This window comes from Pieris rapae, chromosome 5, assembly GCF_905147795.1.
Source record: "Pieris rapae chromosome 5, ilPieRapa1.1, whole genome shotgun sequence".
In the NCBI taxonomy this organism is placed as follows: Eukaryota; Metazoa; Arthropoda; class Insecta; order Lepidoptera; family Pieridae; genus Pieris; species Pieris rapae.
In genome coordinates, this window is record NC_059513.1 from 9,562,412 (window position 1) to 9,850,769 (window position 288,358).

At 32.6% G+C, this 288,358-nt stretch overlaps 14 protein-coding genes and 3 long non-coding RNA genes across 37 annotated transcripts in view; 9 read left to right on the forward strand and 8 right to left on the reverse strand.

The window, feature by feature from the left end:
- Positions 1-3,174: 3,174 nt before the first annotated feature.
- On the reverse strand, positions 3,175-26,915 carry LOC111003594 (adipokinetic hormone/corazonin-related peptide receptor variant I-like). Of its 2 annotated transcripts, none has more exons than XM_022274196.2 (8): positions 26,526-26,915; positions 22,178-22,299; positions 17,798-17,903; positions 14,143-14,347; positions 11,533-11,686; positions 10,254-10,435; positions 9,166-9,221; positions 3,175-3,633 (listed from the first exon to the last, which is right to left on the reverse strand). In XM_022274196.2, exons 1-8 carry the CDS (start codon positions 26,787-26,789, stop codon positions 3,475-3,477), a joined length of 1,248 nt encoding a protein of 415 aa, XP_022129888.2. In that variant the 5' UTR covers positions 26,790-26,915; the 3' UTR covers positions 3,175-3,474. The 2 variants fall into 2 exon arrangements, with proteins under 2 accessions (XP_022129888.2, XP_022129890.2); XM_022274198.2 differs by having other exon boundaries at positions 3,529-3,633; positions 9,162-9,221.
- Positions 26,916-28,304: 1,389 nt separating this feature from the next.
- On the forward strand, positions 28,305-39,416 carry LOC111003643 (probable maltase-glucoamylase 2). The gene is made up of 7 exons (XM_022274272.2): positions 28,305-28,410; positions 29,808-29,932; positions 32,373-33,291; positions 34,640-34,847; positions 35,286-35,576; positions 37,088-37,855; positions 39,036-39,416. Exons 2-7 carry the CDS (start codon positions 29,854-29,856, stop codon positions 39,387-39,389), a joined length of 2,619 nt encoding a protein of 872 aa, XP_022129964.2. The 5' UTR covers positions 28,305-28,410; positions 29,808-29,853; the 3' UTR covers positions 39,390-39,416.
- A 1,002-nt stretch (positions 39,417-40,418) lies between these two features.
- Positions 40,419-41,720, forward strand: LOC111003638 (ribose-phosphate pyrophosphokinase 1). Its single transcript, XM_022274266.2, has one exon. The coding sequence runs from the start codon at positions 40,479-40,481 to the stop codon at positions 41,505-41,507; it is 1,029 nt and encodes a 342-aa protein (XP_022129958.1). The 5' UTR covers positions 40,419-40,478; the 3' UTR covers positions 41,508-41,720.
- Positions 41,721-43,532: 1,812 nt separating this feature from the next.
- LOC111003531 (conserved oligomeric Golgi complex subunit 1) lies at positions 43,533-52,688 on the forward strand. Of its 2 annotated transcripts, none has more exons than XM_045628271.1 (14): positions 43,533-43,956; positions 44,057-44,224; positions 44,542-44,690; positions 44,940-45,091; positions 45,627-45,855; positions 46,327-46,459; positions 46,806-46,975; positions 47,561-47,733; positions 48,168-48,294; positions 48,593-48,824; positions 49,328-49,658; positions 50,218-50,658; positions 50,916-51,098; positions 51,513-51,695. In XM_045628271.1, the coding sequence occupies exons 1-14, from the start codon at positions 43,820-43,822 to the stop codon at positions 51,531-51,533; spliced, it is 2,646 nt and encodes an 881-aa protein (XP_045484227.1). In that variant the 5' UTR covers positions 43,533-43,819; the 3' UTR covers positions 51,534-51,695. The 2 variants fall into 2 exon arrangements, with proteins under 2 accessions (XP_045484227.1, XP_022129800.1); XM_022274108.2 differs by lacking the exon at positions 51,513-51,695 and adding an exon at positions 52,321-52,688 and having other exon boundaries at positions 43,534-43,956.
- A 107-nt stretch (positions 52,689-52,795) lies between these two features.
- LOC111003610 (prisilkin-39) lies at positions 52,796-57,113 on the reverse strand. The gene is made up of 4 exons (XM_022274216.2): positions 56,985-57,113; positions 56,579-56,798; positions 54,752-54,943; positions 52,796-53,058 (listed from the first exon to the last, which is right to left on the reverse strand). The coding sequence occupies exons 1-4, from the start codon at positions 56,991-56,993 to the stop codon at positions 52,835-52,837; spliced, it is 645 nt and encodes a 214-aa protein (XP_022129908.2). The 5' UTR covers positions 56,994-57,113; the 3' UTR covers positions 52,796-52,834.
- Positions 57,114-58,056: 943 nt separating this feature from the next.
- On the reverse strand, positions 58,057-65,610 carry LOC111003588. The gene is made up of 2 exons (XR_006750224.1): positions 65,256-65,610; positions 58,057-58,248 (listed from the first exon to the last, which is right to left on the reverse strand). It is a non-coding gene; the product is annotated as an uncharacterized LOC111003588 (long non-coding RNA).
- Positions 65,611-66,493: 883 nt separating this feature from the next.
- LOC111003579 (cell surface glycoprotein 1) lies at positions 66,494-77,965 on the reverse strand. Of its 5 annotated transcripts, none has more exons than XM_045628270.1 (3): positions 77,379-77,965; positions 68,141-69,812; positions 66,494-67,621 (listed from the first exon to the last, which is right to left on the reverse strand). In XM_045628270.1, exons 1-3 carry the CDS (start codon positions 77,823-77,825, stop codon positions 66,783-66,785), a joined length of 2,958 nt encoding a protein of 985 aa, XP_045484226.1. In that variant the 5' UTR covers positions 77,826-77,965; the 3' UTR covers positions 66,494-66,782. The 5 variants fall into 5 exon arrangements, with proteins under 5 accessions (XP_045484226.1, XP_045484225.1, XP_045484224.1 ...); XM_045628269.1 differs by having other exon boundaries at positions 66,494-68,888; positions 68,949-69,812; positions 77,379-77,964; XM_045628268.1 differs by having other exon boundaries at positions 66,494-68,387; positions 68,448-69,812; positions 77,379-77,964.
- Positions 77,966-80,133: 2,168 nt separating this feature from the next.
- LOC111003558 (protein groucho) lies at positions 80,134-94,846 on the reverse strand. 9 transcript variants are annotated; one of them, XM_022274143.2, is made up of 17 exons: positions 94,409-94,846; positions 94,095-94,192; positions 93,719-93,782; positions 93,595-93,639; positions 92,811-92,915; positions 92,532-92,564; positions 90,516-90,641; positions 89,836-89,961; positions 89,050-89,169; positions 87,422-87,595; positions 86,551-86,687; positions 85,450-85,711; positions 84,731-84,910; positions 83,921-83,999; positions 82,670-82,834; positions 81,951-82,150; positions 80,134-81,531 (listed from the first exon to the last, which is right to left on the reverse strand). In XM_022274143.2, exons 1-17 carry the CDS (start codon positions 94,448-94,450, stop codon positions 81,424-81,426), a joined length of 2,064 nt encoding a protein of 687 aa, XP_022129835.2. In that variant the 5' UTR covers positions 94,451-94,846; the 3' UTR covers positions 80,134-81,423. The 9 variants fall into 9 exon arrangements, with proteins under 9 accessions (XP_022129835.2, XP_022129833.2, XP_022129830.2 ...); XM_022274141.2 differs by having other exon boundaries at positions 90,516-90,647; XM_022274138.2 differs by having other exon boundaries at positions 92,778-92,915.
- Positions 94,847-95,627: 781 nt separating this feature from the next.
- Positions 95,628-166,131, forward strand: LOC111003539 (protein fem-1 homolog CG6966). Of its 3 annotated transcripts, XM_022274114.2 has the most exons (12): positions 144,708-144,752; positions 147,973-148,249; positions 154,108-154,270; positions 157,761-157,961; positions 158,323-158,541; positions 159,546-159,738; positions 159,871-160,037; positions 160,503-160,721; positions 161,060-161,212; positions 161,945-162,057; positions 164,051-164,245; positions 164,717-166,131. In XM_022274114.2, the coding sequence occupies exons 2-12, from the start codon at positions 148,124-148,126 to the stop codon at positions 164,963-164,965; spliced, it is 1,998 nt and encodes a 665-aa protein (XP_022129806.1). In that variant the 5' UTR covers positions 144,708-144,752; positions 147,973-148,123; the 3' UTR covers positions 164,966-166,131. The 3 variants fall into 3 exon arrangements, with proteins under 3 accessions (XP_022129810.1, XP_022129806.1, XP_022129809.1); XM_022274118.2 differs by lacking the exons at positions 144,708-144,752; positions 147,973-148,249 and adding an exon at positions 95,628-95,933; XM_022274117.2 differs by lacking the exon at positions 144,708-144,752 and having other exon boundaries at positions 147,953-148,249; positions 164,054-164,245.
- LOC123689190 lies at positions 122,665-124,351 on the reverse strand. Its single transcript, XR_006750225.1, has 4 exons — positions 124,173-124,351; positions 123,926-124,004; positions 123,521-123,673; positions 122,665-123,223 (listed from the first exon to the last, which is right to left on the reverse strand). It is a non-coding gene; the product is annotated as an uncharacterized LOC123689190 (long non-coding RNA).
- Positions 166,132-166,386: 255 nt separating the features above from the next.
- LOC111003571 lies at positions 166,387-168,903 on the reverse strand. The gene is made up of 3 exons (XM_022274159.2): positions 168,734-168,903; positions 167,687-167,895; positions 166,387-167,090 (listed from the first exon to the last, which is right to left on the reverse strand). The coding sequence occupies exons 2-3, from the start codon at positions 167,893-167,895 to the stop codon at positions 166,619-166,621; spliced, it is 681 nt and encodes a 226-aa protein (XP_022129851.2). The 5' UTR covers positions 168,734-168,903; the 3' UTR covers positions 166,387-166,618.
- A 26,216-nt stretch (positions 168,904-195,119) lies between these two features.
- On the reverse strand, positions 195,120-195,641 carry LOC111003561 (NADH dehydrogenase [ubiquinone] 1 beta subcomplex subunit 6-like). Its single transcript, XM_022274147.2, has one exon. It carries the CDS (start codon positions 195,609-195,611, stop codon positions 195,120-195,122), a length of 492 nt encoding a protein of 163 aa, XP_022129839.2. The 5' UTR covers positions 195,612-195,641.
- Positions 195,642-200,463: 4,822 nt separating this feature from the next.
- Positions 200,464-214,467, forward strand: LOC111003560 (SKI family transcriptional corepressor 2). Its single transcript, XM_045628273.1, has 9 exons — positions 200,464-200,556; positions 201,263-201,488; positions 201,702-201,843; positions 202,612-202,866; positions 203,387-203,550; positions 203,802-203,928; positions 204,184-204,355; positions 213,413-213,548; positions 213,845-214,467. The coding sequence occupies exons 1-9, from the start codon at positions 200,464-200,466 to the stop codon at positions 213,913-213,915; spliced, it is 1,386 nt and encodes a 461-aa protein (XP_045484229.1). The 3' UTR covers positions 213,916-214,467.
- Positions 214,468-221,421: 6,954 nt separating this feature from the next.
- Positions 221,422-223,384, forward strand: LOC111003600 (60S ribosomal protein L17). The gene is made up of 4 exons (XM_022274205.2): positions 221,422-221,554; positions 221,748-221,836; positions 221,922-222,194; positions 223,140-223,384. The coding sequence occupies exons 2-4, from the start codon at positions 221,756-221,758 to the stop codon at positions 223,347-223,349; spliced, it is 564 nt and encodes a 187-aa protein (XP_022129897.1). The 5' UTR covers positions 221,422-221,554; positions 221,748-221,755; the 3' UTR covers positions 223,350-223,384.
- A 1,636-nt stretch (positions 223,385-225,020) lies between these two features.
- On the forward strand, positions 225,021-231,255 carry LOC111003613. 2 transcript variants are annotated; one of them, XM_022274222.2, is made up of 6 exons: positions 225,021-225,108; positions 225,664-225,765; positions 226,005-226,262; positions 227,269-227,389; positions 227,644-227,715; positions 228,642-231,255. In XM_022274222.2, the coding sequence occupies exons 2-6, from the start codon at positions 225,751-225,753 to the stop codon at positions 228,824-228,826; spliced, it is 651 nt and encodes a 216-aa protein (XP_022129914.2). In that variant the 5' UTR covers positions 225,021-225,108; positions 225,664-225,750; the 3' UTR covers positions 228,827-231,255. The 2 variants fall into 2 exon arrangements, with proteins under 2 accessions (XP_022129914.2, XP_022129915.2); XM_022274223.2 differs by lacking the exon at positions 225,021-225,108 and adding an exon at positions 225,348-225,416.
- Positions 231,256-249,769: 18,514 nt separating this feature from the next.
- Positions 249,770-251,486, forward strand: LOC123689184. The gene is made up of 3 exons (XR_006750222.1): positions 249,770-249,877; positions 251,170-251,312; positions 251,422-251,486. It is a non-coding gene; the product is annotated as an uncharacterized LOC123689184 (long non-coding RNA).
- A 28,005-nt stretch (positions 251,487-279,491) lies between these two features.
- LOC111003557 (acetylcholine receptor subunit beta-like 2) overlaps positions 279,492-288,358 on the forward strand; it is a 41,871-nt gene continuing 33,004 nt past the window's right edge. For 2 of the 4 annotated variants that reach the window (XM_045628239.1, XM_045628240.1), the window contains exons 1-7: positions 279,492-279,605; positions 280,000-280,193; positions 280,842-280,970; positions 281,481-281,642; positions 282,069-282,225; positions 283,548-283,675; positions 286,744-286,919. In XM_045628239.1, the coding sequence (XP_045484195.1) occupies positions 279,554-279,605; positions 280,000-280,193; positions 280,842-280,970; positions 281,481-281,642; positions 282,069-282,225; positions 283,548-283,675; positions 286,744-286,919 (998 nt within the window). In that variant the 5' untranslated portion in view covers positions 279,492-279,553. Of the gene's footprint in view, positions 279,606-279,999; positions 280,194-280,841; positions 280,971-281,480; positions 281,643-282,068; positions 282,226-283,547; positions 283,676-286,547; positions 286,724-286,743; positions 286,920-288,358 lie in introns of all 4 variants that reach the window. The other 2 variants (XM_045628238.1, XM_022274136.2) reach the window with 1 other exon arrangement.

A 288,358-nucleotide genomic window follows, 5' to 3' on the forward strand; every position in this document is an offset into this window, starting at 1 on the left:
TTAGGTGGATTACATAATAAATATTTACCATTTCTACAAATACATTACAAAAAAAATATTCGTAAAAACTATACAAATACATTTATAAGACAAAGACTTGGGCAATATCCACAGGACAACTACAAATATTCAAATGGATAAACGATAAATAAAAGACAATTACATACAGACAAAACAACAGTATTGGGATGGGGCAATACATGTAAATTTAAATTATATACGTATATTTCAATATATAAAATTTTAAACAGACATTTAGCATTCCATCGTGTAGATTGGTTCGATTTTTACAGTTATTTACTCGTTATTTTTAAAAATTAATTTCATTATTAAACATCATGGACAATATCGTCACTATTCTTATACACCAGCCATGGGTGATTGTCGCCAGACAGCTGCATAACATAAACAAGAAATTGAAATTCACAAAAGGTAGAAATTCGTGTTTATATACCTAGTTAATACTGAAAATGTTTTGAAAATTATTGTTTTTCGAAGTAATCTCCGGACCCGTAGGGTTTTCTGGAAATTTCGTACGCTTTCAGTGCATCTTCAGGGCTCATAAAACGAATACCTCGAATTTTGTCTTTAGTTATTTGGAATAAATGTTAGTCGCATTATCTCAACACCTGCCATAGACAAATATTCAACAGACTGTTATGCGGAGTGTGTGTTTGTCCGGTGATCGGTCTTAAATATCACCTCTCATGCAGACTGACTGATTTCAATACATCTAGACTTGTTTATTTTAGTTACTTTCACCGCTTAATGACTTATGGCTTATAGCTTATGTTGCTGATGTCGAGTCTATTTTCATACTGCAGAAGAGGGCTATTCGTGCAATCTATAATTTAAAATGTAGGGAATCTCTGAGAGATAAATTCAAGGAAATTAATATACTTACCTTTGCCTCGCAATATATTCGTGAAAATAATATGTGTGTATACAAAAATAGAGATAAGTTTACTAGACTGGAACATACGCACAATGTTAATAATCGGAATAAACGCAGGCTGCAATTTCCCCGTACTAGACTATCTAAAGTAAGTAATTATTTTTTGTGAAAAGGGATACTCTTCCTTAATAAAATCCCAGAGGATCTTTTATCTCTGCTTTTTAATAAATTTGAGAAATGTATTAAAGAAAACCTGGGAAAAGAGGCTGTCTTCTTTGCGGATGAGTAAAGATGCCTAGAGGTTCAAATTTAATGACGTGGAATACCTATATTAATTATTTTTATATTTTCAGTATAGGGATCAATGAAATACCTATAAGGTAGCAAAAGTGCAGAAATGACAATGGTACATGATTTTATTAATTAAATATATTCTATATTTAAAAAATCTACTATTTGTTCCTCCTTTACACAGCACCAGTTGATAAACACCACCAGATATAGGTCCTAACATTGATTTCATATATTATATCTCTGTGGATAACCCGCAGTCAAATCGGTCTGGGGATTTTGTTTGTCTCTATGTGGGCAGTACATAAATATGTTTTCTTAACTCGTATTGCGAATAATGTTTATCTGAACACCTTTTTGTTTCACTGGTAATTAAATTCAGGAGAAGTCGATTATTTAATAACAAAATGTGTTTTGTAAAAGCAGCGTAGGTGGCTATTTTATTTACAATATGGAGTAAAAGGTCAAAATTATCCATTCAAGTAACTGTTATTGCAAGATATTATTCTAGTCGGTTTTCATTGTGGATTTGTCCGCCCTGGTCAGCGCTTACCGCCCCTAGCTGCCACCTCTAGAAACAATTGCAGCGTTTCATTATCCATATTGAAAAATGGGGATTGGTATAATCAATATTATTTAACGTCACAAGTCAAATAATAGTTGATAAACTTTTATCACATTTAACAATACTATGAAACGACGAAATGGAACATATTTGATAAAAACCAAGTATGAATATAATTTAATACTTTATATTGAGTTGTTACACAGCCATATATAGGTTTCATGGAATTTCAAAGGGCAATTCGGTGAGACAATTTTGCATTATTACATACTAGAGTAGCTAGTAGTATCTAAAATAAATGGAGTAAAATAAATGTTTCATATGCTTAAACATACAGCTTAGTTTAAAAGTTATTCCATTAGATGCAATCTGTGAATAAACTAAGGACCAGTTAAACCCGGAAACCCAACCCTTGATAAAATTCAAGAATTCATTGGCTTGAAGTTGTACTCTCTAACAAAGTGCCGATTCCATGACGTCATAATTCGAAAAAGGCGGTTCAAAATCGTTGTATCAGTAAATTATATTTATTTAATGTATGCACATCGAAATTATAATTAGAGTGAAGGGGTAAATCGGCTGGTAGGTAAAATTTAATTTTGTATTTTATGCATATCGAATTTGACATATCATTGATATTACAGTTTGGCATCCAAAGATGTTAAAAGACCTAATCAAACTAATTCAACGACAGTTCAAATAAACATAAATTTTAGAACGATAAGGTAGATTTTTTCTTTCTCTGCGGTAATTGCAAACAGCCCTAAGGCTATGAGCGAATTTGTTCTGTGGTGCTGTCATGTGGAGTGACTTCCCATTGGAAGCATCTACTCATCTTCTGCCTAGAGCTACTGCCGGTCTTCTAGCTCTAGAATATGGTGACGTTTTAGTCGACTCGAAGAAGGTAGAATTATAAATAAAATAACGTTTTATTACGTAAAAAAGTATAATTTATCTTACATTAGTTACATTTATGTCAAATTCAGCGTATCACACATTCACACATTCACAGTGGACATCCTTCTTGTATGAAAGTTTGATTAACTATGTACATCATAAATCTATTATAACATTGTTTATAACAACCATTCAATACATAAATTGTAACAATTACAACACTAACCAGTATTTAATTCGTATAAATCTTTAAACCATACTCAGAGTCGCCAATTAAATTATATTTAATTCAAAGCAGAGCTTTGAAAGTATTGTAATAATATAGTTATTACAATACTTGATCTGCATATATACGATATCATATTACAATCTCATAGATTTTTATTGTAACGACATAATATTGTGCTCTTGTATATACGATATTTATGTTAGTATCTAGACTTTAATATTTAATATTAAATCTAGATTAGACACAAAATAATTAACATTTATAAAAATTATCTTATTAATATAAAATTTACAAGGGAATATTTTAATTAAATCAATAAATTCCGCCCATAGAATAGATCACTTCGTAATGTAGCCAACAATATGAAATGTATTTAGAAAATGACGACGTCAGAACTAGGTCAAAATGATGTATTACCGATTAATAATATGAACAGCTAAACCCAGGGTAACATTGCTCTAATAGTTTCTATGACGGGGCATGAAATAGGAATCCGCATAAATAAGAAGCCTATGAAAAACAACAAAAGAAATAGAGCAGAATTCTGAGAGTGTCCCGTTCCGTAAATAAAGAAGACTGTACAAAAATAACTTAAACTCACTTATTAAGTTTACAGCACCTATTCGATTGTAATGTAAATATGTCGTATGTCTTGTCGTGTCGATCACTCCAACAAGTTTGGGGGTTGGGGTCAGTGCTCCCACTGGGGACGATCAGTGATGTTTCTTGGTACCCACGCGGCGATGTCACGTGTTTCTGTAAATGTGGAAAGTAATTTCAAAGCTGAAGGACGTTAAAGTTGTTGAACTTTGTTGCTGCAAATGGGTCAAATACAGATTATGCATGTGTATACAGAATCTCTATTTGACCCATTCACCTATATTTTGACCCATGAAATAATTGAATATATTTTTCTGCTATGCGCATTTTAATATTTAAACATTTTCTTTGTATTTAAACGCTTTGACTACTGAAATCTTTGGTCGTTTGATAAAAATGTGTTTATTTACCAAATGTTTGATTGTATATGTATAGGTTCCTTACAATTAATAGTAATTATAACCTCACCTAGTAATATTTGGGCACATATAACGATAAGTAATTCCTAAGTGTTTTATACATCTCAACTTAATCGAAATAAATAAAAATCGAAAATAAAATTCTCGATGTCAAATCAATGGGTCATCAGTTTAAAAAATTTAAAAAGCTTATTAAAACCTTCTATACCTTTTACGTCTCCTATACCTTTTCTTTAATTAAGCCAATTAATAATAATTAGCGCGCTCGTGGCTACTGACTCAGTAGACTGGAAATGTCGAAATTGTGCGGGTGGTGTCAAACCTAAACGTCTATCCTGCATCCTACCTGATGCCGATGAAGAGGATAATACGGATAACGAATCCGTATCTAATTTGGCGCAAAACAAAGTTACACAAAAGATTCTTCACGATATACGGCGAGAGGTCAGAGAAATAATTACGTCGGAGCTGCAATCTACCCTACAATTCTACTCGGATAAAATTGACGAGTATGAGGAAAAAATTGCATTGTACGAATCCAGCATCAAAATTGTTGAAGACCAATGCCAAGACCTGAAAAATTGTTTAAAAAATTCAATGCTCAAACATGAGACCTTGGAACAAAGAATCAATGCTATGGAGCAATTACAAATGTCAAACCAAATTGAAATATGCGGAATCAAAGAAGCGGCAGATGAGGATCCCGTGGACATATCCAGTAAAATCTGCTCCAAGCTGCAACAAAATCCTAAAGTAATAATTAAAGCTTATAGGAAGGCGGGAAGAAAAAACCGGGCCGCTACCACCGACAAAGAACCCTCCCCCCCTATAGTGGTTGTCATGCAAGATGGAAGCCGAGATAAGTGGCTGGAGGCTGCACGGACAATCCAGCTCAACTGTACAGACCTAAGAAGAGAGGATACATCCAAGATCTTCATACGGGAAGCCCTAACTCCCAACTCAGCATTTCTATTATGGAAAGCTAAAAAAGAGCTAAAGGAGACTAATATGTATAGATTTATCTGGTTTAAAAATGGCCAAATATTAGCAAAAAAGGAAGAAAAGGAAAAAACTAATGTAATTCGATCGCTCAACGACATTGAAAGGTTAAAAGAGAAATCGGTAAAGTAAGTAAGAGTACAATTCTACAACTACCGTATAAATAACATGCATTGATTTATGTACTAAAAATGGCTGAATATATCATCAAATCTATTCATGAATTAAATAACACGTCATGGAATGAGTTTATTCAAGATATAAAATTAACTCGAGACAAAGAACAATTAATTGCATTAAGTGTAAACATCAGATCCCTTATCAAAAACTTCGCACAACTAGAATTAATAGTGACGAGCAGTAGCAGCACCGTACACGTCGTCGTGATCACAGAGGCGAATATCACAGATACATCCAAAACATTATTTCAACTTCAAGACTATGAAATGTACTCCGAACTGCGCCATGCCAAAAAGGGAGGCGGCATCCTAGTGTATGTGCATAAAAGCGTGTCATTTACAAGATTCAAAATAAGCAACCTAAGCTACGAGTGTATTTTTGGTGAAATTAAGACGTGTTATAATTATAAGATTGGTTTGTGTGCTATTTATAGACCTCCAGACACGAACAAAAACATTTTTATTAAGGAAATTAAAAGAATGATATCAAAATACCCTGAAAAATATAACTTTGTAATATTAGGCGACATTAACATAGATATCAAGATGTCAAACCCACACGTACAACAATATTTAAACCTGATGTATGAATCAGGCCTAGAGTGCGGCATTAGTCAGTACACTCGGGTAGAAACCAAAGGTAACATAATTACAAGGTCGTGTATAGATCATATCTTCTTACGTAATGTAAATAGTAGTAACACAAAAACATCCGTTATCCACAATGCACTGGCTGATCATTACATTACCGGTTTATCTATTGTGAATAACAACCACCGCACACAACCACAAAACACTTATAAATTAATAACTCAACAAGACAATAAAAAAATACAACACGAACTATATAACATAGACTGGACCGCAGGCTTAGCCCACACAAACCCAATTGATATTATAAACTTCATTATAAAGAAATTTACAAACGTATACAATAATTGCAAAAAAGTAGTTAAATTTAAAATAGGCAAAAGACATCAATGTGTATGGATGACAAACAAAATAAATTGTATGTGCGCTCAAAGACGTAAATTATTCCTAATTTGGAAAGGGGATGAAAGTAACTTAAAAAATAGACTATTATATAATATTTACAGAAATAAAACAAATAAATATATTAACAACGTTAAAAACCATTACTATAAGAAAGAAATAACAGAAAATTTTAAAAACCCCAAAAAACAGTGGGAAATTATAAATGCAATATGCGGCAAAATAACTAAATCAATCGATGAAATAATAATGAATTCGTTTGATAACATAAACTTAACAAGTCTGGTAAACAACTTTGCTACAGAATTTCAAAATAATGTTAAAAAAATCTGTACATACTGTGATAAACCATTATTAGACGTCAATTCCTACGCAATGCAACCAAATATAACAATAAGATTGAAAAAAGCAAGCAATCACATTATCTACTCCATAATAAAGCACATGAATGAAAAAAAAAGTCCTGGAATCGACGGAATCAGAATGAAAGATTTAAAGTTCATAAACGGACAAATAACACCCTTAATAACTCATTTAATAAACTCCTGTATTGCATATTCTCTATTTCCAGACAAACTAAAAATCGGCTGTGTACGACCTGTATACAAAAAAGGGTCGAAAAACGAAATAAACAATTATAGACCAATAACAATATTACCCTGCATAGATAAAATAATAGAGAGGTACCTTGGTAACGAATTAAATAAATTTATCAAAGAAAATAAGATTATAAACGATAAACAATTTGGCTTCCAAAAACAAAAAAACACTTCTCAACTTCTGTTTCAATTTACCAACGAGATCAACAAGCACATGAATGATCGTCGTCATGTGCTCGCTGCCTTCATTGACTTTAGCAAAGCCTTTGAAACACTTAATCATACAACCCTATTTTTAAAATTACGCCAAAATGGCATACAGGGACCATTCCTAGAACTATTAAAAAACTATCACATGAACAGATTTACTGCGGTTAACATAGGCGGGGCCTTCAGCCAGCTGATCCCTACCGAAGAGGGCGTCGCCCAGGGGTCAATAACCGGGCCGACTGAATACCTCTTATATGTAAACGACATGCCTAACATATTTACCGAAGCGAGTGTCTATCAATTTGCAGACGATACTTGTCTACTTACTGCACACAAAGACATCTCCGTAGCTCAAAAACAACTCCAGCACAACTTCAACCAACTATGCAAATGGGCACACGATTCAGGCCTCATCATTAACGCACAAAAAACGAAATTACTACACATCCACTCACCATACTTGCGCACGGGATTAACGCCATCCATCACAGCTCACTCACACCAATGCTTTCATTCATCGAACTATACAAATTGTAATTGCATTAAACTAGAACTAGTTAAACAACATACCTACTTAGGTTTGATTATAGACAATAACTTCAATTGGAAACCTCACATCGAACATATTTGTAACAAACTTAGAGCAATAATGTCCCGTTTGCATATCATTAAATATAAATTACCATACAATACATTAAGGATGTTGTACCTCTCACTAGCAGACTCCATTATAAACTATTGTCTGAGTAGTTATGGCCGCACACACAAAACAAGCATAAATAAAATTTTTAATTTACAATATAGACTTTTAAAGACAATTGTACCACCAAAGGTAAAACAGAAATTGAATCTGAAGGAAAAAGCCTTGTTTCACTATTGTAAGATACTCAATATATATGATAAAATTGAATTATCTATTGTGTGTGAGGCTCACGGTCATATAGATTCGTTAGTAAAAAAAGAAAGACCTAACAATCTACGTGTTTTGCCCTACTCACCTAACTACATAGTACCCAACTTTAAAAATTTATACGGTCAACGGACCTTGGAGTACATGCTTCCTAGCATCTTAAATAATATACCGAACCAAACCTTGAATAGTTTACTAAATAATATAAACAAAAGTAAATTTTTACTCAAATCCCACTATTTGTCCCGTTATGCTTAAAAATATACAGATATAAATAGATCATAACTGTGTAAAAATACTCGATAAAAAATTGTAGCCTAAGTGTTATTCTGTTGTACAAGCTATATCATTGCAAGGATCCATTAAAAATCATTAAGACTGAATTGATATTGTGTAACAAAATGAACATAATAATATTATCATTAAAGTTGTATAGACATATTTCCGGCACTTTGTTTGTATCTAGAAATGTTGGCGTATGACTGTACTTTATGCTATAAAATAAGATACTATGTAAGTGTTAAATTAATTATGTAATCAATCAGTCGAGTAGCAGCGACCACACCATGCCGCACTTAAATCTGTTGGTTTCAGCGCATGGTTATTTGCATGTACCCTCATGTATTTATTTATCACATGTATTGAATAAATAAAAATAAAAAAAAAAAATAAAAACAAGTATAAATTATAAAATTTAAATTAGTAATAGACATATATATATAGTAGTTATTGGAGGTGTACGCGTACGTTCAAATTCCGGCATAAATTAATGTTTCTTTATAATTTCGCAATTACCCACGAAGTCAAACAGACATCGTAATGAAATAAGCATGTCTGTCCAAGATCGGGTAATCACCTACCTGTCAAAAAGTTCAAAGAAACTAATCCAATCTATCCTTGTACCACTTCATTTTTATTTAATATGCAAATTGATAGTAAAATAATTCAATATAAAGAATCACATATTTCCCAAATGATAAAAAATTAATATGATATGAAAGAAATTTTGAATCTATTCAGACGAATATTAAATTTTTAATATCATTAGATTATCGGGACAAACTGGTAAAAGCGATCTGACATGTCAACGAGTTAGTAAATTTAATTTTATGTGTATTTTTTGAATTTTTTTGATGAATTTATGAAAAAATCTTTGGCGTTTGATATCGTTAAGATACGACAGTAGAAAACTAACTAGAGAACCTCCATTTTTATTATTCATAATAAATGTATAGTTACCTGCGATTTCTTTCGTAAAAAACTAAAACGTATGCAGAAAAAAACTGCTGTAAAATGGTGACATGGAAAAAAGTTCAGTTTTGTTTGAATCCTCCACAGCATCGCGATCTGTATCAAAGAAAAAAACTATACTTACATACCTTTGTTACCAGAATAGCGCCCTGCGATTTTCTGCTGTACGCTGGAACAGTTTTACCTATAACGTATAAATTTATACATTTTGATAACGTAGTGTGCTAACTTTTTAATTTCCTGTTTTACAATAAGTCTTATATTACAGTAACTAAAAAAAATAATTTGATTTCGTTAGTAAGTTAGCTTAGTAGTAAGTTATATCTATATTTTTTTTAAATTAAATTTATCTCAATTTACATTTCCTGTCAGTTTTCAAATCAATGCCAAAATTAAAAAGATACTCTCTCGACAAATATTGTTTTACAAAGGAGTTGGACTGAACTTTGATTAAATGAAAAGCAACTAAATTAGCATCGAACAGCAGTTGGTACACCGCGGTGTTTTCTAAGAAAATGATTGGATGAAATATACATTTGAATTATTAAGCTACTTCATCCATACATAAACTTTTTTATTAACATCTTTGCTTTTTTTATCTTTAAAAAATTGTAGATTTCATTCGGCTATAATGTAAATAACAAACACATCATAATAACCTAGTAATAATATTCTTCAGGCCGTTTGGTTTGCGAAGGTTATCCTCTATTAAGACTAGTCACAAGAGATATTACCTAAGTGTATGTGTAGGTTACGGGCTTGAAATTTCGAGACTTGTTTTCTTGATTTTCTTGATTTTCCAAAGTGTTTTATACATCTCAACTTAATCGAAATAAAGAAAAATCGAAAATAAAATTCTCGATGTCATATCAATGGGTCATCAGTTTAAAAAATTTTAAAAGTTTATTAAAACCTTCTATACCTTTATGTCTCCTATACCTTTTTTTTAATTAAGCCAATTAATAATAAAAACAAGTATAAATTATAATAATATAAGTATAAATTATATATATAATTATTAGGACATTAATAAAATACTGTAATACTAACCACTTCCTACAACTAATTATGGAATGCTATACTGGATTATTCCTCATATAAATAAAAGTGCCTACATCTAGCAATTCTCTTGGGACTTAACGATTTAGGTAATTTCCGCGCTTGTAAAACTAAAACGACTTGTCTGATACAAACCAATACAAATAACAGAACTCACCATCAAGATTTTCTCCGTGAATACATAACGCCTTCTTCAAAATCATTTGAATTATATTCATATCCAAGGTAAATGATCCATACACGAGTGGGTCCACACAAGAGTTCGAAACTGCCATTATGAAGAAAAGATCTTGGATACGGGCGGAGACATGCATGGCTGATTGTCGATCGAACATGTACCTGATTTGGACAAATACGTTAAAATAGATTACACCTTCGATAACTTTACCTAAGATTTGTAATCGTTTTGAGTTTTACTTTATCGGTATCATATTGATATATTTATATTATTGAGTACGTCCTCTTAAAGAACACTTATACTTGACAAAAGTAGCATTTCTACTGTCTAATATTTATTTTTACTTGTTTTTGCCATTTCAAAATTTATACTATATGAAAATATAGTTTTTAAATTTTGTCATCACAATCACTATTATTTTCATCACTTTTTACTATTTTGTTTATAAATTAAAACCTTAAGCTAACCTACCCTTATATATTATATATGCTAGCATATATGATTTCTATAAGCTCACTTTCAAAAGAGTAATTCAATATGTATTTTATATAGTAATCCTAAAAATTATAAATATCAAATTAGAAAACAAATAACATGCTTATGAGAAGACAGCGTTTTTCTAGATTTAATAAATTTAAAATTATATAAAATATATAATTTTAAAATTATTAATATTAATTAATGCAACGATAAAATCTCGAAATCTATTTTATTACTTCCCGTTGCCATAAAAGAATTGTGGCACTTTATGGCAGTTCGTATTATTAAGTATTGCGATCTAATAGTACCTACTATAAACCTATAAAGTACGAATTAAGCCGCTGACCAAATAAGCTCTGGGCCTACTACTAAAAGCTACGAGAAGTGGGCTTTAATACGTTGTATAATTGCTTAAACGACTACGTGCTTTAATTTGCCAACTTCGCAAACTTCAAGTAAAGTTAATACAAGGGCTTAACTTGACAGTTGAATGACATTCAACGTTTACAATCAAATGGACAATAATAATTAAAGAATATGTTTCTTATTATTCTATTCAGGCGTTTATGAAACACTATAACACACGTTTAATTATTACAATAAATACTGTTCTTACATAACCTTAGCAAGTTTTGAGTTGTTTTTTTAAATAATAAAACGTGTATTATTTTTTATATAATAATATTATCTTGGCAATGTCATTAATGTTCTGACCTTTGTGAAGCAAAAATACTTTATTCGTAATTCACTATTTAAATTGTTGTTCTGAAAAACTTACCATAGTGTCATTGTTGCGTACGGCAACCAACAGCAAGCAAAGACACTAACAATAGTGACAGTCATTCTTAATGTTCGCCGACGCGCCCTTGCCAAAGGTCTCTGATCTGATCTTCGCAGTTGGATTCTACCCTGTTCTGACTGCACACATTTACCTATAAAATATATTATCCTTATTGACATCCCACAACATTTAAAAATCACGAAACAGACCCCAGAACTGAATCGCTTTCAACACCAAAATGTTTTTACATATAAAATCGTATCGCCTCTCCCAATTACCGTTGTAAACTGTCTACAATCTCCACCATAAATAAAATGTCTATACCAGCCAATCGAACAGACAACTAAAAATTTTAAAACTATTTATAAATATTTCAAGAAAATTTAACAAATAGATCCTCGCTTTTCTTTTGTCGTACAAGCGTTCTGGTAATAAAGCCAGTGGATAACACGCACGAGAAAATGAATAAAATAATTAACAAGAAATTTACTATTTTTATTGATGCTTTTTAATTTTAGACTGTGAGTGGGCGAATGTAATAGCGCGCCAATTGTTTAATCTAACATTTCCCATGAGAGCTCTGACTTTAACTTCAAGTTAGGGGTTTCATTCATGTTTATTTTTATTTAAATTGGACACAAATTTTGTCCGATAATATTATAACCAATGTTTGACGGCATCGCAAACTGGTACAGGTTAATGTTAAAAATGAGTAATATGTAATATATTTCATTGACAAATTAAATTAATTTGCTTATTACTAGTTTAGAACTACTAGAATTTCATATCTATTTAGTCTTGTTCACATTTAGTTTGAGGATAACGAAGAGACGTGCACACTTGCTAGAAGTGATTAATTAGATCGCGTTCCGGATAATGATTATCACTGATGCCGAAAACATAACCTTTTAGTGAATCGACAGATTTCTGAAGCGTGTAGATGTCGTATGCTGTGATCTAAAAACGTGCTTAGAGAATATTAATGTATGGTTTTTCTTGTACAAACATGTTTTTACTTTTATAATTACACTTTAAAAAATTGGAGAATATGTGTTGTTCAATTAAAAAAAATCATCAGTCTAATAATGCCACTATATTAACTCTTGAATAGATGCTCATCTATATCTTTAATGTAAGCATAGACACTCTGTGGGTTGTAACAATAATCATTTCAGGTTGGTAGCCACAGAACAGGCTGCTTCTCTAAAATAAATCAGTGTAGCATTGACTGCCTATTAATAAAAGCCTTAAAATAAATAAGAAATATATAAAAAATACTAGTATTCCTCACTAAATAATTTACAAGAATGTCTTACATAAAATCAAAGTCTTATATAAAGGAAAAGATTTCTCGTTTAGAAATATTATTGCACACCACGTGCAAGCTTTACAAATAAGAAATTTTAAAGCAAAAATTGTCGACGTCCAAGTTTCTTGGACACTACTTGAAAATTTATTTACGTTAACAAATAACCATAATAAGAAATGCAATTAATTCCCACGCTTATAATCAATAGTAAAAGTACGCTATTTAAAATAATTTTTAACATTCGCTATAGTCACAAATAACTACAGTCAATAAATTGTTCAAAAAGGTCCTTTTCAAAGTCATCAAAGATTTCAAAGGAAATCCATGGAAACAACTTTGACAAAGTATATATTTACAATGCAATCTCATCAGATATTATACAAAAGCTTTATAGAACGTGGATTAAAGGTTAAATCTTTGTAAGCTAATCGACAGTTATAACATAAAGTCTTTTACTTAATTTAATATAGGTATCTTTATGCATTATATACGATGTTTGATTGCCTTGTAAAAATCATTCCAGTTTGAACCAACTAATTCCACCAAATTCAACCAACCCGTGCTAATAAATTTAGGTCAGGTCAACGGGTATCAGCAAACATTATACCAGATATATTTTGGAGTGCTTAAACAAAACAGCTATCTATTAGTGAGAGAAAAGAAACGTTCTAGTGGGGCATATTGAAGTAACTTAATTGGCTTATGAAACCATGTATGGATTTGCACAAAATCAGTATTATGTAACATTAAAAAGATAAGTGAAAATATATTGGTTACATTGGCTTAAAATTGATACCTAATGAACATACAGATATAAAAAAAACGTAGATATGTATATTTATACGTAAAGGTATTAAATCATGAGTAGGTAATACAGCTTCGAAGCAATATTAACTTCTCGTTGCTATCGTTATTAAATTTAAAATGCCTGTCTTTAAATTGTCTTGAGTAAAGATGCTTCGTATTAAAGAGCAACGGGAATATTTAGTGAAAGAGAATATTACGATATTTTATAGACCATAGTTTAACGTACATTGCGTGGCGCGGAATGCGATGGTTCCCTTCTGTGAACAAATATCTTAGAAACGGAGAGATGGAAGGGCCGTGTCCTGCTACATAAAAAGTCCACACGCTACCGCCATAGAACTATTTATATTTTATTGAGAAACAAAACAAAAATCTTAGATATCTATTATTCAGTCTCTGCCAATTATAATCAAATGAATTAATTACACTGTTTAACAAAGACACCAATATAAATCTTACCTAGTTTAAAATATGAAACCGTGCATACATACCTGAAATGTCCTTTGCATTCTTCGAGATTTCGAAGAAAATACAAGCGTAGCATATTGTGATAATGGCGAGCGGAATAAAGTACATCGCAAGCAGACATGCCACATTATAGGCCAGCTCCTGGTGCTGATTCGAAAATGCGCCAAACGACACACACTGTTCGAAGTCGGGTACCGTCGGATGTCGCATCACTCGAAACACGAGACTCTGAAAAAGGCTTTAGTTTTTCATTGTTTTACGTAAAAATAATTTATATTTGTCTTAGAAATAATGTTACTATAATACAAATATAACAACTAAATGTTTTCACACTTCTAGAAACAAAAGTTCTTAAGACTTTTTAATCTGACTCTTAATAGCGATTCCAGCTATTTCTATTTATGTTATGCTTAATTAGCCGTTCAATAACAGCCAGCCGTTTAACTAACGGCCTAAAATATATTCAGCGAGTTGATTAAAGACCTAGACTTGGATCGATGACGTTTCATTACTTTACTAGCCTGTTAACTGTTAATTTAAATTTACTTCCACTTTCTGCCTCTGTCTAACTCGAACAAATACAATGGAAGAGTATAGTGACAATAATAATGAGAATTTAACTCAAGCAATTTAATATAAAATAAATATTATGTATGTCATATGTTAAATCTTTGCATCACAAGCCAATGTTGTAATACTTTTGTTCATCGAATTATAATAATATTATCTAGACAGTATATAAAAAAATCATTAACCTAATAAAAATTTAGATTATTAGATTATTATTAGATTTTTAGAGTAATAGACACAACAGTCAGCAGTATTTGCAAAGTTTCAACGTAATCATGCCTGGTTCGATCCCCGGCTGGGCACTAATAGACTTTCTGTATGTGTGCGGATATAACACTCGCTCCTACGGCGAAAGAAAACATGAGGAAACCGGCCTTGGACTCAAAAAAACAACGGCGTGTGAGACACAGTAGGTTGATCACATTTTTAGGTATTAGAAATGATCATGGAACCGATACAGAAATCTGAGGTCTGGACCTAAAAGGTTGTAGTTGTTAGCAATATATAAGAGATAAAACGCCTAATTTAGTAGTAGTTTGATTTTCATTGCGTATAACAAGGACGTGGTTTATATCACTATAATATTATATTTAGGTCATGATATATTTTATCAAATTGTGATAATGTAATTGGATAAAGCCTGTAAACTTGTGATAATGCTTATTATCTCTAATTAACCTTGTTTTCTAGTTCGACAAAACCATTAATTTGATATTCTAAGTTAGTAATACAGTAATATTGAAAGTGATTTTCAGTTACTCCAGCCCAAAAATAACTGCTTATACTATATGCCACTGACAAATATAGAATATCTTTTGTTACAGTACAGGGGGATCTTAACACATTAAGTGCTCTTTTCTGGGATCCAAGTAGAGCGGGGCCATAGTATAGTTGCCGTCATATATGGGGCCCTAGTACCTGTCGGATCCGGGTGAGCATCCCGTTCATTTTTTTAAACCTAGCTCTCGGATCCGAGTATTCGGCACGCAATGTGTTGTATGCAGACAACTCGGATACGAAAAATGTTTTTATTAAATAAAAATAATAATCTCTCGATAACCTTTCTATTGAACTCGATTCCAGAATCCCGTTCATTGAAAAAAGCTAGTAAGTGCTGGTGGGGAGCTCCTATCTGAAGGTTATAACAGTAATCTATGTGGGCCGAATTTTCGCTTTATAATAAGCGGTGGCCTGACGTCGCTTTGCTGAGTTCAGCAAGCTTCTTAAAGGCTAATTTAGTGTAACCCTTTAAACGGATCTAAAAGTCTGGCTCCCTGATGCTGGCTGTGGTTTTACGCAGTGTCTTCAAAGAGAAGATTAACGATAAAGGGTGGTGGCTTAGCGAAGTTTGCGAAAACTTAAGTCATCTTGGGGTTAAATTGGACTAGATTTAGTCAACCTTAGTCCGTCACTCCCACACAGCAGAGTTTCAATTTCAGACACAAGTTTGTTCGGCACTGATTGTCAACTGCCCGAGAAATCCCTGCATTGCCAGCTTCAAAAGTTTCACCAGCGCTGTCTTCCGCATATCAATGAATAGTAAGAACAATATGTCATTGATATTTGTAGTGATGGGCGTTAAAATCGCCAAGTAACTCGTATCAGGGCTTAGATTTAGCACTTTTTTGACGTAAACAACAACTCATGCCCACAGCACTAATGAATTTAGGAATTGGTACGCATTTTTCTTTAATAAATAAATATACTATTCATAAAAATATTCGCAAATAAATCAACAAAATTACGATAGCTTTCAGTTTACTTTATTCGTCCATTTCAGTCGAAACCAGTCGCTCTTCTACAGGAAATTGAAACAATATTTATTATTCGCACCTGCAGGTTTATCGAGAGCACTAGATTTGAATTAGATCAGAACAAATGATCTATCTATTGATGAATTTATAAAATAAATAGAATAGATATACTACAAGTTCTGATTAATATTCGTGGTTTGCCGGTTTTACTTACTTTATTTAAATATATTTTATGTATACATCAAAGCTAACGGTCTCTTCTCGGAATAACTCAGTCAGTCATTGATTGTTTATCCTCGCTTTGACCAGTGTTCGGGCAAACTCCAAAATAAATTCCAATTTTAGCTTTTGACTACGTTATTTACGTAGGCTTTACTAATGTTATTGCGACAAAATTATATATTTTTTTTTAATTATATAATACATTTTTTTATATTTTAATTACGAAAACTTCAAAACAATAAACAATTTAATACACCTTGTTTCATCAACAAAGTCTTTCTAATACTTAGTTAAAGTTTGACTGGTCAAAGCCCAATATCAGTAAATTGCGTTTCAACGTTTGCTTAAGAAAATAAGGCTCTCCGATAAGGTTCTAGTTATACGAAAATTCTTTAGTTATAGACCAAAAAGTTACTAAGACTTAAATTTAATTTTATAAAGCTAAAACTTAATTTGTTTGGACTTAACTAAGACTTCAAGTCAGACCTGAGGATTAAGTAGTCAAACGGCTTCGGTCAAGCTTCAGGGCTTGTGCATTTTACCTATAACATATATACATTTTATCCCAGTTACATTAAGATGAATTAAGATTTAATTGTGTATATTTAACTCTTAATAATACAGTTGAGTTAACATAAGAATGTAATATAGATCTAGTTAGAGCTTATAATAAGCTCTTGAAAAACTTTTATTTCTTATTACATAAACTTGCAACCGTGCATAAACTCATACATTCAATCCAAAATTATGCTGGCTTATGGCTTTACTACATTATATATTTATTACATACAAAATTAAGCCACAAGCCAGTATATTTTTTTAATAAAAAATATTCACATCTAGTTTTCAAGTTAAGGTTTTTATTCATATATGTCATTTAAATCAATCTATGGTTCCATAATAATGTGTCGAGTGCTTTTCAGCAATCCCAAACCGAGAAACTCTTCATACAAATATACGTGTAAAAGTTTAATTTAATATATACACTCCATATTGCAAATATGTCAGAAATAGTTATAAATAATAATAACTAATCTTTTTAATGAGAAAGCTATTAAGTAGAGCATAACGTGATATTTATAGTCGTCGTTCACTAAAATAAATGTGTTTTGTTTATTGGTATCTTACTTACTTGAGGTGCACTGCAAAGAAGCGCAACGATCCATGCAATAGAAAGCATTGTCTTACTCCTTTTTCTTGCTATCGCTAATCGTAGAGGATACAACACAGCGAAAAACCTGCAAAGGAGTTTAATTACATTACTTGTCTAGAACGTGTAGCTTACTTTTACGAGATTGTGTACTTAGATATAATATAATATAATATAATATAGGGTTGCCTGTAAGAGATCGCTTGTTAGCGATAAGGCCGCCCGTTGCATCCCTTATAATTTTTATGTATTGTGTTATTTGTGTTTCTTTGCAACGAAGTGTAAATAAATAAATAACAAATACTATGCCGTTAAATTCATTCACAAAAAGGTCAATACAAAATGAAACTAGGTTTTAACTAACAATAAGTAAGGCGATATCATATGTTTCAAAATATTATTATATTGTTATAATTTCATAAAATAAAAAATATAAATTTCGAACACAAATATTTAATTCTTGCAAAACTTATTTGGCTGATGTATACTGTATGTACAATCACATTTCCAAAAATAATAACATATTACAAAGGTTTCAAATCTGACATTAAGTATTAATTAATTAAGACAATACTTCAGAGACCTGAGAGGGAGAGAGAATATTATTATCATTATCTATATTTAGAAGCCTATGAAACATCAAAGTTGCCAAAAAAGTACTGTATGTCAACCAAATTAAAACTAAGACCAAAGTGGGCTTAAGATGCTTGGAAGCCAGCCAGAATATTTTGGACAGTATACTTATAATATTAAATAGACAAAATAAACTTGACACTGTAACTAGAATTAATAAATAAAAAAAGATTTATCGTAGTAACCTAGTTGCACAACAAGGATGTGGATGTATCAAGTTTCAAGAAAAAAAAAGCCTAACAATATGTTTTTAACACGAGTTACATATGTAATACAACAATTTATGACAACAATGTTTAAACACCCGTAACTGAATTTTCAACAGCTTGAAATTAAACGAGGTATTTAGGAATTGGTACAATGGTCAATTCAATGCCCAATGCAATTTGAGAACTAAATATATCATTTAATAATTTTCAACATTCATTATTATTAAGTTAGGTTAATTAACCAAACTTAAAAAAGAACTTGTTTCTCGACCCATATGTATAAATGAATCGTGATACAAATTAGAAGCCTGAAAAAGGTTCAAACGTAGAAATCCGCGTCCCAATTTCTAATGAATAAGCAAAAAACCTTGAGCAATCGGATCCAAACTTTTTTTAATAACCAAATTTCGTCTGTTCATATTAAGAGAAAGGAATTAAAAATTCCTCACAAAATGAAAAAGTTGTTCTCAGCTGTCAATTTTAGTTATCATCTGATAACATTTTTTTTGTATTTGGTTATTTTCTATATAATATTAATTTTAAAAAAAATTATTCGTCTTCACCATTATATTTGTACCAATTTAAATGCTCACGCGTTTTTTTTAGTTTAATTAGAAAAATCTTATATGAAAATGTTGTGTGGTTTTATGGAACCACGGTAAAAGTGAAACTTTTATTCACATTATAGATATTTAACTAAAAAATTTTGGAACAAAATTCCATGAAATTGCTTTATCAATCTTAATTTTTATACTTGGAAAATTGGAATGATTATGGGACTAATAAAACGCTAACTCGAAAGCGAAATTACTTCACAATTAAAAACTATCTACCTATTGGGAATAATTGAATAATAAATTCATGGAAATTTACAGATATGTGATGAACATAGAAAAGCCAATTATTGAACTTCTACGAAAACGGAGCATCGAATTTTATAATTTATTTATTTATAGCCCATACATGGCCACATTTCATATTATTAAGCTTTTTTATAACTAAGCCACTATAAGTAAACCGTATCACAGTATAATAGAGGTATTATATGCTTCAATGAGTCACTCTCCGGCGAATAGTCGAGAAAACTTTTAAATTTTTAAGGAGCTTATTGACGCTCAGCAAAAAGTTTATGTAAGCGGTGGAAATTGTCCGCAGAATGTACAATCTCATCGTCTAAATCAATCGTCAAGACTAAATTAAATTCCTACGAAGGTCTAGTCAATACCGAAAACCTCCATCAAGAACTTAGTCGTAAGACAAGAATTTCTACCTTCTTTTATGTGCTTTCTTAGGAACTTCGTTTTCACACTTTCTATCATTACCCTGTAAGCAATTACATGAGGGGACTTAATAACTCAGCTGGTTTCAAGAATTGACCTTACTAATGATGACTAGTGGCAGTGTCCAAGAGACCAACTAAATGCCGTAGGACAAACAATAGTCTTCTATTTAAAAGCAGCGTCTGAACAAACAACTATTGAAAAAAATATTATCGTTTTTCAAAAACATTGGCACTACAACCTCTTTAGATCTGGGCATCAGATTTCTGAATCTATTTCATGATATAGATAATCAGCCTCCTATGCCTGACACACGTCGTCCACTTTTTGGGGCTATAAATATAAATATGTCGATTTCCTCACGATGTTTTCCTTCACCATACGAGCAAGAGATAAATACGCACATAGATAGAAAGTTCGAAAGTCATTGAACACCCCGGGATTGGACCTACGACCTCAGGGCTGAGAGTCACACGCTGAAGCCACTAAGGCTAACACAGTCAAGTATCGTTTAATGCGATATGCGCATCATTTAAAAATTGAAGAAAATAACACTCTTATTTCTCTTTAGATCTTAGATTACAACAATAACAGTGTACGTCCACACACAAATATCGCTTTAAAATATACACCTTTTTTAAGGTGTCATAATTTATTCCTTACTTATGATTTTTCGTTGCTCTCCTAAATAATCCTATCCCGAAACATCAAATTATCTTGTACAAGTGACAGTCTTATTTGCTTGTCTGCTGTTATTTTTATAAATTGCCAGAGTTTATTGAGCCGTAATAATGCAAACTGACAATCTTGCGCTTCATTATTCGTTTCCTATAAATTATCTTTACATTAATAAACAGGTTAATCGATAACTTTTTTAATTAAGTATATTTAAAATTCTTACATAACATTTATATTCCGTTTTTGTATGAATGTATTGGTAAAGATTTATAAACCACAAGGCTCAGTATAATAAGATATTATATTGTATTAATTAAAATGTATCTTCCTATATTATTATATCTTCCACTGACCAGATAAATTGTCTGTTTAAGTGAGAGATTTATATGTCAGAAAATGTTAAGAATATCAGGAAATGTTTATCAAATCAATTGACTGTTGATTTTTACTTATGCTTAGGTTAATCATTGAGATTTATTCTATTAGTTGTTAATTTCAATCTGAAGGGAAAAGCACGAATATTGATACGATCAGGGCAGAACAAATGCCTAGAGTTGTACGTACAGGGAACGCAAGACAGTACTGATTTGAGTATGAGATGTTGGACCGAGTTGGGGCTAGTAGATTGTGATTAAAATTAAGAAATCGTTGATAAGAACTCTCGTTATAATTTCAGCGAAGTGTTATTTATAGGGTCAAAAGGAATCAATCTAAATTGAATATTATATGGTAATTATTCGTGTTTGTGCTCGCACTTTACCCACACGACGCCCACTTAGCCCGGTAATGAAGATATCAATATCGATGTTATGACGATATTTCTCCAACATAAACATATTTCTCTTTTAATTCAAGCAGTGTTGAATGAAACAAGTTCAAATCACGGATATAAGCGATTAAATTTATATTAGCATTTGAATGTGTTGTTGTTTTCTATTATGTAATGTGGCTAATTTAAAAGGTGAGATAAATTACTGTTATGATTGGATTTCTGTATTCTTTTCCGCTACTCGTGTTATTTGTCAACAAGAATAAATAAAAATAAAATCTAGTTGAAATCTGCACAATTTTATATTTGCAATTATTATTTTGTATCGTAAAGGCTCTTGAATCAAATTCGTACGCACCGTTGGTGCAGTTAAACAATTTTAGATAGGAATTTAGACATACATTTTTTAAACAATACTTTTTGTATTTTAACGTGGCCCGAGTCCAAGAATTAGCAAATTGTCGAACAGATCTCATTGTGAGCCATGTGTCATAAAAAGAAAACTAATTTTTCATGTCAATACATCCACTTCAATTTAATTCATCCAAACTGGCCTTACTTTTTTACTTCATTTCTAGTGTCCTTTCCTGGAAACGCGCGCCATCCTAGTCTAGAATATCTTGATAATTACACAAATTCTAGATTTTAATTCATTTTTAATTTGTACAAGACAAAAAATAAATATTCTGTAAACAGCTTATATACCAAATATTATTTACAGCAGCATTTATATATTGTTAAAATTTAATATAAGTTAGGAATTCTTTAACAAAGTAATATTAAAAATATTTACCTGTCTAAAGATATGCAGATTAAAACATTTGACGAAAGGTAAAGGCCGAAAGCTCGAAGGACCAAAAAGAATTTGCAGGCTCCGTTACCTGCCAACCAAGCATTTGTGGTGCGCCAACCGATCTAAAAAAGAGATTAAGTAAAAATAACACTCTATATAGAATAATATAACACGAATACTTGCGGGCTTATTGAATTTGCATACCACGTAATTTCAAGTTTCCGAAATCAACGGATGTTGCAATAAATACATCTCATTCAGGTTTACGTTTACATGACGATATATTTATAGAAATCTACACGTCCATTCATAGGGCTGATTTCAGTCAAATATTGTGTCAACCATTATAAATCGGTACCAATCTGCGGTATACTTAATACAACTTAATTATTGTACTAATAAAAATAATAACATTGAAAGTACAAATCAATAAACATTTAATTAACAGTCACGCCTTATACTTCCGCATTGTCCTTCCGTCACAGCAGAGTGACGGAGAGTTTATTGACAGTTCTTATCGTCCGTTATACGTCCTTGATTTGAGAACTGGCAGTAAAATTAGAAGTTATATTTTTACTGATAACATAAGTGTACATTTTCATTTACATGTGTTGATATTTTCCCCAAGTAGGCTAACATTTCATAAAAGCCTTCTTATGGTGTGTGGTGTGTTTATTCAGATGGAACGGATTCTGAATTAACCGAACTATGTTGTTAAATAGACGGCTATAAAATGAATAATGGCCAAACTTTGCATAGTACTTTGTGTTTTTCAGCGTATAGTGTTTGTTGAAGTGTTCAGTTATGAAACCAAAATTAATGCCAAGGATAATAAACCATTGTTTGATGCGAACCAAAACTGCACTCGTATTCAAACCAAGCATGGCATTAACACGCTTGAATGCATAATTCATATTTATTATGAAGGATAACAAGTCACGTATTTATCATTAAATTTATTCATAGATTACTAAAAATTATATTCCTATGAAATTCTACATATACAAAGGATAAATATAAAACGTGATCTAATTTTTTTAGAAAAATATTTTTTATCTTCCGATTCGGTAAATATTAGATATTATCGATCAAGTTATTATGAGTCCTATTTTTTTTAACATTTGCAGTATGTAAGTTCTAAGTTATAAACTTATATTATAAAATTAACTCGCCAGAATAATTTATGAACACGTTAAACTAAAAAAACAACCAAACAATTTTCAAAGGCTGATTTCTAAAAATGTTTTCGGTGTATTTATAATACTGATCCATCTTCTATCTAACATAATGTTAAAACAAATCATCGCATCATTTCATAATCGGTTAAAATAAATTGTCAATAGAGCGACTAAGGCGATATTCGGGTCATTAGCGCAAAATGCGGAAAGCAGTTCCAAGTATCACGGTTCATAAGTAAACATCCCCTGGTGCGGGCCATAAGGTTATACAAACTTTGTTAATGGACAGATGCTATGTAATTTTTAATGTTTTTCAAATGTGGAATATCCCTCCCGTTTTTCATTTTCATTTTAATTTAAACATTTTAAAACACAATTTTTTTATGATAATGATAATATATAGTGATAATGATATTTATTTATAACAAGTTGATCGAAAATATCAAAAATGGGTCTATAGTGGCGTAAAATTTCGCGAGTCAGTTTACTATTGTTTACATATTTCTTAGCGAAATCGCATTAATTTTTAAGATATATAAAATCAATACCTCTACTTCACAATATTTATATGAGTCGGCAATGGCTTAATATCAGTTTATGCTCCTAGAGTAGGTACGCTCCATCAAGAAAATGTAGTTTATTCATACGTAGATTACGTAACACTCTCTTCACCACTCAACAGAATATACAAATTATTTCGCTAGTTAAAAGATACTCCTTAATACAGATAATGGACATAATGATAAAAATTTGTTATGTTGTACATAAAAGTAGTGTCACAGATACGGAAAACTCAAATACACAGCATGAAGTGTACTAGGACCGCACGATCAAAGTACTTATTCAAAGCGAACCTCAGTTCAATGGAATTTCATTGCACCAAACGAGCGCTGGGGTTACAAAAAATAGGAGCAATTTTTATTTTTATTACGGCACGATCAGGCCTGTACCACTTTATTTTTTTAATTTTTATCGAGTTCAAATTGAATAATGGAGTTGAGAGGAAAAGTTTAAAAATTTCATGATTAAATTACAAAAGTTTAATAGTCGAGAGCTTTAAAGTTCGATACTTTATGGACAACAATTATTAAACCTAAATTATTATCCCGAGGCCTTGATTTCATTTTCTCGTAAGGGATCACGATAAGATTTCAGACTGAAAAAAAGGGAATGTTAGAGAGATAAGAAAATCAGGTGATTTTTTTTCTTTATATATCTACTATACTTTGTGAGATTGATATTTTACCACCAAAAAATTTACTGGACGTTTCGTAGAAAATCTCTACTGGTAAACGATCTCGCAATATATTTTTAACAAAATTCTTTGTACCTCATTTTATGAAACCTGACATTTTTGATGATCAAAGAGCAATCAAAAATTACAAACTCTTTTAAAGGTATTTGACCCTCAAAGTAAACGATAAAACGTGGACGTGTTTTTTTTCCTAAACAAAAGCTATTCAAGAGGCCTATCAATAAATTGTCAAATTAAATCATATTTGCAGTATTCGTACGTTATGACATTATAAGTGAACTATATTTTTTAATTTTTTTTTGATATATTTAATGTCTAAGACCCAAAAATCGTCGAGATGTAATAAAATTATTTAAGACGCGTATATATCACTGTATTAGAAAATAAGCAAAAATAAGCAAACTAGTTTATTATTAAGCCTAGATTATTAAGCCGTTTTGAAAAAAATTGTATAAGACTTATTTTGAAATAAACACTTTCAATACTTTCATAAGAATAAATAATTGTTTTTTTTTAATTTTATATTTATCTTATATGATAAAATATAACAATATGGGGAAAATTTAGTAGTAGCGAGAAGAACTTTTCGTAGTTCTATAATTTCGTATAATTCACTTGGCTTTAGCAGTAAAGTGACTGAGAAAAAATTCACGCTTTGCATTCTTTTTGATTACGAAAAATTTGTTGTGTCGTTAAAAGTTGACGTCAAAAATGCACGCCTTATTGACAAAGGCTTTTGAAAGCATTCCAGATACATATATTATCTTTTACAGTGTTACTCAGAGCCATCAAAATTAACATACTAGAGTTACGAATTCTCGTCAGAAGTTGTTTGTCAACAAGGAGTTCCTCTTGGGTCGGCAGTTTTTTGTCAAGCTATAAACTCTCGCTCAGCACTCTCAATTTTAAAATTCTGTCTTTTTTACCCAACTTAGCTTATATGCTTCGCTTTTCCCTTAATATAGTAAATCAGTTATATTATAATTTGGTTAACATTTTTACTACTTTGGATTATATTATATTTATTTTAAACTTGATTATATTTTAAACGTTCGTTTTGAAACATCTTCTTGAAATCAAGCATCGGTCCTTATTCGCTTTGGCGGATTAGGACAACGCATAACAAGTAGTACTAGTAACTAGGATTATAGTATATACTTATCCTTAGAACTAATTTTACTGACAATTTTGTGGATTTAACCGATGCGATAAATGCTTGATTAGCATCCGACCCAGGCTTGAGAGTTTCCTTCAAGCGAAAACTTTGAAAGGACCAGCCAAACACATTGTGGTTTATTGCATTGTTATTAGCCTTAACTTATAACAATAAATAGAGCATAGTATAGGGACACGCAAGTGTCTCTGTGGCTAAGTAAGTAGCATGGAACACCACGGTTCCTGTGAAAATAGTGCAGGTAGTTTATCTCGACACGTCTGAATCAATGACATCATACGCCACTCGCTTACCACCTATATCTTTAATTTTCTATTTATCAATTTTAAAATATTATTACTATGTTAAAAATATTGCAAATACTGTATATTTGTATATTTATGCGTTGAAAATAAATAGTAAATTTATAATAAAATTCATGTAATAATGTGTCAAACAAGACCTGCATCCCAAAACTGACCTATTTTAGGAATCAGTTATCTTAAATCATCCATTAACAATGTTCTTTCCTCTCGGCAAGCGAAGCATGTAGTAATTTTAATTATTGAACATCTAAGACAATGTTTAAATCTGAGCTTTTTATGTCAAGATTGTTAAACTAAACAATTATAGAACCAAAAAGCGGATTCAAATAATATAATTTTTTTAATATTATTTTATTTTATAATTTTTTTTAATATAAGATTTTAATTCATATGAGAAATAAAGCTATTCTAACCGTATAAATATTTTAGTACATACCTCTAATGGAATAACAATAAACGTGACAATCAAGTCAGCCACGACTAAATGAGTCATTAACAAGTTAACTCTAGACTTCCTACGCCTTGACCGAATCAAAGCGATAAACACCGCAACGTTGCCCATAGACCCAATTATAAACAAAACACTATACATTCCAACAACAAACTCCTGTTCCGCAGTTGGCACTGAATCCACAACTTCAGTTGAATTAATCGAGAAATCCATATTAAAGTAATCCCAAAAGTCTACTGTTTTATTCATTTTAAAATCACATTTCACACATAAAATTCAGTTGGATATATACACGTATTCAAAATTGTATTAACGACAGCCCTCGTAAAATCGTCATAATGACTCAAACCGCGTAGACAGTCTACGACGCGTCCGCGTCTCGTAGCAGCGTAGCGAACTATGAACTGCTGCTGCGTAATGTGAGATGCAAGACAAAAATGAAATTTTATGAATGGTTATTTCATTTTATAACAATGAATACAAGAGGAAACCTGTACAAGTTTGATAGCAATAACGTTTTTAACATATTAATATATTTTTAAATCTAATGTAGAAAAAAATTTAACGTCTATTAAAGAAGCTTTAACGAACGAAGAATAAGAACGTAAGAAGTTTCACTATTTTAATCGCAACTTATTTCTTTCTTATTAATTATTATAATGAATAATATTGCATTGTGTTAAAGGTATCCCTTCTCTAACTACTTTCTTATTGGCTTCTCATTGATTGCGTTAATTTTCCATGAACTTTTTAAAATGCCATTTACACCTTTACATTTGAAAGGTTTTCCATGATCACCCCTCGTGATCATGGAAAACTTTTCAAAAAATGAAAGCATAAAAGTCAGTAAAGATGACACTTATAACTTGATTAAAATTTCGCTGAAACATTTAAATAAAATTTTATCAGCCAAAATACATTTCCATCTGCCATGAAACCACAGTGGCTAGTATCTCATATGGTTTAATTAAGTAATTGAGCTCAAATCACGTAGAAAGCGATAACATCGCATCAATAGCCTTGGGAATTCAATATTGGTTCTAAACCGTATTGCTTGGTTTATTTTTTAGGCGTTTCATTTTAAGAGTGATAATATTTTGTTACTACTTTTATTATGACCCAAAACAGCAGGCGTGAAAATAAGAGAAAAATATGATATTTCAAGCTTAGTTAAATGCCTTAGGAAACATTCTGCTGCTCTTTCTGGCTGAAATTGATTCGGAACGATCAGTTGTGAAGTCTTACTCCGAAAATTAGCTAATATGGGAGCTCAGTAGGATAAGTAAAGTCAAAATCATCACTTTCATTTGATATATTAATTAATTGGTAGTTGGTAATAATTTCTTTATTACACGTACAATTTTATAAATAAACTACTTTTTCACATGAAGATTATTGTCCGTTTCATTATAGGGCAGGTTTATAAAATGTGGTTTATTAGTGTAAGTTAATGTATAAGGTTTTGAATCGGTTTTGAGGTTTAGAATTATTTTATATATTTGACTTTTTAAGTGATTTTTCTAAATTATATTATATATAATATTTATTGAGAAAAGTCACTATATTTTAGTGACTTTATTCTTGTTATTTAATATACATATTTAAGAAATCGATTAAGCAATTTACAGTTACAGTTTTTTCTTTAGATAAATGAAATTTCAGTCAGTCGTCAGGAAAAACATTGTTCGGCGAAACAAAGACATAGATAAGTATATCAACAAAGCAATAATTTGAAATGCATATCAGCTTTATCAGTGATTTTACTATCAATAATTACCAGTATTCAATCGTACGTCATCTCTGCTGTGATTGTTTGTGATAGTTTAAATTAAGAATTGTGTTAAAAGTTTTCGTAATTATTATAAAAACGGTGAGTAGATATTTAAAAATGCCTATATGTAAAATTGATATTAATTTCATAAATCACATACGTCATTGCATTAATCTTAAATTGACATCATGAATTATTCATAGTCTTTCTACAGACTACGAATATATAATATTTATATATTATAGTCACCCAATTTGTGTAAGTCAAAAGATCGTCACTCAAACTAAACTGGTAATTCTATCTAAAAGTAATATATATTTTTATAATATACCAGAGAACATTACGAATACATATAAATGGCAACGATAAATATTAATTTAAAAAATATTTATCTTTCAATTTTTCATTTCTAGAAGTCTATTCCTATGATTTCTCAATCCAATACTAATTTCGAAACGAATCTGCGGGCTTTCAATCATACATTTACTCACCTTTTTTACAAACTTTAACAATTATAGACATAAAAATACAAATGAGTGATACAAAAAGTGTTGAAATAATTCAAGGAAAGGTCTTAGTATCACAGCGCTCAGTAATTAACGATATTTTTCCTTAACTAACATCATAACTTTCGTCACTTTTTTTGATGCAACTGCTATCATAGGGAAGAGACACTCTATTTAGAATTTAAAAACAAAATTTTCAATTTGTTTTTCTAAACTACGCTACTATCAAGTCGATAATGTATTTGGCGCAGGTTTGATAAACAGAATCTATAAATAAAAGAAAGTCGTGTCAGTTACACTATTTATAACTCAAAAACGGCTGAAAATTGGTAGCTTAGAACCAGCTGACGAACAAAGGACAGATATGGATAGATTTATCCGGTTTCCGTGGGACGTGACATAAAACGTGGTAAAACAAAACGCAACAAAATGAAAAACGAAAAAATGTATCAGCCCAAACATCAGTCTAGCCGTTCATTTGTTAAAATGGTAATACAATACGCAACTGACAGCTAGACATAATTAATGTTATGTAATCTTAAATATCATAGTAAATTTGACAATTAGAAGTTTTGTTAATGGTTATATGTGTTGATTCGTGTTTCTATTAGCTTATCGTGCCGATATTATCATTAATAATACCATGACTAAGACGTTAGAATCTTCCCGGCGAAGCCAATTTCCAATAAATAGTTTGACATGTTTCATGAGTGTTCAAATGGAAAGATGTTTTTTTGTTTTTTATGTTTAAAATTTTGTTTTCAAAATGTGTGTACAGGATAACGTCTGTCGGGTTCGCTAGTATAAAACAAAAACACAAATATTAAAAGTATTGTTATATGCTATTAGTATGTAACGTTAATTAAACATAAATATTATGTGTAATAATATTGAGGATTACTGTAAATCATCACATTCATGGCAGCACTTTCTCTACATTTATCATTTGTGGACATCTCGAATTCTGTAGTTAATGTAATATCTTTACAGAATTATCTATACATAGACACGGTAATATGACTTACTAACATACACAATGAATCCAAAGGTCGATGATACAAAATCAAACTATGAAGATACTGAAAATCTCAATTATTCGTATGACGGTATAAAACGTAAGTATTTAAAGGCTCTAAAATTATTATCAAATATGACAGAGGTAAGTTCACTTTAATATCTTTTTTTATCATATAGATCAAATTCAGAAATAGCACGAATAAATTCTTCAATGTTTACCAACCCTTGTTCGTAAATATTGGCTTGTAAGGCATCTTTCATCTTCATAAATTGGCATAGCAAAAATACTTCTCTGTGTATGCTTCATTGTATGCAAGTAAAATAAATATTTACATAGGGCTGGTTTGACTATTTATTGTTATCGTGACGTTAGTTGCAGAGTTTGTGTGACCTAGATAGATTTATTCTTATATGTTTATGAACTACCTAAATACCTATAAAGGATTCTCTCAAAGTGAATCCTTAAGACTTAACTTAATTGACTGAATGTCCTATAACCCCTAGATGGGGATGAGGTCACCACAGTGAGCGTCGTATTTCACCTCGCACCAAGTCTATCCGGCTCTCTGTAAATGTAGCGCGACAGGTTTACCTGGGTCGGCACCCTTCCTTCCTGACTCCAATCAAGTGTCTGCTTAGGAATATGATGGAGATCCATTTGAAACATATTTCCTATCATTAAGAGAGTATTATTCGTAACCTAAGTAATTTAATATTTTTGTATTCAAGACGTTCATTTTACTCTTTCGTCAAAGTATCCATTTGATAAGGACCAAATATGAAAGTTTATTGTCTCTTCAGCTGAATTTTCCACCCACATATTGTAACAGAGAAAAAGTTTTTCTTTACAAAGACGGAATTAGTTAGATACTTGTTGCCGTGTAGTATATTTAAAATACCAAAAATCTTAGATACTAACTGTAACTGTAGTTGTTAGCAAGAGCTTATAGCAACTATTTTTTTAATAAAGTTAATACTCTCTTGAAACTAGTTGATATATAATATTTAACCAAAGCAAAAGCCTTGTAGAGATCGATTCACAGCTATGAGGCGGCTCGATACGTAGTAGAGGCAAAAGAAAAGTGAACCAGACGATATTGATATTTTAAATATAATTTATGGTTTAACATAATTATGTTAATTTAAGTTAATTAGAAGTGTGGACAAACAAAACCTAAAAATTACATGACATTTGGATATATGATGGAGTTAAATATTATTTTTTATTACGTCATTACCTTTACAATAATTCCTGAAAGTTATTTCATCAAAACATATGAGGCGAGCTTAGAAATCACTGATCGTTATACAAATTGTATCTCGAAGACTCAAAATGCCTTTGAAGAGGCTTTTGACAGCTAAAAATAACTGTCATTATATGGAAATCCCATAACAGCCTCATTTAAATAATTTCTGTGAGCAAACATAAATTTTGACCCTGTTTTAGCGTGATTGACTAAATATGCAATTGCATTGTTACATTGGAAACGTTAATTTAATGATTAATTAATTTTCGGTGTTTATTTGGCACATTAAAAATCAGAGTTTTTTTCCCTTAGTTTATTAATGTAATGATTATATACAAATAAATCAAAAAGCTTTTACTGCTGAATTAACGTTATTAAAATGTACTCAAATCAAAACCAGGTTATACACGAAAGTAAAACGAATAACACGATAAGAATAACACAGGGACCAAACTTTTAAAATTTGTTTTGCTTTTATTTTTATTATTAATTGTTTTTATAATTACTATGTAGGTTAAGAAAATTGCAAAAATTTCTTACTAATATGTTAATGTTTTAATAAACTTTAATGAGAATAAACTAATTCAATATTAGAAAAAATTCAACACGATTTCTCTTCTTTCTCCATCAAATAAAAGTTCAAGGTTCACGGCTGAATATAGAGATTGATTTGTAAGTTACATAATAATAAAGAATCATTGATCCTTAGATCTGAATACTATAAAAATACTCATTAAGTAGTACTCTCAAACGTTTAAGCAACATCTAAGGTATAAGGAAGATTGTCATTATTTTAAATCCGACTTAACCATTACATGTATGGCTTATAAAATAAAAAAAAGAACAACACGATATATTTATATGAAACCAAAATGTGTTTGTCAGTATAATATGTGCGAAGTTAACCGTGAAATCGATTCCTGCTGGGGTTTTCCCCGATAGATAGCCTCCACCTATTAATTGTACTCCTCCCTCAAAGACCGGCAACGCAAATTTTTGGGCATCGTGTCTGCTCGTTTTCCCCCCTATTATATGTATAAAAAAATTACTATGCATTCAAACACATTTAGTGCTGCTTGTTGTATTTTAGTAGTACTTATCTTAAACCATCAAAAAAAAATTTTTTTTTTTTCAAATTAAACTTAATAACCTTGATTGCTGCGTCATTGTAGCTTAATTGATGCGAACATTTACAATTAGTTCTGTGTTCCGAACCAATAAATTAATTTTTAATCTTAACTTTCAATTTTTATTAAATGTGTAAATATTTATCATGAATTCAATTTTTCAGAGCTGAAATGGTACGAGCATGTAATACTTAACCGGCCATTGCAGATCTTTGTTGCTCTTTTGATAGCAGCTGTATTAGTGCCAGTAATACTGTACCAATTTCATTTTATACCCAGCGGAGGCTTCCAGCTTTCTGTTGGGTCATGTCTTGTACCACAAACATCAAGATTACCTTGTGGCCCCGGTAACGTATCAGAAGGAGATTGCCATGCGCAGTGTTGCTATGACGTCAAAACTGGTTTTTGCTTCCACCGACTACCGTCCAGATTCTCATACATCATGGATGTACCCTGGTCCCAATACCTCGTTCTATACCCACGGGTTTCTACTATACCCTACAACTCGAAAGCCAGCCTTCGGAACCTTCGGCTATCAATAAATGAACGTACAGCCACTCATCTAACTATAGATTTTTATAACGGTAAGCAGCCCCTAAGAGCTGGACAAAGGTTATTCAACAAGACATATTCATACGTCATCTCATCTCCCGAACTTAATATAGAGGTTAAAGGACCTCAGGGAACAATTTTTAACACCATCAGGGGACCCCTGATCGCGTCTGATGGTATTTGGGAAGTGACGTTTCAACTAACAAACGAAACAATGTATGGTTTAGGTGAATTGCCCCTAACCTCGGGCACTGCAAAGGTAATTTATAACCACAATAAAGACTTTAGTTCGATCCCACTGATATTCGCAAAGCACAATAGGTCGTATCACGGGCTATTATTGGACACGCCCGCCCCGACTGAGATAATGGTGCGAGCCGACAGTGAAATAATAGTTAGAAGTTTGACGAATACTGGACTTAAATTTCATTTGTTTGTGGGTCCGACGCCGAAGGATATTATGAACGATGCCATGAATTTAATCGGGTCTAATTGGAAACTTGAATATTGGATGTTGGGAGCCCATATTTGGTACGTAATACTAATTTGCAACTAACCATTATTGATGATTGAAATATTTCTTCGACTATTAGCGTTTAATAGTTGATCATTAAAGTGTTAAGTTGTTTTACCCAACCAAGAAAAAGTCAAACACTGATCTAATATAATACTAATCGTATTACATAAATACAGTATTGCATAATTAGTTAGACTGTACGAGGTCATTTGTTTCATTGTAAACTTAAATATTGCTGATTATGATATAATTTAAAGCGAACATTTTCCAATCAATTAATAAGTCTAAACCGAAGTGAGTCCTTACGGTTGGTCCTTTGCGAAGTCACGTTGAGAATGATGTGAGTTGCGATTATGAATGAAATCGATCCTTCTTTAAATAGAACGGGTTACGAGTAAGGTTACGGTCATGAGGCTCACCTAATTTTTAGTGTTACCGCCGCCCATGGACACTCAATGCCAGAAGCTTTGAGAATGCTTGCTTTTAAGAGCTTTAGTACGCTCTATAACTTCCAATATGCGATACTATTTTCCATGCGAAAATTTGTAAACGGACAGACGTCTAGATGGATTTTATAGACTGGTCAATAAACAGCATATAAAATATTACTTTCATATTATAATTCAATTTCAAATAATTCTATACAAGCCGGCATACATGTACATGTACAAAGTAAACAAATATATCGCTACGATCGCAGGACCGGATTTAGTGAGGGCAACCGGGATTACAGACCCGGGGCCTCCACAAAAGAGCGGCCTCCAAATAGAAACGGGAAAATTTTTTAAATTCCGACTAGTAAATACTTGTAAACGACTTATCATTTAATATGTATTTCGCTGTTTCAACTTTACCTTTGTACACCATTATATTGTTCTGAAATATACGTAAATCATTAATTTGTATTTATAGTTTAATATATTTGTTAAATACTAAAAGAATATTAGTTTCTAAATTAATTATTGAATAGAAAAACTCGACTTTAATTCATTTTATTTGGAAAATAATTTCATACCAGGGCCTCCACTTCTTTGAGCTCTCTTGTTGCCTCCAAAACTCTAAATCCGACCCTGTGCATTCAGAACCAGTTTGCTTGATATTTCATTTCATAGGCAAGTTGGCTGACTCTTTGAATCCAACTCATGCGAAACATATGACGATAACGGTATGGTTTAACAATCGATACCTCTTTAACTTGCTCTATCGTAAGAGGAAGTTCAGTGATACTGTGAGGCTAAATTTTTTTTTTTAATATTGAGTTAGTTCCATATAGTATCAACGCTATAAATTCGTAGTTAGACGTCATTTAAACATATTATTAAATTGGTTTTACAACGTATCTTTTAAAATTTACTATTCCAGTGGTACATCAGACAAAGATCTTAACAATTATATCAATACAGTGACAGCAGCAAATATCCCATTTGAAAGTCACTGTGGGCACAGACCAATTGTACTGGGAAGTAATCGTTGTGAAGCTACGGAGATGAAAAACTTACAGGATGTTGATAGCGGTGCTAATTTGATACGTCAGGCTCGGAAGAGATTTGTGCCACATATTTCCCCGTATGTATGTACCTTAGAGTTTTAGTCAGTATGTTGTCTAATGCTTCCAAGAATCAGACCCGGTGCAAGCAAATATGTAATACCCAAATGAATTAATAGGTAAAATTCATACTCTATTATTATAAAATTAAATTTATTAAAAACAATTTTAATATACAACTTTGATTGTTTTTTTTAAATAAATTTGATATTGGTGATAAGCATTTTTTTCTTTTTCTAAATCAACCTTCTGTGTTAGTTGGGCATGGATCCAGAGATTGTGCGTTCGATTTTCGTGAAAACAATCATTGTAATGTGTTTGTATAGAAGCACCACCTTGAAAAATATCTATGAAACTTGATTGCAATTATTAGTTAGAGAGTGCGACATTTCAAAGGACAACGGTCAACGACCCCTATAATTGAAGGCTCAATTCTCAAACTTACTATTAAATTATTTCCAGATTCGATTCAACGAAGATACAGCCACGTTAAAGACATCGGCTTGTACAATTTTACCCGAATTCGACTTATTCATGTACCACGATCCCCACACATTTGAAATATACAAAGGCGAAGTTGGTGAAACAAAAGTGATGTATCCGGCTTACGATGTAGCTTCCAGCCATTTCCTTAAGAGATTATGGCCATTCACGAAACAATTCGACGGATTGATAATAGAAAATAATTGGCCCCTGGATCAATCTAATAAATCGGCTCAAGACCCGTCGCCGTATTTAGATTATTACAATGAGGTAATAAATTTTCTCTCTCCGCTTATTCATAAAACTTTTTGACTTTTGACCTGACTTTAACGTATTTAAGTAAATACTGTCCAGTGCAAAGCGGCATCACACGGCTGGATTTAATTATAATTGTATAAATAAATTAGGCTGTAACTCAGTAATAATGTGCCATTTAAATGGTTAACTAATGTTCATTCAAATGAACGAAGTAAGTTCTAAAATAGTGCAATAAGACAAATGGTATAAATTCAGTTTAATTATGAACCATATAAATTTTGTTTAAAATATATACGAAGTATAAGTTATAGATATCATTAGATTAGATATCATATCTCGTTTTTGTAAGCTGCGACTACTAGACCATATTGTTAAAATATATACTTGATTAACATAGAATATAAGTCCTTAGGGACCGTTGAACTCTCAGTAAGGAGATTTGATGAATTAAACTCAATTGAGCCCACCCCCTCCCCTTTTTGTCAGCAAAAGTAACTAAACCTCTCAAAAATACACGTGCATAAACGTATTATTTTTTTGTAGGAATCCTCGAAAATGCATTTAGTTTTCAAGCATAGACAATGTGTGTATGTAAAAAAAGTAAATAATTACTGTTGACGTAATCACCTAATAAACAATCAAAGACCGTCCCAATAGTGCTTACGAAATATTTGAACGGCCCTGAATTTCCAGCCTTCAACCATAATTTCCTTTTAGGAAACCTTGAAAATACTACATAAGCGCATTATATGTCCTGTACATGGAATGAAAAGATGGCTATTGTTATAAAGCTTGTAAAAGCCTGTAAGGCTTGTCCTTTTGTTAGAACTAGCCTAGTACGTAGCAACAATAGAATTAATATTCGAATATGAAACAATTTTTCCGGAATTTAATTTAACGAAGAGTACACTAAATTTTTTACACGTGAGAGGTAATTTACTGGAATTCACTAGCATTTCCCGAGTCTGCGTAATTCCACTACATGTATGCTCCCTTTGTCATGGCCGGATTTAGAGTTCTGGAGGCCACATGACCCCAAATTATTTTACAAATACAATTAAAAAAAAAATCAGTCGAGTTTTGTAACCAATTATTTATTGTAAAACCAAGTAGATTCCTTTAGTATTTTACAAACATATAACAATATAAATACAGATCAGTGATTTCTTTTCATTTTGAAGAACTATATCGTGTTTGTATAAAGGTTAAGGTGAAACAGCTAATTAAACAACAAATTAAAAATAGTGTTGATTTTTTTAAGACTAATATAAATGCTATGTATTTATTAAAGTACTTAGTCTAAAATAAGTCTAAATGCCCCGTTTTAACTAAACACACCTATATCTTTTAAAAACTTCGGAAACACAATTTGAACGAAAGAGACAATAGAGTACTTTCGTCAAAACGCATTAGGAAATTTATAGAGTGTTAATATTAAAAAGGGGTGAAAGAGGTTGCTAATGTTGGTTAATGTTGGTTTAATATTAGAGCTTTACAAATTAAATCAATTTATTTTTTTTCAGAATTTTAAAGCCGCTCTCACTAATACACCTACATGGAATATGACTTTATTAGACAAAACGAAATATTTTTTCAAGCATAATACATATGGAGAAGAGTCTGTCAAAGCAATTATGAATATGACTGGAGGTGGGATTGTTCCCGCTGTTACTAACCATTGGATGAACGGAAATGTGATGATTAATAGACAGAACATTGACGCGTTGTGGTCAAATCTCCATAGAGAACTAATTCAAGCAGCCCTAGGAGGCATATCAGGTCATTGGCTGTGGTCATCCCCAATTTGTGGAGATAGCAAATTTTCCCCCGAAAACCAAACTGATCTTTGTGCCAAATGGTACATGGCTTTTACATACTTTCCATTAGTTAGAATAGATGCAAACACGCCAGCCCGCGATCCTACAGCCTTCAATGGAAACTATAGAAATTATATGGTAACAGCCTTGAATAGGCGTCTCGCGTTTATACCATACTTCTATACTGTCCTACAACAAGGACCGCTACTACGGCCAATGTTTTACCAATATCCACAAGCTGATTATTTTGAGAAAACCAATTCACAATTCTCTGTCGGAGATGACTTATTAATTGTTCCGAATCTTCATTCAATGCAAAGTTACGTACATGTAACCATGCCTCCTGGAACTTGGTACGAGATATGGGGAGGAGAGAGAGTAAATGTAACAGAAGGAAAAATTGCGACAATGCCTACCTTGGAGTCTGATTTCTTGACTCTCATACGCGGAGGATCGATTATAGTACTCCAAAATGTGAGTAATCAAAAATCATTATTAATTTTTACTATTATCATTATTTATACAGTATCATTACATTATTTTTTTTTGCGACTGAGGCGCAAACTAGCTGCTGTAGTTTCTGGTAGAATGACCAGCGCCATTGAACACTCTGCTGCTCAGCAGCAGCCAGGGCCAATTACAACCACAGCACACACGCATTACATACTTAAAACATACCTTATTCGTTAAAAAAAATTGTTATCCCTCATTCTTTTTTATTATTATTATTATGTTTTTTTTATTATTGTTATTTTGTGTTTCTGTGTGTGTGTGTTTTGTTAGTATTAAATTTTATGTCAATGTCTATTAAAGAATTGGCAATTTCCTTACTGTCAATAAGCATTAATTCTTTCGTTGCGTGATTATATTTGCGTCCAGTTATACCGCGCTTTATGAATTTGAATAAAGATTGATATTGTAGTAATAAAAACAGCTTCGCAAATAACGAATTATTTTTTAATACATTTAATTATCATCAAACTATTTATATTGGGGCAACTTTAAAAGATAGACATACTGCCTTATTTTTTCTAAAATTTAAACATGATTCTGTTGTTCACGTTTACCGCAGCGTACAACTATACAATTTACTTAGCATTAGTTTAAATTAAACCTAGCCTACCTTAGCCTAGACAACTAGAAACCTATATAATAATATATGATAAACTTATATTTCTTTTTCAAAAGACTATAAATAAATCTTTAGAAAGTACCGAGATGATTTTTTCAATTGAGTAAATCTTCTGTAACATCTTAAGAAATCCAGAGTTTTGATCAGATTTTCATACATAAGTGATTTACCTGACCATACAACTAGGGCCTATACAAAAATAAATCAAATATAAAGTTATTGTATTTTGTAAGGGCAACACTTCATTTTATTCTCATATTTATTTATTACCGAAAATGTTTTAACTGCGCGAGTTATTTTATTTATAGTCATTATAACAAAAATAAATCACGAAACAGATAATATAAAACTGAGGCCAAGACCTAAAAAGGCTTAATTTAAAAATTACCTGACATTTCTATTACTCGGCGTACCTACTTATAATCATAGCTGTTTTAGTTTTATTTTATAGAATTTAGGCCGTAATAATGCAATAATTAAAAATAATCTAGTCAATTGCAAAATGTATCTAAAAATTTTCAGGAAATACACGGAACGGCTGAAAACACTAGAAAAAATTCCTTATTTTCGATTGTCATTGCATTACAATGTCTCAATACGACCAGTTGCTCAGCCTCAGGTGAAGTATACTTCCTGCCGGAGCTCACTCTTAAATTTCGTGCTACTCATGAGAAGTTGTACGTTACGGCTAAAGGGAATGATTTTTCAACCATGTGTAATTTTCCAAACAACGATATTATGGAAGACGCCGGGGATATAACAATTTTCGGCTTGGATCCACAGTTTAATAATTATGACACATATAGGCACTTCGAAGAATACGTTATGTTCTGTGACTTGGAAGCACAGGATGTCATAGAAGTGAATTTGATTTAATTCTGTTAATATAAAGGCATAATGATAGGTACTGCGTTTTATTAATTCCTGTTCTAAGTTAGTAGATAAGTTAGCAGATCGATGGAGTCACCTATTTTGACTTACCTGTTTACACCTGTTTGCCAGGTAGTTATACACTGAAATGAGTAGGCAAGCATACCTAGGCATATTCTGTGTATCAAAAACTATCAGTCAAATAAATTTTATTAGGTTATCGATATGATGAAGCTGATGAAAAAAAAATCGATAAAAGTTAATTTAATTAAAAATAGCCAGTACCACTTTTCATGGCATATTAATTGTTTATAAAAAATTTTTAATAAAAAATACGTCTCATCTGGTTATCAGATCGGTGAAGGATGACCTCCCACGGGCTCTTAGACCAGATTAATTTAATTTGTTTTTCTTGACGTTCATAAGTGTACAAGTTTACCTATATGAATAAAGATATTTTGATTTGATTTGAATTTCGATTTTCGTGTAAATGACACAACTGCTGTTATAAAGTCGATACCAAGGAACTAATATTTTGCTTTTATATTTATTTGAATGTATATCAAACCAATGTTACCAACTTATGATTAAGGGTTGTATGTATATTGTATGTTGTCTCATAAAAAAATAAAATCGAAAAAAATTACCAAAAAAAAATATTTAGGAATAACATATAGGGGGATTAAATAAATGTTCCGAGATTCAAAAACCTAACCGATATGCGCACAAAATTTCATCAAAAATCTGTCGAGCCAATTCGAAGGAGTTTAATTACAAACACCGTGACAAGAGAATTTTATATATAAGATTAATCTGTCATCCAACTTTAAGTTCAATATCATAATATTTTAATTAAGTAATATTATCATTAGCCATATCACTAAAATATTGACTTATGATGAAATCCCACTGTTTGTTTAGTTACTTGAGCGTGATTTGGTTACAAACAATGTACTTGTATTATGATTGAGATACTAACCGACCTAACCTCTGCTTGAACTTTGATAAATCAGTACAAATATGAAAACAAATCATTTTGCTATCGCTCTTAAGAAGAACAGTGTAGTATAGTATTCACTTGCATCAGTCACGCTCATGAAATCGACTGGAGATAACCACTCCATCGCAGAAAACACAAACGATAAAGAAATCAGTAAGAAACCAAGAATGCCAAATATCAAAGTATTCACGGGAACTTCTCATCCAGACATCGCAAAGAAAATAGTCTCAAGGCTCGGGTTAGACCTGGGCCGAGCCACGACTAAACAGTTCTCCAATCGAGAAACAAGCGTTGAAATCCATGAATCCGTCCGTGGTGAAGACGTCTACATTGTCCAAAGTGGATGTGGTGATATCAACGACAACCTAATGGAGCTGCTGATTATGATAAACGCTTGCAAAATTGCGGCTGCCTCACGCGTCACTGCTGTGATTCCAAGCTTCCCCTACTCGCGACAAGATAAAAAAGAAAAAAGCCGAGCCCCAATTACTGCTAAGCTGCTAGCTAATCTCATATCCGTATCTGGGGCTGATCACGTCATAACAATTGACCTTCACTCGTCTCAAATTCAAGGCTTCTTTAATATTCCCGTGGATAATCTTTACGCTGAACCAGCGATAACGAAATGGATACAAGACAATATTTCTGAATGGAGAACCAGTGTTATGGTTTCACCTGACGCAGGAGGTGTGAAAAGAATGACCGCCATCGCCGACAGGTTGGATATCGATTTCGCGATCATCCACAAGGAGAGGCAACGATCCAACAACGAAGATTCGACTGTTTTAGTTGGTGACGTGAGAAATAGAACCGCTATCATGGTTGATGATTTAGCAGACACATGTGATACTATCGTTAAAGGTGCTCAAAAACTACGCGAAGCTGGAGCTGACAAAATATACGCGATTCTAACTCACGGAGTCCTCGCTGGAGACGCTATTGATAAGATAAATAACTCCTGCTTGGAGGCATTGGTTGTTACCAATACCATTCCTCAAGACAAACACATGAAACTGTGCCCGAAATTGCAAACTATAGACATCTCTGTGATGCTGGCTGAAGCAATACGGCGAACGCACTATGCTGAATCCGTTTCCTATCTATTCACTAACGTTCCATACTAATAAGACAGTCCTTATATAAAACATGTTATCACAAAGATGTATTTTAATGCATTTTACCGAGATAAATATCACAAACTACAGCTTAACTCAATAAACTGTCTACACTTTTATATCTTAATCCATGATCAACAAAAAGAGATAAACTGTTCAAACGTCAAATATAAATAATATAACATGTTGTTGCTACATAAATAAAAACGTTGTATTTTTAAATTTGTTATACTTAATATATTTAGTGCCATATTTTTCATGAACTAGATACCTACGTTTATTTTACTTTGTAATTCTTGATAAGAACTTATAATCTATAACTAAAAGTAAAAAGAAATAGTTACCTGTATGATAACATGTCGTATAAATAATTAAAAAGTCTTGATAGGGCATATTACTTTATATGTAAATTTATAATTAAAATGTAATAGACTTGTTTTATACAAATTTAAATTATATGTGTGTAGTTGGCATGTATGCATGAGTAGGACTGTTTATCAATTTACAACAGAGATTTGTGAATATCCCAGAGGATAGTAATTTCCAAAATTCTCTTCAGTACTTCAAATATAAGGGTAATCTGTTTTTAATATGACAATTATTAGTTGGTTCTACATAATTTAAATTGTCTATCAAATCCTTTTTGGTAATACATATCAATCCGAAGCTACGATACGGCATACCCATAATAAATGTATATATAAAAGTCTTATCTCTATTTTGTATAGTGTACATTTCACAGATTATAGAAAAAAACTCATCCTACATACAGTATTAAAACTCCGTAAATGTAAATAAATAGCTATAAAAGAAGTGTACATTCATACGCAATTTTTCAGTTTTTGGTTATGAAATTATGTTTGAAATTTAAAAAAAAAAAACAAAAAATGTATCCCAAGGCAATAAATAATTAAACGAGGTAATATGTATGTATAATAATACGTTAGTGTCTCTATTTGATCTGTGGGTTTGATACACATTTGAAAGCTAAACGTGACAATTGACATGAGTCAAATGTCACTGACCATTAAAATGTCACTGTCCGTATGATGATGATGTTTATAAGTACGTGCAATGATGCCAACTTCCCCTCAAATTTAGGGGGAAACAAGATGTCCAGGGGTACTCAAGAAATTGGCGAAAAAGATAAGAATAACTGAATTCGAAGAAATAAAAGTTAAGAAATAAAAAATAAGACTCGTTTCATCTCATTGTTATTGTCATTAATGTTATTCTGTCGTTGATTATTTATCATATACCTACTATAAATATGTAAAATGTATTCAAATAATTGCAACAGCTTTTTTTACTATTTGTTAAAGTAATATGCAGAAATTAACAGATTGTGATTGGAACTAAATGTCATAATGATAAAATAAAATATTATGATTTTTTTCCAGATAACGATGATTATTCATTGAATAAACATTTATTTTAATTAAATTAAAAAAACATCGAATTTATTTCAAATCGTGACTACTAAATTCGTTTAATCAGTGACTTCTGTAATAGTTATATTCGATATTGCCTCTAAGGTCGGTATTACTGTGATAATGATCGATGGTAACTGAAATATGTTAAAAAAGTATTGGACATAACATTATCAAGATATCTTTTTGTTTTGTTATCTTGGAAGTGTTGTGAATATGTATGTAATGGTGAATGTGGTAAATCACAGAACAGATATTATTTTTTTTTACTTTTGTAACTTTAATGACGTTTTGGTTTATAAAATTTTCCTTTGAATAATTGTAATGTAGAGGGAGGGTAAAACTTGCTGAGTTTCTTGCCCGTTCTTCCCAGAACAGCTAGCCTCCTGGTAGTTTTGCGAACGGATGGCGTAGTGTTGCTCTTTCGCGAATTTTGTGAAAAATTGTTGAAATGTTTTTGACATTCATAAGCATGCCCTAAGACGCATCTAACTTGAATAAATGAATTTTGATTTGAATTGATTGATCTAATAAACATTGCGTATGGCGCATTCGACATGCATATAGAGTATAGACCATCATATAGTGGTGACGCGTCGCCACGCCAGAAATCGGTTTTACGTGCAGCTACAGATTTTTCACATCAAAACTTTGGCGTTTTTCGATCGACATTTAGGGGTATTTGAAGTTTGTTCTAGGGGGAACATCTTGTAGGAGTTGGCATCACTAAGTAAAGTGTAAACTTAAGTCTAAAAGAGTATGTTATATTATATAAAAAAGTAAACCTATTAAAACTTATGTAAACACTACGTGTTAACTCTGAATGGTTTAGTCAGGGAAATATAAATTAGACTAGACTGCAAACAATTATACAATTTGTGGTGGTTAGAAATGGCTCATAGTAATTTGCTAGAAGTGGTTCCAGATCAATTGTTTCAAACACATTCTATTGCTGAAATAGATCAAGTGCAAAAGAAACTCCAATATGAGGTTGAACGAAAGAGGGAAGAACTTAGAGCTATGGTGGGGTATGTATAAGAAATGTAAACTTTTTAAGTTTCTGATATTATATTTTGTAAATGTACTGTAGGAGACCGGTTTCCTTACCTAATTTTTATTAACTTACAGTGAGAGGTACAGAGATTTAATACATGCCGCAGACACTATAGAAGACATGAGATCAACCACAGCTAGCACAATAACTCATTTAAGTGATATGATGGGTATTTGCAAGAACCTACATGATACCAATTTGATTGGTTTTAAAATTCAACCATGTCCACCTCCAAGCTATTCGTAAGTTTTTTAATAACCTTGTTTTACAACTGCCTAGGGATCCCATGGCTATACATGTTTTCTATACAGATTAACTGTTAGCTATGACTAAATTAAATTTTACATAATAAATTATTAGTGATAAATCTTTTGAGTTAGTAATTAATGTATGTGTCAAAAAATTTCTGTTGAACTCACTCAAAATTATATATTTTTAAAACAATATAATATACCAATGTAGGTAACTTCTGTACATTTAAGTATGTCAAAAGTTATCACCTAATTTACATTTATAACTTTAAAATCAGAATGCACTTTTTTAATATTACTTTTAATAGTCTTCAGGAAAATGTTGATCCAGTTCACCAGATATCTGTACAAATAAAATTATTAATGGAAATACCAGAAAAAATATGGAAATGCATTAACAATAATAATTTTGTACAAGCTGCCCAACTATTTATTATGGCTAGACACATTAATACTGGTAAGAAAAATAAATCACTTATTTAACATAAATATTTTATGGTTTGTAAACCAGAACTTTATAATAAGTTGTATAATTACTAAGTTAATTTATAATAAAAATTACTTATATATTTATTATGCTAATAAAATAATTATAAGCAATAAATAGAAAGAGAGAGAGAGTTGTTTCAATTGTAGTAAAACATGTCTTCTCCAAATACTTGTTTTTACATTTAAACTTATACATAAAATTTGAAATGTGTTTTAGGCTTACCACTTCAAATTGGCAGCAGCAATGGTACCACAATGCAGTCATTACAGCGACTTGCACACCAACAGTGGAATTCAATTGGTAACCTAAGTCAAACCATCATAGATATGTGTGGGCAAAGATTGCAAGATGTTGATATTAGTGTTGAGGTGTGTATCTTGTTAATAACTAGTAGACAGTGTTGTCTTGCTTTTTTTAACCGACTTCAAAAAAGGAGATTCGGCCTGTTATAGTATTGTAATTGGTTAATATGGAAGCATTTTAAGCTGTTTAGGCCTTCAAGGATGTGTATGTAAATTTTGTAACTATGTTTGTCTTCTGTATTGAAATAGTTGAAGCTTATCAAAATTGGTTCAGTAGTTTTTGAATGTCTATGCTTTTATTAAGCCAAGGCTGGTAATTGCCAAGGTTAGATATGTAGACAGGTTTTGAAATCTGTTAACTTTTTTAAATTACTTTTAATTTTGTTTATCTCTGGTGCTTTCCAAAATATTTCTGACAGCAAATCAGGTTAATAAAAAAAATCTCACTACGGACAACCTTATAAACTACGGAATATACAATGACTTGTTCTACTAATTATACCATATCTTATTAGATAAAAATAGATTGCTGTTTGTGCAGCAATGTGTTGTAGTATTTGTTGATATGCTCAAAAGTAACTCTTAATAATCACAATTACAGATTGCCTGCTCATGTCTTCTCGGGCTCTACCTGTTAGATTCAAAACCAATGGTGGATTTATTAAATACATTAATTAACTTGCATAGTAATAACAGTCTCAAATCAACATTACAATTTGATCTTCATAAAATATTAGAGGGTGATGTCAAAGCTCAAATTAAAAGGAAAATTGTTGACGGAGTGAAGATTGTTATGAAGACTGTGGAACTGATTTATGCCTGTTTTGTTGGTAAGTATAAAAATACTCTTCTTGTTTAGGTTTTAGATCTGTGTATATATTGTTTTTCTTAATAAGGATCTAAGGCGTCTGACCCATAATTTTTTCCTTCATCATATTAAAGTCCATTTCTGCACAGCCAAGATTTGAAAATGCAATCTCAAGATTCTTCAAGCTGTTTCTAAACCTTTGTTGAACATCATATTTTTATACTACATGGCCCTCAAGGCAAACAGCGAGATTCCAGTCACAAAAAAAAAAAAGTATCCGCACGCATTGTCTTTGGATGCGTCGAGGTGCATAGACCACAGTCTTAACTTCTGATGTTTGGGCCAATTCCGACAAACATACAAGTTTAATTTATGAATATATTTTTTCCATATGCTATTATTAGTTTTAGTTTCATTTTGTATATTTTTTTATTATTATTAGCACAAAGCATACATTTTCTTGTATGTTTATGTTTTTTTTTTAATATTACAGAGGACAATGGAGGCCTTGTTTTAGAAAGGTTAAAAGAATTGTATAGAGCAGACTCAGTGCCTTTATTAAGTTTAGTCCAATTCAGTGATATCAATGCATTGAAAATGTTGCCATCTGCAATATCTAATTATAGGTAAGTCAAATATGTCAACTACCTGCACGCAGATAATTTCAAACTAATGAATTGAAAATATTAAATTGATTACTGCTTCGATTAAAATAAATGCTGAGGTGTTCATCAGTAAACTTACATTTTTAAAAATCGGTTTATTTAACAGCAGAGAAATGTTGCTTTTTTTTCTTATATAAACTGAACAATATTTTAACAAAATACCTGTCTCTTTTCATCTCAGTATAGACAGTTTTAAAGAAAGTGACGAAACTGTAACTATAAGTGCATGAATGTATAAAGTAAGTTCCACTAACAAAATAACTTAATACTGACTATATATAAGAATACTAATTTTAAATTTTTATAGGTTAACAGTAAAATCGGTAGAGGCACTTACGAGCGAAGAAATAACCCACAGCGTACAAAAATGGAGTACCTCCTTACAAAGCTATATTAATGAACACGTGACAACACTTTTACAACATATCAGTCGTGTCAAAGTATTGCATGAGATTCGAGAGGAAGCTTTTAAAATTGGTAAGAGGTTCTGGAGGGTCCCATAATTACAACTGGCTTTGCACATATATTTTTATATTGGGAGTAAAGAGATAAATTTACTCACAATATAAAAATATATTATATTTTGTTGGAATGGTTACACCACGCAATATCATAGATATCTTACAGGTTGTAAAATGGCAATGTGTCAATTGTCAAAGTCAATTTGTCAGTAGTGCTAGTGCGTAGAATCGGTCGTGGAGTACTTGAGTTGCTTTCCGATCGGCGCATGCCCCGGACGTGCGCCCTAACTTTGTTTAAATATTAAGTAATAATATCGGACGACGGTAGTGACACCAATTTCATATATATCGCAGATTTTTTTTTATGTTTTAGTTATTTTTTTTATATTTATTTTGTAGTCGTTTATTTTTTTTCCCTTGATAGATTGGGCATGTCCTAATATAATTGATAAGTTTGAAAGTTAAATTATGTGCTTAAATCAATTTTTTTTTAAAGCACATTATTCAACAGAAAAAATCTAATTCTGCAATTATATGCATTACTATGTAACACTATACAATCCTATTACATAAATAATATTAACAATTGTCATATTTCTAGAAACACCTCAAAATTGGAATATGATTTGTGAAAAGTTAAAAATACCAGCGGCTCATATTTGGGTGAGCCATTTCCAGCCTCTTCTTACTGCGAGAGTCAAGTTAATTGTCGACGCACGTTGGCAGAAAATATATGACGCATTTAAGACGCAATTACTTATTGATTTAACTAAGGTATTTAGGTTTTATTTATTTACTAGATAAAAACAATTATTAGAAATAGTTTTTTTTATATAATTTATAAGAGCGTACCAATTCTTAAAAGGCCGGCAACGCTCTTGCAAGCCGTCTGGCATTAAGAGTGTCCATGGGCGGCGGTATCACTTAAAATCAGGTGAGCCTCCTGCCATATTTATACACACAGATACGAATTCATAAATTTTTCTCTATTTAATTTTTTCTTACACTTGAGGGTGGTTTCCCAATATTTTCTTCACCTGCATTATACACCTCTTTAAAATTTTTACAAAGCATTTCTTTATATATGTTAGTATATTCATTTTAAATTTTATTGAAACAAACTTATGTGAGAAAAACGCCAAGTAATAGGTGAAATTCCTGGTAGAATAATTATTTTTTTTTACTTAAAGTATAACATTTATTTTTAGGTATCATCAGAGAGCGAAATAGAAAAGGAGTCAAATATAAACTGGTTTATATGGAAGGACCTCATTGGAGACACTATCATTGAATCTAGAAGCGAAGTGGTTTCCGTTATGAATTCACTTATGAAAGGTAGACGCAAATTTTAGGTTTTATGAGGGTACTCATTAACAGAAGCTAAACTTAATATGGCCGTACTTCGGCCAAGTTTGAACTGTCAAATTTAGGAAGTTTGACGTATATATTGGTGTTCGCGTTAAATTTCTCGACATTGCAGATACGGCGTCTTGCGGTGCTGTCAAAAATGTCAACCTTTACATAGTTTGACAGTTCTAACTACGTGTGTGACGTTCTAGAAAACAGTAATTTTTTTTTTATTTTTACTTATAAAATACTTTTTAGTTGATGGTATTATTTTGGTTATTTCCAGGAATGTCACGCCAAGACCGTGGATTTACACCAAATATGGAGAAGTTGTGCAAAGGCCTTGAAGATGAATTGCAGAAACTGTTAGACGACTTAAAAGATTACTTGTACTTGGAGAAGAAAAGAGATATACCGATATCATTATATGACGAGGAAGAGAGATTGGAACAGATGTATACGGATACCAGTGATATTGAATTGTATTTGTGTGATGTGGCTGATAAGTATGTTGAAAGGTGAGGTTTTTTTTTTATTTAAATATTATCTTTGCAACGAATTAACTTTATTTAAAAAAAGGAAAGGGCCGACAGTAAAGACCGAGTTAAAATTATAGTTTTAGACATTTCAAAAATGACAACTGAATGACTGACAATTAGTCTGTCGTTTGTTACTTGACAATTTACTAAAGTAATTATAGTTGTTCACAATCAAAATGCAGTTAAAGAAATAGACATATCTGTCCTTCGGGCTTCGTCATACACTTTGCATGTAATGTAATAGGGGGGCAAACGAGACTACGGGACGCCTAAATTTTGTTTAGTGGGATCTGGCCTTTGGAGGAGAAGTATACTCTAACTTTGGAGTGTCGCATCTCTCAGGGAAGACGCCCACTCTGGGATACTGGGATTCGATTCCAGACCAAATCAAGGACTAAAGAGACAAGTCAAAATTTACCGACCTCATGAACGTGGATAAAGTTTAGGAACGTAGCAAAAAAAAATATTTATATGTTTTTTAGTATTTTAGCGTACATCAAAGCATGTTTCGAAGAGTCAACACTTCAGTCCACTGAATTACAAAGGAAAACAACTGCCATATACACGGCACGATTTATTCAAGCGATTCCCATACTTATTCCCAACGTGCGAAGGTGCTATATCCCCGAGAGCAGTTTGATAGTGGACGAGGCACTGAGCAAACGTTGGGCCAGATTGGGTGAAGTTTTGAAAGAAAATTGTTTGCACTGTTGGGGGAAATGGCTGGATATAGTGGTGGAAAAAGTGAAGGATTTAACCAATGGTCTCCCTCAAGGTTTTACTATGGAGGAGAATATCGATTATCTGATGATGGTAAGGCCTTTTTGTCTCGTCCCAAAACTGGGGATTTATGATTGTAACCTCAGAATTGGATTGGGTAAGAGAAACTGTTACCCTGCGTTCGTAGCAGATGGAGCCGTTGGGTTTTAGTGGGGGGGGGGTTTGTAACAAAAAAGGGTTGACAATTAACACTGCAAACATCTCTTTATTTATAGAACAGGGTTTACCCCCTGTGGGAAGCTAACCTTATGTTAAGTCGTACCGCCGCACATGGACAATCAAATCCCAGAGTTGAGCTCGCGAGTACGTTGCCGGCCTTTTTAATAATAAAAGCCTTATAGACACAGCGATACGTCTGCCAGGCACAGAATGTCACCTACCTAATATTCAAGTATGTTTTGGTTATAAAAACACAAATAGCAAATACAAAATTAAATCCGTTAAAATAAAATACAACTATTTACTTAATATGAATTACGCAATAACAATTAAGCGTAAATTTTTTCCATTAAAAATAACTAGATATTAAACCTTTAAAATCGAGTTAATATTTTTTTTTTGTATGGCAACCCTAATTTTTAAATAATTTCAGCAATGGGACGTAATTAAAATAGAAGAAAAAGATGATGAGGGTACATCCATAGAATCTACAATAAAAGTACCAGCCGGGCCTTCTCTAAAACTACAAGAATATTTATACTCCATAAGCAGACTCCTCGATGACGTCATACCTCATACGCTTCCCGTAGAAGTCCACACGTCCTTTATAGACAGTATTACGTCCATCTCTTTCGCGCACTACAATGCGGTTATAAGAGAGAAAGAGACTGATATAAATCAGAGGTGTGCGCTTCAACTGTTGATGGATGTTCGGCATTTGACCTTACTATTGGTTCCTCGGGAGAATAAGAAATATATGGAGCTTTCGCAGGAGATTTGTGAATTTCTGAGGCAGAAAATTGATCCATTTGATTATGATGTTTTCTATCCATACATACAAATGAACTTGAAGCGGTCCGTGCAAAGGGTGCAGGTAGGTTAATTATATAATAATCTAAAAATTATTAATATATTTAATCTGATTCATATGTGTTCTTTTGCTGAAAAGATATCATTTTCAAAAGTCACTTTAAACGCGTTTAAAATTACTTTTGAAGTGACCACTTGTTTAGATTAGATTGTGTTAAAAATTGTCATTAAATGCGCCTCACGCAAATAAAAGATAAGTAAAATCTTTTTATTTATTTTTAATAATTAGTATTTAAATAAATTTGTTCTGAACTTTTGCAGACCCTACTCGGCAGTCTGATCCTTCACCATGGTCAGCTAACAGGAATCATTGGTACGAAACCTGTATCATCTGGTGGTACGGGTGATAAGGCCCCAAACATACTTGCCTCTGTTGATACACATTGGTTCTCAATACTGCCTGTGGCCACGCCCGCCACGCCTCACAAGAAACAGGACAAACCGGTAAGTTAATACATATTATAGTTAAATATACACAAAAATAAGAAAAATTGAAGGCCAGATCTTAAAAATAATTAGATAATTATTTTTAATCATATGTGATATTTATCACATGTGATACATAGATATGTATCACAGATTTCGTAATACAGTTCAAACTGATAAAATTCTTTGTTTTGTAATCTGTGTTACTATGGTAACTGATAAACTCCATTTAAATTCCATTTTTAAAATCTTTGTTACAATGGTAACTGATAACACTCCTTTTTTAAATCTTTGTTGCCATGGTAACTGATAAACTCCATTTTCAAAATCTTTGTTACCATGATAACGATTTTTCGGTATAGAAAATTAATTCTCTTCATGCTATGTAAACATTTCTTAAGTGCGAGTTAATATTTTTCTTTCTATAAACAGGATTACGTCACTCCTGATTAATTTTGGTATGATGAGTGTGTGATTAACTTGTGATATTGTATCATTAATAATTAGGGTATTTTTTAAATGTCTCTAGACCGCAATAGTCTTTTTTGGGGCTTTAGGGCGGCAAAAATGATCGCAGTGGATTCATATCAAGTAAAAACTACTGAAACGATTTGAATGGCAATTATATGTATATACATAGTTATAATAATAATTAAAAATTATAAATAGAACATTTAAAAAGTTTTGTCCCTGTGGCAGTGAACCGTTGATGCTGGTAGCATTTGCGATACTTATAGAAACACATTTGCTTTTTATAAACATATTTGTAAATATGGTTGGCGTCGTAAGGAAGCCTTTTTTGAGCTTTTCGTTTGAAAACTGTAATTTAATTATTTATTTATTTATTTATTTATTGGGAAACCAGACAGATACATCCTTATAATAAAAACAAAGTCAAAAATAAAACACAATACAAACACATTGGATGCATCCACAACAGGTTACACTTATACAATTAATGGTAATGATGTATCTTTTGTATTGTTACGAGATTGTCTTTATCTAGAGAAAAGGAAAATAGGCTATTGGAAGTACTCTCGCGCAGATGACTTCGTCACCGATTTCTAAAGCAGAAATATCTTTTTCTTCCATCGATTTTACATTCTTTTCGTACCTCTAAAAATACGCTAGTTTTATAACAGCTTGTGTGTTTGTTATTAATTTTGCATGGTGTGTCCGAATAAATGAAATTGTTATTCAACAAAATGTTAGTGTATGAAGAAATATTTTCTTTTCACAGGCGAAAAAGAAACTACAGTCGTCTAGCCCGAATAAATCTCGCTCGGAGCTGTCCGACTTGATGACCAGCTCGTTGCCAATTAATTTTGCGAACGCGCGATCTGGTGCTGCGTCCTTCTTTAATTCCATGACTTCTGATTGGTTCAGCGGCTAAGGCGAAAATGATTTTCCACATTTGTTTTACAATGTACCAGGATCGCAGAAATGTATTAGATGCCAGTGATTGTGTATTTAAAGCAAAGGTGTAATAATGAATGTATCCTAATCACTTGTCAGGATTTAAAGTTTAATATTTTTTATATGTGTTATTTTAAATAATAATTATTATTTATCAATAAATAGTTAAATCTATGAATTTTATATTAAATATGTTTTCAGTGTTTTATTTACCTTCAATTATTTTTATACAGTACTGTGCCCTAAGTTATATTTGAGAATGAATTTTTAAATGTAGAATCTAGAATTCAAAATACAAGTACCAATAAAATATATATTTACAAAAAGTTTACTTAAAACTAAGCTGCAATTTCTTTCTTTTCTTCGGCTTTCCTACTCAACCTTACATTGTCATAACCATCGGCATATCCGCCAAAGTAATTGCCACTATTTCTTGCATAGAGTCTGTCGTACCCAGTTTTATATCCGGCTTGGTACCCAGCCTGATTGAAGTTCTGGTATCCTACGCCGCTTTGATAACCGGGTCTGCTGTATTCATATCCGGGTCGGTTGGGCCGGTATCCTGTAAAAATTATATATTATAAAACGGCGTACCTAGGCACCTACTTGACGAAAAATTGAAATGTTTCAAACAGGCGATGTTTGTCTATAAAAAATGATCAAAGAAAGAGCGCAGCCACACGATGTGGTAAAGGAATGGTGCGGCGCCGCACCGCAATTATTTCGAGCTATAGGATGGCCACACGGGCGTGGCGGCGTAGCATCGCAAGCGCGCTCGACTTGTGACCTGCGAGATGACGCGAGAAGGCGTAAGATATATTGCCACACGGTTACCGCATCTTGTGTGGCTTTAGCCAAATTGCTGTAATTTGCGGCATTTCATATAGAGGTTATTACTATTATATTTATTATATCCAGCGCCACTGAATTATTATAACTGAATAAAACCTAAGCTTACGTTGCGTTCAGTCATGTTCATGGAACGGGTGAAAAGAAAACACTAATGAAAAGTTAACTTCTTTTACAAATAATTATTCATCCATTTTTGTGTCGCTTTTTGAAAGCTATTTGAATTTATTTACAAAAATCAAAATTTTACCGTCGCCTTATATGTTGAATAACATGCAACATAGTCAAAATGTATGCTGAATGAACAACTTAATACCTATTTATTTTTGAATTCTTGAGTCACAATATATTTTAATCTGAATATGTGTTTTCCCACGAATTGGCACGTTCGAACTCGTGAGAAAAAAACTATAAATATAAAAATTGTTTATAGAAGATACCTTATAACATTGTTATTCCCAATGATAAAATGAACCAAGGTCTTGTTTCGTCCCATAATTGGTACAATAACGTCATAATCGTTTTTATAAACTTTTATTGTAGCGATATCTTATCTTAAGATGACCATTATCCGCGTTCCTTTGTCATTTTGATTTTTCGTAATTATCATAAGAATATTTGCTTACACATCTCGTAAATTACGTTTGTCCCCATAATAATCACTATTATGTTGTTATACTATTGTTATTATGTATGATTGAAACTTCCTGTTATTATGAGGTTTCCCGAACATTTATACGAATTTTCCATCTATAACAGGCACGTGCGCTGTTGTGAAGGATTATGGATTGGTTAGTATCGCGTAACAACACTGGATATCATATCTACGATATATACTTATTACTTCGTATATCCTTGATTCTGTGATTAATGCACTTGACATTAAACTTAGTGTCTTTTAGAGCGATATAATATTTTAAGGTTGGTCTAGGAAAGATCCCTATTGAGAGCTTTAAATATATCTTAGAACTTTTCACTCTACTGTAGAAGGAATCCGTGCAAGCATTGTACCCTTAAGCCCTTGCTGTGCCAAGGTCCATTCCACATCATTCGTGTCCGGAATCGCTGTTACCGTGTCCAACCTCGGGCGATTGCTGGTGGCGCCGTGGGGTTTTAGTGGGCATGCACAGTAGCGAGTCCCACATAACCCTTCGCAATGAGGCAACCGTGACGCGGAATGTATGCATAACGCAAAAAAAAGGTTCTCAACTGCACTGTACCTTGGATATGAATCTCTTATTCTTTCCATTCCTAAATTATCATCTCCTATTTATTATTATTAACGTTCTTTTTTTGTAATTTTTAAATGCATGGAAAGATATTAAAATTCGTTGTTTGGGGACGAGCATTTGCATTGAAATTAAAAATTTTCAGTGAGTATATTTAATAATGTCTAATCAACCTACCTCCGGTAATTCCAGTGTTGTAACCTGGGTTACCATTATAACCGGTGTTGTATCCATTGGTATATCCGTTATAGCCGGTGTTGTAGCCGTTGTAACCAGTGTTGTATCCATTATAGCCGGTGTTGTAGCCGTTGTAACCAGTGTTGTATCCATTATAGCCCGTGTTGTAACCTCCATTTCCAGGGTTGTAACCTGTAATGTAACATGTAAAATGTATTAGCATTTTGCGAAAAACAGAATGTTTAGTTGTTATATAATCTAAGAATGAATGATTTTTTAAAACTAAATGGTATTTTTATGTTGTTCCAAGAATTATGAACCAAATCGGATCCTTTAAATTTGCCTAACAAAACTAAATAAAATTAAGAAAACATTTAACTGAACACAAAACTAGTATTATTATATTCATACCCGTGTTTGCAAAAAAAAAACACTTTAAAACTGTATCTTTACTCTCCTAGGACAAGAAGTTCAAGTCTTCTTAAAGCAAGTAGGTCTCTCATCAAAATATTCGTGCCAATAATTTTATCTGTCAAGTAGTAACAGTCAACGAACAAAAACACTTAAAGCATGAATAAATTGCATATTTTAAGGCGCCTCGTAAATAAATTTCAAGGACACAAATTGAAAACAATAGGTCTATTGGACTCAGTGCATTTTTAAGCGTTTGGACGCGATGGGAATAATTTATCAATGTATAAACAAAGGAATCAATAAGGAAACGTAGTTCATGTGAGAAAAATAGAGGAATCTATGAACACTTAAATATGTAATACATTTTTTTGAATATAGAATACAAAAAGGCAGAAGGCTCATCTGATGTTAAGCGAGGAACCCATGGACACATGCAAGAGGGCTCGCGAACGCGCTGCGGGCCCTTTAAAAATTGGTACGCTCTTTTCTTGAATGGTCCAAAATCGAATTAATAAATTTAATGTTAAATATTTCGCAATAGTGTTCAAAACGAAGTTCAAAGTTAAAGTTCATTTGTTACCATATTATTTTTACTGTTAATTAATGATTTAACTAGTTGATAAAATTATCAAATTTAATTGTGTTACTGTTATTACGATGAGTTAATAAGGCAATTTTTCAGAATATAATTATCAAAACCTAGACAGTGACTTTTAACAACATTTAGGGTCGACATACAGATCTTGGTCCAAAAAAGGTTCTTTGTTTATAGGTATATAAATTTTGGTGGACAATTAAAAATCTGCCCAGATTTATCAACTCTACAATTTTTAGCCTTTATTTTAAATGATAATGACAATTGTTCCATTAAACTTTTTACATCTATTAAGTTTATGGTTCAAATAATTAGTAATTCATTATTACTCACATACAGAAAATAAAGGACTCGACTAAATATTATTTTACTAATTCAAGAAGCATTTTAAGCGTTATACTCGTTCGTTTACATTAAAGTTAAACCAAGGTTTTATGGTGTTAACATCATTATAAAGACATAATACGTTCAGTTCACGAAAGGAAGTGATTTTGGACATTTTCGAGTTCCTTGTATGAATGGAGTTCTATTATCAGTTTTTGGGAAGTAAATTACTCGCTATTATGTATTATAAACTAAAGTATTCATAGTATACAGTCAATATGATATGTTCTCGATATAAGTAAGAAATAAGATAGGTTAAAAAATGTCTAAGTATTGCTAACAGTAATTTCTGAAGTACTTATGTTTATTATACATTTAACTATACTCGTTAGACTAAATAAATTTTCGATAAATAGAAAGAAATGTAGTATTAATAAAGTAATTTAAACTAATATTGTCATCAAATACAGTTCATAATTATCTAAGTATCTTACCTCCTACTCCCGCATAGCCGCCTTGATATCCGGATCCCGAGTACCCTGAACCCGTGTAACCCGGGTATGAAGAGCCCGAATAACCATTATAACCTCCATAGCTCCCATAACCGGGTTTCAACAAGCCATAGCCGCCTGTGTTCCGTGTGCCAAAACTACCGGCCTCGCTCAACCGCTGACCCCACGTCACGGTCAATAAGCATAACAATAAGATGAACCTCTGGGAACAAAAAACTTAATAATGCATTATCTATGTTAATTTGCTCATTTCCTTAAAATATTTAATTGCAATTTAATTATATTGCGTAAAAAACAATGCGTCATTCAGATCCGCATAAAGAACTTTGCGTGATTTAAAAAAAAAAACGTGAAAAGTATTTTTGAATTAAGAATTGAATGTACTTACCGCGTACATTTTTGTTCCAATATTAAATAAACACTTTGCAACGTCCAGGCGAGAAGCTGAACACAAATTGTTGCGTTGTCTTAAGATGTAAGCCTTTATATTGAGTCGACTGGATGTGGTTTTTACGCTGCCTGATAGTAGTTCGTTATAATTGATCATTGTTCAGGATTTATGACATCACTGAGTGAAAAGCTACGTTATAATTGCTGGCAGTTGAATGATGACGAAAATCCATTTACGAAGAAAGGTTGATATTTTTTCTAGGTATTTTTATATAAATTTTAAATAATTATTAAAAATTTAACATGTTAGTAAAAATTAATGAGTGTTCTTACGTTTAAAGTGATATAAAGAATCAATAGAAATCGAATTGTGTTAACCTTATTTTGTTATTTATCAAGTTATTTATAATTGTTTTCTAACTTGTGATTTACATCCTCGCCCACGTTAAAAGGCACTGCAATAACCTTATTATTATTTTCAAGTATGGCTCGATGTAATATATATTATGATATTGTTAGTATGTTTATGATTAATAATAGTCCAAATCCAACAAAACAATTACGCGTCATAATTTTTAAAAAATCGTTGCCTATAAACATGGGTAAGTGCTAGAATACACACCAAGAACATTTATTTCTAACATTTATTCATATCGTCTTAGATATACCTATATTAAAGGTAGTGATAACTATAAAATATATTTCACACGCTTTACTCTCTATGTTGTTTTGTTTCTCCATTAACCGGGTGGCCTGGAACAGCTAAAAACGATGAGAGTGTTTCGCTACCTACATTTCTTTAAATTATTAATTTTTTTAACAGATGAAAACTTATACATGAGTCAATATTATAAATAGTAAATGAAGACTAAATGCGGCAAGGATAATAGTCGACGCAAGGATGGAATACATAAACAAATAATACATTAAATAATTTTATTTAGTTATTGTTTTTAATTTGCATAGCACTTTGAAATAAGTACATCATAATGGAGGCAAACTAAGATATAAATGTAAAGATTTGTACATAATGTAATATAATTGGAACTTTTTCATTTTCATATCATAAATATTACACTGTTTGTTTTGAATATGTAACCTTAAATGCATTAATACACAGCTGCAACATTACGAAATAATATATCAATTAAAATTTCATCAGCATCGCCTTGAAGGCTGGAAGTATTCCACAGTCGGTTTCACACGGCACTTTCTTTCACGAACTAGCGAAGTATGGAATCGCCTTCCGGTGGTACTCATCCCTGAGAAATATGACCTCCAACTATAGAATCTTTTTTTTTATATTGTTTACTCTCCCCTACCAGTGTGTCTAGGAACTTATTCTCGTACATTTTTACTAAAATGAATTTTTATTATAAATATTTTATGTGTTATTAAAATTAATTAATATAGAATATTAATTATTACAAAAAATTAGTTCACGAACGACGTTTTACGCGTCTCGCGAAATACGCCCCGGCTACATCGGTAATATTTTTATTGACAATACACAATGACCTGTATAATTCTTGTATCTCCTCTTCTTTTGTATTACATCGCTATTAGCTATTCTTGAATTAAGTCCTTAAGATTAGCTTTTTAGTTTTAGTTAGTTATAAATTATTTTTTTTTTTTTCATTTATTTTCTCTAGATTAAGGTTCTATAGATTAATATAAATATATTTGTTTATATAATTTATGGTTATGCCCTTCTTGCACTCATCATTTTTATTTATCGTTTTCTTTTCTTACTAGGGTTGCCTGGAAGAGATCGCTTGTTAGGGATAAGGCCGCCCGTTGCATCCCTTGTAATTTTGATGTATTGTGTTATTTGTGTTTCTTTGCAACGAAGTGTGAATAAATAAATATTAGAAGACTTGCAGTCCATAACAGACTTTTTAAACAATGCTGTGCTCTTTCTTAAGGACCCTGGAGGAAGGAAGGTTGATTAGCTTTCACAGAAATAATTCCATGGATAGCTGGGATAAATTAGGTAGTGTTCCATGATGTCGTTTACAGAAAAGGCGTTTAAAAAGGTCTTTTGGGTGTAATTACTTACATAATATAATTCTCGCGACCTTACTTATGCAACGTGATACATTTGTTCCAAAAGGTGAAAGTTGCTTTTGACTTCTTCAACATTATTAATGCCGCCATTTTAATCACAAGGGCCGAATTTTGTATTGTCCCCAATCCTGCTATTCAATTACATATTTGCGTGTAATCTTTTTTTAATTGGATAAATTGATTGCTTTATAAAGATATTTTTATAAACTTGTGGAAGAAAGTAAGATAGAAATTACATTTGAGCTCTTATTGAATTTAGGTTCTTACTTTGTATTCAATTTAGGTTAGTCAGGTTGTATGTAATAGTAGGAGAGATCAAAGGGAGAGGTCATAACTAAGAACGTATTTCACAAATTTTCCTTTCTATGTCCGCATTTAATACTCACTCATTGAAGTAAAACGTATCACGAGGAAGCAGGTTTACATTTGTACCAGAACTTGCCTGTTAAAAACGAAAAAAATATAAAAAGGACCAATACAGAAATCTAAAGCCCAGTCCAATGGTTGTAGTGATTTTATTCTTCGTAGATAAAAATAAATGTTTAATTTCTCTCTTTTTATAAGTAATGTCATTAAAAAGTTGTGAGTATCAAAGAATTATTAATGCAACACTTATATTAATAGAACTAATTGACGATAAGATGTTTTTATACGAAGATATTTTAATATTGGTTTGATTTTTATTGGAGGCATAATTGTGACACACAATAGATGAATCAATAAAACAATTAAAACAATTATGTATCCGGACACAAACCATGCCTATTAATTAGTTCCTAGATTTTTCTATACACCGATTGTTTTTCTCTTATATATTGTGTTCTTTTATAAACACGACTTCCTTTATAATCATATTACCATTAAACTATATATATGACAAATACACATACAGTATCCAATGTCATGTCATGTGTAATGGTGTAATGGTTGCAGCTCCATACAAACATTGTGTAACAATAAAGAGTGGCGAGGAGTTTATTGCCACTTCTTCTCTTCCATTCTACGCCCTTGATTTGAGAACTAGCAGTAAATGTAAAATTAGAAGCATTTAATATTTATTTATTTTAAGAAGTTCATAAGTGTACATAATTTTACCTATATGAATAAATGCTTTTGATATATAAAAGCGTAAAAAGTGATATTTCATAAATTAAGATATTTATTATAATACAGTGCGTTGCGTTCTCATCCTCAAATCTAAGCCATTTTGGTTTATCACGCTATATTTTAACTCGATTTATATATAAACCATAAAATTAAATCAAACATAACATGACACACTTGTAAAAGCGGTTACCCAAGACCTTAATTTAAATCCTTGGGGTAAACCCCACATTTACATTTGGGCAATTAAGAGTAAATCCTAATATGCAACACGAAGGTTGAGGTTGTATTTTATTACAAACAAGTGTGACCCTCAGTAAATTGTCTTTGGGTGATCCATCCATAGACAAATGTTTTTTTAATACAGTTGCTCAAAAAGTGGCATATTGCAGGGAGGTATAGCGTTCGGAAAGTGAGCTATTACACACTCGTGCTTTTTCTTTGCCATTCCCGCACTCGTGCGTTTTCTTTGCCAACTGTCAAAACAATGTGTATTAAAAAGAAAAAACCAACCACGAAGGTTTTATTAAAAAACATTCATAGAAGTTTTTATGATATATGATTTCTAAATATTATAATAATTGGATTCAATAAGTTCGGTTAGGTTTCTTTTCATTTCATATCAATGAAAAAAATATTAAAAAGAATTTTATAATATATGCAAATACGTATTTTTTAAAAGTTTACTAATAATTGGATTCAATAAGTTAGGTTAGGTTTATTATATTTCATATCAATAAAAAAAATATTAAAAAGAAAAAACTAACCATGAAGTTTTTACTAAAAAAAATCACAGAAGATTTTATGATTCATGCAAATATTTTAAAAAGAAGCTACTTTTTGTTTCAATATCAGATTTAATGATTGGACTCAATGAGTTAGATTTGGTTTTCTTTCAATAAAAATAGTCTACTGAAGAATTGGCTGTATGGGCCAAGTTCCCTTTGCCTACCCAGAATGGCGCCATTTTCCAAAAATGTTCTTTCGAGTTGAGTTATTTGTTGCACAAAATGAGTAATTTTGACGATATTTTATTTGAATGAATACCACCCAAACGCAGTATAATTGCATAAAATGCTTCGGAGAACAATTTACCGGAAACATATCTACGTGCAATGAATTTATTCCGTAGATAGAAGAGAAAAAAAGTAAATAGTTTAATTAAATTGCTTAATTTTTTCGCAACTGTATTAAAAATAGTCGTTCAGTACACGTGCGGAACCGTCATTGCAACTTGTTCCGACTGTCAACCCTCACCTTCGGCTGCGCCTCGGCTCGGGTAGACATTTATCGGAACTCGTTGCAATGACAGGCTTTCCGCACTTGTAATGAAATATACTATTTAAAAAGCATTCTTATTGCTACCGATTCGAGCTTTTATATAGTTTTACGGTAATGTCAATTACCCATTCACGACTTTTATTTATATATTTTTTGCTATTCTATGCTATATTGACTGCCGTTTAAATATTATTAATATTCATATTTATTTATTTACAAAAATATTATTCTGTCATAACAGGTGAACCTAAATCAACAAGGTGATAAAAAAACACAGTCGAAATAAAAAACAAACTGAAGAATTACATAATTAAAAATATAACTAGCTACTGTAGGCAAAAACAAATTGAAGAACCTTTGTCAGTTCACTCAACTGACAATAAAAAACCGCTTACCAAGTAATTCGATAACACATGTAACACAGCATATCAGGCCCGGATTTAGAGGTGTGCAGGCTCGGTATAACAAAGGAGTGGAGGCCCAAAATAATTTTCCTAATTTATTTATTTCATTTTAATGAACAAATTTTAGTCGAGTTTTTCATTCAATAACTTATTGAGAAACCAAGTAGGTATATTCTTATAGTACTAAACAAACATAAAAATATTAATACAGATCAATGATTTCTTTTAATTTAGAGGTAGGTAAGGAAAATATAATCGTGTTTTTGTTGATAACTGTAAAGGTAAAAAACATCTAAAAGAAAAATTGTTTACTAGTGTTAATTAGTAAATTAAAGCTTTTATTGAAGTCCCTATTATGGGGGTCCCCAATTTTGTGGATGCTCTGGGGTTGAAGCCCCGGTTGTTCTGCCCTAAATCCGGCCCTGCAGCGGCTTTTCAGATTAAGTTAGGTTAGTAAGTTATATAAACCAGTCTCTATATATTTTTTGAAGTGAAACTTCTTTAGAATCGTTGTGATTTCAAACCGGATGCAACGGAAAAAGCGACAGTAAAAAGAGACAGAAACATATATTCATAAGATTTATCGTGGGAGTAAATGAGATAGATAGAAAAACTTCTTTAGAGTCGTAATTTCAAACCGGATCTAATGGAAAAAGCGACAGTAAAAAGAGACAGAAACATATATTTATAAGATTTAACGTGGGAGTAAATGAGATAGATAGAGAAACTTCTTTAGAGTCGTAATTTCAAATCGGATGCAACGGAAAAAGTGACAGTAAAAAGAGACAGAAACATATATTCATAAGATTTAACTTGGGAGTAAATGAGATAGATAGAGAAACTTCTTTAGAGTCGTAATTTCAAACCGGATCTAATGGAAAAAGCGACAGTAAAAAGAGACAGAAACATATATTCATAAGATTTAACGTGGGAGTAAATGAGATAGATAGAGAAACTTCTTTAGAGTCGTAATTTCAAACCGGATCTAATGGAAAAAGCGACAGTAAAAAGAGACAGAAACATATATTCATAAGATTTAACGTGGGAGTAAATGAGATAGATAGAAAAACTTCTTTAGAATCGTAATTTCAAACCAGATGCAACGGAAAAACCGCCAGTAAAAAGAGACAGAATCATAAATGCATAAGATTTAACGTGGGAGTAAATGAGATAGGAGGCATTGTACAGCCTCTTTTTGCTGCCGCTTTTTAATTTAATCGAATTTCAAACTTTCCTTGTAGTTTTTGCCAAATTAAACATTTATATTAAACTTATAAATTAAAATTTATCATTAAAATATACTGTTTTAAAAGAAAAGTTTAATACATTTAGATAGTGAAAAATGTTTAATTTATATATGATTAATTATAAAAACTTTGTTTTTGAAGGTTTCACTTCTACCACGTGTGAATTGCACATATGTTTTTTTTAAGACTTTATTTTGCCATACTATAAAACTGATACTAGATTACAGTCGCTATTAAATGAAGGTTGTTGGTAAAAGGAGTCTTCTACATTGTATTACTTACAAAGAGCAAACATAACTCTGAAGATCATCTGTCACCCTTTCTTTTGGCAATTTACATTACCCGATACAGGGATATACTACAGGGTAAACTGTATCGATTCTAGTATTTAAATGATGCAAAAGTAAGAGGTAAAATGAAATAATTGTATTATTTGTATACATGTCTGTCATAAGAAAAGCCTTTTGTTAAACATTATCTTATTTAACTCTATTTAACCAATTTCTGTAAAGTTGGATATAGTAGATCATATTTTGAAAATAGGGTTATTAAATTTTTTCACTTCCTACGTGTGTACACGCACTCATTTGTTTTAAGTTAGTATTAGTATATTAAGTTATCGACCATAGCTATTTAAGATTATCATCGAATTAGTCTATGTGAAGCCAATGAGTACTACAGCAGCGAGAAAAGAAGAAGAATATTTATTGATTTAACTCTTCGTTGCAATTACAAAACCAGCGAAACGAAGGCGGGCAGAGGGCGGCCTTATTCCAGAAAAAAACTTAATAAATATGAAGTATAAAACTACATACAGATGTGACTTACTTTGTTGCCGTAATATTAAGGTAAAAGAAACATTGTTGAGTTGACAGAAATAGGCCTATGATATTGCGCCACCAACAATCAACATATAAAAACAATTTTGCGATCACTTATTTGGATCTGATTGCATTAGTGAAGGTGAATAACATATGACGGGCAGACAAAAGAATTGCATTTTGTATAGCTACTGGAACAAGGTGATATCAGTATGGTTATCAAATTAATTAGACCTTGTGGTAAAGGTCATGATATTCTACAATTTGTAGATAAATAAGATTTGGTTAGTCATATCCGCAACCATATACAATGTATAACGGAAATATTTCCGTCTGATTTTTATTATATCATAGGCAAATAAATAAATTGATCGGCCAATAGTGGCATCCAATATTAATTATTATCCATAGGTTTTAATTAAATAAATTCATTAAAATACAGTAACGGGAATATGTAAATACTATTTGTATGTATGACGTAGGGAATATTTTTTCGATAACAATGATATTTTTAATCAAATTAAGTATAAAGGATATAATGAAAATTTTGATTTGTTTGATGCTAGATAAGATTATAATATATTATTTTTATAAGTGCAATAAATTATAAAAAGATAATGTTAATTTAAGTCCAAAAGAATCCAAAAATAAAACAAATACCACCGATGATTGTGTCGAATGTTATTCTTTTTAAATTGTATGGATGTAATCTTTATAATTAAGAGTGGTATTGGCCTAGCGGCGTCAGCGTGCGAATCTTCTATGAGACAGTAGGTTCACCAATGGTTTTTCTGTCTATGTGCGCGTTAAACATTGGCTCGAATGGCTTGTCTTAGATATAAAAATTCGACAGTGAGTACTGACACTCACCATGCCTGAACACAGGAGGCTGATCACCTATTTGCCTATTAAATTGACAGACCTGAAAAGGTTGTCGCGCCTTTTTTATCTTTATACAGAGAAAATATATGGAGTGCGGTAAAGGTTTTTTGGAAATTGCCTCCATCTTGCGTCGTTATTTATTGCCTTTATATGTAAAATATAACGCCGTGCAATTTACAAATTATTTTTATCATATTTATTTACCCACTGAAGTATTTCCGAACCAATTCGACTTAGGATCCTTCAAGCAAAGAGCGTACCAATTGATTGTCCATGGGCGGCGGTGTCACTTAACATCAGATGGGCCTTCTGCCCCTTTGTCTCCTATTACATAAAAAAATCGCTAAATACATATATATATAGTTATATTTTTTAACGTATCTATAGTCAAATATGATGATAGTTTTTCGTGAATAGAGTATGATGTATATGAAACTGTCCCCGAGTATGATATCACAATCACCTTATGGGTCTTTCACCATCACAAATGCACCCAACTTCGAAAACTTAATGTTTCGAGGTCCTTGACCACTGCAGCTTACCAACGCACGAGTTCTCTCAACGAGGTTAAGAGTTCAGTCAGGGCCTTGGTTCTGTCTTCCGCCATTTTGTGTACATATCCCACTGAACCAAACAATATGTTTGGTTCAAATGGGTTTGACGAATGAAGTAAGTTATAGTCTAAAACATTTTTTAAGTTAATTTACCGATCCGTACAGTTAGCAGAATTTTTAAAACGGCGAGGTTGTCTAAATAGCTACAACGGAAGCTGATTTTAAATGTTCTTTGTTGGGTTATCGAAATAGTTTCTGCCACTGTATTCCACGTTTCGTATCTTTTAGATAAGAACTGATATTATTTGATAACAGCTCATATCATAGAAATATTTTTCAGTTTTCTAGAATTATCGTATGTATTAATTTTATTAAACATCTCGACAGGAAGCTTTACGAAAACGTCATATAATAATTTTTTAATGTCTGAGTTCTGGTGTGTGACATTTCAGTCAATATCCTAGAAGCTAAGCTATTTGTTTGTTAACAAAATTACACTTTCTGCACCGCACTAAATTATTGTGGAACTGCTTCCAGTAGAAGTATTTATTATCCGATAAGAATTAGAGGCCTTCAAGAAAAGAGCTTACCATTCCCTGAACTGGCGAAAATAACCTCTTTGTTTTTTTATCTTAAATGATCTTATTTCTGTTCTGTGCACTTACCATACACACCTTCATATTCTTTGTAAAGAATATCAGAAAGAGTATTTTACCGAAGTGAAGCAATGTTAACCTAGAAGCTACAGCGTGCGAATCTCATCCCTAAGGTCGGAGGTTCACTCCCCTGCTGTGCACCGATGGACTTTCTTTCTAGCTGTCGCTCGGATGATGAAGGAAAACATCGTGACTCGACTACTCCCGAAATGTCGTGTCAGATACAGGCTGATCACCTTGCCTATTGGCATGAAATATATTCATGATCATTTCTATCAACGTGCGCCAATGATTTTTTTCGATGTTATAATAAAACGATTCAAATAGGATAGATAAATATAGATAATACAGGAATCTTCAGCGTGTTACATATTCTAAAACGCGATCTTTCATAGATTTAAATAGCGGTCAAGCGTCATTCTAATTGAACTATATTTGCGAATAAAAGAATTTTGATTTTAGAAAATATGTGTATTTGACACTACTGTTAATATAAATAAATAAATAGTTTTATTAAGTAACATAACGGAACTTAAAATCTAACTATATAATACATGTACATCCAAACTATATTTTTTTCTTTACCACCTTCATATGTATTTCAAAACAGGCTTATTATTAGTATATGTATGAAATAATTTACACGTAAATCTAAAATATATATACAGGTACTTGGTAGTAATTGGCATAATAATTGCGTAAACTAAACCTATTATATAGGCAAATCACATAAAAATATAATTAAAACTAAATAAAGATCTTGTAACCTTATGTTTATAACTACGCTAAATAGGGCAACATTGAAGGGTTACCAATTCTATCAACTCGTGGTATAACAATTGATCTTGGTAAATCATCTAATTCTGGCAATACTACGATGTTCTTACTTCGACCTCTTTTCATACCTAAATAAAAGCAAATACCTGAAACAAGTAGTAAAAATATTAACGCTATTAATACCACCATTGTTATTGTGAATGGGTTCCAAAAGCTGTAGGGATCTAACAATATCGGACTTGTCGTTGGGTCTGTTGGCTCCAATGTGATAGTATCATCAATTGTGGACAGTGCGTCTTCTGGAGTAAAGGAGGTATTATCTTCGGGTGTGGATGTTGTGTATTCTGGTGTTGAAGGGGTATTTTCAGGTGTAGATGGTGTGTCTTCTGGTGTTGACGGGGTATCTCCTGGTGTATACGGTGTATCCTTTGGTGTGGTCGGTGTGTCTTCTGGTGTAGATGGTGTGTCTTGTGGTGTTGACAGGGTATCTTTAGGCGTAGATGGTGTGTCTTCTGGTGTTGAAGGGGTATCTTCAGGTGTAGATGGCGTATCTTCAGGTGTGGACGGTGTGTATTCTGGTGTTGACGGGGTATATTCAGGTGTAGATGGCGTATCTTCTGGTGTTGAAGGCGTAGATGGTGTTGAGGGAATACCTTCAGGTGTAGATGGTGTATCTTCTGGTGTGGACGGAGTATCTTCTGGTGTAGATGGCGTATCTTCTGGTGTTGAAGGGGTATCTTCAGGTGTAGATGGCGTATCTAAAGGTGTTGACGGGGTATCTTCAGGTGTAGATGGTGTGTTTTCTGGTGTTGAGGGGGTATCTTCAGGTGTAGATGGCGTATCTTCTGGTGTTGAGGGGGTATGTTCAGGTGTAGATGGCGTACCTAAAGGTGTTGATGGGGTATCTTCAGGTGTAGATGGTGTGTCTTCTGGTATTGAGGGGGTATCTTCAGGTGTAGCTGGCGTATCTTCTGGTGTTGAAGGGGTGGATGGTGTTGAGGGGGTATCTTCAGGTGTAGATGGCGTATCTTCTGGTGTTGAAGGGGTGGATGGTGTTGAGGGGGTATCTTCAGGTGTAGATGGTGTATGTTCTGGTGTGGACGGTGTGTCTTCTGGTGTTGACGGGGTATCTGCAGGTGTAGATGGTGTGTCTTCTGGTGTGGACGGGGTATCTTCAGGTGTAGATGGAGTATCTTCCGGTGTAGATGGTGTGCCTTCACGTGTTGAGGGGGTACCTTCAGGTGTAGATGGAGTTTCTAAAGGTGTTGACGGGGTATCTTCAGGTGTAGACGGAGTATCTTCAGGTGTGGACGGTGTGTATTCTGGTGTTGACGGGGTATATTCAGGTGTAGATGGCGTATCTTCTGGTGTTGAAGGGGTGGATGGTGTTGAGGGGGCATCTTCAGGTGTGGATGGTGTATCTTCTGGTGTAGACGGTGTGTCTTCTGGTGTTGACGGGGTATCTTCAGGTGTAAACGGAGTATCTTCAGGTGTGGACGGTGTGTATTCTGGTGTTGACGGGGTATCTTCAGGTGTAGATGGAGTATCTTCAGGTGTGGACGGTGTGTCTTCCGGTGTAGATGGAGTATCTTCAGGTGTAGATGGTGTGCCTTCAGGTGTTGAGGGGGTGGATGGTGTTAAGGGGGCATCTTCAGGTGTGGATGGTGTATCTTCTGGTGTAGACGGTGTGTCTTCTGGTGTTGACGGGGTATTTTCAGGTGTAGATGGCGTATCTTCAGGTGTGGACGGTGTATCTTTTGGTGTTGACGGGGTATCTTCTGGTGTAGATGGAGTATCTTCAGGTGTGGACGGTGTGTCTTCCGGTGTAGATGGAGTATCTTCAGGTGTAGATGGAGTATCTTCAGGTGTGGACGGTGTGTCTTCCGGTGTAGATGGAGTATCTTCAGGTGTAGATGGTGTGCCTTCAGGTGTTGAGGGGGTACCTTCAGGTGTAGATGGAGTTTCTAAAGGTGTTGACGGGGTATCTTCAGGTGTAGATGGCGTATCTTCTGGTGTTGACGGGGTATCTTCAGGTGTAGATGGAGTATCTTCAGGTGTGGACGGTGTGTCTTCCGGTGTAGATGGAGTATCTTCAGGTGTAGATGGTGTGCCTTCAGGTGTTGAGGGGGTGGATGGTGTTAAGGGGGCATCTTCAGGTGTGGATGGTGTATCTTCTGGTGTAGACGGTGTGTCTTCTGGTGTTGACGGGGTATTTTCAGGTGTAGATGGCGTATCTTCAGGTGTGGACGGTGTATCTTTTGGTGTTGACGGGGTATCTTCAGGTGTAGATGGAGTATCTTCAGGTGTGGACGGTGTGTCTTCCGGTGTAGATGGAGTATCTTCAGGTGTAGATGGAGTGCCTTCAGGTGTTGAGGGGGTACCTTCAGGTGTAGATGGAGTTTCTAAAGGTGTTGACGGGGTATCTTCTGGTGTAGATGGCGTATCTTCTGGTGTTGAAGGGGTAGTTGGTGTTGAGGGGGTATCTTCAGGTGTAGATGGTGTATCTTCAGGTGTAGATGGTGTATCTTCTGGTGTTGACGGGGTATCTTCAGGTGTAGATGGAGTATCTTCAGGTGTGGACGGCATGTCTTCCGGTGTAGATGGAGTATCTTCAGGTGTAGATGGTGTGCCTTCAGGTGTTGAGGGGGTACCTTCAGGTGTAGATGGAGTTTCTAAAGGTGTTGACGGGGTATCTTCAGGTGTAGATGGCGTATCTTCTGGTGTTGACGGGGTATCTTCTGGTGTAGATGGCGTAACTTCTGGAGTTGACGGGGTATCTTCTGGTGTAGATGGAGTATCTTCGGGTGTGGACGGTGTGTCTTCTGGTGTTGAGGGGGTATCTTCAGGTGTAGATGGAGTATCTTCAGGTGTGGATGGTGTGTCTTCTGGTGTTAAGGGGGTATCTTCAGGTGTAGAAGGAGTACTTGACACATCGTCATAAATATTACATTCCCCTTCGAAATCTGGTGGAATGTATCGAAATGAGTCGATTAATACAATAGAATTAGAAGCAGCTATCCCAAGCATTGTTATCTGAAACAAAAAACAAGTGATGAGTTCTTACTTACTTCAAGAATGAGTAATTATAGATATAAAATAGCGTGGACATGTCAGTTTTATTAAAGTATGGCGTTGACGGGGCGTACTGAGTTCAAAATTTGAACTAATATAATCATATTTAATGTAATAAATAAATCTAATATTTAATATTTATAATCGAGATTTCAGTGGCATAAATTGTAGGTTAATTATTTATGAATAAAGGTAACTACAAGTTCATAATGCAATGTCAAATTGGAAAAATGATAAAGTTGGATATTCTACGATTAATTAGAATTATCGAATTAAAGTTCTAATCATTAAGAATGAAAATATTCGATAATTGCTGTTTATGATTGTTTATCTATTAGAAAAACCTGAATATACTATTATTATTATTAATATTCCTGAAAGGAAAAAAGTCAATTTTATGTATTTACAGTTGCTTAAAAAAAATGTTACTTAATTATTACTTTTTTATTTCTATTGCTAGTTTGAGTGTGATTTTTGGAAGTTCATGTTCAGACAACACATGCCTAAAGGATTTTTAATCCAGATTAAAATAAAAGTTAATATTATTTGTTAAAAAATTTCGTTTAAAAGCGCAAACGAAAACTTCAGTTTATCAAAATATTTCACAATTAAATTAAACACCTTCAAGATGATGAGAGATCAGTTCTCTCTTCACGAAAGCAAGTACTTGAAACTATATATATATATGGTTAATGTGATATTCTTTTTTTCTCGTTTATAAAGATTTTTTGTTATCTGTTTTTTGACTTACAGTGCCTTGAAATTTGCTAGGACCATTTAGAGTGACACTCGTCGTTTGCCAACCTGGGTCAAGGAACCACAAATTCCCCACAATAATACTACTATCCGGCGTTATTTCAAACACTGACACCCAAATTTGATCACCAAGTTTTGCTTCCACATATGCAGTCACCTCCAATATCCCTCCTTCAGACATCGGAAAACTTATAGATGACATACAACTCTGAATTTCACGTGGATGAACGAACTTTAAACTTTTTTCATGAGGTCTATCAAGATTAATATCGGTATAATTCTGAATCTCCCACATTGGTAAGCCAGAACACATATTACTATTTTGATTGAATATAACATCAAAATCCTTTTCAAAGTCATAAGTAATACAGTCACTACACACCCGGGCCACTAATAAACCGAAAATTAATATAAGTTTTAACATGACTGGAGTAGACTGTTAAATTAAATATATCAGTAGCGTGTGACATTCGTAATGACTAGAGCGACGATAAAAGTTTGGAAATCACATTTTTATACAAATTATTGTTGCCGTATCTTACGCAGAAAAGTAATATTGCTTGTGAAGTAGGATTTTTATTTTTATTGTATATAATTGCTGGTTTTCGCAAATTATTATTTTAATATTAAATTTTCGTTAAGCATTGCTCTTTTTTAATTTTACAGGTATTTTATTCATATTTGTATTGGAACATTATTCCACTTTACGAAATCAACGTTCTAGAAAAAGGTTCTAGTGGGTACTTGACATGAAAAACTGGCTTATTTTAAAGAAATGAATATCAATAAGATTCTTATCCCTTTTTTGAATATACTAGGTAAAAACTATTAGGTAAAAATTCCTTAGTAATTCTTACTGAAATATTTAAATAAAATAAATTTTGTTAATCTACATGCACACGGCCAAATCTAAGCTTGTAACGTGAAGCTTAAGTTAATGTGTTCTTAAATTTAATTCAAATTGTATTCATTTGTCGCTTCACAAACCTACGTAAAAGAAGATACAGCTGTTAAATATACTAGCTGAGTGAGAACGTGTCGTGAGTCGATGAGTACGTGTCGGACTTGAGAGCTTCAGCACAGGGATAGAAAATATACCTTGATTTCTTTTTTAGAAATAAGAGAGAGTCAACAATCGATTAAGATTAAGTTTTCTGAAGTTATTTTTTTTAGATTTCCGAGTTAAGTTTAATATTTTGTATTATATTCCATTCCACATCAATACACCAATGTAGGAGCCATATTTATTCGTCTTTCTTGTCTTGTGTCTTTATAGATAATAATAATCAGATGTTTTATCCTGTCATAAAGAAAAGCAGCCTGGCTATAATATTTGCAGAATTTGCCGGTAAAGTGTTCTGGCTTATGTAAAGAAACTAAGGCGTTTTTATACAAACTATAGGTAATAAATGTATTTTGCCTTATATCGATCGATAAAATATATTAGGAGCTCGATAGCCACATCAAAGAGCAATTACCTGCGTGATAACGATCAAAGATAAGATTATAAAGATAATATCAAGATCTCTTTTATAGACATAGATAATTTTCACTTAATGTCAGGGGATAATGACTACTAGTATTTGGAAATAAAGTTTATTTTGCGTCTATCACAGTTGTCGACGTGATTTGTAAAAAATAAAAATATTATTTTCGTTAACCTAGCATAGCTATTTCGGTCTGCTGTTACAATGAACCTGCTTAACAGAGACTTGTAATGCGAAACCTGCAAAAAATTTGTACTACAAATTGGCAATAGGCAATGAGGGTGGGAAAAAAGCCTCCACATAGTCACTTGATGAAGCGAGGTCACAAATTTAATTATTTATTACTCATCAGTATTTTTCAGCTACTGAACTGAAGCACTGAACAAATACATTATACACAAAAGCGGAATACCCATTCAATCATTAACATAAAGCACAGTAAACCAAAATAAAACAAAACTCAAATATATATTAATAAAAAATTCTTAACTTTTAGTTCTATGATGCATTGATCACTACAATACATATTTATTATAAAGGAAGAATAACGAAGCCATCATTTATAAAATATACCAGTTATTTTAAATTATTAAAAAAAAATTAGTTATATTATATAAGATATTTTCTGGTAATTTGTGTTATAATCTGAAGTTATACGTTACATAGTTGAGTTTGCCTTGTATTGTATCAAGAAGGCGTGTGTGTAAATGTTTCTTCAAAAAACTTTACTGACGTTATTAAATGCGTTTTTGCTAGTCATGCTAAGGGTATGGGCATGCTAATCACTGGAACTACGGAGACAGAAATCGTTAATCTACTTTCCACGAAATGCTTTGAATGTAAAAGAGACTGTACTCCAGTGTTGCTTACCCTTATGCATGCCTTTCTGTCTGAGTAGAGCTCACAAACTGTCGTCCGCCAGCAATCACTAGTTCAGCCAATAGTGTCACTTCTTTACCATTTCTCTGCACTACTGTTCTTCTACTCACTGAGGACTGAGTTTCATATAAGATATCTACATTTCAAATAGTCATATAATGTGCTTGTAATTTTAGGTAACATGTACCTTATTGACAGGAAATAAGCATTTAATAGCTAGCTAATTTTATTAATATGACAACTTTCGTATTGAGAAGCGCATGCCCATGGCCCATGCGATATCAGATTTCGGAAAGAATAAGTAGGCGCCACACTAAATTAATAGGTAGTGATTTTAAAACGCCTAAATTATTATATTTTATTTAAAAAATTATAAAACCTTATAAAATGATATGCTCTTAAAAGGTCTTAAAAAATAAAGTCATTCATTAGTATAGGGGTTGTAGGTTGCAGTATATTAAATGGAACAGGCAACAGCAGCAAACCGTGATAAGTCGGAATTCTGTGATCAGTCGGAATTCGACTTACAGTCATCAAGGCTTGAGTTGGACCCAAAGAGAGAGCCTAAGGTTTTGGCTTTCGAGTTATTCGCTCCACGAAGTCTTGCAGAAATTCCCTGGTCTTCGCAAAGGACTAAAAGGCATATGTTCCGAAAGGGGAGGCAAACTAGTTTCTCGGCCATTCCACGAACTTGCCCGAACCTTGCTTTAGCAATAAATCTTAGGACCTAGGAAGGACCTACAGATTGAGTTTTTAAATCACGCGTTCGTGCCGCCGTTTTGCAGAAGCGTTTTAAGCCAGGGTTGAGACATGATGCAATCTGAAGATAAGTAGGGTTGTAGCGCCTCTGTATTATGTTTTAATCATTTAATATTAAAATTTCTAACATCCAAATACGTTTTACTACATAAGTAGTATAAACTGTATCTGTACTGTATATACTTATGAATATAGAATAAATATTAAACAGTTTATAGATAGAGATAAAAAGAACAATGTCTGAGAATGAAAAGCGAGGTATGGCCAGTGAGACCATAGAATTTATATTAGTCAGTGGGAGAGTTGAAACTTCACAATGTCTTAGTAATCTTGACTTTAAATAAAGCCTGTATAGTGTGTTCGTACGGTGTATTTGTTAATATTGCCATTTACAAATGTATTATATAACATATGCCTTTTGCTGTCTTTAGAATATGTAATAGTTAAATATAGAATTTTAGCAATAAAATAATTTATGTTAGATTATTTCACTATACAACGCCTAGAGTTATTATTATAGCATTGTTTCCAAAAATGAATTATGCTCGAAAAAATAATATTCACATTTAAAATCTTATAAGGGCTAATTCAGTGTTTTCTGGGTTATCGGGGTGCTTTAAAAGATAGAGGGTTTTAGTTTTACTCTATGTTAACCACTCGCGTTCAACAATAGAGTATTAGCGAAATAATGAAATGATAATTGCTATGTAACGAATGAATGGAAATGGAATGGAATGTAACAGATGAAGGGAGTGCCTACGTCTGGCTTTACCCTCGGGGAGTAACAAAAAGTATTGCCAGAAGGCTCGCAAGTGACTTGTCGGCCTTTTAATAATAGGAACCTTCTTTTCTTAAGGGGCCCTAAGTCGAATTGGTTCGAAAATACTTCAGTGGTTCCATATAGTGGTGGCGCGCAGCAAAAACTGCCTTAAGAAATCGTCAGTTGTGGAACGACGGACGTCGCGGTGATACGTATAATTATTATTAAATATATATATATATATATTTAAATATTTTTTTAGTTAAATATATGATTATACTATTATTAGATTTACTATTATATTATTTTATTACTATTATATTATTATAAGATTTATTAGTATATTAAGATTATACTTTTGTTACATAGTAGTATCTAACAAATAGTAGTACAAATTGTTACTATTATTTGAAGTCATTTGACATACGTAATAATTCAATGCCAATTGCTGAGTATTTTCTGTCTAAAAATAATATACAAAATATATAAAGAATTCGCTATCATATCAGAAAATAAGTAGTAAACGTAGTGTTTTTTGGTGCCTGTGATAGATGTTGGCTATCAAACTCGACAAGCTTGTCTTGTTCTGTGCCACATGCAGCAACTCTTCCGCAGTCGTAATACCCGCCAACTTCCTAACGTTACGAAGCAATTATTAATTAATTCAACCGAAACGCCGTTTACTTTTAATTAATTGAAGGAGGCGAAAACGTCGCCTAGACTTTAGCTAGGTACAATATAATGCAGTTAAATTTGTTTAACTAATAATTCTGTCTATTAATTAAAATCAATTCTCTACAACATTCATTTTATAAATATTTTATCAATCTTATCTTATCTTTGTTGTCTATTAAGATATACAAATTAATAAGGAATTTGTAGTAAGCTGAGTTTATTCTATGGTTTTAGACTATATTTATATATTAGATCCTTACATATGAAATTGGCGTTTTGTATGGGAGGAACAAAAAGTCGAATATTTTTAAATATAATGTATGAAACATTGTTTTCTATGCACTTTTGCCATCTCATAGGTAGTTCATTGATCCCTTTACTAAAAAAACCAGTCGGACGGGAATCAATAAAATCTGTGAAGGCGATTTGGACAGCCCCATCAGAGTTAAATTTTTTAAAGTAGGTAAAAAGCGAATAAATAAAACGAAAAACAAAAGTTATAGATTATACTCCAAAACAGAAGTGAAGAAGCGTTAGCAGGAAGCGAATGGAGAATGAAAGCCATGAAAAGAGAGAGAGATTGTCTCTCTCCCTAAAATATGTCGAGGGGGCCGATGGCTGGCCATGCGTCATACTCATGAACGGGTGCTGGTACTTGAATTTGTGTAAGCAGTGGTGTTAGTTATTTCGACTATATTTTTGCGTGTTGTTCCCATGTGACTTTTAAGCCTCAACTGAATTTATCTGAAAATGAAGACATATCCTTGTCCTTGGCTCGACAGACCCATGTGCAGAGGCTGTTTCAGCGCAGTTATCAGTCAGACCCACGTAGTTCTGGAATACGTGGCAGGAATCTTCGAAGCAGGACTTTAACCACCACATTTAACTTAGTGCGAAAGTGAGTCCACAATACCGTATTACACTACACTTATAATATATCTTCCAGGAAACGATGATCTAAGCTACACAACACGATATCCGATAAGACTAATCTATATTAAGTCATATAATATAATGTGTAAAAAGAATTTAAAATACGTTAAATTTTTATTACGTTACTGTCATTACTTTCGTAACGCGAATTCCTTTACGCACCGTCAAGTGTCAAAGGTCAAAGGTCAAGTGTAGTCCGTGTTACGATCAATGTGAACACTTTAGACATTTTTCACAGTAGGACAAATAAATTATTTATAAATTTAATAAATAAGTGTAGGAGATTCATTTATGGATGTCAAATTATAATTGATAGCAATTTAAATTTTTTCACGCGATTGTTTTGACTTTGGTTTTATGCTTCACCTTCTGAATGTTCTTTATAGAGGTTCGCTAATAGTTTTACATAACGCAGTCTAGTATCAATGTTGTTTGTCGGGTGAAAACCACATACATACATACATTTTCACGTAAATTAATCGTGAGCAATAGCTATTAACTCAGGACTCTATAAATAATTTCCTTAATAAATTTTCATTGCATTTATGTTTTGATTATAGTGGATAACGGTAAGTGAAGTAAAATTATTTAAATAACGACATTAGGATTCAGGTACTTGATATTAAGTAGCTACTTCATAAACGTTATGAATTTTCTTACCGCTTTCAGGATTTACAATTTAACTTATACTAACTAGGCGTTGTTTTGCCCTTTTAATTAATGCTAATAAATAAGTAAGTGAAATAAGAAGTAACTCAGTAATTGAAAGTGTGTCGGAATTTTTTGCAGTACTAATATCGGGTTTAACGTATATTTTAATTTCAAATTATTAAAAATATCTCAAATACATGCTAGTGAAAAACACTTGGATATAAGGGTCAATTAGTTACAGTACACTATTAACCTTAATTTTTAGGATTTTATAGCAATTTTGCCCCCTCTTCTATAAAAAAAAATACTTCTTCCCATGACATTTGCAATGGCTATTTATAAACATCAATTGGAGTGAAACCTTGACGTTACAGTTATATTTAAACTGTACACTTAATTTGTTTAGTAACAATTTAATTTAAACCGATCTTTAATGCTATAAATTACAAATACATAGTACAAAAAATATTCATTTAGCAAACCTATCTTTTAGGGTCATATTTGCTAAATGACAATAAAACTTTGCTAAAAACGTAAATTATATTTGAATTTAGTATCATATTTCTCTCTATTTATATCAAAATTTATTGGCTCTATCTTAACAATTCAACCATTATAAGTACTTACATATCCAGTAAAATTCCCCGAACCTTCCATAATGTCGATTCGTAACTTATGCCAGCCCGAATAAAAGTTTGGCGTGACCATAGGCCCCAACATGACGCTTCCAACAGTAGCGTCACCAATCTCCCTCACCGCATTAGCCATAATTGTGATTTGATCCTGGTCACTTGACTTCATATATGCATTGATATCTATATGTCCTATTTCACTTCCTTCAAAAGTAAAAGAAGCGACGCAACTCAAATATCTATTTGGCGAAATAAACTGCTCACTCAGCCAATGCGGCGGGTCTAATCCTATATCTGAGTATGTCTGAAGGTTCCACATTGGCAGGCCATTACACATACCAATTGTGTTTGTAAAATTGTCACTATAACCATGCTCAAAACTGTAAGGCAAACACGCGTCGCACACCACAAAATATGCAAAAATCACAATTAATTTATGCATCTTTGAAATACTCAAGCATATTAAAGAATATGTTTCACCTATTAAAATTATTATCACGGATAAGATACGGCATTATTGATAAAATCAATTACAATGCTAATTCTGTAATTATACACGACTAATTACTGTTCCATTACCGATATCTTTACACTGGTAAGTCGACAGTTCAATAAATATATTGAAATCGCACGTTGATTTTGTTCCGTCAAGCATTTATTGGCTATAAAAGTATAATCGAGCCTGGAAGTAGCTGTTATAAAGATAAAAACAAAATTGTAAAGACAATCAGAAAATAATAACAAACACATATAATGCACTTAAAAACTTAGAAGCTGTGTTTTGGCTGTAATGTATTAAAGACGAAGTATTACTTTTTGCCTAATACTTTTATGATGTTTTGTTGTTTCAAAGGATTAATGGAAATGAATTTTTCAAAATAATGAATGAAATGAAATGGACAAAAATCTGAGCTAATCTCATATTTTAAAAATATTGTGAACTATCTTATAAATTGAAGAAGCTAAAACTTATTAATTAATCCATGAGAAATTGTAAAAAGTATTTTCTAAAACAGGTTTGAATGACGTCAACAGAAGTCTTCGTGGATATTTTAAATATTGTATAAAGTTTTATTTACTTTTATTCTTTTATGCGGAAAGTATTAACATTTTTATAACATACAGATAAAACATACGCATAGAAAAAAACACAACATTAAACAGGAAAATATTATTTTATTTATTAACATCTCGTTGCACACAGAAATATAATACAAATGACATAATGAAGTTAAAAGAAGAGCAACTGGCGGCCTTATCGCTTTCGAGTGATCCCTTCCAGGCAACCACTGTGAGAAAAAATTAAATTAGATAAGACAACACAAGTGCAAAAATACATACTTATTTAGACAAAACCGATGAAGGAAAACAAATCAATTAAAAACTATGTAAACAGTGATCAGTACATATATGTATATACATAGATACAAAAAGAAAAACTATTTCTTACAGTATAGGAACAAATATAAACACACGTTTTATTAGTTCATTCAACAGACAATTAAAAACGTCTGTCATCTATTCAGTTCATTAATTATTTCCTTACATTGTGGCGTTTTCGACAGGTTATCTTTCTAGCTATAAGAAAAGGTTGTACCAAGGCAACTTGTTCAAAATAAACTCTAGTCAAAAAATGTTATAACCCTATTGTACAACTAAATATTTAAATTTTTTTTACTTTATTGTTTTGTATATTGTAACGTTTATCGTAATAAATTTTCGTTAATTGAATAGAAAGATAAGACTTGACGATAACTAGACGTCTGATAATGACCGTGATTTACAGTATTGATTAAAATAGCCAAAGAATTTGTAATAGCTTTGGATCTGGGGTAAAAATATTTGTAATAATTTTTTTATATTAAAATTATTATCAAACCAAACCTCGCCACAGATTACAAATCTGCCTAAAAATTATTGACGTTAATTTATGAACAGATGCGAAATGAAGCACCAAGTGACTAATTAATCCCTAAGCGTCAAATTAAAGATTATATATGGGTATTTATACGTATGTTATAATCTGATAACAAACATCATGAAGTAATTGAATAAAATCCTGGAAATGATAATGTTTATCGATAACAGATATTTTTAAGAAAAGTATATTTTTTTATTGAATTTAAGTCCTTGCTTGATTGATTTTAATGGTCTAAGATCCGGCTGCAGGATTAGTGCGCTTATCGGTTATTTGCTAAAAACAAAATTTTTATATTTATATATTTAAGAGAACGTATATATAATATATATCTACCAAGTTGCCTATCAAAATTTGGACCTAGCGTCCAAATTTTTATAGGCATCTTGGTAGATATACATTCTCCTAATTATAAACCAAATATTTATGTATATACACATATATATTCATAAAAAATAGGTTTTAGCAAATAACCGATGAGCACACTAATCCTGCACCCAGATCTCGTCCTAAGTATAATATATTAAGGATGAGGCAACGAATGTGCGCCCGCGCAGGTTGGTAAAACCGAACTGCTTAAGTATTTTGATTAGTGCCAACCAGATAGAGAACAAGGCTCTCATATATCAGTACGTACACCTATGCAAATATAGAATCTAAATATTGTATAAATATAGAAATTTTCGTTATACTTCCTCTAGAAGTTTTTCGTAAGGTAGTAGCAACTTTTTGCAGGTCTGCAGGGCCTGACACTTTTTTTATATTGCGGAATCTTTTACATTACTCAGGGAAATTTTATAATTTTTTTAGTATAATGATAAATTAAAAAAGCTTTATGTAAAATAACATTTTAATGAAAAATTACATTCATAATTTTATGAAAACATTTTAGATCTTTCGAGCATGTAAGTCAAATTAGACATAAACATAATTCAGTCTCTGTAATTACACGATCCTAAAGTAGTACTTGATTTTAATCACTGGCAACACCATACTTAAATTATTTATAAAGTAACAAATCAAATAAATCCAATCTAACTACAATTAATTGAAAAATGCACCGAATGTCGAAAATATTTTTATTTACAAATTCAGTCTGTAAAAATACATAAAAATAAGTTCAAGAATTTTGATTACACAAAATATATGCAATCTCGTACATTAAAGGTGCAACTTAACTTAAAAATAAATTTATAAAAATATACACAGATAACAGACATTTATTAATCATTCTACATTGATACGGTGTCAATACCCGTTGACATCATGTCAATACGCGTTGACATCATGTCAAAATGCGTTGACAAACTGTCAATGTAAATTGTTAATACATATCAACCCATTTAACATGATACATTTATTTAAGGGCAAAAATGCCAAAAATATGTCATTCTTTTAAATGATACACTTTGGATTAAAATGAATCTACTTTGTACAAATATCTCAATGTTACATGGTTTATGGTCACAGGTTTTAATAGACGCTAGATCATTGTACATTGATCATCTATGATTCAATTTAAGGAATTGTTTGAAAAATAAAAGTGCATTCTGCTAATTTATGGTTAGGATTATCCCTTGTCAAAATTAAAGCTATTTAAAATAGCTTGGTACAAAATAAACTTACACTACAATCATATTGACGCACAAAAATCATGTCAAAATATTGAAATCATTTATTTATATGAAAACACAATAATGATTGTGATCGCCACTACCGTTTTAACGCGATCCCATGTGTACGGATTGCATACAATAACGTACAATCCCTTTTTTAATTTACAGAGAGGCAGTTTTCTAAATAATATATTTAAAAACATTGACTGATATTGTACCATTTACTAAAAACTAATGGACGCTTTAAAGAAATCTAGACATTTCTACTAAAACCGAAAACTAAATGCTAAAACCCTGCTATACTAAGGTTTTTCATTGGTCATTAAAACATTTTCTTGTCATTTGGCAGTAAACTAAAATATCCTTCTCCTTTTTTGTGTAGGGTAAGCTTGATAGGCTATCAGCCGGAAACAGCCGAGAACGAACCCTATCAATTCACACAGGTAACCATAGTCATATAATATATAATTTCGTGAAAAACTTGCTTTTTTTAACTAAACTGTACATCAGTACATAACTTCGTAAACTGTCGCTTTTTTATCTCCAGAGCCCGTCACAATGAACTTATCGTCTGATGACACGTCACAACTGAGCACCGAAGAGGATTCCTTTGACTGAAAATTTCAATTAATAAAATTAAAACAAAAACTTAATTTATTTTCTGTAACATATAAAAAACAAATATGTTAGAAAAGTCCCTGGATGTGAATTGGATGCAGGATCCCTTGACTGTCGCAATCCAATTAGCAATGAAAGCATTTATCCCAATTGACGTCAGTAAAAAAGTTGACGTGTGTGATATGAAATTTGATATTTTATAATAAAAGATCCAAGTATGTGCTGAATCCGGTGTATGTTTGGCCACAAATTTCTTCGAAAGTACAAGTCATACCAAGATTAATTGATTCTATTGTTACATGAAACTTTTGCTGTAAATCTGCATACTTGAACTTGTAATTTTTTTTATTATTATTACACATTTTATTAACTGTTTGACATCTGTGTGTTTGTGATCTATGTTTGTGTTAAATACCTGGAATATACTAGCGCCATACGGCGTTCTCCAGGCGTTGAGTAGATTATCTTTTCCCGTGGACACGAACCACTTGCCACTCGCCGCGAACCTTAGTGAGAGGACACAAGACTCGTGTAACACTAGTTGATATCTATCGGGTTTGCCCGCGTGTAACACTTCCACGTGGGAGTTCTCCATGCCCACGGCCAACCAGGAACCTGGAATTATTTCATATAGTTAACAAAATATTTATTGTAATAATAAGTAATAAAATAAAAAAATATTATAAATAAAGTGGTGACAATTGTATCTATTTAGCAGTCAAGTAGTTAAAATTAGTGAGTTAATGGAATCTCTAGACAGTTAATTAAAGATCGATATTTAATAAAATAAAATAAATGACACTCTGATGATGTTTCTTTAACGTTGTTTCTCATTAGGGTTGCCTGGAAGAAATCGCTTGTAAGCGATAAGGCCGCCCTTTGCCTTATATCTTTTGTAACTGTTTATTTTTTCATTTTTGTTACGAGTGTTTTTGTATAAGGCAATAAAGGATAAATAAATAAATAAATACTTTTTTTGCTGGCTGATGTCTGACGTAAATAGATTGTAAACGGTTTCCTGAAGATGTTTTCCATCACCGTTTGAGCAAATGCTAAATGCGCACAAAGAAGAGAAAAGAGAAGAACCTATACCCTCAGGGATGAGAGTCAGTAATACATATTAAATATTTTTACCTGTAGGACAGTATCCCAACGAGAAGATTTGACTTGAGAAGTCGTGCTGGTGCAGTTGCCTTCCCTCTCTCAAGTCCCAGGAACGCACAGTATTATCTAACCCACCCGTCCATAGTCGGGTTCCGTCCGGACTTATGTCTATACAAGATGCACCATCCGTGTGACCTGTAGATATACGTTAGATAGTAGTCGGTATATGAAAAAATTATGACAATTAAACAACTGTATGTATATAGCACCTGTATCTTAATAAAAAAAATTTTTAATAACTCTATCCATAGTTGCTTGTCGTTTAAAAAAATCAAATACACAACGACACGCAATACTCGTCGAGCGAGTTTGCTTATCTTGCCGAAGCCGCGTACAAATTATTTGAAGAAATCTATTAGGTATGAGGGTGTGCAATTATTTAATCAATTACCATCTCAAATTCGCAATATTGGAGTGTTTGACAAATTGAAAAAGGCATTAAAGATGCATGTTCGAATGAACATATATAATATATACATATTAATATTAAGTTTCTCATGTAAATAAAATATCAAATGGAAATTAACCGGGCCCATTACACAGATGAAAGGTAGTCAAAGAGTAACCGAAGTCTTGTCCGCTCTACGCCCATGACTTGCGAACTGGTAGTAAATGTAAATTTTAAATCAATTTAACATCTTTTCTGTTGACTATGTTATATGAATTAATTAATTTGAGTTTGAGTTCAAATTGACTGGCCCAAAACGAAACGGCAGACCAAAAAATCATTAGAGGCCGCCACCCCGCCGGGGGTTAATAGATGTGTTATTATGACCTAAGTCATAAATATGTACTACCAAACAAAAAGTACGTGCGTACAAAGTTCACATGTCAGAAGTGAAACTTCTTTGTAAATTAATTATCACTGAAGTAAAAGCCCCAATATATGATCACTCTATCTATTTGTATATCTATATTCTATAATATATTATACTATATAAGATAATTTTGCGTTTACTGCACAAGATGTTATGCGACAGAATTTCATCTAAATTTATTTCGAATATGTAACGAATATATCAACCAATAGCGTGTACTTTTGCTCGATCTCCCTTTCTCACTCTTTCTCAATCGGTCTCTCCCTTTTCTTCAACAAAAACGCTGCAAATCTTCGTGACGTTCCTAAATAATTTTACCCTAATGCGCCTAATAAGTTTCACTTCAATAAAAAAAATCCCTAGTAAAATTACATATTTTATAAATAAAAATAATGTTCAGTACCTTGGAATTGCCTAACTAAAGTTTGATTATGAAGATCCCAGACTGCGATATTGCCATCGGAGCAACAGCTGAAGCACACCTGAAATGGTTGATAAACATTAATATAATTTATATCTTATATTATTATATTGGTGGTCCAGTGGCGGTAAATACTTTTAGCTATGGCCTTAAATTTCTGTATAATAGATACAGATGCTTGATGTTCTTTTTTTCTTAACAGGCAGTCTAATATCCATAATCGAATAAGCTTAATAATTTCATATATCGGAATATTAAACCCCAAACTAATGAAACGATTTTAATTCATTAAAAGATGTAAATTATAAAAAAACACCTCTCCCAGTTTCGAATATAAAATGGCTAAATATAAAAATAGTTAAAATACCTTTTAGTCTAATTTCTTAAGACTTATTAAAAAGACTATATTACAAAGAGAAAGGCTTTAACTGCCCATAGACAAAATAATATTAAAAGGATCTACTTTTTTTCTTTAATTAACAATAAGAGCTTGTATGGATTTGTTTTGTAACCTGGATAAAAAAACAAGTAGGTTACAGGAGTTTAAGATCTGTTATGTGCGTTCCGTGTGTGGACTATATGAAAATATGTTATATAAACGTAATTAAGAAACAAAAATACAAATTAATAATTTATATTGTATATAATTTCACATACTTTTAAAAGAATTTCTTTTATGAAGAAAATTACTAGACATTTTTCAAGTGATTGACTCTTCTATATTGAAAGTTGGTGCAAATGTTATACAGCATAAAGAGTTCAGATAACTAAAAATTTTCTTTTATTAATTACCTTAGAATCAGGACTTATTGCCAAGGCATAGCAGGCCGGGGCTGAAGAAGTGAGTTCTGCTCTCATTCGAGGTGTTGGAGAAGACAAATCCCATATGGAGAGATTGGAGGCCTCCCCTCCAACCAACAATGTCCTCCCGTCTGGTAGGAGTTTTACTGATCTGATATAATTATCTCTTTGCTGGAATGAGATTAATAAAAGGTTAAAGAACCACAAACGTAGAAATTTTTTCGAACATTACCAATTTTAATTATTAATAAAAAAAATCATAATTATTTAAAATGCCCCATTTTAACGCACAAAGGTTTTATACTCTTATTTAAAAAATACTCATTATCACAGCATCAACCCAGTTTGACAGAATGAACAAGGACTTACTTTTAATATCTTAGTATTTATTTACATTTTATTATTTACAAGATGCATATTCAGCCTCAAATCTACTTTTAAGTCGTTTGTATGAAACTGATTAAGATACCAAGGGCAAGAACCAGTCGGTTGCACAGATCCCCGTTATCAAAGGCTACTGACTGTCTCCGACACGATCGACATATTTATATATTCTAAGAGTGATTTCACAGAAGCCATATTGTGTTTATGTATATAACATATATTTAGTTTATTATATTTTTTGTTGACATTATCGTAATGGCATAGTATATAAGGATATATTTACTATGCCTATAATAAATAAATATTAAAAATCAAATGAGGCTCACCAAACAGTCTAACTGCGATAAGGGTTCCAAGGTGTTAGGCGAACCGGGGCTGGTGATATCCCATAGTTTGACACAACCTTTACCGCCAGTGTACGCATGCCTTGCGCCACTGCTTAGGGATAGGGCCACCGCACACACGACTTCGCCGTGGGGTAACGCTGCCACCTGTCTAGCACCACGAGGAATCCCCGGACCTACGAGGGCGTCCGCGGGAAAAGGCACTGGTTGGAGTGGCCCACCGCATGTGTGGTAAGAGTATGCACTGAAATTTTATAGAAAACAATTAAATATCTTTAAATTTGAGTAACTTATGAGAGGACGATATATACTACAATTACTAAATATATACAATATACGGTTTTATTTTTTGTTTGTCTGAACGCCTCTAAAAATACTGGCTCGAATGGAGAAATTATTTTTGTATAGTTGTATTTGATAAAGGGAATCCGACTCAGACGAATACTTAAATTTCGCAGGTGTTTTACTTAAGTATCATTCAGTAAAACGAACACCAAAATTAGGTTTTGGTGATTTTTGTTAAATAGGAAATATCTCGGGGGGAGAAAACCTTAATGACATGCCAAAGCGAGGGGAATCCTCGAAAATCTTTGTAGTATCTAGTGTGTTTACTTTTTTGTGTATTAGATGTATTAGAAGTATTAGTTCTCGTTTCTGAATCTTATCCTAACACTTATACAACGCATTAAATAAAACTTCTGGACAGTCAAAACTCGATATTATTATTTAAATCAGACTTAAGTAAACTTAATTAACTTGAGGAAGACCTTCGAGATTTTTGTTATTGGGACTTTAGAATTTTATCTGGTTAGTTCAAAGTGTAGGATATTTAAAACTATGTCACAATCTTAAACAACTCAACAAAAAGTCTAAAATCCATGTTCGTAATGCAAAGTCATAAATATATATAAATCTTTTGTGCACGTGTTTCTGATTAAATTCCTCCTAAACAGCTGACTGATTAAATTTGTTTGTTGCTATAGATTGAAGAATGGTTTAGGTATTTTTTTATTTCAGACAATCGTATCGGGTACGCTATATAAATAAAAATGTAAATAAATATATTATGTGATGTAATCTTACGGTTTGGCAGGTGGCATGCCATTGGTCCTGTGGCCATCGTAGGGTAAGGGCGTTCTGTATGCGGCATATGGTGGAAACGCGTACCGTCCCGTTGGGGTTGGAGCGCGTCCTTTAGCACCGGGCGTTCCTGGTTTCTCCTGTATTTTTTTTGTATTCCATTTATAAAGTTAATGGTATATATCCCAAATTATATTATAAAACTAAACACCAAGACAATACAGAAAGCCAAAACAGATGACAGATAAACAATATATACAAATTATATGGATATGTATTAAGTATGATATAAATACATAATTATGTATTTAAATTTTGTAATTATATACTTCATTTCAATTATCAATTAGATTATTTTATACGCAAATTTTAAAGAATACGCAAACGAGCAGGAGCTTCCCTGATCTAAAATGATATGGCTGCGGATACTCAATACCTTACTTAGGGCAATAAATAAGGCTTGCGAATAGGTTGTCGGTCTTTTAAGAATTGGTGTTTGGTACGCTGTTTTTTTGAAGTACCCTAAATTAAATTGATTCACCGAAGACATTTATTCATCTAAAAAAAATGCTGTTTCAAAAGAGAAAATGTTAGCTATATACAATAATAATTAAAATTGTAATACCAAATTGTTTTAAGTAGTTTATGTTACTTTATTTCGGAGACAGTTAACAAGATGTCATTTATTATATTGGAATGGCAACACTACGAAATATCATAGACATTTTACAGTTTATAAATTGTCAATGTCAATCTGTCAGTAGTGCCTTGTGATCGTCGAGTTTCAATAGCTTTCTTCCCGGCGTTTGCGCATTTATTTTAAAATTAACATGACGAACGACAGTTACCACATAACAATCTCTCTCTTACTTACATCTTTAGAACTCTTAGGTGTAGACCTGCTAGAAGAAGACCCCGATCTCGAAGGTGGTCGAGGACCATTTTCCGTTCTCTCCCCATCCTGAGGTCTCACACTTGGAGACCCCCTTTCCTCCTCATTAGCTACATCTACAACTAAGTCCTGATCGCTTTTCTCGGCATCACTATCCTGAAATGTTAAGTAAAATACTATTGTCTCTATCCATTACAGCTCAAACATAATTTGACAGAAAGAGACAAATGACAAATGCTACTAACATTGAAAGTATTTATTTAACAAAAACAAGGATCAACTTCGCACAAGATAACGCTGATGTAGTCTGTGCGGAAAGAGAATCGTATAGGGACTTATGGTAGTCGCAGTGCTAAGTTACTTTTTTGTTCACAACCCTATTACGTCGTTATAATTCGACAAAAATAAAAACGAATATAATTTGGTTGGTCGTACGATTAGATTGGTTTTCGTAAATACTTTTTGTAGATACAAGAAGGCTTCAAGAATATATCGTCTAAATAAACTCATAATCATTAATTCCTTAAACTTATTCCGACTAAATGAAATGACGCGTTGCAAATAAGAATAATATAAGTTTGCGTAACCGTCTCGCCGATTTTCTTTCCGCACAAAATCTATTATTATAATAATGTTTCCTTGTTGTGTACAATATAAGAAATAAATCAGAAAAATATTATTTTTTTAAGTTTACAGTCGAAGTCCAATTTGTCGCTTCACTTAAACATAAAACATAACGCCTAAAAACATAAAGCCGGAACAAATGAAGCATTGGTCAGTGAGCTTTTAAGGTTCTTATTGGATAAGATGGACGTATTAAAATCTTTAATAAGGGCTTTTAAAGTTATACTTCTTTTGGCGCGTTAGGAAAGAAGTATGAAAGTAAATTTTTACGATGTGCGCGCACACCGTCATAAAAAACCGACACCCTGAAGTTAGCTAAAGACATTAGACAACATTTTAGTTTTTCCATCGGTACTGATATTTTTTCTACAAACGTAGAATAATGCTAACAATTTTCTACAAAAGAAGTATAACTTCTAACGCGTGTACATAAATAAGTACACACACGGTATTTTTAAGTGTGTTTAATTACCACAACTAATTAAGCTTCACCATACTAATTCTGGCTAAACCATCGTTTCTCAACCATTTTAATGTCGCGACCATAAAATTACTGTAAAATTATAATTAAGTTTTATAACACTTTACTATAATTATTCATTCCTTTAATAACGAATCTTTTGTACCTATATGTAGTTTGTATATTTTATTTTTTTAACATACTTCGACCACCTTTTAATGTACATGCACTTCTTGCACTTGGGTTACCTCTAAGAAATCGCTTGTTAGCGATAAGGCCGCCCGTTACTTATAACTTATGTAAACTATTTTTTACATAAGGTAATAAGTATAAATAAATAAATTTTTTTTTTAAAGCTTTGCTTACTTTTACTGACAAGGGGAGGATAAATTGTAGTAAACGTGCCTGCCGCTTGAGAAACGATGGCCATTTTTTATCGCTTTCTAGTTCTTAATATTATGTATGTGAGTAAAATTTGTTTCGTATGTAAAATTTATAACCCTAGATAAAAGAAATACAAACATACACTAGACACAGAGACAGGTACCTTGTCTTCTTTGCGTCGTTTGGCGTCGAGTGGTTCCGGCTCAGTTGGTGACCGCGGCCGATATTTATGCTCGCGTTCGTGAGGCGATACGGAATGACGCTGGGAATTAGCAATTAAATCGAGTAAGCAATCGATCAAATCATTTATTCATATAGGAAACGCAGCTTATAAACAATACATTAATAATGTAAAATAATTCAATGCTTCTAAATTGTTCAGTTCTCAAATCATGGGATGAAATCACTCTTAATCTGCAATTTATAAATGTTTGTAAAAAGTAAGTGTAACATTTAATAAAATGTATTATTTTTGTCGGCGGTTTGAGCAGTGTTGGCCTAGTGGCTTTCGTGTGCGACTCTTATCCTTAAGGTCGTAGGTTCGATTCCCGACTGTTCAACAATGCACTTTCTTTCCATATGTGCATTAAATATTTGCTTGAAGGACAAAAACATTATAAACATATCTTAGACCCAATAAGACGACGAGAAGACGAAGAATACGCAAGTAGGTTATCAATCTACTACTTGCGTATTATTTATTAGATTCAAAACTATCGTGAAACAGACTCAAAAATCTGAGGCCCAGACCTAAAAGGTTGTAGTGCCGTTTTTATATTTTTTGTCGGCGGGCACAAAAAGTTAATCGCAATAGAAATAACGTTGAGTGATTTTTGTATAAATAATGAAATATAAAAAAGGAAAAATCTTATGTTTAATTCTATTTATTAGGGTGTATATTCATACGATATAATTTAAATATTTATACCTGTTGAGCCATAGCTCTTGAGGCAAGACGGTCATCATCCCTAGGTGGAGGCTGTCCCGGTAATAAAGGGGGAGGAGCTGGACCTGATAACGGCGGCTTTACGTCCGAAGGCGGTGGTAGCTCCACCTATAAATTATTCCTATATTGGCTTTCTCGCTACAACGATGTTATTAATCATATCTAGGATATGTAATTGAGTTCTCACTATTTTAATTCTTAATTTCTGTAAAGAGTAGTTGTTCAGAATTTCTTCAAAGGCATTTTTGACTTTTAAATTTCAATTCACGCTGGAATTACTTGCTAAATGTCAAATCAGTAATTTTATTTATTTATTGTTATTTAACTGTTAACACACATATCTTTTTTAATTCAAATATAGCCAATCCCTATTTTAATTTTACTTAATTATTCGTTGAGTTACGTGATTTTATGTGATCTTAAAAATCCATTCGATTTGCGTTTCCAAAAGACGCGTTTGGAGATAATATAGAATAAGTCCAGGGGCGCGTACTCCTGATTATATAGATTTAAAATACATGTAAGTATATTATTTTTTGCAATGTTTGAACCAAGATTGGGGATATGAAACACCTCAGTATGACGAGTTCTCTATATCGGTGTATACAACTAAGTATGATTTAACAGGTGTTATACAGGCGTCTAAGTTTTTTTAGGATTACCTTATGCGCGGGCGGCGGCAAATGTGGCGCTGTTGGTGGGCCAGCACCGGGGAATAGAAGACCCCCAGCGCCTAACAACGCACCGGCACCTCCAACACCATGTGGAAGTGACGCTGAGGCGTGGATCTGTTGCTGCAACCAACGCTACTATCAAACACTGATACCGTAAAACTTCAAGTAATCAAAGAGATTCAGAAACGACACTCCCGCATAACGCAATTCAATACATTTTTCAGGTACAGGAGTTAAGACTTACGCCCATTCGTTTCTGAATCTTGACGAGTCATTTATTCACGTTACAAATGATGTTCCTGATATTTCTTCACCTACAGTGTATGACGAAGCCAACTACAATTACCTTGAAAGTGATTATAGGAAAATGAGAACAGCCTGGAGATAGAATAATAGTAAGGGTATTATAGCATTGTATGACCGTAGTATATGCGTATAATGCACGGATAATACCCGTGTTATAAGTCATGGCGTGGAGATTTGTGCGCAACAAATGGTAGGAACGGGCATAGTTGTTAACTCATAATTTTGTCTAATATAGCATGGACTGACTTCTCTTTGAATGTTTAACTAGCTAACATGAACTATTTAAGAACATTTGAATGCATGTTCATGATAGATATCTCAGCAAGATCTTCCTACACCACGCAAAATTTACATACCAGGTACTAAACTAATTAGTGTAGTTCTGTATGACAAATTAAAAAAAATCATTTGTCTGTTTAACACACAAGGGACAGAAAGAGACAAAAGATTAATTTAATACAAAAGACTGGGCTTCATAAGGCGGTCATACGCTAGCCAGTTTGGCATACTGGAAATTGAGAACATAGTAAACATAGATTATTTCTACAACTACTTGTTGATAGCAACAAAACATGTAAATCTATATAAAGCCATTCAAGTGCTCTGTGCTAAACTGCGTGAAGTGAATGGTGCTTATGTTAAATGGAATGTGAAGTAAGAAAACAGTTTTATGAGTGTGTCGATATCAAATAGAAATGGTTATATTAATGACCGAGATATTGATTTAATATCGCCATTAAAACACAATCGCAATGAATAAGTTAGTGTGCACGGAGTTGCCTGTTAATTAATCTAGTTTTACTTAGCTTACGATAACATCAAATATCCAACTGATATGTTACTGACAAGATTTTAATCATCAATTAAATATTACATAGTGACACGTAGTTGATAACATTGGTAGCAAAAAAAAATCCAACCCGCCAATAATAAACATCAATTGAAAGATTAATATGTACTGATTTACGGAAGAATAAGTGCCGTTTAATGCTGATAAACATGATAATTAAAAATTAAAATCAAGATAGTGAACGCATATATGTGATTTACTTACACCACTAGATAATACAGACAAAGTGTGAAATAATTCTGAACTAACTGAAGCCTGTAAAACTAACATTTAATAGTGACTAAATTAATTATTTTTACACTAGATAAGACTTCTCAATTGCACATTACTGCAAAATCTATTATGTTTTAACATTTGTTCTTGCCAGCGGTATCAACATTGCAATACATTTTACGACTTAAAAATATCTACTATTGCTATAAACCTGGGTTTGAGCCTAATGGCATAGAACACAAACTGTATACAAACAAGTAAGGACTAGTAGTAATGTTCTTTCTAAAATCCATAACAAATTGATCCGGTAAGGCGAAAGCTAATTTTACTTAGGTTTTATAAATATTTTTTTAATTTTTTACTATAATATAAATAATATAATTGTATTCTGGCATTTAAAGAAAAGTATGTTTCAATGCGCTATCTTCTATGGCCAATTAATATAAAAAGCTAGTCTACAGGTAAGATTCTGACTTGACACTGAATTCCTGCAAAATACAATACAACTCCTTACCACTTCTACAATTGTTCCATAATAAATAAATAATGAGTTTTGTATGAAATAGCAGTTGCATAAATCTAAATAACACAAAGGGTTAATCACAAACGAAAACCAAGCATTTTAACTAACTTACAAGCAGTTGCTGCAATCCCTGCTGTTGTTGTTGCTGCGGACAACATTTAAGAAAAATCTTTATTAATTTTTACAATTTCTCCCTTAACATATTGTACGATCTCTACGAAAACTCATCATCAGAATATTGGTATTACTTTCCATTCATATAAGATGTCTTCGAAAGTCTCATACCAATTACCTAATAAAGAGTCTTTAGGTTTAGTAATTTTGTTTGTATTCTCAAGGATACGAACAAAAAACTTACCCCTATTATAGCATTAAGTTCAGACATAGTGACCTGCTTAGCTCTCTCAACGGCGGAGGCAACTTGCTGTTGGTGTTCTTGTGCGAGAAACGGCAGAACCTGTCCTATTATTGCGCTCAACCTCTTCGCTATCTCTGTCTGTAAATACAAATTTACTTAAAACACTATCTTGACAACTTTGTGCAGGATGGGAATATGAATACAAGTTTGTAACCATCAAAAGCTTGCATGAGCTGTTTTCTAAACAAGACAAAGATTTAAACAAAATAACATGATACTTTTAATATTTATATACATATTAGGTATCAAGATGATTAATTACACACAGCTGCAACCTCAAAATTAATGAAATCACACCCTCTAATCAAGAGTTCTAAGATTTAGATCTTCATGTACTAAATGTACAATGGGTACAAATCATTATTTTCTTTGTATGAAAAGGAACCATGTCCATTCTAATTACCTACAAATCATACTTTTTATTATGTGAACAAAGTAACAATAGCATGCAATCAAGTACAAATATTTAAGTAGTTAGTATTATAATCGTCTAGAGCCATTAAACAAGTTCCTTGCTAATTATCAAGAAACTATTTGAATATAATTCTTTTTAGTATTATACAAACATAAATTCTATATGTATTTATCTATTCTATATTTTAAATGTATCAGAAATATACATATTGTTTAAATGACTTAGATATGGCATTACCAGTTTAAAACACATTCAATTCATATGCTATTTAGCCTGGAATGTCACCATTTGATTATACACATTTCTTATTTAGATAACGGGAATAACACATAATATACATACTTGTTTGTGCATTTCAACATTAAGGCCATAGGACATCTCATAATACTGAAAAGGAAAAGAAACATTTAATTATAATAAATTTAAAAAGTATAAAACTATTTATATTAATAATTAATATACACACCATGACGTAATGCCTTTGCATCTCAGTTTTTTCACTAGCTAGTTTTTCACATTCTAATTTTAACCTGTAAATATAAAAAGGAAATAAATTTTATCTGATTAACATACCACAGTTAATGTTAAGTTTTAATCACTGAACATGATTACAACAGTAGTAAACACAACACCAGTAATTGCAAGTAAATACTAGCATTGTTTGTGCATGACCCTATGCTTAAAGTTTAAAAAAAACAAATGTTTGCTCTCTTAGAAATTACCAGTTTTTATTTTTCTTCAAAGATTTTTTTTGTTACATCAGCTAAAAAAATTTAACAATTCAAAAACATTTTTTATAGTATATAGATAAGTTTAATAGGTAAATGGATAGCATTGCTTACGTGTGATATTGTGCTTGTAAAAAATTAAATTCCTCTTTTATTCTTTCTAAAGTATCTGCTATAGTAAATTTTAATTGTCCAGCCGATGGCTGTGGGCCCTGCAATTAAACAATAAGATAAAGGGAAACAGCAAAACATGTATATAGGCATTTATAAAATATGTATATAATATGGAATTTCAAATATAATAATGCTTCATTTGCACTAATGCATTAATCAAAGTTTACACTGGTTGAGTACCAAGTCCTAATGATTTTCGAAACGAATTTTGAAAAGTACTAAATCAGAACTTTTACACAATTAAAAATACAAACCCGAACAGCAGCGGCCTGATGCCGCGCAGGTGTAGGATACATGTTATTATCAAAAACACGCAATTAATATACACATATAATTTAATGTCTCAACTCGTAACACACTGTGCAAACTGTGGGATCAGCGGCATTTCCCCTAACCTATGCTATAACACATTAAACAGTTTTCCGTAAGAACACACTAAGCACAATGATATGCACAAACTTTTAATAAAAACTTTCACAATAAAAATCATTATCTTAACATTTGTGACTACCCAAATAACGGCTAAACACTTGCTTTATTATAATATTATAATATTACACACAATTTAAACGATACAATTGTGTGCATTCATAATACCATGTCTAATTTTCAACATGAATATTTGGAAAATAGCTGATAAATTACTGCTCCATAAATCCACGCCGCAATTTTTTAACTGTCACTCATGCATCATTCACAAACGTTTACAAATCATATTTGAAGGTGATGTGTCAAATGTCAATGTGTTTCGCTCACTTGTATATGTCAATATCCTGGAATATCAAACAATAACCGATTACTCTGAATCTCTTGAATTTTTCAAAAAGTAGATTCTTGAATTTTGTTTTAATTTGTTTTTTTGTAAAGCAATAATAACAATAAGAATCCTGAAAAAAGTAAAGTAAATTTATAATTATTACAAATTTAGATAAATGAGATAAACATAGTGTCGTGTGCTTCGTAAGATTAACTTTTAAATGTCCAATTCAACAAAAATTATTTAATACTGACTAAATAATGTCTTTTAATATTTATAGACTAGTTTACTTAAAATAAAATAATGTATATTTTATATAAGACTACAGTTAGTATTTAATTTTCAAATTTTACAGACATTTTATTACTAAAGGAAAAACGAAATATTAAAGAGAAATGATAAAGTACCTAACACGTTAGTGTTGATTTGTAGTTTTTTTACATTGTTAAAATAATAAAATATGTTTGATGAGTTTGTTTCATTAAAAATAAAATTTTTAATGAAACAAACTCATCTTTTATTATATTCAAATGACCTTTTAAATCGAAATTAATCTTTATTTTAATAATTTGGTAGAAATAAGTTTATTAAGAAGATGCTTACTTGTCTAATCTATTCCTATACTATTTAGCAGTTCTTACAAATTTACTTGTACTTGGGTTATGGTACAATGCTGGCAACACTTGATATAACGTTTAGCATTTGTTATTTAGTTTAGCAATAAGCAAATCATTTTGAATTTTGAAGGCAGATTGTGGACGTCGCGTAGCTGCCACTACTCGTTAGTGAAATTAGTGTAGTTGTTCGTATTGACGGAGTGTTTGAGATCTTTATTCTGGTTCGTTTGTTTATCACGTTATACGGAGTATGTTCCAATGATTATATTTAGAAGAAAGTGCTGTTCCTAAAGTGATATTACGTTGGATGAGTTTTACGTTGCAAAGAGAACCATCATGGATTTCAAATCAGCCGTTTTGAACACATATAATGCTGCGCGAGACGGAAATCTAACACGGTTAAAAGTAAGTATTTATAATTATATCTTATAATCATTATAATCTATTTTCGTACATGTAAATTATATAAACTTGTAGATATATATGAGGCGAACATTCCAATAATAACTCTAGTAAAATTTACCAATCTACCTATGTAAACAAGAATATGTCAGATGTTTAAATATAAAGGCAGTGATAAATTAATTAGAAGCACGGCATAGAAATAAATTAAATCTGAAAGATGTAACCTGCATGCATTTTTATATATTCATACATATATGTTTTTAGCTGTAACCTGAATGCAGCTCACCACATGTTAGAATCAAGACATTATTTTTGTTCCTTGAAACTTATATAATAGAAACAAATACAATGTAGTAGGTATTTTGAGAGCAGATAAATGCTTAATATATTTAATTAAAATATGATTAAAAGAATTTTCAGTAAATTTATGATTATGAAAATGTTTAAGTACTTACATCATGATTAAAAGGGAAATGTTTAAGCTATAAGTTGAATCTGGAAATCTGTGCCAAGTGTAAACTGTAAGCTTTCTTTAAACTATATTAAGTGCATTGGCACACAAAATCAACTACAAGTACTTCCTTTTGAACTCTACCCTTATATGAAAATTAGGTCATCTATTGGACAAAAAATGTCTTCTATGTTAAAACAATCTTACAACTTTAACCAGTACATAACATTAGCATTGAAAATAAAATCATATAAATTGAGAAAAGTATGTATTCTACTCTAAATTCATAAACTTAAAGATTCAATTGTTTTACAAGAGTGACAATGGTAAAAATAATTAGTGTAGATTAGTAATTTAAAGAATGTTTTTACAATTTCAACAAGAGAACCATAGAAGAATATAAAATAAAAAGTATATGCAATCCATGTACTTTATTATGAAACTCAATCTTTTTAATATATTATTTTGCATCAGTCTTTTGGTGAACATAATTGCAGTAAAAAGTATTTATATTTTGAATTACATAAATAATGATGTAAATTTGTGTGTATATCTTATTACTTAAAGAAGTTTTTTTTAATAATTTTTACTTAATAAAAAAATATATAGACCAATTTCATATTACTAAAGAAAAATTTATTGTGCATGCCATATTCATACAATCATAATACTTTTTTAGACTGATCAATTTTATACAAATTCTTATTACATACAAGAAAGAACACTCTGTTCTTGAAATGCAATATGGCAGTCAACACTTTGAACTTAAAATAGTATGTACACTCATTGCAGATGTGCTACCATTTTATTATCATAAGTGTACAATAATAAAATTCACATTATACAATGTCTAATTTGTGCAGTAAAGAAATACATTTGAATGATTTTGTCCCTATTATAATATATGTTGAGATGTTATCAAATAATAAGTTATACCATTCTTAAGAATATTTACAAAGGTGAAATAAATTGTAATTATTATAGCTAATAAAGTAATACCATAGAATTAATTTAACATAAAACTAAAAGATAAAACTTGTTTACACATTCAGACTACCTAACTAATATTGAATCTAGTTAATGTTAGATTAACTAATAATAAATCTTGTCTCTCTTGTGAACTTCAATAGAGTATAATTAAGGAGATCCACCTGCAAAGAGACCTAAGTATATTATTTACTATGACATAAATGTATAAAAATTAGGCAGCTTTATATTTTGTCTTGATAATTTTTTCATATAAATGTAAATAGAAAATACACATTTACATCTTTTGATAGAACTTATATTTTATATTATGAATGATATTTCAAATAAGACACACATTGATGGGCATAACATAAAAGATTTGCTCCATACCTTTCTTAAAACAATATTTATTTTTAGATAGCAGGCACCAGAATTATCTATTTGCCTTTATAACAATATTGAAACTTGAAACCCATTATATTACTTATGTATATATGGGTTAAGGCAGCTCAATAATGTTTATGAATATATGTAGTTTGCATGTTGCTTAGCTACTTTAAATATAATTATGCAATACCCAATGTTGTAACAGTATAAGAACATTTCGGCAAAGCGATTACGATATCTGGGACGAAGGCGAATTTAGCAACCTAATTTTTATTGTTTCGATTTAACTTTGTAATAGCTGGAAATTTAAAACATATCTTGTCTTGTACTTGTCTAATCTTTTATAAAATCTTCTGCTCTTGGTATTTATTAAACTTTTTAGATCTTTGTTATTAATTATCGTATAAAGAGACCCGATTGAAATGTACAGTATTTTAAGTATTATGTTGGCTTAGTTTTCATTAGTCAATGAGTACTTAACGAAATAGTTAAAATACCCTATGTCTACTAAAAACAAGTAATCTCAATAAGAACCGATCTAACAGGTTCCTATAGCAACTATGATAATTTAATGTCTTTAATTTCCAGTACATTTACAGACACCCATTTTAGGGTTTACTTTGTACAATCGACTCACGTGCAACAATGCTAGTGCTTTTTTCGATCCCTATGGAGGAGTGATACTAAATCTTCTTTATATTGTTTTAGTTGTATCCACAATATTGAATACATATATTTGTAAATTATGCGGCAATTGTAATGGTAGAGTATCGCTTTGATTACTCAATTGGTTTTTTTATTTTTATTAATATCGCTATAAATAATATAACATAAAATTTCGTTTTGAGGAACGTGATTAAAGTTTTTAATTATTCTAAGGATGGGTATTTCTTATTCTTACACCCCACATCTTCGACATTGGAATTTAATGAATATCTAACATCAAAGTCATGTGTTTGATTTTTATATATATATTACTTATTTGTAACCTAACAAAAATTTCCTAAAACTGTCCGAAGTAAATATTTAAAACTATACTTCTTATACATTTTGCCAACGAAATGCGTTTTCTATAAATTTATACGACTCGTAGTAGTAACGATTGGTATTTAGAAGCAGTAAGCCGATTGCGACTTATTTCCTGTAAAACCTAAAACGTCACACAAATTGTTCCTTAGTGTAGCTAATAAATGACTACTTATTAATGTTGATATTTTACGCATGCGGAAGTCACGCTTAAATTATTATGCCATTTATATTCCTATGTAATAGACGAATAGAATAGACGCCATAAATATTTTTTGTTAGTTATTTTTGTTTGTAGAAGTCGTAAGGAAAAGGCGTTTCTGAATATGATTTAATAAATTGCAGAACTGTAATAACATACTTCTAAGTTCAGACTATTTAACCATACTCAGTGATAAACCAAAGGTATAGAGGTAAATTAGCAAATATTGTCCTAGTTTAAGTATTTGTTAGTTTTACCGGCGGTCTTTTTTACTTGCTTCTAGATGTAGGTTCGGATAAGTAAGGACCTTAGTGAAAACCTTACGGTCTATTAGGCGACTGCTAACTTATTTAAACTTGTTCTCTTTCTTGGATTTGGTTGGACTGTGGCGTTCATGGAGGCAACGATTTCGAATTTCTTAGCCACCATAGAAAGGCGACTGTGTGGCTGAAAGATGTATGAAAGGGGTGTGGTAATTATCATCCATTTTTCCTCGGTAAAAGCTACCCCGGCAGTCTACTGCGGTAGGGGGATGCACCCGATATATTTTAGTGGGTATTGCTCACTCGGATCTCTGAGTAGTAGAGAGGATGACTAGTTTGAGTTGAGTCATACATATTCCCGAAGCCTTTGTACTTCGGATGCGCAAATATAGCATTTCCTTCTCGGTTATAAAAAAAACGTTCGGATGAAGGCAAGTGCTACTTGTTAAAAAAATTGTGCTCGTGAAAAGGCTACTCGCTCAATAAAACGGTTGTTTTCTATGGGGCCATTCAAGTATTACGTAAGCACTATAGGGGGAATAAGGGGGGGGGGGGGTCTTTGATATTCTTATTTGGTGATTACGTCAACAGTAATTATTTACGTTTTTACACATATTACCCACACATTGCCTATGCTTGAAAACGTAATGCAACAAAAAAATAATACGTTTATGTAGGTAAGTACTTTTATTTTTGAGAACTTTGCTTACTTTTGCTGACTAGAGGAACGGGGGGTATTAATTGCAGTAAATCTGCTTACGTAAAACTTGAACGCTCCCAAAGGTGTGTTAAAAAACTGTATGTTATATATACAACAAGAAGCCAATTGAGTTTGTGAAAAATCGCTTTGTTTTGCTCTTGACTTTTTGCCAATTTGCGGAGAATAGTGTATGTTGAATAGACTTTTTTAGTGCTTCCTTGTTATTATGACGCAATATTATGGGATTTCCTGTAATTACAATGAATATTTAGGCACAATAATGATAAAATGAATCATTACGGGTCGTTATCATAAAAAGTAATAGTTCATGAAATATTTTGCGAAATTAATAAACATTACAGATACGGACTAAATGTACATGCGAAAATTATTTTCAATACCTGTACATTATATTTATAAATATTGAAAATTATGGTAAGTACTTTTTAATATTTTTAATATCTTATCAAAGAATGGCGTCAACTTTCGTTTATTTACACGCAATGTAACATTTTTAAACGACTTTCATCCATCATTGATTTATACGACATACGACAACTTGCCCGACTGCGGACCGGAGCTATGTGTATCCTGTCCAGAATTCGTTTCTAATGTGTCGAATGCATTGGACTGCTTCCAGCATTGCTAAGACCTACAGTATGAGCCTGAAAATAATTAGATATCGGAGGCATGTCCTCCTTACAAACTGTCCACTACTCACTAATTCCCCATATGATTTCCTCAGTTCTGCACCAGAAATGGATACTTTCGTTAAGTTTGGGAAGATTGAGAGACGAATGTAAGATGTTTTCAATTTTAAGTAGTAATCAAATTTCTGAGATAGTATGTTACTTAGTATATTATAATTATTGTTTGACATCATAATATAATTATCGTGGACATTTAGACAGTTGACAAATTGATTTATCTCAGAAAGAAATTAACTGATGTCTTATATCTGTTAATACACGCTATTTTGCATGGAGGAAAGTAGAGGCTACTAATTGTTGTGGCATGTCATAGCACTACGTATGGCGTTCCTGAATTTGATTCTGGGCAAAACAATTTTTCTAGAGTGTCTTGGGGTAGTCATGGATAGGTCTTAAAAATTTTGCATGTACGCTTAACATATTTTTGTCCAATATGAACTAATAACAGATTTGGCGGTGTTCGGTGTAATACGTATTACATCGAAGTTTACCTAATAGTTTCGTGATAATTACCGTTTCAACAGAAAATTTATATTATTCGACAATTTGGCTGAATGCGAATTTTTTGGATCATTTCAAAGGAGCGTATAATATACGTTAAAATAAAACGATTCAATGTCATTTGCGCGATTCAAAATAGAATACTCATAGACCTTAGGGTAAAATTTTGATCACGATTCTCAATAGCGATTATAAGTATGGCAAAAAATGAATTGGATTTTGAAATATGGGTCAAGTCCCGTTTCTCAAACTTAGATACAGGTCGGTCGGATTAGATACTGGCTTAGAGTCGTCGATTAATAAAATCTGGTATTTTATAGGCCGGGGTCAACCAGGGCGAAAGACCCGTCCCTCCGGCTCCATACTATAGGTTTCGACTTTTTTTTTATTTCGCCTAGTACCTACCTTTACCTCTATCTGTACAAACAATTGTTCTTAAATATTAACAGAAATCATTGATCTGTATTTACTTATATATATTATTTTTGTTAAATACTAAAAGAATATATGTAAGTATTTGGTTTTACAATATATTATTGATTTGAAAGTTATTTAGTGCGTTCACTACTTACTTTATTGCTCCACACCTCCAAATCCAGCCCTAGTAACAGGCTACTATATTGACAAAAACGTCAGGTCCTATTCTATAAATAACAGATATATGTAATTCTGTGAAAATATGTGGGTACCCTCACACACTTTCAAAATTCAAATTCAAAATTTTAAATAAATTTTATATTATTCGCGTCATAAGGCAGCTTACTAATATCGCTAGTTATTAATCTCTTGAGATCATAACTGCATAGCGACAGCAACGTATTTAAGTCATTAGGGTCATATGTATTGAGCGTAACACACGGCAAGTTAAATGACCGCAAACACACATGTGAGCTGTTGCAGAAATAAAGTGGTTTTTATTATAAATGCAAAGAGGAAAGGATTGTTTGTGTACAAATTATCGAATTACTTTCACATTTCCTCTTTAGAAAAGTCTACAAAAATTGTTTTAATATTTTCTATCTGTCGTAATACTATTGATGTAGTAAGATTTAATTTGTCGTGTTCCAAACCTGTGTTAAGAAATAACGATAGCTTTTTTACGAGTATAGTAACTGCTGACTAGTAAATTGGAATTGGGGGGAAATGGCGGGGCATGTGAGGCGTCATGCCAGAGAAATTCTTTTTAAAAGATGGTTTGACGATCTTGCAACGCCCCGCGCTGGTGCATCGACGGTAGGGGCAATCCGCCTAGTTCTAAAAGACTGGGTGAATAGACGTTGGGGTGCTGTGACGTTTCGGCTTTCGCAGGTATTGCCTGGGCATGGATACTTTGGGCGGTATCTGCATAAGGTGAAGAAGTGTAGAAGTGACATGCATCCGTTGCTCCAAATGACACGGCGGAGCATACTGTGGCTGAGTGTGTCACCTGGACAAGGGATCGTCATGACCTGGTATCGGTTATAGGGGCGGACTATGTATATTTTTTATGCCATGAAAAAAATGTTATAGTGGCATATCATTTTTGCATTAATTTGTTTTGTTATATTGTTTTTATCTTGTGTATTTTTGACCTTCTACCATACCTTATTTTTTTTATTCTCACAGTGGATGTGTGGAAGAGATCTCGCGAAAGCTATAAGGCCAATTGGCCTCCTTTTCCTTTATGTCAATTATATTTCTGCAACGAAGTGTTAATAAAAAGATAAATAAACTACATTATACACAATTCAGAAAAATCGAGCAAGGCATTTCAGAAGTTACCAAACAGTGAGAAACGAGAAGTATATTTATGTTCTGTAGAAATTTGTCGTTTATAAGTTAACAATATAGTTGATACAACCCTGTATAGATGTAATATCTTTAAGTTTGTAATTTACTCCTTGTGAATGATTTCCGGATGCAGGAAATAACGAACATATATTGTAGAATATAATAACAAATATATTCATCTATTGTACACTGGCGATATCACAATCGTTAGGTCAATGTATCGTGTTTTGCATTCTCATTTATCTTGGTGCAGTCACCTTTTTATATTGTGGTTGCTCGTTTCAGTGGTAAGACAAATTTTTGTTTATCAAATATGCATAAAAATAATAACTGTATGAATACATTATTGCTGTCAAAGGTGTGCGCTACTTATTTAAGCAACTTAAGCTATCGCGGCGCAACAATATTCATAGCGCTAAATCACCTGCATCATATACATACACACTCCCACTTTCACACCATCACAGCACAGACGAAGTAAGTGTAACGTATTTAATCATTTTTATTGATTTTTTTCTTTCGCAAATGTTTGAACCTTTTTTGGTTATATTATGTAGGTATTCCATCTTTCGCTCTATATTTAGTATAATTTGATTTTGTTGTATATAATTTATGTTAGCTATAGGATTCGAAAATGAATACGAAATGTAGTGATACCTATGCCGCCTATCAACCCAATGCCTTTTAAGAATTAATACACTATTGAGGAACTTTAGTCAAATTGGTTGGGAAATATCTCTTCGCTAGCCCTATGTATTTTTTTTGTTCTCGAGATCGAGACCAACTATCGTTAGGTATTAGTCTTTGACCATATGACTTCGTGAATGAATGAAATTTTTAATTTTAAATGTGTGCCATTTTTATTAGCCAAATGTTATCGAAATATTCTATAACTAGCTTCCGCCCGTAGCTCACAATTCTTGCCTTGTTTGACACTCCCAGAAATCACACCTTTTGTGATAACTGTGAGAGATTAGCTCGATAATTCATCGCCTTCATTTTAAATTACGTAGGAAGTTTTTATTAAAACCAGTTTGAAATATAAATTTGTTTATCATTTAAGCTTATGAAGTTACCGGTGCCACCTGCAATCCGGCTGCGGTTGGGGCAGGTGCACTGAGCTGTCGAAAATTTACCCCATCCGGACTTTGCATGGAAATAATCAGGAGTTTTACAAGAATGATATGATGCTTAGTCATTTCAGTCTTATGTTGAGGGACGATTATTAATACGACTCTAGGTATCGCGAACTTTGTCTTCTCTATGCCAAAATCCATCATTTTCTCGTTTCTGAATCGTAGGTTTCAATAAACTGTCATAATGAAAACTTAACTTAATTTAGATACCACGTCACTCTTTGTGTCAAATTGTGTTTGCGCTTACTGATATATAGGATTTGACTTGACTTTGACTCCATTCCTAACCTATCATAAAGGTTTCATCCACCTATGTTCTTTTTAATAAAAATACTATGATTTGTACTATAAATAGGTTAAATGCTTCTTTAATTGCGAATTTACACTAGCCTTTATGCATTCTGTAAGCTATCAGATACACAGTTATTGAATTAACAAATTATATAATCATTTAGTAAGAATATTTAATTTTCGTATTTGTTTTAAAATTTATATTTACAAAAAAATTAAAATCGTCATGTGAATAATTTATAATTGGCTGTGATTATAATTTGCATATATATTCTAAACCCATGTGATTATAAATGTTTTATGGGAATAATTCTAGTGATTTTCAGTTACTGTTGTCAGCAGGAGACAGAATTTTCTTGTTGATATATGTAAAATAAGTATTAAGTATAAAAATGGGTAATGCTCATTTGAACCATAGATATTATATATAATGTATCATAATGATATTTTGATGATTAAGATTAAGACGTAAAAAAGTTAGTATTTTACTAGGTTGAAGAATTTAAAAGTTTAAATTAGATACGGAGAAAACTAGGTCAGGCTATTACAGTTGCTGCTTTAATAGCGTAGGTACGAAAAGCTGAAATTTGCCTTCAATCCAATTCAAATATTAATATTGGCCTATTTTTTTTAATATCGCACATTTTAGTCAGAAGTTTTTTGCCGGGTGTCGAATGGAGCCACTGGATCTGTATCAAAATGTACCTTTTTTGGTTTTGCAGGGTTTAAAATATGTTTGAAATGTCTTGTTGACATGGTTACCATTTATTTGCTTTTATTATTTCGATAGTTAGATATCTGTGGCCATAGGTCAGGATATAGTAAATGCAATTTCATTACTTTACAGGACAAGCAATTAAATTACTAAGAAATCTTGAAGGCACTATATATGAAACATTTGATATATTTATAAGTCAATGCAAAAATGTACCTATCATTGTCTGATCTATGACCACACTCCACAGATATATTACATTTATAATAATAATAATAATAATAGCCTTTATTCAGATAATCTACATTACATATTTTATACATTTAAACAATTTTTCATTTTAATCTAATTCAGGTGCATCTGTGTGCCCTTTTTTGGCAAAGGCCTCCTCCAAATCCCGCCATTCCTCTCTACACTGTGCCACTCTCTGCCATGTACCACCTGCCGTTTCTTTAATGTGGTCAATCCACCTTCTCAGTTGTCTCCCTCTTTTGCGCTTGCTGTACCTTGGGCACCAGTTAAGCAGTTTTTTGCTCCACTTTTCTGTACCTCTTGCGATGTGTCCCACCCATTTCCACTTTAGCTTCTTGATCGTTGTTGTAACATCTGTTACCTTAGTTATTTTCCTTAATACTGTATTCTTTATTTTGTCTCTTCTTGTTTTCCCTATCATACATCGTTCCATCGCTCTTTGACACACCTGTAGCTTTGTATACTGCGCTTTAGTAGGCGCCCAAGTTTGTGATCCATATGTTAGTACAGGTAGTACACAAGTATTGAAGACCTTTCTTTTAATTACCATGCTTGTTTTCTTATTTTTCATGACTTCTTTAAGCGCCCAAAAGCTCTTCCATGCTTTTGCTATTCTTGTGTCGATTTCTTTTGTTGTTGAATCGGTCATAGATATTGTCTGCCCGAGGTACAAGTACTCATCTACGTATTCTATAATATTGTTATTTAACAGTACTTTTTCCTTTCTGGAATTCGTCATTACTTTGGTTTTCTCGGTATTCATTTTCAGACCGACAAACCTACTTTCTGTGTCAAGGTCTGAGACCATCTTCTCCAGTTCATCGCGTGTTGAGGCAAATAGAATTAGGTCGTCTGCAAACCTTAAGTGGTTCAATCTTTCGCCGTTTATCATTAGTCCGTACTTATCCCAACTTAGTTTTTTGAAAATTTCCTCCAGAACAGCCGAAAACAGTTTAGGTGATAGAGGGTCTCCCTGTCGCACTCCCCTTTCAATATTTATAATACCTCCTAATTTATCCATTTTTATTCTAGTTTTTCCATTTTTATATATATTCCTGATTATTTTTATATATTTATTGTTTATCCCCTGACTTTGCAAGGCTTGCCATATTTTTTCATGTTCCAGAGAGTCAAACGCCTTAGAATAATCAACAAAGCATAGGTAGATTGGGAGATTATATTCTTTGCTTTTTTCTAAGATTTGCCTTACTACGAAGATATGGTCTATTGTCGAATATCCACTCCGGAAACCTGCCTGCTCTATAGGTTGGTTGTCATCTAAGATTTTACCAAGTCTATGTAGAATTATTTTAGCGAAGACTTTGTATATATTCGTTATAGAGCTTATGGGCCTGTAGTTGTTGATGTCACTCTTGTCTCCTTTTTTGTGTATAAGTGTTATCGTCGAGTTTGCCCAATATTACATTTAAATACATGCAAATCACTTAACAGTTATTATTAAGAAAGGTAATAATTTAAACGGAAACATAACAGAAAAATATAGGTTTTCCAAAATTCACTCACTCACGTCGCTGGCTCTTCGATCCAAAATGTCTGCGTTCCTGCCTGTCTGGCTCTCCTAAACGAGAAATTTCCAGCGTTTGGGGGCCTTACCTACCGTAACAGTAGTGTATGTAGAAAGTCGAAACTAAATTTGTATGATAATTTGTAGACACAAACTGTGCCTGGACCGGCCTACTGCTCTTCAACCAGCTATACTTCATTCACTGCCAATACTTGAACCACGCGATCAAGGTCAAAATTACGCTTTTCTATTATCAATGACGAATAAAACACGTTATTATGAATTAGGTATTAAAAAATCATGCACTATTCGTAATGAGAGTGAAATTTTGTATCGTTTTATTCGAAATTCGTAGAGTTTGTTACTTGACCCAACAGTTTAGCCTTCATGAGTATTAATTTGGTAGTTAATAAACGGGTGCATTGACCTCTCAATAATTTTATGTTGCAAGAAGTAGTGGGCTTACAGTAGCTTTATTGTAGTGTGGTGAAATACCTTAATGAATGTATGAATATTATTTTTCGAATTTGTTTTAACCAGTAGTACAGAGGTCGGTTAAAATGTAATCGTAGATGGTACAATTGTCTTATGTACATTCCGATAGTTAAAAAATTACAAATACAGAAAAGGACAAATGTAGTACGGTGTTTTTGGAGTTAAATTATTTGAATAAACGATTACTTATTCTTGATTATGTATGTCTTATCTCTCATACAAAAATGTTTTGCTAATAAATTATCCGAAATCAAAATTCATTATGTTTTTACATACGGAAGTGTTTACAACTTAGTGCGGTTTATCTATTGGTAAATGTTATGTTAATTATATTTTAATACAATGAATAATTCATAACCAATAATAGTATAATAATAAGTATAATATTTTCTCGTAGTTTTGAATAAATAAATACATAGTTTAATTGCAAATAAGTGATACATTTAAATCGATTTATTATAACCATCCGCACAATTAGACATATTAAAATAGGCATGCAAATGTAATGTTACTATTCATAATGCCATATTATAAGAACATTAACATGATGTCATACTATAGTCAAAATCTATTATAACGACATCGAAGGGGACTACTCATACTTGGTCGTAAAAACCGATCGTAACGAAGTCGTAACAGCCGTTGACGTTGTTATTAAGTACCTAATACAGTAGAATTCAGCCGGGACCGTTGTAAACGGTTTTGACTGTAAAAGTTATGTTATTTATAATTGTCAAAAGTTATGGTCTAAATACTCGTGCGCGTTATAAAGCCTTTAAAAATTGAATCACCTTCCCCTTGAAAGCATTACACGGCAGTGATCTGCAAGGTAGTCAGTTCGTGATGTATGACTTTATCTATACTTATAGAGAGGTAAAGTTTGTTACGTAGTAGTAGGTAACCTTCTATTGAAACGATGTTGATATGATATATTGTCAATACCTATTGACTAAATAGTCAATGACTATGATATTTATACTTTTTCGGGCTTTACAGATTTGCAAAAAATGAAATAGACATAATTGAGATCTAGAAAAAAGTTATAGAGCTTGACGCCTGCAAAATTCAGCCAAAGCTTATATTATATAAACACAGTTTTCACCAATATCTAGAATGATTCGTGAGGAAGGTTTAAGTATATAGTTTTTCAAAGTCAAGTCCATTGCGGGATATTGTTTCCATAAAATGTTACTATAGTGAAAATTTTATATGTAAATTGACTTAATTTTATGAACTAATAAAAATGTTTTATTATTTACGGTCGGTTTTTATATAGTATTTTATGTATTTTATGTATTTAATGTTTTTTATTTTTTCACAATACGAGGTGGAGGTTTATTCACCTGTGGCTAAGATAGCGTGACGAGAAGGCAACATCTAAATTAAGTATTTATGTACATTTGACTCTTGCTTGAACTAAAAACATTTTAATGGCTAGAGTCTAAAAACAGAATATATTTAAAATCGATGAAAGTTTTCCTACAATACAAAGTAATTATTATTTCGCTTGGCGTCAAAGCATATATATGGCAGGAATCGAAGTCAAAAATCATTTATTAACGGCAAAAAAAGAAATATACATTGCTACTAATTTTACATTTACTGCCAGTTCTCAAATCAAGGGCGTAGAAGGGAAGAGAAGAACTGGCAATAAACATGTAATGTAATAAAAGTTTTGAAGATAGTTGGGAGATCGTGGCTTCTATTCCCGCCAAACTAATAATTATCAATAAAATAGCTGCAGACATGTCTGTCTGTAAGGGAACGGGGCGGAGTTGATGTTCTTATATTTTTAATGACATACTTAAGTAAATGGTTTATGTTATTTACACTCCTATTATCAGCATATTGTGTTATTTTATGTATGTTTATAATGCATAACTTTCTTATTAGAATATATTATAAGTCTCTATTTATATATTGATTTTATTACAGTAAGTATTCCTACAGCTAATCACTAAACAATATTCAAACAATTACATTACACACAAAAGCCAAAACGGAATACACATTGAAACAGAAACTTAAAGCACAGTTCTAAGATTGATAAATTGATAGATTATAATATATATTTAATATGAAGGAACAAACAAAGCCATTATTAGTAAAAGATACCTGAGTTTTTAAAATATTTTTTTAAGAATTTTATAGTCACACTAAATATATCTGGTAATTTATGTTGTAATCTGTAGGTAGGTATACGATACATACTTTATTAAATTAATGTTCATTAATGTGCCTTTATATTTTTTTTAAATAATTCTTCTAGCAAGTGTTTTCGTACCATTCTCGTCTTTAAACATAGTAATTAGCAAGCGATAATTAGCCGCAATTAGTCATGGCAGCGAAAGTGGATGGAAATCTAGAAAAGAGGTTCGTTAAACTCGGTCACAATTTTGGTAGGCATTTGTCGTGTTATACTCAGTTATTAGAATTTCATAGTTGTTTAATTCATTTAAACAAAAACAATTTTAATAAAGGTGGACTGAAACTGGCATATGGCGGAAACAAGTCTGCGAAATAAAATGTGTCTGGGCCTTCGAAACGTACATCACGTACATTAAATTACAACCTTGTCACCTCTGTCTGGCGTTTGAAAGCCAAACGGTTTTAAGGCTCTCTGTGGAACCAGTTAGTATATTCCTAAACCGATTCGACTTGTTCTTCAAGCGAACGATTTCGTGATTGGCTGTTAATATAAAATAAGCCACTTGAAGATGCAGGTGTCCATGAGCGGTAAGCACTTCTAATGGGAGTCATCTGCTTCTTTTCCCCATAAAAAATGGTTTAATAATTAGGAAGTACCCAAAAAACTTAAATCTCGTGAGGCTGCATGCAGGCTGCTCGTAAACTGGTATCACATAGTAGTAACGCGTCGGAAGTGGGTATAACGACAAACATAGATTGGTTTATAACATCATAGGTTACGTCGACGTCAATTGATCTGGTTTAGTCAGTTAGTATTATTTATTTAAATTTATAAGTAAAAAATTACACGTCATCCGCTAGTACGTATTGCACAACATTCACGCAAAATGTGCAAAAATTTAGATGTGCTTAAAATCTAAGGAATGGACATCATTAAATTAAATAAGTAAGGTACGCTGGTGGGCCGATAGTGCATGATCGCTGGACGTGTCCACATGTTTTAGGGACGACACCGATTTTTATATTTTCGTACGTAAGTTAATGTTGACATGTGTTTGTCCTAATTTTGTGGTCCAAATTTAAAAAAAAATGCATGTCTTCTAAGCCAAGTTTCGAATGTATGTGCACTTACAAAAACAATAACTCAGTAACGAAGTCTTGACCTGGGTGAAGTGTAAATTGCATATTAAAAAATACAACCTTACATATAACCTTAATCTTGACCCACGAAAACTAGCGTGTAATTGCTCATGCGCCATTTATTTTATGGCTGTGTTTACATGACTTGCCGGAAAACGCTTGATAAACCAGTTTAATAGTATTGCCATATAAAAGGATGGAATTATTCACCTTGAATATTGCAAAAGGCGAACTATTATCGATTTTTTAATGTCAGTAAATTATGGCGTGGATTCGAGTTTTCAAGGCCCGATTGTTGTGCGAATTTTTTAATGATAATTAAAATTGATGCTATTTAGTGCTTAAGTATTTATATTAAAATTTTAATATATGAATATCGAATATTTTATTTATATTTGGCAATCCTGGGTTATATTTTTCGTTGAGGAACCAGTTAAGAATTCATAATTATTGATCCATGTACCTCGTACGAATACGAATGCCTCGTAATTCGCAAATGCATCGGGTTTAAGCTAAATACAGTATAAATTATGAAGATGCATTCTCCAACTTACGAAAGAGGGCGTAAGGAACAATATTTAAAGAAGCGGAAAGCATTGAATTAATTAAGCATTAGTAAATAATATTTTATCTTTAAAAAATTAATTCTACTTTGTTTCAGTTTTATTTATTAATGAACTTAAATGGCTTATGATTTCTGTTTTGTATATAATGTTTGACAATCTATTCTGTTTGGTATTTGTATATTGTTTAAGTGTTTTCTTTTATAATAATAGAATAAAATAAATTTTGGGAAATAGTAGTCGAAATTAAACTTGCAGCATCCCATATCCCGCCAATAAAATAAAAAGAGTTTTAAGACGTTATTAATAGCAATATTTTTTTTCACATCAATTCGTATTGTAAATAAAATTAATATGTAACGATTTATGCAAAGAAGTATGTTAATGAATATGAATAATTCGTCATGTGGTAATATAATTGTTTGTATGTAAATGTTTTGTTTCTTAATTGAACTTGAGTTGTGAATCGTTTTCGGGTCATGGTAATTAGACGTAATTAGTGAACAATACTATTCAGATCTTTTATCTGAATTCTAACTTACATGTGCAGAAATGACGGCGGGTAAAATCTAGTTGGAGACTTATTTTAAAGGCAGTTTTTGCCCCGCACCATGCACGCATATGTTGAGCCAGGTGCTCATTGAAGTATCAAGACCGTACCAATTAAAAAGTGTATGTGTGTATAGGCGGCGGGTATCACTTAACATCAGATGAGCCTCCTGACTAAATAGTCCAAATAGAGAAAAGAAAGAGAAAACCTACCTATTGTCATTTGTTTGACCTACTTTTATGTGTTAATGAACCAGCGACGCCATAACATCCTACGCTAAGAATGTGTTTGTGTTGTTTAAGCTTTTCTTTAGCCGCTGGCCTAAAAAAACTAATATACACTTATGATACATAGGTTTCTCATGTCTTTCGCTATATCGACTCATACATGTCCCGATTGGGACGTTTATATCAATTAAATTTAAAGATGACGTTCAGGGAGTGAACAGGAACAATCACTGTTCGATTGTTCTTATACGTAATATAGCTATTAGCTCGAATTATTTCATATCTCCAAACGCGTCTTTTCGAAGGAGTTAAGCGAATTCATTTTTAAGATAACATTAAAACACACACTCATAAATTACACATTCCCACACATACCTCAACCACCTAAATGTTTAGTAAATAACATAGTGTTCATTGTATATTATATATATGATGTAAGACGTTTTGGATATTTATTGATACATTTTAAAATTTTAAAATGTATCAATAAACCATTAAATAAATAATCGCAATGCAAAATATATATATATATACAAACAATAGAATATAGGAAATATACCTATGACGGCAATATTTTTTTATTCATATGCTAATGTTTTATTTTTTTTACAGGTAAGTGGATACTGTGATCTTACGAACAGGAAAATCTAAATCAGGTAGTAGTTGGTGTTTCCTTATTTTTGGAACGGTGACGTTTGACATTATATGTGATTCAACATATACATACAGTATGTTTTTTGCTCGACGTTACGCTCAATAAGACCATTTACGTCATACTGATTACAGCAGTATAAACGCGTATATAACGTGCATCCGTTTATCTGTTATATTGTTTGCATTAATGTTGTTAAAATTTAAGAAGATTTATTTTTCAGAAGACACACTAACAAAACACAATTTATTTCATGTACATCCATCACAAGTCTGCACAACATTACAATGATGAGAAAACTAAATAGTACAATAAAAATAAACGACAATAATTTAAATTAAGAAACACATATATTCAATTTAAAAATCTTATTTTTCATTGCAATTGATATAATTATAAATAGATTATATGCAGCCTATAATGATAACATTAGCTTTAGAGATCATACAAATTAATCGATGTTTCCTTTCCCTTGCTCGCTTTATTAAGTATAGACATTTGGTTGTCAGTGTTCTGGAGCAAGGTAATTTAAATTTAAAATTCAAAATTGATTGTTTATTTACGTAACGCCTCGGAGTTCTTGACAGGTATCGGTCGGTAAACATCGAGTTTAATAAAGTAAAATTGATAAATAATAAGGCGGCCGTCGATGCCGATTCCGCATTTTTGCAGGCTTTTAAATTCTTTTTAAGTTATGACAATATTTTGTTCCAACGATGGTGCATTCAATTAAAATATTTTTAAGATTGATTTTCTGAAAGAACAAAAGGGAATCATAGGGGCATATTTACCTTATTTATAACGATCAAAGAGCAATGTAGCGCATTTATTAACTGTGCTGTATAGTGGACATATATTGGTCAACTCGAACGAACCTGTCAGGTAACGAACGTGTCCATACTCGGATTGAATGATTTGTCCGTATTGCACATAAGGTCATGGCATGTGGCGCTGGTCGCTTCCGTGGTTTGTCATAATATCCTCGTTATATTTACCACGTGTGTACATACATTTCTATATTTATTTGTTTGTTTGTTTTTGGGTAGATTATTTGATATGTTATCAATAAATGTCCTATCGCCTTGAAGCATTGAGCTGAGCGGACAAGTGACTACGTACTTGCCTTAAAGTAGTATATTAGTATACTATAACAATAGTAACTAATAACTAACTAAGCCTCATTTTTTCCTGGAAAGAGTCACAAAATACTAAATAAAATTTACAAAATATACACATATACCTCTACATATACGTGTGTACATAAACTCCTATATGTTTGTTTGTTTTTTTTTGGGTAGAATATTTGATATGTTATCAATAAATGTCCTATCGCCTTGAAGCATTGAGCTGAGCGGACAAGTGACTACGTACTTGCCTTAAAGTAGTATATTAGTATACTATAACAATAGTAACTAATAACTAACTAAGCCTCATTTTTTCCTGGAAAGAGTCACAAAATACTAAATAAAATTTACAAAATATACACATATACCTCTACATATACGTGTGTAAATAAACTCCTATATGTTTGTTTTTTTTTGGGTAGATTATTTGATATGTTATCAATAAATGTCCTATCGCCTTGAAGCATTGAGCTGAGCGGACAAGTGACTACGTACTTGCCTTAAAGTAGTATATTAGTATACTATAACAATAGTAACTAATAACTAACTAAGCCTCATTTATTCCTGGAAAGAGTCACAAAATACTAAATAAAATTTACAAAATATACACATATACCTATACGCCTCCTCCAATTGGCTCCATCTCGCTCTGTTTTGAGCATTTTTCTCCAAATCCTCTCCACCAACTTCCTTTAGCTCGACAGCCCACCGTGCAGTGGGCGACCTCGCTTTCTTTTTCCTGGTGGCCCTTTCCACTTTGTTACCCTCTTTGTCCTTCTGCGTTAATTATAACAATTATTGAGTGTGGTTAGCCGTTCAACTAAACGGCGCCGTTTACCTAGCGGCCTGAAAGATATTCAGCCGTAGCGTTTGTTGCCCATCATCAGCGTCATTCAGTACGAAAGAGTCATTATTTGGCAGAAATAAAAAAATCTTTAACTCAAGATGTCACATGGAACATGGTGTAATGGATGCAGCTCCTTACAAACGTTGTGTAAAAGAAAAAAACTTGTCAATTAAAAAGAGTGGCAGAGAGTTTATTGCTAGTATAAAAATATTATTTGGTCTTATGGGTGACTATTCGTTTGATATATCTTATCTGAACGTGATTGGCTATCGCTCCGGAAGACGTTGGTGTGGCCTTGATTATGATAAATTGCGAAGATATTTCACTGGGCACGGTTATGGTTTGCATTGTATGACCAGATACAATTACCACTTTCAAGACTTTATTATTTTAAACCTCGCGAATTTATATCCTTTTGCTATATTGGTATTTTATATAACGAGCAGTATTAGGTTGTGGGGGCTCAAGCGTGAGATTCTAGGCGCCAACCCCAGCTGTGCACCAACCAATAAAGTTTCTGTATATGTGTGCATTATATGCGCGGTCCGGTAAATGAAAAAGATAGGAAGCCGATATGTTTCGACCCAAAAAGCCGGCGTCTGTCAAGCAGAAAGATGAAACAAATAATCTAGAAACATATACATACATAAATCTGATTTGATCGACTTAAAGTTAATGCACCTCGCGACGCGAGTCATGGTAATTGCCCGTAGGCAGCGTTAATATTTAACTTCGTCAAAACATTAGCTGGTACGCTGTAAATAATTAAATAAACAACACCAGATATGGCTGGGTATTTCCTGTTCTATTAAAAATGTTATTTTCTAAAAATTGATCTCCGTTTCCATGATATGGTTAAAAACTAAATGGTATTATCAAAAAAATAAAAATTCAATTTATGAACGATACAAAAGCTTTTCTGACAAAAAGTTGTTATTGCACCACAAAATTTCCGTTTTAAACTATGTTTAAACTTTTTAAGTAAGTAGTATTTATTTATTCTTAGGAACATGTTACATAAAAATGTATAGAATTTAAGTAATTAAATATTAAAAGCGTACACGATGTGCATAGAAATAAAACTCCACTGGAAATGAAACGAACATTACACATTTATATTCATATAAATCTACCTAAGGCTCAAAGTCGCAAACAACTTTGTCTATATCTCAGGCTAAGCTAGCAATATCTATATCGAGTCTATAGAGTCATTGTCAAGGAACAAAGTTACGTTTTTTTATAATTTGAAAGGCGTGACAAATAGCTTCTATTACAACGTAACTAAAATAGCGGTATTTTGAATGAAGTTTTTATACGATGCTGAAATAAGGGTTACTGTTATAATTAGCTTTTTCATTATATATAATTTATATTCTATATTCAAGTCGTGTTTTGTTAATCGTAGATTAAAATCCAGTCGCACAGTAAAACAAAAGATAAAGAATAGATTTTTGTTTATAGTTGATACTTTACGTTGATATGTTTTCATTTCTCTGATTCTATAAAGTTCATAACGTATATTATATATAATTATATCTTATTAACTATCAAATAGTATAGTATAGTGTTATGTATTTTCATATTTAACTTGTATTTTTTAAGATCCTTTACTTACTTGAATTTAAACTGAAGAGTAAAACGAACTTTTCTCGTGATATACTTAGTCTAAATTGAAAAAAAATTGTTTATTTTATATATGTACTTTATCTAGGAGAGATATCGTGATGAATTAGATAGAAAAACTTCGTATAATAAATATTCAATAAATTGACTTTGTCGAAAGAAAATGGAGTTTCTCGAAGCGATTAATTTATCATATTATGTTGGGGATTGAAGGTCGGCGATTTAAAGTACATTCAACACATCCTTATCTATACAAAAACTGAATTTATCACTGTTAATTCTCTGTGGAAAAACTGAAATTAATATCAAAAAATAGTGTATCGCAAATTATCCGTTTAATTTTATCACCATTATTCAAATATGATGACGTAATTTTATAAAAAAATTATGAAATAAAAATAAATCGCAAAATATTTTGCTAAGCGCAAAACTTGTAGACTGATTTTTTTATTTATTCCTTGAAAAAATTGAACAATAATTGAATAATTTAGTGTCTATCCCTATCATATCAAAATTGACGTATCATGATCACTTGCCTATTATAGAAATATTATATTTATTATATATATATATATATTATATATATATATATATATATATATTAAATAAATAGCAGATGTATAAATTTGTTCTAGTCCTTGGTGGCATGTCGTGACGAACTGTTCATAGAGGAATGTAATACAGATTGAAGCCTCAGCTAACCTCAAAAAGGACATTGACTTGCAATACGGATGTGAGTTCTTCCGTAAGCCTTAGTATTCAAAGCTTGCTGCTTCCTCCTTTTGCCACTAGATTAATTATTTATCGATTAACTATAAAAAATCTGGCCTTATTTTTTATAAGACAATTAAGGATGGATTTTTGACGTCTCCCAATATATAGACGTCATTTCTGAGTTCCACATAATGTTGATGCGAGGCAATAGTTTAAGTGTAAATAAAATGTTAATATGTTAATTGTACTGTACGTGTGTATGTCACTGAACTCCTCTTAAACGGCTGGACCGACTAGAATGATTTTTTTGTGGAGTTGGTACTTTCATACTTTGTGTAATATCCAAAAACAGCGGTTGTCGGGTCCGCTGGTTGTTCGTAATATTAACTTGCGTAATAAAAATGACAATTGAAACGAGGTCGTTTCAACTTTGACGAATTGGTTAAAAATTGTGTCATTATTCATCCTTAACCGGAAGTTTAAATTCGGTCATTGGCACTGTGTCGAGTTTCTTTTGACCTTATTGCCATTACTAATATTCATTTCCTACAACCTCCAATTAATAAAACCGTTATTTTCCATAGTTATATTTGGTTGTCGTTGAATAAGTTATTATTGAAACCATCGTACTGAGTTACTTCATATAGCGGTTTTTGAAGTGATACTTCTTTAGGCGCATAATTTTTTTACGGAACGTCACGAAGATATGCAGCGTTTTTGTCGAAGAAAAGGGAGAGAGAGATTGAGACGGATTGGGAGAGAGTGAGAAAGGGAGATCGAGAAAAAAATACGCTATTGGTTGATGTATTCGTTTAATAACATATTAGACCTTTAGATGGCAATTCTGTCGGATAACGTCTTGCGCATTAAACACAGTTTTTTATTTATTTATATTATCATTATCACATATCTGTATGCGTGCTAGTGATAATGTGTAAACAGTGCGAATATAAATATACAAATATATGGTGTGATTATATACTCATACATGATCATCTATTAGGACTTTTACCTTAGTAATAATTTATTTACAAAGAAGCATCACTTCTGACATAATATGTACATTGTACGTACGCACTTTATTTAAAGAAATGAGTCAAATGGGATTACTTGATACGTATTTGGAGATACCGCTGGAACTCTTAAGAATCGGTACTCGATTTATTGTTCGGTTAGAGTATCGTTCTGAACGTTTGCGGCATCAACGCCCCGGTTTTTGAGAGAACTATGTATATCGAAGCTGCATACAAAAAAGTTAGTCTCTCTATCGTCTATTGGAAGTCACAGAGTACGGCTCCGAGTACGTTGCGACAAACGTGACACACTAACGCCAAACAAATTTGTATGGGAATGATATTAGGTCACGCTCTGTCACGTGACTATTTCCTTTTGAGTAAAGTATTTAAGATATAAATTATTTGTAATGTTATATCTAGAATAGTGAATTAGGTTATCTAATATAATGTATGATTTACCTAATTTGTAGTATTTACATATATTTATCGGATAGGTCAAGAACGCGATTTATCTGTGCCAGTTTTTTAAATATTCGCAAGAGTTGATAATCGCATTGGGCAATGTGATAATTGAATAAAATTTACATTTAATTATTTGTTTAAAGAAGAAAATGTGAGACGTAGGAATGGTATAGGATGTGTGATTAAAAAGAATTCGAAATCGCATCTTTTAGATTTTGAGGTTATATCAAACAGAGTAGCAAAACTTTAAATGTTTTTTGATAATTATACGATTAATAATCAAGCCATCGATATTTTTTGCTGGCTTTAATACCTCTTCTTCTACTTTTTTAACATCAGAAACTGTGTAATAATAATATACACGTTCTATTTTATATTATCATATCTGTTTTATTAATGATGGTTACGAAAAAGTATTTTATCTATCGAATATAATTTGATAAAAGCTGTTTTGTTAAACTAAATTTACTAATTCCAATTTATGCAACACATTGACTTTTGACAACGACCTTCAAAAGGCGAATCACAAACGAGAAAAATGTTACATCATAAAAACTGCATGTTGGAGTTAGTCAAGAAAGAAAGGAAAAATAAATAAATCCAGAACTTAAAGTTGGCTCCACTGGGTTTGACAAACGTAAAGCGGTTATTTAGTTAAGTGATACATTACATCTTATTAAATAAATATGTATTACATTTTGTATTCTCGTGATAAACACCAGAGTGGTATGATGCAATAAAGGAAAATAATTGTATAACACTTGTCCAGTTATGTATATGGGTAATTTTAATGTTTTGTTTATAACTGACCAACTCGTTTAAGATATGGTAGCAAAATGGCATTATACGGGAAGCATATATATATATTTCGTCAGAGATTGACGTAAATATCGTATGTTATTGTAATTGTTGTCTTTACTGGTACTAAAATTAAGTATAACGAATATCTTGTTTAATATGTATTTTATATTCTGGGTTTTGTTGGAGATTGAGTTATATTTCTTTTTCTTATACATTTACTAAATTTTTAATATTGAACATTGTCTCTATGTTAAAAGGTAGATATATAAAATTGTTAAAATAAGAATTATTTCTATACATTTCTACTAATATTTTAGAAGGAAAATTCATGGTTGAAACAATTATTATTAAGTTTCTACAAACTACTTTAAGCATTGATGAGTCTAAACATAGTATTAAGTTTTTTTTAAAGTTTAGAACTGACACAAATGGTACTTGTTGTAACTATGTAACAGCAATTATTTATTCTGTAACTCCACCGATTCGTATCGAAAATATAAAACATTCTAATAGCCTATATCCATGCCATATAAAGATAATTATTGTATATGTTCGCATTCCGAATTTTGAATTGAAAATTAAAATAGGAATATATGGAACTTAAAAGGGTTAAATGTTTTTCAATATGATGAAGAAATATTACTTTTAATACTAAGAAATCAGTATTCATTATTTCATATCAAAGAAAGTATTAATTATTAAAACATCACTTAAGTTCGATGACTTTCTTTGGATCCTTTATTTATAATATTTTATCGTTAATATAATTATTCTAGTCAACCAAGTTGTTGAAGACAAGGATTATTTTAATAATTTTTGTATCATGTTATCTTTGTCCACTACTAAATCTAACTTACCCAAAATATGACACCACGCCAGCATATACATGAATAAATAATAATTATTATCGCTATATAGAACATGATGTTTATAATTGAAGAAAGAAAACGATGTAGTCCACACTGAGTATCAAACAGCCGATAGGCAATGCAAAACTTATGGGAATGGCACGTAAAACTCGATAAGCGATTGGTCTCTCCTTCATGAATACCAAGAAATTTCTCAAATCTGCGATGCGATTTTCATCTGGAACAAAACATTTGGACAAATTATCTTAAGTAACAAAATTCTATCATAGATACTCATACAGAAATGATTATTTAGAAGTGTATATGTCGCTGCCAACTAGCTTAATTAGCCGTTCTATTAACAGCCTAGTCGTTTAACTAAACGGCACCGTTTAACTAGCGGCCTTTTAAGAAATTCAGTCAGTAGATCAAACAGCGAGGCAAATGACTTGGATCGATGACGTTTCTTTACTTCCCTAGCCTGTTGACTGTTAATTTAAATTTAATTCCACCTTCTGCCACTCGAAACGAAACTGTCAATATCCTTCATCTATTTTATTTCTGCCAAATAATAACTTTATCGTACGAATGGCACAAGCATTAAATGTTGTAACACACGCTACGGCTGAATATATTTCAGGCTGTTAGTTAAACGGCGCCGTTTAGTTAAAAGGCTAGGCCGTCAATTGAACGACTAATTAAGCTAGTTGGTTGCGACAAATACATACACAAAACGAGTCTTCTAAATAAAATGATTGCACTGAGACATACTTAATTTTTATTAAGAGGTTAATCAAACCTGTTGCTATAATTTCTTGATCGACGAGGCGAATTTTTATTCGCTCTTGGAGATCAGCGATATGTTCCATGAGGATTACAGGAAACAATAACGAAGCATGGTTGAACAATGCTCTCCATACTAGAAAGCTGCTTTGAAATATTGTCATATTTCTACCTGAAAGCTATTAAGAAGCGTAATGTATAATTGAATTTTTAATGAACTGATGATGCATGGGCATACATTTTACATTGGGACCGTTCCAGTAGTACATAAGCAGATTTACTGCAAGTTTTTGTTGAATTCCTCGAAATCGCATTTCGTTTTCAATCATAGACAATGTGAGTAATATGTGTATTAAAGTAAATAATACTGTTGACGTAATTACCAAATAAGCAATTCAAAGGATATATACCAACCATACGTATAAATAGTTAAACTTTTATAAGGAATTAGTAATAACAAACATTTGTAATGAAAGTATATTTACCACAAAATTTAATACGAAATACTCAATAAGAAGCGTATCCAGGAACACAAAAGTTATTAGTACACTGGTCTGAAAATAGATAACTGAAATTGAATTATATAAAGTAAAACAGTAGGTAAGTATATTTAAAAAGCTCTGAACATACCAAAAGTGTTAAAGCCGGCGAAGCTTTCTTAAACTGATCTATAATTTTTGAATAGACTTGTCGATGATGATGTAATTGAAACTCACTTTCACCTAAGTTTGTACAAACACTTTTCTGAAAGATCTTCACTCGGCAATATAATAAGGAAAATATTAAATATATGGGAAGCCTTTGAAATTCAATCATAAATCTTATAATGACTGTTAAAACAAAAAGGACCACACCCATGTACTCAAAAGAAATGAATACGTAAAGACAGACGAAGTATAGGATATAGAAGATAATTATAAACGCAAATACAGCGTTGAACATGATCTGATGTCTTTTGAAGAACCTCTTGGCGTAAAAACTCGAGTCGGTCAACTCATTCCATTCGCAATACGAAAAAAGATAACGATCGCCGGTAATGATGGACAAGATGAAGCCGGGTACAACACTGATGAATGTGGCCAGAAATCTAAAACTAAACGAATAAATCAACTTGTTTTCGCTAGTGACTTGACTGATTATAAAAAAGTAGGTTTGCACAGTAACAGATAAGCAGCAATAAATCTTAAGCAGCCACCTATTACCGAACCACTCATTGTATAGGCCGAACATCATTCTTGTTATCATTATCGATTTTAGGTTGTAAACCCTTTTGGAACCCATTGTTCACGACGTCTAACGAGGAATGACAAGGGCTTCACGGTTTTGTAATTAAAAATTCTATAACACCACTGATAAATATCTGTGTATCAGGAAAATAACGTATATTTTAATGGCCAATATCTATGGTATATCAACTTAATTAGTTTAGAATTACGGTTGTCTAACACCTCTATAATTATTATTCCAATGTACGATGTAATCAATAGCATTTGAATTTAAATTCTATGGAATGGATTGTGTTTTCAAGCTATACAAATGATGGACGACATATATATATATACATATTTTTTCAAAACTATTCAATTTTTATTACCTATAGAGTAACTTTAACTGTCTAACAATGAAATATTCGATTTTAATTATCCATAACTATGCTACCTTATTTATTTGTTTTCGTCTTTCTTATTAGGCATGTACATAGGTGATGTGCCTTTTGTGCCTCACACATATTTGGGTCTTAGACATTCCGGTATCCTTAATGTCTTAATAGAGTGATAAAGTATTTTGATCGTTATTAAATACGTGAATGGAATTACGTTGAAAAAAATAACACCATACATATCATGAACACTTATTTATTCTCAATACAATTATATTTAAACGCGTTTTTAATATTAAAATTAGTGGTAAAATCTTATGTGCATCAAGCATATAAATTGTTTTATATAGGTTGACAACCTCTTCAACAGAAAATTCCACAGTAACTTATGTACGTAAATATTAATGTAATAGGCAAATTTAGATTCAGAGTCAAATCTAAGCGCACGACTCCGGTATATCAAAATCGTTAATGATTAACGTTTTTGACATTCGGGAGTTATCCGAAAATGCTCAGTCGTATGGCATCACCGTGCCCCCGATTACGTAGTGGCAGATAATAAAAGGACTAGTGATTATTCCCTATATTTTTCACTTTTCCGGTAACGTTTATCAAACAAATTGTATTCATTTAGTAGAGAATGTCAATTGTAACATGAAAATGAAGTAATTTAGGCTAAGAGATAGAAATTGCAAGGGGAACCGCATATTAAATGGTATGATACTAAATGCGCTGAATTTCATTGGATTCATGGTTAAATATTCCAAAAGCTGTCTCAGGTCCGCCTTTTGTCTTTCATCTGTAACAAAAACGTAAATTTAAAAAAGGCAGTTTTTTAACGGATTGAAGCTATGTATTATTGTAAACTTATGATTATTTTACATAATTTTAAGATTTTCCGACGTTTCGAGGGGTGGTTCAATGTCAAACAGCTGTAGAAAAAGTTATATTATTTGTATTTATTTCCCCGGAGTTGATACCGACTAAAAGAAGAAGGGTTTTTTGCAGAACTTGACTAGTTTAACTTAAAACATAAAGCATATATTTATGCTAGCGAAATTGCTTAAAATTTAATTCTGGAATCTCAAGAAATTACCTGAAAGTGTAATAATTTTGCTGACGATGCGCAGTTTTATTTGATCCAATTCGTATGAGCAAACTTCAAATAAGGCTGCACCGCTAAATGATAGCATTAGATTATGTAATACACGAACGAATGACCATATTATTAAAGAAGAGCGACCTGAAACTATATATTTTATAATGCATTTAAGTTACATTAGATATCTGTAATTTTGATTGCCTACCATACCGATACTAAAATAATAAAACCGAAGATGCAATTTCCAAATCGGAATTTTTTGAGTCAGACATAGAATTGCTATGAAAATATAAATTAAACACCACAGACTGTTCCTTTATTGTGTGTTCATAAAACGAAACTTCGATATGTATGAAGACTACGATACTAGATTTTTATTATTAGTATAAAAATTATTACTTTCTTCATTTGCAATCATGATCATCCGGTATTCATGTATGACCATTGTCATAATTCCAAAAATAGCAAAGATTAGTACCTGAAATGAAGCATTATATATTTGGATGTTTTCTAAGCAAATCCTCTAATAAATGTTGACTTTAAGGATACTAAATAATAATAATACCATTACTTAACTAAGAGCACGATAGTAAACCAACATTTTGACTGTACCAAAATGATAAAGAAGTTATTAAGAAGACGTTACCATAAGTTTTACAGGAAATCCGACTTCATTGAACCGTTCGTGAATTGCATCGTACTTGTCCAATATCTGTCTAATATCGAGTTTAACAGAATTGCTTAATTGCCGACTTAAATTCTCGCAAAATATTTTAAATCGCATCCAATGGAGTAGAACTATCATCAATATCGGCAGACGGCCTACGTCTGATATGAAACGGGTTATATTTGGTGTATAACGATTCGAACCGGAAACAGTAAATACTATCACAGAAACGAAAGATAAGATGACGTACGCAATGGATATCTTGGGTATTTTGGAATATCTATTTGCATATTTTTGATAATCGATTTGTGGATCGAACTCAAAGTACTTAAAGAAATATCTCTCCTCAGTATAAAACGATATTAGGAAGAGAAAAACGACTTCCATCGTACGGCTGTAATGCATTATCACAATTGTATCACCATCGTAAATATACTCGAGATAAATATATATAGCGAGGGAAAACGGAAGGTATTTAAATAACGAAAGTCCCGTCATTAGAGATAGGCCGCTGTAACCGAAGAAACAACGAATGTAGGAAACTGATTTTATGTTGCAAACGAATTTCATTTTAATATAGTCGAGTTTCACTGAATAATCGTAATACGTGTGTCACACAGAATAATGCCTACAAAAGACGTTTAATATTGTTTTGTCTTCACTTAAGCAAATTGGTTTAATTTGATTGGTTTTTTATCGTATAGATTTTGGTTTGTAATAACAGATATTATTTTTTGTACGTCAGTTATAATTATGTGGTTTCATTGTGATGAAATCGCCTCATGAAATTAAATATTATTAAGGGAATTAACGCGATTTTGGCATTCAAATATCAAATGTGTCTCGTTGTATTTTGAATACTAGATTGTATATAATTTTGTGGATATATTTTTTACGTGTTTTAGCAAGTATCGGTCATGGAGGTGAAATATTGTATGCGGCAGTCATAAGGTTTGTTTAAACTTTAAAGGATAGTCTGTCAAATATCACCTTTTAAACTATCATTTAAATGTCATTGCTTGTGGCGGCGTCCATGCGTCGGGTTGTCTCTATCCCTAAAATATGGCGAGGGGATATTTCTTTTTTTTACCGTTCATAAGTGTACATTATGTTACCTATATGAATAAATGATTTTTGTTTTGTTTTGTTTTTTGTTTTAAAGAACTTTATTTCTTATTAAAAAAAGGATAATTTTTCTACCAGAAAAACTTAATATTATAATACGAACGATATGGACGTCGCTTTCAGACAGCATGACAGCAGCTAGACTCTGATGTATATCTTTAATTCCCTTTTAAATTCATTAATTAAAGACAGTAATTTCGGGTTACCGAGATGCTTTAAATAATAGAGGATTTTAGTTTTACACTGTAATAACCACTCGCGTACCACAATACAAGATAAGCGAAATAATTAAATGTTAATTATATTATATATGTACTATGTAACGAATCAAAGCATTGTAACAGTTGAAGAGGAGTGCCTACGTCTGGCTATACTCTCGGAGCGTTTCTCCCATGATTTAGTTAAGCGCAACGCTTATAATACTAAGAAAGCCTGAGTGAGAAAAATGAAACGAACACTCATACTTAATAGTCCTCTTCAAATAATTTGTACGCGGCTTAGGCAAGATAAGCATAAAAATTAATTATAATTCAAGAAAAATAGTCGTAGCAGCGCCGGCGTCAATAATATAAATACGGCCGGGTTGCCTGGAAGAAATCGCTTGTAAGCGATAAGGCCGCCCGTTGCCTTAAATCTTTTGTAAACTGTTTTTTTTTTATATTTTTGTTATGTGTATGTTTTTGTATAATGTAATAAAGGATAAATAAATATATAAAATAAAAAATTTTAAGTTACAGAAGTGCATTTAGATTATTTCTTTTGATGAGCGGATATAAACTCACCCATTGTGGGGTTTCTCGGAAACTAAGACTGATCGTAATAATTACCTTAGTTGTAGCTATACTAGTATTGTAAAATTAAGGCAACGTAATATTTCTTATTAGTCATAATTATTGTTGATACTTGATTGTAATTCATGTAAATTTATGTTTTGTTAACCTTTTGGTTAAAGTAATAATAATTAGGAGCTAAAAATACAATACTTATTTGCCTCCAATCAATATAATACGTAAGAAGATTATGCTTTTATAGGCTTTTTGTTATTAATAAATTATTTCAAAAACCTGTTACAGCCTACAAGCTTACATGTCTTAACTTGAACTTTTGCAAGTCATTCTTACGACTACTATCGATTTCCTTGTTTATATTAATTACAATAATATATTAGTGTTATTTATGTTCTATTATAGCACAAACGATACGCTTTTGAAACGAAAACGTTTTTTCGATATTATTAGTTATTTATTTATTTGGAAACAAAACAGATACATCTATACAATAAAAATAAAGTTAAAAATAAAACATAAAACAACACATTAGATGTATCCACGATAGGTTTCACTTATATAAGTTATAGTTTTAACGTATTCGTCCTTATTCACATGTTAAAGGTTGGTGTTTCCGCAGTAGAGTCGCACTAGGCCGTTGTGTCCTAAGCTCCTTCCAGAAGAACAGAAGTCTACGGCGTGAAGCCTAGATCTCCCCCATCTAGGATTTCTATACGTTGTTTAGCCACAGCCTCGCATTCCCTGACTACGTGGGTGACTGATTCCAGCCTCTGCACATGGGGCTGTAGGTCTCTTTTTCATATGTTATATAGCAGACTCGGCCAAGCGTTGCTGTGGCTAAGGTTTTTGTTATATTACATAGTAGTAAATTAATCAAGGGAAACCGTAGGAGAACTTATGTGAAACGTTGGTACCACGACACGGACCTAAACTAAACTACCTTTAACTCAGCGCCATCTGTTAGAATTGTATCAAATAATAAACAAATGTTAATGTCATCGTAATTTTAGTAAGGATGCCTATTTTTTTTGAAAATGAAATATATTTCATTTTCAAAAAAAATAGGCTATAGCCTATGTCACTCAGGAATGATGTAGCTTTCCAACAGTGAAAGAATTTTTCAAATCTGCCAAGTAGTTTCGGAGCCTATTCAATTCATACAAACACACAAACAAACAAAAAATCAAACCTTTCCTCTTTATAATATTAGTATAGATAGTATAGATTATTACATGTTATATACGAAGGACACATAGGTCAAACTCTTTTATTGTATAAAGATGTGATGTAATTAGGTGTATCTTATTTTTAAGGCCAGCGCTTATATAAGTTGAATAAATGAGATAATATCGCTTAAAATTGCAAGTCATATTTAAACAGTTAAGTTTACAGATACAAGGAAATGTTACCCAAAAAATATAATATTAACACGTATTTGCGATCGGCATAGTCATATTTATTTGTATTAAATGATACAAATCGCTAATTTAAATTTTAATTTAATTAATACTACACGTTTTGTATTACAACATATTATTATGACTAGTATCAAATAGTATAGTTTTTTATTTACATATATACAATCTGTCAATCGCCTAGTAGTTATAAGTTTACTCGGCCTTAATATTTAAGTCTGCTTATAAAAACTTGTTTTGTAATGCAATGTTTAATGAATTTAAATACCTACCACCTGGAAAATTGGACGAATTCCGATTTTTTTTTATAGAACGGGGCAAACGGACAGGAGGCTCACCTGATGTTAAGTGATACCGCCACCCATGGACACTCGCAATGCTTGAGGGCTCGCGAGTGCGTTGCCGGCCTTTTAAGAATTTGTACGCTCTTTTCTTGAAGGACCCTTAGTCGATTTGGTTCGAATTTCGATTTTTTTTCATTAATAAAACTTACACCATTCCGAAGTCGCGACTCGCGGTGACATGATAAATCTCCATTTTATGATTGTCATAGGAAACCATGAATAATTTATATGCAAACCAGAAATGATATCTGACGCATTGAAACTAGAATCTAACATTATTTATTGCATAGCGAGATATTACAATAAACGTTATTCACGATTTGAATTGATTTTAATAAGTTGCACGTGATTGTGAAATTGAAGAAAAATTAAGTATTTTATTCACTATGTTTATAAATACAGTTGTTTGCTGGAGATTTTTGGTATAACTTTTCGAGCTTCCCAATTCATATTTTAGGTGTTATAAGTTTCTGTATCTCAGCGTGTATACAATTGCGATTAAGGCAAAAACTACTTATTTTTCTACGGCCGTCACTAACAGATGGGTCGTTGCCTGAGAAAGGATTTCATTCATAATGGTTTTATGTAAATGGAAATAACGATTCTTGTTGAAAAAATCTTGCCACAATACAGTCAAGGCGAGCATAGGTTAGTGGAATCTTAAATGATTTCTGCGTAATATTCTGAACCGCTTCCTTTGAGATTATTAAACTTTTATATAGAGCAACAATTATTTCGAGGGTAATCACGAAATAACGCCTTCGTTTAAGCATACCTTTGGTAAGGTAAGGGTCAAGTTGTGGTATGAAAAATTACGTCTTCTGCAATGAAATTATTATGTTAGCATTTATTTCATTGCTTAATTTGAGACTACTTTGTGGTCTCCTAAAGCGGATCCCGATTGGGGGTCACCGGCGTATTTTAATTAATAATTGTGTGCGCTGTATGTATTATAATAAAATATTGCGTAAGTATTTAGTTTGCGTAAGTAGTTAGTTTATTTCTAATGTTAAAATGTATTTCATTGTCATGTTTCAACTGTTTTGTGATCTACAATTGTTTAGTCACGGACATTCTTCGAAAGCATTATGGTTTGCTTGTTATATAAGGATTGCATTTGTCGTTATTTGCTTTCGCTTGAAGTACGTGATTTGAAAGATTTATAGCTAAATCGCTGCGGCTTACTTAAGCATTATATACTATTGTTTATATATGCAAACGTTTCGATAGAGCGTGCGACTCTTAATCCTAAGGTCGTGTGTTCATATCATGTATAAACGAGAGTACAATTTTTCCTTACCTCTACACTACTAAGTTCTTGAGGGTTTTGGGGTACAATTCAATAGAGCTCAACAGAGCAATATACTCTATCTTCTCTTCTTTGTTATTTTCTATATTATTCTCTCGTCTTCTATGTGTTCACTCAACACTCGCTTGTTAATGGCACACGTTTATCGGACATTTCTTCGTCAGCCGCGAAGTATTGCCTCAATCCCCCAAAGATTCGCGGCGTTTTTGCCCTTGGCGCAATTTGTACGTGCCTATACTGTCATATGTAATATCAGGTGATCAGTCTTACATGCGTGACCGACACCATCAATTTTGGGTCCAAGGTTTCCTCACGATGTTTTCTTTTACGAGTTAGGGTTGCACATGTAAAAAGAAATATCCATCAAGCCAGTTAGGCCAATGTTCTATTTTGCATTATAAACCTATAATTAGTAGTTAATTGTATTAACGTGATATACATTGTATTGTTTTGATCACGTTTGGTTTATTCACGTGTTCTCTTACGATGTGAAAATCGATTCCGGCCTACGCGCTTCTCAAGGTCTTTGTTTGTTGGTTTTGATTAATGATATATAAGGACCTAAAATAACATGTTTGTTTTGTTATCGGCGATCGCAAACACCTTTATATATCTAGTCAAAGTCGTAATGGGTTTTGACAGTTCTCGTTAAGCCGACTCTGAATGTTTATCTTAATGTCCATGGGCATCGGTATCATAAAATTAGTACATAAAATTAGCCTCCTATCTAGCCCCTGGTCTATATAAAATATAGAGCAGACATAACAGACTTTAGGTAATTAATGAATAGAATTTGATTTTGCCTTTGTGGGAAACTTTTTTTAAAAAATTCATGCCATTTCATCCACCCTATAGCTTTATAATGTAAACAAATTTCCTGTTACGTTACGTTGCGTTACGTTACGTAATAAAAGTTCATTAATATATAGTCTAATCAATTAAGTGTATTAACTATAATTAGTCGCGTCCTTGACTATTTATGTTTTAACTGAGCTGCTATTGTATGCTAATTAGTTCTATTCGCTTTTTTGACGTAAAATGTTCTTGTTGTCAAGTATGCGCAGCTTATGACTGCATGGTACTTCGCTTTTAATAGTTAGTGTGTGAACATTATTTTAATAATAATTTAGTAATAGGGAATTGCTTTATCCCAGGCTCCTAACTAGTAATGGTTAGGTCTGAGACAGTTACAAAAATGGTCTTAAAAAAGATTTATACCTGCTCATCATCCGACGTCGAGGCAGTATACGGAATTCCAACCGTATCACCTTGAGGTCCGTTGTTCCACAACTAAGCGTTTTTAAGGCAGTTTTATCCGCGCACCATTACTATGATATATATGAACCAACTGATACTGAACCATAAATATAAATATAATATATAGGACCTGGATGACCGAGCTTAGCTCGGTATTTTTTTTATAAATCGTGTTTTTTAAAAATTTTATTTAAGTACGAATTACATACTTACTAATAAAATTATGAAATATGAATATAATTAGCGAAATAAGATAATTATATTCATATTTAAGTTTTCATTTGACTGACATCTTTAAAGGAGCAATTCTATGTTTAAGTTGATAAAACACAAATAAAATGACATTTTCTAGAAATTATTCCTAGCTAAATCGATTTATCTCCCCCGAGACCCTCTGTATACTAAATTTCATGAAAATCGTTGGAGCCGATTCCGAGATTCCAATTATATATATATATATATTCAAGAATTGCTCGTTTAAAGATATAATATACTAGCTGACCTGGCAAACGTCGTCTTGCCAAACTACTACCTTTAACTCAGCGCCATCTGTTAGAATTGTATCAAATAATAAACAAATGTTAATGTTATCGTAATTTTAGTAAGGATGCCTATTTTTTTGAAAATGAAATATAGCCTATGTCACTCAGGAATGATGTAGCTTTCCAACAGTGAAAGAATTTTTCAAATCTGCCAAGTAGTTTCGGAGCCTATTCAATTCATACAAACAAACAAACAAAAAATCAAACCTTTCCTCTTTATAATATTAGTATAGATTAATATCAAATAATTAGCCTTCATCGCAACAAGTTTACATACAATATGGAAGGTATACAATTTTTCTATCCTAAGATGCGGCCCCCTTTTTTCCTACTTATTCAGGCTATTTTAATTTACGCTGTCGAATTTTTGTCAGCTAACCTTGCGATGTCGACGTTCTTATGCCTATCTATAATATCTATGAGTTGACGATATAATAGATGTGTAATTAAAATGACATTAAACATTAAACAGCGGAAAGTTGCGTACCTGGGCCACGTGTTGCGCCATGACCGCTACCACCTCCTTCAACTAATTAAAATCCAGGGTAAACGGCGTGTTGGTCGAAGGAAGAAATCATGACTTCGCAACGTTAGAGAGTGGACGGGTATTGAAAATGCGGAAGAGTTGCTACATCTGGCGCAGGACGAGATTCGTTTCAGAAAACTGACGGCCAACCTCCAGTAATGGAGAGGCACTTAAAGAAGAAGAATTAAAATCAGGAGTTAATCTTGGGCTTTAAATTCAGGGAATGGACTAAAAAGAACTAAACGTTCATTTTATGTGAATACATGCACACAATTCGATAATAATAATTCAATGGATATGTATCACTATTTTGTGACAATGTAAATTTACATATTATTTGTTAAGGCGACGTTTCATGTGAGAGAAAGGGAAGTTGTTCAAGGCCAAAGATGAATCGGTGACAGAAATAACTTTACAATATCCTTTATAAGCGAATAAAGGGTGACATTTCAGGTCAGATTACCTTTGTTAATGGAAACAATGATTTGGTATATTTGCGTTGACTATTTATTTAATTGGGTTGACAAATATAATATGTATATACTTGTCTAAATACCATTTTTATATTTTGGGTTTTATTTTTTGCTTTTAAGTGAAATATATATGTCGGAACTCGGAGCAGTGGCGCTGGTATCGGCTGCCATTGTCATTTACTAACATTAAAGGCGAATTTCTTTATAATTAAATAAACCATTCGTAATTTCTATCCATTTGTTGTATGAAATTATTATTATATGAATTTAAGCATTAAGTTTAAAATATTTAAAAAATAGGTTTTTTTAAAAATACATAATTATAAAAATATTGAGAAAAAATTACTTTTGAGTGATTCGTGAAAATTTCACCATCTGAGTAACGGTATTGGGTATAACCCACCCAGCTCTGCTGCTGAAGAAGTTCGAGCCGCAGTTGACAACAATATATATAACAAGACAACATTCGTGTCCAATATAAAAAGTGTGATTTATCAAATCTCTCAAACAACGTATACCTACATACACAACCTTAAAAATATTGTGAAATATGCAGTTACAAATCTCTCAAATTAATAAAAAAATTGCATAAATAATTAGATAACCTTTACTTTTATTCGATAAGGCACAGTTAATAAAGTGTGGTAATGATAAGACAAAAGATAATCAAATGCCGGTCAAAGTCGGTTCTCACGTTAAACGTAGCCTAATTCACATAAAACGTCAACTACATCGAAACGTACTCGTATATCTATTAATCGTCGAAATATGCGAAGTATAAAATAATTTTATTACGACAGCTAAACATTGCTAATTTATTACGGTAACCTTTATTTTTATCTAAGTCGAATTGAGTCGGAGATACTTTAGTTGGCAGCTGGTTCCACCTAGTGGTGGTGCGCGTAACACTTAGTTGTGGCACGGCGGGTGTCGAGGATATACTATCGTAATATAACAAAACAAATATATTATACTTACAATATTATGCGTACAATTGGCGACTGGATTTCTAGATCTATGCACACTAGAAGGAAACTGGCATCCGTTTAACTTCAAAATCGATTTGTCAGACTCGAAAGATCATCTGTGTATAGATTTTTATGTAAAACTTGACATAGTATGCTGTAAATGTAAGTTAATTAAAACAACCTGAAAAATCAAGTCACGGGATATCATACAATTATAGCGAATTAATGTTTAAAGTAAAAAGCTGTTAAGTTTATCAGGTTTTTATTTCGTACAAAGCTAAATTAAATAATATACAACAAAGAATAATTGAACTGTAGATTTGAAAAGAATCTATAGTTTAGTATAAATCAGCTTTATAGCTAAATAAAGAAAATAATAGATATAAAAAGGCTCAATCATTTAAGAAACTTAGAAAGGAAAAACTTAATAAAAAAATATGAATTTTATTTAACTAAATAATTCCTGATTCGAATGTGTTTTGTGTGCTGTTTGTGATATGTGGTGTGAGCTCATGCTGCTCATTCGTACTTTTAACCATATTCCGCAATATTATATAGTGGTCATTGTACGACCGGGTGCGATACATAACTGAGGTTTTGGGTAGTAACTAGTAAGTGTTGATGTGAGAAACGTGAAACAAAGCACGATTACGAGTCTGGTTGCAGTATATCGTATTGTTTTCGTCGAGAGTCTAAAGATTAAAGTAATCGTCCGCTCGTCGACGGGAATAATCCCAATGTTTCTACAGAATTCTAACTTTGAATCGGTACACTGGCGTGATCTCGTGCGATTGAGATTCATTAATGCATTTAGAATCGTCGGGATCTCAATACATTAATTTACGTATTATTTACTTAGTTTTACTTCTGTTATAACTTAGATTATAGTCGTCATATCGCTTATACATTGCGGTTGGAACTTTTACTTAATTATCTGAGTATATTTTCAAGTATGCGGATAAATATAATATATAATCATCCATTATTATATTTAATAGAAATTATTGCCATATTTGAAGTGTAGTTATTAAATGTAATCCCACGACGTCGCACGTTTCCTTGTTCCGTGTTAAGCTATTTTGAATTGCATTCGGATGCCATTAGCAGCGATGTCTGTAGGTAGAAGAATTTCTAAGTAAAATTGAACGATACGGGAATAATGTTATTTTTCTTTTCAATAGTTTAGAAGATAATGTATTCGTTTAATGTAAAAACTAGGGGATCTTTGGAAGCCGGTTGGTAGTACCGGTCATAGATTCATACTGCATTAAGTAATTTTTTGCAGTATTTCAGGAATCAAATTATTGCTTTAGCGCTGATAAGGTAGTTGTTACCTTGCTTAGCGGCTTCTTTCATTGTTTTATCAATTCTTAATTAGCAGCGAAGCCTTTTATTAATTATTTAATTAAAATATTTCTAAAATCTAGTGCAAGGAATCCAGTTTTGTTTCTTTTCGTGCTGTTTCCAATAGCTTTTTTTTATTATGTTTACAGTTTTTAATTACTGGCAGATGTACTGCCGGTTTGCTCTGAAAAAAAATTGTTTTATATTAGTCCTGTGTTGTTGAATAATTGGCTTGGTAAATGATTCGTCTCACAGCAATTAAATTTATTTTATTGCCTAGGTATCCTAGCATGTCTCAATGTCATTGTTTTTTCGAGTTTTGTCACTATTTGGATTGACGTAGTTTATGAGTGACGAAAAACAATGAGTAATTAAAGTGAACAATATAAACTTAATTTCGCCGGAAATGTTATTTTTATCAATTTAATAAAAATACATAAGAGTTACATTAAGATAAATAATTCCTGTATTTGCTATTGTTGTTTATATAAGTATTAATTTATAGATAGCGGCGTCAGTATGTGCTTCGTAACATTTAAAATAAAACATTATATACACATATTTTATTATTACTATGTAGTTTAAGAAAATTGTAAACAATTTATATTTGGTGCTATGTTATGTACATTTATAACAGAATTATTTATTTTCAATTTTACATTAATAAATGTCAATGTTAATAGACAAAAAAGGCATGACATTTTGCATAAAAAGTCTTTCCTGTTAGATAAATAAATTAAACGTTTATTAGCCTTTATCCAGTGCGAGTGAAACTGCAGGCACAAGCTAGTACTGTTAATTACATAGTCTATTACTTTTATGAGGCTTCATCAGCGTCATGTACTATGCTATACCCGTAACATTTATGTAATAAGATCGGCTTAAGAATATCATATAACCTCTTAAGGTCAAACTCCTTTCTGTATATGATACATATCGAAGTATATCCTATACATAAATTGCATATAAGGAAAATGCTATCAGAATGTTTAATATTTTATACTGTTCTTGTAAGGAATTTGAAGAAATCCGTTGAAGTTTGTTTTAGTCATGAGTTTTTTTATTAATAGTCAATACTGATATTATAAATCCAAAGAGGTGCAGTGGCCTAGTCGTTTACGCGTGTACCTCTCAACATTAAGGTCGTGCGTTTAAATAACGCCTTGACTATTGAGATCACGAAACAGATAAAGAAATCTGAGGCCAAGATTAAGAGGTTTTAGCGTCACACATTTTAAAGGGTTTTAAGGTATCCTATGACCAAATGAACTCCGGAGCACAGCTAGGAATGACATACAAATGTTTTATTCGTATATTCTATCTCCAAGTCAAGCGAAAAACGGCACGGCCGAAACTTTGCAGACGGAGAACTTGTGAACAAAACTAGTATCCATTAATTTTTAAACCCACTGAAAGAAACAGTGGCGCTTACAACCTTTCCAGGTCTGGGTGAGGTTTCTGTAATTGTTTGATGACCATTTGTCAATTTAATAGGCAAGTAGGTAATCAGGCTCCTGTGCCAGACAAGCCGTCGACTTTTTTGGGTCTAAGGCAAGTCAGTTTCACTGTTTGAGCGAATTGTAAATTGTATTTAACACACAAAAGTCCATTGGGGCACAGCCAAATCTATTACCTCGGGGATGAAGCCGTATGCTGATGCCACTAGGCCAACACTGCTTAAAGTGACTAAACAAACTAATTAAATATAATATGTATTACTTGCAGATACATTGTCTCATGCGATGGCCATATCAATCTAATATTTAAAACATAAGAGATTTTTCATATATAAGGGGTTGTTGTAAGGTTAGTAAATAAAGGTATAAAAACTGATTGCGAGATTTTTTTTATTTAAATTGCCATAAGCTATTTAGATGTTGAGACTTTTGGCACTGTATACAACGCAAGTGAAACTCTTTAAACAGCTCTCGTATTGTTCGAAACACAATTTGTTCGAAGCACTTTCACGATGATTCATTGCAAATGAAATGTATTGCAACGAAAGCTTTATTTAATCATACGTAAAGTACTTTGACGCATTCATCATTTGTTAGTCATATTGTACCTTCGTTCCACGTATTTGGTAAATTCTTAAGACAATAATTATATGTAATTGTACCATTGTAGAGATTGAGATTAATAATTTAGTTTATAAAAAATATTAATTACTAATTTAAATTAAATTATTTTGATAATTGATTTTGTCCATTAACACTTGTTTAGTTTAAGTACACTACAGATAACAACTAAATTAGGTAAAGGTATATACTAACCTAATTTAGTTGTTATCTGTAATCAGTAGTAGTCTTCAGCTCATTAATAAGTACATTTTTTTTAATTACTATTTTATAATGGCAACATTAGGGGTACAAAATTTGTTTTCTATTTATCCATTTTACATTACGTAACTTCAGAATATTTTACATAATCTTTATTTTATTGTTATTGTCATCAATAGAATATGTTGTTTAGACATAACAGTAGATTACTTTACATTTGGAATCAATTTTTATTTAAGTAAAAAAAAATTATAATTTGACATTTTACGTCAAAAATTCTACTAGAATTTTAATATTTCTTGAATCAATTTTCCCATTCGGATTACAAAAAACACCGTCGCCTCATAAATAGAGCTCTGCTCAGCATTCAAACAAGCATAAAACAATGCAACACGTTTAAAAATCTTGTATTTAATACATTTTAAAGTTAAAGCATCATTTTGTTATTAATCCTACGAAGCTCTATTTTTCAACCTATTATAGACAATCTGTTCTATTTTAAATACATATATTATGTCACAATGAACTTTTAAGCGTACGTTATAATAACAAATATGACGCGGAGAGATGACTATGTAATCTAATAAAACTGATGTATTATAGACTATCAAATAGTCATTAATTTATAGATCTGGCAATATGGAACCATGTGTGGAAAAACCTGCTGCCCGATTAAGTATTTCCGAACCAATACGACTTTCGCCCAAACCCCTTAACCTATCTCAATAAATTTTTATTTTTATTGTTCGGGCGTTAGAGTTCTTCAAGAAAAGACCGTGCCAATTCTTAAAAGGCTGGCAACAAACTTACGAGTCCTATGGCATTGCCAGTGTCCATGGGCGGCGGTATCACTCAACATCAAGTAAGTTTCCCCCACCGTTTGCCCCCGTCCTATTTTAAAAAATATTGGCATTAAATAACATATGAATGGATTGTTGTGTGATGTAAATTTGGCTGTAACGTTTAATAACATAGCAGCTGTCAGTAAAGCCATGGCTCTGACATATATTACAACGTATACATCCACCGTATAGCACCTTTAATATTACCACGTTTTCATTGAATGCTTTATTAAAAAATATCTGTGTCGAGCGGTTAGGCGACTAAAAACGCGTAGAGAACCAGCGTCTCTCGACTTCTCAACCTTTTTATTTTGAATTGGTGATTTGCAACAAATAAACTCAGGATCGAGCCGATTTCACTAATAAAATCCTAAAGTCGTTGATATGTTATTGAATATGCCATATTTCCAAAATACGTGTGAAACTAAACGTTCAACCGCAATTGGATAGAAAAGAAAATAAAATACGTTTAATTTGGAACATAAGATCATCATGGTATCACTTATTCCACGTCATTCAATTCGAGCCTGTTGGCATCCCTACTCATCGGCAAAGAAGACAGAGGGTGTTGGCCGAGAGAAAAAGCCGGCTTAAAAAACTCTCATATATAATATGTATAAACATCCATAAGTTAATTTAAGTCTATGCTGATATAACTGTGTATTTACGTGTCCATAGTCGGTGTAATATTATGTACGAGACGTTTCGTAAAACAAGATTCTGAACATAATCAAGTCTAAAGGTTAAGACAAGGGTAGACGAAGTTCGCAACTACGCAGACACCGAAATTAATATTAAAACGATCAATAACTCTTGGGCGTATTTTTGTGAAAGGCTTTTTGTAAAGTGACATCTTTTACCCAAATAAAATAAAAGGTTTTTGCTCTAATAAGGTCACAATAGTACTATATTAGTATTATACTCATAACATTTGTGCCTTATTTGGTACATACGACATAGCATACTTCTTTCATTAAACACAAAAATCGAATTGATAAAAAGCTAAGTTTAAACGTGATTGGTCAATTGAATACATGTTTCACAGTACATGTACTATAGTTAATTATACAAGAATGCTTAAGCATGACACAGGGCGCCACAATTTCTAACAATAACTGTAATGAATACCGGACAATAGCATTAAGTATTGATATCGATCACGCTTAGAAAGTCACTTTCGATTGTATTCTAGGTCATTAGGTTGTAAAGCACTTTCCATTTGAATTATATTTTACAATTAAAACATAGCGAGTATTTTGTATTTGCAGAACATTAAGACATTTTCTATTGGAATAAAAACGAATAATAGCGCCTGACTTTTTATGCTTAGTTAAACAACACTGCGAACAATTTGCTAAATTTTAAGAAGTTTAAACCAATCCTTCAAGTTCTAGACTTTTTAAGTTATCATGATAGTGTAGGCTTGACTTGTGTGGACTCGTTAGCGCAGTCGCACCTGTCTCGGACAAGCAAAGAACCTGGGGCGGCCACAGAGCAGGAAAATAATAATAGGCTCATTCTTCCTCCCTTCGATTTTGTTCCGTTTGGAGTTGAGACTGACTCTTCAGCCGTTGGGTTCAAGTACACAGGCAGAAGTTTATTTGAAATTAATAGTTTTATATTGATATTATTTAACTGAATTATTTATTTTTCTAATAATTGAAAGTTTGTTACAGAGCCGGTTTTGGTTTAAAATAGGCTTAGATAACCGAGGTTCGTTATGAAACCGGAAAGCTTCTACCAGTTTCACAGATATTGCCTGTGAAAGGGTCCGATTTAGATATTTCGAAAGCTGGTACTTTCGTATTGAAGTGGGTTGCAACTTTCAATGCAATTTATTAAATTGTGTAATGCTAGGTTCCTTGTTCTGAGGGCTGAGCCAATTTGCACCTCAAAATTATTGATTGGTCTGTAGGCAACACCTGGTTTTATTAAACCAAATAATATTTCCTTTATTAACTATGAAGTTTAGTAACTTAGTATAAGTTTTTTTTATATGAAACAAAGGGCTAATAGACATAAGGCTCACCATGTTAAGTGATACAGCTCATGCCAGAAGCCTCAGAAGTGCATTACCGGAATTTTCAGGATTAGTGCGCTCTGCGTTGAATTATTTTTCAAATCGCGCAGTCTGTCATGTCTTCAAATCTTGATCTTAAATTTCTAAAATACAACAAAAATCTGTTACATTATAGTAAACCTTTTTAATACAGTTGCTCAAAAAGTAACGTATTGCAGGGACGCATAGCGTTCGGGATGTGGTCTATTACACGCTCGTGCTTTTTCTTTACATTTCGTGCACTCGTGCGTTTTCTTCGCCAACTGCCAAAACAATGTCTATTAAAAAGAAAAAAAAAACAACCACGAAGTTTTTACAAAAAAAATATTATGGTTCATGTTTCATGGCTCATGTATCAGGTTCATGCAAATATTTCTAAAAAGAAGCTACTAATTTTTTTCAATATCAGTTTTGAGTTGTTCCGACTGTCAAATTTGTCGGAACTCTTTGCAATGACAGGATTTCCGCACTTGTAATGAAATATTATAATATATCGTAACTTGTGATTTGTTTAACAGGCGGCTAAATTTCGATGGAGATTGTTTAATCGCTGCTGTCAGACTACAATGTACGTAATGTATGTTACACATACATTCATCCACTGTTTATGAAAATTGAGAAATAAATATTTAAAGGTCAGCCCACAAATTTGCACCTTAACTTATATTTAAACAGACTACAAGGAATGGGTATGCCGTATATATATAATCTTTTCTTATCGTTTTTGTACTCATTTATAAAACACGTTATTTATTTATGTGCGAAACACATTCCGGTTGAGATTATTAAAATTATATAATGATTTCATTATATTTAAATATAAAGGTGAGTGAAGGTAATCGCATATCACGATTACATTAAATATTTCGTTACATAAGATTAGGAAGAGGAAACTTTGTACTTATGACGTTATGAATCATAAAATTTAATTGTTTTACCAACGGTATATATTTTAGGCGAAGAGATTGTCAAAAGAATGAAAGTTGAAATAGGGTGGTATTTGTTGGTGTTGTATTCTGCCCGTTTGCCCCTTGTTCTAATAAAATAACCTAACCTGTTATTTACTCTTATATTATATATCAATATTACTAATCTTTTTTGTGTTAAATATTCAAATTCAATATTTATTTATTCATAAAGGTAACATAATTTACAGTTATGAACGTAAAAAAAATACATTAAGTTCTCAAATCAAGGGCGTAGAAAGGAAGAAAAAAACTAGCAATAAACTCTCCGCCACTCTTATATATAGATTATTTTGGCAATCGCAAAAACAATATTACTTAATATAACGTATATTACTGGTGAGGTAAATTGAATTCAATCCACGTTGAAGTTATATGTTGTCGATATGTGCTTGAACTGCTTCGAGATGAGGATGACACGCCCGTCGCTTTTTTGCTCGAATACGCGGGCGCCTTGCCTTGACCTCTGATTGTATATATCCTTCTTTTTGTGTATTGTATGTAAACTAGACTTATTAATTGTGTGGATAAATTAAGGCTTATTAATTGTATAAATTATCGTATAAACTCTTATAGTTATAATTAGAAGCTTAGAAAAACAGTAGGAATGTTACGGTAAGATTCAGAGTCGAGACTTAAACGAAATCTCGTAATATATCTATAAATTTCGACATGCCGATGTCAAACTTAGCGTACCGTCAAATTAAAATAATTGTAATACCTTAACTTAAGTGGTATTTACAAAGAATTGTTATTATTCCAATTAATTTCGCCTCAAAAAATCCACGAACAAGGAAAGTGGGCAAATTGTAATGTCGGTATTTTTTCAATTAAAATGTAATTTCCATATTAGTTACACCTTTTTTGCAAAAGAAAGCAGTGGCATTAAGACAAATTGCATTTCCCCTGCAAATTATTGTTGTTGGTATTCAACAAAAATCTTAATGACCAACGAAATGTTTTCACTCAATTTCAATAACTGATGATTTTTAACTGAATTCAAGCGGAGAAGTTGTTAATTGATGTGTTATATTTTTTTCCTCCTGTCATGTTTGTTGAAGACAAAAGACGTAACATTTATTTATTACTAGCAGACTCGGCCAAGCGTTGCTGTGGCTAAGGTTTTTGTTCTATTACATAGTAGTAAATTAATCAAGGGAAACCGTAGGAGAACTTATGTGAAACGTTGGTACCACGACACGGACCTAAACTAAACTACCTTTAACTCAGCGCCATCTGTTAGAATTGTATCAAATAATAAACAAATGTTAATGTTATCGTAATTTTAGTAAGGATGCCTATTTTTTTGAAAATGAAATATAGCCTATGTCACTCAGGAATGATGTAGCTTTCCAACAGTGAAAGAATTTTTCAAATCTGCCAAGTAGTTTCGGAGCCTATTCAATTCATACAAACAAACAAACAAAAAATCAAACCTTTCCTCTTTATAATATTAGTATAGATATAGTATAGACTAACCAAACACAAATACTAAAACACACAAAATATCAATAATCAAAGAAAAAAAAAGTAAAAAAAATCTTAAAAAAAACAGGGTTAGTTTTAAATATGTAATGCGTGTGTTTTATAGTTATAATTGACCCTGGCTCAGAATTGTACTGAGGAGCAGAAATATATGATGAGAAATGAAAACTATACGGACTAGGTACGGTTTATGAGAAATATCCATCATAGACTTTTATAGAAGTAATTAAGGCTTTATAAATCTCTCACTATTATAAATTAATACGAATAAATAATATTTTATACTTTTGGATCATTTTAGAGTCGTTTTATTTGATAAACTGGAATTTATTTTGGCTTTTAAGACGAAGATTACACTGGATGAAACTAATAGATAAACTGAACACTAACTGATAACTGTTTTGAGCAAAGTCTAATGTTAACCTTATACAGGGGTCTTTCGGTGTCGAGACCCTTGGTCCGTGGGGTCCTATAAGACTTTTTAAGGAAATCATAAACTGTTAGTTGACATCACAAGAGACCGAAGAGGTGGTAGCTTGGTACCTTTGACAAAGAATAAGTCTAGCTATTTTTAGGGGACTTACCTCAAAGATATATAATAATCTTGTTATATGAATTTATGTTAGCAATATAATTTATAGATTTATAACACCTTATATTACATGGACTACATGTTCATATATTACTTACTATGATTACCATATTACAGGTGGAATTAAACCGAAAAAAATTAGTTTCGAGTTCGTTGCTATGGTAACCAATTAATATGAAAAATACAGTCCTAATAAGACCGATACGACACGTGTTCGCCACGCTAATCAAACCTAGGATATATTGGTAGGGGAGCCCACGATGCTAAATGGGGATTTACTCGAGCGTCGTGGAGACCTATTGGGTTGCAAAGCTTAGATGATAGGAAGAAAAAAATGTTATATGATATATACCTTTTCATCGGTGGGGAAAGCGGCTATAGATGTTTAAATATGTAAAAAAAAACTGTTGCATGGACATACTCGAGCGCGTCAGATATTGATAGCATCAATGTCCTACGTATTTTTAATAATATACGTATGTTAATCTGATCATTTGCATGATGGGGGTGGTTGTACGTAAGGGTTAAAAATGAAAAAAAAAAAAATTAATCGAGCGCGTCAGGTTTTCTAAGGGGGTGTTAAGTGCACCAAAAAAAAAGCTCTCATTCAATAATCTGACGATTTCGATATGACGCAAACTCGCAGCCATTATTATAATGTGCAAAAAAAATTCGCCATTTTGAAATACTCGAGCGCGTCAGATTAAGATATATATGGTTCAGATTTATATTCTAAACATACTGTCTCATAATCTGACGATTATCTAGAGGGATTTGCCTGATCTGACAAAAAAATATTAGAAAAACGGTTCACCCTAAAGGCCATCCCTGCAATTCCATTCCTGGGCGCTTAAAATTGTACTTATGAGCTCGCTGAGTTCAAAGAAATAATATTTGTATGTGTTTGAGTTCTCCCAGCTCGAAAGTCTGATAGAAGTTTCATAGAACACTATTTTTGAAATTTTCAAACCCCAATAACTTTTGAATGGATCAAGCAATTTTCCCGCGGTTGACGGCGATCGACGCATTTTTTAAGCTCTAATTATTTAATTTCATCAAAAACGATAATCCGATATGAAATGTCGAAGTTATGTGATAGAAACACTTTTTTCGGTTTTCTTTCGTTCACGATATCTCTCGAACGAATCAACCGATTTTGACCAATTTGGTGGCGATCGACGTCGTTTTTCAAGCTTAAAGGTGGATTAGTTTTTTGAAGTTGATGGATAAAGCCGTTTAAAAGTTATTGCAAAAAAACACTTTCAAAAAAACAAATTGTTATTTTTTTGGATTTTTCAAAATTTCTCAAAATCTATCGGTCCGAATCGGTTCAAATTCACATGAAATCTAATTTTGAGGGAAACGCGGAGAAGGAAATGTATGCATCACGCAGCTGCACGCGTTTATCGTACGAACTTTATCGACGAAATTTTGTTATTTCGGCTTGCGGAAATCGTCAGATTATATATTTTTCAATATTCTTGAATTATTTCATTCAAAATAAAAAAAAAATTAGCTACGCTCGAGAATGTCAAGATGACGTTTTTTTTTTACAACTTAATATACACTTTTTAGGATGTGATTAACTCACACTACCTTAATCTGACGCGCTCGAGAATGTCTGATGATCAATTTTTTTTTACTAATCTGATCCTGTATCCTTCACGGGCGGCCTTATATATGGGCCTCATATTTGGTGGAGGTACTTAACCGGGTACAAGGTATCCCCCTGTATATTAATCTGCCGCGCTTCAGTAAATCCCGAAATCCCCTCTTGGGCTCCCCTACTATATGGATACGATACAGCAAGCTTCAACTTTTACGATTAATTAAAACGATAATTGCTTGTTAAAAATGTATCAGAACTACGTTAATACTCAATCAACTTGATCGGTTTCTAATACTTTGCCTTTTTTCACATAGAAGTCACTTTCGCTAGGAGTTTTTGAAAACCAGTTGAGTAGAATACGTATAAATACCTAGTAAAATGTTTACGACTGAGTGAATTTTTACAGGAAAATGGGAATTCCCTTATATCGATTCGCAATCGTTACCAGTACTGCAGGGTTTTCACAGCTTAAAGCCCTACAAGTAACCGGTGTTATGTGCGCATCGTGTGTCGTACGGCGATGGAAAGGCAATAGAAAATTACGCAATTATCTTGTGTAACCGGAGTGAAAGAGGATTCTTGCAGTGTTGCACTCGACGCCGACGCGGTCGGTTGCCTGCGGTTCGACCCACTTTCGGTACATGATCGTGTTTTCATAATCAAAATTGTAAACGAATTGTGACAGTGGTCCCGAATACACGCGTTTTACTACGACGCCTTCATTTGTTTCAATACGCACAGTTTTATATATTATTTTTATATGTATGTAACTGATTCAAAAATTGACGGTGTCATTAAAATTCGGATATTGGTTTATACGTTTTAGTTACGGCCTCAAATCGGACTTAACAACCAATATCATTATAACGTAAAGGAAAAATTTTCTACGTTAAAATCTGTTACTAATAAAATTGTTTATATTTAAATAGACAAACTGGAAGTGTCTAATGTATATAATAAGCATTTTGTTGCTAATGTTGCAAAATATGTCGTCACCACGACTGGCTAGAAAGTGCAACCTTACTCGACCGTAAACAATGCATTCTAGTGCATTTTGTGTGTCTATTTGAATATAGATTGTGTTGTCTATGGTTTAGAGGAATATGAAAATGTGGACGGACTAGTATTTATTTACGATATGAAGCCTCCTCGACCTGGCAGCGTAATTTGTCGGGGAGGAAAAAATACTTAAAATTTCAGTAAATTAGTAGCTATCAATTTAATTATAGTTACAAATCTTGTGCTATATATTTATAAACAATGTTTTCATTTATTATCTAATTTAATTTGAGTTTGATTTATTTTTAATTATTAGAAAACATATAAATGCTTTTACACTATCAATTAGTAAAAGATTAAGACACCTATGATAATTCATTGTAATTATTTAGCAATTGTAATGGCTCTTAATGTTGTCTCTAATGAGTTGATTGCTTCAACAAAATAAATAAAATACATATATCACCTAAATAGTTAAGTTTTTCAAACAATAAATCGCTAAAAGCTTTATCGGTCTTTTTTAAAGTTGCTTTTTTAGTTAATGACGTTGTTAAATGCAATTTTGTTTTTCAATATCCAGGTACAAATTTAATATTAAAGTCGGATCGTAGTCGCTATTTGAAGTTATATAGTATACGCTATGTAATATATTGCTATACCTCACTATCTTATAACATATACCTATATATCTATCTTATATCATATACATAATATGGTGTTTTATTATTCTTTATTATTTTTCTCATTTCATTTAAAAGTTATGAAAATGTGTTTGCCGTTGTGATTATAAATTTTTGAAATTGAATTAAATAGTAAAATAGTGGTGGTAAGGACAGTTGATTAGTCCCACATATACATATATACACATGCATATAAGACTTATCTTTATTGCAAAGTATTGTTTGGACAATCACTAGTTTGCAAGAAGTTGTTTACTTGCAAATCAGAATCATTTCAATCATAAAATTTAACATGACGAATTGTCATGTTTATTGATACGTCTGGTGTTAATGGCGATAGTGATTTACGTAGTATGTAGGAAAAATACTAGTGAAAACAGATACAGTACCACATATTTAAATAGAACTTCCTTTATCAATTTTTTATTGGTGAAACGGCATTACACATTCAAATACAAACATTCGGATTCAAATTCGCGTAAATATATGTATAATTTTTTTAATACAATTTTATATTTTGTTGAAATTATAATTGCTTACAATCCGGATTTGACTTAATTAAAATGTTTGAGTGATTAAGTGACGCATAAAGGATTAGAGGTAATTTTAACCAATCAGAATGGATATACCGCATAAAAGTTTCGACTTTAGTTAACAGACTTATTATAAAATCTGGCAAACGCGTATCCCTTAAAATTATCTGTTTATCGCCGCCCATGGTCAGCCGGAACACCAAGAGCAAGAGCTTAAATCTTAAAGGCCCCTTAGTCGTAACAGTTGGAAAATACCTGGAAAGATATATTACAAGTGGGGGTTTTTATATACAATTTCATAATATTTCCGATGAATTAAAACTTGGTCGCGGAGTTCAGACGCGTGATACGGAACGGAACGTGATTATATTCAATTCGAGTCACGTTTTTCTAAAACAACTTTTTGTACAAAAGTTTTTGCTCTGAATATATTTATCGTAATGATTTTTTTGTAATTGATATTAGACAAAATATTGCTTTTATAGAAATTTAAAAAGAACTCGCATTTTTGTATTAAATTCTGCATTCATTATTTTCTAATATAAATAAACACGTCTAAGGTCTTCTTGCAATATTTTCTTTCACTATACAAGCGAGTGTTAAATCCGAATTGAGTGAGTCCATTTGTGCACAGAAATCAGTGTTGAGGTGACAGGATTGCACGTCAAAACCGGCGCAAACGGTTTTTAATACAATTTTATATTTGAATTTATTTTGTATATAACGTTTACGTAACATTTGAGATTCTTGTTTGGTAGCTACCTTGACTAATAAAGCGTATTTATAAGGAACAAACATTTGAATAAAAATTATATGTACTTCCTAATCGTATAAATAGACAAAAATAGTAAACAGTTGCGAGGACGTCAATTAAGATTTAAGGTCATACAATGTTATATTTCTAACCTTACACAATCATACATCATACGGAATGTTACTACTATAGTCCTGTTATTTATCATTTCATACAGGTCTATGTTACTGTATGAAATGATAAATAACAGGACTACACAACAGGTACGGAGTAAATGTCTTTGAATGTAGAAAAAGTTGATAGTGTTTTATATGCACTTAAAAGATTTATTTGGTTCTCTTAACAATTTGTCAATATAATAATTGAGCTGGTTATTTAACTGATTCAGTTAATATGACTGCGAAATATTCTCTTAGCTTATTTTATTTATTTAATTATAAGTAATCTAACAGCAAAACACTAATACAATACAGAAAGCCAAAACAGATTACATAGATAAACAATTTATGTATATAAAACAGAAAACAACAAAGTGCATTAATAGATAAAGATACATTTAAAACAACAAATAAAATACTTAGAATTTAAAACTGCTAAACTTAAACTTAAACAAAATCAGAGTCTTCCCGCTTCTTCAAGTATTTCTTGACATCTTTGCTCTATATATCTCTTTTTGAGGTGATTAGCTTCGATATTGTATTCGGGACAGACTTCATACGGGTTTAAAAACCAAAACATATCTTTTAAGCGCTATCTGTGTCTATGCCATTCTGTTGCACGTATGTTGATTGTTGACTCGTGCGCAGTTTGTTCACAACACCGAAAACCTTCGGACGTCAAAATTTTGGTAAATTTTAAAATTTACGCTCTGTGACGTTATTTTCTTTTTAGATATTCAAATTTAATTGAACCAAAAGCGTGGCGGATAAACTGAAAGTCTAAGTGTTCGAAATTGAAGAATATTTCAATGAAAGCGGTTTAATTATAGTGTGTACTATAAGTGAGAGTTGGTATTATGAATTGTGAGATTGACGTGTGAATAATGTCCGGTGGTGTTTGGGATCTGATGGACTTGATGCCGACGAGGTGCAAGTGGATTGAGAGGCTGCGACGGTGTGGGAAGACGCTGCTGAGACGGCAAAGACGCCTCCTAAGGAGGATAAGAAAGGTATTTCTAGTCTGGAATTTTTTTATCATGGTGGGTTTTGGTCGAGTGTTTATGTTTAGTGCGTGCACAAGGAGACCTTTTATTGAGGTAGATATAACATGAAATATATGTTAGTTTTAAGTCTTTTATTTGCATAAACACTCCTGCCCTAACAGGTGAGCCTAAATTGACATGAGTGAACAATAAGTGAAAATTTACAGACGAAAAAAAAACAAACATATGAAATTAATTATTAATTATTAAAACAAAATTACCTAAGAAAAATACAAGAAATTATCTACTTTAGGCTCTAACAAATAATAGAAGTTTTTCAATTTCACTCAACGAACAATGAAAAAGGTCCGTTAACCTATGTATTTCGCTAACAAAGTTAATACACCGAATCATATGTGCTTTAGTACATAAGTATTAACTTAAACTTTCAAAATTATGCGGCATCGTGGACTCAGTTTCCGTAGTTACACTATTGTTAGCATTTTTGAACGTTAATCGAAGGGTATACTTGCAGATGTCATATTATATTAAATTAGACGAATTTTATCTTTTTTAATATTATTTCCGTTATGACGTCTTTAACCATAAATTTTTTTTATTAAAACATACAAAATTAGCATAATATGAAGCATATATTTAATATAGTCTTAAATAACCTTGGTTTCAAAATGCTTGAATAACGTGTTACATTATTGATTTATTATTCAATAACTTAAGATGGACATTGAAGAAACCCTTAACAACTGGTCATGTCAACTTATATTTATTACGTTATTATAGTATATTTATTATTATTAACACCAACGCTACAAACATTTATGGTGCTAAAAGTTTCGTTCCTTTTTATTTATATGTATGTATATGTCTACAAATAGTAAGAACATGGAACTTGTATACAAAAACGTTAGGATCTATTGGATGTTACAGAGTGGGTACGGGTGCCTGACACACATTCTCAAGTGTACTGTGTTTTCATCATATAATATAAAGTAGGTACACACGCATGCATGGTGTTTATATGTTGACATTGCGTGCGCCTGGGTATCTGGTAGCTGTATCCAGGATGCTCCCTACCCTTGGTTAAAAAAAGGATTCGAAAAATCGATTAGATTAAGTTCGCTAACTCAACAGGACGCCATGGCATCTCGGTGAGTTACAGGCCTAAGACTAGGACCATCAACAGTGGTGTGTCGTACTCAACGTACTGCATCCTTAAATATTGTAATTAGTAAATGCGGTATGATATACGGTTGCACGTATTGCTGCATGGCGGCATTATGGCGGTTGGATTGAAACTATCACCTAGATTGGTACTAATGCCAACAAGTTGCATGGAGAGTCATTAGAACACAGCCAAAGGTCGATGGAAGGAGTCGCACATATGTTCCTTGTAATAAAATACTTAAATGTGAATATTACTGTTCTCTATATAAAAGTACTATATACTGTTTTTGTATTATATAAAACGAAACAAAACCGCGTTCCGCCTTTATAATTCTTAAAATACTTAACTGACCTAAAATGTTTGTATCAAAACTAAGATACCAATAAAATAGCGGTTGTCTTATTAAGATAACTGTATGTATTCGTCTATTTGAGAGCCTTTTGACATTAATGTTTAATGAGGATGATAGTTCAATCACCTTTGTTTTTACGTTTACACGAACTTTATTTAAAAACATTTAATATAGAACCATAATTCCAATTTGCTTAGCGAAGCGCCACTCACGCGAGCAATTCAAATAATTAACCAAATTTCTATAGCGTTAGACCTATTTGTTTGTACGCTGGCTGAGTTCACAAGAGTTGCTTGCTATATTGTTAGTTACAAGATTTAGATGTATTAGAATATTTTTCTTTATGTTATTTATGTAGGTTAATCACTGTGGGTAATAATTTTTCGTTCTATCGTATAAGTAATAATTGTAAAGATAGAATGATGTGGAATAAATAAATAATAAACGTACGCCTATACCATACAAAAATCTGTTCGGTAGATAGTTACAGCAGAACACTTAATTGATAAATACATTGTGTAATCTGTTGGAGGTTTTATGTGTGTCAACGACCCGAAACGAGACCCAGTGACGTAATACATACGTAACAGTTGTCTACAAAAATCGTATTTAACATTAATTTGACCTTTAAAATCTTACAGCGAACTACTTTTAAAGCCAACATTAAAAAAAGTATACACATAATATTTCCGTCCTTATTATTAGGTACGTGAGAGAGCTTTGATATTGAGGAAGTCGTTACAAATATGATATTACAGTCAAAATCTGTTATAACGACATCGTACTCATATTTGTCGTAAAAACCGATAGACGTAGCAGAAGATGACGTTGTTATTAAGTATGCAATAGAATTCAGCCGGGACCTTTGATTTTGGTCAATAAAACCGGTATGTTGTTCTAAACGATGTCGTCGTAAACGGTTCTGTTTTTACAATATGCTTCAGAAATAGGTTGGTATAACCAAAACTTTAGAATAGTTTTGGTCTAGTGGCTTCAGCGTGCGACTCCTGAGGTCGTGGGTTCGATCCCTGGCTATTCACCAATGTACATTATATGTGCGCATTTAACCGTCGCTCGAACGGTGAAGGAAAACATCGTGAGGACACCGGCTTGTCTTAAACTTACCGAAACGATGACGTGTATCAAGCACAGGCTGAGCATCTGATTGGGTATATTGACAAATGTTTATGAAACGGATACAGAAATCTGAGGCCCAGGCCCAATCAGTCAAGACCAACAAGTGACAATACATACAATACATAAATGGTTGTTAGGGTGAGATTCAGAAACAAGAGTTATGTTAACATGACTTCGGGATGCCAGAAGTATTTTTTTGAGATTTATAGTTAAGTTATTTTGTGTAAAATTATGGGTAAACGGTGAAGAATGTATGTTGCATTCATTGTGTGAGACTTCCGGCTTAGGGCTACCAATATTCAATGTTGTTTCATATCAATAAGAAAATTCCATAGGAAGCAGGTAGTACTTTTTGTTTACGGAAATGTATAATAATAAATATACAAAGAATTACCAAAAACTTAACCTTTTTGAAATAGCTGTAAACTAAAAGGAAAATAGAGACTGACCTTGTTAAGTAATATAATAAATAGTAATAATAATGTTTAAACCAGATAGATAAATTTACGTTAAAAATTAAACGATATTTAGCACGCGTAAACCTACAACATACATATACAGGTCAATATGATACTCCTTACGGTCCATATGATCTGAGAAACTAGTTTTTTTATTAAGAATATTCAGATTGATATAACATAAAATAACGTTTATGAATAACACAATATTAACGATTTTTTTTAAATCAGGCTGTGTATTTACTATAACATTAATCAAATCAAATACTTAATAGTCGTATATACATTTAGGTAACACAATGTACACTTATGAACGCCAAAAAGAAATATCAAATGCTAATTTCTTCTAATTGTAGATTTACTCCCAGTACTCAAATCAAGGGCTTAAAACGGAAGATGAAGAACTGGCAATAAACTCTCCGTCACTCTAATTTTATACTGTTTGTAAGGAGCTGCAACCGTTACACCATTAACATCTTAAATAATGAATAGTTAATTTTTTTATAAAAAATATAACAAGGACTGTTGCGGTAAAGACTGACATAATATAAGTTTAAAAAAAGGCTTGAAGATATTGACCCTAAGTCGAATTGGTTCCAAAATACTTCCGTGGGCAGCTGGTTCCATAGTGGTGGTTCGTGTCGGTGCCTTTAAAACGGTTATCTGGTTAAAAACTCCTTCGTTTAATATTTGTTGATGAATGGGTTAGAATAGTTTTACATAGAGATTTGTACCCAATTCATATATTTGTATCAATTAGTTGACCTGAATTTTCTGTGTACATTAGTTTACGTATATGCTAATACGCGGTATTGAACCCGGGACAATGATAATTGTCTCGAGACAATGCGTTTCGAAACCGAGGGCGTCTTTATTAATTCGATCTTTCTTCTAAATCGTTTAGTTTCTCTTCGTAAGTGTTGGAGATTTGGTCCTATACGATTCGTTTTATTACGTACGTACATTATTTTTTGTTTAGCTTTTTTAATCAGTGTTATGTGTTAATTTTTAATAATTCCAGTAATAGTAACCTTATCCGCCGCCCATGGACACTCATTGCCAGGGCTCGTGATTGTGTTGCTTTTGAAGAATTGTTTCGCTTTTTTCTTGAACCGCGTCGTTGTTAATCGTATCGTTACTTAGAATGTAAGATTTTTTATTAAATCATAACTTTTATAATTACTTTAAATAAATATAATAAACGCGATTTATTAGAGATCCTGATAGACTCAGTGTTTCTCGTACTTTGTGGCTGTGTATGTAATGGCTTTATAGTGGCTTAATTAAGACTTAGAGTGTATTTCTAGAATATTGTAGGTACATTAAAGAAATAATTTTTAATATATGTTTTCTTCTGATATTTTAATATTTAGAAAGATAAAGTGTGTATTGATGCCTATATCTATTATACGTGAATACAATCTAGTCAAATCACGGACTAATAAAATTCTTATGACAAACCCCTCAAATTCAATCCACATTAATGTTATTTAAAAAATATCGTTAAATTAAATTAACATAAATGATACCTATCATGTTGTTAATATTACGAAATTGTTATCGATACTCAATAGGTAAAACATATAATGAAATTTTTTAATTCCAAATACATAATTTTAAAAGCAAACATTAATAATCAAATGGCCCCGTGGGGCGTGAGACCCACGCGTTGGGGAACACTAAACCTTATTTATGATTGATATAAAATGTTCCATTATTAAAAGAAGGAAACATTTAATATAATTATAAAGGCCTTAATAAACCAACTGTTGCTTTGTATGAATCATCTGTGTGGGCATTTGAAATGAATATTGTTAGAAGGCCCGATCGCGGTGAAGCAATACGTTGCGACATGCGTTCGCCGAGCAAACGGCGCCTGCGTTTAGCTCGATTTCACTTTTGATACATCTAATATAATAAATAGTACTTTAGTTAACTGTGATTTAGTTTAGTGTTAAGTCTCAGAGGTGATAGAAAATGTTTGTCTAAAGGTCCAAAAGATAACGTTATTTATAGAGTACAGTAAAAGTTTACCTATAATCCATTTTTAACATATGCAATCTTCTCCTCCGAATAGAAGCTGACGCATTTCATCATCTGTGTTTGGGTTGTCTCTTACTAGGCGATCTCTGTGCTGAGGAATACGTCAGCGTTATTCTGTCATGGTCTGAGATATGCCGGCTTACTCACTTTTTCTTCGATGACAAAAAACACATTTCTAACGTATTTCTGAGAACTTTCGAGAAGTTTTATTGCAACTTAAAGTTTTCCGATTGCTGTTATCCGTGTTCCGGCTTTGTCAACTAAATGACTTTAAAGTAACCCGTGGCAAAAGAGCGTGAAACATTCTTGGCATACATATCCTTAGTTATATTCTCTCCACTAATACAATTGAAATTTGTTCTGCACAAACGTTTTAAGCGTGAAAGGGGAATTTCCTACTTTCAGAAATAGTATAAGTTATTTATTTTACTAATTATTTGTAAGTATTAAGTTTGTTATGGAAGACCTGTGTACTTTGTCACAGGTATTATTTTGTTAAAAAGGTTTATTTGAAGTTTATTATAGTTTTATGCAGAGACGAGAAAGGCGTCTCATCTCAATCACATATTTCTATTTTCTGTATAATATGTATTATCAAAAATAAAAATAACAACATACAATGCAAATTAAGGGATACACTTAATGTTATGGATATGGTAACAATAATACATAATAATAAATTACTTAATGAATTCTCTTCTTATTCCAGGTGTACCTGCAGAGTTGGCGCTCTGACGAGCTGATGAATATGCTGCTTGGTGCCAAAGTGAGTGGGGCCACGCCGCTCGTGATAGCTTGTCGCAATGGCCATTATGATGTAGCCGAATATCTAATAGAAAGGTGCAAAGCCGATATTGAACAACCCGGTTCAGGTAACACGCTATTATATACTAAATAGTAATATGTTTAATTGTTAAATGTTAGTAGGTTAATCTTAGGGAGCATATTTCTTAAAATATATTTACAAAACTTGTATAAGTTCCTTCAGGCGGTTTTTGCCGCGCACCACCACTTTGTAAATCCAGCTGCCCGCTGAAATATTTCTGAACCAATTTGTATTTGTCAAGTCTCTATGATTGTCCTATGGAGCATGAATTCTTAAAAGGCCGGCAACGCACTTTCGAGCCTTTTGGCAATGTCAGTGTCCAAAGGCGGCGGTAACACTTCAGATGAGCTCCTCCCCGTTTGCCTTCTATTTCATAAAAAAGTATATAAACAAGTAGATTTTTCTCGTATTTAGAAGCAGGCAAATAATTATACATTTTTTCAAATCCCATTTCTGCAATTAAACACTAACTTTATAGATAATAAAAGAAGAATCAATATACCAGCATTTCAAAACAAAAGACATTTTTATAAACTCGCAAACTTTATTGGCCTTTCACGCACTGACTGACTTTCGTCACTTCTGTCTGCTGTCATGATTACGATGGTTTTTCCATATAAATAACATTTTAATCATGTTCTGCAGTGATTCTCTTTCACTTTGATTGTAATGTTTATAAAAGTACGCCAATGAAAATTAAACATTATTACAATTAACATAAAGTTTATAATCTCTATCAGAAAGGTCCAACAACTTTTAATGGTAAGGTTATACGGAAGTGTAAGCCTTATCACGTATCAAAGATTAAATTCCTTTTATTGCACGTCTTAAACAAGAATTAGTACATACATAACCAAGAGTAATTTTTATATAAAATACTTGTAATACAGTGCACATCAAATTTGGCAATCTATCAGCCAAACCCCGGAAATGTTTTCATCGTTATCAGATACTACGTACAGACAAATCTCGATAATTTGAAATTCAACCAGTGGGTTCAAAATAACGAATTAAATATTATAATTTATTCTTGAAGCCTTGTTGTGTGTACAAAAAATATAAACGATTTAAAAACAAATGGTGACTTGCACTAGTATAATACTCGAAACAGAATTAATTTAAGCGTACGACCAACCAGGCTCCAGAAGATACAAACTCCCAAGCGAAATAAGAGAATTATCACTGAACAAATTCAAAGCTATCGTTAAACGTAAAGTAATGAATAAAACTATTAATAATTTTGACGAATATCAAATCAATCCTAATCCTTGGGATTGATTTGCTCAAACAATGTGTGTGACTCAAAACACATTTAGCGATTTAAAAGAGTGGCGGAGTTTATTGCCAGTTCCTCTTGCCCTATACGCTCTTGATTTGCGAACTGATATAAATAACTTTTCTATTGACGTTCATAAGTGTACTTGTTTACCTATATGAATAGAGTTATTTTGAGTTTGAGTTTAAATAATCACGAAGGGGAAGGGACTTAAGTAAATAAGAGTTTGATCGACATTTGTTCTTCATTATTTCTATATTATTATTATTATTTATTATGCACCAATTATTATTTCGAAAATAAATCCGTGATATATCTTAGAGTAAACGAATGCAGTCTACGAGTGTCCAAAGAATTTAATAAAACAATTGACAGGCGGTACATGTATGTAGACGAACGACAGGTATATGAGAAAGTCTTTTAGAGAGTAAAAAACTATATTTTAGTCAATTAAATCAAAGTGATTAGAATTAACAAGTGTCAAATTAAGAGTCATTGTATATGTAATGACTATTTTGAACGCAGTGTTGTAACCGAATTAGCAAAGGCCTAATCACATAACAGTTTAAAGACACTTCGAGCTTAGGATGACCTGTAGTTGCATTTACGTAATAATTTTAACTTGATACTTACTGCAATCCAATTATCTGTGCAGTCTGCACACACCTGTCAGGAAATGTAAAATAGGCCGACCTATGGGCTATATTAAATTTTCCGGCTATTCTATGTCGATTTATATCTTAAATATATAAAACAAAGTCGTCTTAGTTATACCACTTATAACTCAAGATCATCTGGACCGATGTTAGTCATCTCTTTTTTAGTGAATTTCTTCTCTTCTCCAAATAACAGAATATCGGATAAGTTATTTAAATAAATAAATTTTATGAATGCAAATAGCATGTCGTGCCATCTGTTGGCAAAACTGTGCATTATTTTACATGTCAGTGCCAAAAAGTTCGATCTTTAAGTGAATGAGGAGATGTTTTCAAGCTTTGATCTTGATAGAAGATATGTGTTACCTCATCAAAAAATGTTGTATATCAGAAATTGCTTTAACATGCAGTATCGCATTATTGGCGCTAGAGAGAAGAGGCCTAATGTGTAAAACTGATACTCTTCTTTCGCAATGTTAAGCAATAAAATATTTCTGTATTTGCAAAAAAACGTTTTATTAATGTAATTAACTTAACGAAATCCTAAATTAAGTTTAATTAAAGTTAACACGATATTATCAGACTGTTAGGCGGAACGAAATTACCTGGGTCAATTAGTATAACATAATTACTGAAACTATTCGACAGCGAAGTAAGAGGTTGATGTTTGAATGTGCAAGTTATTTTGCAGACAACACTTGTCACGTGTGTGTGTGTGTTTTAAATATTGGAATGCCTATTTAAATGTTTGAACTAATTATTTTTTTTCTGTTATGAAAACATACTTCCTATCTGGACACGGCCTGTGAAACATCCTAGTGTTATATAAACATGGAGTATGGTAAATGTGTAATAGTGTGAAGTGTTTAATATATATATGTAGCCCCTCACCACCATAGCCGAGTCCCCTCAAATAGCACCGTCCAACATTTTAATCAAAATATCTTCTGGCCGAAATTTTATTTATTTTATTTATTCACACTTCGTTACATTTATAAAAAAATATATGGGTTGCAACGGGCGACCTTATCGGTAACACGCGATCTATTTCAGGCAACGGCCTAGTAAGGGAAAAATCGAAGAAAGAAATATGATGGATAAAGTACAAGGAGTGCATAAAGAAATCTTATTACAATATAAAACATCAATTTAAAATAATACAAGAAAAAAACAAACTAAAACTTAAAAGCTAATCTCACGAATTTAGAATAGCGATGCAATACAAAATTTATTACATTAATCACGATGTTAGGGATCTAATCATATGGAGTCGGGCAGCGTATACAACAACTTAATGGCAGAAATCCAATAATCAACGATGGAGGAGCATAACATATTTATAAGGACCTGAGAATTTGAATTCATTTTTAAATAAGGTAGTTTTGGGATAGGAAAGAATTGAGTATTGAAGTTGAAGGAGATGAGCGTCACGTCTGAGTAGAATCGTTTTTATTAAGGTTCATTTTAAATTGATTGATACAGGGTGTATTAGAAACCAGTCAGTGCTCTATAGTCATAGTAGTTTTAATTAATAGTTCAGACCATACAATACCAGAATTTTTTTCTCGTTAATTTTATTAAATTGTATACATTATTATTTTCAGTAACATTCGATGGTGAGACAATCGAAGGTGCGCCGCCGTTGTGGTGTGCAGCGGCCGCCGGTCACCTGCCCCTGGTCAGGTTGCTGGTTCGCGCCGGCGCGAACGTCAATTCTACCACGAGGACTCACAGCACGCCGCTGCGGGCGGCCTGCTTCGATGGACATTTTGATATTGTTAAATTTCTAGTCGAGAATGGTGCAGGTATGTAAAAGTGTATTCGAGGTAATTTGAGGCATCAGAAGCTTGTAGCTGTAAGTCTCAGAAAAGGCTATCATTCAAATAATATGTGATAAGGGGTGCTACCCCAATTTTTTTTTTGTTTTATGATACAACATACAAAAATACATACAACTCCGAATTTTAATTCCTCTACAATCAAACTCTATTTTTTATGATTATAGATTATAGTTATTGAACTAAAAAAATGTTTACTAGAAATAAGATACATGGCAAAAAACGTTAGGCAATCAGCTAGTAATTGTATAATAATATAAATTAAATTTTCGTTTGATTATTTTTTAGGAGTATTCTCTTCCTTAACATAAATTATTTTAAATTTCAGATATAGAAATAGCTAATCGACACGGTCATACGTGTCTCATGATAGCGTGTTACAAAGGTCACATTCGGATCGCAAAGTACTTACTGTCATTAAACGCAGATGTTAATAGAAAGAGCGTCAAAGGTAATACGGCGTTACACGACTGCGCTGAAAGCGGTTCCCTTCATATATTAAAGATGCTTTTGGGTCACGGTGCTACAATGGATGTGGACTCTTACGGTTGGTTTATATATCCCATTTATATATTTACTCTTACTATACATAAGTCACTTTTTTGCTAGCAGACTCGGCCAAGCGTTGCTGTGGCTAAGGTTTTTGTTATATTACATAGTAGTAAACTATTCAAGGGAAACTGTAGGAGAACTGATGTGAAATGCAGATAGCTCATGTGAAACGTTGGTAATTTGCTAACAAACAACTAATTTGCAATAAAATAAAATTGCGACTATAATTAAAGATCTCAGCTATCCCATCTCTTAAGTTGGATCAGACTGCACACGGTGTGCAAATTTGATTAATATTGGTTCGGTAGTTTTGGTGTCCACCGCGGACAAACATCGTGACAGGATATTTATATATATTAAGATAAGAAGTCATTTCTGAAAGAGCGCGAACGGATATCATCTTACAATCGCTTAACATAGCGATTGCGAGAACATTGTTTGTGCTCCGTTATATATCAAAAGTGTGAAAAATTGTGTTTGTAAATTGTGTATGTCAATATTTATAAAACAAATTAAGGTCAGTTACACAACTTTTAAGTGGAGAACGGCCGGTCTGATTTTTAAGATTTGTATTTTGTTGGATATTGGAAAGCAATAACAATATACTTGCCCTAACGTCATAGACGTTACTACTATTTTTATTTAATCCAAAGGTTAAACGTAACGTAAGTTCTCGACTGTTAAGTAAAGTCCGCTGGGTCAGGTAGAACATATATATATATATATATATATATATATATATATATATATATATATACACACTTATCTTTTTTTTTTATAAAACAGGGGGCAGGAGGCTCACCTAATGTTAAGTGATACCGCCGCCCATCGACACTCTCGATGCTAAAGGGCTCGCGAGTGCGTTGCCGGCCTTTTAAGAATTTGTACACATTGTAAATTTTTTTGAATTTGTTTATCTTAGTTACAATTCAACAGTAGATATATGTAACATTTAAAAATAATCAAATGCTCTGACTACAAAATAGTGTTTACTTTCAGGTATGACACCCCTCCTGGCTGCCTCAGTAACCGGCCACACACATATAGTAGAACATTTGATTAACAATGAGAACGGTCTCGTGACGAGACAACAACGCATTGACGCATTGGAGCTTCTAGGAGCCACTTATGTTGACAAAAGACGAGATATGGTTGGAGCTTTGGCCTTGTGGAAACGAGCGATGGATGACAGGTAAAATTAAGTGTTTCGTGTGACTCAATGATAAGGTCCTTGTAAATGCGAAGTAAAACATCAACATCACAAAAGTTGAGGATATATTTAAAAATATTAATAACAAACTAAAACATTATTATATAATTGCAGATTTCCCACAGACGGAAGTGATCCCTTACCCAAACCAAAGGACATTCCCCGTATCGAGGCTTATGACTACGCCGTGGAGCCAAGTAACGTGCAACAGCTGGAAGAATTATTGGCAGACCCTGACGCTATGAGGATGCAGGCTCTTGTTATTAGAGAGAGGATATTAGGTTAGTACCAAATATTTTTACCTAATGGGTCGTCGGCTTAGTTTCTTGGGTGATCAAGATTTGATTCAATCAACATTATGGGTCATATATTTCGGATAAAACTTTTTATAAAGGTTATGTACACATTTGAAATGTTAGATTTTTATGATAGTACAATCTGTCAACCGAAAAGGAATATACAGATGTAATTTATTATTTTTCTTCATTATGTTCACGCCAGAAACGCGTGGATACTCCTAAAAATACTGCACAGATTTATTAATTAAATTCTCGATATGACTTTTAGTTTCCGAGAGATTTCTGGAATATCATAATGGATACAGGTGTTCCGTAATTTTTAGAAGTGAAAAGAATAAAAAATACAACTTTGTACAATAAACAAACTCTGTTTAAATAAAAATAAATACTAACAGAAACAGGTCCACCTGATAACCTCTTTTATAAGTGAAAGGAAATTAATTTCAGGTCCAGTCCACCCCGACACATCGTATTACGTACGCTACCGCGGCGCGGTGTACGCGGACGCGGGCCGGTTCGCACGTTGCAGGCAACTTTGGCACCACGCGCTGGATATGCAGAGAGCGGTCTTGCCCCCACTATCGCCCCTTACGCAATCCAGTCTGTATAGCTTTTCGGAATTGTTCTCTTATATGCTGGCTGAAAGAGCACGTCCACCATTGCGAGGTAAGATATAGGAATAAATAGGATAACTTTTTTTGATTGCTTACAACAAAACACTTATATTGATTTTTTTCTAAATAAGCTAGTTATAAAATACACTTTTTATTTTATGTTTTTTAATAACTTACTTTTATAGCAACTTAATACTAATACATAGAAATCTATTAATATAACATTATTCTATAATGTGGTGTAATTTGAAGTGTAGCATTAAATTGCTATTATAATTTTAAAATAGCCTTTTTTACTATATAAAAAAAGTATATTACTATAATATATAATATTATTTTTTTATATCCAAAGACAGTTTAATTTATATATCATTTATTCAATAATTCCAGGTCGAATAGTACCACCAGTTACCTTTGAAGATATAGAACCAGTATACACGAAGGCATTATTTGAGGTGGAGCGAGGCGTACAACTTCTTGAGGGAAAACTAAATGTTGATAGAGAAGCTACTCTCTGCACACTGCAGAGAGTTGTTATTATAGGTAAAATTATTCATTCTTCTATTCATTCATTACTTTATTCGTTACATTCTACTCTCGATAATTTGAACTCCAGGGATTGAGATAAATAGAAAATTTCTCATAATAATATAACCTTAACTAAAGACTCCATTAAATATTAAATATATTCACAAATTTTTTTTCGAAAAACATTCCGTAATTTCAAACATAAACATGACTTAACGTTTGGAAGAAAACTGGAATGCGAACCTACCCGTATCTCATGGTGGTGAAAGGCAGATGCATGAAAAACACTTCAAATAAGCGGGTAGAGAAGCCCGGACAAATTAAAATTTATTTCTTTTTCGAGTATTTTTAAAGGGTTGGTAGTAGGAAGAAGATAGGAGGTTCAAATTTTTTTTGCTCACTCAGGCTTAGTTTTTTAAGCGTAGTAATTAACTAAATCATGGGAGTTACGCCCCGAGTGTATAGCCACATGCAGGCACTCTCTTCATCTGTTACATTGCATTCATTCGTTACATAGAAATTAATATTTAATTATTTTGCCTAACGTCTATGATGTATGCGAGTGGTTAATATAAAATAATACATATTAAAATCCTCTATTATTTAAAGCACCCGATGACTCAGGAACCGTATTTTTGCATGTTCTAAAATTAAATCTCACCTCATTTTATATCATTTGTAAAATTAAATTCTGTTTCTCAATTTGAGAATAAAGATTTTCATGAGAACTCTTATTTTTTGCTTCAGCATTGCACCTGGCGGCTTTGATGGCCCGATTGTTGGAGGAACCGGATATCACTCCGGATGTGGTCAGTCAGATACATCGTGCCGTTTACACACTCGTCAAGCTTAATATTAAGGTGTGTATATTATTATCAGTTTTCAAAAGATCCAATCTATACTAATATTATGGTACGTGAATGGTAAGAGGTCCTCTGGGTCGGCAGTTGATATGGGGGTACCACAGGGCTCAATTCTTGGCCCTTTCCTCTTTCTTGTTTATATAAATGATCTACCTTTCATGGTAGAGAAAAAACATCAGATAGTTTTGTTTGCAGATGATACGTCCTTGATTTTTAAAATCAAAAGACAAATAACCAATTTTGACGATGTGAACAACGCTCTCTCTTCGATTGTCCATTGGTTTAGTATGAATAACCTTCTGCTTAATGCTAAAAAAACGAAATGCATTAAATTTTGTGCAAGAAATGCGAGGGTTATGGGTACTAGACCAATTATAAATAATGAGGAATTGAATCTGGATGATACAACTGTATTTCTTGGGATCACCTTGGATTCAAAACTTCAGTGGTCCCCTCATATCAACGGATTGGCGAAGAAACTTAGTTCTGCAGCTTACGCGGTTAAAAAAATTCGCTCACTGACTGATGTCGATACAGCTAAACTTGTTTATTTTAGTTACTTTCATAGCTTAATGACTTATGGCTTATTGTTATGGGGTCACGCTGCTGATGTCGAATCTGTTTTCATTCTGCAGAAGAGGGCTATTCGTGCAATCTATAATTTAAAATGTAGGGAATCTCTCAGAGATAAATTTAAGGAAATTAATATACTTACCTTTCCCTCGCAATATATTTATGAAAATATTATGTTTGTATACAAAAATAGTGATAAATATACTAGATTAGAACATACGCACAATGTCAATACTCGGAACAAACGCAGGCTGCAATTTCCCCGTACTAGACTATGTAAAGTTAGTAATTCTTTTTTGGGGAAAGGGATACTCTTCTTTAATAAAATCCCAGAGGCTCTTTTATCTCTGCCTTTTAATAAATTTAAGAAATGTATTAAAGAAAAGCTGTGTAAAAAGGCTTACTATAAAGTTATTGATTATCTAGTTGATAAAAGGGCCTGGGACTAGTGCTGGGCAGGCTGCCTCTAATTAATTTGATATATTTGTTTTAAATATTGTTTGATGATTTGCTTTTTTAAAAGAGTACCGAGAGTTTTTTACGCCGGCTTTTTCTCTCGGCCTACACCCTCTGTCTTTGCCGATGAGTAGGGATGCCTACAAGTTCGAATTGATTGACGTGGAATAAGTGATACCTAGAAGATCTTATGTTCCAAAATAAACGTATTTTATTTTATTTTATTTTTTATAAAGAGGAATGATTTGTATGTAAGAACGGTTCGGTGGCCGTCGATATATCTTATACTAGAATAAGGCCTGAGTACATACCTTGTTGAACTGCTCCTTACTAGGAAGAAAGGCACACAATGACGTCAGCCGTTGGGATATGGAGAAATTGTTAGTTTGGGAACAAAGATAGGTTAGACTGATGTACCTTGTCTTACAATAATAGTTTACGAACGAACGCACAAAAACACTCACTATAAAAGTCTTAATTGAGGACGTAACTATTGGCAAGAAATTAACAAACAGTATATATATAAAATGCATTTAACGTTACCCAAGTAAATCTAAACAAACATAAAAATGTGCGGATCGGCCGAGTAAAAATATTTTGGTGATCACCCAAATGAGCGAGGATGATGATGATTATCATGATCCTCATAAAATATTATAAAATAAAAATTATATATTTTTAACAGTAAGTATGTTTGTAATGAATTAGCTCGAATCTAAGACCAAGGACTCGCACGCTGATGCCACTAAAGTGACGTCATAGCTGTTAATTTAGGTTAAGCAATAACACTTTTATTTAATTAATGTTTAGTTAAACGAAGTAAATTATTTTATTTATTTATTTACCACTACATTATTCTACCTTAACAGTTACTACTAATTCGACGCCAAAATTAAACCGCTAAGTGTCCGGTAAAAGAACCATCTTGAGATCAGGGTGTGAAGTAATGATAATATTTCAGCAGGTGCGGCAGGGTCGTTCCGCCCTCCACGTGGTGTGTTCCGCAGAGGTGACCCGAGCGAGGGGCGGAGCGCCCTGGTTCGAGCACGGGCAGCCGGCGCCTTCGCCTTCGCTCGTGTCGCTTATGCTGCGTCTGGGGGCGGCACCCGACGCGCGGGACGCGGACGGGAATACGCCCTTGCATCTGGCTTGCAAGGTATGTTCTGTTTAGTCTACCTGAGGACGGAGAACGACGTAAAAGTAATTGATACATTTATTATCTCTGTTTATTAAGATTTTGATATTTTTTTAATTTAGATTTTGATTAAAATTACTAATGACTGAAAGAGGCCGTTCAAGGATTACGTAAGGGGGGAAGTCTGTAATTTTCTTATTTGCTGATGACGTCAACACTATAATTTCCTTTTTTACACATATTACCCATGCATCTTTGCTTGAATGTTATGTATTATTGAGGGTTCCTAATAATACGTTTATATGTATACTATTATTTTTGAGAGATTTGCTTACTTTTGCCGACAAGAGGAGGGGGGGGGATAAATTGCAGTAAATCTGCTTGCGGCCCCAAACGTTCACATAGATATCTTCTTTTTTATGTCGACTAAAAGTTTTTAAATGTCGTTGTCGTTGTTTAAATGTCGACTAAACGAATTTTTGTACATTCCAGTTGGACCCTTGCCCAGCTGAAGTAGTACGACAACTCCTCTCATACGGCGCCCACATCGACACGGTGAACTATGAAGGCGAGACGCCGGCGGAACTCCTCAAAGCCACTAACCAAAACCTGTCCGCAATTGTCAATCCGCTCAAATACACCACACTGAAATGCCTCGCCGCTAGAACGGTAAAAAATTACAAATTACCATACAGACATGTTGTACCGCAGTGCCTGCATTCAACTATTATCACTCATTAATTCAAATTGAAGGGACTTGCGTCTCTTTCACACTTTGACTTATGAAACGCATGTTGTCTCCTTCTTACACACAATGCATTCAACCATTAGTGCTCATTGATTTTTAAATAAATAAGTGCGAAAGACTGTCGTCTCTTTCACACTTTGACTTGACGTATGACTTTCAATGTAGTCTTTATTCCTATAAGACAGTTCCATGTGTCTTGAATTTTTTTCTTGTCTATGGAAGCACAGAAGCATGCCTTTTTAATATGGAAAAAGATTAGATTTGTTTCTTATTTGCTTATTATTTTGTTCTTAATTATAAAAACTATTAAGAATTATCATCAACTTGAATCATGTTTGATAAATTCGATCTGTATGGAGAAATGCTGAAACAAAGAAATAGCTTCCATGTTGATGAGAAGGACTTGATTTTTATTTAATTTCTTTATTTTATACGCACTTGTGCATGATAATTGTAGTCTGACAAATTCCTAATTAATTTCGACATCTCTGGTACCTATGACTTGAATTGCATGTTGTCTCTTTCTATTGACTTGGACAGAGAAGGATAATCATGAATGCCATTAATACGTTTCTACTGCTTATGTATAAAGATATTATTAAGAGTTTTTGTAACATGGTTTATTTCGCATTTTTACATGTGCCAGCTTCGCCAACGTCACGTTTAGATAGATCTTTTTTATCTTTTACGTATTCTATGTTTTTCAAAAGCTTTTTGAGTGTAGTAAAATCTAATTAATCATATATTTTATTTTTATTTTTTAACCCTGGCGTTTCGTTTATATGGCATACTAGTCTTTTTGATATCGTAGGATATTTTTGATTTAGACATGTTCTCAATTTAATCGCATATTTTGTTAGAGAACCACTTTTACACCGTTAATGAGAAATCATATTATGATGTAAATTAAATTGTTTTGATACGGTGTAACAGCGGTAACAATGTATAGATAGATTAAGTAGGTAGATTATTAGGAATTTAATTGATAAAATTATATGGTTAAATATACAAAGTAAAACTTATTGAACTGAATTGATATTAGATTTATTTTGGCAAATGATATAAAAATGTGTGTATTTTCTCGTAGCATATGATATTAGTGTCTGCGTGATTATGTACTAGATTATTTTGAAATTAATAAAAGTGCTTTAAAATATAATTGTTGTATTAAAATCATACCCTCAGTTATCCTTACACAATTTTGTAACTACCGTATTCCAAGCTGATATTTCTATTTTTTAATGGCTTAAGGCTATTTGACTGTCTTAATTATTAAAGGTTATGAAACACAAAATAGGATTGAAATCCATTCTTTTTTTTACATTTAAAAGCTAACTGTTACAGTATACCATTGAATCAAGAAGTATTGGAATAAAATGAAAAGAAACACTATCATATTATTATCATTTAATGAGAATTAGAATTTCAAATGACATATCACATAAGAAAGAAATTTGTGAAATAACTCGCTAAAATATGTTTGTTTATTGTCCAATATGACTTATATGCTATGTATATCAATATGCTCCATAAAAAAATGAAAAGCCTTAATAGGTCTACATAATTAAACATATTAATTGATACATAATATCTTATGTAATCAAAGCATGTTCACAATATAAATCAAATACTAAATAAACAAGTGTTCAAGGAAACAATTGTTTCAGCTCTTGTGGGAATGTTTTGAAAGTCATTTTGAGGTCTGTCTTTTCCTCGGAGAATAGTGACCAAAGTGTGCAAGTGGTCTCCCAATGTGCCATCATATCCTGGCTTAAACGAATGCCATCTCTATTTTTGATCTTTGCCATTTTGACCACAGGGTCTAGTGTTATTTTCTTAAGCTGAAACTTTTTCAACGCACATACTAAAGGCCAGAAAGAAAACTGTTCATAGAAATGTTCAGTACCACTTACAGCTGCCAAGTTCAGTTTAGGCATAACCGGGCCCTTATTATCCCATTTTAAACCAAGTGCCTGAGCCTCAGTTATCTGTAAATTGGGGAATTGTGAGCATTTGGCAACAGCATATGCGGCTGTTAAACCAGTCAAACGGTTTGCTGTAAACTCATAGTGTTTTACAGTTACATTTGGCCCACTCTTTATTACTAACAGAGGTATGCTGAAATCATAAATAGTTGCATTATTTAATATAAAGAAAATAACAAATCAGTTATTTTTCTGGACTGAAAGTGCACTGAATTCAACATTAATACTAGACAACTACAACAATACCGCGCTTTGGCAGGACCGGTATGTAAATATGAGCTATATTCAGTTCATATTTAATTCAATTTTGCAAGTTGTTTAAAATCATTGATATTTTCTAATTTATCAAAAGAGATACTGATACAAAATAACCTGCTCTACAGATTGTATACTAACATCTATTTGTGATATAATCTGTTTGCATAATGGTTTTAATTCATTGAATAATTCTAATATCAGGAAAGTGAGAAATGTTTCAAACAACAGCTTATAGTGCCCAATTAGCTTACATTCAAGAATGGTAAAATATTTATTGACTGTACAAACAATTATATGTATACCTAAATATATTTAAAAATAGTTGAAGCCTGCCCAATGAGAATTCTAACAGTGAACAAATTTTCAAAATCTACCTTGATTATAATATTAGTTTAGAAAAGAAGAAAGTAAAAATTGTCAATCTGGATAAAATAACAATATACTGAGTATATAACTTCTAATGCAACTTACTCTTTTACTGAAGTTATCCACATGTTTTGCATTGTAACTTTTTCACCCGGAGAGATATCTTTCAATGCTCGTCTTAGCTGATAGCCCTTGGATAATATGGTTTCTACATTATTATTGTGACGTAGGAAGTCAGCATTTTTATAGATTTCAAAAAACATACATCCAGAGAATCGTGAATCACTTGAATCTTGAAATGCAAACTTTTTCATCTGTAAAAATTATTTACAAATAAATCTTCACATACAGTACACTGCTGAATGTGGCAGGCCTTTATGAGTGGATCAATTCCTAGAATTTAATTATCGGACAATGTATTCTGCATTACATACTTGATAATGTCTGTGATAAATATTGTTTATGTTAAGTTTGTTTGTATAAAGACTAAAACTCTTATATTAAATCAATGATAACTCCTTAGATATTCATTGAAATCAAATTTAATAAAAAATGTATGTGTTAAGTAACTTATGTACCAACTATTTAGTGTCATTATTAATTCTTATATATTAATAATAATTTTTAAAGAATATTATTACCTATATATAGTAGTATAGATATACAAATGCTAGACATGTCTGAGCTTAGACTGAAGACTTTAATCCCCATATTTAATTTTTATCTATTTCTATGTATGATGTTCTGGTCCAAATGAAAAATAATTGTGATGAGATCATTTATCAAGGAAGGCTATACATCATAATATTACAAGAAAAATTATGAGGTGCAACAGTCGGGCAGACAAATATTTTTATATGTTGTGAATCGTCAGTTATTTTTTACCAGTGTCAAAATATCATAAACATCACCCATAAAAACAAGTACTTATTAAGAAATTTAAAAATTATCAATAAAATAAAAGTAATCTTTAATCATCCAATAGTTTGCTCTTGGAATTTGGATAAACGGGATTTAGTAAAAAAATAAATACAATTTTTGTGGTACATATAGGTGAGTAATTTTTAATTTAAACTATGCTCACAAAAATATTTTTTTTAATTATTACGTACTCTAAATTAATTAACAGTATTTAAAAACGAAATTTCTTACCGTGCACAAACTATTTCAGCAAGAGTATGTATGTCAGTAGTTACAGTCCAAACTATTTATTTATAGTACATCAAAACTCTAATCACTCCGCGATGTGTTTACATTTTCCTTTGTATTCAAATTTTAATAATATGTCTATTATTTCTTTCGCTCGTTATCAAATTTCAAATTGATAATGCTTCAAAGTTCAAAGTGTTGCTATTGTAAAAACATCTGCTGTCTGGTTGCGGCTCATCGTAAGCCAGAGGTGATCACTTATGTGTCTTGTTTCAAAAAAAACATAATAGTTGTTTAAATTTTCATCTTCTTTCTAAGTTTTATTTATGCGATACAGGTTATACATTTAATTTACGGTATTATTATACTTTGGGGAAAATATCTATCTGTACAATGGTAGCCCTGTAAACCTCCGGATCTGAGTGTACCGATGTTAGGGGATTCCCTAAGTAATTATAAATATAATCCGACTTATTAGTTATTACTAATGGCGATACGTATTAAGTTGCATTTGAAACATTGTAGATTTATTAAGAAATCGAAGATTGTATCCTTAAAGGAGATTTAATACTCGATTCAATGATCGCCAAATCAGAACTCTGCCTTATTCTAAAATGAACCTAAATCAAGTCGAGATGTATGCTAAAGAACATATTTGATATGAAGTTAGATAAAAGATTTTTGATTTTCAGTTGTGTTCTGGTTCCTGCTGCTAAATTTTTATGAATATATGTATTAATTTTCATGTGTAACTTTAGTTTTTAGGGTGTACATTTACAAGCTAGATATTATGGAAGATAGGTCCTTATATATTTACCATTATCTTACTACTTGTTAGCCATAGAGCGTTGGACTTTAAGACCTATATACACAATACACTGGTACAGTGAGTCTAAATGAGAATGCCTGTCCTTTGGTACAGCGGGTGGGGGCTGTACTTCCTTCGCGCCGGAGCCGTTCAAAAGCCGACAGACAAGACTCGACCACATGGAAAGTGGGGTGCTCTGATTCGGTTTTGGGTAATTTCTTGATATTTAATAAAGTGTTAAATAAAAAAATATTATATACCAACCTAACCTAACCGAACTAGATAATAATTCGGCGGATTCTTAGTTTAATCTAGAATCTTATTACAGGCTATTGGTGGACTTACTCGTTAGTAAACCCTGTTATCTACGCTCTGTTTCGGGAGAAAGTGATGGGGCAATTTCGATAATTAGAATCGATAAAAAAACTATGTTGATTTTCTCATTCACTGACATATTAAAAGATCTGGTTCATATTAAACAGAGCCCTGCAGCTATTTTTTTTAATAAATAAGAAATTAAAGATTTTCTTATTATTTATTTTTCTATGTATGTTTCATAATAAATTAACAATATTTTCCCCTAATTATATGAAGTCAAACTTCGTCGCCTGCTAGTAGAAATCAATTATAACATTGTAAATGATTATTCGAGATTTTATTAGTTGAATTTTCGTACTAATCTACCTGTAAAATTGACGAAATTCATCTACATCAAGTAAAAATTGGCCGTTAACGTACGTACAACACAGACCGCAGGCTAGAATTTTCTCACTGTACATATTATATTGGTAAAAGAAATGATATAATATGTCAAAGAAATCTTATAAATAACCATAATATTATAAAAAAAGTGCCTGACTACAAAGTACATAGGTCAGAAGTGAAACTTCTTTGAAAATTAATTATTACTAAGGTAAAAGCCCCAAAAGATGATAAAGTACCACAATATGATCACTCTATGTATTTTAATCTATATTCACATTGTATACTTAGGATTCAGGCTTAATGCTAAAGTATGACGTTAAATCCGATTTTAAGTCCTCTTCTATCTAAGTACTTTAAATTGTAGTTTTAATTGTACGACCGTTGTGTAAATATATACATATATCATTAAAAAGTGATTTTCGTAATCTACCTACAATAAATAAAAACAAACAACAGACAAACAATTAGTCTAACAAAAATAAGTCTTTTGTTAATTACTTGTGTGATTTTGTCCACTTTGCTAGAAGACTCCAAACTGCTGGCCGATTATAAATTGTTACGATCTCTTCTAGAAGAAATTGAAAGAAGTTGACTTACTTTAATGACTGACCCAAAAAGTGAGGTGAGATTGATGTGTCTGTTTGTATATGTTGCATCTTAGCTCCTATGGCTACGTGAACAAGAGGTTTCTGAGCTAATAGTTCCACATAATCTGTCCAAGCGTTTCAGGTCAACAGATCTACAGCCAACTTATGTAGGTTTAATCCTTAATCGGGAACATCCACGTATGTCAGTTGCCTGAGCTCCGATTACGCAAGTGACTTAATAAGTCATATGTTCAACACTAATTTCGCTGGCTCTGCGATACAAAAAGAGTTTTGGCCTCCGAAATGAGAAGATTTCAGAGCTCTCTGTCCTGTACCACAGGCCACAATTGCTAGCTTCAGCTGCGGCAGGTCCTCCACCACTCTTTCGATGCAGCTGTACTTAGAAAAACCTACTGGCCTTCGATTACTTGGCTCAAGTAAGCTGTACTGCCCAAACTTGACCCATGCGCTCAACGTAGTCATAAGTCAACGGTCCCCCAGTCAACATAGTCGATGGGTTGTATGCCTATAATGTTTGGCTGGGCAATCAGCTCTATTTCAGATACGTACAACATTTAATTTTGATTCATACAAGTATTTAACTTTAACTTTTTTTATTTAACAAAATGACAATTGATTTCATCTTCCACAACAAATCAAATGCCACGCCCGAATTTGCTATGTACACGCATATATTATAGAAACATCAGTATCTACGTTGAAGAAAAATAATATTATTTCTATCCATCAGACAAATTCTTTATAACCGGGATGATCTATATTATGGCTAGCAGACTAGATGGCGCTGCAAAGTGAAAGAGCATAAAAAGAGTTACATATTATATCATTTTTCTATTGAATTAGTTTTTAGTGGTATTATGATAGAAAAAATATATTCACGTAATGAATTAGATGACTATTATAACAAATCTGCGTTCAACGACACGCATTGTATATACTTTATATGCAGGTGTTTTGAAATTTTCTACACAACTAATTTTACTAAATATTAATCTACATAGTATAATAATAATCAAAATATATATTTTTTTATTGATAAGAAAGCTTGCCAACGCTTGGCACACTGTTACATCACTAAAAATAGAAAATATAAGTTAATGACTGATAATTAAAAATTAATAAATAGATAATGTTTGGTTCTGTGGCAGTGTACCTTTAACGCTAGCAGTATTTCCTCGCTGTATTGCGAATAGCGATACTTATTCGTTGAGAGAGCTCTGGGGTCATCGGTACTTTCTACCAGGCGCCAACTTAAATCTGTGTACTTGAACCCCACGGCCCAATAATATGTAATTATATATTTTGATTAATATTATGTAGGTTAAAAATATTGTAAATACTAAACTACATATGAATATGTTGCGAAATAAATAAATTTTATTTGTCTGTTTTTATATATTACATTTGTTCAATCTTATTTACACACGTAAATAATGAGAATAAATTGAATAATACGATAACATAATAATCGTGTTCATTTTGTCCTCATCTCAGTTACCTTCGTAAGTTTCTTGTTACAGGTAAACTAAAGAATTTTCGATGTAGGCGTTCTTTCAATGTATACATGCAGAATAATGAAACTAAAATGGAGATAAATTATTATTTCCGAACAAATGTATCAACTTCTGTGTTTGACTTATTAAAAAACTAGTATTATTTTATGTTTTCATCCTATTTATAACTCGAACCTTCTTATATTTGCTTTATTAAACACAGTATTAAGCGATTAAAAAAAGTATTAAAACAATAAATACCTTACTTTCTGGACACCACCCCCAATGTTGGTAAATTCAACACCATTTAATTTTAATTTAATATATACCAAAAATTACATAGTGTTATGACGTCACTCACATATATTTGAACAGTTTATCTGTTTATTTAATTTTAATAGCAGGCGCATTGGGTAAGTAAGGATATAAATGCGTGTCTTATTTAATATACTTTTTTAAAAGTATTAATTTCAGTTCAATGAGATTTTATATTAATGTCAAATTTCACACTTTATATGTAACACGTACAAGAAAAGGTAGTGATTTGTCAAAATTAGCGGTGGCGCGGAATAACAGGGCGGGTGGAACGAAACAGTCTCGTTAGCCGCCCATCGCCTGCACCTCATACATTTTTATGAGTTTTTATATTTTATCCACCCATGTCGTGCACTGTTAGAAACGACTTGTTTAGTTTCCTTTGGAAAATAATTACTAAAAGGCTTGTTTAAGTAATGATATAGTTAAGTATGATTAAAGTTTGAAAAATAATGGATTTATACGTTACTAAGAACCGATGAGAATTTTAATGCTATTTCGATGTAATTTTAATGCTAGTTTTAATTTTTAGTCTAGTTACTGATATACGGTCATAATATTGGCCATTTCTTCCGTGCACCACCACTATATGGCAACATTGGACATTGAGAATCTTTAACCAGGGCTTAGTTTAAATTACACAACCTGTCGACAAATTCATACAAATTTAGTTTTCGACTTTTTAACACACATTTCTGTTTAGACACCTTACGAAGCTCCCAGGTATCACTTTACATCAGCTGATCCCTGCCCATTTGTCCCTTGTTCTATACCAAAACAAAATTTCGCTTTAGCTGCAAGAACTAAGGAACTAAAATTCTCCTGCTCCTGCGGCTGGTAAATTGTTAAATTAAAAAAAATGTTTTATTTTTGTTTATTTTGTGGTCGTTTCTTTAGCTTTTTCCTTTGATATATTGCTTAAGTTCTAATACAATTAATGTGTATGTATAAGTGTGTTAAATTTGTGATGTCAAATTTTCTTGTATTTTTTATGGCATACACATTGTTTTAGAATGTATAAATAAATAAATAAATAAAATCAGATTTGTCAAGGACACTTTATAGTCTCATCGTATCTTCTCGAATCTTAAATCAAACGAAATGTAGCCTTTGAGCATTTAAATCTTTATTGAGGAGACGGCAGTACATAATATGTTGATTGAGTGTACAATATATAGAGAGAGAAAAAGAAACACGATTTACACAATTAGGCACGTAAAAGCGACGTTTTCTTTTACCGTTCGAACGAATGATAAATGCACGCACCTAGACAGAAAACCTATTGGTTCTCACCCAGATATCAAACCAACGACCTCAGGGATCGCTCGCTGGAGCCACTACAACAACATTTTATATTGTTGTCCTTAACATAAAACAAAATAGTCTTAAACAACCCACTCCACCCTACAAGATTCCATCTACCGAGATAGCTTCTTTCAACGTGATTAATCTACCATGAACAAGGCACGTTAACCCTAAATCGACATACGTTGTTACACGTACAAACATCCACCCGTGGGCCAAATGGACCCATTGAAAAAACTCGGCACGCGCCCGTCCCAATAGAAAGACGTCGTTAAACAAAGAGATTATTGTATAGCGCTCCCGTGCGGGCAGTTATTGTACAAATATGGCCGATTCGTGAAATTCTGAGGGAGACGCTTAAAATTTGTGGAAAAAATTACGCGCTTCACTGATTGTCGTGATAGGGTTATTGCGATTTTCTGATAATCAATTAGCGTTTATTATGTTCAACAATAACTATTGATTAAGTTTTTTAACAATGCACCATTTGCTTCATGTTTTATGAAACGTAGTAAAACATATATTAATACTAGCAGACTCGGCCAAGCGTTGCTGTGGCTAAGGTTTTTGTTATATTACATAGTAGTAAACTATTCAAGGAAAACGGTAGGAGAACTTATGTGACAGGTAGGTAGTTGTCTGTGTCTGTGAAACGTTGGTACTTTTAACACAGCGCCATCTGTTAGAATTGTATCAAATAATAAATAAATAAGTTGCTATCTCTTAAGTTGGACCAGACTGCTCACGGTGTACCAAATTAATTTAAAATCGGTTAAGTAGTTTAGGAGTCCATAGCGGACAAACAACGTGATACATAATTTATATATATTAAGATAAATATACAAAATAAGTCAACTTAGAAATCAGTGAACATATACCTATTACAAGTCATACCTACAAAGCGATATTGTTAAATCCTAAGTCTATTGCACAAACGTATTCAAAATATCCAACCCTACCGTGTTATTAATAACGGCAGCATATTACAATTCAATTTAAACGGACCAGCGGGCTCGGGCGTCCATAATCTCTCAGTAATCCTCAACAGATAAACTGAACACAATTATATTAAAAGCAGACATGAAATTCGCAAATCCAACAATTGATGTTAAATCGTTCTAAACGCATTGTCAGCGTGTTGTGTAATGAAATTGAATTTTCTTTTTGATGACTCTTTCGCTTTGTGCTGGGATTATTATATTCCATATCACATTAATGCCTACAATAATACATGCCTTAATTTTGTATTTTCACGATCGGCTTATATACTGGAAATAAAGTCACTTAGGTTTTTAAGTTCTTAGGAATAAATAAATATCAGTTCTTATTTTGTTAAGAGAAGAAACCCGTTTTCACGATCGGTTTATATACTGGAAGAAAAGTTACTAAGGTGTTTAGTAGTGAGGAATAAATAAATATCAGTCATTATTTTCTTTTGATTCTCTTGCAAAGGATGTAACACCTTGTCATGGTCTGTTCATAAACTAGAAGTAGAGTGAGTATTTAAGTTCTTAGGAATAAATCAGTTATTTATTTTAGTTTCATTTTCTTGGAATGAGAAAAAACTCGGCCTGGTTTAATATTATTTAGGAAAAACTAACTATTCAAAGTTAGAGTGTACACCTCCCACATAGGCCGGAAACGCACCCACTAAAAATAGGTATCAATAGGGTGCGATTACTGTCCTTTTTAGGCGTGCCCTAGGCTCTCGCAAGCCCTCTGGCATTGAGAGTGTCCATGGGCGGCGGTATCACTTAACATCAGGTGAGCCTCCTGCCCGTTTACCCCCTGTTCTATAAAAAAAAGCCGTTTTCCCATCTATTTTATATCATTTCCAAGAACTGTTGAATTTCATAAATATTCATTAAAGCCGGCATTTCCCTTTAATATGATAATTTCTCAAATACAGAAAATAAAAATAGTTCCAAAAAAATTATCCTATGCTGTCAGTCTGTGTCCTGACATTATAGGGTCATATAAGTATCCCCAGAATATTCTCTATTATCGTACTCAATTCTTACATTACCCATTTGTTATCCTTTTTCTCCTTAGAAGTAATCAAGCACACACTCAAAAGGTACCTTCATCACACTTATAAATCTTTTCAAGAACGAAATCGCTTGTAATTACTCGCAACTCCTAAGTGAAAATGCTCTGAAGCGACAAATAGCATTACTCACTTCCCTTAAACCGATTACACTCGATACAATCCCAGAATATTTCAGTATAACTTTGTGTACATATATTTACATACCGTGCTTATAATATTAAGAGCTCCAAACAAATTGGTCTTATTGAAATCTTTTGACTGAACTCTTATATGTTTAACATTTAGTTTTAACGAGGGACCTTATGTTAAGTGATATCGTCGCTAATGGAAACGCAACTTGCTTGCGGGCAAGTACATTGAAAGTCCTTTTAAAATCGGCAAATTTCTCAAAGAATCTAAAATACAGAAAAATAGTTTTTGTTTAAAAATAAACTTGAAATCTAATGACACCAAAGTACATACATAATCGTAGATCTTTTTAATTAGGCTTTACTGCACGGATAATAGATGTCATTAAAAATACATTCATATTAACTGTTCTATTTTTTTTTAAATGTATAGAACTAACGTTTATTTTCCTCAAAAATTCTTTCAACCCATTCCACATCCTGCATATTTTATCCATTACAATTTCGATATATTACCTAGATTTTTACATAAACATAATTTAAACAAAAAATATGCTCTATATGTACAACATAAATAGAAGTAAAGAGAGGCAGGTAGCGGTATATTTGTTAATTAATTCCGGCACATTTTCAGCGGGTATTGTCTGGGCGGGCGGGAGGCTACGCTGGGCGGAGGGACTCCTCGTTTTAACTTTCCGCGCTGCTGCTCCTACCGTTGCTCCTACTACTAGTTTCTCATCGTATACAATCGTACTGAAAGTATTAATTATCATAGCTGTGATGTTTTTTCTATGTAAAAATTGGAACATGATTATTAATAAGGCATATGTTACCTTAGACCTTATTATTATACATTACGATATACGTATCGTAGACATGCTACAGATAACAGTATAATGAATTACTCTCTGTGAGAATTAAATTGACATCCCTTATACACTGTATACTGAATTCGAGACTTCAAATGCATTGATTATAAATTTGTATACACTAAATAACTCACTAATAATTAATTACATATTTAATTAATGCTAACTTAAATAATTGTTTATATGGCTTAGTAAGAAAGTGAGTTGAAAAAAGTTACACCGAAATGAAAAATACATCAATTGAATGTTCTATTTGAAGATTATCTTATGAGGAGTGTTAGCCTATTAGCCTATTGGCTTTAGCGTGTAACTCTCATCTCTGAGGTAGTAGGTTCGATCCCCAGCTAGGCCAATGGATATACTTTCGATGTGCACATTTAACTTTCGCTCGAACTGAAACCGGATTGTCTGAAACTCAAAAAGACAATGGCATGTCAAGCACAGGAGGTTGAACACCTACTATTAGATTACAAATGATCATGAAACAGAAATCTGAACCCCAGACCATTTAAATGTCAGTAGTGTTTTATTTTTAGATATTAGTCAAATTTATTAAATAAGTCAAAATGCAACAACGCATTCAAGCCAAAGATTTCAACAGAATTTCTTTATCGAGTTCCATTGTTAGTGGTAGTATATTCAATTAACTAGAGGTTGGGTAGAGCCTTCGCACTTTTAGTTATATCAGTCGACGTCGAGAACGGTCTAAATACATTGTTTATTTGCATTCAATTAATTTATTGTATAAAATACACTTTCAAGCGCTTGAAAAAACACAATGATTGCATTCGAGCCAAGTTGTTACACGTGGCTTTACAAATTCTTATGCAAATTAAGCAAAATACGTGTATTCTATAAAATACTAGCGGATCCAAAAGACGTCCTGTACCTACGTTTTACATACTAAAAATATTTAATATCTGTCAAACTATGAGGAGTTTAGTGACATACACTATATATAAAGATATAGCAATATTTTTTTAAATTTATAGCATCATTTAACGACAACAAATTATATTATCATCATAAATATTTTATGTAAGTAGGAAAAAATATCTTAATTCACAGACTAGAATATGCATTCTGGGTTGCAATTTACATTAAATTGTCGATCACGATTAAACCCATTAAATACAAACTCATTACCTATGTGAGAATAAAAATACGTTTCGTTTAAAAGTGAGGTGTCAAATACAGCTGACGTTTAGTGTTTTTATATTTAAATTTTTGTGAGTTAGCCATTCCAATATTCCCGTCTACAATCGAATGAAAAACAAATAAAATAATTCAAATTATTTAAGTAAACTAAACGAGGTGAACAAGAACTGAAATTTTGAATGCAGACATTTCAATTTTACATTTTAATAAACAGTGCCGTCAGTCGTAAATTGATCTTAAACAGATTTGTAAACCTCTATAAAAACGGAATTGGCTATCGTTTGATTTGAGGAATATTGCCAGAACCGAATAGCCTCAACAAACTGGTAATGGTCGGGGTTGATCGCCTATTCGTTGGCCTGACCAAATTAAGACATGTATGGGTCTCAATATCCCTAATGCACTGAGACAAGCTGTGTAGGAGTTGACTTTAGGGCTTTTCAAGACACTACTTCAGAAAAAAAACGCACTTTATTCGCCTTACGCTTCTTCTCCTTCCGAGGCCCTTTCATCCAAAACCACTTTCTTAAAAGCAAAATTATCCCTAACATTTCAAAACCTACATTACATATACTTAAATCTCAAACAATACATTGTCTACCTGACCTATGCTGATACAGAAAATATTCTTATAGTGGAAAAATAGTTTAAATATGAATGTGTTATGTAGTAGCCATTAATTAAAATACGTTTACATGTCAAAAAGAAGAGACACACAACACAGTGAATTCTAGCGTGGAGGCCAATGCACTTTACTTTTATTTTATAGAACAGGAGGCCAACGGGCAGGAGGCTCACCTGATGTTAAGTGATACCAACGCCCACGGACACTCTCAATGCCAGAGGTACTCATGAGTGCGTTGCCGGCCTTTTAAGAATTGGTACGCTCTTTTCTTGAAGAACCCTAAGTCGAATTGGTTCGGAAATCCTTAAAAAACTTACTTTATCTAAATATCCTGTATATTGTGTTTAGTAAAGTTTTTTCTTTCTATCTTAATAATGAATACTAGGAAAATTAAGATTAAAGGTTTTTATTGTGAACTTATTATTCTGAGTGCTTGAAGTTTTAATGAACCCGATTCATATCAAATTAAACACGCATATATTATAATCGTTTCAGCTCGTATAAATTCGTAATCACCTCTCCATCACTCTTGAATTAAATTGTTGAGGCTTACGTCAATTAAAATAAACATATTGTGCGGAATGTTTTTTTACCGAAATGTAAACAGAAAAAATCCGCAATTAATTGGCCTCACGACTTAGGGGGAAAAAAATAAGACATTTAATTCAATTGGAATAGGGACGATAATGGCGTACATTTTGCAATTAGTTGATATATATGCAGGTATTGTGAATGCCACGTGTTACTGGTTTTTCTATGGACGGCTTAATTTATTACTGTATGTAGACTGTTTCGCATTAAAATATGCTGATTTTACTATGTAGTAAGAGTATATAAGATTAGCTATTTTACATGCATTTTTTCAAATCGAAATATGATTCGATTTTCATTTGAATATAATCAATGTTTTTAATTTAATATATATATACTCGCAACCCATTATACAATATTGTTATACAATTATATAAAATATTGAACCAATTCGATATTTTCGGAGAGAATATTGGAAAAACATTATTTAGTACGTCTGTATGTAAAAAATTTCATATGTTAAATAAGTTTAACTAAAATTATATACTGCCTGGTACATTCGCAATAACGATCTCCATCAGGATAGTAATGTAAAGGACGTCATGACAATAACAAATTACTGCTGGAACCCACCAATATAGGCCTGTACCATTTTACATCACGTGAATCCAGGGTATTCAACTCCTTGACACCACGGGCCTAGTGAGAAGACAGAAATGGACAAAACCAATTGAGCTAGTGCACGTTAGCATTAACTGCTAAACAGTGAGTGAAAAAATAGAACACACAAACACAGTGCTTTCAAACAGATCTTGTAAGTATAACACACCCAATTTAAACTAAACTAATATATATTAGAATATAACTAACTAACTGTATCGTGTATATAAGAATAGTTTCGTTAAAGTTTGTTATTAATATATCGCTGTCATCGTAAATTTTCTAAGTACAAATTTATAGATGTCACTGTACGATCGGAGGTGTATAGCCGGTTTTACGTCCAAACACAAATTGCTAAGTGATAAATCTATAACAGTTCCTGCAAAAACCACCCTAGGAGTTCAGGCACCTCTCATTTGAGTTCATCGCGATTATAACGGATTAGACAGTATTTATCAGGAGCTGGGTATATACGTTAGTAGGCTGATGAATTTAATTTAATTTAAAGAAAGCATTGTTCAGTAGCTACATACATAATCCGCTGTTTTGCTGGTAATTTTTTTCACAAAAAAAAATACTATTAATATATTTTTTTATATTTTGTAACATTTACGTTTATTTTTTTTTTAATTATCATAATATATTATAGATTTGATTGGTTATAACATATACTGTAGATATAGCATGATTTGTGATATGGTAAACTTTAATAACAAAAATATAAACAGTATTTTAATAAAAGTGATTTTAAAAATTGTTTTACTATTTATTTAGATTTTGGGACTTTTAAAGTCTGCCTCTTCCAAGAAAGAAAGAAAAAGAAAATAATGAAAAGAGCTAAAAACTTTAAATCATATATTTTATTGTATATCAAGGGATAAAGATTAATCTGTGCCGTGATTACTTAGTGTACCTATAGCTAATAAATAAGAAATTTGTACACTATAATACCATAAGTGTAATAATAGCCGGTTGCAGTATGATTTTAGTTTTTTTTAAATTGTATTATTTAATTGTTGTGAAAAAATACAGTATAAATATATAATAAGTAACAACAATACAAGATATATGAGATAAATAATGAATCTAATCTATCATATACACATGAATTAAATTGTGTATTCGTTGCCTCGCTAATTATCATCTTGAAATAGGTAGGTACTTGAGAAAGTTCAGAGAAGGTCAAAACGGTGGAAACATAAATAATAAGAAAAGAAAAATTCTAAAACCGATAATTAAATTTTCCGCTGTTCCTAGCTGAGAAATATTTGTTCTTTTAAGAAATAAAAAAAATGTCTTGGTTGTCAACTATTGATGTGTTTCATAGCTGTAGTATGAGATCTTAATCTTTTGGTCTGTTTTTGACATATATATGTAGGTGAAACGAAGTTCACAGGTTCGTCTTATATATGTATTATATATAGAATCTAAATAACACAAATCACTTTTATAATATACTCTTAAAAAGAACAAACACACAAGACTTACTACGCAATTATTAAATAAAGGAAGGGTCACAAGCATTGATACTCTATAAAATAGCGGCGTGACTACACTGGCTCATTATGTCACTTTTAACATCGCCACTTGGAAGTAGTGATGCGAATTGTCGATATAAGTATATATAAAAACAATTGTCATCACTTTTTGAATTACATTACAATTACATTTAATACAATTACATACATTACTCATTTCATTTAGTAAATGAGTTGATGCCTCTAATGGGAAGCCACTCCACATGCCATCACACAGATTCTTATAGCCTTAGGGCTGATAGCAAATGCGCGGTGAAAAATAAAATCACTTATTTTCTTTAATAGGTTTACTCTTTCGGTATAGAAAGAGTAAACCTATTAAAGAAAGCGGGTTTGATGATTACAGGTGTGGCTTTTAAATTTGTCGTAGAAATATATTTTTATGTATAGACGGAGAATAACGTTAACAAAGGCAATCCACTGATTAACATAGATAAACACAATATCTCAATGTATTAGTATAAACTAACATGTTATTTCTAATCTATGACAACTATATTTTTTTAGCCGGCCAGTTGTAAGTCGTTTATCGATATTATTGACATCACTATATACTAGGGGTCTCAACCCTTGCTTAATTTAATAATTGAGGGCTAAATCTTCAACAGACGGCATTTATCAACACCAACAGATTGCTATCGCGGTAATATTTCACGTTTTTATGAACCTCATGACACGGGATCTTGATTTTGATGTTTTTAATTGTCAAAATATAAAAATTGTTCACAAAGTCATAATTTTTATAGCCATGTCTTTTTTTCTCTCTGATTGGTAGTTATTAGTTATTTATATTACGTTTATTAATTTTAAGAGTGGGATTATCATTATTTTAATTTTTTTACTATGTTCTTTAAGTAGGAAGGAAGAGATCACTTATCGATAAGGCCGCGGATTGTACTATTACTTTATGTTTTTTTTATATATTATTTTTAAATTCTTGTGCAAAAATATTGTGTTAAGAAATAAAAATAACTATTCTTTACATAGCTTAGCGTTGGTAGTGTATAATTATGTGTTGGTACACTCTGATCAAACAAATTATTTTTGTTTTTATTCATACTCTACTATGAACGGAGAATTTAAGGTGGTGTTAATGAGATAAATATTTAATATCAACAAACAAGACGCAAGACTGAAAGACATAAAACTGTTAAAACGCTCACCATAACATTTTCTCTTTTTAGTTTTTTATCAGTTTTATTATTAACATATTTATTTATCATTAATTTTTATTTCAGATGTATTGAATTCGAAAGTAGAATGCAGCAAGATTTCCTTTATAATGGACTAGATAAAACTATTCGAATTTGTGAATTGGATGTGGTACATAAAAAGAAAGTTCACAAAAACAGTGAGCACTTTCTTATGTTAAAAATGCTTTTTTTTATATTAGTTTTTTTTAGTTATATTAGTTTGAAATTGCTGAGCAGTTTTAAGTTATGTTAAATTGTGCCTTTGTATAGAGACAATTATAAAAAATGGGCCGGTAATAAACACAAAAAGAATACATCAACTCATTAATATTCAAAAAGTCATTTTTCAATAGTAGTACTAAGTTCATAAATTAACTCGCTACGAAATATCTCGTAGCAGTTTGTAGCGAGCGTAGCAAATTTAACGAATTGTTTGTCAGTACATTCAAATACCGCTACAACCTTTTAGTCTCAGATTTGTATCTATTCCGTGATCATTTCGTATAGGCAAGAAGGCGATCAACCATATGTGTCTGACACATAGCGTCGACTTTTAGGTCTAAATCATGCCAGTCTTCTCATGAAGTTTTTCTTCACCTTACGAGCGAGTGCCCACATGGATAGAATTTTTGTCCACAGCGGGGTATCAAACCTGTGACCCCAATGATGAAAGTCGCACGTTGAAACCTGCTAAAAGGAGAAGACAATGAACTAACACTGTCACATGGCTCGCAAGTGTGTTGCCAACCTTTTAACACTTGGTACTCTTTTACCTTGATGGACCCTAAGTCGAATTGGTTCGTAAATAATATTTATTATTATATAGTCATACTATTAATTTCGCCAACGATCTTTGGTTGTACCTATACAGTTTGTTGATTGGTATACAATTATATCCTACTTACGAAGACTTAAATATTTAGAATTTCCTAGTTATAATAGTCTTTATATCAATCTCATCAATACAGCAACACATTTAGTGGTATCTTTTAATAACATAGCTTTTACACATTTAAAGAAAACACTTTTTTAACGGATTAAAGCTATGTATTATATACTTGTAATTATTTAAAATATGTAATTTTAAATGTTAATAATAAAACATAGCCTCAATACGGTAAACTTTGATTTCTTTAAAATCAATACATTTCTTCTGAAAGCTTGTACACAAAAAAGTAAATATAGGTACCGCTAACAACAAAAAGGACCTCAAACCGAACAAAATGAACATTAACAATTACAACATAAACAAAACAGACCACAAGACCGCACAATCGAATGACACGTTAATCGAATCAGTGAATTAATGACATAGTAATTTCAATCACAGCATTAATTTGTCGTTTTAAACAACCCACCATTCGCCCAATCGATATATGCGACGGCGGAGGCGGCATCGGTAAATAAGGTTCTGCTCGCGGTGTGATTGGACGATTCGAGCTGGGCGGGCGTGTCTTGGCGGCAGGGCGGGGCGCTGATTGGTCGATGGTTGAGGGGTAAGTTTATTCAGTTTGTCGATGTAAGTGACAGTGACAGGTCATGTTTTAATTTTGTTGAGGTGAGTGGTGACTGAACTTAGATGTAAAGTGGATGCAGGTAAGTGTATACAAATATTTTTATATTGTTGGTTTTATTAAAATATATTTTAAAAAATCATATAAGGGAAGATTTTTGTGATTTAAATAAACAACTCAACGAAATATTAATTTTAAGATTTTTATTGGTAATTTTTTCGAGCCCCGTTTGACATTTTTATTTAAAAACACTCTATATTTTCGACTATCAGGGTATTTTAAGATTTTTTTAAATAATTGAATATTTCTGGTTTTAATTGGAATCGTATAATAATTTTTATTTGCCATATTACAGAAACAGCAATTACAGTAAGCTTTAAATGTTTAATTTAACAAGAAAGTTTATATTAACTTTTTTATCACTCTTTACCATGTCAACGATTATCAAAGGGCAGATCTAAGTAATCACATACATCTTCTATGAAGGGCATTCATGATGTAAAATTATTCACTACATGTCTTGTTAGTTTTTTTCATAATATAGTACTGAATTTTAAATACAATATATACCATATTAAAAGAATGTTGTGATCCTTTAAACTGAGCTTTAATTTTTTATTTGGTGCATTTATTACTTACACTTCAAAGAAAGTTATACCACTATACGTGATTAAACGGTTCTGATTTAGTGAACCGTATATATTGTTACGAGCTAGGGGATCGGATAGAAAACGCCGTCGAATTATTCAAGGGTTTATTTCAATAAAATCTATGAGGAATTCGTTTACACTAATATCTTGAAATTACGCACAGAAAAACACTAATAACACACACAATGAAACACTGTCACTAATCACTTAAATCACTCAGTACTTTATCACTGGTATCACTTAATCGCACTTTTTCTCTTCGCTGTTTATCGCTTGGAATCGCATTCAAAACTGAACTCAGTGGTCGCGTTTTGGCTCGCTTATATATCCCTGGGAAGAATCTCGAACGATGTTTCCGATGTTTACGAGAACTTTCTAGGCGAGAGCGCTACTGAGTAGCGATCGCCTAATTCTAGAACGCGCGTACTTGCTATCTCTTTCGCACACTGCTACGTGCTTGTCGTACGACGTTCTAGAGTTCTCGGTCTAGCTTCGAGAAGGTTCTTATCTTTTCTCTCTTTCGCGTATCAAACAGTGCTTGTCCCACATCTAGAAAATTCGTTCTAGAATATTCCTTCATCGAAGGGCTATAACCAGGCCTGAAAACGCCTGAAAACGGGTCTACTGAAAAGTGTACCATTCGTCTATGCGTGCTCTGAAACCGACTGAAAAAATGTTTCAGCCTCCTGAAAACTAAGGCAACATTATGTAAATTTCGATTTTCTAATATGTGATTGACCCTCTCCTGAAACGGTCATAAATCATATTTCAGCCTGCTGAAAAGTTCTCTAAGTAGTGGAAAAATCTAAAAACATTGCAGTTGACCCGTCTTCGTAACACTACCCTCTCCTTAGACATGCTCGTCCCGAGCATCATCACTTCCTTTCATCATTATCCTTTTCCCTCGCGACCGAGTCTGCGAATCCTTATCGCCTGCACAAGCTTTACATTTCTTGATCCAGTCTTCTACATCTTCACGATAATTAATCCAGTAAAATATTTCTTTAACCTTCCTAAGAGTCCCTTTTACTCCTAAATGTCCACTAGATAACTCAATATGACACATTTCTAGTATGTCGCGAACCTTGGATCTTGGCACCACTAACTGCAAATGATCGCCTTGAGCATTTTTCAATTTGCGACATAACACTCCATTATGTAGAACTAAACTGTCCCATTCAGCCCAGTAACTCTTAGTAGTGTTACTTGTAGATGCAACTTCACTCCATTGTGGCTTGACAGCTGAAGATTTCATCCAGTCCAGAATTGGTTTAATGTCACAATCCTCTTGCTGTGCTATCTGCATCAATCTCCCACCGAAATCTGAATGAATGTTAGCTGTTCGAAGCATCCTCACGTTACCATCCCTTCCGTCCTGTTTGGTGACTTTTTCACTTGGCCTTTGAGACGCATCATCTGAACACCTTCTTAGCTCTCTTTCATGGGTCGATAACAAATCAGAAAATTTCTTTAATTGTTCCTCTGCCTTTGCTAGATGTATTGACAAGGCTTCCTCATAGTTATCCGGAACTGTTCGAACTGCGTTCAACTCTTGTTGTTTACTAGCCTGTCCGTTCACATCGATTACTCTACACATGTCATAACCACAATTTGAAGAGTTGCCTTTAAAGGAGACTTCCTGTTCTCCACACTTGAATATCCCTTTTTCCAAATCTATCTTACATTTGTAAAACTTCATAAAGTCTAATCTGATTATACAGTCATCCACTATGTCGGCAAGAACAACCTTGTGTCTGTAAAAACGTTCACCAATCTTGAAGGTCGCGATACCTTCTCCCCGATCGGCTATGCGTTGACCCGTAGCTGTGACAAGATGTGCAATTCCTCTAGAAGGGCTTCTAGAAAATGTCTTCAGAAGTTGGTGTCTGATTACTGTTCGTGAAGCTCCAGTATCAAGTGTCACATCACACTTAGTTCCATTGACTTCTCCGTCGATGACTAAGGTATTTCCACGTCTAGCCTTTACATCCCCTCGGAAGTCTTTCTTAGGGCACGAAAACCTCATGTGCCCTACTTCCCCACAGATGTAACAGGTTGGCCCACGTTGACCAGTAGCTCTTTCCGTAACAGCCCTAATGCGGTAAGGTTGAAGATCTTTCTGAATCGCCTCTACCTCCAACGCATGGGCTAGAGCGTCCTTCAGGTTCTTGTGGTGACCAAGGTTCACTGCCATTCGAATTTCACGGTCACGAATACCGTCGACGAAAGCTTGAACCAGCATCTTGTCTGCAACGTCTGGTGAGGATGCGTAGGCTTTCCTAACCAGCGTCTCTATTTCTACTCCCCATTTTTGCAAGCTTTCATTTGATTGCTGTATCCTATCCTTTAATTGAGCCCTATAGACGTGCTCTAAATGTGCATCTCCGTACCGTGATTCCAGGGCATCCAGCAGTTGCTTCAACGTCACTTTACCTGTCTTGGTATCTAGTATGGTGAGGGCTTCATCTCGCAGTCCCATAATAAGGGCGGTGACAGCTTGATCGTCATTCCACCCGTTTGACTCTACTACAGTCTCAAACTGTACCTTGTACGCGCCCCAAGAAGATTTACCATCAAAGGGAGGCACTTTTAGATTTCCAGATGGTGCTACAGACGTTACGACACCCGTGGTCTTCAAGCACTGCATTTCATGTTCCAATCCGAGAATCCGTTTGTCCTGTTTCGATAGCTTGCTATCCACGTCAGATTCCAAATTTTCAATTTTTTTATCAACTTCTTGTTTAAGATCTCCTAATTTTTCTCCTATATGACGAGCCTGTTCCTCCATCATACGACGTGTCTGAGCCTGTTCTTCCACCATTTGGCGTGTCTGTTCCTCTTGACGTCGTGCCTGTTCTTCCACCATTTGTCGAACTTGTTCCTCCTGATGCCGGGCCTGTTCCTCCTGACGGCGTGCCTGTTCCTCCATCAATCGCCGAACTTGTTCTTCCTGGCGACGGGCCTGTTCCTCTATCAATCGGCGTGCCTGTGCCTGTTCATCCATCATTTGTCGTGCCTGTTCCTCTTGTCGTCTTGCCTGTTCTTCCATCATTTGGCGCAGAGCAAGGAGGATGTTGGCGTCGCTGCTTTCGCCCATTCCGCGGTTCGCATCAAAACTCTGTCTCCGGGCGGCGTCACGTGCTGCTTGTGCCCTTGTCTGCACTCCCTCCGCAGCTGGAGACTCTGCTACAAACTCCTCTGGATTCTCCCTTGGAGTAATTGGCATTTTTCTATCCCCAATTCTGACACCAAAATGTTACGAGCTAGGGGATCGGATAGAAAACGCCGTCGAATTATTCAAGGGTTTATTTCAATAAAATCTATGAGGAATTCGTTTACACTAATATCTTGAAATTACGCACAGAAAAACACTAATAACACACACAATGAAACACTGTCACTAATCACTTAAATCACTCAGTACTTTATCACTGGTATCACTTAATCGCACTTTTTCTCTTCGCTGTTTATCGCTTGGAATCGCATTCAAAACTGAACTCAGTGGTCGCGTTTTGGCTCGCTTATATATCCCTGGGAAGAATCTCGAACGATGTTTCCGATGTTTACGAGAACTTTCTAGGCGAGAGCGCTACTGAGTAGCGATCGCCTAATTCTAGAACGCGCGTACTTGCTATCTCTTTCGCACACTGCTACGTGCTTGTCGTACGACGTTCTAGAGTTCTCGGTCTAGCTTCGAGAAGGTTCTTATCTTTTCTCTCTTTCGCGTATCAAACAGTGCTTGTCCCACATCTAGAAAATTCGTTCTAGAATATTCCTTCATCGAAGGGCTATAACCAGGCCTGAAAACGCCTGAAAACGGGTCTACTGAAAAGTGTACCATTCGTCTATGCGTGCTCTGAAACCGACTGAAAAAATGTTTCAGCCTCCTGAAAACTAAGGCAACATTATGTAAATTTCGATTTTCTAATATGTGATTGACCCTCTCCTGAAACGGTCATAAATCATATTTCAGCCTGCTGAAAAGTTCTCTAAGTAGTGGAAAAATCTAAAAACATTGCAGTTGACCCGTCTTCGTAACAATATTTACCTACTGAAACTAAAAGCCTCGGTGATACAACATTTTTGTCTAAATGAAGTGTTTATCACTGAAATATCGTATTTCTCTATTTTGTAAATTTCTGAATAGTAATGCATACTTGTAGTCAGTAATCGAGGATAAAGGATTAGTTGGCATCCTTTCATTTATAACTAAAAAATGCAATTAATTGAAAATGCGTCAGAATGTCGTCTAGATATTATGAAATACAAACTATTTATATTAATATTTATTTGACCCAGTCGTAGTTATTTGTTTTTAGAAAAAATAACAGTGTTAAACCTCGCAGCCATCTTTATATTTAATTTCTACATTAACAATTGTTCGTATATAAATCGTTTATTCTCAAAGAAAGTGGTACATTTAGATTGATTAATAATAAAAAATCAGCTGTATAAAATAGGCATTAAAGTGTTATATAATAAGAACATTATTCTTATGTCATAGTAATAAGTTAAAATTTAATGAAGGCATAAATTGAGCAAACTGGCAAACCATAGTATGAGTGAAGTGAATCAACCTTAAAAAAATAAGATACATTTTAGATTAAAAAGTTCAAAAAGATACGATTATCTGAGGCCAAACGCAATTTTTCATAGAATACTTAAACTCACATAATTTGTATTAGCGTAAATGTCTACTTGAAATAAACAAGACAAGATTTAATTTGATCCCTTCAAATATAAACGTGTTGTTTAAAGAGCGGGGATCCCCCGGGCTCGTAATTGAAAGACAAACAGGGGCGGGACAACTCATTATTATAACATTAACTTAATTCCGCTTAGGCTATTATTCTTTGGTTGACTCTTGCGTTTCGATTTTTATATCAAATTTCAAATTTAATTACATAAAGTACTCGAAAGTTACGCTACCCACAACCGACGTTATGCCTTAGAATCATGGCTGGGAACTTTACTTTTAATGTGGGTATGAATTTTACATTAGCTCCTACGGTGAAGAAAGGAAACCGGCATGTCTCGATCTATATCATGTGTCCGGCACAGATGTCTGATCACGTACTTGTCTATAAAAGAACAAAAAACGGATGCACTCCAAATACCGATATACTCAGTTACTCAAATTCAAAAACATTTATTCATTTAACACATTGTAACACAATGTACACTCATAAACGTCAAAAAATAAATACATATGAAATGCTTCTAATTTTACATATACCAGTTCTCAAATCAAGGGCGTATATCGCAAGAGAAGAAGTGGCAATAACCTCGTCGCCACTCTTTTTAATCGCCAAGTTTTTTGTTTTACACAACGTTTGTAAGGAGCTGCGACTATTACACCAAGTTCCACATGACATCATAAGTATAATAGTAAAATAAATTAAAAACAAAGATTTGACTTCTATCAGCAGGAGGCATGGAGAACGCACTTACATTCTCATGGGAACAACTCGCATACTACTACTACTGCGTTTCTTAACAAGACAGCTTCATAACATAGGTTATATATCACAAATACCACCAATTATTTCAGTTTTTACTGTAAGATACTTAATTTTGATTCCTTTATGAGTTCATCATCATTGTTCTCATCTATATACTGTTAAGAACACCCTTATGCAGTCATATGAATGCGCAACCGTCTTAGATCGGCACGGCTACCAACCGGCTTCCCTCATAACGTAGGTCCCCGGAGGTTCATAGCGGAATTTTGCATTAGGTGCTTTGAGAAAAAATTATTATGTCAAACCATTGATAAAGTCAGCGGGCGTTTGTCGGCGAAACAATATTTAATTATTTATAGTTGGCGCAGTTTAGCCAAAACAATGGGCACAGAAATGTATGCGTTCAGGGTAAATAATATACTAACTGTATCACTATTTTATAGACGAACACGAGGTGTGTCCGGCGGCTGCGGGCCACTAAGTATATCGGGCGCGCAATAGCCTTTTCATGGAATTAACGAAATAAATAAAAAATAATTAATTCGGAATGAAATTAAAATTAATAAATTTGTAATTTAATGAATGAAATTAACTATTTTACATAATTCTTGCATTTGATCCTGGCTTTGCCTTGCAACCATCTTTCAAGTAATTTCTTACACGTGAAATTGTTCGTAATTAACATTGCGAAATTTTAAGAAATTGGTAAAATACCGCCGCTCATGGACACAAAATTAATGATTAATTATTAATTATTGCATTACTTTCTTATTATCACATGGTTATTGACGTCATCAGATTATTAATATAAACTATTATATAGTCAAAATAAATATATAATACTCGTATATCAATATCTTTGAGAGCGCTATTTAGTCTGTCATTAGCATTATTGTATGGAAACCTGGGTTGTACATTATTTTCTCAAATAAGCGTATAAGAATAATTAAGATATTGGTATGGTATTTTATTCAACCAGTAAGGAATTAATTCCTATCCAAATTCGCCCGAAGTAAAAATCAAATTCAATTTTACTTGGAAATTTATCATCGCAACACAAGTTAAAACCCGACGAAACTTTAAACAAGCTAACATAATAAAAAGTATAAAACATGCAAATTGCCGCTGATTTTATTTACAAAAGTAATTGAATAGCTTGACGAAATGACATTCGCAAGTTGATTTCATGAAAATTACTTTCTGCTCCACATTAACTCCGCACCCTAAAAATGGCCGATTTGTACAAAAAACTTAGGGCTATAGTCATTTTGATTAAGGGGCATTATACGCGTCCACATCTTCCGTGTTTCTCTAGCCTAAATTTAATTAGAGTAATAAATATTTATCATTTTATTTTTTTATATTTGCTTGTATGCATTTTTAACTGATTTCAAGTGAGAATTTTTTTTGTTTGTTCGCTGATAATTTTCTTATTTTGATAATTATTTTTTTGATAGAAAGGAGATATTCTAATGGTAGTAGGTATATATAAAGTAGGCATTTATGATGGCATCCCAGAGAAATGTAATAAACCTGACAAAACCTTTAAAAAGAAATGAAATGATTCCTGTGATAGTCTTTTATTATTACTGTTGATATTATTTGCTTGTCGTGATATAAGGCCTTCTTATAATTCTTAAGATAGATACGCGTCAGAGAGAATTTCTGCCATGACCTAGAAAAGGTCGTACAAATTCTTAAAAGGCCGGCAACGCACTAGCAATCCTTCTGGCAATAGTTTCTATGTATCGCTAAGCTGAGCCTGTTAATCCCCGGTTATATAATAAATATTCTTTTGATTTGAAATTTCAACATGCATTGGTCACGAAACTTTTTTTAGGAATCCGGAATCGCTTCTAGGTATTTAAATATTTTGAAATAGATAGAATTGGTGTATATCTGTAATCTGTGTTCGGGGAGAGAGAAATGAAACGCTCTAAAGCCAACTAATTGCTTTCCGCTTGCTTTCCGGATACGTAGCTACATACCTATACTTTCAGTCACTATTATGGAATAGTCTATGGAATAGTTATTTTATCCAGGGTTCTGTTTAGAGCATTCATTCCTTTAATCACGCACTCGTTAAAGATGTCGATTGATAGTTCATATATATTATGCCCTCGCAATCTTGGCCATATTATACCTATCGCCGTTTCTTTATCCTAAATTTTTAGTACTTACAGATTGTTCGCTTTTCCGGAATTTATTTTGAGGATTAAATAAAAATATTTTTGTCTCCATAAAAACCTCCGAGTTTAGGGAAATAAATTAAAAAAACTTAAATTGGTCCAGTAATCTTCAAGTTTTAGCAACATATTTAGCGATTTATTTTTATTATTACATATCATCACCAGTATCTACTAAATTCGCTCCAATACGGACAGTACTTTTGCCCCTATTTCGCTCTATTCATTGACAAAACGCATACATAAATGATGATCGCAACATCGCTCCATTAAACAAACTACCTTAAATTCTAAAGCAAAATTAATTCAATACCCGCTGTATTTACGCTGTACTTTGTTCGTATAATTGGTGTCGACGAGCGAAGACAGAGACTTAATTTGAAGATTAATATTTAATCCGCTTCGAATGACGAACTCTCCTGTTTAACTTTCAAATATAAATAGAACTGGTTTTATTGTTTTAAAATTTCAATGTATGATATTAATTTAAACAGTCTCGTAGCAGATACTTCTTTGGATTTTTGATGTAATATTTTACAAGAAAATTCACTCAGCTGCAGGTATTAATCCGAACAACTCCTCTGAATACTCTTCATGATAAATGCGGTAGAAGATGCAAAATGACCCCACATCTTCGCATTTCATTTTTTTTTCATCTACGCAACGCTAAAGGATCAAGCCGCTCGGAGAGAGTTTGGTCGTGGAAGTGGAAGTGGAAGAAAACCTATAGTCGTGAAAGCTAATAACCAAATTACTTTTAAAACTAATCGTTTTACTTACTTACCGAGTAGTTAAAAGAGTATATATTATCTGTATGAAATAACAATAACATGCGTTAATCTGTCGTTATAAATTGAACACGGCTAAATACGTATAAGTTTTAAATCAATTTAAAATCTGAAGTATTCCACCATAAATTCCCTTTTTAACACAGACTGTAATTGGATCAATAAATAATTCAACTTGAGCCACGAACTATCTAACAAACGGTGGAGCGGAACAAAGTCACTATTGGGGGCGAACGGGCGCAACTGGTATCTCATAAAGATTAAACAGTATACGTACAGCCCTCACAGGAACACTTTCATTGAATGCTTGAGAAATGATCGGATTTTTGTATGATGACCATGCTTCAACTTCTGGAGTGGTTTGTACCAATATAAACATTTTTAAACAAGGATATTTTGGCGCATAATAAAGTTTCTTAATGTCATAATTTGGTTAATGTATCTATCTTATAAGCTTAGGATTTATCTGCTGCTAAATATAGAAAATGATTCTGAACAACATTCACGACTCAATGCCGAGGTCAATGTTTAGATGCGAACACTTTAAATTGTATAAACAATCATTTTATATTTTTCTTCAAGAACCACTTATCAGCCTCCTCCAACTGGCTCCATCTCTCTCTTTCTTTTAACATTTCCCTAAAATCTTCAAGCTCATCAGCATGCCGTGAAATAATTATCTAAAATTTAAATAAAATAACCGACAGTGTTTCTTTGGGTTTCTTTTGAGTTGAGATGTTTAAACGCCTGTTATTTCAACTGTTTGAAAGTTACTTTTGTGTATTTTTACTTAAAATCTACGTGTAAAGCCTTGAGTTTTTTAAATATTTATTTTATCAGTTAAATAATACATTTAAAATCTTACAAATATGCGACAAGTATTTATAAATATATAATCATGCAAATAATGTTAAAATATATCTCCAATAATGTAAAAGTATACTCACGATAGTTGTAGTTCGTTTGAGTGGAGTGTCCCCTTTATTTCGGGATTATCCGCAGAAATGTGCAACATGTCAATACAACGGTCGGCGGTTTGTTGACAATTCGGCTTGTTCACAGCTTTAAAAGGCGATTTCAAAACATATTACGGCACAGAATGCCATCCATTTAAATTTATATTTTCTTATTTATTTATTTATTCACGCTTCATTACAATTATAAAAAAAACTAGTAACATAATACATACTTAATTATAAAGAATAAAACCGGTGGCTTTAGCGCTACAAGCGATCTCTTCCAGGCAAAATAAAAAAGGAATATCATAAAGTACAAGAAGTGCATAACCAAATCTTCTTATTAAAAATTATAGAACCTTAATCTTAAAATTAAAAAGCGTATCTCACGGATTCGTGACTAGCGATGCAATATAAAATAAAAGCAAGTACAAGAATTAGTCACGCAAAGTCACAAGCAAAGAGGACAGGATAGGATATGGTTAATAAATGTTTCTGCAGAAGAGTTTTAAAAGTGCTTATGGAGGTAGCCAATCGTATGGAGTCGGGCAGCCTATTCTACAACTTAATGGTAGAGATCCTAAACAAAAGCCTTTTTAGCCTTTAGCATTTTGCCTAAGAAAGATTAGCTGCCTTCGAGCTTGTTTTTTATATACATTACAAATATATATAATAATATAATATAATAATAATATATAATAATAATTTATATAATAATATATACTAATAATTTATATAATTTAAATGAACAGCCTACTCTAGTAAAATGTCCTAAAAATGTACGTTCCCAATTTTTAGAGAAAATAATAAAACAAAAACTCTTTTTAGCTCTTCCAACTTTAATAATCTATTTAGCATACAAAACGGAAGACTTAAAACCTCTCTCGGCGTAGTCATCCATTTTTCTGTTAGTTATGAAAGGGAATCCTTCTTGGCCTGGTAGGATGAGGGGCTTTGATTTCACAACGCGAAAACCGCCTTTTTTAGTCCAGTCATTACCACTGTACTTAAAATAGTAGTGGGTGCATAAAATTCCAATTGTAATCAGCCCCAACTTGCCTGCTATATAGCGATAGTCAGCTGCTCTGTTCTCTCCTAAGACGTTGGATAGAACTCCAAAGGTAACATCAAGGGGTAAGCGATAGATGCGCCGGATTGGGTTAGTTCTCTCCCGCCAGTACTCCTCTACATAGGCAGGTTCGTTTGGGGACAGGATTTGGTCTTTGAGCCATTGCTTCCGCCATTCTCTTTCAATTTGGGTCATACCAATACATCTCTCCCTTTCCGAGGCAACGCGTCCAGCGATTGGGAATGGTTTTACCCCGGCTGTTTGTGCCATTTTTGCCTTTTATTTCGACAATGATTTCACGATTGACAGTCAACTGACGTGTAATTTAATGTCATGATAACTTATTATTTGTTATCTATGCCCCTTTTTGAACAAAAATACGCGTAGAAGTAGGCTCATATAAGGCTTATTTTTTTTTTAGATACTATAAACAAATAATTTTTTTTCTCGATTTTTCGTTAGGTTAGGCTTATCATAGAATTGTAGTATATGGCGAACAAACCATGTGCTTTTACATTGCCTTATATTCGTCCGATCTGGAGCAACATACAGACACTTCGATGCCATGCCTTTAAATCCGCAACACGTTTTTAGTCCCTGGAGACATTGGAAATGGTTATGTAGAACGAAAAAAATTCTAGCTTTTTTGAGTAATATCATAAAGGTAGATAACAAATTTATTTTAAAATACTTTGGAATGTTCAAATAATTATTAATCTAAAAATAATCATTTTGTGATTTTCATATAAGAATTGCGATATTCGTAGTAACAATAGAATTTTTTTTTAGTATACATAAAAAGGTTCATCGATAAATAACACTAAATTATAAATAATAAATAGCTTTTTATTAACAATACAAAATATGAAAAAAACTTAAACATACTTCAATAGTTAAATTCAAGTACCATAAATAATATACGTCTGCGAATACGATTAGTTCCATAACAAGTGTGCTATCCTCTCGGGCAAAGCAGGGTTAAGGGTAACATCACCATATGGCACTTATAAGGGATAATTATCTATTGCGAATCAGAAATACTCACAGTTGGGGCGGAAAATATGATGAAATTAATTAATCCTAAGCTGAGATTTGTAGAAACTGTGCCAATAACATCTTCGCTTAATTTATATGTATCCGTTTTACCCGACCAAATTCAATAAGAGGCTTTATTTGAAGACAAAACAAACAAACATACAAACTTTAAATAAAATTAATTGAAATAGAACTGAACTAATTCGGTAATTTTGAAAATATACGCGACGTTACGTAGCAAAATATCACATATTTAATTCATACAAAGACTAGCGTTTAAGCTAACGTCAAAGCTATATAATAATTATAATAACGGATTTTTCTCGTGTGCTAAATCACTAGAAATTAAGACAAAAAGGACACAGAAAGATCACCTTCTTGTGGTGTTTATTACTGGAATTGGCCGTCAGTTTGTGAGTCTTGTACCGTGTCAGATGCAGCAACGCTTTCGCAGACCCAACACCCGTTCGCTCCTTACCTTACGAAGCCATGACTTTTCCCGTCTACTAACACGCTTATCCAGGGTAACAATCCTGGATTAGCCATTTTAATTAATTTAAGAATGGTAGCGGTCATGGTGCAACACATCATTGATGCTCGGCATAAGGTTTTTACATTCCAATTCCATTGAAAACTTCCTCGTGCTGCATCTGGATAGAGCATGCTTCAATAATACCCATCTTAAATGTCTCTAAGGGCGGAAATCTTCTTTTGTTGTCTAAGCTTCACAGCCATGCAGAAGAAATTGTCATATCAATGGAGAATTCTGACAGACAAATAGGTATATAATATACAAATAAACCTCAAAATGTAATCTTATTTTAAGATCTGAATAAGAGAACACAGTGTGATAAGTTTAAAAGTTGTAGAATAGTATATTTCATTACAAGTGCGGAAAGCCTGTCATTGCAACGAGTTCCGACGAATGTCTACCCGAGCCGAGGCGCAGCCGAAGGTGAGGGTTGACAGTTGGAACAAGTTGCAATGACGGTTCCGCACGTGTACTGAACGACTATTTTTAATACAGTTGCGAAAAAATTAAGCAATTTAATTAAACTATTTGCTTTTTTTCTCTTCTCTCTACGGAATAAATTCGTTGCACGTAGATATGTAGCGACTTATATGTTTCCGGTAAATTGTTCTCCGAAGTATTTTGTGCAATTATACTGCGTTCGGGTGGTATTCATTCAAATAAAATATCGTCGAAATTACTCATTTTGTGCAACAAATAACTCAACTCGAAAGAACATTATTGGAAAATGGCGCCAACCGCAAAGAATATGAGCAAAGCTTGTTTTTTCTTTTCTTCACCCATTCTGGGTAGGCAAAGAGAACTTGGCCCATACAGCCAATTCTTCAGTAGACTATTTTTATTGAAAGAAAAGCAAATCTAACACATTGAGTCCAATCATTAAATCTGATATTGAAACAAATAGTAGCTTCTTTTTAAAATATTTGCATGAATCATAAAAACTTCTGTGATTTTTTTTGTAAAAACTTCATGGTTAGTTTTTTCTTTTTAATATTTTTTTTATTGATATGAAATAAAATAAACCTAACCTAACTTATTGAATCCAATTATTAGTAAACTTTTTAAAAATACGTATTTGCATATATTATAAAATTCTTTTTAATATTTTTTTAATTGATATGAAATGAAAAGAAACCTAACCGAACTTATTGAAGCCAATTATTATAATATTTAGAAATCATATATCATAAAAACTTCTATGAATCTTTTTAATAAAACCTTCGTGGTTGGTTTTTTCTTTTTAATACACATTGTTTTGACAGTTGGCAAAGAAAACGCACGAGTGCGGGAATGGCAAAGAAAAAGCACGAGTGTGTCCACGTAGCCCACTTTCCGAACGCTATACCTCCCTGCAATATGCCACTTTTTGAGCAACTGTATTAAAAAAATATTATTACAATTTAGAATTTCAATAAGAAACATAATTTATCTTGGTTTCGCCACAAATTCTACCCCCAACAAAAAAGTAACATATGCAATTATTAATGTAATGCCATTTTGTGTAATCAATTCTGTGCGCTTGCGACCCCAGCAAGTTAACTGTTCACGCCCTTCGATATGGTCACATCTTTAATCGTTTTTCTTTTATTAGACAAATTGCTAGTTTTTATAGTAATTTTGTTTGCTGGTCATCATTAGCTGGCGGCTAATACTTAAAATGATACTTTTAATTCAATAAATAGACCACATTCTTCACTAGCTTAAAAATAAACTAATCAATGCAATTCCTTTATAAAAATTAAATTAAGTTCAAGAAATGTATTATTGCCTAAGTGTGTTTTGAAAATTATATTAGAATTTACATAAATATACATGTTAAGTACGTAATTAAAACATATATAAAGTAGATATTTTCCCCATAAATTTTACGGACTAACATTCGGGACCCTATTCAAAAATTTGATTTATATATTTGTTGACATGTTTTGTCGCTTTTAAATGAGTCACTTGAAAAGAGGGGTTTGAAATCGAAAGATCAAACATTTTAAATCGGCATTGGCCACTTTAAAAATGACTTACTTAAATTGATTGCATACAATAACAATATTTAGTACTATCTAATTAATATTGGTTTTATTTATGTAAAAATATCTTGAGGCGAAGTAAGTAAACAGGTAGGTACATATGAATTCAAGCTTCTCTTAGCCTTGCTTTTCTTAAACTATCTCGTGACCAACTAGATCAACTAGTCCTTAGTCAAGTTCGCAATCCCCATTATACGGTGTAATCCCCATTACCCATCACTGTTATATAAAAGTATTATTGAATGCTGTCACTGAAACTATTGATATCTTTATATTTTCGCAGACTCAGTTTACAGTAGCGATATTGTGTCTTTAAAAAAATTTAATCTAAATCGTGAAGTTACATTTCATATGTATAAATATAACCATGGCAGTGTTGTTTAGGAGCAATACAGTAGCGGGACATTAGGATATCTAATAATGGGTAGTCCATTTATACATTTAATATTATATATTTTTTCCATATTATCGTATTAACTTACTCTATGGAGGGTATGTATTGTTTTTAATATATATTAATAATTATGTGATGCACACGTAAATTGTCGTACTTAAAAAGTTAAAGATTTTATGGTAGGATTCAAAAACGCGTAACTGCGAACTATCTGGAACTAATTTAACGTCTGATTTAGAGATAAATAACTTTTCACTACTGAATTAGTGATACACTAAGTATGAAAACCCTTCATTTATCTGATTTTAACAGATAGAAGTTCGATTTTATTAATGACTTTGTTAGTACAATGTAGGGTGCAATTGGACTTACGAGTCGAGATATTATATTTGAAATCCGTATAATATATACAATATTTAATTTATTTTATTATTTTAATTTATTTATGTTTATGTAATATTAAAAAAATATTTCGCACTAATTCTCGACGCTTAGGATGACATTTAGACTCAGACGTTGAGAGATAATGCAAACTAAAACTTCCTGTCAACTGTCAAATGAATAATTGTGACGGATTCTATGCACAAATAAAGTCTTCGAATATCTAAATCGGCATGTTTATGGCGATCGGCAATAGCTTAGTGATAAATTACCACCAGCGCCCCCGACGGGGCGTTACACCCCCGTTTATAGAACCAATTGATATTCGATACAGTATATTCACACGCAGCTTGTCAATTTGTATAAATTATCCTTTGTAGGGAATCACGCAAAAATCGAAATAGTTGTTTTATTATGCGGCAAAATTAATGCGCGTTATAGCTCCATTTATTTTAATTGCAACATATTTTTGCTTTATGTAATCCTTAGGCTTGACATTTTCATATTTTCAGAAATATTGTATAACGTTTTAATTACATAAAAGTAGACAGTGAAATTCGCAGAATTGGAAACGAACAAACGAACAACGAAAAAGTTTTAGAAATAGCATTGAAATAAAATAATAATTTTGGACTCCCCTCGAGTACAATAATTCGTAGCGACGATACACATCTGTTTTAAAATGCAACATTTATCTAAGATACACTTGTATTTAATAAAAAATAACTTGTCTTACTTTTATCATTTTATTATAGGATGGAGGCAACGAACTTGGCTTTATCTCCACGAGAGACTCTTAAATCTCGACCTGAACATAAATCTATGGATATAAACAGCAAACCTAATCAAGTAAGTAGATTTTCTTAAATTGTATCACTCGTCATATAAGAGTTCTCTCGTGATCTTGCGTTCGAATGCACCAATAGACTCTTTCTATCTGCGATAAACACTTTTACGGCTATGTACCTGCTTTAAATGATGTAGTCAAGTTTTGTACTGGAAACATTATCTCCGCTTTAACTCTATTTATTTTCAAAAATTCAAGATCTGATTCAAAAAAATTGATGTCTACAAAAATGCCATTGTGTAGTCACACAGCTGAATTGACTTCTAATTTATAATACAGTTTAGCGTTATCGTTTAAACCAGGCTATGGATTTTCTTTAATTTGTATTTAATATCATCATCGTTTAATCATCGCACGTCGAGGTTTGTCGAAATTTCGACAAGTATCATTCCACAACCGAGCGTTTAAAAAAGCAGTTTTTGTCTCGCGCCACCACTATGTGGAACGGGCTTCTCACCGATGTATTTTCAAGCCAATTGGACTTAGGGTCCTACAAGAAAAGAGCGTACCAATTATAAAAAGGCCCGTAACGTGAATGTCTATAGGCGGCGGTATCACTAAACATCAGCTGAGCCCTGCAAGTTTGCCCCCTGCTACATAAAACAAGAAATCTTTCTGCATTCAAAAATAGACCAGCATCAGGCATGGAAGGCTGATCACGTGCCTAAATAACACGACTTTCTTCTAATACAAAGACATCTTTGACAGGTAGGCACAGTTCTCCTATATGGCGTTCCAATCGTCTCCTTAGTGATTGAGGGGAACGAGCGTCTTTGCCTCGCCCAGATATCGAACACATTATTGAAGCAGTTCTCATATAATGAGATTCACAACAGGCGGGTTGCTTTGGGCATCACGTGTGTACAGTGCACTCCAGTGCAGTTGGAGATTCTGCGTCGGGCAGGAGCTATGCCTGTGTCGTCAAGGCGATGTGGTAAGCTTATGAAAAATACTTATTATCAGCTGTACTTGCTGATACTTATTTTGGTTTTACATACATACCTAGGTAAGGGTTCGATTTGCATTTGACTTGAATGTTTACTGATTAAGTACCGACATCAGTCAAATGTTTCAGGCCAACCTTTAACCGTCATGAAAAGTGCTATCTTCTCTATGGAATTTCCATTAAATTTTTCTTTTTCTACAGGTATGATAACACGTAGAGAAGCGGAGAGGTTGTGTAAATCATTTCTTGGTGACAACGCACCACCTCGGCTTCCGGATGACTTTGCGTTTGCTGTTCATCACGAATGTGCTTGGGGCTGCCGTGGAGCTTTTCTGCCTGCCCGGTAATTTTATATGACTACAATATTCAATACTTAATGCAATTACAATACCTCTGAGAGTAGTGATTTTAGCAATCGTGGACACCGAGACAGATGACACGTCAAATTGACACTGACGTTTTGATATTCTTTTATCAGAAATGTTGCCTGTCTATTGAAATGTTGCCATCAATTGCCGTGAAGATGATATTTGCAATGTGTAGTTTAATAATGTAATAGTATAGTTAATTACAAAATTTCTATGATAGGCAGATGCCAGATGCATATCGAATTAAATAATATTACTCTGTTTTTTACTATTAAATAAATAATTTTATTAAATACCTAACAGCTTTACAATAATTTCTGAATTGTTGGCCAAGTAATTTTTCTGAGGTGGATTAGGACCCTTAAAGATGTATCTTGCTAGATTCGCACTTTTGACTCGTACGGTGAAAGCATGCTTAAAAATCAATAAGTCGACGAAGTGCCCTATTAGATTAAAATGGATGACCACGAGCCATATGAGGAATCTGCCAAGGCAATGTAGAAGCACATGTACTAACCCTTGGTTAGAACATGTGCTTCTACATTGCCCTACATTTGCATCGTCCAGGCACGATCTGGAGCAACATATGCAGGTTGAGAATTGAGCCTCGGCTCGCCCATGAATATTGTAATTTAAAATATTACCACCATATGTAGAACTTATCCATACATTGTTAAACAGACCCTTAGGGTTGTAGCTACTGGTTTACTTTTGCAGTAATATATTTTCCTATATTCCTACAGGTACAACTCATCCAGAGCGAAATGCATCAAATGCACCTTATGTGGTCTTTTCTTCTCGCCGAACAAATTTATATTCCACTCTCACCGCGTGGGGCCGGGTGATAAATATGTTCAGCCTGATGCTGCTAATTTTAACTCCTGGAGACGGCACATGAAGCTCAGTGGAAATCCACCCGTTGAAGTGGTCCACGCGTGGGAGGATGTCAAGGCCATGTTTAATGGTGGAACCAGAAAGAGGATGCTATCTGCTGCTAGGTAGGTATTATAACTTGGTGTCTTCAAACGAGAGCTATAGATTTCTGTAAATGTCATACGTTAATATTTAGGCTTACTTCCTGTTCCTTCTTTGATTCTGATATCAGTCCTGGCAAATAAGTCAAGTTGCTAAAACAATAAATTTCAGACCCGAATACTTTGAAAACTTCTTTATGTAATAGTAGGAACATATAAATGACCAATGGCCATAGTCACTTGTCTATGAAATTATTTGTATACTCTGATTTTTATTTCCGTAGAATTCTGACAGCGATCATTTTTGACATGTCAGAGATTACAAACCAATCAAAGGCCAAAAAGGCCGGGCACATTTTTTATGAGTCTGAACATCTGAGTCTATGCATACATTAATTGAAGTCAGAAGAACGAAAACGAAACTTAATTTAATTGCTAATTTGTTAACGACTAAGGAAGTATAGGGGGCAGTGATGAGCTCTCTAAATACGCCTTATTATTACTATATGCTTTCCAATAAGTGCAGCCTTAAATTGTGCCACAGAAGGTTGCCTATTCGCAGGCCGGAGGAGAGCGAAGCAAAGCGTGTTCCAGCTAGTCCACCGAATGCGCATACGCCGGTACCGAGATTGGCGGATTACGTTTGGGGAGCAAGACTGCCTCTTCCCTATGCTCTTCCATGGCTGAAGCCCAGTTTGTGGACACCAGGTACTGTATACTCGTTACTCCCTACTGATTAATGTATCTTTTCTATATAGGTATAAAAATTAATGTAGGACTATCTTTTGTTGTTGCCAAATGATTGTTTTAAAGATACATAAGGCATAAGTTATGAGCGCGTCATTGCACCTTTATTTTTAATGTATATAGTATCTGTACAGCTCAAAGTATTTCGTAAGAGTCAGAACGAGTTTTATATGCGTCTAAGTACTTTGTAGAAGGCAAGTTGTTCATTGTAGGGGCATTAACAGCGTTAAGTGGAGTGAGTAGCATGGACGAGCCGCGCGCCTTCCGTCCCGTCATCACACATCGTGTTGACTCTCCACAAATATCACCGCTAACATCATCATCGCGTTCACCTAACAGGTATTTAATTACATTTTACTCATAATATAAGTATATGTAACTGACATTCGTGTTTAAGTGAATATTATCAAGTAATGCAACAATAATTAAGCATGTACCTAGGTAATATTAGTTTATAAAAAAAATATAGCCTTTTCTTGATGGATGTAACTATTTTTAAGCTATTATTAGTCTACTAATGGAGTACAATTTCCACTATTTGTTATGGTACTTACTTATAACAGTTGAAAAATCATTTAAAAAATAACATTCTAGCAGATCGCCCATAAACAAATCGCCAAACAGTCGATCGCCACTTCTGTCCCCATCTCGCTCTCCGCTTCGCTCACCGCTCCGTTCATCGCCTGCTCGGTCCACAAAAAGCGACCGTGACAGCGACGAAAGCGTGGATATAGAGACCACTGAAGATGACCAGAATAAGGAAGTGGTAAGTAATTCCTATATTAAAACGAATGTTTAAAGACAATTACTCGGATTTAGCGATGCGGTAAGTCGTATAGGTGGCGTATTATGATATTTTTTCTCTTCTAATTTACTCGTATATATAGATATCTTATAGTTAAACGCCTTGGCTGTTAATTGAACGGCTAATTAGGCGGCTGCGACATATTTACAATACGGGAAATCATTTTTTTAATTTTTTGATGAACTATGCGTTTAGACATTGGGCATAAATTTAATTTAAAAAATTAACAATTCCTTTCTAGAAATTGTTCAATATAAGACAAGTCAAATGACTACCACTTCAAATTATAAAATATCCACAGATACAATAACAGGACAAAAAGGTATACAGTTCCACAAATCTTTGTCGCCGTACACAAGCATTTTTTTACCATAAATATTTCCAAAGTACCTTAGAATGAATACTACAGTCACTATAGTAAACGTTCACTTGCAATTTAATACTTAGGTATTGAAGAAATCGCATTATCTACTCCCCATTCGCATTCGAGTCAAACCGCCCGAGTGCGATCCAATTTAAAAAGTTGGAGAATTTTTCCAATCACAAACACGAGCAACGTAATCTGCGATTAGAGTTGTCTTTTTAAGTTACTTAGTGGTTCCTTTCAATGTTCCGCATTTCACTTCAAATATATTTGTTGATAGCTTATAAAAAATTCAGCTTCTGCTTCTAGGATTGAATTCCTACTACTGCGTTGCTACTGTAAAAAGGCAAACAAAATTAAGACTTAAAGAAACTTGCCTGTAGATACAGATGGTGGGTGCCTGCATGTTCCACCATATATCTTATAGTTACGCCATGGCTATCAAACTATTTTCTCATCTTCCTAGTAGTTATAAATCACTGCCGCATAATACATTCAAGGGAAAGGTTAAATTATTAAAAGGCAAGGTGTTTATAGCCCATAAGTTATACATGACAATAATTATAATTAACTGTTCTTACTATAATGACATCATGATAATTAATATGACATTTGCAAGCCTTTTTAATATGGCTGATAGTGCGTGTTGTAGTGTTTTTTTATATAATTAATCAATCAGATATTCATTCTTTCCAAATAAACGATGTATTATGTTTCTTGGTGTTATAAAATTTAGAAACAATCGATCGCAGCAATAATCAATCTTAAAGCTAGTTCAAAACGCTTTATGTATATTAAGTTAATTTTTTTTACTTGAGAAGATATTGTCATCTGACAAAACCTTAATCTTTTTCCTACTCAGGTATATTATTTAGTCTCTGTCCATTACGTAACTAATGACTTTTGAATTTGGAACAACATAGAAATCAGAGCATTGGTGTTGCCAGAATGCATCTAAATGCTTTGCACGTCGTAAACTCTGTAATTACTGCCGCGAATTCAAATGGACTTCATTTCGCCTTTAAATAAGGGAAAATGTTTAATTTACTACCAATCGGATTCCACGGGACCAATTAATTGGGGATTTTCGTGCCGCGTGTAATTCAAGTTTTTATTCAGTTCCGTATTCAAAGCCCAGATCTGAATAGGACATTACTGTGATATGTAATAATGAAACATTTATTTTATGTTAAACCAATTCTATGTTAAATATATTATGTAAGTGAGAATAAAATTATGTCCTATGAGAATGTAAAAAGCGAACCAATTGCAAATCGGTACAAAAAGGTATATATATATTCGGCATCTATATTTAAAAGAAATAATATGAAAATAGCCTTAATAGCACTATACTTAAAGTAATTATTATATTAAATACAATATAAATATTATCAAATTTCTTTTTCGGTAATATTTTCCAATCTTTCTCCGCTAGTTTATTTCAGGTACATAGGTACATTATTAAGAGAAATCTATCTGTTGTTGTATTATCAATCTCGGAGTTATGTATTTGAATAAAAAGAGTGCTATTTACTTCAAGATTAACCCAATTAAGGCTGTAATCGATGTTGTATTTACCCGTTAGGACCAAGGCGTTCGTGCCTTTCTAATGATCGACACAAGCCAAGTAATTAAAATACATAATCCCCTCAAAGGGTGATCACTCCCTACTTACATTTATTGCTATGTGGCTTTCGTTATTGGGGTAAAAGTTATTATCAATGTGTTAGGTATTTCAATTATACTGAGTGCAATTATCAAATATCAAAATGTTTTCATATACTAAAAACTATCTATTATTTAAAGTAATTAAATTTTTATAAGTAATAAGTACTAATTTCCAAGCAGAACGTGGGCTTTTTAACTGTTTACACATGTTAAATAATATTTTTATAAACTTAACCTATATAGGAATAATAAAAATAATTAACAATTAATAAAAAGTTTGGTTCGTGTGGCAGTGTACCTTTAATGCTGTCAGCATTTCCTCGCTGTATTGCGATACTTATTCGTTGAGCGAGGAAAGCAGCTCTTAGGTCAGCTGTACCAGGCCCCAACTTAAATCTTTAATTAGCGCCCGTGCACTTGAACCCCATGGCCCAAGAGTCTCAACTCCAAAGGGAACAAAATCGAAGGAAAGGAAGAAATTGAAAAAAAGACTTATATTTGAGCCATTTATTATTTTTCGTCTGCTTTGCGACCGCCCTAGCTTTTTTAATTGTCGGGAGTGAGACGGGGCTAATATCCACACGAGTAGCATCCCACACCAAATCCTGTCCCATCTTCCAAGAGATCAACGACATCCCATCTGGCCACTTGGTATCGCTTCTAGCGATGCTTTGTTAAATTATTGACTTCTAAATTGTTTTTCTTTGTATATTATATTATGTGTTAATCAAATAAATCATATTTTATAAATAATAACAAATAACATAATACATAAAAATATACCTAATAACTAACCTTAAAATTTAATTATAAAAAAATATTATTAAAAGGAGTCCCTTTAGGCAAGGTTCCGAAGATACTGGCAGCGTTCCCCCTTTGAATAGCTAGACTAATTCTTTGTGCGAGGTAGCTGCCAGCTCTTCGTTCTCCTGTGATCTCGACTAACCTTTTTGATAATTCCCTAAAAAGCCTTAACGCGCTTTTATAAATTATATATAGTTTTATTATAATTAATATTTTTTTAACTGTTTAATAGTTGCTTTCGATGATACTTTGATGAACAGACCAATTAGACTTGGGTTTAGTTCATTCAGATTCTACGGTTCGTTTGAAATCGGCTTAACAAAACCGCCGGAGGGGCTTTTAACTTATTAAACGGATCACGGATGAAAATTAATACAATAGCTAGCTTAATCTAGAGGGCTTTATATCTAGACTTTATTTGTTTTTATCGTATAGATCTTTAATGTGCTACAAATATTCCTACCCTATTTTTACAATATCATGTAAGGATTGGATTAAAATATAGATCATGTTGGATAATAGATCTGATGTTGGATATTCCAGTGCAAACACGGTGATCATTTATAACAAAATAATAGTGTTAAAACGAACGTTTACGATCGTTTCTTGGAAAGGTCCAAAAAACGATCGTACCAACTCTTAGGAGGCCGCCGCGCCTTTTGCCCTTTCATAGAAAAAAACTGTATCGGGCGCGAACGAAAAAGTCTATTCCCAACTATTTTTAAAAAGACCTTTTAAAACTTATATCAAATATATTATGGTAAACTCCGATTTAACTCGTAAGGTGACAATTGAGACCAATATGAAAATAACTTCGAAGGCAGTAGTATGTTTTTATTCCAGTATCCTCTCTCCATAGATCAAAGTTGGCAATTTTAAACGAACTGGTATTTTAAATATAACTCTACTATTTTCGTATTGATTTAAATGTAAAAAAGCTGGAAATGCTTGAGTCAAAGTTCAAAAATCATTTATTTATGTTGGTAACATAATGTACACTTATGAACGTCAAAAAAAGAAATTTAATGTATTTAAATGCTTCTAATTTTACATTTACTGCCATTTCTCAAATTTTCTGGCAATAAACCTTCAGCCACTCTTTTTAAAGGCTACGTTTAAAGTTAAAATATACACTTATATACAATTTTATAAATAAATAATCATTATTTTATTTTTTCTAAGGACCTCTTATAAAGTAGGTATAGGCCTCCACCAACTGGCTACATCTTTCTCTATCATAAGCTTTTTCTCCCAATCTTCCCTACCAACTTCTTTGAGCTTGTCAGCCCACCATGCCAGAAAGCGACCTCTCTTTCTTTTTCCTAGCCCTTTCAGTGATGACGTTCATAAAGGAATTTAATTGTTGAATGTACTTAATAATATTTTAGCTGTTTTTACTTTTGCTATTATGTAGGTCATGTACATAATCTGAATACAAATATAATGTTTGTAAATAAATCAACACAAACAATTACTATTATCGAAAAACTATTTTATTCATAGAACAATAACATTGATATAATCGAATTAAGTACTTTTATAGAGATTACAATCGCGCGTGTCTCGTTCAAATTAAGGCGTGGAAAACAAACATACTTCAACTCGGTCCCACAGTTTACTTGCCTCAGACATTGTTTCAGATTTTATTATGAATGCAATAACAATCTAATCTTTTAACACATTAACGCCCAACCCCAATAAGCTATCTCAATCTATTTTTGACCATCTGAGATAGACATCTAAATCCAAATATTGTGCCTTAACCAATCGACGGATTATAATAGCCATCTGTCGATAAAAGCTATACATGGTAGGTCGGATCGGTGTATGTGGATTGACTTTTTTATGAAAATAACAGTTCAACTGTGCGAATATCCTATCTTATGATTTTAACTTACACCAGTTCTTTAAATATTTAAAAAGCTTTTTGATATATTTTTAACATAGACATGTATATTTTTTTAATATTATTTGTACGGTTTTATTGACTTTATTTGGTTTATATTTATTATCAAATATGAGTGTAAAGAGCTAAGAGATTGCATACCTGATTTGATTTGATTTACGTACCTTTTAATAGCAAAATAAAGGCCTTTAAAGGGTCTACTCTGTCTTGGTCTGTTGGTTCACTAAATGTTTGTTACACTGTGGAAATGTGTAGTGAGCACACTTTGGACGATTTACCAAATTAAAACTCGCAACTCGATATTATTTTGTAAATATTACAGCGTTGTTTTAGGTTATCGATTGAGAACTATGAATATTGAAGAGGCTCCTTTTACATTAAACATTTTCGTTATTTCTATAACGCCATCAGAGCTATAGTCGAGTTTTAGGGTTAGGGTTTTCGACATTTTCTTTGATTTTATAAGTATTAGATAAAAAATCGAAAAACATCCAGGCTTTAAAAAGGTTGAGAATTCTTTGTAATAAACTGACTTATGAGTTAAAAAATCACCGTTTTTAAGATGAAATGGATGAAATGAATTATATAAAATCGTCTCCGTTTCTATGTAGACAATTTATACGTAGAAAATCGTAAATAACTTTATGTTTCGTGTGCGTGACAACGAGTGATTTATAACAACATCAAGTTGTGCAATTGAATCGTTTTCTCGGATTTGCGCAAAGTATCTATTAGGTACGTGCCTGGTTTACCAATTTAGTTGTCTCAGACAATGTAATAAAATGTAAGAGCAGGAAGATGCTGAAGAAAATATTATGTCTATTAAGGTAATAACCTTTTTCAAATTTCTAATTTAAAAACAAATGTATAAACACACATATTCAGTATTTACAATTAATATCTATTAATAATAATAATAATAAATGGATGAATAGAAAATTAATTATAAAGTCTGTATATTATGTGTTTAATATTATATATTATGTACTTTATTATATTTTAATGAATGTTTCTCGACATTATCGTTTTAACATAGTCTAAGGATAATGTATGTATTTCTGTAATTAAAAAATTTAAAAAAAATTAATAAGTTTGGAACCAGTGGCAGTGCACCTTTAATGCTGGCAGCGTTGGTTGATCTCCACTGGAAGCCGATTCCACAGCTCGCTAGTTCGCAGAAGGACATATGAAAATTATTATGTTTTTAGTATTTCTATACATTTAAATATGAGTATGTTAAAATATAGACGTAATTAATTATTATTCAATTGCGATTGTAGCTAGAGGCGGCAATTGAATAGACAGTGCACAGATGACATATGCGAGTCCCGCGGGATTTCTCGACGCACAGTTAATTACACGCTCCAAGGACAATAATACAGATTCGCTATTCATTATTTAAGTTATTAATGATATTTAAAATTCAATTATTTAGGGGATCCTTAAAAGTTTTTTGTTTTTAAGTGTATTTTTAGTTATAAAATCACTTGATATGTAAGTAAATATGATGTAATGATTGTGTCAAAATTTGTTTTTTTTTTCGTAAATTGCACAGACTATTAAATATGGTATTAAAGTTTATAATATTTGGTTTTTCGAATAGTTCAAGCGAATTAAATAAATTTAATAATATTTGATTTTATTGGTTCCGGTAAAGTTTATTTTATTGTGATAACAACGGTAATTTTAATGTTCAGCATGAAAACGGTGAAAGAATTCTAAAAAGACCACATTTTTAAATTTTTGATCCCGTAAAGTTTCATTTGAAATAGTTGAACAAAGGCTTTTGTTCCATACTAAATCAAGTGAAAGTGTCATATGGCAGACGTAGCCCACATTCTTTTCTTTGAAAGCTATTTCTGAACGGAACATTTTTATTACATTTTTAGGTCAGATTGACATAAAAATTTATTAAATCTGCTTCGCCCAAGAAGTCTTTTCAGCCATAATTTTCTAACTAAGGACAGTACACTAGTAATATCTCTTAAGTTTAGTTAAACAGGAGACAGTTCCAAGTCTTGGCCAAAAATGACTTGGTTAACTAAACAAAATCTTGACTAAAAAATAACTAGGTTTAAACGTGATTAGCTTGAAAGATTTTAAAATTTGCCAACCTATTATACGAGGCATATTCAAAAAATAAGGGCCGATCGCTTATATTTCAGAATCGACAAGTCATAACGTTTAACGTTTTAACTGGTACATATCTGTACGTGCACTACTCGTGCAGTTATTTCAGGTGTTGTTTTAATTCAGTAGCAATTTTGCTAGCTGTGCGTACAGTAGACAATGTCCGCGTTAATCGTTTCTCCCGCCAGCTGTGAATTTCGCGCTGTAATAAGATTTTTGTATGCAAAAGGACACATTGTTACCGGTGATGAGACGTGGATATCCTACGTCAATCCAGAAACAAAACAGCAATCAATGCAATGGCGCCAATCAACTTCACCGAAACCAAAAAAAAAATAAACAAACTCCGTACACCGGGTCCCCTAAGTTATTTAGTAGAATAAATATTTTTTACGAATATATGTGAGTGTATATATATATAGTGAGTGTATTTATTATAAATATAAAGCAACTAATTATTTATGAAGGTTAGCGATATTTTTTTTGATACAATGCGTAGTCATAACCCATAACTTTGGTTACAAATGCCGACGTGGCATTTAGTTTTTTATTTACCAACCTCATTTGGGACTGGGAGTGGCGTGATGACATTTGAGTCAGTTTTATAGGCGCGTGCGGAACATTAATTTTTCCATTTGCAATAACACTTTTGTGTTTTACCATCTGATACGAACAATTGTAAAGAGATTCTTCACACCACCCCTCAGTCGGGTACGAGGCAGACAAATGTCCATGGTGAACTGAGTTTCGCTCACTTTTCAAAGCTAAGATGATGGTGAATAAAATCTACACTGTTCTCGTTATATAAAGATATGTCTTATGTTCTAAGAAAACGTTTTTTCTAATTGCTCACAGTACGTTAAACGACATGCAGTTAATATTGCTACGAATTAAATTTAGCGCCACCTAGCGCAGTCAAACATCAATGATATTATATTGCTAAATAATTAGATAGCATAATATACTAATGTAAAGTGTAAAATATACTATAACTTAACCATAATATTGTTATCGTAATTTTCTTTATCGTAATGATCTAAAATAAATTATGGCCAAAGCTGTTTTTGAAACTTTGTAAAAAATTTAATCCTTATACAAATACATAGATATGTTATTTCTCAGTTGTTTGTTTTTATAAATTGCTTATGGCATTTCCTGAAGGAGATATAGTTTTAATATAATTTCGCAACAAATCGCACATGCGTATTTATAATGTTCACTTTAATGCTTGTTCTATCCTATGCTATAAATATCTATTATTCCATACTATTAGATTTATATTTACCATAAATCAACAATGAATTTTTAAACTCAATTGTTTAAAAACCCATACAGATATAATTACTCAAACGAATGTTATCTATAAACTGAAATGATTTTAAAACTGATACCGAATGATGGTTCTCAACATGTTTTTTTTAACTTCCATAAAAGTATCCTAGATTTTTGTCGTATTCTTGCCAAATTTCAGATAAATTAGTATCTAGACAATATTATATTGTTAATATGAACATTACTAGAATTTATTTTATTTCTTGGATTTTTCGTAAGTTGAATTTCCTGTGGTATGATCGTAGTGACACCTAGAATTTGCGGCTACAAACAGTACGATAACTAAATGTTTTACTTAAAAGTCTGATGGAATTTAAGTATTTTGGTCATTGGGTTGCAGTGTCGTATAATTAAACATGAATTTATTGAAAGTTTTAGAACCTTCGAAACTTTCATATGAGTTGTTAGTTAAGTGACATAATAATAGTTTTACAGGTAATTGTAGCCGTAACGTGCCCGATGCGATTTGATAACGTAACATCGTGACGGTAATCGAATTGTGGTGTCCGTAATTATTGTCGATGACTCTTTATTTATTCAAGAGGTTTTATACTTTTAGCAATAATTACAAAGGGACAGTTAAATTATATTTTTGATTCTCTATTGATTTAGTCGTCGGATTAAATTGCTTGTATATATAAAATACATGGATTCCACAGGGACTTAACAGATACGATTTAATTCATTTGTAATATGTATTACCTACTGGTCAAAAAAGAATATTACGTGGGTAATAGACAAGCGTGTTCAAAAAGGTTTCTCTATGACTCTGTTTTTCAAAGTTCTGTATTTTATTGTTTATTGTCTATTTCAGCAGTGCACATGGCCATGCCGTTCAAGTACAGCCCGAGCAGAGTGTTGGAGTGCGCTGGTGCCTAAGGTCGAACGCGAAGAGGAACCCTGGCGGCTGCCAGACCTTCGGCCTCCCGTACGCTTCTTGCATGACCGAGGTGAGACAAATTCTCTATGTACATTGAAATTTGGAGCTAAGACTATTATATATTTATAATTTTCTAATAAATATATAAAAAACTTCGCAGTTTAAGGGGCCATAAAAAGGTTCGCTGATTTAAAAGTAAGTTATAAGTACTTTTACTGGAAAAAATATAAGGTTATTTAATAAATTAATGCTGGTTAGTATTAGTCACGGGTAAATTTATACCCTAATACATAAGTAATAGAATGTAATTAAAATAATAATTTTAGTGTTTTCGTTTTTTGTAATGATAATCTGTGTATATTTCAGAGCGAGATGGATGCGCTGCTTGCGTTGCGCCTCTCCCGTTACACCCTACTGCACCAACTCACACCCACTAGCATCTCTAGCCAATAATATAAAAAGCAATAATTTAGTTCACGCTTAATTTGTAGATAATTAACATTAATAGATAAAATACATTAACAGGCCTCAAACAGTTGTCACATTTATTAGTGAAATGCTAATGAAAAAACCCCACCTTACACAGTTGGTTTATTTCTTGATTATTGTTCTTAGGCAGACCTAGTAGTCACGTCAGGGACGGCTTAATGATACTTTAAGTTCTATAAAAATATGTAGGATGCGATGTATATTCATAATATACAGTGGCCGAATTGTTGATGCGATGATTGTTTTGGAGGCCACTCTTGTACACGAGTGTATACCGTATAAAAACAAATAATTGCTTTCTGAGATTATGAAGAATGTTGAAATCTTTACAATAAGAAAGTAGGTAGAGATTGTTTGGAACGAAATAACATCAAGTACTCGATATAATGTGTATATAGCAATATCTATGATAATATTTTCTAGTCATAATCACCATAGCGCGCAATAATAGTTATATTTATTTTAATAATCGGATCTAGTCAGTCATTTGTGTAGAAACATAGGCATTTTTTTAATGTATAACATAGTTTTTTTTAAATTGATAAGGTATTATAGTTGTACATAAATATAATTCTATATCTTAGCAACTTTAGTTTTAATAAATCATTATGTGAGATTGAATTAGTAATATTTAAGAATTTTCAATAGGTAGTCAGAAAACATATGATTTAACATATCAACAGTAACTACTTGAGCCTATTTCAGTTTCAAGCTTTTCTTATGTCTCGAAAGTAGGAAAAATAATTACCTATGTAATACTTTATGATAATACGTGACATTATCTAAACATATCATGTAAATAATGTAGAGTATTATTATATATCTTATTGTAGAATTTACGATTAAATAAATTATTAAATAAAAAATGCATTCTTTTACTTAGATTCCTTCTTTTTTCATTGGATCATGGGTTTTATACTTAATATACTTTTAAGTATATATCGGTAATAAGACAATCAGACTATAGGGATAAATAGTCAGGCAATTTTCAAACCGATTCAGTTGACGGACTTTGTCATTCATATTATACAAGATTTAAAAGACGCAAATATATAACTAATACAGACGATCCAATCGATTAAGCAATTTCTAATAGGCAACTATAGTGGTACCAATTAAGATACCTATAAAAAAACTCAAAATGCTATGTTGTTGTCAAAATGTCTGGTATTGAATTAATAATGTAGTTATAACTAACTCTGGTTACTATATTTTGGATTTGTTCTCAATTTTTATAAATACATATTGATATAATATTAGGATTTTGGATCAAAACATCGATGTAGTATAGTACCCCACGTATACTCCCGCCACAATGACACCATGTTCCTTATAATCGATCAAAAAGATGCCTTCTGTATCTTAATTGATCGTCGCCATGAGTGGAGTCTCTTCCTTGATTGAAAAGGCCATGCCATTAATTATAAATCATGGTTTTACATAAGGACACTACATATGTATCATATATTAAGCTTTATTTTATCTTACATAACTTTTTATAATATATTTGTCTATAAATCATAAAGTTGTTATTAATTAGATAGGCTGGGTTTAGAATGTTTATTTTATTTTGGTTATACTACTCTTATTTTTTTTCAGTTGCTGAAATATAGGCCAACAAAGTTTAATTTAATCCTAAAATTCAGTGTGAAATTTATTATGTAGTTGTATTGTTATTATTATAAATCTCTTCTAAGCAAACATGGTTAGTTCATAACATGATAGTATTATGGGCAGGTAAGTTATGTTGAACACCAAAAATTATATTGTTTTGAAGCATGCATCAAGTCATTAAAAAAATAGCAGAATAATATCTAATCATTCTATCGATTATTATAAATATGTCTTACACTGGTAAAATTTAGATTAGGACTAGTCATTTTCTTCCCTGTTGACAACTACTGTAATGCATTAGTTTTCTGTTTAAACTGTATAAGAAGATGTGTTAGCTGTGTATCGGCAGTAAAATGTTTCATAGAGTAATTAGTAATCTCTAAAAAAAGATTTTATCAAAACATTGGTACCTTTAGGGCCTGTTTCACAATGTATGGTTAAAGTGCCAAATAGCTATGCAACACATAAATTATTCGAAAGATAAAAGTTCCAAATAAGATACTTCGAATCATGACGAATAGCTCTATCTGACAGTCGTGAAACGCAAAAATACCATTTATTATACCAATGAGTAACAAATAGCTTATTTGGAACTTATCCGGACATTGTGAAACAGGCCCTAAGTATGATTAAAATTTAAGATATTTATCCATCCTGTTTAGTTTAAATTACTAAACTATTTGCTGAAATAACCCATTTCAGCTGACACTATATTTTTGTTAAGCTATGATATTCTTAAAATAGTAACTAATACCAGATGCTAGTTGTCCCTTGTTTCAAGCTGAAATATTATTATTAATATTTTAAAGTTGCCTCTACAAACATTTCACATCATTTGTCGGTTTATGGTAAATATAAACACTTAATTGCCTTAACTCCTAATACATATTATGTATATAAAAATGAATCCCTAACACCCCTGGGTCACGGTATCAGTCATCACGAGTGAACAGCTGGACCTACTTCGCTAATTCTTTTTTGTTGTGTTTGTTATTGTAACAAAAAGTTCTTATGAAAGGGATAATAAAGAAAATTGCGCGGAATAATAGAAGATTTAAGAATGAGTACTTAACCAGTAACCACTATATTAAGCAATCCTGACTTTTGTTACGAGACGATAGCAAATGTTCTTTTTTGTACATAGCGTTTTTAGCTTTTACAATACAAAGTTTGTATTACAATTTTTTTTTTTTTCAATTTATCCCTAATGGGAAAGGCAAAGGACTTTAGTCCATACAGCCAAGTCTTATTTTTGGCTTAGAGTATTAAGCCAGAAAGGAGTCGCCTTTACGCGCGTCCCCCTCTGTCAAAGTACGAACCCGCTGGACATACCCGTTATATAAAACTGTTTCTCGACCCTTCCGCGCCATTCCGGTACGACGCTTGTTAGTGTAAAGAGCTCCGACAAAAATGACTGGATGCAGTGTATTCGGCTGTAAAAAAAGGTCTGACACATCGAGTGTACAAAAAGACAACGTGACATTTCATCTGTAAGTATTTTCTTAAGTAATATTATCGTATATTATAAGAATACGTGAAAATCAAATAAATATTCATTGCCGAGTAATGCCGAGTCAATGTTGCCAGTTTATTGCAAAGTTCCGCACTATGACGTTTTTTGTGGCTTAATTTTTTATTTGCATAATTTTTTTACTAACAGATGGTACTTACATAGGGATCATATTGTTCAATGACTTAAGTAAATATGCTTTACTATTGATTATTAGTTGTCCTGTTCGTGGATTCGCTCACAAGTACTTTGAAGGTTTACCCGACACTTCAAATTTTCTTATTATACTAATGTCTTTAATTAATGAAGAAAGGGCGTGAAAAATTATAAAAATTTATCACATGAATTTATCCTAATAATGGTTATTTTCCTAAGTTGGTAGTTAGCCACACCAACGCCGGTTTACGTCATTTTAGAGAGGGGACACATACTATTTTTTATCGATAAATTATTGAACGAATGAACAATATACTGTAATTATGGATACATTTTTTTAGTTTGAAATAAAACAGTTTTATTTTTATTATAGATTTCCAAAAGACCCTATCCGTCGACAACAATGGATAAAAGCTTGTGAAAATCACAGAACATGGCTACCCAAACGTACAAGTAAAGTTTGCTCCGATCATTTTGATACGTCATGTTTCTTGTTGCTGGCTAACAACAAAAGAAAATTAAAGGAATCAGCAACACCTACTTTTAAATTACCAAATGTAAGTTATATCTAGTTTCGATGCAAACATGTAGGGATCTGTAATAACGTATTATGTATTCCATATAGTTTTGAACATCCACTGAAGTAACTAAAAAACGATTAATTGCTTTTCCAACACCAATGTATACCTATTCTTTACTTCAATGTATACCTTAAAATATAACGGTTTTCAGAAATTTATTCTGTCAACATACGAAGCAAATAGATCTTTATGATTGTTATTTTAAACTAACCTTCTACTTGCGAATTCGTCTCGGCGGATTTTGGATTGTAACAATTTTTTGACTATCCCTTGGGGACCTTACACATTTCCGGGATAAATCATAGTCTGTGTTAGTAGTGCTTGTTCCCTACACCCCCCAAATTTATTAGCATTATACCTTGTCTCCTTCAAACTTAAACACAATAACAAAATTAATTTGCAGCTCAATAACGCGTTCGTCATATAAGTATGACAGTACAAGATTTGATTTTGTATTACAAACTTGTTGTCACGTTAACAAAGTATGGCGCGATTTGTTATTGAAGCGCAACTAATTTTGTAACCGTGTTTAAGATTGATAGAGACATGTTATTGGAGCAGGACGCATCGCCTTTCAGACTGAGAAAAGTAGTAGCAATAAAAATAAATTGTTTTAATGTCAAATGATTATACAGTTACATGATGTTTTCATATTAATAAATACTTTGATTGACAATGTGTTTAGAAACCCCCTGTTGTACTTTTTAACCTCTTTGTAATAAATATTTAAGTACGTAACGTAAAACGTTAAAATATTTAAAACGTAACAACTGAATGATTGAATGAATAAATTTTATCGACATTCCTTATCGACATGGTGGTAGCTCTAATTATCTCGGGATTGTTGCGTATGTGTGCTGTACATGTAACGTGTAAAGATACGATTTCTTTAAATGTGTGCGTTGCGGTTACTCTTGTGTAAGCAAATTAGGTTTGTGTGCGTGTGTACAAACATTGTGCAATTTGTTTCTGTAGTAAAATTTTGTCTGTGTGAGTGCCTCGTCCCCCGCCGATGTTTTGGCAGAAAAATTAATTAGCATCGTTCGAGTGATGGCGTCTCCTTTCTGGCTTAATACTCTAAGATTTTTGGTAATAATTGGAAAATTTTGGTAGTTTTAAAGGCCGAAGCCACTTCATTGTTCTTGATCGTAAGAGACTAGGCCCTAGGGTTTGTAATTTGTATTACAAACTTTTGTGAAATAATCTTATGACGTTTGAGTTTTGACATTACATTGACATAATATTGTCAATTGTGTGACGTAAGAACTAAGATGGGATCGGTTGGAGGGTTTTTTTGTCAAAGAAAAGGGAGCTTGCGATTGAGTTTATATTATTTTTATAGTTAAATACATACAATAACATGTAATGTTATATATATATATATATATACTGGATTTTTTTTTCCGTTTCCGGCATCAGAACTGTCAACACCGTAGTGATAATCTCCGAGTAAAATTAAGTGAAATAAAATAGTAAACGTAATTTGTGGCTGCTAGTATCCGTCGATACAGTACTGGGACCTCTGGAAGTGACTAAAAAACAAACAGGGAAGTGTGATCACTAGAATCCACCGTAAATCTACAACCACAATATCAACTATTGTATTGGAGGTTAGAAAACACAAAAACAACAAATTGTTACTCAGTGACACTTGCCGTAAACGTCAAGTAATCTGACATATCAAACAGTGTTGCCATTTGTGAAAAATATTATATAGCCATATTCTACTATTACGTTCCGCTACACGTAAACAACAAATATAAGATGGAAGGTCAATTCCAAATATTATTTGAAAAAATTAAATTAGAGATGCATAGTCAAAACGCTAAATTGAAGGAGTCTATAACGAATAGTATTATGGAAAAAATAGATGTTAAACTAATCCCTATAATAGAAGAAAATAAGAACCTGAAAACTAAAGTAGAAAAACTAGAAAAAGAAATAGATTATCTTAAGAGGTCTGAGAAAAACAATAATATTATTATATTCGGCTTAGACGAAAACGAAAAATCCTCTTATGAATTAATCTTAAAGCTCAAAGATACCTTCAATCAAGATTTAAATATTAAAACGGAAGAATATGATTTCAACAAAACTTTTCGCTTAGGAAAAATAAAGAAAGAGAGCAACAAACCGAGACCGATACTGTGCTCGTTTACAAGCAACTGGAAAAAGACTGAAATTTTGAAAAATAAAAACAATCTAAAAACTATACACATTGCGGAAGATTACTCAAAGGATGTGTTACAAAAAAGAAAGGAGCTGCAAGCCAAGTTAACTGAAGAGAGACAAAAGGGCAATATAGCATATCTGAAATACGACAAACTTATTGTAAAAGAGAACAACTACAGCCAAGAGAAAAGGAAAAGGGAAATATCCGCTTCACCCTCTTCAGGTAACAATCAACCAAAAAAGCAACAAACCGAAAACGCAATGAAGACTAACAGGACAAATGCTTTTGATCTAATGCGATACCGATCCAGCTCCTTATCGAACATGCCTATTACTAATAAAAACCAATAGCAACTCAAGAACGACAAACGGAAACCAAAACCAAACAATTAAACAGCCAACAAAGAAACAAAAAACAACGAACTCCCCCAAGCCGACTGGTCCTCGAGGGGGAAAGCGACCACAACCCTCCAACATATAAAGACAACAACCACCAAAAATTAGTAATTTACATAGCAACCCTCAATGTACACCTTGAGAAAAGAAGAAAATGTTACGGAACTGAATGGAAAAGGTTGGAGGAGGCCTTTGCCGACTGGCAAACAGATCTAGGGAAGATAACAAAACAAATACTACACTAAATTTAAGCATAATATAAATCTTTAGAATTTAATGTTAACTTAACAAATCCATGTACCTAATTGATCTGAATAAAAGGCTATTATTATTATTATTTATATACTGGAGAGCCAGTCGACGCTCTTCATTCCGCTAGCCCCCCTCAGGTACCTTATCTTTTACTTCTGCGCAATAACGGTCAGCGCTAGAGTTTCGTGCCGTTACTTGTACATACTTATAAAATGAACCAAGATGCCAAGATCACTTTTTTATTAGTGCCAAGTTTGTATCAGCGAATAGTCCACTGTCATCGTATATTAAAGCAATAATTATTGCTTACAATCAAAAAGTATTAATAATTTGATATGTAGTATGAAGTCAAATCGACAAGTAGGTAGTATGTAGAAAATCGAAAACTAAATTCGTAAAAGGATGACTGAATCTGTGTGACAATTAGCTTAACAAATCCCATTAGATAATCATGTCTCGTTATCTGGAAGTTAGAATTCATTTTATTGTGATATATAAGAATTAGAAGCACACTAAGCTAGTTTTATTTAAATGGTAGTTGTCTTACTTCTGGCACCATGCAGAGAGGAATGGCGGGATTTGGATTTTGGAGGAAGCCTTTGCCAAAAAAAGGGCACTAGCGTAGATACACTAGAAGGGGATTAAAATGGAAATTTATTTAAATGTAAATAGAAAAATGTATCTAAATAAAGGCTATTATTATAATTATTATGTTTCATTACTAGTAGGAAGTAATGGTAAAAGGTACTAGGTGCATAGAATCTCAATTTAACCTCCAAAGTCCGAATACGAAATGGAATTGTTATTGTCAGGTATTAGTTGTCAGTTGTCAATTGCCATTATCATATCTGACGTTCGACTTTTGTGATTCGTCTGTCTTTTTCTGCTCCTCAATTCTTTTGAGAGGTTGGTTTCGTGTTTTCAATCTTAATGAATCCAAATAAGTATAATATTTTAAATTTGATAAACACGTAATATTATTTAAAACGGTGAAATTAAGTGATTTGTGTATATATTTTGGCGAATTTGTGAAAAGTAACACAAACAAATATAACCTAAAAGTGTTACACTTGTGATTCAAACAAGCTCTATTTTTCAGTAACAAAGATGGGTCGTTATTCTCGGGAGCCTGACAATGCTGCAAAATCATGCAAAGCGCGTGGTTCAAATCTCCGTGTGCACTTCAAGGTAAACTGTTACTGTTGTTTACTACCTAAGTACGGCGAATTCCTAACATAGAAATTTTCATTTATTTTACTATTTTAAATTTCAGAACACATATGAAACAGCTATGGCAATTAGGAAGTTGCCTCTTCGTCGTGCTGTCCGCTATCTTAAGAATGTGACGGAAAAGAAGGAATGCATTCCATTTCGCAGATTTAATGGTGGTGTAGGAAGGTGCGCGCAAGCTAAACAGTTCGGAACTACACAGGGACGGTGGCCAAAAAAATCTGCCGAATTCCTTCTTCAATTATTGAGGAATGCTGAGTCAAATGCTGACTACAAGGGCTTGGATGTTGACAGGCTTGTCATTGATCACATTCAGGTATTTCTTTATATACCCTTTTTCAATTATATGTAATCATCAAAATATACTAAAGTTGATAAAAATCCTATAATATATCTGGTAGTCCTAGTAGTACATTATACATATATGTTACTACTTCAGTTTAGTTATGGACTTATTTATTTTATTCATTAATGTAATGCTACTTAATACTGCTACTGCTTTATTATTAAACAAATTGTTATACTAGATATAATATCAAAAGATTTAAATATGGAAATTAAAATAAAATCACAATACTGAATATTTTAACAGACCCATAGTAAATTGAGTGATACACTCTTGTTAAAATATTTAGCCTTTTTTGCTTGACAGTGTACCTTTTTATATGCACATTGTTTTCAAAAGGCTGAAAGTACTTGTGGTAATCAGTGAATAGAGAATATTATAATTTTCTTCTCTAACCTAATTCCACATACACAAGATTTACCATTCTATCTTTATTTTTGTGTTAAATTAATAACCAATATAATAAAAAAAAATATTTCAGTACTAATTTTTAAGCTTAGAAATATGAATTGTGTATAAATTGTTAATATATCCCAATTTCTTGATAAGCTTAATATTATAAATATATTCTGTAAAATCAATTTATAATGTTGTCAATAAAATAAAGTTTGAAATTTTTATAATTGAGGAAGTGTGAACTAAATAAAAATTTTAAGCAGATAGCTGTACTATAAAGATATTTGTGGCATTATTTTATGAAATGTCTTTGGGAATAGTTTAATTATATTTTTATAGATACAAGTAGAATATTTTATTATTAAATTATATTTAATAGTAAATATTTATTAAGCAAGAAACATTTCAATAAAGTTTATTGGTTTGTATGGTATGATCTTTTAAAGTAAATTTGATGCTTAATACTTGTATAATATGATGTTGAAAGCTGTATTTTTAAAATGAACTCATTGTTTTTAGGTGAACCGAGCTCCATGCCTCCGCAGACGTACCTACCGTGCCCATGGTCGTATTAATCCCTACATGTCATCTCCATGCCATATTGAGGTGTGTTTGAGTGAACGCGAGGATGCTGTGGCCCGTGCTGCTCCCACAGACGACGCACCTGCAAAGAAGAAGCTCTCCAAAAAGAAGCTTGCCCGTCAAAAGGAAAAGATGATGAGGGAGTAGAAGTTTAAGGGTTAATAAATGACTAAAAGACAAAACTCGTTTTATTTCCCTTTATTGTTAGTTCTTCATTTACATGTGCTTGGTCTAGCAGTGCCTCAGCAGGGTTATAAAATTTTAAACTAAATGTTGGATTGATTTAAGAGGTGGCGTAGTCATGCTATTTCGTAAATTTATTAAACATCTTGACATTCATAAGCCTGCCCTAAAGCCGGGTTTCCACCGCGAGCGGAACGGACCCATTAAGGACTCTGTCTAACTCGCAAGCGTAAACTGCATACTTGTATTCCCACCAACAAATAGTCGGGCGGAAAGCACTGAGCGAGCAGAAAGAGTTGAAAGGAACTCGCTCAGTTCTAGGGAGCGGAGCGGAGTAATTACGGAGTCCGTTCAACTCGCAGTGACAAATTACATACTAGCGTTTCCACACAGAAAGTGCTGAGCGGGACGGATCGAACGAGTAAAAAGTGATTGAAATGAGTCCGCTGTGGCAAGGTCTCGCCGACTAGTTTGAAACGGACTCGCTCGCGGTTTCCATCACCCGAAATTGTTCTCTACTCAGTACTAACCCTGTAATAGTTATTAAATTTTTCATCGTCTAAATCGTAGAATAGCCTATATTCCCCTTTCAATGTTCTTTCTCGAATGTGCTGGCATAACCAAAATCTCCGTCTTGCATGTTTTTTTCTATGCTTAAATTAATACATATGTACTTTTTCTTTCTTTATACATAATCACTGTCTTCACTTGATCCCGTGTCACTCGACAACATCGCAAATTCGCAACAAAACACTACCGCACGTTCAAAACTCCAACTGAACTCGCTCTCTGTGTAAACTGATTGTTCATTTTCCATTTCTCATTTTTCGTTCAGCTCGCTCCGCTGATTCCTCTCTCTCATTTTCCTTTTGCAGTGGAAATCAACAGACAAATCTCTTTGTTGGTGGAAATGTAAACCTATTTCATTTAAAAGGCGTCCGTCCCGCCTAACCATTTCCCACTCATTACCCTTTCGCGGTGGAAACCCGGCTTAAGACGCATCTTAACTGAATATACGTATTTTGAGTACGGAAAACCAAAACGACTTAGAATTTCTACTCTTGTTGCAAAATACTCTCTATGATTGGTGTCCAGCATATGTGTCATCATGAACATAAATTCATTATTATTGTATGTTATACATACATATCATAGTTATTGTTAATAAATTAATTGTTAAGATCTGTGCTATCCATAATATAAATTAATATTTGTACAACGTAAAATATGCGTAACTGAAATATAGGCTAAATAGAAAAAGGAATGTAAATCTTTTTCTTTTTAGCTAAGCATTAGCCAGCCAGTTTATTAAATGTAACTAACGCAACGGTTGAATATCTTTCAGGCAATTAGTTAAAAGGCTAGGTTGTTAATTGAACGTATAATAAAGCTAGTTGGCTGCGACAGATTGCTTTTTATGAAAACTATTACTAGTAACGAAAATCTTCGTTACTGACGATAGAATCTTAATTAAACCCTAATATCAAATTACTTCGCTTGATTATTTACAAATTAATTCTAACTTGTGCGTGTTTTAACTTTTATAGTTCGTCAGTTTCTTCACATCCTAAAATTTGTTTATCCTATGGACAAACAAAATGCTGTCAAATTTCCAAGTTCAATATTGACAGTTCACTAATCAAACGATCCGTTAGTAGTAAAGCGTCTACTTGTGAGAAGTGAACGTCTAACAATTCGTATCTGTTATATGTCGCCACTGTTGGTAAATCAATTTTGTCATGGCGCTGCCGTTTTTACTTGCTACGTCCCGTTAAACGAGGCGTTTTTAAGATCAAAATATGAAGTGTCCAGTTACAAAGTAAAATGGACGGAATTTAATGAACTAGATGACGCTTAATATGCTTTTTATTAACCATACTTGATTTTTCAAACCTCTTAAAATCGTTTTACAATATGATTATATTATTAAAATGCAAAAAAAAAACATTTCAAACATATATTCTTTGACACAATACCATAATAATATATTTTACATTAACTCATATAATTTAACGCATGGTTCTTAAAAAGGTACCAGGTTTTAAAATGTAACAATATTATTTAATTCGATAGATTTGATGCGTTCAGTGTTGTACAAAGAACTGCCTGCCATATGTTTTTGGTGATAAAACTACTAGCGCTAGTGGAGGATATTATAACTACGTTTGAATTATTGGCGGGCTGATAATGCTAAAACTTTAGATCTAAATTCCTTACCAAGAATTCTAAACAAATACGTTAAGAATACATTGTTAATTTAATTTTATAATGTTTTCAGTGATGACCCTAAGCTATAGTTGACATTAAAGTTACTAAGTAACTGCAAACATCAAATTTAACGAATCAAGATAAAAAAAATACAATTATGGAATTTGAATTGGTAAGTTTTTAATTTTTGTCTTTATATGTTTACTACCAATGAACAACTTACTTTGTTACTACTTAAAAATACTTAGCCAAAACTTCAAATGTTAGTCTATTATTATTTTCAATGCAGATATTCTACTACAATCATGATAGTAACTCATTTCATGCAATTTAACTAAAACATTTGAATATGCTTGAGAGATAATAAAATCAGTTTATCATGTGTGTTAAACATAATGATTTTTATTTTAGAAACACAAAAAAGCAATGTCAAAAGAAGAAGTCAACATGTTATTGGATCTAATTGAAAGTAAACCAATTATAACCATCAAACAAACTGACGCAACAACAAATAAAAGTAAGGAGGAAGCCTGGTCAATGTTAACAGCTTTTTTTAACTCTAGAAATGGTGGAATGCCTAGAAGTAAAGAGCAGTTAAAAGCAAAATGGGATAATTTAAAGAAAGCTGCTCGGAAAAGAGACCAGGATATTAAGATGAATAGTGAAAAGGTATGAGATGGTGAAGTATTTTAACTGTATATAAAACCATTTCTAATGAAACTGTTTTCACATTAGCAGATGAAAATATACGTAATATTTTTAGGGTAACATAATTTGAAAATAGGATTTATGGTTGGATGTGGTTATAGAGCAGTTAAGTTTTTAAATCTTTTGGTTAAATTTCATTAGCTTGTTATTATTCTTATTATTATTTTTATGTTTGTATATTTTGTGCATTTATTTTCCTAAGTATTTCTATTAACTGTTTTAGGGGCTCCTGTAAAGAAAACATAAATTTTATAAATGAATTAATAATTAAAATAAATATGAACAACAATTTTGCTAGGGCATAAAATGAATGCAAATGATACAAACCACAAAACAATTTATTGATTTTTGTATATTTTCACTTATCAACTTCACTCTAAAACTTACATTTACTGCTAGTTCACAAATCAAGGATGTGAATAGACATGAAGAATTGGCAATCAACTCTACACTGCTGTATTTAATCACCAACTATTTAATTTTACAAGGTACTATGGGCTACTTCTTCTAGGATTACATAATGCTATAACTGTGTGATAAAATAATTATATTGTTATAAACTTTAAAGTTAATCAAGGTCTAAGTGCGGGAAATGAGTCCACCAACCATAACCATACTTTAAAGTTAAAGTTTAAAATATGTGACCTGTGATTCACATACTCCACACATAAGTATATACTTTTTTTTTCTCTGCGGTAATTTGCAATCAGCCCTAAGGCTATGAGCGAATTTGTTCTGTGGTGCTGTCATGTGGAGTGACTTCCCGCTGGAAGCATCTACTCATCTTCTACCTAGAGCTACTGATGGTCTTCTAGCTCTAGAATATGGTGACGTTTTAGTTGACTCACATACAAGTATATACTTAGATTTAAAAAATATATCAAGCAAACATATAGTATATCAATCGTTTCTTTTAGAATTTTACTAGATTATTCTGTTAGATAAATCAAAAACCTTTTTATTCCAGACTGATGGCAGTAGACCAATCTTTATTCCACCAGATGATGTATTAGATAAGGTGATGCATCTTCTTAAAGCAGGCCGGAATGCTGGTGACGGAAGCATGAATGTGGCTGAAGACTCTGAAGGTGAGTTTTGAGGTGATATGGGCTAATGCTAATGATTCCATAAATCCTCATGCCAGGTGCATCAGGATTTATTATTAACCTGATGTCTGGTTTGAGCCCATCTGTGCTTATCATATTGATTAGTTGTTTGTCTTGGCCATTTAGGTAAAATCTAGGTATTTTATCAATCTTGGAGGGCCCACACATTATTTATTATGGTCATATCCAGAGACAGTCACACCAAAGTTGTTTAATACTGATTTAAAAAATTTCAGGTGCTCTTGAAAATAGTATGGACAATAGTACAAGCAGTATAATACCAAATATAATATGGGGACCAAAAAAAGGTAAGATTATTATAATTTAAATAAAATACTATAAGTTTTAAATTTACAATGGCTACCTTTAAATTATAATACAATAATATGATAAATATCTATTATACCATTGGTGCTCAATACTTGATACTCTAAAAAATATTATAAATGTAAACATATATTAATTGTTAAAATTAAATTCATTATAAAATGTCGAAGTCCTATGATTTTTATTGGTTTCTCTTTTTATTATTAAGAGGAAATATTAATTTCCGTGTATATTCGTATTGAATTAACATAAAAACTCCTAAACCTCTCAAAAGTGCTACATTATCCCTGTGTGACAGACATATTTCCAGAAATAGTAAATGAAAGTCTAGGGCGGAAAGAGAACCAGCGTGATTATTATACATATGCGGTAATGTAATTTCCTACGCATAATTTCCCTAATTCAACAAAAAAAAAAAACAACTTCATCATAATTACTGTCGAACTATATTGACGTAACAGTGTTGTAAACATACAAGCAAAAAAAAAGGTCAAAATGTCACTTCAGTTTACACAGCGTCCCGGGTGGCGGATGGGGAAGTGGTCGGTAGCACAGATTATCTTCGCTAACCGCCTAGATCCGACGGACTCCCTGACTGAAGTAGGATATAGGCAAAAATTAACACTGTTCACTTAAAAAAAATCCTGACGAGATCGAATAGAAACAATAATGGATAATTGGCGGGATATGGCACAGGACGGGGAGCGCTGGAGATTCTTTCGGATTTCGGAGGCGAAGACAATTTGGTTCACAGAGTACACAAAACGGTTCTCTTTCCGCGCAGACTTGTTGGTCTTACAATTTAATGTTTCTTTCTATATAACACTTTTCTTTTAACACCAACTTCGCAGTTTCATCGACCTCGTATATATTGATGCTGTATTGAATTATTTTCTTTATGTTTTAGCTAAGAAAAAGAAACACAACAGTTCTGTGGATTACGTCAGACAGGCGCGAGATTTAGCAATAAAAAAATACTACGAGAAGAAAGTTGAAAAAGTTAATTTAGAAATAAAAATACTGATGTTGGAATATGAAAAGAAAAAGAATGAAATTAAACCAGAGACAACGGATGAGTTAAGATCGAATTAAAGAACGAATGAATGTAAACTCTCTTTAGTAGCTCAGTCTATTAAGACTTTAGCGGACACAAAATGGGATAGATTGTCTATAGTCGATCTAATTGTATAAAGAAGGTTCACTCCAATATCTAAGGGTGTATATATATCTTCACAGTATTTTTTATTATTTTTTATAAGGAGACCCCTACATCCCTAGCCTAACAGGCACGCAATCAGGCAGATATGTAACCCAGTGACTAAGCAGAAGGGGAGAGTGAAATCTCCCCTTTCCTAAAAAGGGACATTGTTAGCCGGGCCCGGGCGACAACTACTCCGGAAATATCATCATAATATTTATGGACGGAGACTCTACCCGCGTTACCTCTCGTGTTATTTTTGTCGGTCTGACAATCTTGCTGCAAAATTTCCAGCTGCCATCTGTGCTCAAGCAACATGTCGGATAACCCATCCCGGGATACCCTCATGCCAGTCTCGAGTTCCAGATCGCATCTGGCCCTTTCAAAGGTGGCACAGTCAACAAGTAAATGAACCACCGTTTGGTCGGTTCTGTCGTCACAGTCGCACGTGGGGCTTGTCTTCATTTTGAGTCTGTGTATATTGTCCAAAAGCCCTGTCGCCAGTCCGGGTCTTCGCCATGTGAAGTGCGAAACGCCTTGTCTTGATTTGTTTGAGCGGTCGTTCAGGTGTCTAGAGTCTGGAGTCTTGTCAGTCGTCGCAAGTAGGAAAGCGGATATGTATCGTACCCTATTCGGGTCCCCGTATCCTCAAACCGCTTTCCCCACGAGAGCGTCTGCCCACTTGTCTCCCGGAGTTCCAACATGCGCCTTTACCCAAAAGATGGCATTTTAATGCCATTTTCATGGCACTCTTCCATGTTCTGGTGAATCTCGGCAACTTGGGGATCGAGAGAGCGTCCACCCGCGATGGCATCCAGTGAAAAGCGAGAGTCGCTGAGCACGGCCGCATTCCGCCTCCCCTTGGTCAGACATGTCACTGCGTCACTCGGTGCGTTTAGCTCCGGCTGGTTCACAGTACAGTACCTACTGTCGTATTGTATGTTTTTGCAATTTTTTTGTGCGAAGCCCTTCGTCATGCGATCTAGTTTCTTTTTAATAAAAACTATTTCTACTGCTTGTGCCCACACAGCCGCGGCGTATAGGACTATAGGCTCGATCACTACAGTGTATAGGGTGTTATATCCGGCTGTAAGCCCCATCCTATCTTTGCCACTTTCGAAACTTGTCTATATATTGATATAGTCATAGTGTACAAGTTGTCTATGTGGCCTTTAAAAGTGAATGCAGTGTCTATTTCTACGCCCAGGATGCTTATTTTGTTTGTTAATATTATTATTATTATTCTTTTAATATTTAACTCTACTCCCTGCCATTGTGTCCAGGGACTTTATACATCTTACAATTTTTTTTTCAACAAACAAAAAATTCATTTCCGATAATATTTTTAGCAACAATATTCATGGGCGAGCCGGGGCGCAATTCCCCGCGAGACTCGCTCTTTCTGTCTTGTTTGCCGCCTTTATATATGGAATGATTTTTTCACAGAACAGTTCCAGGCACGGTCTGTGCTTTATTAACATGTCCTGTAGGCCGTTACGGTCTACAGTCATCTGTATCTGTTGCTCCAGGTCTTGCCTGGACGATGCGAATATAGGGCAGTGTAGAAGCACATGTGTCACTGTTTGCTCTTCATTACTGCAGGCACATGTTGGGCTTGTCATAATTTTAAACCTATGCAGGTTTACAAAGGCTCCGTGCCCTGTTAGAATTCGGGCCATCTCGGGTGTGAAACGCTTCTCTTTTACTAATTTATACGCAGTTTTAACATTGCCGATAAATAATTTTGTAGTTCCAGCTGTTTCACCCCCCAGGTAGCGCTCATTCCATACTTCTAGAGTCCTTTGCCTTATCTAATGTTGTATATATGACAGGGGATATGCGGCGTATTCAGGTTTTGACCTTAGTTTTTTCGACGATGTTCAAGTGTATTTTCTGCCGTGTCGGTTGTTTTGGTTGGCGCTACTATGAGCGTGTGGAGAGTTGGTTTCACCCAGTTTTTCTCTAATGTTGTTATTTGATTATTCGTGGGAGCCGTTTTTTCAGCTACTGCCTCTGCATATTATTTGATTTTCTTTACAGTATTTAAAATACATTGAATATTTTATATACACGAGAGAAAGCTAATTCATGATAAAGAATTTATTAGAAAAAAAATCATCTAAATCATTTACCAACCAATAGTAATTTATAATATTATCAATAACGACAATATTATTTATATTTTAATTTGTATCTTGTTAAAGTACCAGAAGCGCTATTTTATACTATTTCCGAACTAAAAAGATAAATACGGGAGATAAATAATGGATGTTGATATTATACATATGTAAATAATTTAGTTGTAAGAATAAAGTTATTTTTATATTGTTTTATTGTTTGATTTTTAGTCTATTTAAATGCGTTTTGAAGTTTATAGGAAGCAATTTCTGGAACAACTGTTACGATATTAAAAATATCTATTAGGTGGAAAATGACAAGAAAAGCTTAAATTTTGAATACAATAGATATATAGCTTAATTAAATGAAAAAAAACCGTCAGCGCCAAAGCGATAAAAGAAATTATATAAAAAACAATAATAATTTTTATGTTTGTTAATAGCTTAAACTTAGGCTATTGCTAGACTTACTCTTTTAAGGGTCGATTCGATCACCATTAATTATCTTTGCTATTCGCGTATTCCTAGCGCAATTATACTATCGAATACGTGGAGAAACAACCATGGATTTACTCGAGATTAAAATCATGGAAAAGATAATTCCTTGTATAGTTACTCGTGTATAAATTGAAGTTTGGTCGAATCGACCCTTAGGCACCCTATTCATTTGATATTAACTGGAGATTTTTCGAAAACGCTAATATTACTATTGTCTATATTCTGATGTCAGAAGCTCTGTCATGAGTGACATTTACATTTCTAATGCTAGAAAGTATTTATTTTACCATCAATTGAAATTCGTTTATCATTATTAGTAATTATCAAGAGATGAGTAAATAAAATCATAGCTTTGATAGGGGATAATATGAGTGAAAGTCACAGCGCTATATTTACAGATAAATTTGCTAAAAGTTCACTTTTACCAAATCGCAAATCTTAATATTAATACGATATGAATTTGAAAAAAGTTGTGAACTTTTTTATCGCGCGTAATCGCGGAAGTAAAAATGTGTGTATGTTTGTGACTTGTACTATAAATAATATACTTGACTTGATGAATGAAAAATATAATGTTATAAGAGTTTTAGCTGATTTATTCAGTCATGTTATGTAATGTATTCTGCATACGAGCACGACGTTCACAAATAAGTTTATGTATATAATTTTCTAAATAATAGTTTTGCTCGGCCAGCCTTTCTGCATTTCCACAGGCTTCTATTCGTTTCCTCTTTTCCAACGATATTTGGCTCCGCAAATTGTTGTTCTCCTTCTGTAAACACTTAATTCGACTTTCGTAATTCATTGTATGTCTTCACCAATTTCGCATTTAAGTTCTTGGATATGTTGTTTCAGTACGATATTTTTTTCTGATAACTCAATGGCTCTTGTCATTTCTTGGTGCTTTTTTTCTGTGGCTTCTAGGAGCTGTGCGCGTAGCTTGCAATTTTCATCGAGCAGTTTGCCTAAATTTGATTTTAAGAAGGCATTACCCTTGTCTTTGGTAAATTTAGATTTTTGCAATTTCATAATCAAAGTATCATCACTTGGAGAATTTCACTAACTAAAACTGGTATAATTTATTAAGATGGGATATTTAATTCTGTGTTTGACATTGTCAAAATAATTTCTTATATCGGTTATACTCTTTAGTCGATGTTTGTATTTATTACTAGCGGGCCCGACAGACGTTGTCTTGTTTTAACTATGAATGTTGATTTCGAATTAGTATAATTAACTGAAAAATATTTCATACACAAATTGTTTATTATTCTAATGCTTTATGATATACAACATTGTTTTTCTGCCGCGTATATAAGTATATGGGATGTTCTATATTTTTATAAATCACAACCCATTTTTATCTTTGTTAAATGTATATATTTCTTCACAAACAACGGTAATTAATTTATATTCTTATAGAAAGGCTCATAGGAAAAATACATGTTCACTCATCTTAAAAGTCTGTTCTGAGTGACGTCTGTTTTCTTCCTATCTAAGTGTCCTGTATTTATATTGCCACATACATCAAAATCGTATAGAAAATACTACACCATAAAGTATGTATATTTTAGTGCGTATCTACGATACGCTACATCACCCCCCTACGGAGACGAGAAAAGCTAAGTAGACAAATGATAGTATGTAACAATAAAATAAAAGGTACTTAAAAAATTTTACATTACAAAGTCGCTCCAGGTAGCTCTAAATACGAAGCGTCGTTTGTTGCCATGTCGCGATGCTGGTGTTGATTGTACTTTAGCCATTTTCCGTCGAAGAGGTACAACGAAATCAGCCTGGTTTTCCATTGCGAAAGTTGGCTGTTCATCTGGGACAAGGAGTTGTCCTGGTAGACGTAATGTCATTTCTGCAACTGAGCAGTTCAGGTCTTCCTTAACGGCTGACCGCATACCCAGCAATACCAATGGCAACGCTCTAGTCATCGTGTCATCGTGACAAGTTAGGGCGGCTTTTAGTTGCCGGTGAACTCGCTCAATCATGCCGTTTGCGCAGGGATTATAAGAAGTGGTTCTTTTACGCCTTGTGGCAAACCTTAACATCAGACGATGGAAGAGATCCGACTCGAACTGCGTGCCCTGGTCGGTTGTCAAAACAGCTAGGACACCGAAGCGTGGAATCCATTTCAGCTACTTCCTCAGCGGTGATAAAATGCATAGGCCAAGCTTCAGCCTACCTGGTCACTATCTATAGCTGTGAGGAGGTAAAGGTAACCGTTACTGAAAGGTGGAGGTCCAACGATGTCAATGTGTACATGCAAAAATCGACCAGATGGCAATTTAAATTCTCCTGTTGGCGCCGAAACGTGTCGCGTAATTTCAAGTTGTGAAACTAGTCAAAAACAGCGCGGCGAACAGGAGGTGTTAAATAGGGACGCGTTTTTTCAGTTGATATGTCACAAATAATAGAGATATGTGTTGCAGGAATATTAACCTTAGAAAGTTGAAACTAAGATGGTAGAGAGCTCTGGATCAGACTCTTTGGACTTTAAAAGAGCTTCATAATCTTTTTCAATCGATATTGTCTCTATGCGTGACATCGCGTCAACAACTACATCTTCTTTTCCATTTACGTGTCTGATATCAGTAGTGAATTGAGAAATAAATGAAAGCTGATTGAGTTGTACCGGGGTAAGTTTTTCTTGGCGCTGGCAAAAATGCTTATGGTCCGTATAAATGGTGGCAGATTATGCTTCGAGAATGTCGAAAATGTTGGATCGCTTCATACTGTGAACAGTCCTCCTTGATGCCAAATATGCACTTCGATGAATTAACGACGATGCCAAATTCTGAAAATCTTCGGAACAATGAGCGAAGGTGCTCAGCATGCTCCTCAGGAGTTTTGGAAAAGACACCAGCATCATCCTATCACGTCGGGGTCACCATTTATGGGATGTTCTATATTTTTATAAATCACAACCCATTTTTATCTTTGTTAAATGTATATATTTCTTCACAAACAACGGTAATTAATTTATATTCTTATAGAAAGGCTCATAGGAAAAATACATGTTCACTCATCTTAAAAGTCTGTTCTGAGTGACGTCTGTTTTCTTCCTATCTAAGTGTCCTGTATTTATATTGCCACATACATCAAAATCGTATAGAAAATACTACACCATAAAGTATGTATATTTTAGTGCGTATCTACGATACGCTACAAGTACTTTTGTTGGTATTCTGACACAGAAATAGGCGAGACGTTACTGGCCATGTGAAAAACATGGATTTTCAAGATTATTGACACAAACAATTAGCGACTGTAACTATTGTACCTATATGTGTTTCATCAATATAATAACTCCGAAGAATTTCATAGATGCTTACTTGAAGACTCTCGCTTTCATACAGATTTTAGTAAGCTATGTTAATTCATTATCCTACTTTTTTGTAGCTATTTTGCGATATCCTTCAGATATATAATTCATTAATCCAACATTTGAGTCAATTATAGAGACAACTCCGAGTATGGTAGGTAGCTTACAAAGCGACTGTACTTGCTAGAGCCAGTGGCGTAGCTAGGGGGACAAGGGCCCTGGTGCATAGGGAAAGAATCGGGCCCTCCTCCTCCCCTCTTTCCGCGCAGTTTGAACTAATATTGGCCTTCAAAATTATTGATAAGAATAAGAATAGAAAACAGTAAGTGAACTTATCCCTAGTAGGCTAAATCCATACGTCGTCTCTATTAGAATCTCCATGTGTTTAATAGAATAAACAACGACGCACATGACAATATAGAATATTTATTATACAGATGAGATTAATTAATGGAAAAAACGATTTTTAACAGAATTCCCCGCCCAATTCGAGCGGCACGTTGCCAACTGCAGATACAACTGCAGCCCTTAGTTTAGTGTTATGACGATACCTATGGTTTTGATACTGGGGAACTCGGAACTCTCAAAATCGGGATTGAAACCAAATACTTACTTAATAACGCCCAAATCTCAGTTTGTCTTACTGCAAGATAAGGCGGTCTTGGTATTGGTATTGGTCTTGCAAAAATGCAAAAACAAGACCAAGACTGCAAGACCAAGACCGATTTTGGGCAACACTAGTGATAACGTCACTAACCGTATAAAGAACAGGGAAACAACCGTGCCACACTGTAAAATTAAATGAATCGCTCTGTAGTCAATACTGTAACAACTAACACTGTAACAGTTGCTGCTGCGTACAGTATGAAAATCGGTGATGTCATCTAATTTTGACAGTTGAACACTTTTACTGGAAACATTGATGAATTTAGTGCATTGAACTGTAAACAATCCAGTGTAACTGTTAAAATCTCAGTTTGGACAGGAAAATTCTCTGTTTCACTGTAAAATGAAGTGGGTACCTCGTTGTTTAAGCAGTTTACACTGCGATATTTACTGTGTCTTTTTTTCCGTGTAGTAGCTGCATTGTTTTCAAAGCTGAGGTTTGAGGGCCCCCTGAGCTCCGGGGCCCTGGTGCACTGCACCACCTGGCCATATGATAGCTACGCCACTGGCTAGAGCATTAAGATTTAAGGTACAAGAGGGCATATTGTATAGTATTCTGCAGTTGTATTTCAAATTGTACGAATGGCGCACGCGTGTTTAGTTATATTGTGCATAGCCACGCTACTTATAAATGTTCTCAGTGATCCGGCTTTAGCGCCGTCTAGGAAAATGGAAACTAAAGGTTAGTTTAACAATTATTTCGTTTAATAAGTTTAAATTCTTAAATTTTTGTTAAGTGGACTTTCAAAAAATAAAAATAATTATTTAAACACGATCTGTTACTGTATCTGCTTTAACTGATTTTTATTCAAAATATATTTAATTACGATAAAGGTAAATTCGTATTATTTATTGCACATTTGTGTGTAATCCGTAACTTTAAACATACAGTTACAACTAAACACTTTATTGATTCACTCACTCACTCATTTGCACCCACACACTTGCTCATGCACTCAGGCGTGTTGATAACAGTTGAAAAATAAATAAAATATAGTTAAATAATGTAATTATTTTAAGGAATTTAGAATTAAGTTTGTTTATGGAAGAGCTGAGAACCCTGACACAGCTATTTTTCACTTAAGTGTTTCCAAATTTTACACCTAGGAATGAGAATGTACTTAAAATGAATAAACACTTTTTTATTTTATTACATATTTTATACTGTAATCGATATAAAATATCCTAAAAAAACAAGAATTTCATTCTGTTAAATAATAATTTAAAATGCACAATGCACAAAAAAGAAACAAAAAGCATTACACTATTTAAATTAAGAAGTTCTATAAATATATATAGTAGAGAAACTGTATCGCTTGACTGACAGCCGATTCGTTGCGGCATCTTTGATCGGATCAGCTGACCTATAAACCTAATGCACTTATGCTAAGTGGCGACTGGATCTCACCCTATTTATTCAATACAATTGATTGTTTGCCGTTATTTTGATTGATGCCTTTTATACCTTTTAAATTATAACGAGTTTTGATGATTCCTTAAATATGTTTAAGTCTCATATATCCCAGAATCAATTATCTTTAAGATATATTGTTAATATATAATATTTAATATCTTGATATATTGTTAGATAGAACATCTCCTATGCTGATACAGATAGTATTCTTATTGTACAAAAATAGTTTAAATATGAATGTGTTATGTCGAAATCTGTTAAATACTGTTTACATGTGAAAAGGAAGAGACTGGCTGCCCACAACACAGGGAATCCTAGTGTAAGGACCAGTGCACTTTACTTTATCTAAATACTCCTGACGTAGTTACTCTCTTTAACTGTTACATTACATTCATTCGTTACATAGCAATTAACATTTCATTATTTTGCTCATTGCGGAAGATCTAGACCATCACCCTCTAACAAGAATAAAAAGCAAAAGGAATGAAAACAAGTTATACATAGCAACACTAAATACCAGAACCTTACGAACGCCAGAATCTTTATTAGAACTTGAAGAAGCATTAAAGGAACTAAAATGGGATTGTTAGAGGAGGCCTTTGCCAAGAGGCATACTGAACTAAAGCAGTTCAGGATAAGAGGCTTTTATATTTTATATTTTGCTTATATTCTATTGTTGTACGCGAGTGGTTAATATAGTCTAAAAGTAACATGCTCTATTATTTATAGTACAGGTAAAATAGAAAAGGGATTTTCTCTAATATCTCCAATCTTCAAAGCTTAATTCTTAGCTTAGTATACTAGTAAAAAGTATAAATACTTTTAGCTTTTTTAGCAGCTGTAGGATAAATAATGTAAATGAACTCTTATCATATAAAGGAAGAAAGTTGTTATGAATCAACAAAGGAGTAACATCTAGTAAATAAACAAATGCTACCAATCAGTTATTACCACTTCATTGTATTAACCTCCAGACAGAAAATAAAGTAAAGAAATAAATTATTGCTATTGAGGGTCGAGTAGGATCTAAAGTTCAGAGAAGGTTCAAAGTTATACTTAAATTCATAAAAACATATCAATTTCTCAGAAAATCTTAACAAAACATACAAATATACGAAACATATATTTTCTGTTTCTTAAGGCTTGTTTATTAAGGCTTCGTAAGTTTTGCCAAAAATATGAAGCAAAATTATTATGCACTTCATTTTTTACTGTCTTAGTTTAAATTTTTAACATTTAGTAGCTGTACCAAGTGTGTTTATAAATATACTTAGTTTTCCGTGGACCTATACTTAGATAAAATAAATAAATAATTAACAAAAACATGCCATGATTAAATACTAACAACATTTAAAACATATAGAAAACAAGGCTTTATTGATGACACGTTTTGTTTGATTGTGTTTGGACAACATATGAATAGTATAATTACAGAGACGCGATATGATTCTTTGTTTGATTTTCAATATAAAGCAGGGAGCAAACGAGAAGGATGCTCACCTGATGTTAAGTGTTATGCCCGCCGCCCGGGGGCACTCTTCGTTTCTGAACATACATATAATGCAATATTATTATACTAATCTATACTAATATAATAAAGAGGAAAGGTTTGATTTTTTGTTTGTTTGTTTGTTTGTATGAATTGAATAGGCTCCGAAACTACTTGGCAGATTTGAAAAATTCTTTCACTGTTGGAAAGCTACATCATTCCTGAGTGACATAGGCTATATTTCATTTTCAAAAAAAATAGGCATTTTAAATAATATTCGAAATTTAATTTTAGTCTGTCCCGACAGATAGCGCTGCGATCAAATTTAAAAAAAGTTTTGTTATCATTGTGTTATTGTAGACCATGTGCTGGATCGTTAGATATTGTCATAACATTTGAATAATAATTTTCATCAAAATGGTCCAGAATGTTTTACCTTATTAAAAAAAGTTTGAAATTTTCTAATTAAAGACGTATAGACAGGACAACGTCTGTCGGATCCGCTAGTAACAAATAAATCCAACTTGTAATCTATTATTAAAATATCTGTGTCATGTCCCCAAAAAAGAGATATGCGGGTCAGTGGTCGCTTATTACATAATACAAATCACATCGTGGCTACCGCGTCCTAAAAAGGAACTTCCTGACGCACTACCCACCTCAAATAAACCTATAATGTAAAATTTGGGCCAATATGCTAAAAATCCTATTTACGTTTTTAAAAGATGGCATTTTGATGTCATGCGTTATGAGTATATATTTTTATTTTCATGAGCAAAACATGTATTTCGTACTGGAAAGTTTTCAATTGCTGCTTGCCGCAAATACACTTTGAATTGTATAATATTTTAATATCAGCATCGCTTAAGCACGTTAAGTGAATGTAATTCTTTGAGAAAATAAAATATCTTTGAACCGAAAAAAAACAAAGATTAAACTAATAACAGCTGGGTCTGAACTCGACATCTGCAGCTGCGGCGTTTCGAAAAGCAAGGAACGCTTGCATAGATCGCAAACATACAGATTTGGCTGGTACAAACACCAATAGTGCTATTTTAGTAACAAAAAACCAAAGGTTATTTAAAATTAAGCGCATACGTTTTTGTTATAACAACACATAATATTACTCTCTGTGCTCTTCTCGATTGATTTGTCAAACGATTTGACTGTGCCGTTTTGACCTTTCTATATTTAATAAATAAATCAGTGGTATTACAAACTTTTGAGGTGCAGGCCTCAGATTTCTGAATGTGTTTCAAGATCATTTGGCAATCTAGTAGGCAAGTAGGTGATTAGTGAATATTAAATGCGCATGCGAAACTCCATTGGTCTACAGCCCGGGATCGAACCTATAAACTCAGGGATGAGAATAAAAAGCTGAAGCCACTACGCCATCACTACTTTCAATTATAATTGATAAATAATATATTAAAGAAATGGTCTTTGGACCGCAATATATCCTAAATTGAAGAATGGTGTATTCAGAACTGCTCGATAAAGATATAAAAATACCACATGCTGATGAATGAGTGTACAGCGTAACGTTCTCTACATGTAGGAAGCAGTTGGGAAGGTGATGAGAGGCTATGAGGAAAAGAAATTCCCTATATGGATTACTCTGGTAAATACTACGTGTCTATGGCAGGTACTAAGAAACAACAATTGTAACTATTACGTTGTAGGTTTGTGCTGTTAAGTGGTTGCACACCTACGATAAACCGGGAAGTGTCGGTGATAGAGCAATTGTCAGCAAATTAATTTGTAATGCACGATTTATGTTGACAGTTGACATTTTTATGGTCTATTTTGTAATATACGACGCAGGATCCCAGTTAAATTTAGAAAAATGTATCTTGATAATTTGATTACTATTTCTACTTGTACACTTTATTTGACTTGATTGTAATAGGGAATATATATTATATTTTTTAAATCTTCCCGGTGAATTCTATCTGACTATTAGGTAGACGTTAAGGCATGGTTTTTTCTCTACTTATGCGATGAGATAATTGTACTATACATAATATAAAAAAATGTAGTATAAAATAAAAATATATAAGGAGAGCAGTGTTGGCCCAGTGGTTTCAGGGTGCGACTGTCTTCCCTGAAGGTTGTAGGTTCGATACGCGACTGTGTACCAATGGACTTTCTTTCTATGTGCCCATTTCACATTCGCTCGAATAGTGAGTGAAAAACATTGTGAGGAAACCGGCATACCCAAAAAGTCGACGGCCTGCGTCAGGCACAGGAGGCTGATCACCTACTTGCGTATTAGATTTAAACACAATTCTGAGAACCAGACCTAAAAAGATCGTAGCGCCACTGATTTATTTTATTTATAAGTAACCGAAATTAATATACGGTTCAATTCAACGTAGGGTCCTTCGTGAAAGGAGTGTACCAATTCTTAAAAGGCCGGCAACTCACTCGTGAGCCCTTTGGCATTGAGAGTGTCTATTGGCTTATCATTTAACAACAGATGAGCCTCATTCCCTCCGCCTCCTGTTCTATAAAAAACACATGTTGACTTGTGCAAGGATACAATATGTTTGAAATATATTTATTTCAATTATATATTACGTGTCCGAGATAATAGAAATAATTTCCTCTTCGGTTATTTTACGATGTAAGTATATAGTCAGCTATTCAGATGACATAATAGCAATGACATTGTGTGTCGATGACTTCCTACCTTGAACCAGGAAGCCGGCATCGGTCATTCCTTTCCTTATTACCCGACTAAATTCTATCCTATATGGTAAAAGAATTGTAGTTTTGGAATATTTTAATATATTTTATTGCGTAGACTTCACGGAATATGAGTTAAATAGGTCACCGTTTTGATCCCTATATTAATTTATTTCTGATAGGGATAAATAATTATGTTTAGTATGGTTATATTGTAATGCATTTATACTTATTAGAGTATAAGTTTGTCTAAGTCTGAATTATTCCCACTTGTTACAGAGCGAAAAACTCAAGAGAAACCCATAATCGTCAGAAGAGTACCAAGTGCATATTTCTACCCATTTAGCCTGTGGCCATTACCAAAATATCCAGCAGAAGGTAAGGTTACTTCTTCTGGAGTTTCATTAATTGGATTAATAATAGTAGAGTAAGGGCCTGTTTCACAATGTCCGGATAAATTCCAAATAAGCTATTTGTTACCTTTTGGTATGATAAATAGTATTTTTGCGTTTCACAACTGTCAAATAGCGCTATACGTCATGAAATTCGAAGTATCTTATTTGGAACTTTTATCTTTCGAATACTTTATGTGTTGCATAGCTATTTGGCACTTTATCCATACATTGTGAAACAGGCCCTAAATGATCTTAATCAAATATTATATAAATGTATATTTATAACAATATCTGGTTTCAGGTAGTGAGGATTACGAGAGATATCATACGCGGAGTATAAAATACGTTCAAGTGAAGAAAAATAAAAGATAATATTTTTTACAGGATTTATTTATAGGGTTTTTACGTTTACTGAATAGGTTTAATAAAGAAATTTGAAAAATAAAAGGCTTTTTAATTTTACCATATGTTTATTTAAATCATAGTTAAGGTTAAGAGTAACTTTATTTCTCATAAGAATTATATACAAAATTCGCTTACTGAGAAACAATATAAACTATGATTAATAATTATAAGAATTTAATTTATATACATTTCCGTAATCTTATTTAAAATTCAGTTTCTTTGAACATCAAAGATATAGGATTTATAGAGCCTGTGGTGTGACACAAAATTATTCTTCAAGCAAGTAACTTCTATTTATTTTAAGATTCTATATATGTACTATAATTTTTACTTTTAATTCATGAATTCTAATAAAAGTAATAGAAAGGCTTCTGAAGACATAGCAGAAATATATAACTATATTTTACAGTGTAACTCAGAGCCATCTGTAACATACAAGAGTTTTGAACTCTCTTCAGTAGTTGGTTGTTAACTAGGAGATCCCAGACAGTCATCGCTAGATACGATTGCAAGCAAAAGGGCAAGGAAAAGCAAAAAACAGCTGTGGCGGCCGCAGAGCCGGTGGAAAACGAAAAAGCGGCTCGAATATGTTAAGTCATTCATCCAACTTTCATTTTGTTACCTTTTGGAGACTGAGAGCCGTGGGGTTCATGTGCACTGGCACTACTTAATTTAAGATGGCGCCTGGTAGATAGTATCTGTGACACCAGAGCTGGTGCTTTCCGCGCTCAACGAATAAGTATCGCAATACAGCAAGGAAATGCTGCCAGCGTTAAAGATTCTCTATTTATTAATTATTATTATTAATACATATATACCTATATATATATTTATGATAGTCGTAAAGTTAGGTTAGGTCAGTAACCTGGAGAGTGCTTAAACTTCTGCTTAACGCTATAATTTGTAAAATTCAAGAAAAATATATCAATTTAGATTATACTTACAATATTGCTTTTTGAAACCATTTTACTATTAATCTATGAATACGTTGTATTTTTTTAATAATTTTACAATTTTTACTAAAAATGTTTCTTATGCTAAATGTGCACACACATAAACTGAGGTGCTCGAAAATATGTTTAGGTAACACTATAAAACCCAAACTCTTTTTACTTATTAGTCTTCCTATTTATTTCCAGTTGTAAGAATGTCATTAAATATGTTGCGGCGCATCCGAGTATCTTAAAAAAAATTAAAGGGTTTACTGAAACTTTCACTAAAATTTTACAAAGTATTAGAAAGATTGTAAGAAACATTTTACAGTGCCCCTGTTAAAAGCCGCTAAGTCACCGGGACGCAATGGCGACGTTGCCGGCTACGTAGCTGGCTAGCCACATGAATTTGCTAGCAGGTACTATCTGACAGTCACATATATATATTGTATAGAGAGTGGATGCTCTAGGCTTGCTCGTATATGATTGCTGGCAACGTCACCAGCGTTCCACATATCTGGAGTCCACAAAGAGAACCGTTGGTTCTGGCTGCGCTTTCAAATTGGAGACGTTGCGAAACCGCCAAGTAAGTTAAATGCCATATATGTCAAAATAATAATAAATATAAATTTAAATTTGGAAACGTAGCCAGCGACGTTGCCATGGCATCTCGGTGAGTTAGCGGCTCAGTAACAGCCATACCTGATAGAATTAGAAAAAGAAGATGGGAGAATTTGACCAGTCTTTCAAAAAAGATTTATCAGGTTTAAAATCGGTTACCGTTATCATTTCAAGTATGCAAATAATAAATAAAACAATTGTCTAATTTCTTAGAACCCAGAATTTCTAAATATATTTCAAACATCTAGTAATATCTTAAAAGAATTTAGAATAAGAATACTTACAAGAATTTCTTAGATCTACTAAATTACTTGGAAAATGTAATGGAATATAATTAATTCAAAACGCACAAATCAATCTTCTTGCGAACTTTCTGAGCTGCGGAAAATTGTCTTCATCATCACTACATATTATAAAACAAAGTCGCTTTCTCTGTCCCTATGTCCGTTTGTATGCTTAAATCTTTGAAACTACGCAACGGATTTTCATACGGTTTTTTTTAATAGATAGAGTAGGAACCTTCAAGAGGAAGGTTTATATGTATAATAACATCCATTAAATAGAGTAGAGACAGCACAGCTAAGTGTGGCAGATTGAAACGACTCGTACTCGTAACTACATATAAACTAAAATATTAGTAGTAATAGTATAAACTAAAAGAATATTAAAAACTCTGTTATCTTTTATTAATAATGGCTTTGTTATTCTTCCTTTATATTAATTATTTATTATAATGATCAATGAATCTTAGAACATATAAATTATAATTTAGTATGAATTTGTTCTTTGTTATATTTTTTGTATAAATAGGTATTACTGTGCTTATGTTTATGTTTGAATGTGTATTTCCTTTTTGACTTTTGTGCATGATATAGTTGTTTTAATATTTTTTAATCAGTAGCTGTAAAATAAAATAAAAAAATAAATAAACAAAAGTACATTGTTCCGTGGTTACACAAATATCGTATTTGACCAAATTAACAACAGATAACCTACCTTAGTAACTAAACCCCTATTCAGAGTACAGACGCTAAGCGGCGAAAAAGTGGGTCGACTCAGCATCGTCAAACGAAGAAATAAATGTAGCTCATTTGATATTTTATCCTCGTGATATTTCTTCTTCAGTCTGGCGATTAAGTCTTGAGTTTCTTGCAACTAAAATGTGAAGTTAATATTAATTATATATAGAAAAATGAAACGTGAAAATATAACGTATAAACTAAACCCAAAGGTTTGAATATATGTCTTACTAAATGTTTGTGATTTTTTTTGTTCTGAACTAAAATAGAGTTTTCAGTATTGGACTGGCTTCAGCGAACCTCTCTCTTCCCTGGTTGTAGGTTGGAACCGTAGCTTTGATATATAGAATATGCCTATGCAATACAGAAATTTGAGGCCAAAATCCTTAAAGGTGCGAAAAGGTTTTTTTTATCATAGACGTTAATGTTTTTATGAGTATTATAAAATGTATATTATTTAATAACATCAATAATGTTCTACTACAATGACTAAACAAAAAAGAAACATCACATTGACACAAAATTTTCAAGTACATCTGCCTCGGGTATAGAACATCGGTAGGATTTACCTGGCATTGAATTTGATGAGGTCCCTCGCAAAACAGGAATGATTTCCCAATAATTTGTGTACACCAGAATATCTCCAAGATGCTTGTAAGCATGGAAAATCCGTCTATATACAAGGTAAAGGGATATAAAAATCGATTATAATATCTTGCAACTTGCAACAATCTTTATTAAAAATATTTCTTTATACATAAAATATATAGTAACAATAGAAATACTCATCTCTCTCTTTTCATCACAGCGTAAAAATATTTTGAGAAACTGAGGCAAAAAGTTAGTTAAAAAATTTTTTAATTGTAATGATTTTCCATGCCCATTTCTTAAGCCTATGTATATATTGATATAGCTATATCTATGGTCCCGTACTAACAATTAAGTCCATTAGAACCACATATATACACAGTACCAAAAGTACAATAATTTAGGACATTAACAAGATTTCTTTTTATTTTATCTACTTACAAAATTTCTCGTCATGGACGGCATAATGCAAATAAACATAGTCATAGGCCTTGGACATCAAACGTATAAGGTTACCCATAATGTATAAAAATATGCCCATTTCCCCAGTCTCCATCACTGTCTTAATAACATCACTTATTATCATAAAGCAATTAGCAAGTTCTCGAATTTTCTCAGCTCCATTTCCATGGCTGAACTTTTGGGCTGAGAGTCAAGGAGGAAATAAATACATAAAAGTTCTCATAAGGTAATAATTATTTGGAATATAACATAATGATATTATCAATCTTCATAAATATTGACAATTTATGACAAAATTTTCCTTAGGCTAGGTTAGGCTAAAGTTATATATAGTATATATATAGTATTATTTAGTGTATATATAGTATTATTTAATTTACCTTGAAACCTAGATCCAATCATGTAATTGTTTCGCAAAATAAGTCTTTTGTCCAGGTCTGAAAAAATATATGAATAAAAGAATAATCAAAATCGTGAACCACTTTAGTTTTAGAACGACATATAAATACTTTGCCAAAACTTCGTTGTGTAACGATTGTACGTATTCGTAGGCACATATCAAAATCATTTGACGGTTTTTATTCATTATTTTGTTAGTCTCGGATCAGTTAGGTTTTAACGAAAATTTTAGTCTCAGTTTTTTAATAATATTCTTTAATGCTGTCTCGTTTATGCGGGTACGTCAAATCAACCATCAAGAAAAAACATCACCTCACAATCTAATACGAGTATATAAGATTCTTGTGTCACAATGGTCGTTTCCATACTCCTTCTAAACGGCTCGACCGATTCTTATGATTTATTATGCATATTCAGTAAGTTTGAGAATCGGCTACTATCTATGAAACCTCTAAGTGATGTCGGGTGTCCACTCCAAACAATTTTTTATTTTGTAGACAAAATTTTTGTTTTTATTTTGTATGATACAACATACAAAAATACATACGACCCACAATTTTCATCTACCCTCTAGACGTATTCTAGGCAAACCTATCTATGGCCACGCCATTTTATCATCATTCATATGTTTTATTACATTATACTTTTACATATTAGTTAGAAATGTCCAGTCAAACAAGTCAACCACTGGACCAACGATGTAGTTGAAATTGTACATATGCGTGTTAATAAAATTAGTTTCTAGAAATTAAACATACCTTCTTCATTCAGAAGCTTCTTTAGTTCTTCATTCATTATTTTCGTAGCTGTATGTACCCGAGATATTAGTATTATGAATAAAAACGAATTACTGGCTGTACACATACTATAGCCGAACATAACATTAAACTTATATAAAAAGAAAACTGAAACAAAAGCTTAATTTATTAAATGATTACAATGTAATTTTATATATATAAACAAAAGCTTAAATTATGTTCTGATTTATCCCGACATAATTACGACCCAATAATAAAATCAATAATAAAAAAAAACATATCTTAAATGGCATTGGTCCAGCAAACATTTGCGAGGCATTACTACTATATATCTATATTCCGCAGCAACATTCTGAACGTATTAAATGTGGTTTGGCATTGCGCTGTATGGCCTTCTGAGTGAGAACTGATTAAAAACTTACAGTACGTGCATTTATCCAACTCCATACACATCTTTACCGAATTTGCGAATAAAGCAAATATTATAGTTATTAAGTAGACAGTGAACAATCTACATTTTATCAATTCCTTTTTATCTGTTTCCTTAGTTCTTATTAATATCTGTAAAAATGATATTTCAGTATAATTTGGAACGTTTTTGTTTAGAGCATAAGATGTACAGTACCTTTTCAATATTCTTAAAACACGATATCCAGGAATAAATTCGGGTTGGTGCGGTCCAAACAGATATATTGATATACAACAGTGATAATGCTGTATAAATTAAGTATATTCCAGCCCATATATTGCAAGAACTGTCTTTAATGTCCATAGTATCTATATATAGTGAATAGAAGAAAACGGCATCTGAAAAACGTACACCATGACGTAATTCTATATCGTATAGAAAAAAACCTTCTTTCAGTCTTTTTTGCCACAGTTAATACTAAATTGAAAGACCAATTTTGTATTAACTAAAAACATTACAAATATTTAGTTGTTTTCCAGATAATTAAAAAAAATCTAAATATAAGTGAGTAAAACGATCGTTTTGATCTTGGGGCAGACGGAATAATTTACCAAACCAACCCCTTCGTCTCTTCGGCTCAATTCTAACATCAACGTGACTCTCTTCCATCCAGGGAACCTGCGAATCCAGCTATATTCTTCCTTACCGAGGTTCAGATACCCCCCAGAGTGATACTTTCTACCTCTCCTCTCCGGGGTACAAATTAGAGCATTCCTTTATGTCGCGGGCGAGAGTTTGCGTTTTCGTCAGGGAGGATATCTGTCCTCGTCGCCTCGGGATGCTTGAAGAAAGTGACTTATCTAACCTCTGGCTCCGCGTAGACTGCGATGATCTTCCGCGATTCTACGCGTGTATATCACGTATATAGGTTCCATAGCGGAAATTCCGAAAAATGTTCATGTGCGACGGTATTACTGATGTTAAGTGCCTCCTATATTTTACGTCATTTAACTGAAAGTTTTAAAAATAGTAATATCACCCATACTTATCCATGGTAAGATGATACATAAGCCATAGTACTTTTGCCACGTTGATACTTTCGGTTCAGATGACATAATAAACGGAAATGTGCCAAATAAGCGGGAAAATCGGCCAATATATTTAAATAAGCCATAATAGCCCCACTCTTCTATTGTGGAAACCATCTTGCTTCTAGGAAAAATAAAGATTAATTATACCAAACATACCGAAAAAAAACTATTTATTTGATCAGTTTGAATGTATGTAGTCATAATGCAATTGAGTTATATTTAACAAAATTTTATGTAATTCGAATAATTGATTTATTGTATTGTAAGCTGAAAATCTCATGCGATGTGCAGCTGGCAGCTACAAACGAGGACACGTTGCTTCTTTAGCGCTTGCACCAAATTAACAATACCTACTTGTGTTATTGCGTCACAAGCGGTTATGTTCGCCTCTTGAGAACAAACTTGTCACTTGCCCGGCCCCTGGAACGATTTTGTACTTCTCTCTATATTTACCCTATACGTTACAGTTATGCTTATTGAGATAATGACCAATTATCGGTTGGACTAATTTTAATATTTGAATCTCCCTGCCCACAGCGGATAGACAGCGAATAATTTATTTCTTATTCTAATATTATCATCTCTTTTCAACGGTGCGTGATCATTATGACCACTTTAATTTTGGTTACCGCGCTTCTGAACAATAGCTTCGATACGAGTCGATAAATAGATACCTTTTACCAGTTTCACAGTCGTATAAATGCAGCTTTTTGTGGCACTTTTTTTTAGTTTCCCGGGACGGCCCAAGCCGAGGTTCGAGTCTCGTAGGAGACGGCCTTGCGTGAGTCGCGGGAACGCCACCCTTTCAAGCTCGCCAAAACAGCCCGTGTGGAGCTGTAAAAGCCCTTAAGGCCAACAGCGAGATTCCAGTTAGAAAAAAAACTTTTTTATTACTGCATAAAATCGACGTATGTTACGTAGATTTTATTACTACGTACTGCGTAACGTATATTGAGGCAACATGATTATTACAAAACATACTAATGCATATTTCATGAGTATTGACATAGTTGATTTTATCTTTACGTTACTATATATTAGTTATAAGTGCAGTAGTGCAGTGTATGTCGGCACAATTAAAATTTAAGTATATTTATTATTTAAAGAATACACTTTTTTACCGGATTGAAGCTGTGTATTATTGTAAACTTATAATTATCTAATATAATTTTAAATTTATCCGACGTTTCGCATGCTTTACAGCGTGCGTGGTCACTGTGACTGAAGACAAAAGGTGTTGAATGTCAAAAAGTATCACAGCTGTAGAAAAAGTTGTATTATAAGTGTATTATCTGTATTTATTTCCCCGGAGTTGATATCGACTAAAAGGGACGATCGATTGAAGGCATGAGAGGCAGCCATAACACACTGCCAAAAAAAAATATTTGAGATTATTCGATGTTAACATAAAAAAAATCCTATGATTATTAGTATGCTTTACATTTTTGTTATAGGTCTAATAAATATTGAATTCAAAACCTAAAAAGGGAAATATTGGTCCTTGTAAACGTTTTATAAAAATAAATGTCAATGTTTTCAGAAATGTCAGGATTACAAGTTAACCTGGGACGCGGCTAACTACTGCGGTGTTGAGATGGAACTCTCGGAACACATTTGGTTGCCAGACTTAGTGCTTAGTAATTGAAATGAATATTATGAGGTATTTTTTACTTTATGTTCCCAAGAAAGCATGGAAAAGCGTTTCTACGTGTATTCACTGCTCGTATTTGTAATAGATAAGCAGATATTTCCCAAAAAATATTTTTTCTTCGCTAGGAAATAAATCATAAATGCGATGATTGTGATAGGTACTGTGGGCGCAGATTAGCGTAGAGTTATTTCCCTTCGACGAGCAGATATGCTTCATGAAGTTGTTTTCCTTGACTTATAGAAGGCAAGCTAATTTTTCTAAAATTATATGTATCAGTCAAATTGGCGGGTAAACTTAGTGTGATAATAAATCAAAATTCAAGGACAGGATCAGTTAGATGGGCGTACTAATTTAATGTTAGAGCACAAATGAAAACCGAAATAGGCATTTACTGTCTTTCTTGTCAGCACTGTATTACATAGCTGTTTTAGGTCCGACTCACTTGATCCACGTGCCGATAGAATTACAAGATGACTATACGTAGACATAATTACACCTCTACTCTATACTTCTAAAAAAACACAAAATATACAAAACAAAAAACTATCACAAAGTTGTAAATATTATTGTGTATAATATTAGTATAGATAGGTATTTGGGGTTCAACGAACTCAGAATGCACCGAGATTATTGCTTAGCATGTATTAAGGGAAGGCTCAACATAATTTATTGATATACGTTTGTAGGCGACATCGATCGCCAACAAACGTAAACGCTCTTTTCGCACCATCAGCGAAAACTAGCCTCTCAAAAAGAGCACGTGTGACACAATGTATGGAAATAGTTAATGAACATATAACATATAGATATTAACAGACTTTAAAATTGTCTGTTGAGGATACTGATATAAGGTCAATTTCAAATGTATTGGCGAATTCTATAATGGCAGCTTATTTTAATAAAAAAAACACCAATGTTTTAAGTGTTATTATTACATATTAGAAATAAAATAATTTCCACTTCGGTTATTCTACTATTTAGCTATTCAGATGACAATATAATAGCGATGACATTGTGTGTCGATGACTTCCTACCTTGAACCAGGAAGCCGGCGGTCATTCCCTTCCTTATTGCCCAACTCAGTCTCAACTCTATAATATGGGGTATAGGACGGTAGTTGTGGAATATTTTGATACAGTTTATTGCGTAGCCTTTACGGAATATCAGTTAATAAGTGAGCGTTTGATACCTATATTAATTTATTTGGGTTTGTGATCATTTATAGGGAAAAATGATCACTTTTTGTACCGTTATAGTGTATTTAATTTATACTAATAAGCGTATTTTTTATATCATTTCAGCTGATTAGCAGCGGTCCGACTTATTACGGAAATATTTCCACTGTTGCAGAGCGCGAAAAACTTAAGAAGATCCCATAACCATTAGAAGTGTCCCAAGTGCCTACTTCTACCCATTTAGCCTGTGGCCATATATCTAGCAGACTGTAAGTACGGCTCTTTTAACTGGTGCGTTAAATTAAATTATAAATACTAGAGTATATTATGTTAATAAAATGTTATTATATTAGTGTGAATTTATGTATCTGGTTTCAGGTAGTGAAGATTACGAGAGATCAAGAAGAAAGATGAAATATGTTTTCTAGGATTATTTATAGGGATTTTACGTGTAATAGGTTTAGTAAAGAAGTTTAAAAAGAAAACCTTTTAATATTACCGTGTTTTATTTAAATAATATGAATAGAAATATTACCTTTAATAATATTCTATGTACAAACAGAATGTGTGGTATAACAAAAAAAAAATCAATCAGCTTATGTATCTTAGTAATTTCTACAATTTATATTGTTCATTCAAACATAAAAGCCCGGGGCGTTTCAATTTTTGACCCATATTAATTAAAAAGATATTCGATAAGAATGTCACGTCAATTTCCTTTCAAAATATTTACATATATTCAATTGCTATATCTAGGTAACACTGAACACACAACTATTGATATTAAATATGAAAGAGAAACTTCTTAGAGTGAGCAGTCACAAACCTGTGCTTAATGTGCTTAACACTTTAATATGGAAAATATATAACTTTAGACTATAATTAGAATTACCTATTATTTTGAATATAATGAAAAAAACTATAAAAACTCGTTTTTTAAAGTGAAATATATTTCAATGATAACTTATGAATTGGTTGTTAATATATTTTAATTTACCATTATTAAGAGCCACCTCCTAAGGTATCTAGAGTGTCACCAGCTGATAAGCTGCTTAGTACGTGGAGACGCTACTTCACTCCGGGCCATGGCTTGCAACTCTGAAAAGCGCAAATTCGGAGTGATTCGCCCACTAGGACTACTACAGTACCAGCTCCTTTTACTAGACCAAATTCAACGAAGATCGATTCAAATCGTCGATGACCAGTCACATTTGATCCCCTGGCATTCTGTAGAGATGTGGGGTCTTTCTGCATCTTCTACCGTGTTTATCATGGAGCATTCTCCATCAAAGGAGTTTTTCGGACTAACCTGCAGTTGAGTTTGTAGTTAAATTATGCTTGCATACACACGTGAACTTAGTTGCTTTTTGAAAATAATGTTTGAGTGAATAATATAGAAGCCAAACTCTTCTTACTTCTTATTTATTTCCAGCTGTATAAAAGCCATTAAATATGTTGCGGTGCATCCGAGTATCTAAAAAGAGTCTACTTTTAACGGGATTTGACTGAAATGTAATGGATATTCTAAACAAATGAATATCATAATCTTCATTCACAGAATTCGAGAATCAGTTTCGTTTCTGTATCATACTTTTGCAAGTAAGTAGTCAGTAGCTTTCACTAAAAATTTTGAAACTTATTAGAGTGCCTCCGTTTAATTATAGCACGTTTACTTTTAGTCGTTTTCGTTAAATACTTAGTAACCACGACTACCTTTATTATAATAATATTTTGTTATTTGGTTTTAAAATACCTATTACTTTCCGAAGCTAGAGCTCTAAAGATGAAAATTATTATATGTATTCTAAAATATATATTGAATGTCCATGGGCGGTATCACTTAACATCAGGCTTCCTAACCGTTTGCCCCCTATTATATATTTAAAAAACCCTATATAATTATATTAGGCGGAGGTAATTGTTAAGTACCTACCTTAGCAACAAAACCCCTATTCAGAGTACAGACGCTAAGCGGCGAAAAAGTGGGTCGACTCAGCATCGTCAAACGAAGAAATAAATGAAGTTCATTTGATATTTTATCCTCGTGATATTGCTTCTTCAGTCTGGCGGTTAACTCTTGAGTTTCTTGCAACTAAAATATTAAGTTATTAATTATATATAGGAAAAAGAAACGCGACAACGAAACATGTAAACTAATAACGTAATTGTTAGTTACAGTTGTACTGCGTTGGAGTTTGAAGGACAAATGACCTAGACTACTTACATTGTGGAAAAAGCTTATTAAGCCGTAACCTTGAGGATACTAATACTTTTTTAATTAACAGCTGTTGGTTATGAACTGTATTGTATTGAAATTTCCTAAAAGCAGTCATCGCAATACACTTCTATCGATTGTTTTCTTCTATATACCTATAGACGCTGTAGACGTACTAACAAATTTAATGGTATTGCAGACCGATTTATGTAATAAATCGTTGAAATAAATATTTGAACTTTGCTTACACTTTTTTATAGCAACAAAAATAGACTGAGCTGAGCTCGTAGATTTAAATCACAGTTGTGCATTGAATTTCTGTCTGTGTGAAGAAAACTGGCCATATACCAAATGAGTTGGTCTGTATCACGCTCAGAAAGCTGATCACCTAGTTTACTTCAGACAGAAATTTGTGGCCCCAGTCATTGTTTTATTAAGTTATCATAATTTTTATGATACTACTGATATCGTGGTCCTTACGGGAGCTACTTGTGATAACTGGTCATACTTGATTTGTGTATGCGGTGATATTAGTTGTTTCTACTATGTATTTGCGTTTCATTCCCACGAGAATGTAAGTGCGTGCTCCTATTTCACCATGCCTCCTGCTGATAGATGACATATCATCATCATTGTTTTTAATTTATTTTATTATTCTTTATTACTTAAGATGTCACTTGGAACATGGTCTAATGGTTGCAGCTCTTACAAACGTTTTGTAAAACAAAAAAACATATTAAAAAACCTTGGCGATTAAAAAGAGTGGCGGAAAGTTTATTGCCAGTTCTTCTGTTCCGTTCTACGCCCTTGATTGAAGAACTGGCAGTAAATGTAAAATTAGAAAAATTTAATGTAATTTCTTTTTTTGACGTTCATAAGTGTACATTAAGTTACCAATATGAATCAATTATTTTTGACTTCTGACTTTTTTAATGACTAAAATTAAATAAATACCATATTGTCAATGTAAAATATTTTATGTAGGTAGTTCATCTTCATCAGATTCGTTACCTTGTTGTGAATTTGATGAGGTCCCTCGCAAAATAGATATGATTTTACAACGGTTTGTGTACACCAGAAAATCTCCAGGATGTTTGAAAGTATGAGGTGGCCACCTATAAATGAAAAATGTTTACGTTCAAACGCATATCAGAATCGTATTGAATTTTTGCACGCGGGATTAATGATTCGCGCTTAATCTCGACTCTGTTTGAGCTGAGGCTTCAACCAGCACAAGTAAGACCTGAATAGTTGAACACACATGTAACTTTACATGGGTAAGGGTGCTTTCCTAAAAAAAAAACCGAAGCAGTAATAGAAGTACTCATCTATCTCTTTTTATCACAGCGTGAACACAATTTGACTGAAAGAGGCGAAATATCTAAATTAGATATTTACTCCCTTTGGATTTCTTAAGGACATTTAAACTACAACTTCAAAGGTAGAATTTATCTAAGAGTTCGGGTAAGGTACGTAGAATACCTATGAACCATTTAGACCACTAGAACCCCTAATTAATAATTTACCCCTACTAAAATAACTGCGTTAATTCAGGTAATACAGGAGGGGGTTTGTTGTTTTAGAACAGGGGGCTATCGGGTAGGTGGCTCACCTGGTGTTAAGTGATTCAACCGCCTATGGACGCGGGTGACTCGTCGGCCTATTTTCGAATTGGTTCGGAAATACTTCAGAGGGAAAATGGTTCCACATTATTGATTTATTTAATTATTAATTTATATCTACTTACCAAAAATCTCGTCCTGGTGCCCAAAATGACAACGAACATAGTTATAGATCCGAGTCATCAAATGTATCAGGTTACCCATAATGTATAAAAAGAATCCCACTTCCCCCGTCTCCATCACTGTTTTAATTACTTCACTTATCGACAAATAGGTGCTAGAAAGTTCGCGTACTTTCGCAGCTCCATGGCTGCGTTTGAAGGCTGGAAAATAAATAGTTCCCATAATGCAATAATTATTTATATTTTTTTTTTATAGAACAGGGCGCAAACGGGCAGGAGGCTCACCTGATGTTAAGTGATACCGCCGCCCATGGACACTCTCAACATAGTAGATAGATTATATAACTGTGGAATATACAGTATTTACAATTAATTATTTAAGTTACATAGTAATTAATTGAAATTAATAAATAGAAAATGAAAAGAAATTTAAAATGTTTAGACCCTATGGCCTGTACCTTATGTACCTTTAACGCTGGCAGTATTTCGCTGTAATGCGATACTTATTCGTTGAGCGAAGAATATTATAAATCTTTACTGTAATGTTTCCTGATTGGCAGCCCTATCTTACGACCTTGCTTGTACTTTAAAATGTTTAATTTACCTTTAAAACTAGACCCGATCATGTAATTGTTTCGCAAAATTGGCATTTTGTCTACGTCTGTAAAAAATACAATATCAATACAAAAATTTACACTTCGTAATCACCTTACATACTTTGTTCTGATGTATTTTAATTATTTACTGTAACTATTGTAATTTACTATGAAAGACCGACTTAAACAAAACCTTTCATATCTTGTGTGACGGTGTTTATTTATGAATATAATGATATATGTATTTGAAAATCAATTTATTTTTATTGTGTGCTTCGTCTATGCAAATACATCAATATTTCATTCTCATGATGATATCACTGTATTTCACAATAGTATATATATATATTTATAAAGATGGAGTCAATAGCATAAAGTTTTAAATAATTTTTTTGTGCGCCTAATGACGTATTCTAGGTTTGTAATATCTATGGCCGCGCCAGTTTATCGTCTTTCATACGTTTTATTACAATATAAATTTATATATTAGTTAGCAATGTCAAGTCAAACTTGTCAATCACTGGACCGACGAAGTTGAAATTGTTAATAACACTAGTTGCATTAAATTGAAAATACCTGCTTGATGCAGAAGCTTGTTTAGTTCTTCATTCATTATTATTGTGGCTCTATGTACCCGCACTATGAGTATCATGAATAAAAACGAGTCACAGATGGTACACATACCATAAAATAATGAGATATTAAATTTATAAAACACGCAAACTGAAACAAAACCCTAATATGAATTGGTTCTTGTTATAAATATTAACATTTTTTTATGATTATATTTTGTCAAACTAGGTAGAGGTCTTTATAAATCTTTGAACATTTTGTATTTTGAATATTTCTACTAGTCGGGACGAAGACAAATACAACAAATTCTAAAAAAAATCGGTAAAGCCGTTCTCGATTTATTCTAGTATCATATTACGTTGCATAAGTATTACGTTGTATGTGAAAAGAATACATTTTAAAAGTATAAATAATTAAAAAAACATACTGAATGTGCATTTATTCACTTGACTACACACCTCCACAGCATTTGTGATCATAGCAAACAATAAAATTAAGAAGTAGACAGTTAACAATTTACATCTGAACAATTCCTTTTCTTCTGTTTTCTTAGTTCTTACTAATATCTGCAAAAAACGATTTTTATAATATATATAAAATAAAATAATAATAAAATACGTTTATTTGGAATATATGATAATCATGGTATCACTTATTCCACGTCATTAAATTCGAGCCTATTGGCATCCTTACTCATCGGCAAAGAAGACAGAGGGTGTTGGCCGAGAGAAAAAGCCGGCGTAAAAAACTCTCGGTACTCTTTTTTAAAAAAAGCAAATCATCAAACAATTCTCCTATTCTATTCTACAATAAATAATAATAATAACTTCTAAATGCAATATATAATATACATAAGACGTTTTATATAGAATATTATGTACCTTTTCAATATTCCTTAAACACAATAACCAGGAATAAATGCGGGTTGGAGCAGTCCAAACAGCAAAATTTACATACAGTAGTGAGAATGTTGTATAAATTATGAATACCACAGTCCAAATTTCAGCAGATCCTTCTTTAATGTGTATAATCTCTCTATATGTTGTATAGAAGAAAAGAATATCTGAAAATATAATAACCTTCACGTCAAACAACTTTTTAATCGCAGTTCGAAGCAAAACGAACTTAGGGATAATAGACTTCTGTGCGTTTAGTAGTAGGTACTGTAGTATGAATAAAATAAAATAAATCAGTGCCACTGCAATCTCTAGGTCCTGGCCTCAGATTTCTGAATCTGTTTTATGTTCATTTTTAAATCTAATAGGCATGTAGTTGTCACAACCGTCACGCCGCCGACTTTTATTTTTGGTCTAAGACATGTTGGTTTCCTCACGATGTTTTACTTCACCGTTCGAGCAAATGTTAAATGCGCACATAGAAAGAAAGTCCATTGGTGCACAGCCGGAGTTCGAACCTACGACCTCAGGTATGAGAGTCGCACGCTGAAGCCACTAGGCCAACACTACTCTACTGTAGTATGAATATTTTAAATTTGATATTAAATTAAGACTTTTTTAAATTATAGTTATTTACACATACTTATCCATGGTAGGATGATAAATAATCCGTAATACTTTTGCCACGTTGAGACTTTTGGTTCAGGTGACATTTTAAACGGAAATAATCCAAAGAAGCGGGATAATCGGCCAACATATTTAAATAAGCCATAATAGCCCCATTCTTCTAATGTGGAAACCATCTTGCTTCTAGGAAATATAAACATTAAATATACAACAAAACAATAGATAATTATGAAACATAATGAATGTTTGCTTTACTAATGTTGCACTAGTAGTAATGTAGATAATTTCCAAGCCTATATAGAGACTGGTCACAATAAAATAAGGATGGCAAGTCCAGGCCTCACCTTTACCGGAGAGGATTCCTAAAACAAATTAAATGAAAAATAAATTTTACCAAGAAATGTGATAATTTGATATAATTAAGATTAGTTATAGTTAAAAAAAATTATATTATACTAATTTTATTCCGTGTCCGTGTTTTTCCTAGCTATATGAGTCGAAAAGGAAAATTGAGATCCATCCAACCAAAGGCCGGCAACGCACTCGCGAGCCCTCTGGCATTGAGGGTGTCCATGGGCGGCGGTATCACTTAACATCAGGTGAGCCTCCTGCCCGTTTGCCCCTGTTCTATAAAAAAAAAATCCAATGGCTCTGGTGTGCTTCAGAGCTAGGTTTCTATTGTGTCTTTTTTGGCACTTCCAGCTTCTTTGGTATCTAATGGAGCACGATTGTTACCGTTACAGCTTTCGCGGAGGTCACTCAGCTAATGATCTTTAAGGTAACCTCAAAATGTAGCTTTTCGTAGAATGTTCGTAGCACTGCACAAAGTCTACGCTGCATAGCCTTATATTCAGGTAAATTAGTTTATCAAAGACAATAAATCTTGTTTAATGTATGTCTGAATAATTATTACAAACCATCCTAATGTATATTTAATGATTTAATGAGATTGACACAGTTGATTTTATCTATACTTTACTTTAAAGTAATTATATGCGCGGTACATGTGACACGCATTAAAATTCTAAATATAAATATAAAGAAAATAACGACTCCCATTTGTGTGAGACGTGGTCATCTTTATGTTTGAATTTGCCGCGTTTCGCACAGACTCGGGTTATCGATGGACATGACATATTATATGACATAACAACATGAATACTCGTTGGTCGGGATTCTAACCTAAAAGTATCGAAGATTGAAGTTTTGAATTATTGGTTTGAAGGTTATTGATTTTAATAGAAAATAATAAGTAAATCACCTGGAGTAAAAACTTTTAATGTTGTTTTCTGTTTTTATTGCAGGTGAGACTATTCCTAGCTGTCTTTTGTAATTTTATCTTGTGAACGGACGATTAATAAATGAATCTGTTTTTATTGCAGAAACCCAACTGAGTTTTTATTTCGAGAAGGAGTGTTATATAATAACTTTATTACAAAACAACATTATTGTGAATACTTCGTGAAAATGGAGAAACTGAGGTTCGACTTTAAAATGCGAGGAGCGTCAGATGGGAAAACTACAATATTGTGCCTAACCTCAATCGGCACGCCGGATGGTCGTTCTTTTACAGTACCGGATGAATACCAGCCAACAAGTTTACACAAAGAATTAATAACGTCTCAAGTGTATGGCAGAGTGAAAAACACGTTGGGAAAAAGAAACCAATTCAGGAAAGTTTGGATAACTTTAACTGAAAATATGAAAAAAGCTTACTTAGATGAGGAAGGTAACTTATTATTTGAAAATTTTTATTTAGAGGAGATTCCAGACAAGATAGCTGAAATATCTACCACAAGCACGTCAGAGGACACAATAAAGAAGTTGCTAGAAAAAGTTCTAGAATCCAAAGAACAAACTTCTGAAGTTAAAAACTTAAACAAAATTGCTAAAGATTTCATGATTGAAAAATTTGATGAAAAAACGTCCAATGCCAGCCAATGGATTGAACAATTTGAAAAAGAATGTGTTCGCTGTGTAGTGGCAGAAGATAGGAAAAAAATTGAGATTTTGAAGTTTTTTCTTGAAAAAGGTAGTGCTGACTGGTACACATGCATGATTTTAAAATACTCTATAGAATCAGAATGGAACAACTGGAAAAAAATTTTTATTGAAACTTTTGGGAACAAAGGTTGGTCTCCTATTAGATATGCTTTTAACTTCAAATATCAATCAGGTTCCTTGCTTGAATATGGCCTGAAAAAAGAGAAGTTACTACTTCAAATCAGGAAATCCATGGATACTGAAACATTGATTGATCTTATTGCTATCGGTTTACCAAATTATGTATCCGACAAGATTGACAGAGGAACACTTCAAGAAACTCAAGATCTTTATAATGAAATATCTAAATTAGAACACCTTGTGAAGAAAAATATGCATGAAAAAAAAGGAAAACCTTTCTGGGATAACAAACAAAAGAAAAACGAAGACAAAAATCCATGTGAAATATGTGAAAAGGCAAACAAAGGGAAGCGTTTTCATTCTGAATCAATTTGCTGGTTTAGAGAAAAAGAAGATAAAAACAAAAAAATAGGATCATTTAAATCAGTTAACAATTCAGAACTGGAGGTGGAATTAAATACAGAAGATCCAAAAAACTGAAAGTTCCACCGTTAATAAAAATCAAGCTATTACTAAATGATACATTACAAATTTCTGGTATTTATGACTCAGGTTCAAATGTATCATTGATAAATGCAAAATTATTAAAAATTAAAGAAGAAAATATGGAAAATTCAAGAAAAATAAGCTTGAAAACTATTAACGGTGCAGGAAAAACAAAAGGTATGATAACCCTAAAAGTGAAAATTTACAATATTGAAAAAATGATAAATGTGTTTATTGTGGACAGTGAGAATTTCAGTTATGATTTTTTGGTTGGTTTAGACAGTATTGAAAATTTTAAATTAACCCAGACTGAAGATCTAAGGATTATTCAGAACAAAGACTTTCAAAAACAAGAAAATGAAATTTACTTAAATAAAGAAGCTGAGAATCACACAAATGTCAATATTCCGGCTTTGACAGTTGACATAAAAGAAAAAACATACAATCCAACAAAATATGAAATAAACTTCAACAATCATCTAAATACTGATGAATTTGAGATAATTGTGAATCATTTGGATATGTATGAACAGTTGGAAATCGACAAGTTGTTAAATAAATATAAATCTGTATTCGCCAAAGATAAATATGATATTGGTAGTGTTAAGGACTATGAGGCCCATATTGACCTAATGGAAGAAAAATACTGTTTTAAACGACCTTACAGGTGCACATTCGAAGATAGGAAAGAGATAGAAAGTCAAGTAGCTAAGTTATTGGAAAAAGGCCTTATTGAGGAGTCATACAGCCCTTTTGCTGCTCCAGTTACTCTAGCATTTAAAAAAGAAGAAAATAAAAAATCAAGAATGTGTATAGACTTCAGAGATTTAAATAAAATTATAACTCCTCAAGCACACCCATTTCCACTGATTGAAGATTTGATAGTAAAAAGTGTGAACTGCGAATATTTTACAACCTTGGATATAAATTCTGCATTTTGGTCAATTCCCCTAAGGATTCAAGACAAACCTAAAACCGCATTTGTAACACAGGAAGGACACTATCAGTGGACCTGCCTTCCTTTTGGATTGAAAACAGCACCTGCAATTTTTCAAAGGATATTAAATAATATAATAAGAAAATACAAACTTACAGATTTTGCAGTGTCTTTCATCGACGATATATTAATCTTCTCACAAAATTTTACACAGCATATACAGCATCTTTCAAGACTATTGGAAGCAATTCACAAAGAGGGATTTAGATTAAAATTTTCAAAATGCTCATTTGCGAAGAATCATGCAAAATACTTAGGTCATATTATTGAAAAGAACTCAGTTAAACCACAGGAAGATTACTTAATTGCAGTGAGGAACTTCCCAGTCCCAGAAACAAGAACAAATGTAAGACAATTCCTTGGGAAAATAAATTACCACCATAAATTCATCCCACGCATGGCACAAATCTCAGATCCATTACATAATCTTCTGAGGAAAAATGTAAGATTTGTTTGGTCGAAGGAATGTCAAGATTCATTTGAGAAAATTAAAACATTGCTTTGTTCGGAACCGGTTCTAAAAATTTTTGATCCAAATTCACCAATTAAAATTTATACTGATGCAAGTATCAAAGGAGTTGGAGCTGTGTTGAAGCAAGAAGATGAAAATAAAAATTATAAACCTGTAGCATATTTTTCGAAAAAATTGAATGAGGCACAAAAGAAAAAGAAAGCGATATACCTAGAATGTATAGCCATAAAAGAAGCAGTGAAATATTGGCAACACTGGCTGCTTGGGAAACAATTCACGGTATACACGGATCACAAACCTCTAGAAAACTTGAACATAAAATCTAGGACAGATGAAGAGTTAGGAGACTTAACATATTATTTATCTCAATATGATTTTACGATAAAATACAATCCTGGAAAATCAAATCAAGAAGCAGACTGCCTAAGCAGGAATCCTGTTTTAGAACCAAATGATAACACAGACGACATCCTGGAAGTCGTAAATCTTATAAGTCTCGAAGACATAAAAAAGGACCAAAATGAGAACATGTCCTTTAAAGAAAAAAAGAAAGACATTGTATTAAAAAATGGCATTTATTACAAAATGTTAAAAGGAAAAGACAAAATACTATTGTCTGAAAACCTCAGTAAAATATTGATAAAAGAAATACACGACACTTACTGTCATTTAGGAAGATCACAAATGATCAATAAGATAACTCCATTTTATTCAGCAACCAACATGATAATGAATATAAAAAAAATTTGTGATAATTGTTCTATATGTCAAAAGAACAAATCAAGAAAAAAATCAAAATATGGGTTCCTATCACATTTAGGCCCAGCTACCTACCCATTCGAAATTATGTCCATCGATACCATTGGTGGATTTGGGGGTTCACGATCAACAAAAAAATATTTACACCTTTTGGTTGATCACTTTACTAGATACGCTTATATTTTAACGTCGAAAAACCAAAACGCAAATGACTTTATAAAATTAACAATGAAAGTGACAGAAAGTAACGATATAGGAACAATACTAACAGATCAATACCCTGGCATAAATTCAAAGGAGTATAAAAAATTTTTAAAGCAGAAGAACATAAAAATGATTTTTACTGCCGTAGACGCCCCATTTTCAAATGGGCTTAATGAAAGATTAAATCAAACTCTGGTAAATAAAATAAGATGCAAAATAAATGAAAACGAGAATAAAAATACATGGTCATCAATAGCTCAAGAATGTGTTAGAAGATACAATGAAACGGAACACACGGTTACTGGATTTGCGCCGAAATACTTAATGGAAGGTGAAAGTGTCAATATTTTGCCCCACGAATTGAAGACAAATTGTACGAAGGAAGATCTAGGAAGAGATCGACAATTGGCATATGAAAACACCAAAAAGTCCCACAATCAAAATGCAGAACGATACAACAAACACAGGAAAGAAATTACATTGAATGCTGGGGACTTGGTATATGTGGAAAATGGAAACCGCCTCAATAGGAAAAAGCTGGACGAAATAAGAATCGGACCATACAAAATACTAAAGAGAATCTCAAATTCAATCTATGAGGTTGATACCGGACACAAGAAAACAGAATCAAACCTTTTTCATATAACAAAAATAATTCCGGTGGCTGACGATACGACTTGACGAACAATCACATATGTGTTATGTGTTTGTTCTCCTTCGGGGGGGGGGAGATATAAAGAAAATAACGACTCCCATTTGTGTGAGACGTGGTCATCTTTATGTTTGAATTTGCCGCGTTTCGCACAGACTCGGGTTATCGATGGACATGACATATTATATGACATAACAACATGAATACTCGTTGGTCGGGATTCTAACCTAAAAGTATCGAAGATTGAAGTTTTGAATTATTGGTTTGAAGGTTATTGATTTTAATAGAAAATAATAAGTGGAGTAAAACCTGGAGTAAAAACTTTTAATGTTGTTTTCTGTTTTTATTGCAGGTGAGACTATTCCTAGCTGTCTTTTGTAATTTTATCTTGTGAACGGACGATTAATAAATGAATCTGTTTTTATTGCAGAAACCCAACTGAGTTTTTATTTCGAGAAGGAGTGTTATATAATAACTTTATTACATAAATTTAAGTATATTTTACAATTTCCTCCCCATCGCCTAAACCCGTTCGATACAAAATGATCACATAGCACCCGAATTAAAAACGGAAAAAATTGTTTTGGTTTTGGTCCCTTTGGACTTATTTAGTTAAGAATATATAGAAAACTTATTTGAATACATAAATTAAGATTTACCACGACCATGTATTGTGTCCATCATATGAAGTCTGAAGTATGCCAATAGGAAAATTAATTGTAAAACGAATAACTTAAAAAGTACTTGTCCTTTGGCTATATTATGAACAAAATAACTTACTAAGAATTAATATGTATTATTTCCAAAAACTTTTAGAGTGTAATTGTATTTTGTGCTATGTTCGAAATACCACTTGTCTTCAAGATAATAAAACACGATCAGTCTAATTGCATCAATTTAAATAACGTATGTTTTCATCAATTTTGTTTTAGCTGCTATATTAATATACTTATCAAAGCTGTCTTTAATCCATATTTATAACTTGATACATACCTATTAGACCAGTGTCGATAATTTTTGAAACCAAAAAAAATTACAGTAGGATGAAACCCATTAGAAATGCAGGGGAATATGATCAAAATGAAAGGAAAAATAAATTACGGTCGATCCGAGTTCGGGAAGTGGGAGGGCGGTGACTTTTAAGGGGGAAAAATTGTTTATCTTGATTTCCGGCGAAACTACCAGTCCTATGGAAAAAAGTTAAATGGCAAAGTTGTAGGTCATAAAAAGATCTACAACTTTGGTATTTACAATTTTTTCACATAACCTCAAAATTTAGGTGAAAAATTCAAAAAACCAAGTTTTTAGTTTTTTATTTATATCTTTTTTTAAAAGTTTTTTTTTTCTACGAAATTTGGTGAAAACTTACCTTATTATGTCCCAAATATACTGTAATTTATTTGATTAAAAATATTTATTTTTTCGCCTCATTTTAACTTAATATCAAAAAAGCACCCTAATTTTCAATCGAAAATTCTGACGTCAAAATTTCAGCTTTTTTCAAAAAGTTTGGGGGTTTTTTGTTCGTTGAAATATCTACTTTCTGATGGTGTAAAAAAAAATATACATTACTATAGGAAATATTATTAAAAAATGCAAAAAATTGAAAAAACCTCAAATTCGAAAATGTTCTTTTAATTATGTACAATTTTGAGGTATTTATTAAAATTTACACTTTAATTACTCAAAAAACGTAAGATTTCATGCTTCATTGATAAACGAAAAAATTGCAAATTAAAATATACTTCTATAATTAACAAACAAATAAGTTAATAAAGTTAATATTTAATAAGACATCTACAATATTTTGAAAAAGTTGTAGAATCTTCTGTAAATAATATTTGTAGATGCCTATTTATTGCTGTTTTAAGATAATTTATATACCTGAGTGACCTTCGGTGAATTTTGAATTTTTCTTTGAATAAAGTAAATTTCTCACAAATCACTTAGAGTAACTCAGCCTGCAGGTGTATTTTTAAAAACTGATGTAGTACACTACTCTGTATCTCGAATACTGGCTAACGGTTTTTACAGTTGCTACGAAATAGCAGGTAGCAGTAAGGCCCAGACCCTCCTAGGTCCATCCCCACTTCTCAATGAAATAACTTACACTGGGCTAAAAATCACCGAAGGTCACTCAGGTATATAAATTATCTTAAAACAGCAATAAATAGGCATCTACAAATATTATTTACAGAAGATTCTACAACTTTTTCAAAATACTGTATATGTCTTATTAAATATTAACTTTATTAACTTATTTGTTTGTTAATTATAGAAGTATATTTTAATTTGCAATTTTTTCGTTTATCAATGAAGCATGAAATCTTACGTTTTTTGAGTAATTAAAGTGTAAATTTTAATAAATACCTCAAAATTGTACATAATTAAAAGAACATTTTCGAATTTGAGGTTTTTTCAATTTTTTGCATTTTTTAATAATATTTCCTATAGTAATGTATATTTTTTTTTACACCATCAGAAAGTAGATATTTCAACGAACAAAAAGCCCCCAAACTTTTTGAAAAAAGCTGAAATTTTGACGTCAGAATTTTCGATTGAAAATTAGGGTGCTTTTTTGATATTAAGTTAAAATGAGGCGAAAAAATAAATATTTTTAATCAAATAAATTACAGTATATTTGGGACATAATAAGGTAAGTTTTCACCAAATTTCGTAGAAAAAAAAAACTTTTTAAAAAAGATATAAATAAAAAACTAAAAACTTGGTTTTTTGAATTTTTCACCTAAATTTTGAGGTTATGTGAAAAAATTGTAAATACCAAAGTTGTAGATCTTTTTATGTCCTACAACTTTGCCATTTAACTTTTTTCCATAGGACTGGTAGTTTCGCCGGAAATCAAGATAAACAATTTTTCCCCCTTAAAAGTCACCCCCCTCCCACTTCCCGAACTCGGATCGACCGTAATTTATTTTTCCTTTCATTTTGATCATATTCCCCTGCATTTCTAATCGGTTTCATCCTACTGTAATTTTTTTTCGTTTTTTACTATTTTTGAAGGCTTCGGCACTGGTCTATATTGGGATTGCTTGCATGAACGACAACGCGTCGGTCAGTAATAATCTTTTATAATCCAATTGCATGTGTTCATAATTTTTTAATAAAATTGGACTTGGGCTGAATATACACTATAAATACCCTATTGATTATTAAAATAAATATTAACTGTAATGTATTTGTAAATTTTCGTCTGTAACTGATCACGGTACAGAGCGGAAGTATCCGTAAGTAAATAGAAGATAATTTAGAGATCATTACTACCGTTCTTCATATATTAATCAATCCTAACTATGAACCGTGTCATCTTGGGTTGTTGCCTGTTCTCAATGCGTATTGCCACTATGCGTGCATGTCTCTTGATGATAGCTCTTTCTGTTATGATATGAAAAATGTATGGTCTTACTTTGAATATATTATAAGCAAAATTTTGCGGTCAATAATACTGATAAATAAGGCCGATGGCTGGCCATGCGTCATACTCGTGAACGGGTGCTACTTGTGGTGACTGGTCGTACTTGAATTCGTGTATGCGGTGATATAAGTTGTTTATACTACGTATTTGCGTGTTGTTCTCACAAGTATGTAAGTGCGTGCTCCTATTTCACCATGCCTTCTGCTGATAGAGGACAAATCTTTGTTTTTAATTACCATATTATTCTTATACTCAAAATGTCATATGGAACATGGTGTAATGGTTGCCTTACAAACATTGTGTATGGCGATTAAAAAGAGTGGCGGAGAGTTTATTGCCAGTTCTTCTCTTCCGTTCTACGCCCTTGATTTGAGAACTGGCAGTAAATGTAAAATTAGAATCATTTATTGTATATTTCTTTTTGACGTTCAAAAGTGTACATTATGTTACCTATATGAATAAATGATTTTTGATTTGATTTTATGTAATATTTTGCAATGTATCAAAATACATCTTGTACTGTATTATTTTCATTAATTTACAAGATGGATTTTGATGAAGAAACACTGCTTCTTGTACAGCGTAGTATGTGGGTGCGTCCAATACTGCAATCAAAAAAACAGCATGGAATATTTCATACTTTGAATCCCCAGCTGAAAGAAGAATTAAAATGTTTTTCTATTATTCTACGATTTAGCTTTTCAGATGACATAACAGCAATGACATTGTGTGTCGATGACTTCCTACCTTGAATCAGGAAGCCGCCATCGGTCATTCCCTTCCTCATTGCCCAACTCAGTTCTATATGGGGCATAGGATGATAGTTGTGGAATGTTTTGATACAGTTTACTGTGTAATTTACAGCCTATACGGAATAAATGACTTAATAAATAAGTGAGCGTTTGATACCTATAAATTTATTTATATATATATTATTCTACAAACGGACTTAACAAAACGTGCTTAAAGATTTAATCTGTAAAATATAATACCTTAGACTATAATTAGAATTATCATTTTTAATTAAATCCAATGAAAAATCTATAAAAACTTGCTTTTTAAAGTTCCTAGGGTATCTGGAGGGCCACCAGCTGATAAGCGATTATGAGTACGCGGTATCGCTTTCATTGTGGTTGCTCAGCTGGTAGCCTCCTTGTATACCCTACACATAGGTGGCCAGAGGTAATTGAGTACAAGTGGGAGGCGCTGGCTGTAATTTTTGAAGCTTCCAATATGCTCCCCGATTATGCAACTGGATTTCCAGCTTTGTTGCTGAACGGAGTACGTCATCAAGATTGTCATCGACTAGACTGGATTGTTAGACTAAATGTAGTCAAATTTTACCCCAAAACATAAGCTTGCGCGTTTTTCGCTAAAAACACTCTCTGTCGTTAGTCCTCTCTTTGGAGAGAGTCTCCTTGAAACCTCAGCTACCATCGGGATACTGGGTGATGACATATTGATCAGTTTGACGGTCATTTGGAAGAAAAGGTTACGTTAGCCTTAATTAAGCTGTGCTCATCAGGGTCAGACGGTACTTCACTCCAGACCACGGCAACTCTGTAAAATCAAATTCGGCCGCCTAGAAGTACTGTTCTTACTTCAGTGCGAGAACACCACAGTACCAGGTCGTTTTACTAGACCATTTTCAACGAAGATCGATTTGAATCGTCGATAACCAGTCAGTTTCCGAATTTGATCCCCTGGCTTTGCGTAGAGATGTGGGGTCTTTCTGCATCTTCTACCGTGTTTATCATGAAGAATGATCGGAGATGTTCGGACTAATACCTGCAGCTAAATTTGAAATTGTGTAAATTATGCTAGCATACACACGTGAACTAAGTTGCCTTTTGATAATAATGTTTGAGTTAATAATAGAACAGCCAAACTCTTCTCACTTCTTATTCATTTCGAGTTGTATAAAAGCCATTAAATATGTTGCGGTGCATCCAAGTATCTAAAAAAAATATTTACATATTTTTAACGAGGTTTGATTGAAACTGACGAAATGTAACGGCTATTCTTAACAAATGAATATCATAATCTTGATTCTGTATCTCGTTTATGTATCGTACTTTTGCAAGTAAGTAGCCAGTAGCTTTTACTAAAAATTGTGAAACTTATTTCAGAACCAATTTGACTCAGGGTCTTTCAAAAAAAGTGCGTACTAATTTTTGAAAGTTCGACATCGCACTCGCGAGCCCTCTGGCATTGAATGTCCATGGGCGGCGGTATCCCATAACATCAGGCTTGCTACCCGTTTGCCCAAAAAAAACTATATATAATTATATTAGATGGAAGTATCACTTAACATTAGGTGAGCCTCCTGCCCGTTTGCACTCTGTTCTATAAAAAAAGAAAAGTAAACTGTTAAGTGGTTCATCGTATCTAATTCCACTAAATACCTACCTTAGCAACGAAACCCCTATTCAGAGTACAGACGTTCAGCGGCGAAAAAGTGGGTCGACTCAGCATCGTCAAACGAAGAAATAAATGAAGCTCATTTGATATTTTATCCTCGTGATATTTCTTCTTCAGTCTGGCGATTAAGTCTTGAGTTTCTTGCAACTAAAATATTAATATAAACTAATAATGTAATTGATAGTTATAGCCGTACTGCGTTGGGGTTTGTATAAGAACAAATAACCTAAACTAAATTTACATTGTGTAAAAAACATACTAAGAACTTGAGGATAATAATTGTTTTGTAATTATCAGCTGTTGTATATGAACTGTATTGTATTATAAAATTCGCTAAAACCAGTTATTACAACACACGACCATCGATTGGCGATTTGATTGTGGCGACGCGTCGCCACGCTATATGATATACAGTCTAAATGCAGTAGTAAATTTCACATTAAAAATATTTAATGAAAATAATGTTTATTCAACAAATAGTCATCGTTATCTGGAAAAAAAATCGTAATATTTTATTTTATCATTATGACATATTTACCTTTACATACTTTTACTAAAAAACTCAAACAATATCTTGTTAAGCTGTCCTATACTGATACAGAAAATATTCTTATTGTACAAAAATAGTGTAGATATAAATTTGTTAAGTAAAATTAATTATTTAAATAACGTTTAGATGTAAAAGGAAGAGACTGGCTGCCCACAACACAGGGAATCCTAGTGTGGGGGCCAGTGCACTCTACTTCATAGAAACATTAATGTATTTTGTGTCTAATAAAGTTCTTTCTTTCTTTCTTCTTTCTTTCTTTCACCTGGTTCCTATCACAGTCTGTTCTTTTCTGCATATTACTTTTACAAAATAATGTCGATGTTTCAAATCTGCCAGGCGTCCCGTTACGGCTCACATTTTTATCTTCTATCAAGAACTGTACACGCTGTGTCTGAGCACTGCCATAGTTTATGCTGTTCCAAACCGATTGACGAGATAAATTATTGAAATAAATATATTTTTTCAAGCTCATCTTCCTCGGGTTCGTTGGTACATACCTTGCTGTGGATTTGATGAGGTCCCTCGCAAAATAGAAATGATTTTACAATGGTTAGTGTACACCATAAAATCTCCATAATGATTTTAAATATAAAGTGGCCATCTATAAATGAAAATGTATAAGTTCGAACGTATATCAAAATCGTATTGAATTTTCACACTCGCGAGTAATAGTTCTCCTTAATCTTGACTGTGTCTGAGCTGATGAGTTGAACACACACGTTATTTTACAAAAATATTAATAATACATTTTACTTTTAAACACCAATACTATTTAAGGGTGATTTGCGTCGCTATTGATTCGACCAACTGTTTTTTTTTATAGAACAGGGAGCAAATGGGCAGGAGGCTCACCTGATGTTAAGTGATACCGCCGCCCATGGACACTCTCAATGCCAGAAGGCTCGCGAGTGCGTTGCCGGTCTTTTAGGAATTCGTACGCTCTTTTCTTGAAGGACCCTAACTTCTTTATTCATAAAAAATAAATCGAAGTAGTTATAGAAGAAATCATCTATCTCTTTTTCACAAAACGTAAACATAATTTGTGTAACGACATTTAAACTTCAAAAGTAGAATGCATCAAGGTACGTACGTACGAGTAAGGTACGTGGGACACAAACGAACGATTTAGACCACTAGAACCCCATTAATAATTTACCCCTAGTAAATATCGGCGTTAAGTCAGGTAATATAGGTATACAGGTTTTTTTTTATAGAACAAGGGGCTATCGAACAGGAGGCTCATCTGATAATTAAATGATTCTACCGAATGCTCTTTTATCAAAGGACCGTTAGTCCAAAGCTTCAGTTCACTGCTGTTCCCACATTATTGATTTATTTTTTAATTTATACCTACTTATAAAACTGTCGTCCTGGAGCGCATGATGCCAATGAGCATAGTTGTACACCCTTGTCATCAATCGTACAAGCTTATCCATAATGTATAAAAAAATGCCCACTTCCCCTGTCTCCATTACTGTCTTAATTACTTCGCTTATTATCATATAGGTTTTAGAAAGCTCGCGTACTTTTTCAGCTCCATGGCTGCGCTTGTTGGCTGAAAATTAAATAGTTCAGTGTGTTAAAATCATTTAAAATATTATAAATGAGATAACAATGAAATATACAGTTATTATAGTTTTCTTTTACAACAAGTTTGGTCTCTTGGCAGTGTGCCTTTATTGTTGGTAGCTTTGCTGTTATGCGACACTATTTCGTCGAGCAAGGAAACTACAAGATAGGTTATATTTTTATTATCAATCTTCTTAAACACATTTTTTTTCTCTTTATTTTACAAAATAATATAGTATATCACACATATGTTACATTAGAAAACCGCTGTGGTTTGTATTAATGAACCATACAAATTTCCTGAAAGCATTTTAATAGAGGTGCATTTATTTATATTATTTAATTTACCTTTAAAACTAGAGCCGATCATGTAATTGTTTTGCAAAATTGGTCTTTTGTCCATGTCTGTAAAATTACATTATTAATTAAAATATAAACTTCGTAATCACTTTTACACATTCGTTCTGAACTTTGTTTTCATTTATTTTATTTATATAATGTAACTATTGTTTTTTAAATATGAAATAGAGCTGAGGTATTTCTGTGACGGTCTAGTAATTAATTTTGTATTATTGTATTTCAAAATCAATTTAGTTTCAAGATCAGTATTCTTAATACTAATTTGTATTTAGTCGTTTACGTGCATCCATCAATATTCCAAAAAGTGTCGGATGACATCACTACATTTCACAATATTATTTATAAAGGACAGTCAATTGTCATTTTTTTTGAGTTTTAATATTTTTTGCCATTTTTATATACAGCCGCGCCAGTTTATCATCAAAGTTTTATAACAACATACTTGGTACCTTAGTATTTTTATTTTTTTATAAATTGTGTTTTTTGGAAATTATATTTAAGTACGAATTACATACTAATAAAATGATGAAATATGAACAGTATAAAATATATATGCTGAATTGCTTTAGTGTTGTTGTGTCGTTAAATCAATTTAAACAAAAAATAGTATTATTATTCGCCGGTAGATGTCAGGAAGATAAATTTTTCAGTTTAAATTGGGACTACTCAAACACCACCTTTTTGTTATTTTCTATCATTTATTCCTAGCTAGATCGATTTATCGCCCCCGAAACCTCCCGTATACTGAATTTCATGAAAATCGTTGGAGCCGATCCCGAGATTCCAATTATATATATATATATACTGCTGTACTTTTCACAGGAATTAACTGGGCAGAAGTGAAAAAATCTACGGAAATTGGACTGACAACTATTGCTAATTGGCTTGATTTCCACCTTTTGTCTCTCAATAAAGAGAAAACTAACTATATATGTTTCAGAATTTCTAATCGAACGCAACCACCTAAAGATTTTAAAATTAAATTACATAACTGCGATATGCAAAGTGTCGGTAACTGCCCCTGTCCTCCAATTACAAAAGTTAGCTCTACCAAATACTTAGGCATTCACATAGACGAACGGCTATCATGGTATCCTCATATAGAGTCCATGACTGGTAGATTACGGAAATATACATACATCTTTAAAATTTTGCGATACATCACATCGTATGTAATACTTGAAAGAATTTACACAGCACTCGTTCAGACCGTATTAACATATTGCATAAACATATGGGGTGCGGCCAATAAAACAAAATTTTTGGAATTGGAACGGGGACATAGGGCTCTTTTAAAAGTGATGCTGTTCCGGCCATACAGATTCCCATCGGAAGAGCTCTATCATCTTAGCAAATTACTTTCCGTTAGGAAGCTGTTTGTCCTGAATCTAATTTTAAAAACCCACAGAGCGCTCCCGTTTGAGAATAGGCTGGTCTTAAAAAGAAATAGGGATGTTGTAGTCGGTCAGACCGTAAGGACCGACTTCGCTAGACGCAATATGCAAGCAGCCTATTTATATAATAAATTAATTAGGCTGCTTAACATCTACCCTCTCACCGCCTACAACCTAAAAACCCGAATAAAAGACTGGCTTATTATCACGCCTTATGCAGTATTAGAACTGCTTTTGAGACCCATGATTTAAATAGCTACACGTTACTCATTCACTCACCTACTCACTCATTCATTCACTCACCTACTCACTCACTCATTCACTCTCTCACACACTTACTCATGCACACAATCAGGTGTGATGATAACGGTTTAACAGGTAAAAAATAAAAAGGAAATGAACTGGATAAATTATTTTATGTAATTAACTTTGTTATGGAAGAGCTGGGAACCCTAACACAGGTATATTTACTTAAAAGGGTTCCCAAATCTTACACTATGAAAAGAAAAATGTACCAACTTAAACGAATAAAGACTTATTAAAAAAAAAAAAAAAAACTTAAACGAATAAAGACTTATTAAAATATACAAGAATTGCTCGTTTAAAGATATAAGATATACTTAAGTAAGCAATGTCAAGTCAAACATGTCACCGGACCAATGAGGTTGTTAAAATTAGACATAGGTGGTTAATAACACTACTTGCAATTAATTAACATACCTTCTTGATGTAGAAGCATGTTTAGTTCTTCATTCATTATTTTCGTAGCTGTATGTACCCGAAATATTAGTATTATGAATAAAAATGAGTAACAGGCCGTACACATGCCATAAAAGAATGCGATGTTAAATTTGTAAAACACGCAAACTGAAAGAAAAGCCTATTTTAATAAATTGATGTGGTGATTGGGATTAAACTGGTTCTTGTTATAAATAATTACATTTTTATTAACTATATTTTAACATTTTAAGTACAGTTCCTTATTAATTTTAGTCAGGCGTTGTGGCTTGCAGAAGACAGGAGGGAATGTAGGATATTGTGCATATGATTTTTTTTATGTAATAGGAGGCAAACGGCAGGAGGCTGATTTGATGTAAAGTCTACCGCCATGGACACTCTCAATACCAGAGGGCTCGCGAGTGCGTTGCCGGCCTTTCAAGAATTTGTACGCTGATTTCTTGAAGGACCCTAAGTCGAATTGGTTCGGAAATACTTCAGTGGGCAGCTGGTTCCACAAAGTGGTGCGCGGCAAAAACTGCCTTGAAAAACGCTCACTTGTAATGCCAATGTCAGTAGCATATCTTAAATTCTATTTCTGTCCCATCTCGTCGAAGCATTTTAAAAGCGTTCATCCCAAACATATCTTTTTAGCGGAAGAGCATTAAGTTGTTTGCGAAGGGCATACAATCTTAGGAGTTATTTGAAATAATGAAAAAACTTACTGTGAGAGTATTTATTCAATCGCACACACACATCTAAAGAATGTGTGATCATAGAGAATAATGATATTAAGAAGTAAACAGTTAACAAAATGAATCTGCACAATTCCTTTTCTTGTGTTTTTTTAGTTCTGACTATTATCTGTAAAAAATGATTTTTGTAATATACTACGAGTCTGCTATTAGTCAAGCGTTGATGTGGCTAAGGTAGTAGATCTTATGTGAAAGGTATATAGCTTATATGAAACATTGGTACTTTTAACACAGCGCTGTGTACTGTTAAAATTGTATCAAATAATAAACAAATAATTGCGGGTATAAATTGAGATGTAAGCTATCGCATCTTTTAAGTTAGATCAAACTGCACACGGTGTGCAAATTTGATTGATATAAGATCGGTAGTTTAGGAGTCCATAGCGGACAAACAACGTGACACGTGATTTATATATATTCAGATTAAGATTTTTATATATACCTATCAAACTTTTTGTGCAGAAGATTATGTACCTTTTCAATATTCCTTAAAGACAATAACCAGCAATAGATGCGGGTTGGAGCAGTCCAAATAACAAAATTTACACACACTAGTAGAGATGTTGTATATATTATGTATAGCACACTCGAAATGTGAGTAGAGTTTTCTATAATAAGTAAAATCTCACTATATGTTGATAAGATGAATAGAAAATCTGAAAATACAAAGACCTTGACACAGGTTTAGAAAACTTATTCCTAATTCTAACCTAGACCTTTGATTCGACAGTTCGATTTGCAAGACGTATTTAGTGATAACAGTGGTTGGTATAAGCCTGATATTATGTTTGTTGAAATTAAATATAAAAAAAAACTACGATATATTATAAATTTTAATATTATGTCAATAAAATAATATAATCTTGTAGTTGCGTTAACTGGGTCCCAGAGGCTTGTGTAGGTTTTGTAATAATTGAAGAATGAATATATTATATTTAATTTGCACTAATTAAAATTATAGTAATATTAAACATACTTATCCATGGTAGGATGATAAATAATCCGTAGTACTTTTGCCATGTTGAGACTTTTGGTTCAGGTGACATTTTAAACGGAAATATTCCAAAGAAGCGGGAAAATCGGCCAACATATTTAAATGCACCATAATAGCCCCACTCTTCTAATGTGGAAACCATCTTGCTTCTAGGAAATAGAAACATTAAATATATAATTATACGATAAAACACTAGATGAATATGAAAAACTCATTCCATGCTTTCTTGAATACATACCAATATTATACGTGGGTAACACTGAAAATGTTTAAAACTGACCAGTTAGAAACATTGCTAATGAAAACTTTTTTAAATTTCAATTTTAGAACTCTATGGTAAACTTATGTAGTATATTGCATTCATTTGTAATTTGATTTGTTTTTGTGAATTGGCGGCAAATCTAAAACTCTTGTTACACGTGAAAATTAAATTAACGCGAGACAATTTTCGGTCAATTATTTATTTTTACTTTCATTTTGGGCTTACTCAACTAAAAATCTATGATAGGCTGCGATTAGCATTACTTAATGAACCCTAGGGTGTTTCCTTTCGAGGATCGGCCAACTAAGGTAAAGAAAGGAAAAAAGATGATTGCATCATTTTTTTGGTCAGAAAGGTCATTTCGCGACAGTTATGCTAGAAGATGAAAGGATAGTTATGCATACTGGTATGTCAATCACTGCTTGTCTGTTGTCTTGGAAAAAAATTGACAGCAGCGCCCTCGAAGCAGGGTCATTATTTACCACGATAATGTTTCAGCTCACATGCACACGTCAACAAAACGGACTGTTGAATATTTCACTATGACCGGTGTCGAGATATTGAGTCATCTGCCAAGCGACTTTCATTTATTCCCAAGAACTAAAGATAAAATTCGATGTATTCGGTTTACGAGCCCTGAAGATGCGGTGCAATCGTACGAAAATGCTAAGAAGAGACCCCTAAGAAAGAATGGGCCCAGTGCTTTTTCTGTGGTTCCATCGAATCCTATGTGTAGAGAGGAACGGAGATTACTTCGAAAAACAATAAAAGTATTGGCAACTTTCTACACTAAGCTGTTTTTATTTTTCTAAATATTTCCAGTGTTACCTATGTATACGGGTAGGTATAATAAAATATATGTAGATGGAAAGCCCTGAAAGACACATTTGCCGGGTAGGATTCCTGAAACAAATTCATTGAAAAATGAAATTTACAAGACTAAATAATTATGTTTTTTATGTTTTTCTCAGTAAGCGAATTTTTTAATTCATATGAGAAATAAAGCTATTCTAACCGTAAATTTACCAACATATAAAATGATTAGATACAATTCAAATCAAATCAAAATATCTTTATTCATATAGGTAAACATGTACACTTATAAACGTCAAGAAAAACAAATTAAATAAATTGTAAATTTACATTTACAACTAAGACAACATTTACAATTAAGATTAGTTATAGTTTATTAATATTGTTAGTTGTTGTAGTTTATTGATGAATTGATCGGGCAAATTGAGATTCCTCCAATAGTACTGCGCAGTTGGGCTCCAGGGCTGGCTAGGGTTCTAACGTGTCTTTTTAGGCACTCTCATCCATCTCCTTTGTTACCTAATCGAGCACCAGATGATTGTTACCGTTACAGCTATCGCCGAGGTCACTCAGCTGGTGATCTTTAAGGTTACTTCACATATTGATTGGCAAGCTGTAGAGTTGTAAGGTGAGGATAGTGGTTCTCTCGGCGAACTTCTTTGCCGATGAGTAGGGATGCCAACAGGTTCAAATTTATAGACGTGGAATACCATGATGATCTTATGTTCCCAAATAAACGTATTTTTTTGTTAGTTTAGACATTGCGAAGCCTTCGATCGGGTTTGTAACACAAATAATTATTTCACCGACAATTTCTCCGATAATAATTATTGCACGTATGCGAAATTTGTTACGTTTACTTCTACGGGCCATACGAGGGTTGAGCACTAAATGTGACACAGTATATGAAGTAATAAAGTAAGAAAATATAGTATTCGAAGTATTCGAACATGGTGTAACCGTTGATGTACTTACCCACTGGGTCAGCCGGGATCGGAGTATCCAATTTATGTGTTATATGTATTCCTGAAATTGAAACCACACAAAGATACTAGCGGATTTTATAACTTAAAAAAAGATGGCATCTAAGATTCTTAAATAATAAGTTAATACCTACCAGTTCTCCTGTACTCAAAATGTAGCTTTTTGTAGCATGTTCGTCGCACTGCACAAAGTCTACGCTGCATAGCCTTATATTCAGGTAAATGTGTTTATCAAAGACAATAAATCTTGTTTAATGTATGTCTGAATAATTATTACAGACCATACTGATGTATATTTAATGATTTAATGAGATTGACATAGTTGATTTTATCTATACGTTACAATTTCTAATCAATAAAACATTATTTTCCTCATCGTCTATACCCCTTCGATATAAAATGGTCATATAGCATAATGAAAAATTAAAAAAATGTTTTGGATTTGGTCCCTTTGGACTTATTTAGTTTAGATTTAAAAAAAAACTTGTTTGAATACATACAGTAGTGTATCACGACGATGTATTGTGTCCATCGTAAGTAGTCGGAAGAATGTCAATAAGAAAATTTATTGAAAAACGATTAACATAAAAAGTACCTTTCCTCTGGCTATACTATGAACAAAATGACTCAAAATCAATATGAATTATTTTCAAACACAGAAGTAGTTATTAGAGTGTAATTGTATTTTGTACCATGTTCGAATTACCACTTGTATTTTTTTTTATAGAACAGGGGGCAAACGGACAGGAGGCTCACCTGATGTTAAGTGATACCGCCGCCTATGGACACTCCCAATGCCAGAGAGCGAGTGCGTTGCCGGCCTTTTAAGAATTGGTATGTTTTCATAAATTTTGTTTTAGATACTACTCTCAATAGACTAATCAAAAGCCGTCTTTAATCAATATATATAACTCTATACATACCTATTGCGGATGCTCGCGTGAATGATGACGCGTCGGTTAGTAATAATCTTTAATAATGCAATTGCGTGTGTAATTGTTCATTATTTTGTAATAAGTTTGGACTTGCGCTATATGTACAATAAAAATATGTTATCGATTAATTAATTAACTATTAATAAATAATAACTGTTATTTGTGTGTAAATTTTCGTCTTTAACACGTGATCATTGCTACCATTCTCCATATCTTAATCAAGCTTAACTATGGATATTATGTGTACATCTCTCTTGATAACTCTTTCAGTTCTGATATGAAAAATGACAGTCTTGCTTTGCACAGTGACAATACTCCAGTTTGTACTGTCACCACTTCGAGACCGATTAACCGACTGACCGACCGATATATGATATTCATAATATCATTCAGGACGTATTTAAAAATACCTCAAAGAATATATTTTGTAACATTCATATCGGTCTCGTGTTAGTGAGGTAAGTGTGAGCCAGTCTATAGATATGTTTTTGTCAACTTAAAAGTTTTATTTTACTTAGTCTTCTTAGTTTTTAATTAGTTCCTTTCAATTATTATGATACACACTAACTTGTTTCGTTAGTGATAACTTCACACCGTCTAACGATAAATACGACATTTATTTATTGTTAGGCGGTATGAAGTTCGCTGAGTTAGCTAGTTTTTTTTAAATAACAGGGGAATTTTATTATACAATCTTTGATAGTTGAACGGAACAGAAAATAGGGTCATAGCATCTACTATTGGTATATTGAGAATTGAATTTGTACTTTGAAAATTGTGATGTTGTATCATAGAGTTCATATTTCAAATCTGAAAAGGGCGGGAAATGGCTATTGATTACGCATGCGCTCTGGTAAAAGTATCTTCCCTTAGAATTTTCAATCCAATATATTCCCGCAACAGTGTAGATTTCTACGTAAGGTTGGTCGTCCACCTTTAAATAACACAGTATAAATACGCTTCTACTAATTTTTCGAAGATGAAGTTTGTTTTTGTGTGGTCTCTGTTTAATATCATAAACAATTGCTGGGGTAAGTCAAAACACATACACAATCTTAAAAGTATCTTAAGTCTCTAGTACTTCACAAATTTATTTAAACGCTTATATGGAATACGGAAACAACTACTTGCTTGCTTATTCATGGGTTATTCGTTTTATGAAGGAGTTACTAGACAAAACACACAGAATTTATAATAGTAAAATAATTTTGAATTGAAGAATTTTTCATCTGAAATTTCCCATGTTATCGTATTCTTACTTCGATTTTTCACATTTCTGGATCATATTAAATTTTCCAGTACTTTAAAAATATTTCTAATGGATAATAAATATTATTTAATTCTGATATACATACTGTATTTTAAACCAGTTTTTTCACGATTTTTTCTAAATTACACTTATCATTTTTTATTAAATTTTTACAGGTGTAAAGCTATTAGAAGCAAACCCCGATGTGAAGCGGCTCTACGATGATCTTCTCAGCAATTATAATAGGCTTATTCGTCCAGTCATGAATGTTAGTGACATATTAACTGTACGACTTGGTCTAAAGTTATCTCAACTTATGGAGGTCAACTTAAAGAATCAAGTCATGACGACCAATCTATGGGTTGAACAGGTAAATTGAAATTTATAATTTACTAGCTGCCCCCGCGAACTTTGTTTATACCAAAATAAATTTAATTTGTAGCTTATATGACACGTTTGTCGGTTTAGCATAACAGTGCCACTACTCTAACCATCTATTGATTACTTACCTAATCGAAAAGTATCGACATCTGTTAGAATCTTTTGGAGTTAACAGATAATTGTGACTGTCAATTATTTATAGACAAATAATTTGCAATTAAATAAAATTGCGACTATAATTAAAGATCTAAGCTATCCTATTTCTTAAGTTGGACCAGACTGCTCACGGTGTGCCAATTTAATTTAAAATCGATTAAATAGTTAAGGAGTTCATCGCGGACAAACATCGTGACAAGAGATTTATATATATTAAGATATATATGTGTATTGGGATTCTTTATATTTAAAAAAAGTCCAAGCATAGCCCAGTAAAAGGTTGTCAATGAGCGGCTCAACATTTTTTTTTTCATTTATAAATAATTGCAAAAACGTTATTTTGTTTTTCGTTATTTTATATTAAGATAACTAATAAATGTTTAACAGCGATACTTAAATAAATATTTATATTCACCTCAAAATCCAATGGAAAATGTATAATACAGTTTATTGATTTTTGATAAGGAATCAATGTTTTTAGAAATGGCAGGATTACAAGTTGACCTGGGATCCGGAGGACTACGGCGGTGTTGAGATGCTGTACGTACCCTCGGAACACATTTGGTTGCCAGACATAGTGCTCTATAATAATTGGGATGGAAATTATGAGGTATCTTTGTTTTTTACTTAAGACTTTATGCTCCCAACAAAGCATCGGTAAACGTTTCCATGTCACTGATCATATTTGGCAATGCATAAGTAGATTCTTTGCTAAAAGAATTATTATTGTTCGCTAGGAAATAAATACATGTCATAATGAGTAGGTACGTTAATTAATATTTTAAAAAGCGAGGCAAGTTTTATGAATGTGCCTGTATAATTTATATTATTTCGATGCTAGTAATTTATTTTAATTTTATTTGTTTTAAGAGATAAGAGTATAATTGTCAATCTTTTGGATGGTTCTCAAAACGACACTAATTTTTTACTTCTACAATCCTACATTTAGTAAAAATATTTATTTAGCAATATAAGATACAAGTATCACTTATTCACGTCATTAAATTTGAATCGATAGACATCCCTACTCATCGGTAAAGAAGACTCGGAAGCCCGAGCGAAAAAGCCGGCGAAAAGAAAAGTACAACAATAGTTCAATATCCTATTAAAATTTTTACAGGTTACACTTATGACAAAGGCAACGTTAAAATACACTGGAGAAGTTAATTGGAAGCCTCCAGCCATTTACAAGTCGTCCTGTGAGATTAACGTGGAGTATTTCCCCTTCGATGAGCAGACATGCTTCATGAAGTTTGGTTCTTGGACTTACAATGGGGCTCAGGTAACATTTTCAAAAGCATCATTTCATAAGCATTTTGATTTGATTTCGATTTACCTGGTAAACTAAGAGACTTAATTCAATCTGGGCTAATCAGAATATAGGATCTGATGACCGTAAATTATACTAATTAGTTAAAAAAGCAATAAAAAAATACTTATGACTGTCTGTTTTATAAGCTTTAAGGTTGTCTGTCTGACTCTTTCTAATAATTAACTTCATCATTACCCTTCTCTTGTATTTTCTTCTATTGCAACGTTTTTGTCTCTTGTCCATCTGTCTTCGGACTCCTTATATTAACATAGTAACTTCGTCTTAAAGTGGCCTATATTTTCTGGTCTTTCCGATATGATCTGGGTTAGAATTTTTGAAACGTATTTCAGGTCTTTGAAAAATTAAATTATTATTAATATTAAATAACAATTTCAGGTGGACCTCAAACACATGGATCAATCTCCAGGCAGTAGTTTGGTGCACGTTGGTATAGATTTGAGTGAGTTTTATCTGTCTGTGGAGTGGGATATACTGGAAGTTCCGGCAACGAGAAATGAAGAGTATTACCCATGTTGTCCTGAACCCTTTTCTGGTAAGATGTTTTACAACAGAAGGTAGTTAACAGATTATGGGCTTTATTCTCGGATCCGAGTGGAGCGTGGTTGTAGTAGCAGTACCACCTACTCGGATGCGTGCGAGAATCCCGTTAATATTTTAAACCACTTTATTGATTAAGTAAATATAAATATTTGAAAATATGTATGAATGTATATTATTATTCTTTATTTAAAAAAAATCATTTATCGGATCCGAGTTTTCGGCACCAAATGTTCTGTATGCTGACCTTGGATCCGAAAAATATTTTTTTTTTAAATAAAAAGAGGTTGAGGTTGAGGATTATTATCATTTCTGCCGTATGATGCAGAACTTCAATGCAGATATAGAAATCGAAAAAGAGGTACATATCGCGTAATAAATTAATAAATATCAATTGAGAAAAAAATATCAAACAAATGTTAATTATACACATATAGAACAGTTTTACTGAGTCATAATTTCCTTAGTGTTACTATAAGAAACAGATGGTAATGTATATTCTATTAAGTTTCAGTCGCGCTACAATTCCATATGGCCTTGGCCGCAAATTGCATCCGATTCTTTGATATTTTCATTACATAGATAAAATTTTCAGCCTTGTGCGTCATGATATTTGCATTCACGGTAGGAGAAAGTGTTATGTAGTGTTCCAAGCTAAGTCGACAACTTGGGCAACTAGGCCGACACTAACAGTCTAATAATATCGTGTTAACTTTAATTGAACTTAATTTAGGATTAACATTAATACAAGGTTTTTTGCAAATACAAAAATGTTATATTGCTTGCCGTAGCAAAAGTAAAATGGCAGTTTTATACATGGCCTCTTCTCTCTAGCGCCAATATAGCGATACTGCGTTGTAAAACACTTTCTGATATACAACATTTTTTGATGAGGTAAAATATGTCTTCAATCAAGATGGTTATGCATCTCCACATTCAGTTCAAGATCGGAATTTCATGAACAGGAATTCGATGTAAAACGATGCGTAGCTTTGTCAACAGATGGTACCGCATTCTTGCATGCGTCAAATTTATTGTTAACTTATCCGATATCTTATTATTTATTCTGCTTTTTGAAGCGAAGAAGAATCCACAAAAAAAGAGTTAACTAGCATAGCTAACATCAGCCTAACTGATCAGTTATAAGTGGTGTAACTAACACGACTTTGTTTTATCTATTATGAAATCGAAAGATTATATAAAAAGGAGCTAAGCTAATAAGTAGATTTTGTTGTTTATTCGAAAAATACGCAAGAATTGAAATTTAAGTGTATGCTAATGATATTTTTACGATATAAATATATACGTTTGTTTCAGATATAACGTTTAAACTGACAATGCGCAGAAAGACACTCTTCTACACCGTGAACCTGATCATTCCGTGTGTGGGCCTCACATTCCTTACCGTGCTTGTGTTTTATCTCCCTTCAGACTCGGGAGAAAAGGTAATTACGTCGTGACAATTGGCTATCGATGTGTGTTTTGATGTTTGTCCAAATTATCACGAAGGGAACTTGTGTAACAGTTGCATTTATTAAAAAAATACGAGGTGTTTTAGAACCCACTTTACACAGTCATTCATATTCACATCTATTACCCATTTATAATGTTGGTCTTAATGGAAGATCGTATCAAGAATAGGCACCTCTTATAATGTTAAAATTAACATAAGTGTGCCCCCCTGCCCCAATTGTACATGGGACATGGAGCATGCAAGATATTATTTTGGGGCTTAAAGAAGTATCTTCCTTAATTATGGTTAATGTCCAAGAAAAAACTACTTGTTTTCAATATATTTTTAAAATTTTATAGATTATGCTAGGATGCGATATACGTCATTTAAAAATATAATTGGCACACAAGTTCTACTTCAAACTTATCGTCACGACTGTACACAAAATAAAAGACACCAAATCAGTAGCAGACACTCCATTGTATAGTTTCAATATATTACCTACATATGTCAATCTAAGTTTTACAATTGCATTTCTCAAAAGGAATTTTTATAATGAAAAGCAAATTATTAAACTACTACTGTTAAAGGGACAAGGATTATTTAAGACATCATTGTAGATACATCACTGATTATTGTTACTTCAGTATGCGTTTTATACTTTTTATCTACATACAATGTATTTAGCGTGTATTTGCCATTTAAACAATTATTTTCATTTCATTGGTTCAATTCGACCACGATTTGCAATCAATAAATAAATGCGTTTTTTCTGTATATATTTTGTAACTGGCATAACGAATATGAAAACTTTAAATAAAATGAAGTTGGCTTGCATGAATGGATGAACTAACCCTTTAAATTCAAGAACGTACAAGTTGAAAATAATAGTGACTCAATAAAGCGACAATAAAATATTTATACAATACAGATCATTGTCATGTAAGTATGGGTTTCGTGTGTCAAATAAAATATTAGATTTTTAAATATTTATAAGAATTAATTTAATCTTAATTATAAATTCAAAATAATGATTAATACAATACAGATTCACAATTGAGGCTATGTTTATATTTAATTTGACACACGGAGTAAGTGTGTCAAATTAAATATTACATTTTGACATAATTAATAATACCTAACCTAACTTAAATATTGTTTCTTAACTAATATAAATATTCCAATACAACGCGTATATTTATTGTACCGAATAATAAATTAAAAAAGAAGAAAAAAATACATATACAATACAGACTTACAGTTGAGGCTATCTAAGTATGGCTTGCATGTGTCAAATAAAATATTAGATTTTGACATACGAAAATCAAAATAGGTGAAGTTACCACTCAACACTCACACGTAAAAGATATTTTAGCTAACACATTATATTTGTAAAGTATTTCTACTGATAAATAAATAGTATCATGATTTGTTACATAAATGAAAAACTTTTCGACTATTTTACGTTTGTCGTTTAAAGTTTACTTCCATAAGTCATCTTATAGTATGAATGTAGATGAATACTACTATAGGAAGAAGTGTAAAACGCATATATTATGTTTTGGTGTCTTTTAGTATGAAAGCCGAGCATGATCATTCCATATCCCATCCATTTTCCATTCTCTATTCCATATAGAGTCTTTTTTGATTCATTAGCTAGTTATGTGGATGTGATAGCATCATTTGTATCATTTGGCTTATCAAGACTATTGTCTTTCCAAGTCCAACTTAAATACTGTTAAATTGTATTAAAATATTTATTAAAGGTGAAAAAAAATGTTTTAACTAAAAATTGTTTGATCTAAAAAAATATTTAACATCGTTATCTTTTATTTAATAAATAAAATAAAATAAATATTGTTATGATTTTATTGGAACTTTAGGGTTGATGTAAGACAGTCGCGCCTAATCGCTAAGTATCACTTCCGTTTGTCTCATACAGATTGTTTTTAATATACAAGAGTGATACTTAGCGCAAAATTTTTATACTGTGAACACTCATATTGAAACATTCATAAGTATGAGCGTCGAGCATGGGTCACACTGGTTATTTTCAAATTCTTAAAATAGCTATAGTTTCACCTATAAGGTGTATTGTTTTGTATTGTTACTTATAAGTTAATAAATATCTTCAATAGTCTTGCGCGTATCTAAAGTAAAGACATTCTTATCGAATATGTATAGACGCAAACATATCTTATGTTATCGATGAATATTTTCAAAACGGATGGTAAAACTTCAGTAAAAAATGTTTTCGTTCGTTTGCTTTTGCTCAATCGTGTTCATGTATTTCTTTCTGAGCGTCAAAATGAGAAATGAGCTGTCATATCTAAAGAAAACACTTTTTTATCAGATTGAAGTTATGTATTATTATAAACTTATAATTATTTTACACACAGCTATAGAAAAAGTTAAATTATCTATATTTATTTCCGCGGAGTTGATATCGACTAAAAGATAAAAGGTTTTTTGCATGATTGACTCACGGTGTCCTCTATTTTCGCGAATTGTTTGTCTTGAGATTTAATTTTTTTTAGACTGTCATATCTAGTCAAATGTCAATATCAATAATAAAAAAAACCAATATAACTCATGCTTGACACATTAACTCATATTAAATAAAACATAGTTTTTATTGAACCGAAGCGTTTACCGTACATACATACATTGGAAATCACCGCCTATCACTGGTGAGAGGTTAATTTTAATGAGTAAACGTTTCCATTCAATAAAAAGGAATTACAATTTTATCGTATCGTGCAAAATTTCTCGCGAGAACTTTAGTTCCGATAAAACAAATTTAATCTTAAATGGAAAGACAATAAACAGTTGACAATAATTCAAAAAGGACTTCTCTCCCCTAGATTTCGCTCTGCATCTCCATCCTGGTGTCCCTCACAGTGTTCTTCCTCGGTCTGGCCGAGATCATCCCGCCAACATCCCTGGCGATCCCCTTGCTCGGGAAGTATCTGCTATTCACAATGATCCTCGTCTCTCTCAGCGTGTGGGTCACAGTATGCATTGTTAACGTCCACTTCAGGTAATGTTTCTCTCTCGTAGATATCGTTAAGCATCTCAATATTGGTATCATTGACGGTGTTCTTCCTGCTGATGGCGGAGATCATACCGCCGACGTCCCTTGCGATACCACTGTTAGGGAAATATTTGCTGTTCACCATGGTACTGGTATCGCTTAGCGTATGGATGACAGTACTGGTGCTTAATGTGCATTTCAGGTAAGTGAATTGCAAATTAGGCACGGATTTTGCTAAGACTCTACCCCCCATAGAACCCTTTTAAGTCGCTTGGAAAATCTACACGGTTTAGTCGAATGAAACAATGAGAAACACGAATCGTTACGTAGCATAATAAAATCTAGCACAGAATGCGTACAATAGTTTGATCATAAATCTATCCCTTTTGTAACGTGGTATGCCATAACTGGTTGGAAGCATAGAAGTTATTACACATTGAAATATCCATTTATTGAATGCACGTGTTATTTTTACGTGCAGGATTATTTTGTAAAGCAGCTTGTAATTTATTCACATTTAAATATTTATATATTTTATAACGTTAGTAAACTAGGTACATCAACTAATTTTATTTATATTTTGTACAATATATGTAGTCTGAGAAGGAAAACGCGACACGTTTTAAAAATAACCCTGTATTGTTGCACTTGTATTTTAAGTTAATTATGGATTTTTATTCGAGAGATTTTACATACAATTCGTTTTCGTCATTTCATATAAAATCTAAAATCCTACGTGAAAATTTAATAACAAGCAATATTCGGTTTTGTGTGTTCAATTCAAAACAAATTTGCATTCAGTGTCGAACATAAAAATTAATGAAGTACATAAATTGGCGTGGTTGTACGCGGCGATTCAAATTGCCTCATAAATCCTAACATTCATTGTTATTTTCATTTGGTTTGAGTCTAGTCGAAGTCGTTAATTACTTTAAATTTTACTAATTTTGGTGTAATAGTTTGTTAAATAGAGGCTCGATTAAAACAGAAAAAAACTACAAGATTATTTGAATAATAAACCATAACATTTGTACAGTTATGACCGTTAAAAAATCACGACAGAAAGAGAAACGAGAAGAACTCGCAATAAAATATACATAATAAACGGGCAGGAAGCTCACATGATTTTATGTGATACCGCCGCCCATCGACACGTTTAATGCCACAGTACTCGTGAGTACGTTGCCGGCCTTTTAGGATTTTAAAATGAAATTCTTAATGTATTTAGGGACCTAATAGCGAACGCTGTATTTGATTTGTATAGTTAATTAAATTTTGTTATGTTATGTATTGTAATTAAATATGTATAATGTAAAACTCATATTTTGATTTAACTGTCTAAATAATTGGAGGTAATTGTTCAATTCAATACCGCTTCTTAGAAAATCAAAAATCGAAATAATTTAGTCACATAGATAACACAATGTACACTTATGAATGTCAAAAAAGGATATATATATATTACATGCTTCTAAATTTACATTTACTGCCAGTTCTCAAATCAAGGGCATAAAACGGAAGAATCGAACTGGCAATAAACTCTCCGCCACTCTTTTTAATATGGCTGCAATTGATATTGAATTGAACAATATGAGAGTTATTTATTTTTTTATTATCTATCATATTTTAATTTAAAACGAT

Coding starts and splice junctions, on each gene's coding strand:
- LOC111003594 (XM_022274196.2), bottom strand. CDS start 26,789: ATGAATAAAACAGTAGACTTTTGGGATTACTTTAATATGGATTTCTCG. Junction 14,348..17,797: donor TTCTTTGCAGTGCACCTCAA/GTAAGTAAGATA, acceptor AGCCTTTTTCAG/AGTCTCGTGTTTCGAGTGAT. Junction 9,222..10,253: donor TCACGGAGAAAATCTTGATG/GTGAGTTCTGTT, acceptor TATACGTTATAG/GTAAAACTGTTCCAGCGTAC.
- LOC111003643 (XM_022274272.2), top strand. CDS start 29,854: ATGAATCCAAAGGTCGATGATACAAAATCAAACTATGAAGATACTGAA. Junction 29,933..32,372: donor TTCGTATGACGGTATAAAAC/GTAAGTATTTAA, acceptor TCAATTTTTCAG/AGCTGAAATGGTACGAGCAT. Junction 34,848..35,285: donor TGCCACATATTTCCCCGTAT/GTATGTACCTTA, acceptor AATTATTTCCAG/ATTCGATTCAACGAAGATAC.
- LOC111003638 (XM_022274266.2), top strand. CDS start 40,479: ATGAAATCGACTGGAGATAACCACTCCATCGCAGAAAACACAAACGAT.
- LOC111003531 (XM_022274108.2), top strand. CDS start 43,820: ATGGCTCATAGTAATTTGCTAGAAGTGGTTCCAGATCAATTGTTTCAA. Junction 44,225..44,541: donor TGTCCACCTCCAAGCTATTC/GTAAGTTTTTTA, acceptor TACTTTTAATAG/TCTTCAGGAAAATGTTGATC. Junction 45,856..46,326: donor GATTTATGCCTGTTTTGTTG/GTAAGTATAAAA, acceptor TTAATATTACAG/AGGACAATGGAGGCCTTGTT.
- LOC111003610 (XM_022274216.2), bottom strand. Junction 54,944..56,578: donor CGGCTATGCGGGAGTAGGAG/GTAAGATACTTA, acceptor GTTACATTACAG/GTTACAACCCTGGAAATGGA. Junction 53,059..54,751: donor CAACACTGGAATTACCGGAG/GTAGGTTGATTA, acceptor TAATTTTTACAG/GATACCGGCCCAACCGACCC.
- LOC111003579 (XM_022274179.2), bottom strand. CDS start 77,825: ATGCATAAATTAATTGTGATTTTTGCATATTTTGTGGTGTGCGACGCG. Junction 69,813..77,378: donor CGGGGAATTTTACTGGATAT/GTAAGTACTTAT, acceptor TTTTTGTTTCAG/ATAACAATGCTTGGGATAGC.
- LOC111003558 (XM_022274137.2), bottom strand. CDS start 94,450: ATGTATCCTACACCTGCGCGGCATCAGGCCGCTGCTGTTCGG. Junction 93,640..93,718: donor TGCAAAGGCATTACGTCATG/GTGTGTATATTA, acceptor TTTCCTTTTCAG/TATTATGAGATGTCCTATGG. Junction 90,648..92,531: donor AGGGATTGCAGCAACTGCTT/GTAAGTTAGTTA, acceptor CGTTGGTTGCAG/CAACAGATCCACGCCTCAGC.
- LOC111003539 (XM_022274114.2), top strand. CDS start 148,124: ATGTCCGGTGGTGTTTGGGATCTGATGGACTTGATGCCGACGAGGTGC. Junction 154,271..157,760: donor TATTGAACAACCCGGTTCAG/GTAACACGCTAT, acceptor TATTATTTTCAG/TAACATTCGATGGTGAGACA. Junction 162,058..164,050: donor TCGTCAAGCTTAATATTAAG/GTGTGTATATTA, acceptor ATAATATTTCAG/CAGGTGCGGCAGGGTCGTTC.
- LOC111003571 (XM_022274159.2), bottom strand. CDS start 167,895: ATGAAAAAGTTTGCATTTCAAGATTCAAGTGATTCACGATTCTCTGGA. Junction 167,091..167,686: donor TGGATAACTTCAGTAAAAGA/GTAAGTTGCATT, acceptor TTATGATTTCAG/CATACCTCTGTTAGTAATAA.
- LOC111003561 (XM_022274147.2), bottom strand. CDS start 195,611: ATGGCACAAACAGCCGGGGTAAAACCATTCCCAATCGCTGGACGCGTT.
- LOC111003560 (XM_045628273.1), top strand. CDS start 200,464: ATGGAGGCAACGAACTTGGCTTTATCTCCACGAGAGACTCTTAAATCT. Junction 200,557..201,262: donor TAAACAGCAAACCTAATCAA/GTAAGTAGATTT, acceptor CATCTTTGACAG/GTAGGCACAGTTCTCCTATA. Junction 201,489..201,701: donor TGTGTCGTCAAGGCGATGTG/GTAAGCTTATGA, acceptor CTTTTTCTACAG/GTATGATAACACGTAGAGAA.
- LOC111003600 (XM_022274205.2), top strand. CDS start 221,756: ATGGGTCGTTATTCTCGGGAGCCTGACAATGCTGCAAAATCATGCAAA. Junction 221,837..221,921: donor ATCTCCGTGTGCACTTCAAG/GTAAACTGTTAC, acceptor TTTAAATTTCAG/AACACATATGAAACAGCTAT. Junction 222,195..223,139: donor TTGTCATTGATCACATTCAG/GTATTTCTTTAT, acceptor CATTGTTTTTAG/GTGAACCGAGCTCCATGCCT.
- LOC111003613 (XM_022274222.2), top strand. Junction 227,390..227,643: donor TGTGGCTGAAGACTCTGAAG/GTGAGTTTTGAG, acceptor AAAAAATTTCAG/GTGCTCTTGAAAATAGTATG. Junction 227,716..228,641: donor AATATGGGGACCAAAAAAAG/GTAAGATTATTA, acceptor TTTATGTTTTAG/CTAAGAAAAAGAAACACAAC.